At 39.2% G+C, this 288,358-nt stretch overlaps 1 pseudogene; it reads left to right on the top strand.

Annotated features, from left to right (window-relative positions):
- Positions 1–232,814: 232,814 nt before the first annotated feature.
- Positions 232,815–233,630, top strand: LOC149181437 (tubulin beta chain pseudogene; annotated as a pseudogene).
- The last annotated feature ends 54,728 nt before the right edge of the window (positions 233,631–288,358 follow it).

The raw sequence follows: 288,358 nt of genomic DNA, 5'->3' as shown, positions 1-288,358 counted from the left end.
TTAACTCATGGAGATTAATCAGTTAATATTTTAAACCGTTGTTAAAACCAAATTCGCTTTTACTTCCTATAGATAGACCAAGGATTGCTATAAATAGGAAGGGACCCAAAAATGCTATTTTTAGAACTTTCTATTTTTAGCAGTTTCACCTCTCACCCAAGGTGGCTAATGACCTTACTGGCCAAAATTCTATTTTAGACATGCTATTTTTAGACATTCTATTTTTAGCACATTCTAAATTTAGCATTTCTTGTTGCCCACTTTTCAACACTCCCTCCCAACAAGAAAGGGATTATCAGCAACCCCGATCCTGTCTTTGTGGAACTCAAATTTGCCTTTTGACAATGACTTTGTCAAAATATATGCATCTGGTTCCTCGGTCGAAATGTAGTGCAACATCATGATCCTCTTGACCACACAATCCCGTAGATGATGATAGTGGATATCTATATGCTTGGACCTGTCATGAAACACTGGATTCTCAGAGAGTTTAATGCAACTCTGATTATCACAATATATCACTGTAGGATCCATCATCTGACCAAACAATCCCACTAGAATCTTCCGCATCCAGATGGCCTCACATGCAGCCTGACTAGCTGCCATGTACTCTGCCTCTGCTGTGCTAAGTGCAACTGATCTTTGTTTTTGGCTATACCAAGAAACTGCAGCTGACCCAAGGTTGAAGATTCCTCCAGAAGTGCTCTTCCTGTCTGATGGACTACCTGCCCAATCTGCATGTGTGAAGCCTTGGGGCTTCACTCCCTTTGTCTTCTTGTACCATAATCCATACTGTGCAGTGCCTCTGAGATATCTCAGAACATGCTTTACCGCCTTCCAAAATAACTTGGTTAGCTAAACCATAGCTTGACTCAGCTGGTTCACTGCAAAGCACAAATCTGGTTGTGTGTTCACCAAATACATGAGTGAACCCACAAGCTACCTATAAACAGTAGCAGCTACTACCTCACCTAAAGTAGCATCCTCCTTCCTCTAGTTACCTACTAGAGGAGTCTCCATGGGCTTGCACATCTCCATGTGGAAGCGCCTGAGTATCTCATTGGCATACTTGCCTTGAGACACAAATACTTCCCCATCTCTCTACCACACCTCCATGCCTAGAAAGTAGTGCATGAGGCCCATGTCCTTCATCTCAAACTCTCTTGCAAGATCCTTCTTGCAAGACTTGATCAACTGATCATCACCTGTCAAAATTAGATCATCGACATAAAGTACAATAATCAATAGCTTACCATCTACAATGATGTGGTAGAGGTTCACATCCGCTTCACTCTTGGTGAAGCCCAACCCAGTGAAATAGCTGTCGATCCTGGTATACCAAGCACGGGGTGCTTTCTTCAGCCCATACAATGCTCGCTTGAGCTGACACACATGTGACTCACAATCAAAGGTCTCAAATCCCTCTGGCTGCTCTATGTATACCTCTTCCTCAATCTCCCCATTGAGGAATGTTGTCTTCACATCCATCTGATGGATTTGCCAACCCATCTGTGCTGATAGTGTTGGAATCGATCTAATCGATGAGTACCTTGCAATGGGAGCAAAGGTCTCATCATAGTCAATCCCCTCAACCTGTGAGAAACCACGAGCAACAAACCTTGCCTTGTGTTTCTCAATACTACCATCAGCTGCTTGCTTTACCTTGTAAAGCCATTGGGAAGTAACCACTGACTTGTCCCCCGGTCTAGGAACAACATCCCATACACTATTCCACATGATAGAATCATACTCCTCTACCATAGCATCCACCCAAACTGGTTATTGCACTGCCTCCTCAAAAGAAGAGGGCTCAGTCGCTACACACTCCCCAACCAGGGCCATGTAGCCAGTGTATCTATCGGGAGATCTCCTCTGTCTGCGCTAAGAGGATGGCTGCCCCACATTCTCTCTCACATCCTGCATCAATCTGTCAACTTCCTATGAGCATTTCCACTCCTCTCTGTAAGACTCTCCAGTAGTGGTGATCTCCACAACTGGAATCTCTGCATGTGGCTGCCCCACATCATCAGGAGGCTCCTCCTCCTTAGGAACTAATAGTTCCTCATCATCACCCTGCAACTTGAGCTCCCTCTCAAGTGATACTCGCATGGCTCACTACTCATCGAACTTCAAATCCCTGCGCACTACAGTCCTCTGACTAGCAGGCAGAAACACACGATAGTTATGAGGTGTATCCGTGTACCCCACAAGTATTGCCAACTCAGCTATTGGGTCTAGCTTATTCCGAGCATCTTTCATCACATGACAGAAGACTGGTGATACAAAGATCCGGAGGTGACTCACATTTGGTCTTTTCCATGAAAAAGCCTCCATAGGTGTCTTCATCCCCAAAATACGATGAGGACTTTTGTTATAAAGATATACTATTGTATTGCATGCCTCAGCCCACAGATGAAGTGGTAGGCCTTGGTCATGCAACATCGATTGAGCTGCGCCCATAATAGATCTGCTCTTCCTTTCAGCCACCCCATTCCGTTGTGGGTTATGAGGTGCCGTGAGTTCCCATTTAATTCCTTTTGAAGCACAGAAGTCCTTAAAATGTTGGGAAATATATTCTCCACCGTTATCACTTCACAAAGCCTTTACTTTCATCCCTGATTCTTTCTCTACCAAAGCTTTGAACTCACAAAACTTCAAGAAGGTTTGATCCTTCTTTTGCATGAAGTAGATCCAAAATCTACGAGAAAAATCATCAACAAAAATAAAATAATATGATTCTATCCCGAACTAGTACGATTCTATCCATGTGAATGAATGTGTTGAAGTTGAACATGGTAGAAACCACTTGACTACCAGTCAATGATGTGAACTGTTAACAAGTGTGAGAGAAACCACCAGTAATGTCAATGGCTCTCAAAGTACTCAGTACAATCCATGAAATGTGAATAAATGAGTTGAAGTTGAACATGTCATAGAATCATTCGATCAAAGGTCAATGATGCAACCTATCATTGAAGGCGAGAAAAATGCCATTAGGGCATGCAGCTTTCAAGGTACTGACGATTTCTAGATAAACTTCCTAGATAATGAGCTGAAGTCGATAGAAAGTGATCTGTTGTAGGCAAGCCCACAACATGAAATCATAGATCAAGTTTTGAAGAAATATATTGGCAAGCACTGACTTAGGGATAGTCAAAATGGATGACAGATATTTTGCATATGAATGGTTTGTTTGAACTGTTCTCTTGAACACATAATGACACTGCAGATGGTTTGGTGACAATTGACCCAAAGCTAATACCCAGAAACCGGCTGAAGACTTTCAATGTGGTTTGATTAACTGTTAGGCAAAGGATTTTCCCAACCCAGGTGAACAAAAAGTGTCGTGTTCAAGAGTGGTTAATGGATCTTTACAAAACAAAGTGTAACAAATAAGTTCCTTTTTCTCTATTTTCCCCCACCATTTCTGGCAAGTACCTCTTTATTTTTGACAAGCTTGAGGAGGATAACATTTGCTTATTTAGAAGCTCATCCTTCGGATGAGTCCAACTTAGTTTAAAATTTGAACCCTAAGAAGGAGTGGTTCATTCCTGTTTGAAATTGAACAGGTCCTTTACTGTTAAATTTTAATGAGTCTAGTATAGGAAAAACTTTATGTTTTTCAATTTTAGGGAGTCAGAAGAAAAACTTAAGAAAACTCCATGGGGGTACTTTTTCATAAAATAATCCCTCAGGTCCGAAAAAGGATAAAATAATACAAGAGGGATGACATTTTCAATACTTTAACGAGCTGAAAAGATAAGCGCTCAACAATCTTTTCATATTTAACGAGTCTGAAAAGGGTTTAAAGAGGACTCTATTGACTGTAATTTGTCAACGTGTACCTTTTTCGTAAATAGTCCATTTCAGTCCGTAAAAGGGGTAAACTTATACTGAAGGGACACTTATTTATTTATTTTAACGAGTTCGAACAATCAAGTGCTCGGCAATCTTTGAAAAGAGCTTAAAGAGGACTCCAATGTTTCGCTTTTTCGTAAATTTTTGAAAGAGTCTGAAAAAGTGATAAAAGTATGCTCTTTGTTGGAAAGTGATCAATCTTCCCAAAAAATCTAATATTCTGCACAAAAACTCAAAACATTACTCATGTCTGTTTAAGATAAATAAAAATGATTTAAAAATTTACCTTTTTAAAGTGAAAAATAAATAAATAAAAAATTCATTTATGCGAAAAAACTTATAAAAAGGGCTTTTTTAACTTCATTTTTACCATTTAAGTTTAGAGTGAGAAGTGACAGCTTTTGGGTAAAAAAGTTCCTGTGAAGATTCTGGAAAATCCGTCCGTCGAAATCGAAAATCGTCAGCTCCAGGTAATCCACGTCCTCCTTAACTTGCATTTCATCCATTTACATTTTGATTTTAGGCTTTAAATTTGATTTTTGAAGGAAAAATAAGTTTAGAAATTCGCTCGCGGGGGTCCGCAGGTGCAACACGCGGCCCCTGCAGACCCCGACTTTTTTCTACAAAGAAAAAAGTCGTGGGTCTGCACCTATTGCTTACAGCCCGTGCAGACCTACGCACTATTTGTAAGCAGCGGGTGCGGACCCCGCAAAATGAATTTTAAAAATTAAATTTCTCCATTTTTACCCAAAATTTTTCGAACAAGGTTGTTCTAATATGTCTTTTTATGCATTGTAGGACATTCAAAATGCTTATTTGGCGAGAACGCGAGCATGAGGATGTAGATTTTTCCGCACTAAATCATATGCCCACAATGCAGGCATTGAGAGCATGCGGATTGCTAAAGTTTTGGGGCATACAGGGTATGAGGGCCCAAGTAGACCTCTTGCAATGGCTGGTAGACAGATGGAACACACAGGACCAGTGTTTCGTGATTGGTGGCCACCGGCTCGAAATCGAGCTGGAGGACATATATTTTTTGACTGGTTTGTCCAAGAGGGGTGAACAATTATCTCTTTTCAGGACTAGGCTAGGTGGCCAGTCTGTCGCTAGTCTCCGATTAGAGTTTTGTGATGATCAAACAAAGGACAAATGGATTGATATTAAAACTATCAGCCGTCCTGAGCTTAAGGTTATTGCATTCACTGTTACCAGACTATGCGGGAGTGTAGCATTGCATGTGGCTACTGGATCCCAGATGTAGATGGCTGTAGACTGTTTTTGAGGCACCATATTCAATTGGTGCGAGGCTGTGTTGGCAAATGTGAAAGGCCAACTAACCAAAGCAAAGAACGGACCGCTGAAAATTTTTGAATATGGATTCATTGTAATGAGATTTGCTTTGGAGAGGATCCCCATGTTAGCTCCGCAGCATATTCCTGTTGATGCTGGTCTTCCTCGAGAGCCTAGGATAGTTCGTTGGGTTGCTTTGATGGCCCGCCACCCTGAGGAGGGTACAGAGGTTGTTCGATTTCGCCTGAGTATTTTCGTTGGTTGAAAAACCAACCTTTTGTGATTCAGGATTTTCCATACGCCAGGATGGATTATTGTGGTGACCCAGAAATGATTTTTCCACCAGGAGAACAATGGGATTATTCAGGTAAAATCATTTTCAACACTTTCTAAGTTTTTTTTTTTTAAATCTTCCAAAACTGACAATCAAACGTTTAAAAGTAGATGTGGGTCCACGAAGACCAGTCGCTCTCCAAACTTTCGAGAGGAGACACCCAGTTGCAGCAACACCAACCCCACAGGACCAATTAGTAGAGATCCTGACCGACTTGGAGCATCATCTAGAGCGCTTGACACTAGATATTCTAGAGACAGATATAAATGATATTCCACTTAGGTTACAGAGATATGTGATTGGGGTCCCAGGACCTTTTAGGAGGTTCCTATGTAGGGTGGCCCGAGTAGTGGTTTCTTATCGTGATCATCACCAGGGATAGGATGATCGATTTTGTAGACTCATGACATTTTTGACTTTTGTATTATCATTTTTGCCAATCATAAGGTGTTTTTCAACCTATGATCAAAGACGATGTATATTTTGAAACACTACTTCTATGCTATGATATATCATTATTACCGGCTATCTTGTGTAACATGTTGTCGAATGTTATTAAATTTACTGTTTTGATTATTGCAAATGTCTATTTATCATACTAGAAGCAATTACATCTGCTAATGTATTTAAATGTCTTGGAATATGCTGATATTCAATGTAATCAAATTCACGTTCCAAGAGACGAACTTTCAAAAATAACCTTAATAACATTGGATTTCTAATGGCATAAACCTTGTTAAGCTATAATACAATGAGTTCAGAATCCAACCTAACAATCAAACTCCGAATCCCAAATGAGATGGATTCAGATAATAACTCAATCACTGCACTATACTCTGCAATGTTATTCGTTGTTTGACCGAGGCTTATCCCATGCATAGATACTAACTCATCGGAGGGTGAATAGATAACCAAGGTTGCGGAAGAAATTTTTCGTGTATTACGACAAGCACCATCAGTAAAACCAATGTATGTTTGAAGAGACGTCGACATCTGCAATATCAAGAGTAAAATCAAGATAAGAAGGAATAATGATAAGAGCACTCTCTAAACTAGGCACACTTTTTAATCTAAAACAGACTAGCAGGAAAGACACTAATCTAACAAAAAAAATCTCCACCTAGAATTTAAGCATAATATCTCTTCAGATAAAGTCCATTTCTGGGTTTACCCAAAGAGACACCGTCAAAATCTATCAATTCATAAGCCCCTTTTGCCAACTTTCGCTTAAGAATGTAAGGACCATGCCACATAGGTACAAATTTTCCAGCCCCTAGCTTATCGTTTTCTTGATCATATAGTAAAACTAGGTCTCCTTCTGAAAAATTACGAGGTGTAACATTTCTGTCGTACTGAGCTTTTATTTGTTTTGCATGAGTCTCGTTTGCTATTGCAGTAGTGCATCGATTCTCATCTCGCTGAGCTGAGTACAAAAAAAGTTTCTCTTCTTCAGAAGTAGCTGGGAGTAATTCTATGGTTAATTATAATGATGAGATTTTGCATTCAATAGGTAACACTGCTTCCAAACCATATACCAGTTGAAAAGGAGTGAAACCAGTCGATGTTTTTACTGAGGTCCGATATGCCAAAGTGCTGAAAATAGCATGCTATGCCAATTCGACTTATGAATACCAATGATTCGTTTGATCATAGTGACTAAAAATTTATTAATGGCTTCAAGCAGACCATTAGCTTGTGGGTAATATGGAATAGAGCTATTGTGGCACAGGCTAAGTTGATCTGTCAGTTCAGTCATCATGATGTTTTGAAAGTGACTTCCATGATCAGTAATAATAGCTTGAGGAACATCGAATCTAGCAATTATATGATTGAATATGAAATTTGCAACAGTCTTACCATCTGCAGAAAATGTAGGCATCGCCTCAGCCCACTTAGTAAAATAATATATCGCTAGGATAATATACACATGCCCCCCGGCCGAGTGAGGGTTACATGTAATAAAGTCAATACCCCACTTTACATAGCAATTATAGGGTGAAGAGGAGTGGGTGGAGCACGCATTTTATGATCAAAGATTTGACAATTGTGGCATTTCTGGACTGCATAGATACAATCTTTGAATAAGGATGGCTAGAAATAACCAACGTGCAATATCTTTTGGGCTGTGGCATACCTAGACATATGACCGCCACATGCTCTGGAGTGACAGTCATTCAGAACCTTTTCAGCTTCTTCATGAGTTAAACAATGTTGGAAAATAGAATCTGCTACTTGACGATAAATTGTATCACCAATAATATTGTATTTTTGGGATTGGAAACATATTTTCTGTCGTTGAGATTGTGAAATTTCAGGTCGAAAAGATTGGGTTTGTAGATAAACAATAATATCTCCATACCATGGATCAAGAGTACTAATAAGAAACAAGGATTCATCCAAAATGGGCTCTTCCGCCACAGCTTCAGTATCAATAGCGGGAAATCACACATCAGTTTGGCAAAAACCAAAGATTTCTTTGCCTTGGATTTTTCAAATTCCAAGTCAAATTCCTACAGGATAACTATCCATTTGGAATACTTACCACCTAGCAATTGCTTGGTCAAGGTATACATCATAGGGTTACAGCCAGAAATTACCGTGGTTTTGTGTAATAAGATGTAGTGACGAAATCTTTGGACAGCTTGAACAAATGCCAAGGCCAATTTCTCCACATGCGAATATTTAAGCTCGGTCAGATGCAGAGTTCGACTAAGATAGTAAATCACATGTTCATTGTTGAATTCATCTTCCTGAACTAAAACCATCCCAATGGTGGAATGAGAAGCGACGAGGTACAAAAAGTAATCCTGGTTGTAATTGGGAGGATGCAGTAACGGTGCATGGGTCAATGCGTCTTTGAGTGCATTAAAGGATCGATCAGCAATCTCATCCCAAATGAATGGAATATTCTATTTTAACAACCTAGTAAAACCTTTTATTATCTTGGCATAGTTAGGAATGTAACAACGTAAAAAGTTTGCTTTCCCTTGCAAACTTTGGAGTTGGCGAAGAGTCGAAGGAGGAGGTAGATTGACGATAGCTTCCACCTTCGAGGGGTCGACATGAATGCCTGCCTTTGATATGATAAATCCCAGTAAGTGACCCGTTTCTACACAGAATACAGATTTGTGTAGATTCAGCCGAATTTGATAATGTTTACATCTCATAAATATAGATCGTAAGTGAGTGAGATGATAAGCTCTATGCAATGAGTAAGTAGGTAAATCATTGAGATAAGGCTGCACAATGTGTTTGATGTCATAAAATGCGTAAGACAGAGCCCTTTGAAAAGTTGCTCCAATGTTCTTTAATCCAAAGGGTAATTTGCAATAAGAAAATGTCCCCCATGGACAAATGAACGTTATTTTAGCTTGATTAGCAGGGAGTATGTTGATTTGATTGTAATCGGAAAAACCATCCATAAAGGAGAACATTTCACTGTCGGCACAATCATCAATAATTTGATCGATATAGGGGGTTGGATAATTGTCTTTAGGACAAGCTCGATTAATATCCCTATAGTCGATACATACTCTTATCGTTCCTTGTTTTTTGTTGACAGGAACAATATTTGATACCCAATCGGTTAAAGGAATTGGATAAATGAAACCTGCGCGAAGTAATTTCTCAATTTCGGCTTTGATAGCAGCAACTTTTTGCGGATGTATCTGACGTAAGCGTTGTCGAATAGGTTTAGCATCCGGGTATGTTTTAATTTCATGGACAACAATTGATGGATCGATTCTTGGCATTTCTTCATATGACTAGGCAAACACTTCACGAAATTCTTGAAATAGGGCTTTATAAGTGTGGATTTCATCATTCGTACAGGAAGCACCTATATGAATGTTTTTAATAATTCTAGGCTTAACTAAAATGTCAATAGGAACCGTTCGAGAGATTTTCCAAATTTAACTCAGAATCAGAATGTTGCAATGGATTCTGCAGTTCTTTGACATAGTCAGTTGTAAAAATAGAAGAAAAATCATTTTCAAAATGATCAAGCTCAGGTAAAAATGAAGATCGGTGATGTATATCTTCCCATGGTAAATCATCAACAGACAATAGTTCACGAATTTGCTCATCAGTATGAACAAGATCAGGAAATGTTGCTGTAGTTGAGCTAGATATAGAAAGTGATTCCCCTTGGACCACATTCATTGGATCAATTTCGGTTGAATAGGGATCAAAAAATGACTGTACAACTTGATATGCAATTTCAAAGGGACTCAAAGGCATTGCGCCACCAAATGAATCCACCTCAGAATTGGAAGGTACGATCCAAGGATCATCAAAAGTAACAGTATTTGAAGAAATCATATGAATAGTTGCAATAAAAGGTGATACGTTAGGAGGAGGGAAGGAAAAAGTTCTGAGTAAACCAGAATCTTTAATCAAACCTATGACAACATCCTTGTAAGGGATAGTCGTTTTACCGATGTGCTGAATACTATTTGTAGAGGCTAGGTCGGATAAGAAATAAGTCAGCTGATCTATCGTAATGATCTTTCCGTTATGAGGAAACTTGATAAGCCGAAAAACTGATGAAATAATAGCAGTCATAGCATAAGACCAACTGCAACCCAGGAGAAGGTTGTAATCTAGAGGGGCATCAACCACTTCCACATCTAGATTTATGGTTTTGCATTTAATCCCTATATGTAAATCCTACAAAATGCCAAAAGGATGGAACCCTCGGCCATCAAAAACCTTTAGAATTGTCGGAGACTGATTGAGTGTGGGAGAACCAAGAGATTTCCAACACTAGATTGACATAATACACATAGAAGCCCCTTCATCAATCACAGTCCGAAAGCAAGGTCTATTTTTAACTAAAACTGGAATCTGAAAAGCCATATGATGAGGGAGGCGGGGTGTACTATTCTCTAAATCAAAGATTATTAGGTTCAAATCCTGAATATCGACAGCTCCTATAGCAGACAATAGTAATTTACGTTGTGTTGGGCACGATTACAGCACTTCCAAAGCCGACATTGCTAAAGGGGAAATAGCTATGTCTTCAACAATGTTATAATTCTGAGCAGCTCTCACATGTGGATTGAAAGCTAATTTCTGAAGTATACCTTTAGCAGGCAGTTTGATTACTAAGTCAGGGTTGGGTTTCTCGATCTGTAGTGGACCGGAACCAGGAGGAGGTGTAGTTGATGTGTTTGAATTAGAATATTCTTCTTCTTTACCACCAACAGGATTTTTACTACCATAATCTTGCGATCGCGTCGCAATCCTAACATGAGACATCATCATAATGGGTTCTTCTGAGGCATTTAAGGAAGAACCAATCATCTTACTATCTTGAGTAGGAAAAGGATCCTTCAAGACAACAGGCATTTGAGAACCTTTAACGATTTTCAAAACCTCTGCTTGATGTGGGCAGTCTTTGGTGAAATGATCTTTGTCGCAAATGAAACAAGGATAACAAGGTTTCCGTTTTTCATCAGTAGAATCATTTTTATCTGTTTTATCTTTTGAATTTTGTTTGTTTTTCTTCTTCCCCTTATTTTTACTACCGGATTTTGATTTGGCCGTAGATGATTCTACGACATGGATGTCGGCAGAAATTTCAATGAAAGACTCTTCTGTCGGGGAATCAGGTAAAGTTATTATAGGAGAAGAATTATTTGAATATTTCTTCTTACTTTTAGTGCTAACTGAACCAATCATAACATCAGTAGCATGAGACCCTGAAGGAGCTGTAGTTATTTGACCATGTTTTGGAAGATCAGGGATTTTTTCATGTAATGTACCTGACTGTGTATAGATGAGGTCAAGGTACTAAGCCTTAGCAATGACTTTCTCTTCAATAACAACTCCTCCCTTAGCTACATCTTCAGTGATTTTGGGTAACAATGATTTAATGAACCATTCCGCTAAAATTTGATACGGAATGAAAACTTTCACTAAACGCCTTCTACGTCACCATTCATGATATGATCATAAATATATATGGACATGGATTGTTTTAATGAATTTAACAGTTTCATGCCATTGTCATATTTGACAGGAAACTGAAAATGAGTTAAGAAAGCAGTGGCTAACTGATTGAAATTATAAAAAGAGGCTCGTGGTAACTCAATGTACCATTTGGCAGCAAGACCAATAAGAGTTCCTTGAAAAAGACGCAATCGAATTGAATCATCAAAGATGGAATTAGATGCACACCATAGGTGATAAGTCATAACATGATTTGATGGATCCTCTCCTGACTTACCCTCGAATTTCAGGATATCACTAGGCAACTTACTAGGCAATGGCGGCCAATATGGAAGATAGTAAATCGGATCATTCGTCTGGCATGAAAAATCAGGTAAATCCAAAGTTGCAATAAATGGTAACTGATGGTTAGGGTCGTGAAAACCTTGAGTAGCGAGACCAATTCCAGGAGGAGGATATCCAGGATAACCTGGAATCGGATTTGCATTAGGAATGTTATAACCTCCTGGAAAACCAAGATTAACCGGACCAAACTGGGGTTGTTGAGGCTGTTGATAAGTATTGCCAAGATACGGTTGATACTGATAAACTAGGTTTTGTATATTAGGCCCAAATTGATACTATCCCTAGTACGGTTGATATGTGAATTGTGGTTGACTTGTGGCAATTGTAGCTTGTCCCGCAGGCATCTAGACCGAAGTCTGAATCGTAGGTCCTAACTGTGGCACAGAGACTTGAGGAATTTGCACTAGTGCAGGGGTAGTAGAATTTGGAGCTGCTAATACTCTAGAAACAGGTGTTATAGGTTGAACAGAAGTTACAGCAGTTTCAGTAGTTTGAGGCGGAGTACGAGGTGAGCTAGGCCCAGACTGCTGAATTGTACCAGATGCAGGGATTTGAATAGTAGGTTGGACAGGTTGCTGGGTGGAACTAGAAACCAAAGGTTGTCCAGGTTGATTAAGTAACTACACATTAGGTTGCAAAGTCTGTTGAGTTTGAGACGGATCCCACACCATGTTCATTCCAGAGTATGGACCCACAAAATGTTGTGCATATGGATGACCATAACTTGGTTGAACGTAGGGCTGATAATTAAATGGTACATTTACAACTCCTTGAAAAAATGGTTGACCAGAAGGCAGATGGAAACCTTGAGTTGGGTACTGGCCTTGAGGTTGATAACCCTGAGGCACGTACTAAAACTGGGGTTGACCTTGAGGTATGTACTGAAACTGGGGTTGACCTTGGGGTATGTACTGAGTCTGAGGTTGACCTTGGGGTATGTACTGTCCTGGAGGTTGAAAAACTTGAGGAAGCCCTTCAGGCAGTAACTAACTACCTTGGGGTTGCCCCCCAAGCGATAACTGACTACCTTGGGGTTGCCCCCCAGGCGGTAACTGACTACCTTGAGGTTGCCCCCCAGGTGGTAACTGACTACCTTGAGGTTGAGGATTTGGAATACTACCAGACATCATAAGGATTTGTTCTGCATTCAACGCTTGAGTTCCATTACTTCCAGATGATAACACTTGTTCAATCAGTCGAGGAGATGCTCCTGAAAAAGTACCAGAGAGTGACTGGTACCCCGAAGGAACAGAAGGACCATCGGATAAAAATGTTTCCGGTGTTTGGGAAAACATAGATGACTGTCTTGACATAATCGATGAAGGATAATAACCTCTTGGTGTAGGATGAAAAGGAATTCGAGGTGGTGAAAAACTAAGACCCAGGTTTTCTAAAAAATTTGTTAATGATACATACCAAGCGTCACTCCTAAAAGGACTGTAGAATATTGATTCACACTCCCTAAGATTTAAAATTTGTTGTTTTTCGGGAAGAGTTACGTCTTCATCTGGACTAACAAGTTCTTCAATAGAAATGAGGCCAGAAGGAATATTTTGAGTAATAATATTTCTTACCCTAGGTGAACCAAGATTACTAGAAGTTGGAGAAGCAAATGCTGAAGTTGGAGTAATAGCAGGTATAGTGTCAAGCTTAGAAATTTCAAGTTCTTCAGCTAATTCACTGGAAGGAGAAATACTACTAGTAACTTCAGAAAATGAAATTGGCTCTTGAATAGACTCTGTTGTTTGTATTTGATAATCAGGATGAACAATTAAAGATGATTCTTTGGCTTCTAGTGATCCAACTCTACTGTCACTAGGTGATACAAGAGCTCGTAGCCCTTCAAGCTGGCTTGGTGTATACTCAGGAGGTTTCCCCTGAAGTCTACGAGATTGTCTCAGTAATTCAGCCACGATTAAATTAATTAATCACACGCAAACAAAGAAAATTTCAATAAAACCACCTACAATCTCTAAACAAACAAACAATTGAATCACATGCCTAAAAAATCTAAGAGTTCAAACCACACACAAATAGTAACTTCCCATACTAAAAACACTAGTTGGTGATGAAATCCAACTTAGTAGAAGTTTAATACAAAAAGGGTGGTTGGAACAGTTACCCTGACAACCTGCTTAATATAACAGATTGGCACAAGTTTCTTCACAAAACCATCTCGAGTGAAGAGAACCCCCCAGAGAGTCCAAGTGAATCTAGTCGACGTCTGCTCCAGGTACAATGAGACGCTTCCTTCATCGTCACCTTAGGAAATAATCTTAAGTTTATGCACACTAAGGTTACCAACAACAAAAAATACAATTGGGGGAACAGTCTATGATCTGATCTACACGAAAGGGTAGAGTAACAAAGATCAATCCCCTTGAAGGATCCTCAACATGATCAATCTGAGGTTTACCAACAAATGACCCCAGGCTCCTCGAAAATGGTTAATCCGAGGTTTACCATTTATAATACGCACAAATCTTCTATCTTTCCCAATGAAATAGAATTGATTGTCTCAAAGGTTCGGACATGATCTCGTGATTGAATCCTTTAAGAGAAGCTTCCCAGAATGTATCAATTACAATTGGATTTATTTCCTACCACAAGATGTATCTACTTGTTTGTTTTAACTATCTTGGAGAGTTAATTACTCCATACTCCAAGATACTAACCTAAGCTATATTGGTGATAAGAGCCCTAGAAATAAAAAAGATTACTAGATCAATTTTAATTAAGCGTTGCTTTTATGGGTTGTTCTTTAAGTCAATAGGTATGGAGATGAAACTTTGATGGTGTGAAGACTCGACTCCAAACACTAAAAAAAAGCACCTAAAATGATAAGCAATTCATTTTTCTTTCAAGGAAATTCTAGCTAAAAGAAAGAGTTCGAGAATGCAATTCTTTTAGAAACAATTATTTTTTTCAACATGGAAATGAAAAGAAAATATTTTTGTCTTTTTCAATAAGAGCTCAAAACGAGACTAATAATTAATGCTCACAATAAATTGTTGGAAATAATATTGAGAGGGGGGGTGAATCAGTATTATCAAATCAATTATATTTCACAATTAGATGTGTATACACTACTTCAGTTATGGAAAACTACATATATACGCTACTGTGTCTAAAGCAACCAGCATATATCAGAAAGCTTAAGATTCATTAATTTTTGATCTTTAATCAGTGCATCAGGACTTCATTAATCATAAGAACAGTAAACAGGAGTAGTAAAATAGAACAGATCATCACACACATGGACACAAAGATATAAGGTGGAAACCCAATGTGGGTGAAAACCACCTGCTGCAATTCGTCTCTATCTTCTTTTAATTAGAAACTTCTTTTTACAATGATTTTGTACTAGTGCAGTCTTATACCAGTACGCAGGCTACTACCTATAGAAGGCTACAACTTTCTCTCATTCTTTAGCTTCTTCTGGAAGGGAGCTACAACCCCCTTAGCTCTTGTACTAGCTGAGGTACTAGTATGTAGGTGTTGACCTACAGAAGGCTACAACCTTCTCTTTTCTTTCAGGGACCACGTTTCATAAATTTTCAGACTGGATCCATGAATAACATCAATCAAACATCAAGTATATCTGCATCAACCTATCTCCTTTGCACCAAACAAAACTAAATCAAATAGTCACTTCTCTGAATGTTGTACCCAGAAAACAGTAACAATAACCAGACACCAATTCTGAACCCAGAACACTACAGCAATAAACAAAAGTAGCTAATACATATTTCAAGAGACATATGCTACTTCAATGTGTACAAACTACATGCATATGCTACTGAATTAAGGCCAACCTGCGTATACGATGTTTTGAATTACAGAACTAGCGTGTATACGTGCCTTTACTTCGTTGAACCTACGTACAGATCTATAAAAGATAATTTATCCTTTTTACTTATTCAGACATCGGTTATTATTAGATTTATAGATCAAGTCATGTGCCAAAATTATCAGATCAAAATCACACAAAGATACTACTATTCAAGCCTTAAGATCTTGATCCATCAATAGTACTTATACTTCTTTTTGCGCTCAGGTTCCTCCTTGATTCAGATCCAACTATGCACCATAACCCAATGATCAATATTCTAGTTCTAGTTCTTCATAAGATATTCAATGCTTGAGTCAATGCCTTTGCCTAATGATTTCCTTCCCCTTTTATAGTCTTAGGCCTTACACAATACCATGGTCCAAAACCATAAAGAATCAATACCTTGGACCAAATACCTGGGTTCAACACTTCAGACGAGATACCATGGTCCAAAACCATAGGTCCAAATACCAAGGACTAAATACCATGGACCAAAAATAAGTTTTCCCACACGTACATGCTTTTTCGTGCATGAAAGTGCGTGCATATGCATACGCGACTTTTGATCGGCAATCCCGCGTGTATACACAACTTCGTCAAAGGGAAATTACGTATACCTCTTTTCTTTCATTCTGAGAGCCTAAACAGTGATCGGCCATCTGAGTGAGTTGCCATCAAGGACAACACCTGTGCCATAGTGCCAAACCTGTGTCATACTGCCAACATAAATCCCTTTCCCTTTTCAAAACTTGAAACTATAAGAAAAACAATTTGATTCAAAAGAGATCTATAAGTTCTAAAAGCACTTAAAACTACAAAAACTAATTTTGAGATCTAAAAACTTTAAAAATCTAATTAAATAAAAGCTTCAATTCCTTTTTAGGACGTTTTACTTAGTTGTTCAGTAAACTAAGGATTCATTTGTTCATAATAACAAACCAATCAAAAAAACATCCAGATATGTTTTCTTTTGTAAAAATGAAATTCAAAACCTATAACAAAGTTTGTTCAAAGATTGCAATGAGAAAACTGAATCTATTTCTCACAAAGGATATATTTCACAACCAAGTCAGACTCATCAAGAAGACAAAAAGACACCAGGGTAATCTAAGGTTTCTCAAGCTTCTGATCTTTGAGTCACTATAGAGACCAAGTGAAAACCACTCCAAGCATGCAAACTTCTAGAAAATAATCTAAAACAAAAATACTATCGGAACTCACTCACAAGAGGTTTTTGATAGGAAAAATACAGATCTGGGTAGACACTAAAACTTCTAAATCAAACCTAAACCTAACTGGAAGAAGGTATTTTAGGTTTTTCAAAAAAATTTACAGGGTCCACAGGCTCCAGAAGAAACAGGTGTGGTTCCGCTCTGTTTACTAAAGGAAAAGTGCGGAGATGCCCGCACTGTCTGTAAAGAGAAAGTGTGGTCCCCTGAAAACTTCTAAAAAAAACAAAAATATTTCCAGATTCTAAAAACTACCCAAGCCAGTATACATCAATCAAAAACCAGAAACAAAAACAATTTTCTCAAGTCAAAACAAAGGAAAACCAAAAACCAAATTCATTCCCCAGTGGAGTCGCCAATTTGTTGGCCAGATAAATCGATCTTGCGGACAAGACCGATCTCCCTAGTATCAGAAGATAGTCTAGCAACAAACAGAAAAACAAACCTATCTTTCTCTAGACATATTCAATTTACAAATAAATACTACAAAGGTGTTAAGATCCTAACTTAGATCCAATGCTTGTTCGTTGTAGTCATCCTTCAAATGTTCAAAAGAGTTATCTTTAAAGACCTGCAATCACAAACAAGCAAACACTAAATAGCACCTGCATAGCAAATATCATAAATCATGTTTATTATGGCGATCAAGAAATCCATAAAATAAACCATAAATGAACATCTTATTGAGAAAAACAAACTTATTTGTATTAACTTTGAAGTAGAAGAACCTTACAACCTTTTCAACCTTGATATTAAACAAGCTCTTCCTGGCGTCCGAAACAAGAATTTCCTTTACTTTGACAAGCCTTGCACTCTTCCAAATGAGATCTTAGAGGTATGTAATCTCTCCTCATAAAAACTCAACTAAGGAAGACTAAGTTCCAGCAGCATTTCACCTAAAAAATATTCAGCTTCTAACCTCCCAAGTAACTAGCCCAATGCTTCATTTTATAGTGCAGAGGAGGAGGTTACAGGTCCATCTATGCAGTGATAGAATCCTCCTTCAAAGGGATATGCTCCTCACATCAAGGGGTTAGCTCCTTAAAGTATGGGATGCATGAACCTTAAGAGAGCGAACTTGCCACCTCAATATTCCTTCCAAAAGCTTCTAGAAATTACTGAAAGTGAGCTTTTTAGAATGTACTCGCGCCTTTTTAACTTTTACAGGGGTCTGCACCCATAACACAGAGACAGTGTGGTCAGGTGCGCAGGAGACTTGACCATTAGGTGCGGGACCGCAGGTAAGACAAAGAGAAAGCGCAGAACAAGAGTTTTAAAGACTTTGAGGGCTTTTCTCTTGTTTTCAAGGCTTGATATGAGGAACCGAGGCTTAAGACTTGCAAAGGAGGAAAGTATGAGTGGTAATGGACTCACACAAATTGCAAAATGTCAAGGTGACAATTTTTAGTGCAACAAGCCCATAGATGAAGTGGTAGGCCTTGGTCATGCAACATCGATCGAGCTGTGCCCACAATATATCTTTTCTTCCTTTCGGCCACCCCATTCTGTTGTGGGTTATGAGGTGTCGTGAGTTCCCTTTTAATTCCTTCTAAAGCACATAAGTCCTTAAACTGCTGGGAAATATACTCTCCACTGTTATCACTTCACAAAGCCTTTACTTTCATCCCTGATTCTTCTCTGCCAAAGCTTTGAACTCACAAAACTTCAAGAAGGTTTGATATTTCTTTTGCATGAAGTAGATCCAACATATATGAGAATAATCATCAACAAAAATAACATAATACCTTTGCTTTCTGATGGAGGCTGTTGAGAAGGGCCCGCATACATCTGAATGAACTCGCTCCAGAACCACTCCTGCTCTACCATCCCGATCATGAAAAGAATAGTTTGCATACTTACCCAAAGTGCAACCTTTGCATGTGCTCACTTGCTCCAGCTTACACTTAGGTAATCTGGTAGAAATTTGCTTCATGATCTTCAAGGCCCCATGATGCAAGTGGCCCAGTCTCCTATGCCATAACTTGCCAATATCTTGGCCATGCATCACATCTACTTTAGAACTCAAAGCAGCATAGTCTTCTACTTGTAACTTATAGATATTCTTCACTCAAATCCCTATCTATTTGGTCTGTCCAGTGCCTATATGCCTTAGGAAAACTTTTCCCAAACTAAAGACTACATCATAGCCTTTATCCTCAAGCAAAGCAATGGACACAAGATTCTTTTTCAGCCCTGGTACATACATAACATTAGAAAGAGAGAGGGGAGAACCATGCTCCCTCTGAAACACAACTATACCTTCACCTGAGACACTGTACTTTCTGTCATCGCCCATCTCGATCCGTATATAGAGATCCTTCTCCTCCAAAGTGCTGAAAATAATCTTGTCACCTGACATGTGGAAAGAAGCTCCACTGTCCAATTACCAAACACATACCATGCTGGATGAAACCATGCATGCAATAAGTGAGAAATCTATCACAAATTGTGAAGCTAGAGCGTCACCATTAGATTCTTTGGAGGAACCTTTCTTGGACTTCTTCCTCTTTGGGCAACTAGTAGCATAGTGACCCAACTCATGACAATGAAAGCATCTCACCTTCAACTTGTCAAACTTCTTCCCTCCTTGAGAAGACTTGGATTGGGATGCCTTCCCTTTCCCTTTCTTAGCTTTAGATGCTAAAGCCAAGTTCTCTTCATCATCATTCTTTGATGAAGAAGCTCCATCTCTGGTGTTCCGTCTGATCTCCTCTTGCATCAAATCCGACCATAGTCGTTCCCAATCTGGCAATTTGTCCCTTCCATTCACTGAGTCCTGGTAGCTATGCCAGCTCTTAGGAAGGCCAAGGAGTGCTAGACTCACCATATCATCATCAGCAGTAGTGACCCCTACGCTTGCAAGCTCATCTCTGTAGTTGGTGAGCTTGTTCAGGAATGTAGTGATCGTATCGCCCTTCTCACACTTGATCTTTCGAAGCTTGTCCTTCAGTGCCAACTTCCTCTAATCACTGCTATTCTGATATAAATCTTTCAATGTTTTCCACATTGCAAATAGAGTCTCCTTCCCATGGAGGCTCGAGACTATGTGATCTCGAACTCCCTCTAGGATGATTCTCCTAGCTCTAGCCACGTTCTTCTTCCAGTCTACAGCCTAAGTAGCATCAGTAGGCTTGGGGACATCTTGATCAATGAAGTCCTTAATGCCATTATCTTCCAATACTGCCTCCATGCGATCCTTCCAAGCTATGTAGTTTGAGCTGCCATCAAGGGCATACTCAAGCCTCAACCCAGTGAAGGCCATCTAGATGAAATCTGAACTGTGATGAGAACTAGATATCTATATCCCGAATAATAAACTTTGACTTTCTTTCTCTTGCTTGTATATTGTTCCTTGCTTGATTAACTGTGCTCTGATACCATGTAGAAATTTCACCTGTAGATCAAACTGGTAATGCAATGTACTAAAGCAAAACACATGATCTACTTCTACAAAACATTAAGCAGAAGCAAAATCGATTTCATGAGCAACATCAACCATAAACACATATAACTGATCAAGAGAAATAATCACACATAACACAGATATATCACTAGGGAAAGCACCAGCATAAAACCCCCAACACTGTATTATCAATCAAGTGGAAATCCTCTTCTGTTTACAAAAAATATCAGCTCAAGAGCTATCCTGTACTCTCTGCAATCAAAAGATGAAGATCATAGACTCACTATGCCTCAATATGTAGGCTTCAATTCCACCAATACCCTATTTCCTTGCGCAATTTTCATTGGGGTCCAATTCATAACATGTGAGCATTGGCCCCAAATAATACCCGTTGTCAACCATAGGTCCAACTACGCAATCCTTGAGGACACTAGTTCCTCCTACATGCAAGGAATATTCCATGGGAAGATCCAAGCATCTAATAATACACTGTCCCTCATCTGATCTCAACTGGGTCTCTAACAGAACTAACATGCAACAGTTATCCATGAGTGAATCCTCAGTTATCTAAAACAATAGTTGTCACATGCATGCAAGCATTAACAAACTATATTTTATTATTTTAACAACTTGTTAAAATAATCTAACTGAACTTGACTAGTTAGAACTAATTCAACTGATTCTCTCATTATAGAACTCATACTTAATTCCTCAATCAGTGGAGAGAATAAAGGATAAATTCCTCAATCAGTGGGACAACTAATTTGCATGTTCTCACAAAGACTTCAAGTTTAATTTTTCCAACTAATTAACTCATGGAGATTAATCAATTAATATTTTAAACTACTGTTATGACCAAATTTGATTTTACTTCCTATAGATAGACTAGGGACTGCTATAAAAAGGAAGGGACCCAGAAATGCTATTTTTAGAACTTTCTATTTTTAGCAATTTCACCTCTCACCCAAGGTGGCCAATGACCTCATTGGCCAAACTGCAATTTTTAGACATGCTATTTTTAGACATGCTATTTTTATACATTCTATTTTTAGCACATTCTAAATTTAGCATTTCTTGTTGCCCACTTTTCAACATCTGTCACTTTTTCCCATACTTAATCTGCTTGAGAAGTACCCTATAAACATAACAGAAGACAAAAACCGATCAAAGCATACGATCCATTGAACATAAATGAAAGGAATCAGAAGTAATTTGTACATATAAGCATTATGAAAGAACACAACATATGGAAAAAGGCTCAAACACTTTATTTAGATAGAAGAAGGAATTACAACCATTAGTGTCTGATTCAGTGTCATTCCTTCAACTTGGATCCCATCCACATCACATCAAAAGCAAGACAAGCTTGTGGCATCACATCATTTGCTGCAAATTCAAGTCTCATAGCAGCATTATCTCCTTACAATTCAACATAATCCATCCAACCCCTGATAACTTAAATGAGTGGTCAATTTATAGGAAGATGAAGGAGGTTATGTCATTAATTGTGACATTGAATGGCCTTCCATACTTAGAATTAGTTCCATGGAGGAAGGGATGAGAGGATAGGGTGATCCTTAACTCATTCCTCATCCATTTTTGAGCTCATGAGAGTTGATAAGATAGGAAAACTTCTATATGACTCCAAAAGATAAGAATATTCCCAAAACCTTATGTGAATTTCGCTCATTCTTGCCTAGTGCAGGTGAAAGGAAGCCTAAGTGCTTTGCAGAGCACCCTAGAAGTGGACTTAACTACTCTACAGTGCACCTTCATAAGGGCTTACCTGCGCTGGTCCCTCTAGAGACAAATTCTGGATGTCTTCAAGTTGTGAAACTGTCTAGGAAGGAGGCATTCAAAGGGTTGACTTGTTTAGGGCATGAAACGACTGAATTTAGTGTTTGATAAGCCCTAAAACACTTATTTTAATGTTGGGATTTGATGTGCCCAAATGGATCTGTAACACACTCCAATTGGGCATGGAATTATCTAAAGTACAACTCTAGTGACTTGATCAGATTAGTGAGTTGGTTGAACTCTTTCAGGATACCTTACATCATACATTTGTTATTCAACAACAAAGGGCTAGGTGGCATGCAAAGTTCATAAAGAAGGAGACCTCTGTTAGGGATTGGATTTTTTTATTCAACTTCATATTCAAGGAATTCAAGGGAATTTAATACCAAATGGATAGGGCTCTATGAGATTTATACAATGTGAAACAACAGGACCGTAAAAATCCAAACCATCGATGAATCTAGAGCCCCACTAATGGATAATGGCAGCATACTTTGATTGTTTAAGAAATTGTTATTCATGGAGGAATTTTCAAGGAATATCAACAATTGATGGACCAATAATGATTTATAGATTTTCCATCAAGAGAATCTCCACACACAAAAAATGTTAATGCTACAACATTGACATGTTATAATTGTTGCAACACCTCCTAATGCGGAAACACTTTTTTGAGGGCTTCAACACCCAGGTTGCATAATACTAATTTTTGAGCTAACCCAACCGCTAATGTGATAATAATCCTATGGCCTCGTAGCAACTCACAAGTGTGAAACCCTTATACAACTATATGTTGTTGCAACACTACTTGGTGGTTGCAACATCGCACTTTGTTTGTCCTCTATTACCACATTTATTTATGGTTGCAACACCATTCTTTGATTCACAATGTTGCAACACCAAAATTATACAACATGGTCAAAGCACCAATACACTACAATCACCTACATATGCACAAGCACATGGGTAATTGGTTGACATACATTTTCTGTCCACATGCATATTTCATTAAAGTGAGATCTCCCATTGTAATAATTTTTCTTATTCTGACACAACCTCTCCTATTAATATCTTTCCCAACCTCTCCTATTAATATCTTTCTTATTCACCACACACATCAACCATTCCATTTTGGGCAAGGACCAGTAAAATCTAACACCATATCCAACGTTGACATCTCCATACCTAAGACCATGTCCATACAATAATTGCCCCTAACCATTGACATGATACACAATAATTTGTACGAAATCCTTCCATCTATAGCCATAACTATACCACTTGTGAAAACTTACAACTCTATTGCAACAATTGGATATAGTTATTCTAATCGTAATTTTAATTATGTAGTTTATTTTCTATGACAAACAACGAATAAAATCACAACTACAATTTTCACCACAAAAATGCTACAAAAAATAAAATGCTACAAACTTAGAAATATGTTAGCACACACTTAAAAATGACACAATTATTTTTGGACAATTATCCACGGAAGAACCTAACGTGGGAAAACCATTGTAACAATTGAGGGTTTTATTGTTATGTAGCAGTGAGAAATTATGAGTACAAATAGATGCCCAAAATTAGCAATCCTCTACAAGATAAACTGACCACAAAATAAGTGAGACAATTTTTGTCTCACCCGACATTGATCTAGCTCCACAACTGGCACAAATCGACCACACAAAACCCCTTACATCAGCCTCCATGTCACCTATACACAGGTCCTTGAATGCTCTTCCTGGAGGCTGCAATTGATCTAACTATTTTCCAAACTAAACCTCTGAGAATGACTCACTAGCCCTTTCAGAAATTCTCCTGACCTCAAGTAACTTAATCGACCCTCTGTCTGGTCAAATTGAACTTTGCCTCTGAAGCTTCTGCATAGGCCATGCACAACCCCACTGAGAAAACTCGACCTTCCTGTAGCTGACTATCTCAAATCAGAATACTTCCTTCAGAATCACTGACTTTTTTCCTCACTGTCTATGCATCCCCTTTCTGGCTCGAATTCCTTCATCTTAATGCTTCTCTCTGGAAAATTTAACTACTAAGGAAACTCGCTCTTCTTGTGTGTATCTACATCTACACATCAACCTCTTCTTATAATCTCTAGTTCATACTTCAACAACCCTGGTTAAAACTTAGTTTATGGTTAAGATCATTTCCAAGTTGATCCGTGTGAATTTATAGAGAATTCTCACCTTTCTCAATTAATTATTTTTAATTAAATAATTTTCCTAAATTAGACTTAAGAAAAATTGAAATGATGGTCAATTAATTTAATTGAGTGCCTCTAGGTGGAATTTCCAGAAATGATTTTTGGGTTTTAGAGAAATCTTATGTTTAGCCTCTCCACAAAATTTGAGACTAGAACACCATCTGATGCTACAAAAAATAGTGATCCCTCTTAGCGTTGAAAGTGTTGCCTAGTGTTGCACTACTACAACACCCTGTATCTGCATCATCCTCCATACACGTGATGATGTCTGACAACTGTAGCTTCCTACCACTATCTACAAACCACTGTGCTAACTCTAATTCATTTTCCAATGACTATAGTTGAACCATGTTGCATATGTATTGCAACTGACACTGCACTGTACAACCTATATTGCTACATTCTTTGCATCTACACTGCAACCCAACTAATACTCCCTCTCAGTGTTGTTTCTACTACTACAACCACTGCAACTAAGAAGCATCCAAAATCCTAAATCAACTGTCTATGTTCTACAATTGTCACCTAAGTCTTTGACTACTACTAGCCTCTGCATTGTATACTGGGAAATTTGTGTCGTTTTTGAATCTGCACTGATCCTCTTGCACTGCTATCAACACTGCTCTGCTCTCCTCAGTATCTGACAGTAACTAGTTTGCAATTGTCACTCTAAAATTGACTACATTATCTGACACTAATCCTCCTGCTGCTAAATATTGTGGGCCCCTATAGCAAGGGAAATGATCCATGTGAGGAGTAAATTTCAAATGTTTCTCCTCTATGGACCTTGCCCAACTCTGCACAACTATGGATTCTAGAACTCGATGTCTCCCCACCTCTTGCTTGGAGGTATAGCTGCATACAAAGTGAATTGTTCCTCCAAATTGAAGGACAATTGATCTATCTCTGTGGATGTTGTTGCCTGATCCTGCTTCTCTTTCTTGTCCTTCTTCCTCTGAGGACACTAAGTACTGTAGTGGAAAAACTTGCCACACCTTAAGCACTTAATTTTAGATAGATCATGTTTCTTCTTCTTCTCTCCCTTCGAGCCTTGTCCCTGACTGGGACCTTTTGCTTTCTGTTTCGATGTAAGGGCCACATTTTATTCCTCCTTCACACCCTTCAACCCCTTAGTGTTGTTTTCATTGATGGAACTCTTTACTAGAGTCTGCCTCATATCCTCTTGTGTGATATTTACCCACATATGGTCTCACCCAGGTAGTTGATCTCGTCCCAAAATGCCCTGGACGAATTTCTCCCATTCCTCAGTGACATTGTTGAGGGCCAAATGCAAAAGTTCTATAGCTGGAGGCGACTCTCCTACAACTGCAAGCTCATCATGGATATCCTAAATTCTAGTGAGCAAGGGGTTGATACCTTCACCCTTCTACATACGAACATTCCTCAACTTTTCCTTCAAGAACATCTTCTGATGCTCGAAAGAATTATGATATAGTGAGGCAATAACATACCACATTTCTTTGGTTGTATTCTTGGACGCAATGTGTGAGACTATATGATCTCGAACTCTATCGAGAATCAACCGCTTTTCCATAACCATCTCCTTATTGTAATTAGCTAACTAGTCTACATCTATAGGCATAACTACACCAGTACAACTGGGGAAAAAATCCAACGTATATTTGTTGGTTATTCGACTCATGGTCATCAGTGATCCAACACATTAGAGTCACAATTTTTGTTGGTGGCATTGTATCAAATAGGTGACTTTTTAATATCCATCAGATCTTCGATGACACAGACATCAAATACCCAATGCCAAAAATTAGAAAAAAAAAGTTCCATCGTCTGACACTTGAACGTTCAATATTTAATGCCTTCTCCTTCATTCTATCAAGCATTAGGCATTGGATAATTGACGTGATCGAAAAAAATCTCTGACACTTATTGTCAAATATCTAATGAGGAAGGCATCAGATTTCAATGTTAATGTTATCGAGTGAGGCAAAGAATCTGACGCTCGGTTCTATCCGATAGTTGTCAGATATATGACGGTGTATAGCAATTCGGTGCGACAAATGTTTTATGGATTTTATGGTTGTTTCTATCGGAAAAACATCATATATCCAACGGTGGATAGCAATTCGGTGTGACAAATGTTTTATGGGTCTGACGATTAGTTCCATCAAATCATCATTGGATATTTGGCGGCTACTTACAATTTTAACCGTTGAACAACCAAAAACTAATGATTATTAAAAAAATGCATGATTAGGAGAAGATGTCCCTCTCATGATTTAATAATAATAAAGAAACTATGTATAAATTTATTGGATCCTCCCAATGCCACCCAAACTGTAGAAGGTGCATGGATATTCTTCATGTACTACACCAAAAGGCCAGGTTTTTGATGCCTCCTATCCAAATTACCATGTTCAAGTTCACTTAATTACCTTTCTTTTCTTCACCACACCATCAACAACATTCTATAGTTATTTCCCTTTTGTATTTATGGTTTAGATCCTTCCTTTACCATGGGTATAGGTCCATGGTTTTACCCATGTAAATCCCCACTTAACTATATCAACACATAATGACTTATCAACTTAAGTTCCTTTTATTTGGCTCTTTTCTCCATATGATCACATGTTGAAACCAAGGGATAGTACCATATTTTAATCTCTTATTTCCTCGTGATTGATGGTGGGAAACAAAGTCATAAAAAAATCTAATAAATTTCACCTAGTGATCTAATTATATTGATGGTGGAGAAGTCACTCCCCCCCCCCCCCCAATCCAAAATTTAATATGGGGGTCTACAATTGATCCTGTATGCAATTAAATATCCCCAAAATCTCTAAAGTGTGCCTCGTGATCTCATGATCCACTCAAATCCAATGGAAGAGAAGTCATTATAGTCCCCCCCAAGGGACTATTATAACTTTAATAGGCGGGGGGCGGGGGGGTGGGGGCGGTGTGATGGGCCTCCAAATTAGAAAAAAATTAAGGCTCATCTAACCTTTCTTAGGCACATGAAGGATATATTAAACCTCTCATTCTATACTTAATAATGTTTTTTAGCTTTAATATGTTCATTAGGGAGGTTTAGAGTTAATTTCATATTTGTGCCTACATAACGCCCCACGTAAATCTTATCCTGAAAATTTTATTAATGTTTACATTATCTAAAAATATTGAGAAATATTGGTCTCATATAAAATTCATGATTTCTATTATTCAAATTCCCAACTTACCTTCTCAAATTGAATCTTAGGTAGGATATGGTCTCCTTCCATTATTTCAAATAATATATGAATTCATCTCACATTCCCCAATGTACCCTCACATTTACTAGGGAGACGACATGGTCCTCTCCATTTAATTACATCTCACATACTCCAATGTACCCTCACACTTACTTGGGAGAAGACATGGTCCTCTCCAACTCATTATAAATATATGTATTCATCTCACATTCCCCAATGTACCCTCACATTTACTTGGGAGAATACATAGTCCTCTCCATATATATATATATATATATATTCATCTCACATTCCCAAATGTACTTTTAGATTTACTTGGGAGAAGACATGGTCCTCTCCCATTAATTTTCCAATTTTATATTCATGTCACATTTTCAAATGTACTCCCAGCTTTACTTGGGAGAAGAGAAGTCAACTGTAAGGATGGATGAGAAGTTAATGACATTAATGAGGGGTGGTTGAGATGGAGAAGAGAGGGAGGGTATAAAAGGGAAGGGGGAAGGGAGAAAAGGGGGGTTGGGTCTTGCTTATGATTTTGGGGGTTGATTGTGATTTTAGGATTTGTTGTGATTTTTGGAGACCTTAGGAACCTGTGGAGGTTTCTTGGGTTGTTGAGAGGAGGGAAATATTGTTCATCTTGGTCTGGATCATTCATCTTGGACACACACACTACATCTGGTTGGACTTGGGCTCGGAGGGCTAGGGAACCTGTGGAGGTTTCCTGGGCTAGGGATTATTTCCTAGTTGGCTGGGAGGTAAATCCAGTTGGGTCCGTCAAGAGGAGTGTTCAGCAAGAGCAGCAGGACAAAGGCATCTCCACCAGCCATCAGTACAGGTATTCTTCCATAGATTACTCATGTAAATTTTATTAGAATGAAATATTCACCATAAGTTATAAGGATTAGAATGTAAATGGTAAATTTTATTTGTTTAAAAGTCTTGTAAGTAAGTAAACTATTGCCTCTTATTGCATTTAAATTCTTTAGAAATAGATCTGTTAGCAGACCCTAGGATAGGGCTCTTACACATGGTATCAGAGCTAGGTTACAAAATCTGGACCCAAAACCCACTAAACCCAAATTCTGCTATAAGAGCTTGTAACCCTCGTAAGGAGTCATAATCCTAATATATGGATTCTTCAAATTGCCATCCAAAGCCCACCTTGAACTCACACTGAAATCATGAGAGTGGAGTTAATCAACATTGGGAAATCGTAATAATCTAGCTCGTTTTCCAGCAGTCTGTAAGCATCGTCAGGTTTGCCTGGCAAGCAGAACCCATCAACAAGTAAACCATAAGTTATTTCATTAGGCTCAAATCCTACTACCTTCATTTTCATAAACAGGTCAATAGCCAAATGTACATAACCAGACTTGCACAAAAAGTTTACAAGCGTGTTTAATGAAACAGTATCAAGTCCAAAGCCGGCACTATGCATCTTCTCGAGTATCTTCTCTGCAGATTCCATATCCCATGCCTTGCAAAAGCCTTGCAACAGGACATTATATGTATAGTGGTTGGGAGCCACACCATTCTGGCACATTTCGTTATACAAGTTGCATGCGTCTTCGAGTCTACTTGCTCTAAAAAGTCCATGAATAATGGTAGTAAAAGCAACAACGTCAATCAGACAATTTTCTTTCAAAGCATTCCTGAATAATTTCATGGCCTTATTAATTCAGAGTATTGGGATTGGCATGACAGTCAGTTAGTTCTCCTTAGCTTAGCGGGCATATTGGCAGCCTGCATTGTTCTGTTCCTTCCAATGGGGATGGCGGGGTGGCACCTCAGCTAGAACAGAGTGCTCTTCTTCAGCATGGCTCTCTTCATAACCTTAGCAGTAGGGGTTCATCTCATGCCCTATTTTCCAAGTATGGATATAGGTGGCACACTCTGCAAAGTTGTCTACTTTGAGCCAGCTAGAGAATTGTTTTCTCCAGGTGTGACTTTTGGCCAGAGTAGGAATGATACCAAACAATGGAGTCATGCAGTAGAGGGCCGAAACGGGGCCCGGGGTCGGCGTTACAATGCTCCGGAGGGTCCGTTTCCTGTTCCGTTTGTTTGGAGGCGGTTACAGACAAGGGCGACAGGTCAATTACCAAGCTCAAGTGTAGCCACCAGTTTCATCTAGAGGTGAAAAATTCGTCCATATTGGAGATTGAATATGAAGTCTGGGGATAGTTGATCAAGTTTACGTCCTCACAATTACTAATTTCTAGTCACATTTTTATGGGCTAACAGTTGCAAGATTTTGGCGAATAGTTTCCTGATTTCCCATTTTTCTGAGTTAAAGACCCCTGTTGACTTTTTTTCTGATGCTGAGTTTTGCTACATTGTTCTAAGGGATGTCAGGGATATGCTTGTGAGAAAGTATATGCACATTCGAAGTCCTGTTACCACATGAAATTGACCATTGGAAATTTATTTCCAATGGGTTTGAATGAATACTTGGGAAAATTGTGTGTGTCGCTTCACACAGTACCTCTTGCTTTGGGCTGGTGCTTATTAGCCTCAAGATGGCATCCCCTAGTGAGCTGAAGTAAAATGCTTGTGCACTACAAAATACTTCAAATTTGCAAGATATACTCCCATAAATCTCCATCAGCTTTGATTTTATGCAATTAACTGCTTGATTGTAACAAGTACAATTGAGATTTACAGTAAGGATATAAACTCAACGTTATTCTCACGTAAATATGCAGTTATTTAGTTCAGATATGCAAGGCTGAGTTACAGATCTGCAAGTCTAAATCTGAAAAATTGGCAAACAAAAGTCGGCAAACAAACTTCTTCTATTTACTTGTTTTTACCTGTGCCTTAAATCAAATGAGCATGGAGTCAAATAAGAAGAAAAAATTGATCAGGTAAGAGATATACCTGAGGCCAATTGATTCAGAAAATTCCATATCAAATCAATTGGATTCATTCTTAAACAAGAATTGGTAGCGAAAAGAGTTTACTTTTTTCCAGAGCCTGTCAATACAAATGATGAAGATATCGACATCACACCATTAACACTTCAGGGGATGAATTATCACTCTTCAAGTACTTTACCCACATCATGCTTTCAGACACAATCACGTGAACACCATGAAAGTGACTTCCAAATACTTACTCACAAATTCACTTATTCAATTTGACATGGAAGCAGTCAGAAGTATGGAATTGAATAGCAATTGGACTCAAGAAATAGTCAATGATTGTCTCAATCAACTATTCATCTCTTATAGGCTGAGAATGGGAGTCTAGAAACTGCAAAGCAAGTGACCAACAATAGACTGACAGAAAGTATGCCATGGATAGAGGAAAGGAAGAGTAAAAGCATTCTATGAATGGATAAGGGAATTTCCGAGGAAAGCTTGCCCTGAGAGTAAAGTTTCCAGAGGAAACTTCATGGAATAAAAGATTTCTATAATTGCAACTCAACTTCAAAATAGCTTGCTTAGAGTGCAGGTTGAGTCAAAGATATCCTCTCAAGTGTGGATGCACTAGCCATGAGTAGATGCTGCATATCAACAAGCTAGTTCATCCCTCATGATTCCTCTCAAGTGCGGCGAACTCTTCCATCACCTCCAAGTGGATGACACATGTCCACAAGTTGATTGCACCACATTTGTTGTCCTTGGGAAAAGCAAAAAACATGAGCTAATTTTTTATACTAGAAAAGTGATCTTGAGTACCTGCAATTTTTAGAAAAAGAGAAACAAGAAGCAGCCCTGATTTCCATGTCCTTTGATCATCACCAAATTGAACCATATGCATATTTTCATAAAAGGTTTCTAGGAATATGATTGGATTCCAGAAGTATCAGCCTTCTAAAAATATAAAGTTCCCAAACTAGCAAGTGTCAGAATCTGAAGTTACCCTGCTGAGGCATTCTCCTCCCTATGCATGTGTAAGGTATTGCATGTCACATGTGCATGATAAATTTGTTGAACTCAAGAAGAATTTTGCACTGTTTATTGGTGTAAATGTGAACTGATGCACTGAATATGATGGCCTTCTGTCCAGCTGTAACAAATTTTGGAAAAAGATCTTGGACTGATTTGAACACTGGAACCAAGAAGATGTACTCACAAAAGTGCTGGTTTTAACAATTGAACTTATATGAGAAACTTATGTGTTAACAAGTCCAAATACATACTTTTTCCAAAATATCATTCAACTTTATCTTCATGACATGAAAATTGTGCTGATCTTCAGTGCTATAGCACTGATGGGGATGTAATACTCTGGATTTGAATACCACCTCATACGGCTCCTCCTTCCTTTATAATGGGTAATATGGGGAGTAATTGGGATTAGGAAAAAAGATTCTGACCCATATTATGAATTAACTAGGTTATATTTGATTAGATTGTGTGAATAGATAATGATGCAATTCTTTTTCAAGTGTTTGGCCATGCCCGTTGAGTTTGTAATACACCATAAATTAAATGATGTAAATATCTTGTTCAAATTCCTAGCTCAGAGCCAAAGGGGAAGGCTAGGGAATGAGACGTCTAAACTTAGTGGCATTTTCTAGTTTCCATAGGTTGACATGTTAGGTCTGTAATCTGAGATGTCAAGTTCTTATATTGCATGTATATATATGTGTGTGTGTGCACGCGTGCATGTACATGGTAAAGACTACAGGGCATATGGGGATGCTATGAACCAACAAGAAGGGAAAATGGGGGTGGAAAATATGAAAGAGTTACTTATGATGCCTATCATACTCCACTTTTGGGGTTAGGCCTCTCATGTTATCCACTTGTGTAAGATAGTTGGTAAGTAAAGATGGAGGTATGCGTGTCATGTTCTCCACTTGGTTGTAGTAGTGGGCATGTGTGACATAGGAATCAATGTCTTTCTCTGCCATGATAGTTGAGTTAGTGGAGCACACCCAATATTTCTCCCACTTGTATTTGTTAGTAAATCATTAAAGTACTTATATTATGCTCCGATATTGTTTTTCAACCAGTGTAGAGTGTGCTAATGGGGTGACATACCTTTTGAACTATTGAGACATGATTCCTTTAGCAAGTGGACTGTCAGATGTTATTCTCCAACTTGAATAATCTCCCATGTAAGTCCTTGCCCAACTATTTCCTATAACAAGAGAAGTTTTTTTCTTCATTCCTTCACCCAAATTTTCCAGTGTTACATAGTTGTTATGTTTATGTTTTCATTGTGTTCATGATGTTGTCCTTGTGACAACATTATGTTATAACCATGTGCCTTGTGCTGAGAGAAGGCACTGTAGATTGAGTTATAGTCCAACCATGCTGAGTTGTGAGAGAGCCAAACCTATAGAACTTGTTGATGGTTTTCCTTGGTTTATAAACTGAAAGGGCTGCGTCACTATTCACCAAATTCCAACCACTACTTCGTGTTTTATATCCTTATTACCTAATCAACTAGGTAGTGAAGGAATTTCACAAGCTATAGAGGTGGTTGGAATTACTTAAGCCTGAGATTGAGTGAGCCCAAGAGGAAAGAGGGTAAGCGATATGAAGTGTGAGATCACTCTTCAGCCAGAGGTAAATATGTGTCAAATTTCCAATCAAAAACATATATATATATATATATATATATATATATATATATATATATATATATATATATATATATATATATATAGATATAAGAAAGAAAGAGAAAGGAGTCTGAAAAAGAAATTGATAAATCTTGATTCCAAAATAGTTACTAATGACGAAGTATACATATGTCAAAGTTAAGTGCACTTTGAGGACAAAGCATCCCTTAAGGGTGTGGCAATGTAACAAACATAATAATAAGTAATAATTAATTAAAATGTGTAAAGATGTGTCTTATCAAAGAGACATCTCTTCATATGAAAGGGCACCTCGCCTAGTATTTATAACGGGACCCCTCATTGTAACAATCATCGAATCCTATTCATTCTATTCATTTTATCAACATATATTATTTAGAGTAAATTTGTTTGAATAGTCCTTGCTTAACCACTGGTTTGTACTCTTATCACTTGAGATATCTCCTTAAGCATAAAGAAACCCAATAGTGATGGACAATGTAGAATGAAAAGATCCGACTGTAGGGTTCTGTCATTATTCCTGTAGTCTTGTTTTCCATTCCTTTCTAGCCTTTCAGATCTATGCTCCCGTGTTTGTCTCCAAAGCTTTTCAAGAGTTCATGGTATGCCTGATTTAGAGTTTTGGAGACTTGTTTTACCATAAGTACTGACAATAGGTATCAAATTATCTGTGATTGACAGTAACTGCTTTTCCAATGAACCAACCAAAACGTGTCTGTTTCATCTTACACAACCAATCAGATTCAAGTCCTTCTAGGTGTAATGGGGAAAATCAGATTTTCTAATAATTCTTCATAGGATTTAATAAAAATAAAGACGAAAGCTTGCCTATTCAATCTCTTGGTTTAGAGGCTTGCTGATCTCATCAAACTTGGGAGTGGGAAATCTCTCAAGTAATTCCTGATTGATACGGTTTCCTTCTTGACTATATAGATTGTCATGATTTCCGTGATTAAGCCTCCCATCAATTTTCCCTGCAAAAGCGTTTCAATTATGATCATGTGGACTTATGTTTTTCTTTTCCATTCTCGGGGTCTGATATGATCTTCTTCACCCCCACACCCATTTCATTCATTGCAATGTGCCCGGACTTGCCTCCCTTGGCCATCGTGGCACTCCAATCAAATTTCTGCTACATTTTCTGTTTGGATTTACCAGCTCTGAGTCCCTTTGGCTTCTAATGACAAAACCTAGAATTTCTAAACATGCGGAAATAACCCTTCATAACCATAATTCATTATAAAAATCCACCCCAGATTCATTATCAAGCTTCTTAATGACATTTCCATCAATTAGAGTCAGTCCCTTAACAAAATTCTCAAATATAATTGACAGATATACGAACACAGTTAAACCACATATATATAAAACAAACACTCTTCTTTTATCATGAATTATCCACCAAACAGGTCGTAGAGGAGTGATCCACCACCCAACCATAGGATGCTGTTGTAGGTTCCATTTGCAAGCAGAGCTATGAGACCATAAGGGAAAATGATGGTTGTTAGATTATCTTCTTGTTTAACCCAGCCCCAAATGTGCAGAACAGTCAAAACCATACAACTACCATGATTGGAAACTGTTCCAGATTTCTTACACGACTACTAATCAACTATAAGCCTAATCTTCTTAGCCAGACACCACACAAGATCATGATCTCCTTTCGCTACCTTACAATCAATTTGGAATCCATTCCCTCCAGTGGTCTAGTGTAGGCATGAAGAGTTTGTGCTATTGATTGTTCTATAGGAATACTTGGAATTGGTAGACTGTGACTCATTTGCAGTGAACAATTGGTTAATATTGTTGAAATTTATTTCATGGTACACATATCTGCACTTCTTATGAGCAAAATGCTAACTAAAACCAGTCTAAACTACTTTCCAAACAATGTATTGTTGAGAGTTGAGACTCAAAAATCTGGACTGAAAACTTCATAGTTGTAGACACTGGTTTAATGGAAAACTCGGAGCATTGGATTATTAGTACTAACTCTGCATAAAATCTCCATCTATAAATTATTAAATTATGACAGCAAGCACTATTGCAGCTCCCAATTGCACATTTGTTTATTAACTTAAAAGGAAGAATCACAAAGCAAAAGTTAGCTCAAAAAATTGACGGTCTCACACTCCTATCTACAAAACGTCCTGCCTCTCTTTATAGATCTAGAGAGATTAGGGTTACAACTTACAATAACTAAACCAGTGCATCCCTGTGGTGCTGCTAGGCTAGACTAATGTGCCCAGCCTTCAGGGATAATTCCCTCGATAAGAGCACCCACTAAAGAACTAGGCACATGCATGTACCTTCTCGTCAATGAGATGTCAAAAACCAGACCAGGGTAAGCAGATTCTGCCAGTGCACCTTCCTGCATGAGTAATAGTGTTAGAGTTCATGCACCCCAACTGGAGGATGATTGTGGCATGTATACATGCACATTCCTTGCGATCTGCACCCTCACTCAAACTCCTCATACAAGTGCTCTAACTACCTAGGTATCTGCGCCCTACTCTAAGAATAGATCATGCATGTGTTCTAACTTACTGAACTGAAATCAAAATGAAAACTGAACTAAACTGGAACTTTTTAGTTTGGAACAACAATGAACTGACCACTGATCTAAACTGGAACCTTCTAAATTTGGCACAACAATAAATTGATTGTAATCGATGGTTGCAAAACTTCAGCATGCATGCACCATCTGCCTCTCTACATAACTGCACCTCACTCACACTCCAGTGCTTACAAGCACCCAGGAAAATTGTTGTCATAACTGTTGCTATGTGGACATGTTGCTAGACTTGCTCATTGTGTGTATACCTTGGTGCAATGGAGAATAGGAGAAAATTGAATCCCATTAATGTACAAACATAGGAGAAAATTGAAGTGGAAATATAAAAAACCAAAATAAAGGAAATTAGACTACAGCATAGCAATGTTAAATAAGAATTAAATATGAAATTATATAAACGCAACAGCTACATTCAAGCATATAGTGATATCTCAGGAGATCAGAAAGAGAGGTCTTATTCTGATCTCTGGATAAGGCCGTATCCAGAGTCTCAGTCACTATTTTCACTTTATAATTACACAGATATGTAGAGAATAAATTGGAGTTGTTACATAGTTCCAGAAACAGACCAGTCGGGTGAAATTAAATTCAAAAGGACGACAAATCCAATGATATTCTCAGAAGACTCTTTTTTTTTTGAGCTAAACTAGGTAAAATAAGAGGAGACAATGCCCTATGTAATTCTGGAGATCCATAATCCATGTGCTTTGTCTGAATTTGGAATTGCAACTTAACCGAAGATAAACAACACTTAACCTAAAAGCACATCTAAATTTTGAAAGGATGGCACCTTGCTAAGATGGAAATGCACCCCCAGCAAGGATGGTGCATGCATGTTCAAGCATGCATGCCTCTATCACAATAATTTCTACTAAGGGCATAAATGTCTCTGTTGCACAATAAGTGAGGTATTTTGGATTTACTTAAGCATACCACGTTGAAGGAGAATCACATTTGGAGATTTTGGAGTTTTGGCAAATATAGTTGATTCAGAGCAAGAGGATGATGACATCGATAGCATGCAGAGGGCGTTGATGAGGATCCCAATCTAGGAGATGATTGTGAGGATGTGTGGTAGTATGAAATTTATTTTATTTATTTATTTATTTTTGTTTATTTTTATTCTAGAGGACATTTAGAGCCTCTATGTTTATGTATATTTTGGTTCATGTATGTAATTGCACTTGATGCCATTTTGCTATATTCACCCTCACATGCTATATACTCCAGAAAATTTTGCATATTTCGTGTCAAATGATTTTTCCATATTCACCTTCACATTGGTGTACATGAATATATGATTCTTTTATTAAAATTTGAATATTTTGTCTTTTACTGTTTACATATGATTGATTTTTTTTTCCTAGTTCTTGTCAGGTTTGAGATTTTGCAATTTCATTTTTGGACCAGTTCCAATTCTGATAAAATTGTTTCATACTAAACACAATCACATTCCCCAAGGCAATGCATATATTTCTTAACACTTTAATGCTAGCATGAGCCAAATGTTAAAAGGAAAAAAAAAAAAAAAAAAAAGGTGGCAGTGATAAAAGAAAGTGAATGGACAAAAGTCTAGACTGAGCTCTACCCCCCCTCATGAGCTCTTACCCAGTTTCTGGCTAAATCACAATCTATCAAAATGAAAGGAACTTTGAATATCCCAAACCCCGATCAACAAAGAACTGCTTCATCTTCAAGGGGTCAATAAGGATTATCATGAACCAATGAAAACTTGCAATCCAAGCCATGTATGTAAAATTAATAATGAAAAGGCTCACAAGAAGAGTGGTAAAATATGTCGAGGAAAGGAGTAACTTAGGTCCCATGATTGCTCCTTTTTCACATTATAATACTCAAGGATATTGTGAACTCCATAGCCGATACAAGATAGTGGCATCCTCCATGAAGTAGACACCACACCATGTCATTGATCACTTATAGCCCAGGATCTGCTACTTGGGAGGATGCAGAGACTATGCGTCATGACTACCCCTCACTTTTTTTGAGCATCTGTGATGCCTATTTTGACTTAGACAGCTACCTATGTTAAGGTTCTATTTTGCAGTCCCATGTTATTTATTTATGAACATTATGTAATATTGATGCATTTGGTTTGACACATAAAACTACTTATATGAATCAATTGATAGATTTGATATTGATGATAGAAATGGTTGATGTATGGACTACATGTATGACTCACTTAGTGATGGATTATCTAGTGCATAACTTATCAGAATTATTTTGGTTCATATATAGCTCAAGTGGATATGATTTATTTAAATGAATGACTTAGTGACAATTCCCTGATTGATACATGGATACTAGACTTAATAATGTGATGATTATATGTCTTTTTGTTATATAAATGCATGAATGAGAGCTAACCCACAGGGGGAAAAGAACTATATGATAGTTGAGATCTACTCTTCCATTGAGGGAAGGATGAGACATCTCATGAGGAAGGTATAATGTACATTATTCTAATACATTTGGTATCTACATGATATGCACTCTTATGACACGAATAAAATGCAAATGACGGGTGGCAAGATGACCTGACTGGATTATTCGATGACAAGTCCAACCAGCTCTGTAGTGTGGTCCATATTAGAGTATTGACCCTAGTTCTGAAAGAGGAGTGGAGGCATTTCCCACCGTGTATCCTCCGAAACCTGGAATCATGGGAGGGCAGTGGTGGACACGCTCCCCTAGACCTGTGATGACAATTGCCAGTTGCTTTCTAGGGAAGTTGGGTCGACATAGTCAATGCTTCTACCATGTTGGTTTTATCAGTGGTTAGTATGGCTATTTCCACTAATAAAGCAGCAGAGGACGGATAGGGTGGGAACGGAAGTAGGTCATAATGGATAGGGGGATATAGATCATTTGGAGACTCTTGATGGGAAGTAATGTCATTGTCTGACTTATCAATTTTATTGCTATAACTCTCTCTGATTTGCTATGCTTTCGAACTTCTTGTATCTTTTCATTCTAACTTCAGGACGAAGTTTTCTGAAGGAGGGATGTATGTAATGCCCCACTTAAATCTTATCCTGAAAATTTTATTAATGTTTACATTATCTGAAAATATTGAGAAATATTGGTTTCATATAAAATTCATGATTTCTATTATTCAAATTCCCAACGTACCTTCTCAAATTGAATCTTAGGTAGGATATGGTCTCCTTCCATTATTTCAAATAATATATGAATTCATCTCACATTCCCCAATGTACCCTCACATTTACTAGGGAGAAGACATGGTCTTCTCCATTTAATTACATCTCACATTACCCAATGTACCCTCACACTTACTTGGGAGAAGACATGGTCCTTTCCAACTCATTATCAATATATGTATTCATCTCACGTTCCTCAATGTATCCTCACATTTACTTGGGAGAAGACATAGTCCTCTCCATTTAATTGTATATATATATATATATATATATATATATATATATATATGACATTCCCAAATGTACTTTCAGATTTACTTGGGAGAAGACATGGTCCTCTCCCATTAATTTTCCAATTTTATATTCATGTCACATTTTCAAATGTACTCCCAGCTTTACTTGGGAGAAGAGAAGTCAACTGTAAGGATGGATGAGAAGTTAATGACATTAATGAGGGGTGGTTGAGATGGAGAAGAGAGGGAGGGTATAAAATGGAAGGGGGAAGGGAGAAAAGGGGGGTTGGGTCTTGCTTATGATTTTGGGGGGGTCGATTGTGATTTTAGGATTTTTTGTGATTTTTTGGGACCTTAGGAACCTGTGGAGGTTTCTTGGGTTGTTGAGAGGAGGGAAATATTTTTCATCTTGGTCTTGATCACTTATCTTGGACACACACAGTACATCTGGTTGGACTTGGGCTCGGAGGGCTAGGGAATCTGTGGAGGTTTCCTAGGCTAGGGATTATTTCCTAGTTGGCTGGGAGGTAAATCCAGTTGGGTCTATCAAGAGGAGTGTTCAACAGGAGCAGCAGGACAAAGGCATCTCCACCAGCCACCGGTACAGGTATTCCTCCATAGATTACTCATGTGAATTTTATTAGAATGAAACATTCACAAAAAATTATAAGGATTAGAATATAAATGGTAAATTTTATTTGTTTAAAAGTCTTGTAAGTAAGTAAACTATTGCCTCTTATTGCATTTAAATTCTTCAGAAATAGATCTGTTAGCAGACCCTGGGATAAGGATGTTACATCCTAATATTATTATTTTTTGTAGAATATTGTGACAATATTGGATAGATTATGAAGGTTTGGAGGAGGAGATAATTTAGGGACTTACTCCCTACTATATGAGGATCAATATTGGATAATAAATAAACAAGATATTATGAAATTATTGCACAAATTTTGGAGCCACAATGATTGAGAAAATCTAAGAATGTGTTCCCCATCATTTAATGCAGATTCTAGTGTTGGGAACCAGATCCACTATTTGAGGGATTTTGAAGGGGAAAGCTTCCTCCTTTAAATGAGAATGCTTCATCATCATTTTTTATAAGTACCACTTCAAATTTTCCTCTAGGGGTTGGTTTTTCTTAGTCTTCTTGTGGAGAAAACTTGTATTTTTGCAGCTTCACTTTCATTTGTAGTGGGGATGTACTTAGATTGATTCAAATAATGAAGATTGGTGTCATTTTTAGCTTATAAATATAAGACTCTGAGTATCCTTGATATTTTCCATCCCAGGAGCCTCAAAGCCCTTTTGTATAATTTACTTTTCTTCTTTTCACTTCTTATTCACATGCATCTCATGTTCTTGTTTTTCCTATTTTTGCATTTAGTATTGATGATTTCTTGTTGTAGGATTGGGTTAAATGGTTGAAGTGAGTTATTTTGCAGGATAAAAAACATGATTTCATACTTGAAACAACTTTGGAAGGTCATATTAATCATTGAGCTACTTGGATTAGTTTTCTTATTCACAAATCTAAAATTTCTGGGAGTCCCTTGGTAGCAAATCGTAGTAATTTTCTTCTATGTTTTAGAACATGCTAATGATCTTCATTTGAGTTTATTCCAATTTCATTAGAAAATAAAAAAATCCAAGTTAATAACAAAATTTACCCCATTGAATTTTCACTTTATTAGGTTAATCATTTGATATGTTAACTAACTCACTAGTTCTTGAATTTCTAGATTTTAGACTAGTAATTTTATGTTATTTTTTAGCACGTGTTAGCAGGGGTATTTTTGAGTGATTCCACTTGGAATGGAAACCTAAGACATAATGTTAAATAAAAAAAATTTCCCATCCTATTTGGATTTTATTTAATTGGTCATTTGGTGAATTCTATCTTTCTATAGAAAAACGGTAACTTCCTGTAGCAAACACTGTAATTTCATGTAGCACTCCTTTAGCACATGTAAACTTGACCAGATTTTCTCAAAAAGATTGGTTTCTGTCTATTATGGTTGATTCATAACCCCTAGGATCTAAATCCATGGTTGAGGAAGAATAAAACACCAATTAGGACATGCCTGTTAAAAAATTAGATTAGGCCTATTTATTTGAATTCATGCTCTTAGGATTTCAATTACAAATTGTTGTTCTTGCCTAGGATTAATTTCTTTTCAAAGTAAATTTTCAATTTATGAAATTACTTTAGGATTTTATTTCATTACATTCACTCCATTACATCATAAAAGTGAAATGACACATTGTATGCTGCACATATAGTGTTCATACCTCTTAAGTTTGTACGAACCCCAGGTTTATAATTAAAGTTGGTAGCCTTGGGGGTTGCAACATTGTTTTTGAAATATTGAGGCTCATCACTTTTTGGCATCTTTTTTGGGGAGGTGTCAAAGTATGCATTGTTTTATTCCCTAGATGATTCATTTTTTTTACTTTCTGCAAAAACAAAAAATTGCATTAGGCATCTTTCATTTCAAGAACATAAAATTGCATTGCATTAGCATTCTTATTCAAAAACAAATCTCCAACACCAACCCCCCCACTTGATCATGTGGTGCAGTAAGAGCCACATCACCACTGATTTTTGCAGGTAGAAGAAGAAGAGGTGACAGAGAAGGTAGGAGAAATGGATGGAGATGATGACAATGAGGAATATCCTCTTGGATTTCCCATTCAAGATATTGATGTTAGTGTGCACATGAAGAACATCCCTCCATATTTTCTTCCAAAATTTCATGGGCTAAGGTCGGAGGATCTGGAAACCTTTCTCTTTGAATTTGAAATCCTTTGTAGATCTTATGGTTACTTACTAAACACTCAAAAGTTGAGATTGTTTCCAGAAACATTGAAGGATAGAGATCTTAAATGGTTCATGAGTTTAGGGACTACTTCAATAAGATCATGGAATGATATGAAAAATATATTTCTAAAAATGTAAAGATCTTGATCTAAAAGAAGAAATCTTTATAATGACTCAAAAACAAGATGATAGCCTTGAGGATCTAATATGTAGGTTCATATATAGTGTTAAGAGGGAAAAATTACATCATTTAGGATATGACATACTAAAAACCCTCTTACTTATAACAATTAGGGATGAGTGGATTGATCTTCTTGATCTCGTGAGTAAAGGTGATGTATACCAATTATCATTTGAAGAAATTTTTGAAACATGAAAATAGATATCAAGAGGAAGGACAATAGTAATTAAATCAGCATCAAGATCAGTAAGTCAAGCTAAACTTGGAAATTTGTTTGATGACTTTAAAATGGAAATTCTAAGCAACCTAATCAAACAAGTAGAAATGTTAAGAATGCAAGATGAGTAAAAATAAGATGTTGATATTTGTGATGTCCATGCAGAATCATATGCTATTAAATATTTCCCAACATTACCAAGGTTGAATGAAGTTTACCAAGAGGACAATGGAGCAAGTCAATCACCAAAGCAACTATGTTATGTAGCTCCAAGAATGCCATGGTAGCCTAGTCAACCTCATATGATGCAAGGGCCTAATTCACAATTTCAAGCTTATGCACATCCATCTCAAAGTAATTGCAACACACCCTTTCCTTGGCAATCTTGGCCATCTCAACCCCAAAACCAATCTTGGCAATAAGGTTGGCAAGGAACTTATGGGAGCCATCCACAATATCCTCAATATTTTTCTCAATATACTCCATGCTATCCCTACCATCCACCTCCACCACAACCACAACCCCAACCACATCCATCTCAAACATCCACTCCCACTAAACTACTTGTACCACCATTTCCAAACCCACAAAAGAAAGTAGCTCAACCCACTTGCAATGTTGAGGTACAACACTTCCTAACATCTATTGAGAAATTGCAATAAGAAATTCCAGTTTAATTTGTCCTTGAATTAAACTGATAATTAAAAGCGAATTCTATTCTCATAGAAACATGTAAATAGTTAATTAAGTTTAATTAACTTAATTAGCTTAGGACTTTCGAGTTGGAAGTCTTTCTGAAGTGATGTATATGTTCTCCCTATATTTTATGGGTCCAACATGAGTTTAAGTATGAGTTGTAATTGGATAACTCATTTTACTAAGTTATGTTCAATTAAATTAGTTCCAAATTGTTTGTGGAACTAATAGAGAGTTAACAGTAATTTGATGCACTAATGCACTCACTAATGCTACTCCAATTAACTAAATATTCCATTATCAAAAACTCATGCATGTCGATTTTGAGAAAGACTCAGTTGAGACTAGACTGCAGGGACAATGTACTATCAGTCGTATGATTTACTGAGTTGTATAGATCATGAATGCAATTAGGAACTGAACCTTGTGTGGATTGCATAGTTTTGGATGCACTAGCCTCCCATTAATATGGGTTGTTCATCCATAGGAATTACATAAGGAAATAAGGGCTTGAAGAGTTGCAGAATTGACTAAGTGTTGGTTAAGAACTTGCTTGTGAGCTGAGGATTGATTATACTGAGTGCAGGATTGTTCTTGTGAGAACAAGCATTGTATTATCATCTTATATTTCTAATGTATTCAATAAAGATAGCGGGGTTTTGAGCTATGGAATTCCCCAGATAAAAATTGTGTCATGTGTCTTTGATTATCTTCCTCTTGTCGATTATTGTTTTCATCAATCTATTGTCTTCCGCTGGTTGAAAGTAGAAGTAGATTCTTGTACTGCGCTTTAGTAAATTGCATTGGATTGTGAATCTATAGGATTTTATACATGTTACCAGAGCAGAGAACAATATACTAGAGGATATTTCAAATTTTAGTTTTGGGTTGTAGGTGAAATTCCAATTTGCAATACATACTTCAAGATTGGCAGATCAAATTCTGCAGTTTACGGCTCGAGTATGCCTTGGAAGGAAACTTGAATTTTATAGCCTAGAGGGATGGGATGGAACCTTTGCTAGAGGATAATGGCTTGAAGTAATTCGTTGATCAAGAAATTCCTAAGCCAACAGCATCAAATGCAAAAATTTTGGTTGAATGGAAGAAGTGTGTGGCAAAGGCAAGGCAGATAATCTTTGAGGGAGTTCGAGACCACATTTTCTCGAGTCTCCATGGTAAGGAAACTCTGAATGCTATGTGGACAACATTGACGAACTTGTATCAGAATAGTAGTGACCAAAGGAAATTGGAACTGAAGGACAAACTTTGAAAAATAAAAATAGTGAAAGGCGAGACTATTCCAAACTACTTGACCACGTTCACTCAATGTCGTGATGAACTTGGAGGTGTTAGAATCACGGTTGCCGACGATGATGTTATCACTCCAAAATTTCTTTAGAAGTTGTTAGAGAAAGAAATGATAGAGGTAACCACAAACCAACTTTGGATATTAGGATCTAGACTTCCTAATTCTCAGAGAGGGCTCTCTCTTTATGTTTTAAGTTCGTTTATTTAATTTATTTTAGGCTAGTTATGTTTGTACTTGGGTTTTGATTTGGATTTTTTGGTGGGATCACTTTCTTAGTTGAATAGATGGATGTGTTTTACCATTGGGCTATGGGGTCAAATGTCAAGTAAACAGGACTGGATCAGGTTCTAAAAATAGTGTCTACAAGGCAAGTTAGCTGAGTTACTTCAGATCTCAAAGGCTGGATGGCGAAGTGGTTTTCAATCAGATCTAGGGAGAAATTAAGGGTTCCTTAGGCTGGATTATGAAGAAAATGAAAGAGGTCAACCAGGATGGGAGAGAAATTAAGGATTCTCAGATTCAGATATCAGAAGAAAACATAGAAATGATCAACTGTTCAATACATAGTGTACTTAAACAAATTCTAAGATAAATTTCCACTTAATTCATTCAACTTTAGATAACATTTAAGTTTGTGGAACACATAATAAAATAACAAATTTGACAAAGAAAATACTTCACAGTAATAGCTCAACACATGAATCCTATAATGCAATCTCTTTATTACCTGGTCAGGTCTACTGACTTGAAAGATTGGTACAATAACCCTTAGTTTTATGATCAAAATAAATCTACAAATGTATAGAAATCCACCCCCAATACTTCAAATTATGAAGTATTTATACAAAAATAATTTACAAAATATCCCAAACTGTCTTGGGAATTAATCTAGGAGAAAGAAATATCTTCATGCAAGAACATAGAGACAAATATTGAATTGTTGTATGATGTCCATGTTTATTAGGTTGTGTTGTCTTTATGCTCTAATATTTTTCCTTTTAATCTCTGATTTGTTGTTTGGTATTCATGTTGGATGTTCTTTTCACTCTGACCTTTCCTTTCAACTGATAAACTTTCACCTTATACTCTTTCATCTGGTTGGCCTATCATTATCCTTTTATTGTGCTTTTTAATCTTACTGTATATTTTTATATTTTGATTGTGTGTTTCTACAATAAGTCATTCAATTTCTCCCATGTTTCTGCATTTGGTAATTGGATATTTATCATTTTCCTGTAAGTCTCATTTGCCTGCTTATACTTGGTAAAAGTGGGTTTATTCATAAAAAGGTGTTTTACCTCATGCTAGAGGTAAAACAAGTTCTCAAAAGTCTGGTATAGGACCTTGCCAGTAGGCATCCCCTTCATAGATGAAGTATTTACTTGATCTTTGGCCACTTCTCTTATCTTTTTGTTGTAGTCCTCTTGTGGCATCAATTTGTCATTTATTACCAAGAGATTGGGAAAACCCTTTTGCCTCAAAACTTAAAACTTAACCATGAATTTTTCTATAGCCATTTGCATGGTTTGGCACTTATCTTCAAGGTTCAACATTAAATTCCTCTTGGTGAGGACCCTTTTTACTTCTAGTGTTGTACCTGTCCTGTTAGGTATCTCCAGTTGTTGTAATTCATACTTGTTTTTGGAGTTGAGGAAGTGAATGATCCTAGTGGCTTCCTTTGGCAAATCTCCCAGTTCTGTTTTCACTCTTTGTATGGCTTCTATAACCTCTTTTACTAAGTCAATCTGTTCAAAAATCACTTGGATGGATGGCCAAATATCATTGACAGAGTCAATGATATTGGCCCACAATTGTTCCTTGGCTTGGCCAAGTGGTTCCTTCAAATTTAATTCCTTCTCCAGGTTTTTTATTCTTTCATTCATCCTGGTTGACTTCTGCACTTCTTCTTTGTGCATAATCTGTGCAAACTTATAGTTAGTCTCTAGATTGGTTACCTTTTCCTTGAGATTGTTCATTTCTATGGTCTGAATGGAGATATCTTCCATTGTCTCGACCAATTTACTAGCCACGTCTCCTAGCTGAGCTGCTGATGTTGACCATGTTGCTGATGTAGACACTATGGAAGCTAGGAGGGTTGTAGCCATTGGAGCTATGGGAGCTAATGATGCTTCCAAAGTGGAAGGTACTGCAATAGTAACTGTTGGGATAACAGTGGTGGGAACAGTCTCAAGACTAGCTTGTTTTAACTGTATCAATCTATCTATCTCCTTTTCCATTTCTTTCAATTGATCATTCAATTGTAAAACCAGGTCCATCATCTCCTCCTAATGTGTTTGGCTCTCTAGGACCTCTTTTGTCTGTGGGTGCTCTGAATGAGGAAGTTTAAGTTGTTTTTTGGGGGCTGAAATGTCCTCATTCTTCTTCTTGATCAATTTCTCAGCAATTTTGATGTCATTGGGATCACGTCCCAACTCAATTACCAAGTCCTCCAATGACTTGATCCTGTTGTCCTTTGCCTGTGAGGAGGCCTTTTCCAATTTATAATGTGATGTAATGTTATCCAGTGAACTCTGTAGCTTATGTGCATCCATGGCCTTTCCTGTCAAGGTGGAGTAGATCATCTCACCTGCTCGTTTTTGGAATTCAATCTGGTAAATGGGATGAACATCCCTGGCCAACACCTCAAAGTTTGTTTTCTATAATTAGATGATGTCTTTGGTTGCTGAACAATAGGCTACATGAAGGACACCTGCATTTTTCCTGTTTTGATGTCAAAGCTGACATCAACCTGCTCTGATTTGCTGGTGTGTGCTTGAAGTACTGAGCATAGGTTTCAGCCTTCAACTTCTCATTTCTCAATTTGATTTCCTTATACCTTTCCTTGATATCTTTTTTTTTTATTTGCTGGCCTAGCGGTGAGCTCCAATATTGCAGCAATGACTCTACAACTCCTGAGACTCCCTACTTTACTTTTATCAACCCGGTAGTTCGTAACAAACTTGGAAGCGATGGTGCTATATGCACAAGTACTAGCTCTTACTGCAGGCTGCCACTTGATCGACTGGCACAAGTTCGCTAGGAGCTCAAGACAACTTCTATGAGTTCTCAAAATAATATTTTAACTTTGATGGAAGGAAGCTAACTCAAAAGAGACTAGTCTACTTGTAGAAAGAAGATGAAAGCTGAAAGGAAATGCAAACCCTATCAAACCCTAGTTTTACCCATTAACCCTACTTTTACAAGAAAAGAGATGGAAACTATTGAAATGGATGCCATTGACTATTGAAAAGGTAAAATGCATGTATTAAAGCTACTTTTGAAGGAAAATATGGAAAAAATCATCTTTTTGTACTTTTGAGCAATTTTATGCTGAATTATTATGCTTGTGTTTTAACTATTTGTGACTGTGCAGAGGTTTGGTGGCGAAGGGAGATGGATTTGGCTTTTGCAGGAGGTTGGGAAGGTTTGGAGAGGACCTAAGGAGTCCCTAGTACCCTTCTGGAGATTTCCACTGTGATCAGACTTCGAAAAATCGCTCGCATGAACTTCTATAGGAGGTTGTAGGGGATCTATAGGAAGTTCTACGAGAGGTTCTACAGGAAGAGGCTGAAAGTGGGTTTTGGAGGTTTGAAGGTGGAAAAACAGTGGGAAAATTGGAATGAAGGCTGGATAGAGATGTTAATGGGTCTAGGACCTTGTAAATGAAGATCAGGAGTGAAGGAGATGGTTGGACTTGTTCAAAAGTCATGGAAGCAATTTTGCACAAGAATGTAGAAATTAGGGCAGTTTGGGAAAGTATGGAAAATGAGTGAAGGAAATCTTGAGAGATGGATTGGAGCAGGTTGTGTAATGGAACAATGATAATCTGGAGTGTCTTACAAGTGCGCTGCACACTTCTTTTCAAAATTGACCCAAGCAAAAACTAAGAAAATGGAGTTTTACCTATTTTTGACCTAATTCTGACCTAAAAACCAAAAAAGCACTAAACAGAACTTTATGGACAGGAAGTTATGCAAGAAAGCTATGGAAACTGAGCAAGAATAGATCTAAGCATGTAAATACAATTGATATCAAATTCTACAACTTGAAATCCCATACTAGCAATTGCATTGGAAAGCAAAAACAGTGTTTTGGTGGCAGCAAGAGTGCCTTGGTCTCAATTCATGGTACCAAGAAGGAAGAAAGGATATCAAGGCCTACTTGGTGGAATTTTGTGGATATTTTTCTATTATCAAACTATCTAATCAACCTGAAGCAAAAACAGCTATTCTAATCATTGAAAACAACCTAAGTAACAAAGCAAGATTTAACCTAAATAACAAAAATTATTTCATGAATGCAAGAAAAACACATAAAAATACACAAAGGAGGTGTTGGGCACTTTGGGCCCAACCCCAAGAGCTACAGCCCCCTAGGAAAGATTAGTGTTGGTTCAAAGCTGGAATCATCTTCATTGATCAAAACATAATAGTTACATCACAAAATTGTCTGCAAAAAGAGCTCGAAAATGATCTGAGTACAAGGATGCACTAAAGTGCGAAAATAGACTATCAAATGGCTAACCTACTAAGGCTTGAAGCCTTCCTATTTATACAAGTGAAGACTCCCAATAGTCCTCCTAAACTTTAGGAACTCGGCTGCCCAAAACTGCAGATAACAACCACTTTACTAGACCTGCTCGGCTGCCCCTTGAAATCATCCTTTGTGGGTTGTTGAACTCTGAGCTATTGATGGAGAACTCAAGAAAGGGGCCATTTAATGCAGGAGACACCCCTCCTATAAGTCCTTAGCCTTGTTTCTTTGATTTTGGCTACCAATCTACTCATAAATTCCTGGCCTTGGTCCAAAAATGTCCAAAAATCTGCAATAAACACTCATTATACTTTGTGGTAACGTGACTATCCCCATTCACTCAATTAACACAAATATATTCAAAAACATGCACAAAACTATGGATAATGGTGGATTAAATGAAAATAATACGTAGAATGAGCCCATATAGTTACCCATTTCTAGGGATCATCGTCACCCCCTACTGAATGTGTTGCTCATCGTTTGAGCAACTAATCTAGTTCTTCATCTTTGATAGCTTTAACAGCCTCCTTGACATCCCAGGCCTCGAAGGTAATGTCCTCTTCTCTGTCATGAAAACCTACCTTTCTGTCCACTTCCTCCCATTGTTTTTGTTCCTCCTCTTCCTTAACCCCTTCCAACAGTCCTAGCAAGAGTGGAGGACTGAACTTAAGGCCAATCCAATTAGCTTTCAAGTTTTGCATTGATTGTTTGTATAGGGGTACTCTCCTCATATCTTCCCTCATTCTGGTTGGGGAGTGATACTCCCTTATATTTAGGCTATGGGACAATGTATTCCATCTTCTTGTGAAAGCATGAAGATAGTTATCACCAAACAGTCTCTCCATATCTTCAAGGTGAGCAATAGCCTGTGCTTGCCTTTCAACATATTTAGGTGCAATCTAAGGGTTGTCTGCAAGGTACTGGTTGGCATATATGAGAGTTGAGGAATCTTTTGGCTCTACCCTTATCATGAGGGGCTCACTTAGCTCCTTGGTCATAATCTTCTGAATTTCTACTGCCCTCTTTTCCTCATGGCTCAACCAAAAAGCCATAGCCATGAGTTGTAGGTCTCCTAATGCAGTGTTTGGATCCCATAGATTCATGTTAGGAAGTGTCAGGTTGTGTAAATAGAATTCTGCTAACTTGGCCTTATCTTCAGTTGAGCTACTATCACACAAATGCATAAATTGATTATAATTCTGGAATGGGATTGTGCCCCTTTGGGCCAATGTTTTAATTTGGAATTGAAGCCATTGGTATTTAAGATACAATGCATAGGATCTAGTTGGTTGTCTACATTGCAAGGCTTCCATTGCCCAGCTGGCCATGCAGGCCATTTGGGCTTCTTTTTCCTGCAACTGTTGTTTTAAAATCTGCACTTCATTTGTTGCCTGAGACTCTTTTTCCTGCAGTAGTTTCATTAGCATTTCAACATTAGGTTGTAGCTCTCCCTCTTGTTGTTGTTTCTCTATTGCTTCATTGTCTGTTGAGGGACCTTCTTGCTATCGCTACCCTCCCAAGATGGACAGCCTATCTCCTTTATGAACTTCCTATTGCTGTAACTGCTTTTTTAGCAATTCATTTTCTTCCTGTAGCTGGGCTCTTTTACTGCTTTCTATGTGCCTTACCATGGCCAACTCCCCTCTTAATTCCTTTAACTTGTCCTCCATGTTCCCTATGTCTTCAACTCCTTTAGATTTAGCAAGTTGCATCCATGTGTGGATTCTGACCCTTTCTTTTTCTAATTCAAAGAATAGAGGCACAACAAATTTTTGTGGGATGATCTTCCCACCCTCTAGCATATTGTAATAGGGGCCTAAATTAGGCTGAGGGCTTGGTTCAAGTATTTCTTTGGCCTTGCCTTCCCCTTGTGACTATTCTACTGCCTTCTCTTCCAATTTTTCAGTTTCTTTCAGCTTGGCTAGTGTTTCCTGTAGAGATGTTTTAGCTTCCTGTAGAAATTTGTTGAGTCCATCAACTTGATTCTTTCCTTCCAAGTGGAGGTTTTGGGACTTCCTCTCTCATAGGTGATAGAGATCTTGGAGGGAGATTCTACCTTCTTTTCAGTGGGTGTATCCTCAATGACAATTGGTTCCTTTGATGGTGGCTAGGGTTTGCCCACTTTGATCCTTGTGCTTCTTCTGGCTTTAAAATACATAGAGGTTTGCCTTTTTCTTTTTCCTTTTTGTTTTGCTGGTGTGCTTAATGCAGCAAGCACAGCTGCTGCTTCCCTTGCCAATGTTTCAGGGGATGTTTCTTTCTACTGTTCTTTTCCTTCATCTCCTGCAGCCTTTTCTATGTCTACTGTTTCTGCTTGTGTCTCTGCCATCTCTGGTGGTGTCTTCTCTTTTTCTTGTTGGGTCCCTACCTTGCCTGAAGCAGTCTTCTTTTGGGATTTCTTGGCCTTTTTCTTCTCAACCTTTGTCCTTTTTCTCTTCTCTGTTTTTGAGGTTGTCTCCTTTTCTGCCTTAGGCTCAGCAGTAGTTTTGTCAAATTTCTCCTCTTCTTCCTGTTTCTCCTCTGTTTTTCCTTCTGTTTGAATGTCTTGTGCTTCCTCATTACTGTTCTTCTCAAGTTCTTTGGTTTTCTCCTCCTCATCACTGCTGGATGGGCTAATGTCCTCAGTCAAAGTTTTGATGTCATCATCCCTGGACATATTTCTGAAAATTTCCCAAGCTATGGGGATAGTATATGTGTGTAAGGAATCTTCTACCAATAGTTTGATGAGCCCATGGTGGGCCAACTGGTCTGGGACCCCTGCATTTAGCTTGGTGCCACATTCTATCAAAGATTGGAGGAGGAAATATGGGAGACTCAGTTTTCTAGCTGGAGGTAGGTCCATCCCATATCTCAATTCATGCAACAACCTGAAGTGATAACCATAAATTATGTTGAACCTCCCTTCACATGTGATATACTTCATTATTTGGTAGCTGACTTCACTCCAGAGAGGAGGCAAGCTTGTCCTTCTGACCCCATTTTTATCCTCTATAGGATGCTCCTCAGGCTGAAAAAATGTCTTCTTAGCAACCTGTCCCAATGATTTCTCCTCCTTGCTCCAAGGGAGCCCAAGTGGAAGACCTGTGATTCTACTGATGAAATCAGGTGTAAGCTCTAGGGTCAGACCCCTAAAACTAACTGTAGCATGTGTTTTCGAATGGGGTCTTAGGGACATAAAAAATTCTTTAATCACCTCCTCATCATATCCCTGAATTCTTTCAAAGAAGGGTATCCATTTTTCCCTGGTGAAGGGGGCCACCACCTCAGGGTGCTCATGCAATTTGCTAGAGTTTAAAGGTTCTTTCTCATGAATCCTCCTGGCATGGTGTTGAATGCTTCTTTTTTAGAAAAAATGCTCAGGTGAGAAAGCAAGCAAAACTAAAACAGAGGATAGCTGAATTTTGTCTTTTCCTGAAACCAAATAAGGAATTTCCCATGTGCTTCTCCTTACAACATCAAATTGCAATATTTCCCCTATTTTAAACTACTTTTATCCTGAATTTGACTCTCTGCTTTTGAAAAGGATTTTTTTTTTTGACAAAACAGAGGATAAATACACAGGTTCTTTTCAGAGAGTAGACAGATATGCAAATTCATTTTTTTTCACACAGGCTGGTTTCTACGGTTGCATGTATTTTCCTTATAGTAGAATTTGAGAAAGAAGGAGACAGATTTCGAATGCAGAGAAGAAAACAGAGAACTGTGTAGAACTCAGGGAAAATATGCAGGCAGACTTTTAAGCTTCACTCTCTTTTTCAATCCAATGCCGTGTTTTTAATCCACCACCTTATTCAAACAAGTCATATGCAGAGAGTTTTCCTGAGCCTACCTCGTTTCAAGCTCAAATTTTGATGAAAATCCTGGGTTTTCCTTCTGCAGAGCTATTCTCTGCCTTTCCTGTAGAAATCTTCCGGTAGAAATCTTTCGGCTCCTGTAGAATGCAGCAGTGCTCCTGTAGAGCCCAATAGGCGGGAGGGTTTTAAAAAACTGGCAGAAAACTGGTGGAGGATGACTGGTTGGCTGCTTTGGAAGTGGTAGGTGAGTACTGCAGTCGAGAATGTCGTGAATGAAAAATGAAACAAAGGGTGGCGAAGGCTTCGACCGTGCTGTCTTTTAACTGTTGGCGTAATCCGTGGTGAGGAGATGAGGTGGCCAGATGGGTACGTTATCCCCATCTGGACCATTGGTCCTACGTCATGGTCATAATGGTTCTGCATGCCGCCTGACTGCCATCACCTCCCTTACTCCTGTTATATGCCGCCACCACTACCAGTCCCGAATGTTTTTTTTCGAATTGACATACCACACGTGCTGGCTGCGTATCTGATCGACAGTTTGAATTTGACAGGGCTCATTTGAATTCCACGAGGGTGTGTAATTGAACGAGGGCGGCCAATTAGCTGGCCACTGATTCCATTCAATCATGACCATTCCCACAGTTCATGCAATTTTGAAATATTATTCATGCAATTGAGGAATAGGTTTAGGCACTTACCTACTCAGTCGCTGCTGTGTTATGCATATTTCGGACTTTGGCACTCCATTTCTTCATTGCTATTGCTGCTTGCACTCTACATGCTTGGCCTCGGGCTTTTTCTGATGATCTCACATTCAAACATTGCTCCTTGCATGTTTCATACATCCTACTGCGCTGGCCCTGTCTCTAGAGTATGTTTTTCAAAGGGATCAGCTGCTACAGGAATCCTGTAGGATTTCCTGTAGCTGCTTCTCCTTCTGAAATTCAAGCTAATATTTGAGTAGGGCTACAACTGCTGAAGAAGGTCTCGACTGAAAAGAAATCACAGCTGGAAGGTATCAGGTAGGAATGAGTAAAAATGCTGCTGCTTTTATTTGTCATCACTTTTTTTTTGGTTTGCAGAATGAAGGAAACAGAATTTCTGTGTGTGGCTGTGCAGGGACACAAAAAAAACGAGTGAAATGTAGGTGTACAGGGATGGAATGGTGAAATAGGGAGATGGATGGTGGCAGGGAGGTTCACAGGCCTCATAGACAAATTTCCAACCCTCGGGTCCTCCTCTGAGATTGATTTTGGCCTTTCTGTAGTTTCTACAGGATCCTCCTGTAGAATATACAGAGTTTCTTGTAGGATGCAAAATTTCAGACCAAATGAGACCAAAACTTGGGAAAGGATAACGGTGATGGGGGGATGGACTGTGAAGGGTGCATGTAGCCTGGCCATGTCTTTTTTCTCTTTGTGCGACCCTCCTACAACCTGCAATGATCTTCCTGCGACCTGCAATTTATTCAAAAGAAGTTACGCTTTTCTTTTTTCCTTTTTTTTTTAAGTTTGAGACAACTAGGGTGCCTCAAGGAGGTTTTCACCCCCACTGCCTGCCCTGGGTGCCTCCAAGAGGTTTTCACCCAGGGATCTTTTATTCCATTTTTCTTTATTTCTGTATTTATTTTTTTTTGCTCAGGGTGCAGGTGGAGTGGAGATAGGGACCTGCTCCATCACCAACACTGATTTACCCAAAGTCTCAATGAAATCCTGCTTGGAAAGGGGCTTCCTGTAGATCTTCAATCTATGCCCATTTACGAGCATGGGGATGGCTTCATCAATGGGATCTTTTATTCCATTTTTCTTTATTTCTGTATTTTTTTTTTTGCTCAGGGTGCAGGTGGAGTGGAGATAGGGACTTGCTCCATCACCAACATTGATTTACCCAGAGTCTCAATGAACTCCTGCCTGGAAAGGGGCTTCCTGTAGATCTTCAATCTATGCCCATTTACGAGCATGGGGATGGCTTCATCAATGGTCCGGATAAGGACTGAACCATTGCCATTGCATTTTTCTACTGTATATGGTCCCAACCATCTTGTCCTTAGCTTGCCCTTGAAATCTTTGTATCTCAAATCATACAGTAGCACCCAATATCCGCGCTAAAATTGTTTTTCTTTGAGGTGTCGGTCATGCCATATTTTCCTTTGAAGTTGGACAACCTCTGAGTGGAGAAGGGCCTGCATTCTCTATTCATCTAATCCATTTAGCTGAAGCAATCTTTCTTGCTGTGCATGGCTGAGATCTAGGTCCAGCTGAGCTGCCATCCTTATTGTGTTATATTCAAATTCTATGGACAGTAAAGCCTTCTTCCCATAGACACCTGTGGTGATTTTCCAAGCAGTGTTATAGGCCCAGGTGGCGTCAACCAGTCGATCTGCCCAATCTTTTCTACTGCTACTCCCTACCTTAGTCAAAATCCCTTCCAAATCTCCGTTAGTGACTTCCACCTATCCATTTTCTTGCGAATGATAAGGGGTGGATGTTCTGTGCTTAATCTTGTGATGTGTGAGTAGGTCTTCAATCAGATTGGAGGTAAACTGACTTTCTTGATTTGTGACTAATTCTCTTGGGTAGCCAAACTTGTAGAAGATATTTTTCCTCGAAAACTCGGCTACTTTTTCTTCTGTTGCTGCTTTGATTGCCTTTGTTTCTGCCCACTTTGTCAGGTAATCTGTGCACACAATGATGTAAGACTTCTGTTTTGAAGGAGGGTTGATAGGACCCACAAAGTCCATGCCCCACTTCTCAAATGGCTCGAAAGTCACTTGAGGCTACAAGGGCATCTCATCCTTTGGAGTAGGTTTCCCCATCCTTTGACATCGGTCACATTGGCTAATGTATCTCCTGACATCTTGATGAAGAGTGGGCCAATAGTACCCTGCCTGCAGAATTTTGAAGGCAGTTCTCTTTGCTGCAAAGTGGCCCCCACAGGGCCCATCATGACAAGTTAAGAGGATGTCAAAAACTTCCTCCTGCCTGACACATTGCCTCAAAATCTGATCTGGGCCAAGTTTAAAAAGATTCCAAGTGAATGGGGCACTTTTCCTCACGATCGTGCTCTTCTCTTTTGAGGACAGGTGTGACGGAAACTGTGCTAAAACCAAATAATTTTCTATATCAGCAAACCATGGAGAGAGTACTAAAATAGCAAATAGGTGTTCATCTGGCATTTAATCATCCACCATTCCTTCTTCACCTGCAGGTAGATCTAGTCTAGACAGAAAATCAGCAACAACATTTTCCTTACCTGGCTTATCAACAATGGTAAAATCAAATTGCTACAATAAAAGTAACCATATAATGATACGAGCATTTACATCAGGTTTATTCATAAAATATCTAATTTCAGCATGATCAATATGCACGAATGTTTGATAGCCAGTGATGTAGTGTCTGAACTTTTTTAGGGAATGGACTACAGCCAGGAGCTCTTTTTCAGTTACAGTGTAGTTTAATTTTTCCTTGGACACGTTTTTACTGACAAAATATATGGCATACGGTAGCTTCTCTTCAACTTGTCCTAAGGATGCTCCTATAGCTTTGTTTGAGGCATTAGTGTGAATGTGGAAAGGTAGGGCCCAGTTTGGACCTCTCAAGATTGGGGTAGTTATCAGCTTACCTTTCAAAGCATCCAAAGCCTCTTGATAGTTGGCAATCCATATGAACTCAACATCTTTTTCCAAAAGACCAAACAATGGAGAGGCTAGCTTACTAAAATGTTTATGAATCTTCTATAATACCGTGATAAGCCTAGAAAATTACAAACATATCTTACCTTTTGAGGAGGCAGGACCCTTTGGATGATAGAAATCTTGTTGGGATCCACCTGTAAACCTTGCTGAGAAATTGTATGACCTAGCATGATCAGGAGCTCAGGACCAAGTGTCGTAAAATGGTTAAAAATGAAAGTGCTCAGAACTAGTTTGAACCTAAACGACCGGATAGAGCTCGTCTTCCTGATTCTGGCACCGTGAACGGTTCAAAAAACAGTCTCCGTATGAGGAAGTTATGCCAAAAAGAAGAATTTCCCAATAACATTGAAATTTTGAATTTTTTTCAAAAAATATTTAAAATAAAATATTCCACAGAATATTCCGTTCTGGGCAACGAATGGCAAGCTGCCACGTGGCCAAGGTGACATCAGCATTATGGGCGCATATGTTTAAAATTTTGGGCGAATTGTGATTTGAACCCGCGACTTCCTACATACAACTGCAAAGCCTTACCAAGGCTCCACGACTGAAGGTCTTGATATGAGAGCGGCGAAAATTTGTTATGAAGTTTAAACTTCATTTTGGCGGGGCCCGAAATGGGCCAGCCCCCTCATATATGTGACCACCGCCCAGAAAACCGGGTGCTAACCTCCCTAAACTGCGCGGGTAACTCTAAACAGTCACCGTTATATGCTGGTTACGTGGGCACATGGCCACATTCAACGCGGGGTTAACGTTAGTCTAACTGCCCGTTCCCAACGTTTGGGCACGAAAACCAAGGAAAACTGCCAGATGTTAAATCTGTTCACATGCAGTTGCAACTCACCATTTAATGCGTGGTCTGTCTGGCGGTATTTTTGGTGGACCGCCAAATTTGGGTGGTCCCGCCATAATTGGTGGAGCTAACTGAACTTCCACTACAGTTAGCTGGAGTGATTCTAGGCCAAACTGGAGGAAATCTTCAATGAGCCATAACTTTGGCTAGGAAAGTCCTTTTTGGATGATTTTTTTTTTTTTTTTTTGGGTCTCTTTGACCTTCTGAAGCCATTGGCACAGGTTTCACAGCCATCTGAGGTCGTTTGTAGGTGATTTTGCTTCATGGAAGTTCCAGGAGCCACCAGGGCCAAATCAGTTTGGGAGTTGCATTGGGAATTGTGTAGCCAGTGAATGTGGAACAAAGGTCATTCCTGAAGTTTTTCAGCATTCTAAATCCATTTCTACAGCTTGTTTTTCCTTTTGATGCATTCTTCTCACTGTTTAGCTTCAGGGAAGCTTTCAGGGTCAATAGGTCCATTTCAGTGCTTGAGTTGTTTGGGGGCTATGTTCATCCATTTTTGGTGATTCAAAAGCCTATGTTTTCTATTTTCGACCTTCTGAGTCTAATGGTAGAGGTTTCAGAACCAATTGAGGTCATATTCACCTCAAAATTCTCCATGCAAGTTTAAAGGGCCACTGGGGCCAATTGGGGAAAGTACTGTATAAGGTACAATTTCACTGTTTAGTGCTTAGGAAAGAGCATGTTTAGCTAATTCCTATATTCTGATTTTGTATTTACAGTCAGATCTATCTTTCGAGACACTCATATTCTTGTATTAGCCTTTGTAGCATTTTTAATACAAGAGGACAAGCTAGTTTGAGAGGCTTGGTCCAGCAGATGTAGCCTAGAAGGGGTGAACTGCTTCATCATTTTGATGTCTTTATTTGCTGAAGATGATATACTAAACAAAACTGATATAAAGTGTTAAATAGAAAATATACATAACTTGCATACACACATAATCACCTATTCAGCTGTAGAAAGTTATTTGTCTTATTCCGCAAGACATCAAACTTCAAGTATGTGTATGTCAAAGACTTCTAAGTGTTTACTTCGTTATTTCTTTAGGCAGAGCCTGTAGAGGGCCAGGTAGCCTCTGGAACTCATCCTCTCTTTAGAGGTCACATGTCCGGTGAATGCCCCTATAGTATATCTCTGTATAAGAAATAAGAAGTTTTCACATTTTCAGAGGTCACTTTGAGTGTATAGCTCACATTTGAAATTATGGGAAATTGATACCTTGCACCCTTAAACAAGTACATTCAATTTTCAGATCATAGCACGATCCCTTCAGTCATTAGGAATTCACATTTATCAGGACTGGATAGGTTCATTTCAATACACTTGGCTAAAACTTTCCTCAGGTTGGTCAAAGCTTCTTGGAAGTTAGAACCATAAGGGTTAAAGTCATCCATATAGATTTCCATTGAATCATGAACCAGCTCAGCGAATATGCTCAATACTGCTCTCTGGAAAGTGGCAAGAGTGTTGCACAATTCAAATAGAAGTACCTGGTAGGTAAAGGTACCCCATGGACAAGTGAAAGTGGTCTTATCTTGGTCTTCCGGGCTGATTTGGATCTGGTTGTACCGGCTAAACCCATCTAGGAAGGAAAAGAACTTCTTCCCTGCCAGCCCATCTAACACTTGATCTATGAAAGGAAAAGGGAAATGGTTCTTCTTGGTGGCTTTGTTAAGTTCTCGATAATCTACATAGATTCTTCACTTCCCGTTTTTCTTTAGCACAAGCACCAAAGGAGAAACCCATTTGCTGTCAGAGATGGGGTAGATGAATCCTGCATCCAACATCTTTTGCAGTCCTTCTTTGACAATGTCCTTAAGGGCTAGATTCATCCTCCTTTGAGGCTGCCTGACTAGTTTACAATCCTATTTAATGTAAATGTGATGAGTACAGACTAAAGGGTGGACTCCCTTCATCTACTTATAGCTCCAAGCAAAAGCATCCAAATGGCCGTTAAATAAGCTACACAACTCTTTCTCCTGAGAGGTGGATAGGGATGAGTTGATCTACAAGGTTATTTCTGGGCCAAATTCCACCTTCTTAACTCAGAGAGAGGTCGGATTAGCCACATAGAGATTAACTAAATCATTGGCTTGGGTTTATTCCACCAACTCTTCTAATGGCAATGCACTGTGGGGTGGATTTTGAATCAAATTCTCAATAAGATCATCCTCGGTTTGAGACCCCCCTTGGTAGCTTCCACTGTGCACAATGGTGCGGAGTAGACTTCATCCTCATCTTCCTCCTCCAACTAGAGAGGTAAGTCATGTTCTAGCAGAGGTTGGGCAGGAGAATATAGGACTAGTTATTTGGACATATGCCCATTCTTGATGGTCATGCTCCCAACTCGACAATTGATATAAGCATCTGCAGTAGCTAACCAAGGCCTTCCCAAGATAAGAGGATACCCAGTGAGCTTTTCATTTGGCTGAAGAACCAAGAAGTTAGCAAGGTACTCCCAGGAATCAATGTAGACCATGACATCTTCCACAATCCCCTCAGGAGTCACAGTGGAGCAGTCTGCCAGCTGCAGTACTGTTGAGGTCTTTCTTAGGGAACCCTGAAGTTTGAGTTTGAGCATAGTGTCCCTGGTCATTACATTAATGGCAGCCCCTAGGTCAATCAAGGTGTGGGGGATTATGGTGCCATTGATGTGGACATTAACTACAGGAATCCCAGGGTCTAGATATTTTAGACAGATTACCTGTCCCAACATCAAGTCGGACAGTTGTCCTATGACATTGATAGTTGGGGCATCTCTCTTGCGCCTGCCTGGTTGCCTGAAACACTTCTCTTTGATCAACTTGTTGTAGATTGGTACATCTTTTATGGCCTGGAGAAGTGGTATTTTTACACATAATTGTTTTAGTTCTCCCAGAAGTTCAGTTTCTTCTGGGGTCTGTTGTGTGGTTTCAGTTAGTCTCTCAGGAAAGGGTGGAATGGCTTTTGGTTCACCCTCCTATTTCTCTTCCTCATCCTCCTTAGGAGGAGGTTGGCTATCTACGAGGACCTTCCCAGATCGTAGGTTTATCTCCTGAATCTCCACAGCATAGGTAGGGCATGTTGTTTCTCCAGAATATACCTACTAGGCCTGTCTGTTATTGGGGTTCGGGTTCGGTTGAGCAAGTATCTGGGGTTGTCTTGGAGGAGCAGGAGGTAATGGTTGTGGTTGAGCAGGTGGTGGAGGCAAAAGAGCAGGAGGAGAGTTGTATTGGGGCCTCCACCCCTAATGAGGTGCATTCCACTGAGGTTTTGGCTGAGCGTGAGAATGAAATGAATGAGCAGCTGGTTGAATATGGTATTGAGATGGATACGATCAAGGAGGGGGGGTGGACCAGGAAGGATGAGCAGCAGGACCCCAATAAGGCATGGAAGTAGCTTGATTGGGGTTGTAATAAGTCTGGGATGTCCCTTGCATTCCTTGCTGGTAAGTTCTGGGTCCATGTGGCCTCCTTTGGTTCATGAAGTAGAGTGGTTCAGTGGCTCCTTCAGCCCGTTGGTACATAACTTAAAATCCGACCAAGGAAGGGCACTGATTGGTAGGATGGTCTTCTTCACAGACAAAACACACCTCTACGGAGTGCAATGGACATTCGTTCCTAGGATGCTTTCTAGTGCACCTGGGACAAAAGATGGCCAAAGCCCTCTCAGCTTCCTCTTGCTTCTTTTGGATTCGCAAGGTATCCATTTGCATGGCAATAGTCTATCTCATCTCGCTTTTGAAATCTTCCATCTGATTTAAAAATTCGTTTTTAAGGAATGAACTAGATAAGGGGGTATTGGCTAAAAGTTGAATTCCCCTACCTCTTTTTCTGGTTCCCCTAGAATGGTTTCTAAACACAATATTTATGTCATCATAAGGTAGCTGGTAGATGTCTCCCCCAACCAACAAATGGAGGGTATCTAGAAGGTCTTCAGGGACTCCTCTGAGCAGAACCAACTTCATAGATTCAGGGTCAAGTGTGCACCTGGCCCTTTTATAACTGAGTTAAAACCTCTCTTCATAGTCTTCTAAAGATTCATCACTTCCCATGGTCATTCGAAATATTTCTTCCTTTGTATTCTTTGACCTACAGTAGTCCCGATATTTGTTGTTAAAGGCTTACTTGATCTTTGGCCACTTCTCTTATCTTTCTGTTTCTGTCCTCTTGTGGCATCAATTTGTCGTTTATTACCAAGGGATTGGGAAAACCCTTTTGCCTCAAATCTTCAAACTTAACCATGAATTTGTCTATAGCCATTTGCATGGTTTGGCACTTATCTTCAAGGTTCAACATTAAATTCCTCTTGGTGAGGACCCTTTTTACTTCCAGCGTTGTACCTGTCCTATCAGGTATCTCGAGTCGCTATAATTCATATTTGTTTTTGGAGTTGAGGAAGTGAATGATCTTAGTGGCTTCCTCTGGCAAATCTCCCAGTTCTATTTTCACTCTTTGTATGGCTTCTGTAGCCTCTTTTACTAAGTCAATTTGTTCAAAAATCACTTGGATGGATGGCCAAATATCATTAATAGAGTCAATGATATTAGCCCACAATTGTTCCTTGGCTTGGCCAAGTGGTTCCTTCAAAGTCAATTCCTTCTCCAAGATTTTTATTCTTTCATTCATCCTGGTTGACTTCTGCACTTCTTCTTTGTGCATAATCTGTGCAAGCTTATAGTTAGTCTCTAGACTGGTTACCTTTTCCTTGAGCTTGTTCATTTCTATGGTCTGAATGGAGATATCTTCCATTGTCTTGACCAATTTACTAGCCACATCTCCTAGCTGAGCTGTTGTTGTTGACCATGTTGCTGATGTAGACACTGTGGAAGCTGGGAGGGTTGTAGCAATTGGAGTTATGGGAGCTAATGATGCTGCCAAAGTGGAAGGTACTGCAGTAGTAACTATTGGGATAACAGTGACAGGGACAGTCTCAAGACTAGCTTGTTTTAACTGTATCAAGCTATCTAACTACTTTTCCATTTCTTTCAATTGATCATTCAATTGTAAAACCAGGTCCATCATCTCCTCCTAATGTGTTTGGCTCTCCAGGACCTCTTTTTTCTGTGGGTGCTCTGAATGAGGAAGTTTAATTTGTTTTTTGAGGGCTGAAATGTCGTCATTTTTCTTCTTGATCAATTTCTCAGCAATTTTGATGTCATTGGGATCATGTCCCGACTCAATTACCAAGTCCTCCAATGACTTGACCCTATTGTCCTTGGCCTATGAGGAGGCCTTTTCTAATTTATACTATGATTTAATGTTATCTAATGAACTCTGCAGCTTATGTGTATCCATTTCCTTTCCTGTCAAGGTGGAGTATATCATCTCACCTGCCCGTTTTTGGAATTCAATCTGGTCAATGGGATGAACATCCTTGGCCAACACCTTAAAGTTTGTTTTCTATAATTAGATGTCTTTGGTTGCTGAACAGTAGGCTACATGAAGGAAACCTGCATTTTTCCTGTTTTGATGTCAAAGCTTACATCAACCTGCTTTGATTTGTTGGTGTGTGCCTGAAGTACTGAGCATAGGTTTCAGCCTTCATCTTCTCATTTCTCAATTGCATTTCCTTATACCTGTCCTTGATATCTTTTTCTTTATCTGCTGCCCTGGTGGTGAGCTCCAGTATTGCAGCAATGATGATGCAACTCCTGGGACTCCCTACTTTACTTTTATCAACCTAGTAGTTTGTAACAAACTTGGAAGTGACGGTGCTATATGCACAAGCTAGCTCTTACTGCAGACTGTCACTTGATCAGCTGGCACAAGTTCACTAGGAGCTCAAGCCAACTTCTATGAGTTCTCAGGAGAAGCTTTTAATTAAGATGGAAGGAAGCTAACTCAAAAGAGGCTAGTCTACTTGCAAAAAGAAGATGAAAGCTGAAAGGAAACACAAACCCTAGCAAACCCTAGTTTACCCACTAACCCTACTTTTGCAATAAAAGAGATGGAAACTACTAAAATGGATGCCATTGACTATTGAAAAGGTGAAATGCATGTATTCAAGCTACTTTTGAAGGAAAATATGGAAAAAATCATCTTTTTGTACTTTTGAGCAATTTTATGCAGAATTATTATGCTTGTGTTTTAACTATTTGTGACTGTGCAGAGGTTTGGTGGCAAAGGGAGATGGAGTTGGCTTTTACAAGAGGTTGGGAAGGTTTGGAGAGGACCTAAGGAGTCCTTAGTACCCTTATGAATATTTCCACTGCAATCAGACTTCAAAAAATCTCTCGCATGAACTTCTACAAGAGGCTGCAGGGGATCTACAGGAAGTTTTATAGGGGGTTCTACAGGAAGAGGTTGAAAGTGGTTTTTGGAGGTTTGAAGGTGGAAAAACGATGGGAAAAGGGGAATGAAGGCTAGATAGAGATGTTAAGGGGTCTAGGACCTTGTAAATGAATATCAGGAGTGAAGGAGTTGGTTGGATTTGTTCAAAAGTCAAGGAAGCAATTTTGCACAAGAATGTAGAAATTAGGGCAGTTTGGGAAAGTATGGTGAATGAGTGAAGGAAATCTTGAGAGATGGACTGGATCAGGTTGTGTGATGGAAGAATGATAAGCTGGAGTGTCTTATAGGTGTGCTGCACATTTCTTTTCAAAATTGACCGAAACAAAAACTAAGAAAATGGAGTTTTTCCTATTTTTGACCTAATTCTGACCTAAAAACCAGAAAAGTGTTGAATAGAACTTTATGGATAGGAATTTATGCAATAAATCTATGGAAACTAAGCAAGAATAGATCTAATCATGTAAATACAACTGATATCAACTTCTCCAACTCGAAATCCCACACTAGCAATTGCATTGGAAAGCAAAAACAGTGTTTTGGTGGCAGCAAGAGTGCCTTGGTCTCAATTCATGGTCCCAAGGAGGGAGAAATGAGATCAAGGCCTACTTGGTAGCATTTTTGTGGATATTTTTCTATTATCAAACTATCTAATCAACCTGAAGCAAGAACAACTATTCTAATCATCAAAAACAACCTAAGTAACAAAGCAAGATTTAACCTAAATAACAGAAATTATTTCATGAATGCAAGAAAAACACATAAGATTACACAAAGGAGGTGTTGGGCACTTGGGTTGGGCCCAACCCTAAGAGCTACAACCCCCTAGGAAATATCAGTGCTGGTTCAAAGCTAGATTCATCTTCATTGATCAAAAAATAATAGTTACATCACAAAACTGTCTGCAAAAAGAGCTCGAAAATGAGTTGAGTACAAGGCTACACTAAAGTGCGAAAATAGACTATCAAATGGCTAACCTACTAAGGCTTGAAGCCTTCTTATTTATACAAGTGAGGACTCCCAACAGTCCTCCTAAACTTTAGGAACTCGGCTGCCCAAAACTGTAGATAACAACCACTTTACTAGACTTGCTCGGCTGCCCCTTGAAATCATCTTTTGTGGGTTGTTGAACTCCGAGCTGTTGATGGAGAACTCGAGAAAGGGGCCATTTAATGCAGGAGACACCCCTCCTATATGTCCTCAGCATTGTTTCTTCGAGTTTGGCTATCAATCTACTCATAAATGCCTGGCCTTGGTCTAAAAATGTCCAAAAATCTGCAATAAACACTCATTAGACTTTGTGGTAACGTGACTATCCCCATTCACTCAATTAACACAAATATATTCAAAAACATGCACAAAAATACGGAGAATGGTGGATTAAATGAAAATAATAGGCAAAATGCTCCCATATAGTTACCCATTTCTGGGTATCATCACCTGGTGAAAGAAGAAACCTCAACACTAAGTTGTCTCTCAATTAGTTGAGTGCTAGATGTTGATGGATGTTGTGTTTCTCCTAAAGAAGTTGTGCCTTTTCTTCTCTCTACCATTGTATCAGTGTCAGTGATTTCCACTAATTCAATGGTTTCTTCCTATTCAGTTACAGGATTGAGCTTAGGCCTCTTTTGATAACTGATCTTGAACTGCTCACCTGTGGTTTCCATAGTTGAACTAGAAGCCTCCTCCTTATTTCTCTTTGGGTTTCTCTCCTCGTTTGCTGGAGTCTGTAAAATGGGTGGAATATTAATTAGTTCTCCCAGTTCAGGAACCTGTAGGAGGGAAATCTCATTAATTTTTCTTTCTACATTAATCATTGTATTTTCTACATCAACTACTGTGCTATCCATGTCAATTAGAGTGTTTTCCAACCATTCTGATTGGTTGGCAAACCTATCAATATCTAGTCTAGGATGATGGATGAAAGGTCCCAATTTGACCTTGAACCTCAACTTATTTATGACTCCATGAGGGTCATACTGCCACATAAAGCTGCCCACTATTAATTTATATTTTCTGTGCCAAAATGTGACCGTTACCTGTTAAAAGGCCGAAAAAACCCTAATTCACTCTTTTTGCTCAGTTTTCGCTGCCACTGTTGCTCAAGCCCTTTTACGACACCCTGAACCTCTGCTACCAAATTGACCACCATTTGCCACCTGAAGAAGCTCCAGACACCTAATTCAAGCAGCCAGTTGATAGTTCAGGCTACTGTACCCTCTGCATTCACCAATGAACCTAGTTTGCAAGCCAAACCATCGGTTTCCAGGTATTCTTGGAAAAACTAGAACGACCCCTGAATTTGAAAATGTACAGTTTACATTCAGAGGTTAATTAATTGAAATAAATTAAGGAATTTTCCTAAATTGAAGACAAGCTTAATTGTATACCCCAAACCCTTCTTTTATAAATTGTAATTACCCTCTCACTATAAGAAAACTCCTAAACCTCACTTCTAGAACCCCTCAAAGCCTAATTCATATCTATAAACTCAGGTATGAATTCCCAAACCTCTCTGGACATGAGACATTTGCAAACTCCTCACTTGGACATCGACCAACTTGCATTAGCAGAAAGAGATTTTCAAATAAAGGATACTGCTTCCCCTACTTACCTTTTTAAAGCCCCACTGATGGAGTACAGACAAGTTCCTAAACCAGAATGATGACATTCACCTTTGGGAGTCTAATTTTCCCAAGTATTTGTTCCTAGAAGTACACTTATTCCCTGACATCATCCACTTCTGTCATGCTTGCTATATTCCCAGCCAAAGAGCTATTATCACCCCTAATGAACAAGTGTTATTTACCATCACTGTAGAATCTATCAACCAAATTCTGCAGGTCCAACCAAGCCCTAATGAGACCCCACTGTCTATCGGAGACTTGTTAGACCTTTAAGTCAAGTTAGACCTGCCCAAAATAGCCCAAATTTTCCAAACTTTCATCATAGAGGACTACCATACTCCCACAGATAGTCCCCCTTATGTCGCCACCATTTTTTCATAGAGAGGGAGACAAATTATTACCATGCTCTCATACATCTTAGGATACACCACAAATGAGCATGTGGATGAGGTTGTCCTAGCCTTCCTCTCCATTTTTAGCCCAGTCAATCCTCTTGATATGATTTACAACTATGCTCTGTTCATTGCAGACAGGATGCATGAACAGTTCACCAAACTACCAATTGAGAGAGTTTTCAAGTATTCTTCTGTTTATTTCACATGTTTTTATATTACCAATCAGACAAATTCCTTGTCAGCGTCCAGAAGTTGGATACCAAAGGGAATCCAAGGTCAATTATTTATTGGAGACCCTTGATCCATAAACACTCCATTGCATTCACTTTTAAGGACTTCATTGATTCATTTGTCCATCTAGTGATGAACATGCTAACCAATAGCCCTCATCACAGAATCAACCAAGAGATCAAGAGTGTTACAGTTGGCTAAGAACAACAAGGTGGGAGACTGGTAAGGGTCAAAATGATGGGAAAAGGGGATTTATAAGTGACAAATGGATAATGGGGAAATTAGACAATAAACATGTGGTGGTATAGAGAAATGAGGGGAAATTAGTTAAACCAGCTTGTGAATATCTTTTCTTTCTAATAAATTTTTTCTTCACTTTATTGGGTGCATTTGAGCTTGCTGACCCTTTATTCCCTTTTCTTTTGACAAGAAAACTACCTAATTCTAACCTTATAACTTCCAATGGATCAGATTAAGCTGATGAGCTCATTTTTATTCTCTACCTAACTACTGATCTACCAAGGTTAAACAATTTGGCTAGATCTTTAATCTCTATCTATCAACATGAAATTTAAAGCATGAATGAGTCAAGATTAAGCTATTTGACCACCATGGATTCTAGAATTTCTAACAAGCTGCACACAACCTTATTTTGCATAGTAAAGTAAAAAGTAGTGGCATTTGAATTTGCACACTTTCATGATCTGGTTTATTTCTTTTTTGGGGGTTCACATTTTTCACCTTTTTGATCTTTTTGTCTTTCTTTTTGTCCTTTGATTATTCTTTTAGGACATACCCTCTTTACATTTTTTAATTTTAATATGGAAAACATTTTTCAGAAAGAAAAATTATGTATTACTAAACTAACCATAGCCAATTCAAAATTATGAATCCTATTATTATAGGACCCTAACAGTGGCTCCAAATGGGGATGACATTTCCTAGTGAAATTTCAAGAACTTTATGATCAATAGCTTTTGAAAATATGACTTTAGTTAACCTATAAACTGCTCTTCTGTGATTCTGCTTTATTCATACTTATGATGGTGAACCCTTCAAAGCTCAGGGGCTTCTCTCCAGGCTTCAACTTCAAAAGATTACCATCCAATCCAATCTAAACTCTGTAATGTTATATACAATGAGTAAAGTAAAGTGAACTATTGTTAATCTATGGATAAGTAATGCTTCAACATTCTACCATTGACAGGTCCTCCTGGTAGATCTGTTCCATATAGTTCTCTCAAGAAAAAGGCATTGTTACCTCTGTAACCATAAATGACATAAGAGCCTTGCCGTAGGAAATCAAATTTTCCTTGTTTTCCCTTATCTTCTCTTCTAGAATCCAATTTAAGTACTTTGTCACCTATGTAAAAAGCATCAACTTTAGTATTTTTGTCAAAAATAGTTTTGATTTTATCCTGAATCACTTGTGATTAGACATAGAATTCTTCTATGGTTTGCTTCAAGTGTATTGTCTGATTTATCCTCCTTTGGATATCATTTGGTTCTACCTGCAACTCCTATATGATCTTCATCACTGGTACTCCTAAAGAGGATGGAAAAACATCATCCATACCATATACTAACTGATAAGGAGATGTACCAATGGAATTTTTGGTAGTTAGTCTGTCTACCCATAAGGCATTGACCATTTTTTTGTTCCATGTCTTCTTGTTGTCTTCCAGTAGTTTCTTAATGATATTGAAAAGGCTTTTGTTTGAGGATTCTGCAAGTCCATTACCTTGAGGGTAATGGGTAGTGGAATGGCCAAGGGTGATGTGAAATTTGTTACAAAAGTATACCATTTTCTTGGATTTAAAAGCAACTGCATTATCAGTAATGAGCTTTTGGGGGCATCCAAATCTTGACAGGATATTGTTTTCAAGGAATGAGATAATGACAGAGTCTGTGGCTTGTCTAGAAGGGATGTCTTCTATCCATTTTGTGAAGTAATCAGTAGCTGTCAAAACCCATTTATGTTGAGCTGAGGAGGCTGGGTGAATTTCTCCAATGAAGTCTAAACCCCATTATTGAAATGGCACTTCGATGGATATTGGTTTTAGAGGTAAAGGTAAAAGCTTTCTTTTTCCCTCAAATATCTAACACTTATGACAAGAGGTCACATGTTTCATGACGTCTGCAAAAAGGGTGGGCCAGTAAAAACTAGCCCTTAGAATTTTGTCAGCAATATTTTTCCAATACAAGTGTCCTCCACCTGCATGAAATTCTTGCATAATTTTATCAGCTTCATCTTTCGGTAAACAATTTAATATAATTCCACCATTATCTTTCCAAAATAAAGAATTATCTATGATACAATATTTCAATGATTTCATTTTCAAAAATCTAGCTTTAGTTCTAGATAAACTAGGAGGAGCTTGTAATTTTAGTAAAAAAAATATGATATCTGCATACCAAGGATAATCTGTAAAAATTTCACTGATCTGTGGAGTCCCCATCTCTTCCTGATCATCTAGGGCTTGACAATTCGATTCAGCCATGAGTTTAGCTAAACCTTGGCCTTTGATAAGTTTTGTAGGCTTTATTGCTATGTCATATTCCAAAATAGTGGAAAACCATTTGCCTCTCTTTCCTTTAGGCCCATTTTGTGTCAAAATGTCTTTTACTATTGAATTTGGAACATAAGCAATGATGTGTGAATACAAGATGTACACTCTGAAATATTTAATATCCTTCACTAAATATAGTGCTTGTTTTTCCATTATGTTGTACTTTAGTGTGGCATATCTTAAATATTTATTGAAAAATGCAATAGGTTGCTCATATCCTTGGTCATTCTTTTGCAACAACACTGCTGCAATAGTATGTTCTGAAGCAAAATAAAAAATTATAAAATCTTTCTGAAAATCAGGACTTACGAGGACTGGAGTTTTTGTAAGGGCTTCTTTGATGGCCTCAAAAGATTGTTTAGCCTCTACAATCCATTTAAGTGTTGAATCTTTCCTTAACATGTTATTTAGTTCTCTAATTAATTCTGCTAAATTTGAAATGAATCTCCTAAGAAAATTTATTTTGCCTAAAAATGATTGTAATTCTTTGATGTTTCTAGGATGGGTGATGTCTAGGATTGCCTCTATTATAGTAGGATTTATTCTAATTCCATCTTTGTATATTATGTGTCCCAAGAGTTTACCTTCTTCTAGACCAAAGAGTGTCTTTTTGGGATTTAAGGAAATACCAAATTTTATGCATTTAATGAAAACTCTTCTCAGGTGATCTAGATGTTCATTATCAGATTCAGAAAATTTCATCCTGGTAAGCAACTAGAAAGTCATGGATTTCTTTGGCAAAAGCTATATCCATAGCTATTTGGAAATTTTCTCCTGCATTCATTAATCCAAAAGGCAACTTCAAATACATAAAAGTACCCCAAAGAGTAGTAGATGTAGTCTTTTCTTGGTCCTCTGGTTGAACTAAGATTTAGTTGTATCCAGAAAATCCATCAAGCAATGAAATTCTGGATGAGCCTACTACCCTATGAAGAATATGGTCCATATTTGGGAGATGATAGTTATCTTTTAATGAGACCTTGTTCAAATTTCTGAAATCAACACAGAGTCTAATTTCTCCTGTTTTCTTCCTAGTAGTGACTAAGTTTGAGACCCAATCTAAATATCTAACGGGAGCTATGATTTGGGAATCATACATCCTTTTTATTTCCTTTTCAATTGATGGCATAAGAACTGGATTAATTCTCCTAAGATTCTATTTAAAAGGTTTATGCTCTTCTTTGATAGGTATCTTGTGTTGAATTATGATGGTGTCATAAGACTTAAGGTCTTCATAACTCCAGGCAAAGACATCTTGAAACTCTTTGAACAGATTTATATATTTAACCTTTTCATTTGGAGATAAGGCTTTTGATATTTTAATGAGTTTAGGTTTTTCTTCAGTCCCTATGTTACATTCTTCTATATCTTCTCTTAAAGGCTCCATTTTTGGTTTCCTAGCTACATCATTTGAATCAAACAAATCTTCAAACGAGACTAATCCCTTAGGCAAAAATTTATTTTTAAGGTTCAGAATTTCAGGATCTTCATTCATTATTTATTCTATTTCTACATTTTCTAAGTTATCGATTTCTACTCTAGTGAAATTACTGGGTTTACCTATATCTAAAATATTTACATCTATGTCACGATCTATGTTATTTTCTACTGTACAATCTGTATCTATATTACAGTTTTGAAAATCACCTTCAGCATTCATGAAATCATAAATTTGAGAATCTTGTGAGAAAATTTGCCAATATTTCAAATTGTCAGGTATAACAGGCCTATGTCTCACTTCTACAATGTACGGTGATTGGTCTAAAAAGGGAATTTGCAGGTACTAGAAAAAGTGGCCAGACTATGAGCCTGCATATTCTGTTTCCTATGAATGACAGCAAAATCTATTTCCAGAAGGTCTTTAACAAAAATCTAGGATAATCTCTCTATATTGGCCAAGTCTCGGATTATTTATAGAGTATTCAACTTTGATTTTTTTAATAATCAATTCTAAGTCTCCCATTATAGAAACTCTTTTGGCTCCAAGTTTTCTAACGATTTGTAGTCCTAAGATTAGAGCTTCATATTCTTCCATGTTGTTTATGCATTTAAAGTTTAATCTAAATGCATGACCTTCAGAATGATTATTCTCGATGTTGTGAATCCACACTCCTGCACCTGCTCCTAGTCTATTCACAGATCCATCAAAATCCAAATGCCATAGAAATTCACGAAAAATGTTTTCACTACCAGGAGCTTTGTATTTTTCTTCTATAGCTGTGATTTGATTGTTGTCATGTTTTGAATTGTACAAGATGAGAGAGTCCATATCATAATGCATGGAGTATATAGGGAAATTCTTGGGTTTTTCTACACTACTCACCATGTATTTCATCAATGTTTCTCTATAAAGCTTTCTTTGTTGACCAAAAATAGAGATGGTGGCATATGACATATCTAGCTGTAAAGATACCTATAATTTTTCTCCCCATGAGCAAGATAACAACATTCCACATTTGGGTGGGATGTCAGCAACTACTATTTCCATCACAATACTCTTTGTTGGGCACTAGACTAGAGTCACACATAAATCCTTAATCAGGTCGAGGCATTTAACTTGGCTAGAGTTAAAGGAAAACATGTCCTTATATGGTTTGGTCATATCTAAGTTTAGTCTCTCCATAATTTATTTTGGCATTAAGTTATGGGATGCCCTTGAGTCTAGCATAGTATGATGTAATATTATATCATGAATGTTCAGGCTAATGTAGAAAGGAGGGATACCCCCTTGCTAATGTGTACCATTTACTTCAGGACCAAACAATAACCAAGGTTGATCATCATTCAAATTCACAACATCCTCTCATTCACCTATATTCAATGTTTTAGTGATATGTGATCTATATGATTCATTTTTCACTAGCTCAGTCAAAGGAATTGATATTTTCAATTTTTCTATCTCAGTCTTGATGTTGAAAGGCAATTGGGTTTTTCTTGATTGGATGAGATCTTCCTTAGCAAATGTGGTCTGTGTATTTTTATCTTCTTTTTCAGTACTAAGCACTTCAGTCTGTGTTTCAGGAGTTTTGTTTTGAATTATTTTATTTGGAATGATTTGAGTAACAATTTCAGTTTGAGTTTCAGATGAAGTTATATCTACAATTTTTGGGCTGGAAGTCTCTTGAGTTCCCCTAGGGAGGATTTGTAAAACTTTGGTGATAGGAGCTTCTGTTATCTTTTTAGTTTGGGTTTGGATTGATCTCTTAGTGGGAGTTTCATTGTTCTTTTTACTTCTTAGGCTATACTATTTGTGAACCTCATATATGGAAGATTCATAGCCCTGTTTAAAGTCAAAGGACTCTCCAAATTCTAATTAAAATTGTTGTGGCATGTACAATTCATGTTCTTCTTGAGTAAGAAAAACAACATCTTCATTTTTAATCCCTAATAGGTTTATCTGGGTGTCATCCTCTCCCTCATGGTTTTATGAACCGTCAGCATAGTTTTCCTAGAAGGGTGGTCTATTTGCTGATCCGGTATAACATTCTTTCTGGTGTTAGGATACTTCCTGAAGTTGGGGTTTCTTAATGGGGGTGCCTACTGATTCTCCCATTGAGTTTTTCTTTCCATGTTTTCTAATCTATCAATTATTCTTTCTACACTCTTTCGTAAACTATCTATTTTACCATCAGAAGTTGAAGTTTCCTCTTTAATAACAACTCTTTTTTCATTTCTCATCCTAGCTTTCTTAGCCAATAGATTGGCTTCTACACTAACATCATTGCTTTGCATTTTTTCCAATGTTTCAGGGTTTCTTTCCCTTAACTGGTATGACATATCAATGTCAAAACCATCAGGGAATTTGATCAGTACTAGGTCTGGTGGAGGTTTAATATTAGCAGGGGTTGCATTGTAGATGCTATTGAACCTAGTACAATAATCCTGAAATGACTCATTAGGAGCTCTTCTAATGTTATCATATTCAAAAAGTATTTACAGAGGGAATTTCTTTCTCTCCCATCTATCAATGAATAATCTATGAAAAACAGCTAAGTCTGCAATATGATTAGCAGGTAAAGCTTTGAACCATTTCTTAACATCCCCAGTTAATGTTTAGGCAAACAACCTCATTTGGACATCAAATTCATCAATCTCATGCAACTCAAAATAGTCAGTCATTTTTTTCACATGCTGTTGGGCAGTATACTAACCAGTAGCATCAAACAAAAATATTTTTCTTTGATAATCTTGGGGCATGGCATGGAGTTGTGCTGGTAAAACCAAAGGTGCATATCTATCTGCCATGGCTGAGATTCTAGTTTGACTAGGGGGTAAAGTAGTGGTGCTTGAGGAAGGGCTTGAAATGGATGGAGATGAACTAGATGAGGTTGAGGTGTTTGGTTGGATAGGAAGCTGATGAATAACTAGTTTAGGGGAATGAACTGTGGTGGATATTATAGGTGAGGTGGTAGTAAATGAAGGTGTATTTACAGTATTTGAAGATTGTGCAGAAATTTCAGAGGTAGCAGTAGTGAGGGCAACTAATTCAACTGATTGTTGAAGGTAGGCATCATCTATATGGCTTATCAATTTAGAGGTTAAATATTCTAGCTTGTCAAAAGTATCCAACTCAATTTTATCTAAATCTGGATGTATAGGCACCTTTTTTGACTCAATGAATTGAATAAAATTAGGGTCTACCACAGTTTCATGAATTGCATTTTCTGATTTAGTTCTAAATAATGAGAGGTCAAATGACAAATCAAATGGAATTTCCTCTAAAGTTGATAATTCCTTGGGGAGTGAATTTTCTTTAACTAACTGGCTACTACTTGCTTGAGTTTCTACCTTTTTTGGTTTTCTTAAAATCCTGTCAGGGTCATCAACTATTGTAGCAGGATTTGGATATGTATTTGCGCTGGTATAGTGAGTCTTCTTGGGAGCCAGAATTTTAACTTTTTAATTGTTTTTATGAAACTCTTCAACAACAACTTTCTTAAAATGACCTTAAGGGGAAAAATATGAAATTTAATATTTCCTTAAAGCTTTATTAACTAAGGATCAACGTCCCCAGTATGGTCGCCAATGATTTTATCACTCCAAAATTTCTTTAGAAGTTGTTAGAGAAAGAAATGATAGAGGTAACCACAAACCAACTTTGGAGATTAGGATCTAGTCTTCCTAATTCTCAGAGAGGGCTCTCTCTTTATGTTTTAACTTTGTTTATTTAATTGATTTTAGGCTAGTTATGTTTGTACTTGGGTTTTGATTTGGATTTAGTGGTGGGATCACTTACTTAGATGAATAGATGGATGTATTTTACCATTGGGCTATGGGGTCAAATATCAAGTAAACATGACTGGATCAAGTTCTAAAAATAATGTCTACAGGGCAAGATAGCTAAGTTACTTCAGATCTCAAAGGTTGGATGGTGAAGTGGTTTTCAATTGGATCTAGGGAGAAATTAAGGGTTCCTTAGGCCGGATTATGAAGAAAATGAAAGAGGTTGACTGGGATGGGAGATCAATTAAGGATTCTCAGATTTAGATATCAAAAGAAAACATAGAAATGATCAACTGTTCAAAACATAGTGTACTTAAACAAATTCTGATATAAATTTCCAGTTAATTCATTCAACTTTAGATAACATTTAAGTTTGTGAAACATATAAGAAAATAACAAATTTGACAAAGAAAATACTTCACTGTAATATCTCAACACATGAACCTGTAATGTAATCTCTTTATTACTTGGTCCAGTCTACTGACTTGAAGATTGGTACAATAACCCTTAGGTTTATGATCAAAATAAGTCTACAAATGTATAACAATCCACCCCAATACTTCGAATTATGAAGTATTTATACAAAAATAATTTACAAAATATCCCAAACCGTCTTGGGAATTAATCTAGGAGATAGAAATATCTTCATGCAAGAAGATAGAGACAAATATTGAACTGTTGTATGCTATCCCTGTTTATTAGGTTGTGCTATCTTTATGCTCTGATATTTGCCTTTTAATCTACACTTTGTTGTTTGGTCTTCACGCTAGATGTTCTTTTCACTCTGACCTTTCAATTGATACACCTTCACCTAATACTCTTTCATCTGGTTGGCCTGTCATTATCCTTTTGTTGTGCTTTTTAATCTTATTGTATATTTTTACATTTTGACTGTGTGTTTCTAAAGTAAGTTATTCAATTTCTCCCATGTTTCTACATTTGGTAATTGGATATTTATCATTTTCCTATAAATCGTATCTACCTACATGTACTTGGTAAAAGTGGGTTTATTCACAAAAAGGTGTTTTACCTCATGCTAGAGGTAAACCAAGTTCTCAAAAGTCTGGTATAGGACCTTGCCAGTAGGAAACCCCTTCATAGATGAAGTATTTACTTGATCTCTGGCCACTTCTCTTATATTTCTATTGTAGTCCTCTTGTCGCATCAATTTGTCGTTTATTACTAAGGGATTGGGAAGACCCTTTTGCCTCAAAACTTCAAAATTAACCATGAATCTGTCTACAAACAATTGCATGGTTTGGCACTTATCTTCAAGGTTCAACATTAAATTCCTCTTGGTGAGGACCATTTTTACTTCCAGTATTGTACCTATCCTATTAGGTATCTCCAGCTCCTGTAATTCAGACTTGTTTTTGGAGTTGAGGAAGTGAATGATCCTAGTGGATTCCTCTGGCATATCTCCCAGTTCTTTTTTCACTGTATGGCTACTATAGCCTCTTTTACTACGTCAATCTGTTCAAAAATCACTTGGATGGATGGCCAAATATCATTGACAGAGTCAATGATATTAGCCCACAATTGTTCCTTGGCTTGGCCAAGTGGTTCCTTCAAAATCAATTTCTTCTCCAAGATTTTTATTCTTTCATTCATGTTGGTTAATTTCTGCACTTCTTCTTTGTGCATAATCTATGCAAGCTTATAGTCAATCTCTATACTAGTTACCTTTTCCTTGAGCTTGTTCATTTCTGTGGTATGAATGGACATATCTTCCATTGCCTTGACCAATTTACTAGCCTCATCTCCTGGCTGAGTTGTTGTTATTGACCTTGTTGTTGATGTAGACACTGTTGAAGCTAGGAGAGTTGTAGCCATTGGAGCTATGGGAGCTAATGATGCTACCAAAGTGGAAGGTACTGTAGTAGTAACTGTTGGGATAACAGTAGCAGGGACAGTCTCAAGAATAGCTTGTTTTAATTGTATCAAGCTATCTAAATAGTTTTCCATTTCTTTCAGTTGATCATTAAATTGTAAAACCAGGTCCATCATCTCCTCCTATTTTTTTTGGCTCTCTAGGACCTATTTTGTCTATGGGTGCTCTGCATGAGGAAGTTTTAGTTGTTTTTTGAGGGATACAATGTCTTCATTCTTCTTCTTGATCAATGTCTCAGCAGCTTTGATGTCATTGGGATCATGTCCCAACTCAATTACCAAGTCCTCCAATGAATTGATCCTGTTGTCCTTGGCCTGTGAAGAGGACTTTTCTAATTTATATTGTGTTGCAATGTTATCCAATCAACTCTGCAGCTTATGTGCAGCCATGGCCTTTCCTGTCAAGGTGGAGTAGATCATCTCACCTGCCTGTTTATGGAATTCAATCTGGTCAATGGGATGAACATCCCTGACCAACACCTCAAAGTTTGTTTTTCTGTAATCAGCTGATGTCTTTGGTTGCTAGACAATAGTTTACATGAAGGACACCTGCATTTTTCCTATTTTGATGTCAAAAACTGACATTAACCTGCTCTAATTTGGTGGTGTGTGCTTGAAGTTCTTAGCATAGGTTTCAGCCTTCAACTTCTCATTTCTCAATTTGATTTCCTTATACATTTACTTGATATATTTTTCTTTATCTGCTAGCCTGGTGAAAGAAGAAACCTCCACACTGAGCTATCTCTCAATAAATTGAGTGTTAGATGTTGATGGTTATTGTGTTTCTCCTGAAGCAGCTGTGCCTTTGCTTCTCACTGCCATTATATCAGTGCAAATGATTTCCACTGATTCAATGGTTTCTTCCTGTTCAGTTACAGGATTGAGCTTAGGCCTCTTCCTGTAACTAATCTCAAGTTTCTCATCTGAGGTTTCCATAGCTGAACTGGAAGCCTCCTCCCTATTTCTCTTTGGGTTTCTCTCCTTGTTTGCTGGAGTCTGTAAAATGGGCAGAATATTAATTAGTTCTCCCAGTTTAGGAACCTGTAAGAACGAACTTTCATCAATATGTCTTTCTACATTAATCAATGTATTTTCTACATCAACTACAGTGCTATCCATGCCAATTAGAGTGTTTTCCAACCATTCTGATTGGTTGGAAAACCTCTCAATATCTAGTCTAGGATGATGGATGAAAGGTCCCAATTTGACCTTGAGCCTCAACTTATTTATGACTCCATGAGGGTCATACTACCACATAAAATTGTTTTTGAACTTCATTTGCTGCAACATCTTATCAACCTCTGGTCCAGCTTCTTTGGTATTGCAAATGAATGGGCCCAATTGATTTTTCATTTTGAACTGGGTTTTCTTCCTAGCTGCTAGGAAGTTGACTTGATCAGAATTGATAATATTCCTAAAGTATTCTAGTGAAACTATCCTCATGGGGAGATATTTGGGCAGTTTATAAGGGGCAAGTTGGCATCCATAAATTCTTATTTTTGTGTGGTTCTATCACAGATACCACTCTCCCACCTTGTTGTTCTTGGCCAACTGTAACACCCTCTTGATCTCTTGGCTGATTATGGGTTGAGGGCTATTGGTCAGCATGTTCATGACTGGATGGACAAATGAATAAATGCATTCCTTAAAAGTGAATGCAGTGGAGTATTTCTGGATTAAGGGTGTCCAATAAATAATTGACCTTGGATTCCCTTTGGTATCCAACTTCTGGATGCTGACTGAGAATTTTTCTGATTGATAATATAGAAACATGTGAAATAGTACATAAGAATACTTGAGAACTCTCTCAGTTGGTAGTCTGGTGAACTGTTCATGCATCATGTCTGCAATGAACTGAGCATAGTTGTAAATCATAGCAGGAGGCTTGCCTGGGTTAAAAATGGAGAGGAAGGCTAGGAAAAATTCATCCACGTGCTCATCTGTGGTGTATCCTAAGATGCATGAGAGCATGGTAATAATCTATTTGCCTCTCCTTGAAAACATGGTGGCAGCATAAGGGGGACTATCTATGGGAGTATGGAAGTCTTATATGATGAAAGTTTGGAAAATTTGGGCTATTTTGGGCAGGTCTAACTTGACATAAAGTTCTAAGAAATCTCGAATAAATAGTGGGGTCTCATTAGGGCTTGGTTGGACTTACAACATTTGGTTGATAGATTCTGCAGTGATGGTAAATAACACTTGTTGGTCAGGGGTGATTATATCTCTTTGGCTAGGAATATAGCAAGCATGATAGAAGTGGATGATCTCATGGAATGGATGTACTTATGGGAACAAATACTTGGGAAAAATAGACTCCTAAAGGTGAATTTCATCATTCTAGTTTAGGAACTTGTCCTTACTCCAGCAGTGGAGCTTTAGAAGGTAAGCAGGGGAAGTAGTATCCTTTATTTGAAAATCTTTGTTTTCTAATGCAAGGTGGTCGATTTCCAAGTGAGGAGTTTGCAAAGGTCTCACGTCCAAAGAGGTTTGGGAAGTCATACTTGAGTTTATAGATATGAATTAGGCTTTGAGGGGTTCTAGAAGTGAGGTTTAGAAGTTCTGGTACAGTGAGAGGGTAATTATAGTTTATAAAAGGAGGGTTTGGGATATACAATTAAGATTGTCTTCAATTTAGGAAAATTCCTTAATTTATTTCAATTAATTAACCTATGAATGTAAATTGTACGTTTTCAAATTCAGGGGTCATTCTAGTTTTTCCAAGAATACCTGGAAATCGATCGTCTAGCTTGCAAACTAGGTTCAATGGTGAATGCATAGGGTACGGTAGCTTGAACTGTCAACTGGTTGCTTGAATTAGGTGTCCAGACCTTCTTCAGGTGACAAATGGTGGTCAATTTGGTTGTAGAGGTTTAGGGTGTCGCAAAATGGCTTGAGAAACAGCTGCAATGAAAAACGAGAAAAAAGAGTGAATTGGGGCTTTTCCGGCCTTATAACGGGTAACGATCACATTTTGTCGCGGAAAATATAAATGAACAGTGGGAATTTTTTGGTTTGGGTGAGGAGGTGTTTTTCTGGGCCATCACAACGCTTTTGGAGGGCAGGCAGTATTTTTCGCAAGAACATGATCTCCCCTAGTGCTGCCACGTAGCAAAACAACACCTAGGAAAAACCATGAATCTCACGTGCTGTCAGGTTGTTATCGGCCGGATAATAAACCCACACGATATGGATGCACACCATCAGATTTGGGGGTAGGAGATCGGATGGCTATCGCATGGTTACGCTGCACATAGGGAATCGAGAAAGGGATTTGTGGGGCTCGGGGTTTAATTACAGCAAATTGGAATTAATTAGTGTATAAGTTCAAGATTAAATATAAGCAGCGGGTTAATAAAGTGGGACTAGGGGTTATGTGGCGGGGCTTTTTAACTACACTAAGGGTTGGTGGGTTTAAAAGGGTTTGTCGAGGAAATATGAAGTGGGGAAATTAATTAGATAATACGGGGGGTAAAAACTTAGGATAAGGGGGTTTTTATGGGTTTTTGAAGGGAAATAGGGAAATTATTAAGGGGTGAAGTTAATATTTGCAATGGGGAATGGGTTTGACACTAGGGAAAAAGGGTTTTGGGTAGGGAAATGATTTTTGAAGGGTAATTACTAGGGAAATGTTTGAAACCAAGGGGTAAGGGTCAAAATGATGGGAAAAGGGGATTTATAAGTGATAAAGGGATAATGGGGAAATTAGACAATAAACATGTGGGGGTATAGAGAAATGAGGGGAAATTAGTTAAACCAGCTTGTGAATATCTTTTCTTTCTCATAAATTCTCCTGCACATGAAACATAGGATTAAGCATGATAAATGTGCTTTTGACTCAGAAACCTTGTGCATTTGCAACCTTTCTTCTACCTACCCTTTATTTATCCTAACATTTTTTCTTCACTTTATTGGGTGCATTTGAGCTTTCTAACCCTTTATTCCCTTTTCTTTTGACAAGCAAACTACCTAATTCTAACCTTATAACTTCCAATGGCTCAGAATAAGCTGATGAGCTCATTTTTATTCTCTACCTAACTACTGATCTGCCAAGGTTAAACAATTTGGCTAGATCTTTAATCTCTATCTATCAACATGAAATTTAAAGCATGAATGAGTCAAGATTAAGCTATTTGACCATCATGGATTGTGGCATTTCTAACAAGTTGCACACAACCTTATTTTGCATAGTAAAGTAAAAAGTAGTGGCATTTGAATTTGCACACTTTCATGATTTGTTTTATTTCTTTTTTTGGGGTTCATATTTTTCACTTTTTTTTTTATCTTTTTGTCTTTCTTTTTTTCCTTTGATTATTATTTTAGGGCATACCCTCTTTACATTTTTTAATTTTTAATATGGAAAACATTTTTCAAAAAGCAAAATTATGTACAATATTACTAAACTAACCATAGCCAATTCAAAATTATGAATCCTATTATTATAGGACCCTAACAGATGATATGGTGAGTCTTTCTCTTCTAGGACTCCCAAAGAGTTGGAATAGTTATCAAGGCTCTGTCAGTGGTCAGGAAAATTTGCCAGATTGGGAATGACTATGGTCGGATTTGATGCAGCAGGATATCAGGATGAGCACCAGGGATGGCTTTTCATTAAATACTGATTATGAAGAGAATTGTGCCTTAGCGATTAAGGCGAAGAAGGGGAAAGGGAAAGCTTCCCATTCCAAATTGGATTATTATCATGGATGTAAGAAGAAAGACATGATGAAAGTTAACTACTTTCATTGTCATGAGCTAGGCCATTTTGCTACAAGTTGTCCGCTCAAGAAGTCCAAGAAGAAGTCCTTAGGAGGAGTGATGGGTGAGGCTTTGGCCTCTCAATTTGAATTGGACTTTTCCCTCATTACATGAATGGTGTCATCAATGATGGGAAGTGTATGGTACTTAGACAGTGGAGCTTCATTCCACATCATTAGCGACAAAGAGTTATTCAGTGACTTGGAGGAGAATGATCTCTAGATGCATATCGAGATGGGTGATGACAAGAAGTATAGTGTTATTGGATTGGGAACGGTTTTTTTTTAGATGGAGCATGGGGATCCAATCACCTTGAATAATGTTATGTATGTTCCTTGGTTGAAGAAGAACTTGGTATTTGTTGCTATGTTTGAGGATATAGGTTATGATGTGATCTTCTCGAAAGGAAAGACGTTCCTTCAACACATAGCCATTGGTCAGGTAAAGAAGATAGGGATTCAGGTGAAGAATATCTATCAGTTGGAGGTAGAGGAGTGTGCTTATTTGAGAACAAAATCAAAAAGGGTGCAGAGCCAAGATGTTGGTGAGTTCTAGCATAGGCGATTGGGCCACTTGCATCATGGAGCTTTGAAGATATTGCAACAGATCTCTATCGGTCTTCCCAAAGGTATGCTTGAGCAAGTTGATACATGCAAGGGATGTACTTTGGGAAAATACACCAAGTCTTCCTTTGGAGATAGAGACAATCGAGCAGAGGCTATTCTAAAGAAATTCCATTCAGATGTGTGTGGACCATTCTTGACACCATCCATGGCCAAACACAGGTATTATGTTATACTTGTTGATGACTATTCTAGTAAATGTTGGATATTTTTCATGCAGAAAAAGGGTCAAACTTTCACAAAGTGTTGTTAGTTTAAAGAATTGGTTGAGAAAGGGTCGGGAAAGAAGGTTAAATCTCTACAGAGTGATAATGGTGGTGAGTATGTCTCAAATGAGTTTAAGAACTTTTGTGTAGAGGAAGGGATTAAATGGGAGTGGACGATACCCGATAACCTCAGCAGAATGGGGTGGCCGAGAGGAAGAATAGAAGAATAGTAGGGGCAACAAGGGAAATTTTAAATGAACAGGGCCTACCACTACACTTGTGGGTTGAGGCATGCAACAAAACGGTTTATGTTTAGAACCATAGACCACATTTGACACTTGAGATGAAGACACCAAAGGAGGCTTATTCCGGTAAGAGGTCAAATGTTGGTCACTTCAAGATTTTTGGGTCATCGGTATATTTCCATGTGACCAAAGATGCATAGAAGAATCTTGATCCAATAGCAGAGTTGGGCATATTTGTGGGGTACACCGATACACCTCACAACTATCGAGTGTACTTGCCAACCAATAGGGTGACAACGGTTCACATGGATGTAAGATTCGATGAGGAGAAGGACATCGCGTTTCCCTTGAGAGGGAGCTTGAGCTACATGTGGTTGATGAGATTTTAGCTCCTAAGGTTGAGGAGCCTCATATTTATGTGGAGAAACCACATGTAGAGAATTTAGGAGTGGAGACATGCACTCAAACAAAGTCTTCTAGAGAGGGAAAAAATCACACCAGAGAGGCTGATAGATTATTAGATGATGTAGGGGAGAATGTGGGAGCACCCACTTCTTAGCGTAGGCAGAGGAGATCACCTAAGAGGTGCATTAGATGCATGGCTCTTATGGATCAATGTGTTGTGATAGAGCTATCTTCCTTTAAGGAAGCAGTGCAGGAATCGGTTTGGGTTAATGCCATGGTGGAGGAGTACGACTCCATAGTTCATAATAGTGTTTGGGATTTGGTCCCGAGGCTGGAGGACAAGTCAGTGGTGAGCTCCCATTGGCTTTACAAGGTAAAGAAAGTTGTAGATGGTAGTGTGGAGAAGCGTAAGGTTAGATTTGTGGCCCTTGGCCTTTTATAGGTAGAGGGGATTGACTATGATGATACCTTTGTTCTTGTTGCAAGGTACTCGCTAATCAGATATATATTGGCACTATCAGCACAAATGGGTTGGAAGATACATTAGATGGATTTCAAGACAACCTTCCTTAATGGCATGATTGAGGAAGAGGTGTACATAGTGTAGCTTGAAGGTTTTGAGACCTTTGACCATGAGTCACATGTGTGTCAGCTCAAGAGAGCATTGTATAGGTTGAAGCAAGCACCCTATGCTTGGTACACTAGGATAGATAGCTACTTCAATAGTGGTGGCAGGTAAGTTGTTGATCATTGTAATTTATGTTGATGATCTCATACTGGCAGGTGATGATCAACTAATCAAATCTTGCAAGGAGGACCTTGCAAGAGAGTCTGAGATGAAGGACACGGGGCTCATGCATTACTTTCTTGGCATGAAGGTATGGCAGGGAGGTGGGGAGTTGTTTGTGTCTCAGGGCAAGTATGCCAACGAGATACTCAGGAGATTCTGTATGGAGATCAACAAACCCGTGGAGACTCCTCTAGCAAGTAACTGGAGGAAGGAGGAGGCTAATTAAGGGGAAGTAGTGGAAGCTACTATTTACAGGAAACTTGTGGGTTCACTCATGTACTTGGTGAACACACGACCAGATATGTGTAGTTAACCAGATTAGTCAAGTGAAGGTTAGGCCTACCAAGATGTATTGGAAGGCAGAAAAGCATGTGTTGAGATACCTCAAGGGCACTTCTCAGTATGGATTATGGTACAGATGGATAGAGGGAGTGAAGCTTCAAGGCTTCATCGATTCAGATTTGGCAGGGAGTCCATCTGATAGGAAGAGAACATTAGGAGGGATCTTCAGTATTAGGTCAGCGGTAGTTTCTTAGTACAACAAGAAATAGAGATTGGTTGCACTCACTTCGGCAGAGGCATAGTACATGGTTACGAGTCAGGCAATATGTGAGGCCATCTGAATAAGGAAGATCCTGGCTTGTTTTTTCAGTCATCAAATGGATCCAACTATGATTTACTACGATAATCAGAGTTGTATCAAACTTTCTAAAAATATGGTTTTTCATTATCGATCCAAGCATATTGATATTTGATATCATCATCTTAGAGATTGTGTATTGAGGTGGATTATGTTGTTATAGTACATTCCCACAGAGGAGCAAGATGCTGACATTTTGACAAAGGCACTGTCAAGATGTAAATTCGAGTTTCACAGGACAAGATCAGGGTAGCTGATAATCCCTTTCTTGTTGAGAGGGAGTGTTGAGAAATGGCAACAAGAAATTCCATTTTAATTTGTCCTTGAATTAAACTAAGAATTAAAATTGAATTCTATTCTCATAGCAACTTGTAAATAGTTAATTAAGTTTAATTAGCTTAATTAGCTTAGGAATTTCAATTTGGAAGTCTTTCTAAAGCCATGTATATGTTCTCCTTATCTTTTAGGGGTCTAGTATGAGTTGTAATTAGATAACTCAGTTTACTGAGTTATGTTCAGTTAAATTAGTTCCAAACTATTTGTGGAACTAATAGAGAGCTAAGAGTCAGTTGATGCACTAATTCACTCACTAGTGCTACTCCAGTTAACTTAAGATTCCCTCATTAGAAACTCATGCATGTTGATTATGAGAAATACCCAGTTGAGACTAGAGTGCAGGGACAATGTACTATTGGTTGTATGATTTACTGAGTTGTATAGATCATGAATGCTATCAGGAACTAAACCTAGTGTGGATTGCGCAGTTTTGGATGCACTGGCCTCCCATTAACATGGGCTATTCAGTCATAGGAATTGTGCAAGGAAATAGGAGCTTGGAGAGTTGCAGAGTTGACTAAGTGTTGTTCAAGAGCTTGCTTGTGATCTGAGGATTGATTATACTAAGTGTTGGGAATGTTCTTGTGAGAACAAGCATTGTATTATCATCTTGGATTTCTGATATATGCAATACAGATAATGGGATAGCCTCCCATTAATATGGGCTATTCAGCCATAGGAATTGCGCAAGGAAATAGGAGCTTGGAGAGTTGCGGAATTGACTAAGTGTTGTTTAAGAGCTTGCTTGTGATCTGAGGATTGATTATACTGAGTGCTAGGATCGTTCTTGTGAGAACAATCATTCTATTATCATCTTGGATTTCTGATATATGAAATAGAGATAATGGGGTTTTGAGTTGTGGCTTTCCCCAAATAAATATTGTGTCAAGTGTCTTTGATTATCTTCCTCTTGTCGATTATGTTTTTCAACAATCTATTGGATTCTACTAGTTGAAAGTAGAAGTAGATTCTTGTCCTATGCTTTAGTAAATTGCATGGGCTTGTGAATCTACAGGATTTTCTACAACATCTCCTCTTGATCTCAATGATATTCATCTTAGCTCAAGAAGAATATTACAAAAAAGATATTCTCTCGATGTCATTGAAGGACAACATTCAGAAAAAGAAGATTCAAATGAGAAGACTAAAGAATCATGGGCTTGACTCAATGAAAAGCAGACATAAAAATCATAGATTGAGAAAGTTCCCTCATGTTTACCATCAGATCCTCCATGTGCTCAAGAGAATAATCAACAAAAAGAAGAAGATCTTAATTTCATGAAAGAAGAAGACATCCAATACGATCCAAATCAACAAGTGGACTAGGGGCATCACAACTATATTGAAATATGGTTCCAGAAAATCATTAAGTTGCAACAACACACTCTTCTTCCACAATTTTTGATCTCATCTCAGTCAAGGTAGTTGGTATCTCACATTCAGGTACATGTCAAAGCATATATTTCAAGCCTATACATGATTTTATTTGTCATCCTATTTTGCAAGTGGATCCATTAGAAGTATTCCTACACTTGAAAATGATTTTGTTTTTTCCAAGTAGAGTAGAATAGAAAAAAAATGGAAAAAAAATAAAATAAGAGAAAAAATAAAATCTCAGGTGAAAACCTCATTTGAGGCACCTGAGATTGTCTCATTGATTGAAAACCTCCATAAGGCGGTCAATGGGTTGGAAAAAAGAGAAAAAAAAATCCTAGGTGAAAACCTCCTTTGGGGTGCCTAGGCAGACCTACTAGTTGAAAACCCCGTTGAGGTAGCTAGTAGGCCTAAAAGAAAAAAAATGAAAAAATGAGAAGGAAAATAAATATTTGCTCCATGTATCTCTCTCTCATGAATGTAGGGGTTCTACAACCTTTGCCAGCAACAATAACACTTTAGCACCAAAAGGAAAAAAAATGGTCAAAATTCTAGTCAAAGGAAGTCAAACTTGAACTTTCTCCTCCTTTGCTCAGATGCTACAACAGGACCAAGGCCATGCCAATCCATCACCTTCATCTATTTCCACCATCCACCCATCATTCCCAAGCTTTTACCATTCATTTTCCTCACTGTCCTAAAATTCTATAGGAGGGCTTTGTTTTGCTATAGGTGTTAACACCCAGGTTGTTCCCTTTGACTCCTGAGGGAATACGGCCGGGGTAACCACTAACCAAGCTTTGGATTACAGGTTCTAGCCTACCTGTAATCAGAGAGGGCTTTCTCTTTTAGTTTTAACTCTTTTTTTTGAAGATTTTAAGCTAGTTATGAGGTGAGAGTTTTGTTTGAATTTTGGTTGTCTGCTGTTGTTTCAAAGAAGGGCATGCAAGCATCAAAGAAAGTTCAGTCCATTGGGCATGTGGAGTCCAGAAATGAATAGGATTTGATGTTTGTGATAAAGAGAGGTTCACTGCAAAGCTAGTTGGGTATTCATGATACAAACTTTGATTTTTTAGAAAAGAAACAATACAAATTACACCAGGAAAGGAAATCAAGAGTTCTTTCACAGTGTAACACAAAATGAAGAACAAATCCTACTCAGCAGCAACAGAGAATTACTGAATAAAGACTTATCATGTGATTAGAGCAAATATGAGCATTTAAGAATTCCATAGTTGCAGCTAACCCTGAAGAAAACATATTTAGTAGTAAGGATTGAGTTTAGGGTGTCTTTAATGGACAAATCCTGAACTAGTCTTTTACCTTTCTACTAAGATTAATCACCATACATCACAGACAGATTATACAAGAAATGAAACACAAATACAGTTAGAGAACACTTATTGTATCACGCCATAACACGAGAATCCTGCAGCAGTCAATAGTTTCATCACAGCACTTCCAAGCCAAACATATCTTCTAGAAACCAACAGCTCCTTTGTATTATATCTTTCAGAGGATATACAACCGAGTTCTCTTGAACAAATGAGTAACAACAACCCCCAATAAGCTATGCGGGGGTGCAAATATACAAAATATCATAGAAATATCTCAACAGTGAGTTATTGCACAATAACTGCTCTTACCAACTTTCAAAGATATTTCTTACAAAATTAAAAGCTACTTAAATGAATATACAACAGCTACTTGCTGTTTGTTAGAAATTATTGACTTTTGGGGCAACTGGGTCTGTCGGGTGCTTCGTATTGATTCTAAGTAATAAGCCCTTTATTGTTTTGTCGTGCTGCAGCTATCTCAGCCCCGTCATCTGCATCTGTCGGTGTTGCTTTAGTGGCCAAATTTGTTTGCTGAGTTGGCTCTGTCCACTCCTCTCCAGTCATAATGAATATATCAATTTTCTGAACATGATGACTTATAATTGATGTACAAAAATTTGGTGAAAAATCTGTTTCTTCACAGCAATGTCTGTATCATGCTTGTCCACGATTCCTGAGTAGGCAACTGATGTCTCAAAATTATGCCTAAGGTTTCATCTGCCTCAGTATATTTGTAGTAATTTGGAGGCACCTCAAATAGATGTCTAATCTCATTCATGATAAAAAAACAAATTCTCTATTCTGTCATAGAGACTCTGCCCAGATGCAGGCCCTGTTTCCTCTGGGGCACTTGATGCTGTAGTGATCTAATTTGTAGCAAATGTATTTACCCTCTTGGCATAGTTTTCATGAGATAATAACCTTCCTGCACTGTTTAGTAAGCTGGGAAGGCCTCTGTTATGCAATGCTGTAAATTTCTCCATGAACTTTTTCACCTCTGTCTGCATTTCCTGGCACCTTCTATCCAATGTTTGCACATGATTTCTCAAAGTGAGCATCCTTTTTACTAGTAAGATGGTATCAGTTCTGTTAGAGATACCCATTGCTTCCAGCTGGGGGCCTGTGCGATTGTTAAGGACATTGATCATCCTATTGGCTATCCATTAAGTGTAGTCAATTTTTCCTTGGCCTCATTTAATTTTGCCATCTGGGCCTCCAGAGCTTGAAGTTCTTTCATCATATTTTGCATATCAAGGCTGGGTGTCTGTCCTGATGTTGTTGCTGGTGCTGCTGCTGAAGGGCCTGCCTCTGGTGTTTGTCCTGTGGGAGGACTTATAATCTGAGGAGGTTCCTCAAGGTTAATTACTGGCTGAGGAGGCTGAGATATCTGCCCTCCTTCTTTTTGTTTCAGGGCTGCCTGTAATGCACCCTCTATTGCTATCAATCGTCCTTCTGTTTCTACCAATTGTTTGTGTAGTGTCAACAGCATGGCCACTACATCTTGATCCTTTCTCTATTGAGCAACATCTTCTGTTTGGGGGTGAAGGGTTGCTGGAATTTTGACCATCTTCCTCAAAGATGCTATATCTTCATCCTTTTTCTTCATTAGTGCCTGCACAGCTTTGGGATCACTTGGGTCATGCCCAAGCTCTATAATGATATCTTCCAAAGACCTAATCCTGTTGTCTTTGGCTTGAGAAGAAGCTTTCTCCAATTCTAGTTGTGCAGTAGTGTTATGGAGAGAATTTTGCAGTTTGTATGCTAGAAATGTTTTATCTGCAAGAGTAGAGTAGACCATCTCACCCGTTTGCTTATGTAGCTCTATTTGGTCCATTGGGTGGATGTCCTTTGCAAACACTTCTAGGTTGGTTCTGATGTAATCTGCAGCTGACTGTGGCTGCAGCAAGGCAGGCATGAAATGGCTCATAGTCATCTTTCCTTCTGTAATGTCATATGCTGACATGAGCCTCTGCTGGTTGGTGGGAGCCATCTTGAGCAAATGATTGTAAAGATGGATTTTGACTGGCTCATTCCTAGCTTTTATATCCATAAATTGTTTCTTGATTCCAGACTCTGCTCTTCTTTGCTGGCTTGAGGAGCTGACCTCTCCTCCAAGTGGTCTCTCTTGTTCCTGCTGGAAGGAACTGGCTGATGCTTCCATGCTAGGGGGGCCCATACCCATGGATGGTCCAATAGGCATCTCTTCTTCAGAAAAAGGGTTTAATCTTTGCCTTTTCTCCCCTTGTTGACTTGCTGATGTAGTGAGGGGAGTTTCTTGCTGTCTGTCCCTCTTCCTAGTTCTCTCTTCATTTATTGGGGTTTGAAGTACCGAGGTATCCATTGCTGTTTCCTGCCTTGGAGGCACACTTTCTTGAGCCTGCTGCTCTGTGGATACAGGGGCCTCAGCCATTTCCTCTTGTTGTTCTTCTTGTTCTTTCTACTGTTCTGTTGTTGGGAGTGTCTGCTCCTGCTCCATTTCTTTTCCCTTATCTATGCTAGCTGCTTGAGGAATAGTTTGAGCTGCTTGCTGGGGAGCTGTAGAAGATGAGGCAACTGCTCCAAGTTGAGTATGATAAGAAGAAGAAACCTGTCCACAATATTCCAAGTCAGCTTCCTTCTCAAGCTTCTTTGCTTCCTTTTGTGCTATTTCCTCTTTAGTACTTGCCTCTTCTAAGGTGCCCTCTTTCCATCTTAACAGATTTGCATATTTTTCAATATGAGGCAACCTGACACGATCATAGCTGGCCAACTTATATTTGACCCTTCTAAGACTAATGAAATGATTGGGATCATAGGGTATCCAGATGAAACTGGTTTGCAACCCGAGGCGTTGCAGGATCTTATCTGCTTCTTGCCATGCCTCTTCTCTTTTATTATAAATAAATGGGCCTAGCTGGTTTCTGACTTTGAGTTGTACCTTATTATTTTTGCTGTGGAAATGGACCATGTCTGCATTTCAAAATTGTCTGAAATATTCTAAAGCAAAAAGTCTCATAGGGACATATCTTGGTAGCCTATATGGGGCTAACTCACAACCATATATTCTGATCACTGTATGGTGTTGGTAGAAGTACCAATCCCCAATGCTGTAGGCCTTTGAGAGCTGGAGGATTCTTTGCATCTCATCTGTCAATCTTGGAGGAGGGGAACTCAATAGCAAGGACATGGCTGGATGGATAAAAAGGTCTATGAATTCACAGTAGCTATATGGTGAAAAAGTTATGTGATGAAAGATTGAAGACCAAAATACCACAGACCTTTGGTTTCCCTGAGCATCAAACTTCTTGAGAGTAATGGGGAAGCTATCAGGCTGATAAAATAGGAACAAGTGATAGATGTAAGAAGTGTATCTAAATATCCTTTCCCTCTCTAAATTCATCAATTGCTCATGAATTTTATTGGCAATGTATGTAGCATAATCATAGTGAACAGAAGGAGGCTTTCCAGGGGAGAAGACAGACATCATGGCCAGGATAGTTTCATCAACATCCTCAGATGATCTATATCCCAGGACATAACTGATCATATCCACAAGCATTTTACCCAAGTCATTGAGATATACATTTCCAGTAGGAGGAGTCCTCACAGTTTGAGAGCCTGATTGAATGAATAATTGATTAATCTCTATGACTTGGGCACTGGACAGCTTGCCTCCTTGCTTTATCAAGTCCATCATAGATAGAGGAGTCAATGGCTTTGTAGTGTGAAAGTGCAGCATTTGATTTATAGCCTCAGGGGTGACATGGAACGAAAATGAGCCTGAGGGACTGAGGACAACTCTCTGACATGGGTCATAGTTGGAACTGTATCGATGGATTAAATCTGGGAGGACATTGACTTGAGGAAGATTGAAAATGGGCAAATTGGAGTCCCAAATTCCTAGAATATCATTTCCACTGAGATGTTGGGCTTTCAGCTCATTGAGTACATGAATATGGTACCTGCTGTACTCTGGGATTACTTCAGCCATCTGGTAGTCTCTGTCAGCCAGGGCTAGCCATTCTAGCTCTCTTTGTGGGGCATTTAAGGGTGAAATGTTCAATGCCACTGGAGTTTCCATGGTCAATTGGTACTTTGAATTGTATTTGAACTTGTTTTTCTGGGCACAGCAACACCGAGCAATTAATTTTGCAGGAGCAGGGCAATTTGCAGAGGGGAAGAGGCAAACTGGGGTGAAAATAAGTCAAATTTCTCCTAAGATAGATTCAGAGAGAAAATGCCGGGATTTGGGACTTGCTTTCCCGGTGAATTTATCTAGCAGAGGTTTGGATTTGTGAATGCGCAAACAGACTGCGAATTTGTGGAATTTCGGCACAATGGGGACTTCTGTGAGGGAAATTGGGCTTACAGAGTGGAAGAGGATCACTGGTTCATGAGAATTTCTTGAACTTACTGTGTTCTTCTTTTCTTAGTTTCTTCAGAGAATTATGTAAAAAACCAGGCGCGGAGGGGATAACTTGATAAATACCTGGTGCAATCGGCCAATGGTGGAATAACAGGTGAATTGAGGGCGCCAGTAGCAAGGAGCAATCTTCAAAGTTGGCGGAGAACGATGTACTTGCTCATGCAAGAGCACAGTGCACAATATTGCAAATAACGCGAAAAACGGGTTTTTTGGGCAAAATAGTGAAAATTTGGCTTTTGGCGCGTTTTTGTTGGATGACGTCAGCATGACGTCATGGGTGGGGTCAGTACGGAGTGATGACGTGGTGGCCAGTGAGTGGCTCCACGTGGGTAGGTGACATGGCGGGCAACTCGGAGCGGTAGTGGATGGGGCGGTGACGCGACGCTGAGGTGGCAGTGACGTACGCGTGACATGGACGTGGCGTATGGCGGAGAAACCACGGCGGTAAGTGGTAATTTCGAACCGCTTATAGTACGGGAGCGGTTTTGGCAGGCGGCCTCCCGATACGACTTGGGAACGACACGTGTCCGAGCCCTGACATCATGCTCTGACAGTTTTTGGGAGCTATCGTCCGGGCATCGGAGGCGGTCCGATATTGATGTGAGCCGTCGGATGGGAGGGCCCAGATCCGACGGACGACGGGACGCAAAAGTGATAGGACAATATGGCGGGGGGCGGGCAATAAACAATTATATTTCTGGAAATGCGCGCCAGGGCAGGACTTTAGCCTTCGGCGGGTTTTTTGGGTTTTTTCAGCGTTTTGTGGAAAAAATGAGTTTATTGCTATTTATTCACAACAAGGGGTTAGGGCTGTTAAACCAAGCGGATCTTCGTTTAATCCCAAGACATCATGTTAGCGCTATTTTGCCTTTAGCGCTTTAATTTCTTTGCACTCCGACCTTTTAGAACTATAAGGCTATATTTCCTAGGGGAAGGGATATATTCACTTTCTTGGGGTTTTTTATGTACACTAGTGTTATAATGATAAGGAAAAGGGAGCATAGGGAGTTAAGTAATAATGAAGTTAGTGGTTAGTATTTGGATGGGAGATATGGAAGGGAGAAGGCAAACACTAAGTTTTTAGGGAACAAACTTAGTCAGGAGAGTAGATCAAAATGAAAAGATTTTTACACAAGAAATGTGGCTCTTTTATACAACAAGGATCAACAAATGAGTTTGATTTCTCTCATGAACCAAGGTGATAGTTTGATTTCTCTCATGAACCAAGGTGATAGTGGGATGTTAGCAAGGAGTTTGATAGGGAATGATTGGGAGGTTAGACATGCTTCACTTTACTATCACCAAAATGTTGGATAGGTGGATCTGCTCTAGCCAATATATGTTTTCTCTGTTTAGGCCAGCAATATGAAGAAATCATGCTTCTGCAACCCCATCTACCTACCCATTCTATTGCCTAGCATTTTTTTGTTACTTCAAGGAGGGTGCACTTAGACTGGCAAACCCTCAATTGCTCTTTTTCTTTTCTTTTTCCATTTTCTTTTGATTTTATATCTAAGGCTAGCCTTATTACTTCCAAGGCCCCAGATTAATCAGTTGGGAACCTTCATTCTCTACCTAACTACTTATCTGCCAAGATTGAACAGTTTGGACAAATTTCTTTCTCTAGTCTACAACAAAAATTGAAATATGGCATGACCCAGCTTAGACTGTTGGATCGCCCATTCAGAAGTAGGACAGCATCAAACAACTGTAGATAGGTGTTTTCCACAAAAATATGAGATCTTTGCGCCGTCAAAGTAGAGCATATTTGGCACTTCCCCTGCCAATCATGAAAAATGAAACCTATTGGTATAGGTAGCTAACAGTGGCTCCACTTGGGGATGGTTTTTCTACTTTGAAAGACCAAGAACAGTAGGTCAGAATGCCTTGGCTCTTGACTTCTCATCAAAACTTGAAGGTTTTCTCCTTGAATTTCAAAACTTGAATCTTCCACCATTGTGGAACTTCTGAAATTAAAAGCCTTTTCCTGCTTATTTACAAACTTCTGAAGCTGCAGTATCTATATGCTGAAAGAAAATACTATATACAACTGATAATGTACAGGGAAAAACCAAGTTATATACATGGAAAGTAGTCAAAGTAATGCTTTAACATCCGGCCATTCACAGGGCCCTCTTCTACTTCAGTATCATCCAAATTCTTCAAGAAATAAGTGTTATTTCCTTGTACTGCTTGAATTACAAAGGGTCCCCTCCAAAGGGAGTCAAATTTGCCATGCTTTCCCTTGTCTTCTCTTCTTGAATCCCATTTAAGCACTTTATCACCAATAAAGAAATCTTCAGCCTTGGTTCTTCTGTCAAAGGCTTTCTTCAGTTTCTCTTGTAGGACTTGAACTCTGTTGTACACTTGATCTCTGGTTTGTTGTAAGCAAATCATCTGGTTGATTCTTCTTTGCATGTCATTTGGTTCAGCCTGTCTTTATTGAAGTAGCTTCATGACAGGGACCCCTAATGATGAAGGGAATTTGGCTTCCATTCCATAAACCAACTCATATGGGCTGACCCCAATAGATCTTTTAGTTGTTAACCTGTCTGCCCATAAGGCATTTACAAGCTTCTTATGCCAATTTTTCTTATTCTCTTCCAGTATCTTCTTAATGATGTTGATAAGGCTTTTGTTAGATGATTCAGCCAAACCGTTGCCTTGAGGGTAGTATGCAGTAGAATGGCCCAAAGTGATATGGAATTTGTGACAAAAGTTCACCATCTTTTTGGATCTAAAAGCAGCAACATTGTCTATGACAATCTTGTCAGGACAACCAAATCTAGAAAGAATATTAGTTTCAAGGAACTGAATGATAGTAGAATCATTTGCTTGTCTGCATGGAACAGCCTCAATCCATTTAGTAAAGTAATCTGTGGCTGTTAGGATCCATTTATGTTGGCCTGAAAATGAAGGATGAATTTCCCCAATGAAGTCCAAGCCCCATTGCTGAAAGGGCCTTTCTGTTGCAATAGGCTTTAAGGGAAGTGGTAGTAACTTTCTTTTTCCATCAAACACTTGACACTTGTGACATGAAGTGGTAAAATTTTTAACATCAGAGAACAGAGTGGGCCAATAGTAACCTGCCCTTAATATCTTATCCATAGTGGACTTCCAATACAAATGTCCACCACAATCACCTGCATGAAATTCTTCCATAACATTGTTAGTCTCATCCATATTCAAACAATTCAGCAGTATTCCTTCATGATTTTTCCATAGTAAATTACCATCTATAACACAAAATCTTGAAGCTTTCATTTTTAGAAATCTAGATTTGGTCCTGGACAATCCTGGGGGAGCACACAGGTTTTGCAATATAAAACAGATATCAGAATACCACAGGGATTGTTCAAAGGCTGCACTGATCTTTGGAGTCGCCAGCTCCGGTTCATTGTCCAGTTGGTTAATATCCAAGGCTTGGAAGTTTGCTTCTGACATCAATTTAGCCAAACCTTACCCTTTTATCAGTTTTGTAGGCCTTATTTCAATGTCAAATTCTAAAATGTTAGCAATCCATTTTCCTCTTCTGCCCTCTAAGCTTTCTTGAGTCAGTATGTCCTTCACAATGGGATTTGGTACATAAGCAATAACATGGGAGTATAGGATGTAAATCCTAATGTCTTTGATGGCCTTGACCAAAGCATAAGCTTGCTTTTCCATGATTTGATATTTCAGAGGTGCATCCCTAAGGGCTCTACTAAAGAAAGAAATAGGTTTTTCATTCCCTTGATCATCTTTCTGCAATAAGACAACAACAATGGTATGCTGGGAGGCAAAAGAGAAAATGATAAATTCTTTGTCAAATTGAGGATTTGTTAAGACTGGGGTTTGGGTAAGGGCCAATTTAATACCTTCAAAAGCTTGATTTGCTTCTACTGTCCACTTCACCTTAGAAACCTTTTTTAGCATGTTGTTTAGTAACCTGATCAATTCTGCTAAGTTTTGGATGAATCTCCTTAAAAAATTGATCTTTCCCAAGAAAGCTTGTAATTCTTTAACGTTTCTTGGATGGGGCATTTGCAAGATGGCCTGTATTATGTCTGGATCAATTCTAATGTCATCCTTTGAAATGATATGACCCAATAGCTTACCCTCTTCCAAACCAAATAGAGACTTCTTGGGATTTAAGAAAATTCCATATTTCCTACATGTTATGAATATTTGTCTCAAGTGTTTCAGATGTTCTTGGTCAGATTTTGAAAAAGGTGTGAGGTCATCTAAGTAAATAACAAGGAAGTCCCGAATCTCTTTAGCAAAAGCAATATCCATTGCTCTCTGAAATGTAGCTCCTGCATTTTTCAACCCAAAAGGCATTTTGACATACTTGAAAGTTCCCCATGGGGTCGTGAATGCTGTTTTATCCTGATCATCAGGGTGGACTAGGATCTGATTAAATCCTGAAAATCCATCAAGCAATGAGATTCTTGAAGCCCCCACCACTCTTTGGAGAATGTGATCCATTTTAGGTAAGGGATAATTGTCTTTGAGGGACACTTGATTCAAATTCCTTAGATCAACACAAAACCTAATCTCTCCGGTTTTCTTTCTTGTGGGGACCAAATTTGAAATCCAGTCTGAGAACCTGATTGGTGCTATGAGACCAGCTTTAAACATTTTTTGTACCTCTTTCTCAATTGAAGGGAGAAGCATAGGGTTGATTCTTCTTAATTTTTGCTTGAATGGCTTTTGATTAGGCTTGAGAGGGATGGTGTGTTGAATAACAGAGGTGTCATAGGATTTCAAATCCTCATAACTCCATGCAAACACATCTTGGAACTCTTTAAAGAGGTCAATGTATTTGGGCTTCTGGTCAGGAGGTAAAGATGCAGACAATTTTATTATCTTGGGATTTTCAGTAGTTCCAATGTTGCATTCTTCAATGGCAGCATTAAGGGGTTGCAATTTTGGTTTTCTAGGAACATCATTTGAGTCAAAAATGTCCTCCAATGGAGTCAGGCCTGTTGGTAGAAAATTGTCTTTTAGCTGTATGATTTCAGCCTCTGCACCAGTTATTTCATCAAAATGCAATTGTTTAAGTTCTTGTATATTTTCCTTGTCAAAGGTTGTTGGACAAAGTATTTGATTTGCTGTTTTGGGTGATATAGTTGTTTGGTCCTGTTCACTTAGTGGTTGTGTGTCTTTCACAGAATCAACATCAATGTTCAAACCTGAAAATTCATGCTGCAAGGTCAAGAAACTATTTATCTGTGTGTCATCCTCAAATACTTGCCAATCTTTGACATTGTTTGGGACAGAAGGTCTGTGTTTTATCTCAGCTGTAAAACAATGGTTGGGTTCAAAAGGCAATTTGCATGTACTGGCAAATGTAGCTAAACTATGTGCATGAAGGTTATGGGTTCTAGATATTTTGGTCATCTGAAATTCAGTGAAAGCTTTGAGTATTTCAATAGCAGCAGACCTGTATGACCTTAGTCTTTTGTCATTGGTGACAAAATTGCCTTTCACTTGTTGAATAATGAGGTCTAAATCTCCCATGATTGAAACTTTTGTGGCCTGTAAGGATTTTAACAGTTTGAGGCCTAGCAAAAGAGCCTCATACTCTGCCATATTGTTAGTACATCTGAAATTAAGCCTATAAGCTCGACCTTCTGCATGATTGCTTTGTTTGTTATGAATCCATACTCCAGCTCCTGCCCCTAATTTGTTGACTGATCCATCAAACTCAAGAAACCAAAGGATTTCTTGATTTAGTGGAGGTTTAACAACCTCTCTATGACTTGGGATTATAAGTTAGAGATATTGTTTTTCATCTGGTTTGTCTTCTAGAACGGTTTCATCAATTGATTGCCCAGCCTTGATTTCTTGGGAACTTGATTGCTCACTCATATGCAGATCTTGTTCGAGTATGACAGATTTGTCATCACTTATTGGACTTATATCATCATTGAACAGAATGAAGGAATCCATGTCAGAATGGACTGCATAAATCGGGAAATTTTGAGGTTTTTCTTCACTGCTCACCATGTATTTCATGAGTGATTCTCTGTATAGCCTCTTTGGTTGCCCAAAGACAGAGATGGTGGCATATGACATATCCAATTGTAGGGAACCTTGGATTTTAGCTCCCCATGATCTTGATAACAACATTCCATATTTGGGTGGGATATCAGCAACTACAACATCCATTAAAATTGTTTTATTTGGGTACTGGACAAGGGAAACACATAGATCTTTTATCAAGCCTAAACACTTAACTTGGCTGGAGTCAAATGAAAATAGGTCCTTATATGGTCTTGTGATGTCGAGATTCAATCTCTCCATTACTGACTTAGGCATAAGGTTATGAGAGGCGCCTGAATCAAACATTGCATTGTGTAATATCTTATCATGAATATGCAAGCTGACATAAAAAGGCAAGATTCCAGTACTTCCTGTCTTTCCATCAACTTCTGGACCGAAAAGCAATTCTGGGGTGTCATCCAACACATTGACATCGTCTTTGTTGTGGGTTAGTTGAAGGGATTTCTTGATTTGTTGTTTGTAGATGTTATGTTTAGCTAGCTCTGAAAGAGGAATGGCTATCTTTAATTTACCAATTTCAGCTTCTAAGTCAAAAGGTTTTTCAGATTGGATCTTGGTGTTCTGGTTAACAACCTTTTTTTTTCAATTGAGTTTTTGGAGGCTTCTTCTTGACTTTCAATCTGATCTTGAGGTTTGTCCTTTTTGCTCATCTTTTGAAAAGTGTTGCTTGGATTGTGCTGTAAAGGCGGTGCAGCCAATGGTTGTTGATTTGAGGGAAATGCTTCGGTTACCTCTTCAACTGTTACTTCCTTTGTAGTTGAATTAGTTTTGTCAATTGGCTCTGTGACAATAGCCTTCTTAGGCAGTGGGGTATCCTTTTTTTTCTCAGGCTGTGTCACATTTATTGTTCTGCTTCTCAATTTGTATTGCTTATGAACTTCAAAAACAGTTGTGTCATAGCCTTCTTTGAAATCAAATGACTCACCTGATTTAGTTTGGAACTGATTGATTTCATCATCTTCATGATCTTCTTGACTCAAAAAAACTTGCTGATCATCATTCAGGCCCATCAAATTGATGTGGGTATCATCTATCTGCTCATTAGAAGTGGATGCTTCAACATAGTTTTCTTGGAATGGAGGCCTAATCTCTGGTTCAGGGCTGGCCTTTCCAACGTTAGGATTTTGATTTCTTCTAAAATTGGGATTCCTGATAGGATTATTCTGTGGCGCCTCCCATGATGATTTCCTCTCAACTGATTCTACTCTGTCACCTAATCTATGCATACCAGTGATTATTGCATCTAATTTTTTATCCCAGCCTGAAGGCTCTTCTTTGAAGGTAGTCTTTCTTTCAGTTCTGGTCCTATTTCTCTTAGCTATCAGGTTGGCTTCTACACTAACTGCTATATCTTGCATCTCAGCTAAAGTTCGGGGAGCTCTTTCTCTCAATTGGTATGCCATATCTGAATCAAACCCATCAGGAAAGGTGTATAGAGCTAGATCAGGTGGGGGTCTGAGATTTTGGGGAATAGCATTGTAGACATTGTTGAATCGAGCACAATAGTCCAAGATAGTTTCTTGGGGACCTCTTTTGATAGCATTGTATTCAGATAAAATATGGAGTGGATCCTTTTTCTTCTCCCATCTGTTGATAAAGGTTTGATACAGGGCTTCGGGGTCAGCTATGGAGTTTGCTGGGAGTGACCTAAACCATGATCTTACATCTCCTGTTAGGCTTTGCACAAAAATTTTCATTCTAACCCCATGATCATCTATCTCATAATTTTCAAAATAATCCTGCATTTTCTTAGTATGTTGAAGGGCTGGATAAGATCCAGTACCATCAAAATATGAAATTTTGCTTTGGTAATCTTGAGGCATAAGCCCTGGATTAGCAGGCAACTGCAGTGGAGCATATCTATTAGCCATGTTTGGTGGAACAATAGGGATGACAGGAACAAATGGGACAAGGGGAGGAAAGGGGATGAGAAGGGTATGTGCAGTTGATGGAGGGGTTGAAAGGGCACCTTGTGAAGCGGATGAAGAACTAGGAGAGTGTGGAACGGTGGTATGAGGGTGTAGAGAAACCTTAGTAGGGGTTGGAATATTAGTTTGAAATCCTGCTTCAGAACTTGAATCTGATAAAGTCCCTTCTGATTTGTGTTTCTTAAGGATTCTTGAAATCAGGTTTGGATTTTGGAACTCAGGTGATGGATCTGGATCCGGGTTAGATCTTGTATAACGAGTTTTCTTCTTAGGAGCCAGTTTCTGTGATTTTCTTTGGGAGAATTTCTAAGAAGTGTTGATGTTTGACAAGGACTGATCAAGTATAGCACAACTGTATGGAACTTAAGACTGAATAAAGATTGACTGAGGCAGCTTTTATATACTCCTGCAAATGCAATGCAGAGGCAGTTTCTAAGGCTGTCTGGCTGCCACTCAGGCTTTATCTACAGTATTAAGAATCAGACAGGGGTTTATGAAATTCATTCAGGTCCCCAGTGGAGTCGCCATTTATGTTAACACCCAGTTTGTTCCCTTTGACTCCTGAGGGAATACGGCCGGGGTAACCACTAACCAAGCTTTGGATTACAGGTTCTAGCCTACCTGTAATCAGAGAGGGCTCTCTCTTTTAGTTTTAACTTTGTTTTTTGAAGATTTTAGGCTAGTTATGAGGTGAGAGTTTTGTTTGAATTTTGGTTGTCTGTTGTTGTTTGAAAGAAGGGCATGCAAGCATCAAAGAAAGTTCAGTCCATTGGGCATGTGGAGTCCATAAATGAATAGGATTTGATGTTTGTGATAAAGAGAGGTTCACTGCAAGGCTAGTTGGGTATTCATGATACAAACTTTGATTTTTTAGAAAAGAAACAATACAAATTACACTAGGAAAGGCAATCAAGAGTTCTTTCACAGTGTAACACGAAATGAAGAACAAATCCTACTCAGCAGCAACAGAGAATTACTGAATAAAGACTTATCCTGTGATTAGAGCAAATATGAGCATTTAAGAATTCCATAGTTGCAGCTAACCCTGAAGAAAACATATTTAGTAGTAAGGATTGAGTTTAGGGTGTCTTTAATGGACAAATCCTGAACTAGTCTTTTACCTTTCTACTAAGATTAATCACCATACATCACAGATAGATTATACAAGAAATGAAACACAAATACAGTTAGAGAACACTTATTGTATCACGCCATAACACGAGAATCCTGCAGCAGTCAATAGTTTCATCACAGGATTTCCAAGCCAAACATATCTTCTGGAAACCAACAGCTCCTTTGTATTATATCTTTCAGAGGATATACAACCGAGTTCTCTTGAACAAATGAGTAACAACAACCCCCAATAAGCTATGCGGGGGTGCATATATACAAAATATCATAGAAATATCTCAACAGTGAGTTATTGCACAATAACTGCTCTTACCAACTTTCAAAGATATTTCTTACAAAATTAAAAGCTACTTAAATGAATATACAACAGCTACTTGTTGTTTGTCAGAAATTATTGACTTTTGGGGAAACTGGGTCTGCCGGGTGCTTCGTATTGATTCTGAGTAATAAGCCCTTTATTGTTTTATCATGCTGCAGCTATCTCAGCCCTGTCATCTGCATCTGTCGGTGTTGCTTTAGTGGCCAAATTTGTTTGCTGAGTTGGCTCTGTCCACTCCTCTCCAGTCATAATGAATATATCAATTTTCTGAACATGATGACTTATAATTGATGTACAAAAATTTGGTGAAAAATCTGTTTCTTCACAGCAATGTCTGTATCATGCTTGTCCACCATTCCTGAGTAGGCAACTGATGTCTCAAAATTATGCCTAAGGTTTCATCTACCTCAGTATATTTGTAGTAATTTGGAGGCACCTCAAATAGATGTCTAATCTCATTCATGATAAAAAACAAATTCTCTATTCCGTCATAGAGACACTGCCCGAAAGCAGGCCCTGTTTCCTCTAGGGCACTTGATGCTGTAGTGATCTGATTTGTAGCAAATGTATTTACCCTCTTGGCATAGTTTTCATGAGATAATAACCTTCCTGCACTATTTAGTAAGCTGGGAAGGCCTCTGTTATGCAATGCTGTAAATTTCTCCATGAACTTGTTCACCTCTGTCTGCATTTCCTGGCACCTTCTATCCAATGTTTGCACATGATTTCTCAAAGTGAGCACCCTTTTTACTAGTAAGATGGTATCAGTTCTGTTAGAGATACCCATTGCTGCCAGCTAGGGGCCTGTGCGATTGTTAAGGACATTGATCATCCTATTGGCTATCCATTAAGTGTAGCCAATTTTTCCTTGGCCTCATTTAATTCTGCCATCTGGGCCTCCAGAGCTTGAAGTTCTTTCATCATATTTTGCATATCAAGGCTGGGTGTCTGTCCTGATGTTGTTGCTAGTGCTGCTGCTGAAGGGCCTGCCTCTGGTGTTTGTCCTGTGGGAGGACTTATAATCTGAGGAGGTTCCTCAAGGTTAATTACTGGCTGAGGGGGCTGAGATATCTGCCCTCCTTCTTTCTGTTTCAGGGCTGCCTGTAATGCACCCTCTGTTGCTATCAATCGTCCTTCTGTTTCTACCAATTGTTTGTGTAGTGTCAACAGCATGGCCACTACATCTTGATCCTTTCTCTGTTGAGCAACATCTTTTGTTTGGGGGTGAAGGGTTGCTGGAATTTTGACCATCTTTCTCAAAGCTACTATATCTTCATCCTTTTTCTTCATTAGTGCCTGCACAGCTTTGGGATCACTTGGGTCATGCCCAAGCTCTATAATGATATCTTCCAAAGACCTATTCCTGTTGTATTTGGCTTGAGAAGAAGCTTTCTCCAATTCTAGTTGTGCAGTAGTGTTATGGAGAGAATTTTGCAGTTTGTGTGCTAGAAATGTTTTATCTGCAAGAGTAGAGTAGACCATCTCACCCATTTGCTTATGTAGCTATATTTGGTCCATTGGGTGGATGTCCTTTGCAAACACTTCTAGGTTGGTTCTAATGTAATCTGCAGCTGACTGTGGCTGCAGCAAGGCAGGCATGAAATGGCTCATAGTCATCTTTCCTTCTGTAATGTCATATGCTGGCATGAGCCTCTGCTGGTTGGTGGGAGCCATCTTGAGCAAATGACTGTAAAGCTGGATTCTGACTGGCTCATTCCTAGCTTTTATATCCATAAATTGTTTCTTGATTCCAGACTCTGCTCTTCTTTGCTGGCTTGAGGAGCTGACCTCTCCTCCACGTGGTCTCTCTTGTTCCTGCTGGAAGGAACTGGCTGATGCTTCCATGCTAGGGGGGCCCATACCCATGGATGGTCCAATAGGCATCTCTTCTTCAGAAAAAGGGTTTAATCTTTGCCTTTTCTCCCCTTGTTGACTTGCTGATGTAGTGAGGGGAGTTTCTTGCTGTCTGTCCCTCTTCCTAGTTCTCTCTTCATTTATTGGGGTTTGAAGTACCGAGGTATCCATTACTGTTTCCTGCCTTGGAGGCACACTTTCTTGAGCCTGCTGCTCTGTGGATACAGGGGCCTCAACCATTTCCTCTTGCTGTTCTGCCTGTTCTTTCTGTTGTTCTGTTGTTGGGAGTGTCTGCTCCTGCTCCATTTCTTTTCCCTTATCTGTGCTAGCTGCTTGAGGAATAGTTTGAGCTGCTTGTTGGGGAGCTGTAGAAGATGAGGCAGCTGCTCCAAGTTGAGTATGATAAGAAGAAGAAACATGTCCACAATATTCCAAGTCAGCTTCCTTCTCAAGTTTCTTTGCTTCCTCTTGTGCTATTTCCTCTTTAGTACTTGCCTCTTCTAAGGTGCCCTCTTTCCATCTTAACAGATTTGCATATTTTTCAATATGAGGCAACCTGACATGATCATAGCTGGCCAACTTATATTTGACCCTTCTAAGACTAATGACATGGTTAGGATCATAGGGTATCCAGAAGAAACTGGTTTGCAACCCGAGGCATTGCAGGATCTTATCTGCTTCTTGCCATGCCTCTTCTCTTTTATTATAAATAAATGGGCCTAGCTGGTTTCTGACTTTGAGTTGTACCTTCTTATTTTTGCTGTGGAAACGGACCATGTCTGCATTTCCAAATTGTCTGAAATATTCTAAAGCAAAAAGTCTCATAGGGACATATCTTGGTAGCCTATATGGGGCTAACTCCCAACCATATATTATGATCACTGTATGGTGTTGGTAGAAGTACCAATCCCCAATGTTGTAGGCCTTTGAGAGCTGGAGGATTCTTTGCATCTCATCTGTCAATCTTGGAGGAGGGGAACTCAACAGCAAGGACATGGCTGGATGGATAAAAAGGTCTATGAATTCAAAGTAGCTATATGGTGAAAAAGTTATGTGATGAAAGATTGAAGACCAAAATACCACAGACCTTTGGTTTCCCTGAGCATCAAGCTTCTTGAGAGTAATGGGGAAGCTATCAGGCTGATAAAATAGGAACAAGTGATAGATGTAAGAAGTGTATCTAAATATCCTTTCCCTCTCTAAATTCATCAATTGCTCATGAATTTTATTGGCAATGTATGTAGCATAATCATAGTGAACAGAAGGAGGCTTTCCAGGGGAGAAGACAGACATCATGGCCAGGATAGTTTCATCAACATCCTCAGATGATCTATATCCCAGGACATAACTGATCATATCCACAAGCATTTTGCCCAAGTCATTGAGATATACATTTCCAGTAGGAGGAGTCCTCACAGTTTGAGAGCCTGATTGAATGAATAATTGATTAATCTCTATGACTTGGGCATTGTACAGCTTGCCTCCTTGCTTTATCAAGTCCATCATAGATAGAGGAGTCAATGGCTTTGTAGTGTGAAAGTGCAGCATTTGATTTATAGCCTCAGGGGTGACATGGAACAAAACTGAGCCTGAGGGACTGAGGACAGCTCTCTGACATGGGTCATAGTTGGCACTGCATCGATGGATTAAATCTGGGAGGACATTGACTTGAGGAAGATTGAAAATGGGCAAATTGGAGTCCCAAATCCCTAGAATATCATTTCCACTGAGATGTTGGGCTTTCAGCTCATTGAGTACATGAATATGGTACCTGCTGTACTCTGGGATTACTTCTGCCATCTGGTAGTCTCTGTCAGCCAGGGCCAGCCATTCTAGCTCTCTTTGTGGGGCATTTAAGGGTGCAATGTTCAATGCCACTGGAGTTTCCATGGTCAATTGGTACTTTGAATTGTATTTGAACTTGTTTTTCTGGGCATAGCAACACTGAGCAATTAATTTTGCAGGAGCAGGGCAATTTGCAGAGGGGAAGAGGCAAATTGGGGTGAAAATAAGCCAAATTTCTCCTAAGATAGATTCAGAGAGCAAATGCCGGGATTTGGGACTTGCTTTCCCGGTGAATTTATCTAGCAGAGGTTTGGATTTGCGAATGCGCAAACAGACTGCGAATTTGTGGAATTTCGGCACAATGGGGACTTCTGTGAGGGAAATTGGGCTTACAGAGTGGAAGAAGATCACTGGTTCATGAGAATGTCTTGAACTTACTATGTTCTTCTTTTCTTAGCTTCTTCAGAGAATTATGTAAAAAACCAGGCGCGGAGGGGATAACTTGATAAATACCTGGTGCAATCGGCCAATGGTGGAATAACAGGTGAATTGAGGGCGCCAGCAGCAAGGAGCAATCTTCAAAGTTGGCGGAGAACGACGTACTTGCTCATGCAAGAGCACAATGCACAATATTGCAAATAACGCGAAAAATGGTTTTTTTGGGCAAAATAATGAAAATTTGGCTTTTGGCGCGTTTTTGTCAGATGATGTCAGCATGACATCATGGGTGGGGTCAGTACGGAGTGATGACGTGGCGGCCAGTGAGTGGCTCCACGTGGGTAGGTGACATGGCAGGCAACTCGGAGCGGTAGTGGATGGGGCGGTGATGCGATGCTGAGGTGGCAGTGACGTACGCGTGACATGGACGTGACGTATGGCGGAGAAACCACGGCGGTAAGTGGTAATTTCAGACCGCTTATAGTACGGGAGCGATTTTGGCAGGCGGCCTCCCGATACGACTTGGGAACGACACGTGTCCGAGCCCTGACGTCATGCTCTGACAGTTTTCGGGAGCTATCATCCGGGCATCGGAGGCGGTCCGATATTGATGTGAGCCGTCGGATGGGAGGGCCCAGATCTGACGGATGACGGGACGCAAAAGTGATAGGACAATACGGCGGGGGGCGGGCAATAAACAATTATATTTCTGGAAATGCGCGCCAGGGCGGGACTTTAGCCTTCGGCGGGTTTTTTGGGTTTTTTCAGCGTTTTGTGGACAAAATGAGTTTATTGCTATTTATTCACAACAAGGGGTTAGGGCTGTTAAACCAAGCAGATCTTGGTTTAATCCCAAGACATCATGTTAGCGCTATTTGCCTTTAGCGCTTTAATTTCTTTGCACTCTGACCTTTTAGAACTATAAGGCTATATTGCCTAGGGGAAGGGATATATACACTTTCTTGGGGTTTTTTATGTACACTAGTGTTATAATGATAAGGAAAAGGGAGCATAGGGAGTTAAGTAATAATGAAGTTAGTGGTTAGTATTTGGATGGGAGATATGGAAGGGAGAAGGCAAACACTAAGTTTTTAGGGAACAAACTTAGTCAGGAGAGTAGATCAAAATGAAAAGATTTTTACACAAGAAATGTGGCTCTTTTATACAACAAGGATCAACAAATGAGTTTGATTTCTCTCATGAACCAAGGTGATAGTTTGATTTCTCTCATGAACCAAGGTGATAGTGGGATGTTAGCAAGGAGTTTGATAGGGAATGATTGGGAGGTTAGACATGCTTCACTTTACTATCACCAAAATGCTGGATAGCTGGATCTGGTCTGGCCAATATATGTTTTCTCTGTTTAGGCCAACAATATTAAGAAATCATGCTTCTGTAACCCCATCTACCTACCCATTCTATTGCCTAGCATTTTTTTGTTACTTCAAGGAGGGTGCACTTAGACTGGCAAACCCTCAATTGCTCTTTTTCTTTTCTTTTTCCATTTTCTTTTGATTTTCTATCTAAGGCTAGCCTTATTACTTCCAAGGCCCCAGATTAAGCAGTTGGGAACCTTCATTCTCTACCTAACTACTTATCTGCCAAGATTGAACAGTTTGGACAGATTTCTTTCTCTAGTCTACAACAAAAATTGAAATATGGCATGACCCAGCTTAGACTGTTGGATCACCCATTCAGAAGTAGGACAGCATCAAACAACTGTAGATAGGTGTTTTCCACAAAAATATGAGATCTTTGCACCGTCAAAGTAGAGCATATTTGGCACTTCCCCTGCCAATCATGAAAAATGAAATCTATTGGTATAGGTAGCTAACAATAGGAAAGCAAAATACACAAAGAACAAAATTGTTTTTATCATATATAAAAAAGCGTGCATCCATTTTCCAATCTGTGTCATGGGGATATGCATATGGATGATGGTAACATGTTTAAGAAATTTCAGCAAATTTTGGTGAACACGTTTCGAGAAATCGACCTCCGTCACCTACAACCATTTTTTATTTTTCTCGATATTCATGCATACATTGGCCAAGATTTGTTTTGGGTAGGTGCATAAGGATGATGGAAACATGCTCATAATATTTCAGGCCAATCCAGTCTATCATTTGAGATATATTCATAAAACAATGTTGCTATAGGAGGCTGTCCTAAAATGCTACAGGAAGGAATGAATTGCTACAGGATGGCCGAGAAGAAGCTAAAGGAGACATATCCGATTGGGTGAAGGGTTAAAAAGGTCATTTATTCTTTAGGGAAGGTTGAGAGAGGTCTCCCAACACCACTTTCATCACTCATATGCTCCATCTAACCAAAATTAATCTTCAAATCCACTTTACGTTACATGAAAAAACAAACAAACAAACAAAAACAAAAAAAATTAAAAAACAAAAACAAAAATTCAGCAATTTCAGCAAATTCTGGTGCACATGTTTCGAGAAATCAACCTCCGTCACCTACAACCATTTCTATTTTTTCTCGAGATTCATGCATACATTGGCCAAGATTTGTTTTGGGGAGGTTCATAAGGATGATGGAAACATTCTCATAAAATTTCAAGCCAATCCAGTTTACCGTTTGATAGATATTCATAAAATAGTTTTGCTACATGAGGCTATCCTGAAATGCTACAGGAAGGTCTGAATTGCTACACGATGGCTGAGAAGAAGCTAAAGGAGGCAGATACAATTGGATGAAGGGTTCAAAAGGTCATTTATTCTTTAGGGAAGATTAAGATAGGTCCCCCAACACCACTTTCATCACTCATCCACTCCATCTAACCAAAATTCATCTTCAAATTCCACTTTGTGTTACATGAAAAAAAAACTTTGTCATCAACTTTTCCATTACCTACACCACCCCTTGATGATTTTAACCCTATCCTTAAACCTCCTATGACTTTCCATCAATTCCACATGCAATAATGAGGTATCTGAGAGGAATTAAATTACTGCAACATGAAGAGGATTCCTCCTGTAGTAGCCTGCACAGTTCCAACAAGATCTTGAACTAGATTTTTTGCAGCTCTAGAATAGAAGATCTAGCCAACCTGAGGAATTATAATCCATTCATGAATCTTAGAAGGTACACACCATCCCTGAAGAGAATATGTAAGGTCATCCATCAACTCCAACAACAATGGATTGAACACCAAAAAGAGGCTTGCACACAAAAAATATTTCATCAGTTAAAAAAGGCATCATGATATGAAGACTTATGCATCAACAAACAAAGGAAGTAAATACCTCAGAAATCATCATGTTATGAAGCTCAACAATGAAATTTTAGCCAAGGATGTGAAGCAACAACAACAACAAAAAAAACCTCGGAGACCTCCAGCAGATTATCACATTTAGTTTCAAGATCATTAGTAGCAGCTTCAGGACCACCAAAGGCAACTTCAACATTCATAACAACAACCTCAATATCACCTGCAAAAACACATCAAGGGTAAGGCTCATGTATGAAATCCTTTAAACCTTTCCTGCGAACTTATTTTATCTTGAAAATCATTGCAAGTGTATGAACGGAAATTTTTTTTATAGCCAAGATTAGTGGTAGAGAAACCTCAACCTTATCTATCAATTAACTTCACTTTTCCACCAAGACACCCGCACATGGGGGAGAGGACAAGGAAAAAGTGAATAGGACTTGAAAAAGTGGGATGTAATCATTTAGTCGTGATGGAAGACAAGGAGTGTGAAGGGGTAGGTGAGGGCCAACTCAGTTAACTCAAAGAACTTTGAGTTTATTTTGCATGCAATGCAAAAAATAGAGAAAAAAAAGTAAAAATAATGGAAACAATCAGCGAAAAAATATAAATAAGAAAAATGAAAGGTGGACCCACCACCTCTTGGCATGAAAATATTAGTTTCTATAGGATTCAGGTTGTGTGCAACTCATGTACTCACCACTCTCCATCATCTTAGTATCTTAAAAATCGAATTTCAACTCCTCTCTGAAGTGCTATAGGAAGGTTGTAATTTGTACAAGAATATCATGTAGCACTACTAGAGGGCTCTAAAAAGCTACAGGAAGCTACATGAAGCCCGCAAAAGCTATAGGAAGGTCGAGAAACTACTACAGGAAGATAACAGAGTGCTACATGAATGCAAATTTCTCCTAGAACAACCACTAGAGCCTTGGGAAGCGAGGAAATATTCAAAGGAAAAGTAAGTAAACAGTTCCTTCTCTCCAACATTTTGCATAAGGATTCCAAAATCACCTCAATCATCAAGAAAAAGTACTCTGCAAATTTACAGTTTGAGAAAAAAATTGGATTGGATAAGCATTTTCTTAATAATATGGTGTGTTGAATAGGGAAAGGGTGCATCTTGTAATTTTTCTTTCCTCAACCTTGAAACAAGAATGTCAAAAACTTATTTTGTTACAACAACCTCCATTGCATAAGAACCTATAGGGTCTGCAAAAAGTGCTATAGGAAAGTCACAGGTTGCTACAAGAAGCTTGGTAATGGACTTTTTTTTCCTCAAACCCTATGAAGGTGGAAAGAATCATGAGGAAAATGGTAAGTACAAATTTTCTCCACCAATACTTGGCATGAAAACCCTTAAAACTCTCTCAATTCTTAAAAGCATACTCTATAGCTGCCACATATTTAAAAATCAGTAAGAAAGATCAGTGAATTTGTGTCATTAAGGATAAAGTTTCTTGGGTTGCATGTTGAATTCTACCTTCTCCTCAGCATCATAAAAAGAACATTTATTCTACCTTTTTTTCCATAAACACTCTCACTTTTGTAGCAGAAAAGAGAAACTCCTTGTTCTGTTGATCCAAATGGATCCAAGAAACACTCTCTTTGTCTTCAAAACTCAAAAATCATGCCAAAGACCAAAGAAAATCACATAAGGAAGCCTTTTAAAACACTATCGGGAGGCAAAAACCCATGAAATCAATGAAAAAATAGAGTATTGGAGGTGGAACAAAGGAATGCGCAGCAACCATTAGATATGGCCGATCAACGGTCCATATCTAATCGACAATCGCAATCGGCACAGACAATCAGTGGGGATTGGTGCTTAACACACATATATGGCGACGATGATTGGCAGAGTTAATATGGACCGTCGATCAAGCACGCAAATCAACGGCCCATATTAAATCGGAGGAGCGCTTACAACGGACCGGGGGTTATTGCAATGAGCGGTTGTGATATCACAATCGGAGCAACCATAATGTGTGACCCGATAAACCTGACTCAACGGGTTTATCATTAATGTTTCATAAAATTTGAGATCCGCAACAAAGACATTTTCAATGTATTTTTGCGTTTTTCATTATAAAACGAAATACGAAGGAGGAAGGTCGATGCGATAAGCCAGACCCGAAAGGGTTCCTTAAGGCTAATATATATATTTTCAGATCCACCATAAGCCATTCTTACGTTATTTTCATGATTTTAACGTATTTCAAAAATACAAAGGGGACTTTGGAGCAGGGCCATTGCGACATGCGATGGTAGCTTATAAGCGGACCCGATAGAAGAATAGGGTGGATTTAAGGACTTTTGAAGTCTGATACATTGAGTTTTGGCAGAATTTCTCTGTTAAAACACATTTTCACTGTGAAAACAGAGCGCGGCCATTTCAGGAGTTGCAGAGGCCCGAGGCACTCTTGTGTTACAGAATGGGTGGCCACCTCCTCTCTATGCATTAAGCAATGATTGTATCACGCTGAGAGATGGATTCGAAGGGGAAAAAGGTCGTGGAGACTGAGAGACAGCAACCTAAAATGAACAGGTAGCGCAGTTTTGGCTATAAATCCATAGACAGAGAGCGCAACAGAAGGGGGCAATATTGCAAGCAAATGTCGAGACAGAGTTAGCACAGAGACAGAGAGCATTGAGGGAGTCTATGTACTCATAAAGAACATGAGAGGTTCAAGTAAAGCTGTTGTTGTTGTACTCTATTGTGTGTGAGGCTCAAATAGAGCTCACTTTTGTAAAATGAACTCTACTTGAAAACATAATAGAGAAGCCACCACTGAAGGCTAGACAAGAGATGTAGCCCAAGAGTATTGGGTGAACTCCTCATTAAATTTGTTGTGTCATATGTTGCCTATTATGTTTTCTTTGTTTACTGCTTCATTGTCTGTGAATTTTGAAATCTTATCGATCCATTGCATAAAATGACATAGACTAATCCATGCACATAAATCTTTAATACCTTATTGTTGTCTTAGATATCATTATCAGATCAAGTGGTATCAAAGCTTTAGGTTGCTAAGGTTAGACAAGCTTGTGCTAGACTGTTTGTGAATGATAACTAGGTCAAAGCTTAAATTAGGAGAAGGAGAACTGGTTGAAACTAACCCAGAAATTGGTAGAGTCTATCCTAGGAGGAAAATGGCAGAAGAAATTCCCTTAGAATCAGACTCTCAGTTCATGGACAGTTTCATGACCATGAGAGCCATGGTAGAAGAAATGTATAGAGAATTTAAGAAAGGTCGAAGTGAAGATTCTTCAACTTCCAAACAAGACAAAGGAACAGAAGAATCTCTTATAGATGGCCATTCTGAAGGCAAAGGGAAAGGAAAAGAGGCTCCTCTATCCACACCTCCTGATAGCCCTGAAAATACAAAGAAGAAGACATCTTTGATTAAATTAGATGTTAAATTTGATTTTCCAATATATGATGGAGAGTTAAATGCAGAGAAGCTAGATAACAAGATTAGATAGATTGACGTGTATTGCAGGGTGAAGAGCATTGATTTAGATAAGAGTAAAATCCAGCTGGCCAGCCTACACCTTGGAGGAATTTCCTTGGTATGGTGGGAAGGCAGGACACAAGCTGACTTGAAGAAGCATGGTAAAATTCTTTTTGTCTAGAGTGAATTTTTTTCTGCAACTAAAAAACAATTCTATCCACTAGCTTATATGCAGCAAGCTATGATGAGTTGGCAAACTCTTTTCCAATTAAAAGGGCAGAGTGTACAAAGCTACAACCAAGAATTTAGAAAAAGAGCTTTGATTCTAGGTATTTCTTTAGACTCACTTGAAACTTTGTTGAAGTATATAGGTGGCCTACATAGTTATTTGAGGCACACCATTCTCATGTTTAACCCTACTAGCATAGATGAGGTATCTGTTCAGGCTACCCATCTAGAGGATAGAGGCAAGAATGTGAACCCAGAGATTGGGGGATCATCAAAATTCACTGCAAGCAAGAACAAGGAAAAGAGGAAGCAGAAAAGGAAAGAGAGGAAGGAAAATGCTATACAAAAGGCCAAACCTTCATGCACTCACTGTAAGAAGGATGGACATGATGTTGAACAATGTTGTTCTTTGCATTCGGAGCTGAAACCCAAGAAGTTCGATGGCAAGAAGAAGAAGGTTGTTGCTACTATTCAGAGAGATTTGGGGTCAGACTTATGTGATGAAACAACCATCACAGCCACATGTATACAAGGTAAAAATTCTGAATCATCTACTAGTAATTCTAACCAAACTATTGATAGTGAAGAAAATGAGAGAAGAAGACATGAACTTTTTCATATTAGAGTTATTTCCAAGCATCAAAAGATTGATACTTTGTTTGATAGTGGCTCACAAGTAAACTTAATTTCTGAAGCAATTGTAAAGAAGCTGGGATTACTAACCACACCTCACAAGAAGCCATATCCATTGGGTTGGTTATGTGATAAAGCAAAGCTACAAGTGACTAGACAATGTAAACTTAGGTTTGCCATTGGTTCAACATTTGTACATGAGGTTGAGTTAGATGAAATTCCCTTGGATATATGTGGAATTTTTTTAGGAAGTCCTTACTTGTATGATAGAAAATCCATTTTCTATAGAGCCGAAAATAAGTATCAACTTGTTAAATATGGAATAGAATATAATATAAGAGCTCACAAACTCAAAAATAATTATACTCCCATAAACTCAGGGCAGATGAAAAGGATTGTAAATTCATGCAAACAATTTTTACTAATGGTTGTAAAAGAAAAAGAAACCTAAAAAAACCAATGTATTTGAGGGTTTTGATGCTAAACAAAAAGCTGATTTAGAAAGAGTTGTTTTAGAATATGATATCTTATTTCAAGAACCTAAAGGTCTGCCACCAAAAAGGGAAATTGTACATGATATTAATTTTCAGCAAGATGCTCCATTGCCTAACATTGGAATGTACAGGTTATCCACTTTATAGAATGCAAAAATCAAGAAGCAGGTATAGGAGATACTCGAGAAAGGGTTCATACGACCAAGCACATCACCATGCGGATCTCCAATAGTGTTGGTGAGAAAGAAGGATGGCTAGTGGAGGATGTGCATTGATTACTGAGCACTGAATAAAATAACGATCAAGAATCGTTATCCCATTCCTCGCATTGATGATCTATTGGATCAGCTGAAAGAGGTTGTTTACTTTTCCAAGTTGGACCTACGTAGTGGTTACCATCAGGTTATAGTAGCAAAGCAAGATGCATGGAAGACTGCTTTCAAAACAAAGCAAGGGTTGTATGAATGGCTATTTATGCCTTTTGGCTTAACTAATGCTCCTACCACTTTCATGAGGGTTATGAATGTTGTACTCAAGGCTTTTATTAATGATTTTGTAATTGTATATCTAGATGACATTCTTGTATTCAATCAAACATGGGAAGAACATTTGAAGCATGTAAATCAGACTCTAGATGTTTTGAAAAAAGAAAATCTTTATGTTAAATTATCAAATTATGAATTTGGTAAAACATCTTTGAATTATTTGGGTCATATTGTAGGGGGTGGTGAACTAAGATAGATCCCTCTAAGGTTGTAGTCATTGTAAACTGGCCTAAACCCAAGTCTACTACAGAATTAGAAGCTTCCTAGGGGAAGCACAATATTGGAGAAGTTTATTGCTAACTTTTCCTTAATTGCAGTTCACTTACATGTTTTGACAGGATTGAACAAGGTGTTTCAGTGGGGAGGTAAATAGCAGAAAGCCTTCGACACCTTGAAAGAAAAAAATAGTACAACACCAGTACTAGCACTGCCAAATCTTCAACAACAATTTGAGATCGAAACAGATGCTAGTGATTATGCCATGGGAGCAGTGTTGATACAACATGGTAAACCCATATGCTATCATTCTGAGACTTTCAATTCTGCATTAGTTAATTATCCTACATAAGATAAAGAATTGTATGCATTAGTTCAGAGTGTGAAGAAGTGGAAACATTACTTAATGGGCAAAGAAACAATAATACATACTGATCATCGGCCACTTCAGTACTTGCACTCACAAACTAAATTGCAGCAATCAAGACACTATAGGTGGATGGGTTTCCTACAACAGTTTCACTTAGTCATTAGATATAAAAGGGGAATACACAATAAAGTTGCAGATATGTTGTCCAGACCAATCATAAATGCATCTACTATACTTAAGCATAACTCAGTAATGCATGAAAGCTACATTGAACAATATGCTCAAGATATAGACTTTAAAGATGTATATGCGGCTTTAAGTAATCGAAAAAAGGTAGAGGAATTGGATTACTATGTTAAGGACCGACTCTTGTATCATTTGGGAAATCTATGCATTCCACAAATAGAGAGAATTAACATAATTAGGGAGGCACATACTTCCTTGATAGCAGGTCATCTTGGTGTAAGTAAAACAGTTGCACAGCTGCAAAGATATTGTTATTGGCCAAAAATGCATGAAACAGTTTCTAGATATCTAAGAGGGTGTACCATGTGTGCTAAAAGCAAGCCCAACAATAGAAAACTAGGCTTGTACACCCCACTACCAGTTCCTTCCCATCCTTGGGAAAGTGTTTCCATGGACTTTGTTGGGGGATTACCAAAATCTAGAAATGGACATGCCTACTTAAAACAATATCGGGAGGCAAAAACCCGTGAAATCAATGAAAAAAATAGAATATTGGATGCGGAACAAAGGAATGCACAACAGCCGTCAGATCTGGCTGATCAACGGTCTAGATCTGATTGGCAATCACAATCGCCATAAACAATAAGTGGGGATCAGTGCTTAACACACATATATGGCGACGATGATTGGCGGAGTTAATATGGACCATCAATCAAGCGTGCAAATCGACAGCACATATTAAATCACAAGCAAGGATAATTTTAGGGGCGAATGTTCGCCCTTTGGGGAAATTAAGGGGTTTTAAATTTTTAGTGGGCGAATATTTTTTATCATAGTACATTTTTACAAATCACCTCAAATAGCCCACCATATTTTAAGGGAGAGGGTAAAAAAGGTAAATTTAGCCCTTGAAATTAGGACTTACAACCTTCCATTCGCCCATTTTCAAGAATAGGTTTTATTTAAATGAATCCATTCGCCCATTTTCAAGAATAGGTTTTATTTAAGTGAATCCTATGGGCCAAATACCATATTTATAAAAGAGGTATGGTAAATTAATAAAAATATAAATAAATGAGAGGTATGGTAAATAAATAAAACATTCTTTATATTTACTCCATAAGTCACCTTATATACATGTAAGGGTGTAAACAAATAAAAATATAAGTAAAGTGGAGATATGGTAAATAAATAAAACGTCTTTTTATACTTACTCAAAAGGTATGGTAAATAAATAAAAATATAAATAAACTAGACGTATCTAAAATAAATAAAACCTCTTTTTATATTTAGTCCATAACCCTCGTTCTATTTATGAAGGCTCAAGAAAGAGGTTTTATTTAAGTGAGTCCTATGGGCCAAATACCATATTTGTAAAAGAGGTATGGTAAATTAATAAAAATATAAATAAACGAGAGGTATGGTAAACAAATAAAACATCTTTTTATTTACTCCATAAGTCACCTTATATTTACGAGCACTCAAAAAATGGGTTATATTTAGGTGAAACCTATGGCCAAAATACTATGGGACAAATACCATTGACTAGATTGTTATTAATACCATGCAAAAAACCATTATTAACCCTAATATTAGAATTAATAAAAATAAAAATGGCACATGACCCATGGTATTCACCAAAATGGCACATGGCATTGACCCATGGTATTCACCTGGAATGTAGCCTATTTAAATGGGGGAATTAAACCAGCATGTAGCCTATGCTTAGATTCACTAGGACTTTACAAAGTTTTATTATTTAGTGAAAGACTCGCCAAGATCTTACAAGATTTTATAATTGAGTAAAATATTCGCCATGCGTGGTGAGAGATTTGCCAAAAAATTATATATACATATTATATTATTGATAAAATCGCCTTCCATTTTTCCTATATACCATGGAGATTCGCCCATTTATTATATTTATAAATTTAGGGGGGGTTCTTAAAATTTTCCCTGATCACAAGATCGCTATCGGAGAAGCGATTATAATGACTTGGGGGTCATTGCGATGAGCGATTGCGATATCGCAATCAGAGCAACCATAATGTGTGACTCGATAAACTGGACCCGATGGGTTTATCGGTAATGTTTCATAAATTTGAGATCCGCAGCAAAGACATTTTCAATGTATTTTCGCACTTTTCGTTATTAAAGGAAATACGAAGGAGGAAGGCTGATGCGATAAGCCAGACCCGAAAGGGTTCCTTAAGGCTAATATATATATTTTCAAATCTTCCATAAGTCATTTCTTACGTTATTTTCATGATTTTAACGTATTTCAAAAATACAAAGGGGACTTTGGAGCAGGGCCACTGCGACATGCGAAGGCTGCTTATAAGTGGACCCGATAGAAGAATAGAGTGGACTTAAGGACTTTTGAAGTCTGATACATTGATTTTTGGTAGAATTTCTCCGTTAAAACACATTTTCACTGTGAAAACAGAGCGCGGTTGTTTTAGGAGTTGCAGAGGCCCGAGGCACTCTTGCGTCACAAAATGGGTGGCCACCTCCTCTCTATGCGTTAAGCAATGATTGTATCATGCTGAGAGAGGGATTCGAAGTGGAGAGAGGTCGGGGAGACCGAGAGACAGGAACTTGAAATGAACAGGCAGCGCAGTTTTGGCTATAAAGCCACAAACAGAGAGCGCAGCAGAAGGGGGCAGTATTGCAGGAAAGTGCCGAGACTGAGTTAGCATAGAGATAGAGAGCATTGAGGGAGTCTATGTACTCATAGAGAACTTGAGAGGTTCAAGTAAAGCTGTTGTTGTTGCACTCTATTATGTGTGAGGCTCAAATAGAGCTCACTGTTGTAAAAATAACTCTGCTTGAAGACATAATAGAGAGGCCACCACTGAAGGCTGGACCAGGAGATGTAGCCCAGGAGTATTGGGTGAACTCCTCATTAAATTTGTTGTGTCATGTATTTCCTATTATGTTTTCTTTGTTTACTACTTCATTGTCTATGCATTTTGCAATCTTATCGATCCATTGCATAAAATGACATAGACTAATCCATGCATATAATTATGTAATACCTTATTGTTGTCTTAGATCTCATTATCAGATCATCTACATTGATGAAAGTTTATTGAAGTCAAGAGAGGAGAGGAAGAATCAAAGGAATTATGGGAAATTGAGATAAACAAAAATCTTATTCAACAAGGGCAGTTACATCCACATTAGTATGAGATATCATGAAAGTCATCTAAGGCATAAGAAAAGAACAACAAGGCAAGAAGATGGATAGGTTGCTCAGAGGATGAGCAATAGTTTTAGTAGGGGGGTATGATGGGCCTCCAAATTAGAAACAAATTAAGGCCCATCTAACCTTTCTTAGGCGCATGTAGGCTATATTAAACCTCTCTTTATACACTTAATACTTTTTTTTAGATTTAATATGTTCATTTGGAAGGGTTAGAGATAATTGCATATTTGTGCCTAATATTATTTATTTTTGTACAATATTGTGAGAATTTTGGATAGATTGTGAAGATTTGGAGGAGGAAATAATTTAGGTACTTGCTCCCTACTTAAAGAGTATAAATATTGGATAATAAATCAACAAGATATTATGAAATTATTGCAAAAATTTTAGAACTCCAATGATTAAGAAAATCTAGGAATGTGTTCCCTGTCATTTGATGCAAATTCTTAGTGTTGGGAACCATATCCACTATTTGAGGGATATTAGAAGGAAAAGCTACCTACTTTCAAGGAGAATTCTTCCTCATCATTTTGTATAAATATCAATTCAAATTTTCCTCTAGGGGTTAGTTTTTCTTAGTCTTCTTGTCACACGGAATGAGTCGATCTTGCAGACAAGATAGACCTTCCTAGAATCTAAAGAAGACCTAATGACAAGCAAACCAATCACAAACTATCATTCTCTAAATATGCATTTATAAACAAAGGTAAACAAGTGTTTTAGGCCTACCTTGGGTCCAACGCAAGTTTGTGGAAGCCTTCGCTCCTTCGATCCCAATGAGCTCCCTTGCCGCGAATCTGCAAACACAAACAAGCAAACAAATTAAATAGCACCTGAAAAGCCAATATCATAAAACATATTTAACATGAAAGTCAAGGAATTCATGAAACAAATGACATGAGACAATTTGTTGAGAAAAATGAATCTGATTGTATTAATTCAAATCAAAGAAGAACTTTACAACCTGTGCCTTGACGCTGTACAAGCTCCTCCCAGGGTCCAGCAAGAAGTCTCCTCTACTTTGACAAGTTTCACTCTCTTCCCATGAAGCAAAAAAGGTATGTGATCTTCCTCTCAAGCTCAACTAGGAAGTCTTAATTTCACCAGCATTTAACCTCAAAAATGTTCAGCTTCTAACCTCTCTAGCAACCATCCAATGCCTGAATTTATAGTGCAATGGAGGGAAGTTACTAGGTCCTCCTTCAAAGGGATAAAGCCCTCCTTCAAAGGGATAGCTCCTCTCATCAAGGGATTAGCTCCTTCTCTTTTGGGATGCATGAACCACCTAAGAGCGGCCAATCCACGTCAAAATTCCTTCTAGAATCATCTAGAATTAACCCAAAGTGAGTTTTTTAGAATAAACTTGCGCCTTTTTTACTTTCACAGGGGTCCGCACCCACACCTTTAGGGACAGAGCGGGCAGGTCCGCAGTTTTTGTAAACAGAAGGTGTGGGACCATAGGCAATAGTGAGAGAAAGTGCGGAACTAGAGCTTTATTGATTTTCAATGTCTTGCTCTCATTTTCAAAGCTTGACTTGAAGCGCTGAGGTCTGAGACTTGCTTAGGAGGTCAGTACAAGTGATGATAGACCCATACTGACTGCAAATAATCATGGTGACGATATTTTTGTGTAATAGATTTCCCCCTAAAGTGCGAAGTCTGTAGTATATGAGGATTTCATTTATCATTTAGGAAGAGTGAAGTACTTTATCATTTCGAGGATCATCTTGTGGAGAGCCCGGTTGGAACCTGTAAAAACATTCAATGCAAGATATATATATGAGATCATATCATTGCTGAGGTAGGCATTCCCATACTCAGATCAAAACTGACTTAGAAAACTAACTACTGCTCTGATACAGGAATGATCTTGTAATACATCACAAGTATAGACTCATGTGGACACAGTATGGACGCAACCATCTGTTTATGAATAGTCCATTATGTAATGAATACAAAATTCCTCGCAGCCTGGATTATGGAAGCTAGATCTAGGGTCTTCATTTCTACTTCCAGAAACAGTACGATTCTATCCATGCGAATGAATGTGTTGAAGTCGAACATGGTAGAAACCACTTGATTACCAGTCAATGATGTAAATTGTTAACAAGTGTGAGAGAAACCACCAGTGATGTCAATGGCTCTCAAAGTACCCAGTACAATCCATGAGATGTGAATAAATGTGTTGATGTCGAACATGTCACGGAATCCTTTGATCGAAGGTCAATGATGCAACCTGTCGTCAAAGGCGAGAAACCTACCATTGAGGCATGCAGATCCCAAGGTACTGACGATTTCTAGATCATCTTTCTAGATAATGAGCTGGAGTCGATAGAAAGCGATCTGTTGCAGGCAAGCCCACAACACGAAATCATAGATCAAGTTGAAGAAATTTAGTTGCAAGGACTGAATCAGGGATGGTCAATATGGATGACAGATATTTTGCAGATGAATAGCTTATTGGCAGTGACCTCTTGAACACATAACGACACAACAGATGGCTTGGTGACAATTGACCCAAAGTTAATACCCAGAAACTGGTTGAAGACTTTCAATGTGGTTTGATCAACTATTAGGCAAAGGATTTCCCAACCCAGGTGAATAAAAGTGTCGTGTTCAAGAGTGGTTACAAAGTATGACAAACAGGCTCATTTTTCTCTCTTTTCCCCCACCATTTCTGGCAAGTACCTCTTTATTTTTGACAAGCTTGAGGAGGATAACATTTGCTTGATTATAAGCTCATCCTTCGGATGAGTCCAACTTAGTTTAAATTCGAACCCTAAGAAGGAGTGGTTCGTTCCTATTTGTAATTGAACAGGTCCTTTACTGTGAAATTTTAATGAGTCTAGTATAGGAGAAACTTGGCGTTTTTCAATTTTAGAGAGTCTGAAGAAACTTGAGAAGACTCCAGGGTTGACCTTTTTCGTAAATTTGTGTCTCCCAAGCCCGAAAAAGTATAAAATAATACTTGAGAGAACAGCTTGATCTTTACGACCAAGGAGTACTTTTCGTAATTAGCTCCGCTGATCCAAAAAAGTAACAAAGCAATCAACGACACGTTGTTTTATAACCAATATTGAATTTGAAACGACAAAAATCTGGCAATCTTTTCATGTTTTTACGGTCAGAAAAGAGCTATAAGTGGACCGTCTTTTAGTTCCGTTTTAACGAGTTTAAAAGAAAAACTCGGCGATCTTTTCATGTTTTAGGAGTCAGAAAAGAGCTTAAAGGTGACTCTAAATGTTTTTTCGTCGAAAATGATAGATTTCGCCTGAATAATCCGTTATCCTGAACAAAAATGCAAACATTACTCATACCTATTTGAAATGGATAAAAATATTGCAAAAATACCTTTCCAAAGTGAAACATAAACAAATTTGCAATTTATTTACTCAAAAAACTTATAAAAAGGGCTTTCGTCAATTCATTTTTACCATTTGAGTTTTGGGTGAGAAAAAAGTGCTTTTGTTCAGAAAAATTCCCGTGAAGATTGCGGAAAATCCAACCGTCGGAATCGAACGACGTCTTCTCCAGGTAATCCACATCATCCCACTCTTCATTTTTAACCATTTCATTTTTTGTTTTAGGCTTTTATTTAATTTTTTGGAGGGTTTTTAGGCTTAAAACCCGCGCGCGAGGGCCCGCAGGCGTAACACTACCAGCCCGCGGACCCCGACTTTTTCTCAATGGGGAAAAAGTCAGGGGTCCGCACCTTCCATGTAGGCAAGGTGCGGACCCATGCACTGTGTCTAATGTAGAGGGTGCGGTCCCCGCAGCAAGGGTTTTTAACCCAAAAATTCTCAAATTTGGCCCAAACAAATTAATTTCTAGCATTCTAATTTATCTTTTTACTTGATGCAGAGAGTACATCATGCTAGATTGGCGTGAACGAGAGCATGAGGATGTGGATCTAGCCACGTTGAATCAACAACCTTCGATCGATGCATTGAAGGCCTGCGGCTTATACAAATTCTGGGCCATACCTGGCATGAGGGCCCAGGTGGATTTCTTACAGTGGCTGGTTGACAAATGGAGCATACAGGACTAGTGCTTCTTCATTGATGGCCACCAGCTCGAAATCGAGCAGGCAGACATATATTTCTTGACCGGTTTGCCTAAGAGAGGCGAAGACTTGACTCTATTCAGGACTAGGCCAGGTGGCCAGTCTGTCGATAGCCTCCGGCTAGAGTTCTGCAACAGCCAGGCTAGAGACAAAGGGATAGACATAAAAACCATATCCCTTCCTGAACTCATGGTGATCGCGTTTACTGTCACCAGACTTTGCGGGAGTATTGCATTACATATTGCCACCGGATCCCAGATGTGGATGGCAGTTGACTGCTTTCGAGGCACCATCTTCAACTGGTGCGATGCTGTGTTGGCCAATGTGAAAGGCCAACTGACCAGAGCTAAGAACGGACAACTAAAGACCTTTGGTTATGGGGCTTTGGTTGTGAGCTTTGGTCTGGAGAGGGTTCCCATGTTGATCCCGCAGCACCTTACTGTTGGAGCTGGGCTTCCTCGAGAGCCCAAACTGATGCGATGGGTCACAGTTATGGCCTGTCATCCGGACGAGGGGACAGAGGTTGTTTGATTCAAACCTGAGTATTTCCAGTGGTTTGAAAACCAGGTTTTTTCTATTCAGGACTTCCCTTACACTGGGGTAGATTTTTGTGGTGACCCAGACATGTCTCTTCCACCAGGAGAGCAATGGGATGACTCAGGTAAAATCATTTTCAACATTTTTCCTATTTTAGTTTTTTTTTTTTTCGTCCCAAAATTGATAGTAAAAGTTTCAAATGCAGATGTGGGTCCACAGCAACCAACTGCTCTCCGGCCTTACGAGAGGAAACAACCAGTTGCAGCCGCACCAGCCCCACAGGACGAATCAGCAGAGGTTTTGGCCGAGTTGGAGGGTCATCTAGAGCGCTTGACAGGAGATATTCCAGAGACCACCATAGATGACATTCCTCATCGACTTCAGCGCTATGTGATTGGGGTCCCAGGACCTTTTAGGAGGTTCCTTTGCAAGGTGGCCCATGCAGTGGTTTCTTATCAAGATCATCACCAGTGATAGGATGATCGCCTATTGTGGGCACATATGACTTTTTTGTTTTTTGTACTTATCATTTTTGCCGATCATAAGGTGTTTTTCAACCTATGATCGAGGACGATGTATTTTTTGACACACTCCTATATATATATATATATATATATATATATATATATATATATATATATATATATATATATATATATATATATATATCTATATATATATATATCACTATTACCGGCTTATCTTGTAAATCATGTTATGGAATGGTTTTAAATTTACATGTATGATTATTGCAAATGTCTACTTAACATTCGAGAAGCAATTGCATCTGCTAATGTATTTAAAGATCTTGGAATATGCTGATATTCAATATAATCAAATTCACGTTCCAAGAGACGCACTCTCAGAAATAATCTTAATAACACTGGATTTCTAATGGCATATACTCTATTAAGCTGTAATAAAATGAGTTCAGAATCTAACCTCACTATCAAACTCTGAATCCCAAATGAAATAGATTCAGATAATAACTCAATCACTGCACTATACTCAGCAATGTTGTTCGTTGTTTGACCGAGGCTTACCCCATGCATAGATACCAACTCGTCAGAGGGCGAATAGATAACCCAAGCTGTGGAAGAAATGTTCCGTGTATTACGACAAGCACCATCAGCGAAACCAATGTATGTTTGGAGAGGCATCCACATCTGCAATATCAAGAGTAAAACCAAGATAAGCAGGAATAATGACGAAAAACACTCTCTAAGCTAAGCACACTTTTTAAAACTAAAACACACCAGCTAGAAAGAAAAACCATCCTAACTGAAAATCTCCATACCCATCCTTTAAGCATAATACCTCTTCAAGTAAAGACCATTTCTGGGTTTACCCAAAGAGTCCCCGTCAAAGTCTACCAATTCATAGGCCCCTTTTGCTAGCTTTCGCTTGACAACATAGGGACCATGCCACATAGGAACGAATTTTCCAGCGCTGGTAGAGGGAATTACTCCCCTAGGGCTTTTTGGGTGAAACCCTAGCAGACTGAAAGTTGTCTATTCAAAGAAACATGATTCATACAGCCATTATGCTATTATAAGCAAATTCTATGATAAGCGTACGTACCTTTGGTCCTACATTTGAGAAGGCCTTTAGGGTCCAAACCCTTCTTGGAGTTCCCTTCTTCACTTTTGCCCTGCAAAACAAACAATTCAAAGAACACAGCAGTACATGGACAAAAACTTATAAAGAAACTATCTTCATGTTACAAAGAAAGGTAGTTAGTTATGAAATCCAAACAACCATCTATACATGAATTCAAAACATGAATATCATTAACATAAAGAAGATTCAATTCGGGAACCAAGACATATGTTTCTTTTTATTATAGACAAATAAAGTACATAAAAAGGAATATGTTCACCTGAGTCACCTTCAGCAGGCTCCAAGCAAAGCTTCCTTCCGGATCCGTTCCAGCCTCAAGCCTCTAACAAAACTCCTTCCATGACTCTCTCCATGATGTCATAAATGGTGGATGAACATCAACACACAAGGAAACAAAGGTTTCCTGTACAAAATGGGGGAAGTGCAGAAGGCACAAGGGACTTCAGACCTGGTCAAAGGGAAAATCTCAGCATAATAACCTTTCTCTCTATTCTCTCCTCCCTTAGGCCTTCCCTTTGAGGTCTTTTTATACCATCTCCAAAGTAGTTTTTTAGTTAGGAGTTGGTTGGGAATAGTTGGGCCACGGGCACTAACATGTGATCAATAGGTAAAACCCACGATCTCTGCCCGAAAAGAAGGAATTTTATATTTTTTTAAGTGTTTTAATACATAGACGTGGGTTGGCTATACACAGACCCGTGTATACACGCGTTTAACTCAGGGCAATGTCGCGTATAAGGGATAAAACACTGTTTTTTAAATTTTAGGACCAGGTCTGGAAGGAGGGGTTTCCCTAGGCCATGAGTACAGCATCACAAACCATAAGAATGAGATTTGGAGCTATAACAGATGCCCCCTAATATATGAGGTCAGAAGGGGTACATGATGGCCGAAATATATTATGCGAGTACATGGAAAGGAAGTCTGTCAAAAACCGAGGAGGACTTCACCAGAATTCAGCCTGCCAAGTGGTGAGCTCCAGTATTGTAGCAATAATGCTACAACTCCTGGGGCTTCCTGTCTCTCATTTTATCAACCCGGTAGTTCGTACAAACTTGGAAGCGACGGTGCTGTATGCACAAGTACTAGCTCTTGTCGCAGTTGTCACTTGGCACAAGTCCGCTAGGGCTCAAGCCAACTTCTATAGGCTCTCAGAAGAAGCTTGCTAAATGGTGGATGAAAGCTATCTCGAAGAAAACTAATCTACTTGACAAAAAAGAAACTGGAAGCAAAAAAGAAACGCAAACCCTAGCAAACCCTAATTCTACCAGCCAGTCCTACTGATGCAAAGGAAAGCATGCAAACTATTGAAAGAGATGCCATTACTTCTAGGAAGGTAAAATGCATGTGTCTAAGTTATCACTATCTGAAGAAATCATCTTTTTGTATTTTTGATTAAGTTGTTGAAATTATCATGCATGTGCTTCTAACTAGTTTTCCACTGTGCAGGGATGGATCAAGGGATGAAATGCTTTGGGAAAGGTTGGGATGGTACAGAGAGGGTCTAAGGGATCCCCAGTATCCTTTCTGAGAGTTTCACAAAGTCTGGATGACATGCAACCGTGTTCATGAACTTCTACAGGAAGTCTGCAGGGGTTTCTACAGGATGTTTAGGATTTCTACAGGATGTTCTGTAATTCTTCTACAGGATGTTTACGAATTGGATTTTTGAGGATGGGTGGTTGATGGAAGATGCATGGATGGTTATGGATGTAGGATGGGGGTCTGAAGTGACCCAGGAACTGATGGATGGAGTGGTGAGATGATGTGGAAGGCTGACTTGGCTTGAATGTAGTTGAGACAACAATGGAGAAGAAGGTAAGGTTACTTGGCAAAAGAGAAGATGGGAGATGAGGGAACAGACTTGGTGATGGAGGAGCTGATCTGAACGAGGCTCAAATGAACGAGGAGGTGATGAAGATGCCCTGCATAGTGGTTACTTGATCAAACCAACTACATCTTGCATGCAATCGAAATATCATGTGATCTATCTAACAAGTTAATGAAATCGGTGGACAACAACCTTATTCATGAAAAGAATCACGTACAACCTGTGAACAAAACATTATCAAAGAGATATAAACGCATGAATAACTCCTACCAATCTATCTTAGACATAAGAAACTACTTTAACCATCAAAAGCAACCTAAGTAACAAAGCATGAATTAAATCTAAAGAGCAGATTTTTTCAAGAACGCAGCAACACATAAAGATAACCAAGGGAGGTATTGGGCGCTTGAGATGGGCCCAACCCCAAGAGCTACAGCCTCCCAAGAGAGATTTAGAGCTGGTGCAAAGCTGGATTCATCTTTATTAATCAAGAAATGAAAAGTTACATCAAAACTGTCCACAAGGAGAGCTTGAACATGAGCTGAAAGCAAAGCTAATCTATTGCATAAAAATCGAACTACAAACTAGCTAACTAATGGCTAAAACAAAATGACTAACTGGCTACAAAATGACTATCAACTAGCTACAAAATGACTACTAACTAGCTAACCAAAATGACTAACTGAAATGAGGTCTCAAGCCCTCTTATTTATACAATTTGAGGCCCCAAAAGTCCTCCTAAAATTTAGGGACTTGGCTGCCCAAGACTTGCAGTTAACAGCAGTCCTACTTGACTTGCTTGGCTGCCCTTGTGCTCATTGATTTGGTGGCCTTTGAACTCCGAGCTGATGGTGGAGAATTCGAGGTAAGGGCCCATAAATGAGGGGGACACCTTCCTACAAATCCTCTATCTTGTTCTCCCACGAATTTGGCTGCCAAGTGCTCATTAAGACCTTCAATTTTGTCTCCAAGTTGACCAAAAAGGCTACACAAAGCACCCATTAGACTTGTTGGCATAATGACTAACCAAATTCACTCTATTAACATAAAAATAATCAAAAACATGCAATAAACAAATGAGAATGGTGGACTAAGCCAAATTAGGAGGTTGAATGAGCCCAAATAATTGTACATTTTTGGGGCTCATCATCACCCTCCTACTGAAAGTGTTGCTCATCCTCTGAGCAACCAATCTCTCTCCTTGCCTTTGATGGCCCTGATGGCCTCCTTGTCATGCCAAGCTTCTGAAGTGATGTCCTCTTCTCTGTCATGAAACCATGCTTCTTTGCTTCTTCCCACTACTTGCTCCTTTTCCTAAAGAATTCTCAGCTTGGGTATGATTGTGCAAGTATATTCAATCTGATGGTGGAAACGGTGGTGAAAGGAGATGAAACCAGTGGAGGATGGAAGAAAAGAGTGGTTGCATGCTTCCTCAACAGACTTCAAGCTTCAAATCCCTCTCCATAATTGATTCTGGCCTGCCAAAAGGCTTCTACAGGATGTTTTTGGTAAAAATACAGAACTTCCTATAGAAAGTCTTGTAGCTTCCTGTAGAAGGTTGAACCGTGACTAAATTGTGCCCGAACCTTGAAAGAAATGAGTGTTCATGGAGGGGATGAATGTGCTTAGGGTGGCCAACACAGGTGCTGCCTCCTTAGCTAAAATCTCGGCCGATTTCTCCTTTTGCTGCCCTCTTTTCAAACTTCCTGTAGAAACAGTTCGCTGGCTTCCTGTAGAAACAGTCCTGTAATGGCTTTTTCTGTCTTCCTGTAGAAACAGTATTCACTGTTTTGGCCTGCTTGGCTGAGGGTGCCTTCTCCTCGACCTGTGCTGTGGTTGCCTTGGGTGTGTCCCTACTTGTTTTGACATTTTTAGTCCTCTCTGCCCGTGTTTGAAACCATTTCTCCCTTGGTGTTTGCGTTTTTACTCCACCCACAGCTTTGGCCTCAGCAGCTTGTCGTTTTTCTTGCTTTTCCTCTAGCTTTTCTTGTTCCTTTACCTGTGGCTTTTCCTTTGGTGGTCTTTCTGGTTATATTGCTGCTGCTGCCCCAAAACTTGACGATTAAAATGAAATTAGGCTCTCACAAACAGAGTGCAGAGCTTAATTTTCACACCCACCATCATACATATAACCATCTAAAGTTCACATTTTTCACACAGGTTAGCCCTAACAGTGATTTATCTTTTCTACAAGAGAAAAAATGTTGTAACAGGAACTATGGAGGAGAATATTGATGCAGAACCAACGAAGAAATTTCATGAAACCACAAGTAAACTACTATTTTGACCCACAGGAAGACTTGTTTTAACTTTCCCTACTCCAAACAATTTAATTTACCACCTTTTGAAATTTCATGCACAGGTATGGCGTTTTTCAAGCCTACCTTTCTTCGAAACTCCAATTTGTCGGAGAAAAATCCATTTTCTCTGCTTTTGAAAGCTGTGTCATACTGTCTGGAGAACTTCTTCCTGTAGAACACTAATAAGCAGGGTGGTTTTTTTTAAAAAGAAAATGGCCAAGAAAGCTTGGTTTGCTGCTATGGAGCTTGTTGCAGCTGCAAGGACGAGGATAAACTAGAAATAATAGCTGTGAGAGTTCGATGGCTGTTTATGAAGATTTTCGTTGACGGAGGGTGAGCTGGCCAACTACACGTTGGCCCCATGCAGACTGTCGGTCCTTACTGCAGTGTTTAACTATTTGTTCTTTGCCTATAATCACGTCCATCAATCACACTGAAGTTTAACTGTTCACCACTGCCCGTTTTCAATTTCCTTCCTGAGATGGCTGAGCGCACGTGTCTCATTCACCCACCAAGTGCTGTTGAACTGGATGAGGGTGGCCAGTTAGCTGGCCACCAATTTTTCTAAATCCAACCATCTCATTGTTCACGCAGTTCTCGAATTACATTCATGCAACAGAGGAATTAGTTTAGTCACGTACCTGCAAGTCGACTGGCTGCTGTGAAGCTTTTTGCTGCTGCATGCTTGGATTCCTTGGTTGCATGAGGGCATGGCTGATGATTTTTGATTGCTTTTCCTTGTGCAGGTGTCCTCTGGCCGGATCTAAGCTGCATGCAATCGTTTCCACGTTCAACTCTGCCCGTTCAAGCTGCTGCTGCTGCATGGTCTCAAAACCAGAACTTCTTTTTGCCATTTCTCCCAAACGGTAGATCGGTTTGATCTGAAACTCGGTGAGCATGTTACTACCATCATTATGCATCTCCCATAGAAAATTCGTGATCAATGGATGCACGGATTTCGAGAAAAATGGAAAATGGCTGAAGATTTCAGAGCTCAATTTCTCGGAAACCGTGCATCGGAATCGGCTGAAACTGCTTGGGTAGGTTACTATTACCCATGTGCATCTCCCCATGAAACAGGTTTTAAAGCAGATGCACGGATATGGAGAAAATGCAAAAATGGCTGATGGTGATGGAGGCTGATTTCTTGGAAACCGTGCACCGGAATTGCATGAAACTGCTCAGGCATGTTGTCATCAACCTTGTACAATTCCCCATAAAACGGTTTGTCAAATGGATGCATGGTTTTCAAGTTATGGCAAAAACAAATTCTGCTCTATGTGTTTTTGCTTCAAGGCACCTTGCATTTTGGTTGCATGGGATGACAAAATGAATTTTGGTTGTGATGCAGGTATAGAGATGATGGAGGAGGAGTTGGAAGACTGCATGAGGACTTCAGAACCCTTGAGGAAGCTACCATGTTCGCCAAACCACTTTTTGAAATGCATGCCTAGTTTCCCACAATTTCTATAGGAAGTTCCTGTAGAAGCACAATGAGAAGCACAAGGAGGTGAAAAAAATGATGGATGAAGGCAAGGGATGGACACACAAGTGCTTGTAGGCCTAATCAACAGATTCCCACCATCAGATTCACTTTTGAAATTGGATTTGGCTCGTCCAAAGGTTCTACAGGATGTTTCCTGTAGAAATACAGAGCTTCCTGTAGAAGGCACAAGAAAGAGTCCTTTGACCTTGATTTGAGTGCTCCTCCTGTCATGAAACGTCCTTCTTTAACCTGCAATGTCATTGCTGCAACATGAACTTATTCAATGGAGATTAGCTTTATTTTTCTTTTTCTTTTTTTTTTTCTCTTTTTTTTTTTTTTGAAAAACAACTAGGGCGCCTCATGGAGGTTTTCACCCTAATTGCCTGCCTTGGGCGCCTCCAAGGGAGGTTTTCACCCAAAGATCTTATTCTCTTTTCTCTTTTTTTTTTCAACCCATTGACCGCCTCATGGAGGTTTTCAATCAATGAGCCAATCTAAGGCGCCTCCAAGGAGGTTTTCACCTTAGATTTCTATTTTCCTCTTTTTTCATTTTTTTTCTTTTTCTTTTTTTCTTTTTTTTTTTTTTTTTTTTTTTCTACCCTACCCTACTTGAAAAACAAAATCATTCTCAAGTATAAGAATACTTCCAATGGAGCCATGTGCACATCGAGATTAGAGAAAAAATGATGTGAAGGCTCGAAATGCATGCTTTGATAGGTATCCAGATCTCAGAGACCAAATGATCTGGTCTTGAAGGGATCAAACATAGCTGAGGAAGAGAGTACTGTTGCAACTTAGTGACTATCTGGAACCATGTCTCAATATAGCTTTGATATCCTTGGTCCTTTTGCTGATCTGGATCATTCTTCATGTCACCTTCTATCATGATTTTCTCATCTTCCTCTTTTTGCTGATCTTTCTCTTGAGTACATGGAGGATTTGATGGTAACCATGAAGGAACTCTCTCGATCTCTGATTCTGATCTCTTCTCTTCATTAAGTGCGGCCCATGGTTCTTTGATCTCCTCTTTGGAATCTTCTTTTGCTTTTGGTCCTTCAATGTTGTCAATAGATTCTCTCTTTTGCAACACTCTTCCTGAGCTTTGGTGAACATCATTGAGCTCAAAAGGAGTCATTTGCACATGCTGTGCCTCAGCTTCGCAATTGGGTTGAGCTACTCCATTGCATGGTTTTGGAAATGGAGGTACGGGTAGCTGAGTGGAGGTGTGAAATTGAGATGGAGATGGATGACATTGTGGTTGGGTAGGCATTTGGGGTTGCCTTGGTGGAGGAGGAGGCGATGGTTGTGGATGAGCAGGTGGTGGAGGAAAATGAGCGGGATGAGAGTTGTACTGGGGCCTCCACTCCTGATAAGGTGCATTCCACTGAGGCTGTGGCTGAGCATAAGAGTGAAACAAATGAGCAGCTGGTTGGGCATAATATGGATCTGTGAAGGAATAAGGAGGAGGTGTGAACCAGGAAGGATGAGCAGGGGGACCCCAAGAAGGCATGAAGGTGGCTTGGTAAGGGTCATAATAGGTCTCGGGTGTCCCTTGTAGTTCCTGCTGGTAGGGTATGGGTCCATGTGGCCTCCTTTGGTTCATATAACAGAGTGATTCAGTGGCTCCCTTGGCTCTTTGATATGTAGCTTTGATTCTGGGCAAGGAAGGGCACTGATCTGTAGGATGGTATTCTTCACAGATGAAACACACTTCTAGAGGGTGCATTGGACATTCGTTCCTAGGATGCTTTCTAGTGCACCTAGGACAAAAAATGGCCAAAGCCCTCTTGGCTTCTTCTTGCTTCTTTTGGATCCGCAAGGTATCCAGTTGCATGGCAAGAAACTGCCTCATATCACTCTTGAAATCTTCGATCTGATTTGCAAATTCATCTTTGGACAAGGGACTGCTCCCAACATTTCTGCTTGTAGCCATTTGCTTCAGAGGAATGTTTCTTCTTCTTCTCCCCTAGAGGTTCTTCAGATATGTCTTGATGTCCACCCAGGGGTTCTTTCATCACAGCCATCGAAGAAGAACGTTGGCTGTGTGAAGCAGTGGGGGTGTTGTGCAATCATTTTTCTAACTTATCTCTACTCCTACAAAGCATGAAATGAAATCTTTTTGGTTGATTTTTTTCTTTTTTCTACTTCTACATGCAAAACTGAAATAGATTGAACTGCAACTAACTATCTTGCTAAAATGAAAATGCGGAATTGAAATGAAAGCAGGAAAGGACTAATCTATTTTGCTCAAATGAAATTGCAGGAATGAAATTCTAGGCTATGCTTGTGGAATTGAAATGCTAATCTACGCTTGCAGAATTGAAATTGCGGAATTGAAATGCTAATCTATGAAAGCAGGAAATGTCTATGCTACTTTTGCAGAATGGAAATGAAGCAAACTACTGAGCAGAAGTAAGAGTACGAAAGTAGAAGAAAAGCAACAATTACTAATACATTGACGCTTCCCCGGCAACGGCGCCAAAAAGATGGTGAGCTCCAGTATTGTAGCAATAATGCTACAACTCCTGGGGCTTCCTGTCTCTCATTTTATCAACCCGGTAGTTCGTACAAACTTGGAAGCGACGGTGCTGTATGCACAAGTACTAGCTCTTGTCGCAGCTGTCACTTGGTCAGCTGGCACAAGTCTGCTAGGGCTCAAGCCAACTTCTATAGGCTCTCAGAAGAAGCTTGCTAAATGATGGACGAAAGCTATCTCGAAGAAAACTAATCTACTTGACAAAAAATAAACTGGAAGCAAAAAAGAAACGCAAACCCTAGCAAACCCTAATTCTACCAGCCAGTCCTACTGATGCAAAGGAAAGCATGCAAACTATTGAAAGAGATGCCATTACTTCTAGGAAGGTAAAATGCATGTGTCTAAGTTATCACTATCTGAAGAAATCATCTTTTTGTATTTTTGATTAAGTTGTTGAAATTATCATGCATGTGCTTCTAACTAGTTTTCCACTGTGCAGGGATGGATCAAGGGATGAAATGCTTTGGGAAAGGTTGGGATGGTACAGAGAGGGTCTAAGGGATCCCCAGTATCCTTTCTGAGAGTTTCACAAAGTCTGGATGACATGCAACCGTGTTCATGAACTTCTACAGGAAGTCTGCAGGGGTTTCTACAGGATGTTTAGGATTTCTACAGGATGTTCTGTAATTCTTCTACAGGATGTTCTGTAATTCTTCTACAGGATGTTTACGAATTGGATTTTTGAGGATGGGTGGTTGATGGAAGATGCATGGATGGTTATGGAGGTAGGATGGGGGTCTGAAGTGACCCAGGAACTGATGGATGGAGTGGTGAGATGATGTGGAAGGCTGACTTGGCTTGAAGGTAGTTGAGACAACAATGGAGAAGAAGGTAAGGTTACTTGGCAAAAGAGAAGATGGGAGATGAGGGAACAGACTTGGTGATGGAGGAGTTGATCTGAACGAGGCTCAAATGAATGAGGAGGTGATGAAGATGCCCTGCATAGTGGTTACTTGATCAAACCAACTACATCTTGCATGCAATCGAAATATCATGTGATCTATCTAACAAGTTAATGAAATCGGTGGACAACAACCTTATTCATGAAAAGAATCACGTACAACCTGTGAAAAAAGCATTATCAAAGAGATATAAACACATGAATAACTCCTACCAATCTATCTTAGACATAAGAAACTACTTTAACCATCAAAAGCAACCTAAGTAACAAAGCATGAATTAAATCTAAAGAGCAGATTTTTTCAAGAACGCAACAACACATAAAGATAACCAAGGGAGGTATTGGGCGCTTGAGATGGGCCCAACCCCAAGAGCTACAGCCTCCCAAGAGAGATTTAGAGCTGGTGCAAAGCTGGATTCATCTTTATTAATCAAGAAATGAAAAGTTACATCAAAACTGTCCACAAGGAGAGCTTGAACATGAGCTGAAAGCAAAGCTAATCTATTGCATAAAAATCGAACTACAAACTAGCTAACTAATGGCTAAAACAAAATGACTAACTGGCTACAAAATGACTATCAACTAGCTACAAAATGACTACTAACTAGCTAACCAAAATGACTAACTGAAATGAGGTCTCAAGCCCTCTTATTTATACAATTTGAGGCCCCAACAGTCCTCCTAAAATTTAGGGACTTGGCTGCCCAAGACTTGCAGTTAACAGCAGTCCTACTTGACTTGCTTGGCTGCCCTTGTGCTCATTGATTTGGTGGCCTTTGAACTCCGAGTTGATGGTGGAGAATTCGAGGTAAGGGCCCATAAATGAGGGGGACACCTTCCTACAAATCCTCTAGCTTGTTCTCCCACGAATTTGGCTGCCAAGTGCTCATTAAGACCTTCAATTTTGTCTCCAAGTTGACCAAAAAGGCTACACAAAGCACCCATTAGACTTGTTGGCATAATGACTAACCAAATTCACTCTATTAACATAAAAATAATCAAAAACATGCAATAAACAAATGAGAATGGTGGACTAAGCCAAATTAGGAGGTTGAATGAGCCCAAATAATTGTACATTTTTGGGGCTCATCACCAAGCCACCAAAGGAGGTCAAAAAGAAACACTGTCTGAGGTGGGCATACCCATGCTCAGAAAAAGTAAAGCATGTCCGCATATCAAGTACAAGCGGATCCACTAAGTATACAAGTATAAATGACTTAAAGATACATAATGGATCATCTGATCATAATGAACAAGTACAAGTCTGAATATCACATATAAGACTGTCAATGATGCTGAAAGATGCAACAAATCACTGATATCAAAGACTGATCCCAAAAGGTACCAACTGAACATGATGGAATAGGATGGTACTACACTACAAACTCAAGTGCCAGCATATAGAATGTCGCCATGACTGACTGCAACATATAAAGTGGAGTGGTATCAACTAGCAGCAACAGGAGCAACTGTCAATTGAACCAATGAATGTTGATACAACCTGAGGTCTTCACCGACCGCCGTGGTACATTTCTACACCATGGGAATAAATGATCTGAAGTCGACCATGTGAGAAATCGTTTGATTACCGGTCATTGATGTATACCGTTAACAAACGCGAGACTACTCACCGATAATGATAATGAGCGTCAAGGTACCCAGTACAATCTAACAAGTGTGAATAGATGAGCTGGAGTCGAAAACCTATAAGAATCTATCGATCAGGAGACAATGATGGTTTCCCACTGTCGATAGCGAAGGATCTGCCACTAATGACTGCAAACCCCAAGGTACTGCCAAATGGACTCTAGATCTTTGCCCCAGAGCAATGAGTCAGAGTCGATAGGGAAAGATCCGCTAGAAGGAAGGCATTAAGGCATCCTTCATCAATCTAGCACGAGTATAACCCGTAGGCCAATAATGTGGAAGGAATCGGACGAAAAAGATGTAGTAACCCAACCGAAGTACGTTTCTGGCGTACACAAGATGTGGCTAGCGCACAGCAGAAACCCTCTGAACCAACCAATAATGAAAGCTGACACAGAGGCGAGGTATCCACCAATAGGGTCAAATGGAAACCAAGGTACTGCACGAATCCCAATGTGTGATAATCTAAGCTGATGTCGAACACAAGGGAAACCATTCAGTCAAAGACCCATGATACTGATCGATGCTGAGCACAAGGTGACCTATCAATAATGAAAATAGGGCCAGGGTGCGGCTCTAGGCCTGTCCTCAGAGCAAGGTGTCGTCGTCGATAAGGACAAGACCCGCCAGCAAGAAGTCAATGGGGACCTTCTCAAACCGGCACGAGTAAAGGACCAATATAACTGATGTGATGATAGACATGACACTGACAACCAGGGATGGCCGACTGAAAAATGAGTCAAGAGACACCGCAGAGAGGCCGACTCAGGCTAACTTCCCTTGAACAAAAGCACGACTCAATGTGACTATGTGGCAACATATGATGACTCTGTATAAGTTCGCCATGCAGGAGGCACGAACGAACCCTCCATATGATTGGAAGAGATAACCAATCGGGGGAGAACCAACTCAATAACAAGGTTGTGGCGTACCTAAGTCAAACTAAATCCCACCCATGCGGAGGAGACTTTGTTTTGAGTGCTTTGTTCAAGGGCGACACGACCGACTCTAGTTGCCAACAATAAATGGAAATAATGTCCCGTTCCCCCTCTTTTTTGGAATATTTAATTTTTTTTTGTCGGCGAAACAGATGATCTAGTTCCTGGGACAGGAACATTCCTATGCTCAATGCAGGGAGGTGAAAACTGGTCAGTGACACTCAAAGGTATGCTCCTTCCACAGGTCAAGGTGTGTCAAGCTGTAGAAGTCAAAGGTATGCACGGTTGATTTTGCAGATGTCATGGTCAAAAGTTGGCTTAAACATGAGTCCAAGTGAAGCCGGCTCCAGGCCAAAAGGTGCAAATGGTCAACATGCAATGCAGTAGTACAACTCAACACAAAGGAGCCTCTAGGGTATAAGGCCAGAACAAAGCGGAGAAGCTAAGAGGAATGAGTCTTCAACGCATAAGTCATGGCGGGACTACAGAGGACTCCCAAGCCTACTCAAATCGGAGCAGCATGGGCAACAAATGTCAGTGAGGTGCTAACTAGGATGCCCATGTAAAGGATGGCTCTACCATCGTGTCATGATTTAAAGAATCGGCGAGTGAAGATGGCTTGCGAACCATAACACGATGGGATCGACCCTATGGCAGATGTATCGGTCAAGTGGAGGCTAGTATGCATAATGCAACGGAAAAATGGTGTCCCTAACCTATATGCCAGTGAGAACACGATACCTGCCATGATGGGTCAGCAGTCATGGAACCGTCTCGAACTGTCGAAAACGTCCAAAATGTCCTGAAAAACAAACCAATCTCGACATTCCAAGCTCCCAAGTTAAAAGTCACATGAGGCCAAACAAAATAAAATTTTGAAAAAATTTTGCATTTTCAAAACTTATAAAAAGCATTTTTGACTCACCATTTTTACCATTTGAGTTTGAGAGCAAAAGATTTGGAGCAAAAGGAGCAAACTTCCCACAGCCAGATTCAACCGTTCAAATTCGTCGAATACCTTCAGGTAACCCTTATACTTAGCTTGCAATTGATTGTGACAAGTTTTAAGATTTATGATTGATGTTTCACCTTTAAACTTTTGTCAAAAATTCGCTCGCGGCGTATACGCAGGTTGGTAATATTGAACCCACATATACGCGAGCCCTACACGCGACTATGTGCGAAGGGACCCGCGTATATGCCGCGAATCATTTTAAACAAAAACTAACGGTTTAAACTCGATTTTTTCTCAGGATGCCTATCACGTGGCGTGAAAGAGAACATGCAGCGGTAGACAATGAAGTTATGAACAGTCCAGAAGCATTGGATGCACTCCGGGGATGCGGTTTGCTTAAATTTTTCAAATTGCCAAATATGAAAGCGAACACGCGATTGCTCGAGATGCTCATTGATTATTGGGATGTCGATGAGGAAGCTTTTATGATCGATCAGATGCCGCTCAGGGTAGAAGTGGAGGACATCTATTTTATCACGGGCCTTTCCCGAAGGGGAGAGGTAGTACAGTCCCGGGGCAGGTCACGGAGTGCCCTCTCTATAGAGGACTATGTACAGATATACTGCCTTAGACATCCCAAGAAGGTTGGGAGCCAGATTTCCATCACACATGTGGCGAGTTTGTCACTTAGGATAATCCTGTTTACCATGGCTCGGGTGAACGGATCATCCTCTCTGCATCAGGCGTCACGGCAAAACATGAGCGTGGCAGTTGACTGTCTTACTACTGTGTTTGACTGGTGTACTCCTCTTCTAGCCAACATGAAGAGCCAGCTCACTTCTATCAGGAGGGGTCAGACTAAAAACTTTGGCTATGGAAGCATCTTGTGCACTTTCTTTTTCGAGAAGGTTCCCGCACTTCGCCCCAGGGTAGCAGTTTCCATCAGCACCCCACGCGATCCACGCATGGGCCGGTGGGCTCAGCTGATGAAACGTCTGGGGGGTGGGAAGGTCCCAAGGACTGCATTTGACGATGACTTCTTCACCTAGTGGGATCAGCAGATCATCGCTTTGGATGACTACCCCTATGCTGGACTGGATTTCCGAGGAGATCCTGATTTAGCGTTACCACCGAATGCAGCATGGGGCGAGATTGGTAAGATTTTTTGATTTTATGATTTTTTTGGATTTTTCAAATATAATGATGAATTTTGAAAAATATTTTTTGATGAGATTCAAATGACTGATATGGTGATCATGTTCCAGACATTGGGCCTGTACGACCAGATGGATTCCCGCGGCATGGACGGCGTGGCCGAGGAGCCGAAGAGGCGGCTGCTGATACGGAACGGACTCTAAACAATGTCCAGCGACACTTGGCGAGACTGAGCTGCCGAGTACCGATGGCCGTTATAGAGGACCTTCCTCCGGATATGCAGCGTCATGTGGTTGGCATGCCACGTGACTGGGTTCGCATCTTTCGGCGCGTGGCCAATGCTATAGTGACATACTTAGACGCTCATCCTGAGCCGAGGCATTAGATATGCCGGACATGATTATGGGCATTTGAGTCCCAATTTTGTATATTTTTTGGACACACATATGTACACTCGAGATGCTTTACGATATATATATATATATATATATATATATATATATATATATATAGATATATATATATATATAGATACAGTTTGACTTTTTGATGCTTGATTTTATTGTGATGAATGATTAATATGCCAGTCTAATGCTTGATTAGCGATAGAATCAGCTAACCAATTCTGAGATCTTGGAATATGCAAATAATTAATATAAGTAAATGATCTTTGCAACAACCTCACCCTTAAATACTGACGATATAAAGATGGATCCCGTACCCGATAAATGTTATTTAATTGAGACACTATCAATTGAGAATCAAGATAAACTACCAACGAGTCGATCCCATGAGAGATTGCCTCGTATAATAAATTAATAACAGCAGTATACTCGGCCATATTGTTTGAAGCAGGACCGATGCACACGCCTCTTGATGCCATCAATTGACCAGTTGGATAATAGAGTACCCAAGCTGCGGAAGCAAGATTCCGAGTGTGCCGACTAGCACCATCGGCGAACCCAAAATAAACCAAATCATCCATCAACACCTGCCAAAGCAGACCAAAAAGTGCTGATATCAGAAAACTCTCGATGATATATGTACAAATATACATAAAATACAAAGAAGCCATTGCCTGGTAAAACTAAGCAAAGTACTTCTTTAGGTAGAGCCCATTTCGGGGCTCCGCCAGCTTGTTTCCCTCGAAATCAATTAACTCATACGATCCTTTTTCTAAAACTCGTTTAATAATGAAAGGACCGTACCACATAGGCTTAAATTTGCCTGCCCCCAAGGCATCCTTATCTTGGTCATAGACCAGGACAAGGTCACCTTCAGAAAAGACTCGAGGACGGACAGACTTATCATACTGTGTTTTAACCCTTTTCTTATGGGCCTCATTCATCGTGGCGGCATCTCGACGCTGCTCATCGAGATGTTCCAAGTGAACCAGGCGCTCCTCGAGACTCGAGGTCTCAGGAAGAAGCTCAACAACCAACTTTAGAGATGGAATTTCACATTCAACTGGAAAGATAGATTCCATCCCATAAACCAACTGAAAAGGAGTAAAACCAGTAGCCGTTTTGACGGAGGTTCGGTATGCCCAAAGAGCCGAATACAACATAATGTGCCAATTGGACCGATTTTTATCGATTGTCCGTTGGAGTATCGTCTTAAGAGTTTTATTGACCGCCTCGACCTGTCCATTGGCCTGAGGATAATAAGGGGATGAATGCTCCTGACGGAAACCTAATTTAAGAGCCAATTCGGACATTAGTTGATTTTGGAAATGACTGCCATGGTCAGTGACAATCTCTCTTGGGATACCGAATCTTGAGATAACCTGATTGAAAAGAAACAAAGCTGCCGTGTCACTATCGTTCTTATAAGTAGGCATGGCCTCAGCCCACTTCGTAAAGTAGTCTACAGCCATGATAATGTACTTGTGATTCGCCGATGAAGGCGGATTACAAGTTGTAAAATCAATACCCCACTTAGTAAAGGGACCGACAGTGACAATGGGAAAAATGGGAGCTGGATGCGCGCGCATCTTGCGAGTAAAAATTTGACACGGGTGATAGCGTTTTACCGCTTCCACACAGTCCTTAAAGAGTGAAGGCCAAAAATAGTCGGCACGTAAGATGCGCTGGGCTGTAGCAAGCCCTGATAGATGACCACCACAAGCTCCACTGTGGCAATCAAGCACAGACTCTGCTTCCTCTAAGGTTAAACAGCGCCGAAGGATTGAATCAACCCCTCGACGGTATAATGTGTCACCAATGATAACATAGTTTTTAGCCAGGTGACGTAATTTGCGACGTTCATCCTTGGAGAAAGTAGAGGAAAACTTCGAAGTCTGGAGATAAACAATGATATCTCCATACCAAGGGTCGAGTGAAGATATGAGGAATAAATGTTCGTCGGGAAAACTTTCCTCATAAACAGTATCCTCTCCACAAGGAAGCTCAGAAATTAGCTCCGCGAAAACCATAGATTTCTTGGACTTGGCAGACAAGAACTCGAGATCGAATTCTTGTAAAATGACTATCCATCTATTATATTTGCCCCCAATCACTCGCCTACTGAGGACAAATTGAAATGGATTGACCACCGCTAAGACAAAACTTTTGTGTAGCAAAATATAATGACGGAGCCTCTGGATAGCGTGAACGGCTGCCAAGGCCAACTTCTCAACCGAAGAATAGCGGAGTTCAGGACCTATTAAGCCTCGGCTCAAATAATAAATCACATGCTCGTCAAGGGCATCGTCCTCCTGAACTAGAACCATACCAATGGTTGATTCTGCTGCAGCGAGATACAAAAGGAAGTCTCTACTATAATCTGGTGGACTCAAAAGCGGGGCAGAGACTAATGCCTTTTTCAAAGCATCAAACGACCGCTGCACAAAGTCGTCCTAGACAAATGGAACTCCTTTTCGTAGCAAATGCATGAACCCTTTAGTAATCTCGGCATAGTTTGCTATAAACCGTCTTAAGAAATTAGCCTTCCCTTGAAGACTTTGAAGTTGACGAATTGAGGACGGGGGAGGCAACTAAACTATTGCCTCAACCTTGAAGGGATCAACCCGAATCCCTTCATTGGACACTATGAACCCTAACAACCGACCGGATGTAACCGCGAAAACGCACTTGTTGGGATTCAACCGGATTTTATAAAAACGACAACGTTCAAAAACCAATCGAAGATGACTAGGATGATCAGTTCTCTTTCGAGAACGAGCAGCGAGATCATCCAAGTATGCCTCGATGACATGTTTGATGTCGTGGAAAGCGTATGACATGGCCCGCTGAAAAGTGGCTCCAGCATTTTTAAGACCAAAAGGCATCTTTCTATATGCAAAGGTACCCTAGGGACATATAAAAGTTGTCTTATGTTGATCTTCAGGACGGATAGAGATTTGATTATAACCCGAAAAACCATCCATGAAGGAAAAAATTTCATTACCCGCACACTCGTCGATAATCTAATCAATGAATGGCGTGGGGTAATTATCTTTCAGACAAGCCTTGTTTAGGTCCCTAAAATCGATGCATACTCGGATTGTTCCTTGCTTTTTGTCCACAGGGACTGGATTAGAAACCCAATCAGTAAGAGGAACAGGGTATATAAAGCCCGCCCTTAGCAGCTTCTCAACCTCAGCTTTGATAGCCGCTGCTTTCCTAGGGTTGATTGGCCGAAGCCTTTGACGAACCGGTTTTGCGTTTTCGTACATCTTGATCTCATGTTGAACTATAGAAGGATCAATGCCAGGCATTTCCTCATAAGACCAAGCAAATACATCACGATATTCCTTGAATAGGTCGGTGTAAATTTGAATTTCTTCAGGGGAACACTCAATTCGATGAAGATATTCTCGATGACGTTAGGGTCCCTAGAGATGTTTATAGGTATCGTTTTTGAAATTACCGACATATTACCTTCGGCACGAACATGTGTTGGAGCCAAAGGGTTCGACACCATACAAACATCACTAGTGAAGAGCTCGAAGAATCTAGATTCTACTTCCTGCAATGGAGGAAGAAAGTATGAACGATGGTGTAAGTCTTCCCAAGGTCGATCTATACCCATCATTACTTCGAGGATTGCTTCTTCAGAAGGCAGAACCGAGTCTAAGCAGTCCAAGGCAGAGGTAGAATCAAGGCTCCAAGCCGGGGCCACATGACTATCTAACTCCTCTTCGGAAAAAGGAGTAGAATGGTTGTTTGCAGAGTCTACGATAGACTGATATCTAAGCTCAGCTGCAGATATAGGGAATGCCATTCCATTTACTTTTCCTTCAACTAATGTGGACGTAGGTGAAGGCAAGGTCCAAGGGTCTGAAAAATAATGAGTTCGGAAGAACTCTTCTCGAGGAGACTCCTTAGATGATGAAATAGCATTAATTTTAGCGAAAGTAGAGGGAAGATCAAATGTACCCATCAATGAGGAATACATCCCTACTCCTAAATTCTCAGTCGGCGGGCGAGGGTTATCCACTAAAGGGACAGTAGAGTCAGAGCTTGCTTGAGGATCAATTGGACAATAGTCCAATTGATCAACCTTAACGATTTTCCCCTCATGAGGAAAGCAAATAACACGAAACAGAGTCGAAACAACGGCATCCATCTTGTATACCCAGTTCCTTCCTAATAGGAGATTATAGTCTAGGTTAGCGTCTATGACCTCTACTTCAATATTGACGACCTTTCCCCCAACACATATAGGAAAGGCCGGGATAATCCCATGCGGCTTGTGAGAATGACCGTCAAATGCAGTCAAGACGGTGGGTGAAGGAACAACTGAAGGTGATCCAATAGCCTTCCAGCATGACATCGACATAACGCATGTGGAAGCTCCTTCATCTACTACGGTGCGAAAAATATTGATTTTCCGGTATGTGGACTTTATTTGAAAAGCCATATGATGAGGGAGTCGCTTTTTGACATTTAACATGTCAAAAGTGAGCACTAAAGAGTTAGCTGGATCGACTGCTCCAATCGCGGAGAGTAAAGCGCTTCTTTGAGCTGGACACGACTGGAGAACCTCTAAAGCGGACATGGCGCACGGACTCTGAGCCAGATCCTCCACAATGGAGTAATTCTGCGCGGCCCTAGCATTAGGATTAATCGTCGCGCGTTTAGCGGAACCTTTCGGTATCCGTGGTATAGTCTCGACAGAGGGTCGCTCGATATGAAGGTCAGTACTTCCGGGAACAGTCTTGTCCTTGGATGTTTCGGCTTCAATCACGTGACCAAGTAGCCACATGGACGTTAGAACCCATCATGAAAACATTTGACAATTTTTCCCCTTCCTGGTTGCCCCCAGCGGAAACGGGTTGGTTAACACAGCTTGAGAATTAGAAGTCCCTTGCTGTCCTAAAAAGCGCTGAGCGTCTTCGATCTTAGGGCAGAGATGAGTTAGATGGTCTCCACTGCACAACTTGCATGGAAACTTGACTTTCTTTCTCGACTCATTTCTACCACCACCAGCATTGTTGCCGGATTTATTTGCATCAGGCTTCCCATCCTGGTTCTTTTTCTTACCTCGTCCTTTCTTTTTCCCATTGGAATTCTGATTTCCTTTGGGATTATCAGATTGGACGGCATTTATTGAAGAAGTTTGGGAAGTGGGGGGATTAGACGATGTGACTTGGTTGTTAGAAGCAATTTTCAAAGACAACTGCTGCAATTGATTCAACAAGTTCACGGTAGTTGTGTCTACTGACCCGACGATACCATCTGCGTGCGGACCTGGCTTTGACTTAGCTACATCAACCTTAGATCCAGGAGCATCTGGAAAGTACTTTTGTAGGATCCCAGACTGAGAGTAGATCAATTCTAATTGTTGGGCCCTAAAAATGGCTTGCTCCTCAGAATACACCCCAGACATGGAGACATCCTTGGAGATCTCGGGTTGTAAAGACTTCAAAAACCACTCAAGACGGTACTCCGGAGGGATTTCGACTTTAATGAGCCTCTTTCTCCATCTCCATTCCTGAATATGGTCAGAAATGTGGGTTGCCTTATCCTGACGAAAGGTGGCCAGAATTTTAGTTTCGGCATCATAGCGGACAGGCAACTGGAAGTGATTTAAGAAAATATTGGCTAAGTCAGCGAATGATGTAAAGTTGCCCCCTGGCAACTCTATATACCATTTGGCCGCATTACCAGTCAAGGTGCGCTGAAAGAGTCTCAACCTAATCGAGTCATCGATAAGGGAGTTAGATGAGCACCACAAATGGAATGTGGTTACATGGTCGCCAGGGTCTTCACCACTCTTCCCTTCGAATTTTGGAATGTCCGAAGGGATTTTGGTTGGGACCGGAGGCCAGGCCGGATTGTACCTGATTGGGTCATTTGTTAACTTAGTGAGATCTGGAAAGTTTAACGTTGCCAGAAACGGAAGCCTAGGAGGACCTTGGGGATTCCACCCAGACTGGGCAGAACTCCCAAAGCTCTCAAAAGATTGTCCTGGAATTTGGGAGGCACCGGCTGCCCGAAGTGACCAGTAGAACCGGCTGAACCAAAAGGCAGGCCTTGTGGTCCAGCAAAATTCGGAGTTTGACCAACTCCGGCCGTATAACCTCCATAACCAGCAAAGTTTCCTCCTAAAGGATTGTAGGGAGTTGACAACCCCTGATACGGATTCCAAGCAGAAGCAAGGGGAGGAATACTTTGAAACATGCTAACCGTGGAGTACGGCTTATTCCCTTGTTGGCCGATAAATGGATTCCCAGTTCCCGCGCTACTAACCCCAGGGTTATTCAAACCTTGGAAAGGATTGCTGCTTTGTCCTACAGAAGAAAAAGGCATGGATCCTACCGTCGGGTTGGAATGTGATATATGACCACTTCCGAAAGAAAAACACTGGAATGAAGCCGATCCACCCATCATGGACGTAGCGGCACTAAACGAAACTGATGGAATACCCTTTGATTGGGTGCCAAAAGGGAAGAGTCCAATACCAAAAGCATTGGTTTGGGCATTTCCACTCGTGGACGGAATGGAGGTAGACCCAACTAAAGATGTGCTAGCAAAAGATCCAAACAAGGAAGCGGAGGGGATTGTTGTGGGGAAAAGTATCCAACACGGAATGACCCTATCCCACTCTAAGGGTGATAGTTCCTTAGCAACAGTCAAAGCAAAGCTATCTAAGATTACTTCTTTATGACATGCAAAAGAGGAAAGGAAGAGATCCACTTACCGATGTCTTGCGCAAATGGTCGATCCAATCTTCTCTCTTTGCCGCTTGCTCCCAGCTCCTTGTCTTCTCACGGGCCCAGCTACACAAGATCCTGCAAACAAGACGAGAAAAGGAAACTACAAGAAGCATGCATTCATAATTGATTCAAGGATTAGCATAAATCAAATACGCAAGTAAGACAATACATCATTGAAACACATGCGAATAGAAGAACCTCAAATGCTTTATTAATGGAAGAAAGTAAGGTTCAGGCGGTGATACAACCATAAGAGGCCCAATCCAGCATCACCTTCCCGACGGAAAGAAATCTCCTCTTCACCTCCCTCAAGCAATCACCCAATACTCTCAACTGTAAACCAACAGCAATTCTTTGCACAAAATTCCGGCCTCTAGATCCCATGGGATGAGATCCTTATATAGAGTTTTGGAGTGAAGATAAGTCAGCTTGATGTGTGACTGTTGTCCTCTTCAACCCCAGTTGTTCTTCAGTTCTTGAGTCCACTTGGAGATTCTACCTTCCACTCGGAGTTTTAGAACCTCTTACTCTTTACTTAGGCGAATCTTTTGATCCAAGTGTCATTTTGGAAGCTTCCTGGGCACTGACACATTGAGGAAAGATTCCTCCACATGTCCAAATTCGCTCAGCGCAGGTAGCCTTTGATGAAGTTGACATTCACCGCAGGTACACCATGGAGCAGTTGACATTCAGCGCAGATGCTCAGTGGAGCAGTTGCTATGATCCAAAATTGACCTGTTTTTTGAGTGTTTTTCAGTGGAGAACTGATCTGAAGTGTTGTGGTTTGCTGACCTTGTTCCTCTAGGGGTAGGAACAACATGTTTAGGGACTTTGGATCCCTCAGATTATTGACATTTCATGCTCCATGCTGTAAGGCACAAAAATGTCTATAACAGTTGCCCCCTAAAGTATGAGGTCGTTTATCGGGTGAAATGCTTTATTAGGAGGATCCGAAGTTCATTCAATCGTCGGGAGGTGACCTGTAACAAAATACAATACAATACATTATTTTTCATACTGCTTTCATGATCTAGCTGATGCGGGCATTTCCCATGCTCAGCTTTATAAATACATTTTCTGTACATAAACAGACGATCGTCTGATAGTAGACTGATAATTCTCTGCTTAAATTATCATCCTTTTAGTAGGATGATCATCTGCTGCACATGTCTATGTCTTTATCTCCTGAATATATATCGCAGCCCGGATGGATGAAACTAGATCCGGGGTCTTCAAACTTGTCCGAACTTCACTCTAAGTACAGGTCGATCCATGTGAGAATTTCTTGGAGTCAAACATGGAAAGGCATCGCTTGATTACCAGTCAATAATGTAAACTGTTAACAAGCGCGAGAGGAATCACCGATAATGATGATGAGCCTCAAGGTACTGCAGCACAATTCACGTGGCATGAATATAGGATTTGGCGTCGAACACCACGCAAAGTCTCCCAGTCGAAGGTCATTAATGTATACCTGTCGCCGGAAGTGAGAAACTTGCCATTGAGGCATGCAAGCTTCAAAGTACTGAGGGGGTGTTCCTAGATCAACTTCTTGGATAATGAGCTGATGTCGACAAGAAGCGATCTGTCAAAGGAGGGCCTTAATGAATCCCACATCAGTGACACGGAACGGAGCTAGTAATTGTGATGATGGTGAAAACGATCTGCGAAATATGATTCAGGGTGGCGGTCATGAAAGGATAAAAGATGATGTATGGCAGTGGATGGGACCCGGTTGACACTCTCCGAATGACATCTCTTGAACATATAACGACACTGATGTGATGGATCGGTAGCATTACCCCAAATGTGGATGGTGTGGCGAGACCATGGTGAAGGGACCGGTGAATGGAAACAACCCAACCCGATGTTTTTACGGAGGCAAAAGTGTCATGTTCAAGAGCGACTTGCTACCATTAAGCTTTGAGGTTCTCCCAATTTTTCCCCAGTCATTTCTGACCAGTACCTCTTTATTTTTTTCAAGCTTGAGGAGGATAACATATGCTTGTTCTATAACCTGCCCTTCGAGCAAGCCCATCGCTATGTTTTAACGAGCCTAGCGATAGGGAAACTCGTTCTCGTCTAAAGACAAGTTTGTCGCTATTCAATATTTTTAACGAGCCTAGCGACAAAGACAACTCGGTCCTTTTCATTTTTAGAGAGTCTAAAAAGGGTACATAAAGTTAACTCCAAAGGTCCTTTTTCGTCATCTAATCCCTTAAGTCCAAAAAAGTATAAAACAATACAGAAGGGATGAATGTTCGATAGCTTTATCGAGCCGAACTAGACAAGCGCTCGATCTTTTTGTGCAATAATCCCTCAAGTCCAAAAAGATTAAAATCTAGAGGAGGGATAGCTCTTCCGGTCCCTTTAACGAGCTGGAAGGCCAAAACTCGGCAAACTTTTCATATTTTACGAGTCAGTGAAAAGAGCTCAAAGAAGACTCGTATTTTGAGGAACGAGTGATAAACAGGGATAGCAGCAGATTCCAGGTACAGGTTGGAATTTTCCAATCACGGCAATGTTACAAGGATGGCTAGGTGAAATCACTCTTCGCAGCTGTTCCTCAAAATAGGTAAACAATCAAGTGGATGTGAATGATCGGCCAAATGACGAGTGGAGGTGACGGTGCAAACACGACCAAGGTTTTTATGGCTGATGAATCTACGGTCTCAAATGGCTATTTACCGGTTCATTTTTTCTTGATGAGCTTGAACTCTGGGGGAAGCTTGCTCACAGGTGCATTTATTTTTTAACGAGCATGAACTCTTGCTAAAACTGCTCGGTTTTGCGTTTATTTTTTAACGAGCATGAACTTTGCCAAAACTGCTCATTTTGCGTTTATTTTTTAACGAGCATGAACTTTGCCAAAACTGCTCGTTTGATAAGATCAAATTCATATTTTACCATGACTAGCTTTTTCTTTTTCAGAGATAGTACTGTATCATCAATTGCTGCAACGAACTTTGTTAGAAACAGATATCATGAGGTAAAAATGCTAATATTTCACTATGAACTACGTAAAAAGCAATTAAAAGATGTTTTTACCTCTCATTTTACCATTTCATTTGCATTTGGCTTGTTGGAGCTTTGGAGGTGCCTCTTCCTCTTGATTTTTCACCAGCTGATTTCGGGAGATTCTGTGGACGATTCCCAGCGCCGTTTGGACCAGGTAGGAGCTAAACCTTAGCTCTCTCTTTTCATGGTTTCATTTTCCAGTTTTGTGCCTGTTTTCTTGCCCCCATGAGCCCCTGGGGTTTCATTAGGGCGCTTTGCCATCAGCGCAGGTGCCCCATTCGAAACCTACGTTGGGGTTCAAACTGTTCAAAGGCATTTTGTCCCTCAATGCAGGTGGGACCCTTCTCTACCTGCATTGGGCGTAGAAAAGCTTCTTTGTTGCACAATTTTTTATGAAAATTTTGCCATTTTCTCACCAAGTCAAGGATCTTACTCCTCCTCTTGTTTGTTTTGCAGAGTTTATTGGAGCAGAATGACTCTTACATGGTGAGAACGAGAGCATGAAGAGGAGGACATGATTGCCCTCCATGATCCTGTCACGGTGAACGCGCTGCGGAACTGTGGCTTGCTAAAATTCTTCCGCATTTCTAGCATGAGGGCACAGATACTTTTACTGCAGTACCTGCTTGATGCTTGGGATCCTGTTAACCAAGTGTTCCAGATTAGGGGAAAGTCCATCCCCTTGACCATAGTGGACATTTACTTCTTGACTGGGTTGTCAAGGCGGGGTGCCCCCATTTCCTTGTCCGGTTCGGCCCGAGGGAGTGATTCCGTGAGAGACTATGTCCGTCAGTATTGTAGGGAAGGATCCCAGCCGAGTAGAGACGGCAAGGTTACTATCCGAGAGGTTACTGACAGGTCTCTCAGGTCTATTCTGTACACGATTTGTAGGATGGCCGGTAGTGCATCCCCTCATGTTGCCAACAGGTCTTATGTACAGCACGCCCTGGAGTGTCTTCATCCGAAAGTTTTTAACTGGTGTGATGCAGTACTGGTTCAGATGAAAAGCCAGTTGACCAAAGTAAAGGACGGGAAACTGAAGAATTTTGGTTTTGGTTCAGTTTTGACTGCCTTCGCTTTGGAGAAGATACCACTGATGCAACCTCAGTACATTGCACTTGACTTGCCTTCTCCCACTGAGCCACGCATGCAGAGGTGGGTCGACCACATGTCTAGACATGCAGGTCAATCTCAGATTACCTTTACTGATACCTTCTTTACGTGGTTCGAGCGGCAGGATATGGCCTTTTCCGAGTATCCATATATTGGCATGGATTTCCGAGGTGATCCGGATTTGGTGCTACCGGATGGCGAGCAGTGGGGCGATCTTGGTAAAATCTTGACCTTATCACTGTTTACTATTTCTTTATTTATAATGTCCTTGTGCTTTACTCTATCAAGACTCTAATCAAACTCATGTGTGCATGCAGATGTTGGTCCTGTCAGTCCAGCAGTTCGTCCGAGAGCTCCGGCCGCTGCCCCAGTAGGGGAGGCTCCTGGGAGAGCTATTCTCCGTGACCTTGACTTGGCCGAGACTCTTGCAGCTGTGCAGGAACAGGTCGAGGGTCTTACCCTTGGGATTCCAGATGTACGGATCGACGAGTTGCCTCTACGATTGCAGCGACATACTGTTGGTGTTCCTAGACGATGGACTCGTCTTCTGCGCATGATCACACAGGCCGTGGCATGTTATCATGAGCATCACTAGGCTAGGGTGCCCCCCAGCCATTTTTTGAGTTTTGGGGTCATATGACCGATTTTGTCTTGGTTACAGAACATCATATGTAAACCTTAAACAGTTATATATATTTTTTATTTTCGGGGTTTATTCCAGGTTTTATGTGATCCATGTATGAAACATCGACGATGCTTCTCTTTTTATCAATTTTGCAAATGTCTATCTAACACATAGTTTGCTAATGAGTCGGTCAATGTGTTTAAGTTTCTGGAAATGTGTTGATATTGGATAAAATCAAACTGTCTTTCCAAGATTTTAACTCTTAGGAACTTGTGATAAATAGCTGGATTTCGGACAGAGTAGGTACCATTGAGCTGTAGTACCACGAGCTGTGAGTCTAGCCTGACGACTAGTCGGCGTATGCCATGGGTGATGGCATCAGAGAGGAGCTCTATCAACGCGCTATACTCAGCGATGTTATTCATTGATTGACCAATACATACCCCCCTGAAACTCACTAACTCACCGCTTGGGTCAAAAATGGCCCATGCTGCAGAGGATAGGTTCCTCGAACTACGACTCGCTCCGTCGGCATATCCAACCCACGGTTCCAATGGATTTGACATCTGCAACAAGTGTAAAAACAGATTACTTAAACCGAAACAAACGCTTTAGCGAAAACAAAAATGTAACAAAAGCATATAGGTTACTATTAGGCATAGTAACGCTTAAGGTACAACCCATTGCGGGGTTGCGCCAGTGGAATCCCGTCATAATCTACCAACTCGTAGGCTCCTTTTGCTAATACTCTCTTAACAATATAAGGGCCCATCCATAAGGACTTAAATTTCCCAGCTCCCAATTTGTCAGATTCTTGGTCATAAAGCAAGACCAAATCACCTTCTGAGAAGACGCGAGGTTTGACATTTTTGTCGAACTGCGCCTTGACTCGTTTCTTATGGGCTTCGTTAGCCAAATCGGCATCACGACGGGTTTCATCCAACTGGATTAATTCCAAGAAACGAGCCTCTTCTTCCGAAGTTCCGGGGAGGAGATCAATTGCGAGTTTAAGGGACGAAATTTCACACTGGATTGGTAGGATCGCCTCCAGGCCATACACCAGTTGAAACGGTGTGAACCCAGTGGCATTCCTTACCGATGTTCGGTAGGCCCACAAAGCCGAGTACAGGATCAAATGCCATCTTCTTTTGTGAACTCCCACCATCCTTTGCAGCATGCGCTTCAGGACCTTGTTGATTGCTTCAACTTGTCCGTTAGCTTGCGGATAGTACGGGGTAGAGCTGTCGTGGGACAATCCTAGTTTGGCAGTTAATTCAACCATCATGTGATTTCGAAAATGCGATCCATGATCTGTTACTATGGCCTGTGGTACGCCGAATCTGGCGACTACATGATTAAAAAAGAATAGGGCTCCTGTTTCACCAGTATTATCCAATGTAGGCATCGCCTCGGCCCATTTGGTAAAATAGTCAACTGCGACTATAATATACCCATGCCCCCCGGTCGAGGTGGGGTTACATTGCATGAAGTCGATGCCCCATTTGGCGAAAGGCCCCATAGCTATTATTGGTTGTAAAGGAGCAGGGGGTTTTCTGGTTTTGCTATCAAAAATTTGACAAGCATGGCAACTTCTAACTGCGGTTATGCAATCTTTGAACATGGTTGGCCAGAAGTATCCTGCTCGTAAGATTTTTTGTGCTGTAGCATATCCAGATTGATGCCCCCCACAGGTGCCTGAATGACATTCATTCAGGGCTTTTTCGGCCTCTTCATGGGTGAGACACCTTCTCAGAACCATATCGACACCACGACGGTAAAGCGTATCACCGACGATCATATAGTCTTTTGCTTGGTATCGAATGCGTTTTTGTTCTGAGTGGGAGGTGTCTGGCCGAAACTTTTGGGTTTGGAGATAAACTATTATATCTCCATACCACTCATTACTTGCTGATATCAGAAACAAACTTTCGTCCACGATCGATTCTTTGGACGTTTCATCGTTGGATGATGATGGGAGATCGCATAATAATTCTGCAAAAACTAAAGCTTTCTTTGATTTCGATTTCACAAATTCCAGATCAAACTCTTGAAGGATAGCTATCCATTTTGAATATTTGCCCCCAAGCAACTGTCGCGACAGTATATAAGTCATGGGGTTGCAATCTGACAATACGGTGGTCTTCCTGAAGAGGACATAATGCCGAAACCTTTGTATCGCTTGAACAGCAGCAAGTGCTAGCTTTTCAACATGAGAATATTTACTTTCTGTATCATTTAAGTTTTTACTTAAATAATATATAGGGTGTTCAATTCCGTCGACTTCTTGAACTAAAACCATTGCAATGGTCGTATCTGTTGCAGCCAGATACAGGTTAAAGTCTCTTTGATAGTCTGGGGCGTACATTAATGATGCTTTTACTAGCGCTTCTTTCAGAGCATCAAAGGAAGCTTGCGCAACCTTGTCCCAGACGAAAGGTACATCCTTTTTCAAGAGACGGGTATAACCTTTAGCAAGTTCTGCGTAATTTGGAATGAACCTCCTCAGAAAGTTTGCTTTCCCTTGGAGTTTCTGAATCTGAAGCAAGTTCGAAGGTGGAGGCAAATTAATGATTGCCTGCACTTTGCAAGGGTCGAGACGAATCCCATCCTTGGAGACTATAAAGCCGAGTAAACGACCAGAACTGACGCAAAACACACATTTGTGTGGATTGAGTCTTATCTTGTAGTGTCGGCAACGTAGAAATATCGCTCTTAAATGTTGCGGATGATCAGTCCGCTTTTGAGAATGAGCCGGAAGATCATCGAGATAAGGTTGAATGATGTTCTTGATGTCATGGAAAGCATAATTCATTGCTCTCTGAAACTTCGCCCCTGCGTTCTTTAAACCAAAGGGTAATTTTCGATAATTGAACGTGCCCCACGGACAAATAAATGCAGTCTTTGACTGGTCCTGTGGGCGGATATTTATCTGATTATACCCGGAAAATCCGTCCATAAAAGAAAAGATTTCACATCCGGCGCATTCATCAATTATCTGGTCGATGAAGGGTGTAGGGTAGTTGTCCTTTGGACAAGCTTGATTCACATCCCTATAGTCGACGCACACTCGTATTGTTCCCTGTTTTTTCATCACGGGGACAATATTCGATACCCAATCGGTCAAAGGAACCGGATAGAAGAAACCAGCATGGAGGAGTTTTTCAACTTCTGCCTTGATGGCAGCGGCTTTCTTGGGGTGCACCTGCCGAAGCCGTTGTCTTACTAGTTTGACATCAGGATACATCTTAATTTCATGTTCAACGATACTCGAGTCAATGCCTGGCATTTCATCATATGACCAAGCAAAGACATCTCTAAATTCGCGGAAAAGAGCTTTGTATATTTCCTGTTCTGAAGGGGAACAACTTTTGCCGACATAAATATTCTCTACAATGTCTGTTTTGGTCGAGATATTTATGGCTATAGTCTCTTCTATATTGGATAGGTTTCTCTCGGAATCCACCGTATTTACAGTATTTGTTAGGAATTCAAATACTGAAGGGTGATACAGGTCGCCTTGAGTATCTTCCTGAGGAAGGGAACGATGGTGGTTATCATCCCATGGTGCCCCCTCAATCAACATTGACTGCAGGATTCCTTCGTCACTTACATGCACTCGTGACCAAGGATCCAAAGGGGTACCACATTCTACTGACCTGTCTACCCAAACGCTTGACGAGCGTTGATTTGGGCTCGCCTCCCATGCCTGAAACATTGATTGCTACAATATTTCGATTGGGCTCGGGTGCAAAACCATTGCACGGTCCATGATGACTTTGTCTTTTGCGAATTTCATGGAAGATATCATGTTGCAGGTTGCTACCAATGGTACATTTCCTATGTACATAGGATTCGGTAGCGAGAAAGTCCCCATCATCATGGGGTCTTTTAACAGGCCTACTCCGATATCTTGGATTGAATGGTCGTTCTCATGGATCATGGGAATGCTTCCCGTAACTTGTGAACCATTAAGGAGGAAGTTCTGTTGGTCGACGACCGTAATCCCTCCTTCAAACGGGAATGCGATCTTCCTAAAATAAGTCGACACGACAGCTACCATGGCATAAATCCATGGTCTTCCCAGTAGGATGTTTTAATCCAGATTTCCATCTATGACTTCAACATCAATCTCTACTATTTTTCCACCTAGTTCAACCTTCAAGTTACTTAGAATACCGTAAGGGGTATATGTCCTACCATCGAATGCTTTTAGTGTTGTCGAAGATCTTGACAAGGTTGGCGACCCTAATGTTTTCCAGCAACTCATCGACATAATACATGTAGATGCCCCCTCATCAATAATTGTTCGATGAATAGTTTTGTTGAGGGCTTTCACTTGAATAAGGAAAGCTAGTTGAGCTGGTAACTGAGGGTCATACCCTTTGTGATCAAAGGACACAAGATTGGAATCCTTAGGATCAACCCCCCCTATTGCCGATAACAACGCTTGCCTTTGGGATGGACAATTTTGTAGTACCTCTAGAGTCGACATAGCGGATGGAAATCGGGCCAAATCTTCTACTATGTTATAATGCTGTGCCGCTTTGGCGCGAGGATTAAAGGTCGACTTGTGTACTACACCCTTAGGCGGTTTTATTGTTAACTCTGGAATTATGGGTGGGACAACTTCTGTCGAAGTCATTGTCGAACTACTAGGTTGATCTTTACCTTTTTCGTTTGACAGTTGCGGATTCCCGTAATCTTTGTTCCTTGTCAAAATCAAAGCATCATTCTGCTGCTTGGAGATCGATAACATTAGCACTTGTTACGGGGAAGCATTTCCACTATCAACCATATTTTGACCTGGATTGGGAAATGGATCTGTCAACACAGCTGGGTTCTTTGGACTTTTAAAGAATCTCTTGAGCTCAGCTTTGTATGGTCAATCTGTTGTCTTGTGATCTTCGTCACATATCATACAAGACCATTTCTTTTTCCCTTTCTCAGGAGGGTTTGAAGAAGTTTTTTCAGGTGACTGATCATCCTCTTGCTTCTTCTTCCCTTTGTTTTGCTTCTTCTTGCTTCCTGGTTTATTGGTTTCTTTGCCTTTATCTGCTGATATGGCATTTACTTCCGAAGCAAGAATCTCTTCATGGGAATTTTGATCTGAAGTCTTACAGGCTTTCTGAGATGAAGCCTTTTTCGATTTCGCGCTTGCAGTGCCAATCACGCCATCTCTGGCATGAGAGTCAATATTCGATTTAGGAGGTGGAGGAATTGAAAATTCAGGTCTAGGGGCGTCAGGTATTTTGTCGTAGAGCGTGCCAGACTGAGTATATACTAAGTCTAAATATTGGGCATGAGCAATTACTTGCTCCTCTGTTACGACTCCCCCCTTGGCCACATCTTCCGTTATAGCCGGAAGTAATGACTTTATAAACCATTCAGCTAATCGCTGATCAGAAACGTATGTTTTCACCATCCTACGACGGCGACGCCACTCATGTATATGATCGGATATGTGAGTAGCTGTCGTCTGTTTGAAGTTGGTCAGTATCTCGGTTCCTGTTTCATACCTGATTGGTAATTGAAAATGGGTTAAGAAAGTCGTGGCTAAGGAGCTGAAATTGTCGAAAGAGGCTCTTGGCAATTCTATATACCATTTGGCCGCCGGACCTGTCAATGTCCTCTGGAAGAGGCGAAGTCTTATCGAATCATCGTTTAGAGTGTTCGACGAACACCACAGATGAAAATTCATGACGTGATTCGACGGGTCTTCACCTGGATTTCCATTGAATTTAGGAATGTCGGAGGGAAGTTTGTGAGGAATCGCTGGCCACCAAGGGGCATAAGCAATTGGATCGTTCGTCAACCGATGTAAATCGGGTAACTCTAGAGTTGCCACGAATGGCAGTTGTTGACTCAGATTAGGCGAAGCGTACCCAGGATACGATGGGATAAGCAATTGGTCTTTGCATACCGGCATAATGTAATTGATGCTGGTATGATTGATACGGTTGGTGGACTACCCCACTGTAAAGTGGTTGGTTTAGACCGTTTTGTATGTACGGTTGTCCACTGTTTGCAAAAATCTGCTGCTCGGTACCTTGGTACACTTGCTGGAATTGCGGTTGTTGATACTGCACCAACCATGGTTGTGACGCCATGGGTTGTTGTGCTATACTAACCACTGGACCAAGATGAGGGGTAATGGTACCCGTTTGTATTTGTGCCGCCCCGCCAGTTGGCGATTGTGGTTGAGTCGCAGGGTCAAAGGGCTGTTGCATTACAACCTGAGGAAACTGAGGTTGACATACAACAGGCATCGTTTGAACTTGCAACACGGTTACAATCACTGGTGTCATCGGGATGTTCGTCACAGGCATTTGTTGTTGCATAGAATACACAACTCTTGGTTGCTGGGGTAGCATAGGTATCCAACCACTTGTAGTTATTCCAGTATAACCTGAATACGGTTGTGAACTCCCGTATGGGTAACCTCCCGGAGGGGGTAACGAAAAAGCATATTGCCCCCCATACGGTGGTGGTCCGGAACTGAAAGGATTTGTCAAACCTTGAGGACCAGATTGCCCAAACTGATTTCCGAAAGGATCAATTTGTTGAGTTCCAACATAGGAGTTACCGGGTATTATCCCGGGAGAACAAACTGGAACAGACCATATTGTCGTCATGGCCCCCGAAAGGGCTCCCTCCAGCTGTTGAGAGCTGGGGACAGATGGTATGCCGGCGAACATTGTCGGAGTGACTGCAGGGTGTTCTGCTGTCGCTGTGTCATTTGGCACAGTCCTAGATGTTGACGGTTGTTCAGACATTTTGAGTCTATCCAGTAGATTGCCTAGTGATTCTCCAGGAACCTCCCTGGGTGATAGGCTAGCTTCTGATGCAAAAGGAAATAGAGTGACCCCTGCTCCAAAATGGGTTGGAGTAGTTGCTTGCGGATCTTCTACAATTTCCTCTATTGCGATCAGACCAGGTGGAAGAGGAAGACCGTCAGGTCCGTAAAATATTTCTGGTGCTGAAGAAGGGGTTGTTTCGACAGCGACAGTTGTTTGAGGAGCAAGACTCTCTGAACCGATCACCGATGGAACTGATTCAGTAACACAAGTATTTGCTCTCAGACTAGGATCAGTGTTACCGTCCTTCTGGGGCTGTTGAACTTCTTCAATATGGGCAGGGTTTCCAGAAATGTTTGGAGTAACCGGAACCTCAGATGTCGTTGGAACACTCGTTCTAACTTTGACAGGAGATTTGGAACCGGTTGAACGAGTTCGCTTTGCCCGGGTTGTTTTCGATTCCGAAGACAAAGACGGTTGACTCATAAGCCTCCACGAACGACGGGTCATCGATTGACTTTCTTCCACGATTGCGGATTACTGGATCAACCAACAATACACAGGGTAAAATGTGTTTTCGAATTGAATTAATTTTAGACGCTTTTTAAGACACAACTTGCTTTTTCACTTTTTAAGAGTCGAGAAAAAGCTAAAGATGACTCTAGTCCCCTTCGATGTATTAACGAGCCCGAAGTGACAAATGCTCGGATGGCCTTTTTCAGTTATAGAGTTTGAAAAAGGCCAAAAGAAACTACTCTGGAGTTCTAGGCAGAGGGTGTGCCAAACCTTTCGCGAAACCACAGAATACGTTTTACGGTACGAGTGGTCGATCTTCGTGAATGCTGTGTTCACTGCATCGCGATCAGTAGGGCGGCCGACACGGCTTCCTATGGATAAAGGCTTTGTTCCTATAGGGGTCTCCCAATACACGCGACGGTACGCAGGAGCACAAGTCCGTATTAGCGCTATCGTCCCTCAGGAGGAATCACCCACCTTCGTAGAGATCGACAGTCACTACGTTTAACGACGCCGGAACACGTCTCTACCTAGACCTCTACTGTGTTTCGTTATGTTTCAAAGCGTTGTTATGTAAATTCAGTTCGTTTTAGGTTGATCTTGCTTAGCAGTTTGCCTTTATGGATCACCACGTGATGTATGATACAACTCCTAAATGCAGTCTAAGAATGATAAGCAAGCTTTTTTCAATTCTTTCAACTTATGAAAATCTTAACTACTGAGGGAAAAGAAAGACATCATCCTTTCACACAGATCATAGAGCACACACTGATGCACTTTTCCTAAATCGACATGCAAACTGTCAAAATGCACATGCACAATGCAAGTATTTCTTTTCTTCTTCCTTAATGTTGATGTATTACAAAAAGAAAGCTGTCGTATAATTTCGAATTCAATTTCAAGCGAAAGCAAACAAGTTTTTGTCCAATAATCAAAAGAACACCTTAAGATTCACTCGTTTCAACACAAGAAATACTGAAATTCGAACCATATAACGAAAGCAAATGCTCTAGCAGCTATGAACAGCAATAAACTAGCTCTTAGAATCACAACGACACTTTATCACAGGTCTAGATTCAAGAGGCCACAGCAAGACTAGTTCACTTTCGCTACGGGAAACTGTGAATGAAATATAAGAAATACAACAAGAACAATCACAGTTTCTTCATACAACCGAGGCGCAATGATGGCAAAGAAAGATAGTTTCAGATGGGTATACAGGTTGACAACAGGCTGCAAAAACAATATTGAAAACTGGGCAACAGAAGGCAGGGAACCCCAGTTGCACAATGTAAAACTGGTTCAGCGCAGGTAGAACACTGTCAGTTTGACATTCAGCGCAGGTAGCCCCTTCGGGACCTGCGTTGAAATGCAGAGTGCCTTCACTACAGCTGCACTGAAGAAGAAACTTTCGTTTCTCTCAGATTCCGGGTCACAGATTGCTCAAAAATCAACTGTTTTTGGCCAAATCAGAGGCTATCAATCAAGTATACTCTAGAGGATGATTAAAGGAAGATGAACACTATCACAAAGAGCTAATAAGAGTCCTTGTGGATCAGCTCTTCAAATCATAAACATGCCCAGAACTGAGCTAGAGTAGCTGCCCTCTACTTTGCCTTCGAAGGATTCGAATGCAGTTCGATTCGGTACTCCCTTTGTTTAGGAAATGAATAGCAAGAAACACAAGCTACCAACAAGACACGATCCCCAGCGGAGTCGCCAGTCTGTTGTGGGGAAAAGTATCCAACACGGAATGACCCTATCCCACTCTAAGGGTGATAGTTCCTTAGCAACAGTCAAAGCAAAGCTATCTAAGATTACTTCTTTATGACATGCAAAAGAGGAAAGGAAGAGATCCACTTACCGATGTCTTGCGCAAATGGTCGATCCAATCTTCTCTCTTTGCCGCTTGCTCCCAGCTCCTTGTCTTCTCACGGGCCCAGCTACACAAGATCCTGCAAACAAGACGAGAAAAGGAAACTACAAGAAGCATGCATTCATAATTGATTCAAGGATTAGCATAAATCAAATATGCAAGTAAGACAATACATCATTGAAACACATGCGAATAGAAGAACCTCAAATGCTTTATTAATGGAAGAAAGTAAGGTTCAGGCGGTGATACAACCATAAGAGGCCCAATCCAGCATCACCTTCCCGACGGAAAGAAATCTCCTCTTCACCTCCCTCAAGCAATCACCCAATACTCTCAACTGTAAACCAACAGCAATTCTTTGCACAAAATTCCGGCCTCTATATCCCATGGGATGAGATCCTTATATAGAGTTTTGGAGTGAAGATAATTCAGCTTGATGTGTGACTGTTGTCCTCTTCAACCCCAGTTGTTCTTCAGTTCTTGAGTCCACTTGGAGATTCTACCTTCCACTCGGAGTTTTAGAACCTCTTACTCTTTACTTAGGCGAATCTTTTGATCCAAGTGTCATTTTGGAAGCTTCCTGGGCACTGACACATTGAGGAAAGATTCCTCCACATGTCCAAATTCGCTCAGCGCAGGTAGCCTTTGATGAAGTTGACATTCAACGCAGGTACACCATGGAGCAGTTGACATTCAGCGCAGATGCTCAGTGGAGTAGTTGCTATGATCCAAAATTGACCTGTTTTTTGAGTGTTTTTCAGTGGAGAACTGATCTGAAGTGTTGTGGTTTGCTGACCTTGTTCCTCTAGGGGTAGGAACAACATGTTTAGGGACTTTGGATCCCTCAGATTATTGACATTTCATGCTCCATGCTGTAAGGCACAAAAATGTCTATAACAGGGATGGAAATAGTTCCTCCCCCTTGCACCGATGTTGGGGTTTGCATAGTCGTAGCACTCATAGAAGCCATGCTTCCAGTAGTGGTCATCGATGGTAAGCGCGTAGCGTAACCTGGACTTGACGGTCTATGTGTCGGAGTCCCAACGTATTGCAATACGTCTGGATGACTAGATGGTAGTGGAGAATTTGGAGCCACTAATGACTCTGAAAGTTCTTCTACCTCTATGTTATTCTCCGCTTGAAAGCGAACTCGAGAAAGGACTGGAGTGTCCCTCTCTTGCTCAGAAGTGCCAGGCCTTGCTTGGCCGCTAATGCCCCCAAGAGGAGGATCAATCCCCGATGCGTCAACCGGCGTGGGACGGAACCCACCGGTAGTATTGCCCCTGCGCCTTCTATGAGAAGGCTCTAAACTTAGTGGTGAGAGACCACGAAGTCTTAGAGACCGTCTTGGAGATCGGTCAGCCACTTTGAATTTTTTGTTATGATCTAACTAAAGACTCAAAAAATTGAAAGCTAGGCCAACTAGGAGCATAGAGCACACACTATAAAGTCCCTAAAGATACAGCCAGTCAAACAACTTCCAAGTATTTTAGCTCTGGGTGATTAAGACCGGACACCAAAATATGAGAAATTGAAATAAGGGGCCTTCTGAAGATAGTCTGGGATGATGAGGGCCCAGTCCTATCAGCGAAGGTATCAGAGGAAGTTACGCTGACCTCCTAACAACAGCCTGCGCCGGTGCAAGCCCCCAAGCTTCGCAAGGGTGCCCTCCAGTAGTACTGTCGAGAGTGATGCAACATCGACCTCAGGTGCCACGGGATTCCCCTCCGCAGCCACCTGTGTAGTTCCCTAGGAGAAGCAACTATGGATACCAACTCGTCGCAGAAGCCAGGCGGAACAGTCGTGAGGTAAGTTCGGACAAGTAGGAGAGGGGGTATCTCTCTTCCCTGTCTTCACAGACCCTCGTGCTTAACTCCCAGATCCGGAGCTTTCCTGGTCTTCCTAACGCTATTGGATTTTCTCTCGTTATTCAGACTCCTACGTTTGACGTTTATATGGCCTTGGAGAGTTAACTCTCCACTCGCCTAATCCAAGGCCCTAAAATCCTAATCTTGTTGGTGTAACTGACTAAAACAAAAAGTTCTAGTGAATTTTAGTTAGCGCTTGATTTTATTAGGCTGTTCTTTAAGTCACAAGGTAACGGAAGTGAAACTAGTGGTGTTTTTTGACACAAAAGAAATTAATAAAAACTTAACTACATGCACATGCACTTTTTCGTTTTTCGATGAAGAGCAATTTCTATAGGGTTCAGAGGTACTTCTAACAAAACAAATTTTTCTTTTCTTTTTGTTAACGCACACTTCACACTCACAAAAGCTAACAAAGCTATATATGCCTAAAAGGGGATGCAAATCTATCCTAATGCAACAACTATATGTGGATGCAAGATTCAAAACTACTCTAAAAACAAAAATGAAAGTTGCTTGTTTATCAAACTTTATCTTGCCACTTAAGATGCCTAGATGGAATATGAAATGTTTCCATTCATTTCGTCTAAACACTAAAAACAAGTTCTAAGACAAACATAAAGCACTTTCACTTCTCTAAAAGGAAACCAAATGAAAAGCAAGTTTAAGAAAGCAAAACTAAGATTTTCTTCAAAGCAACAAACAAAAAGTCTTTTCAAAAAATGCTCTCAACAAAACTGAAACTTGTGATTGAAGAATAGGCAATTAAACACTTTTGCGAATCAACACCACTTAATGGATGGAAACCCAACAAAAATAAATGTGTTTGAAATCTCTCTTAACAATCAGAAGCAGTAATGAAAGCCTTGGCAATGAAAACCAAAAAGATCAAAAAGACAAATTCCAAGAAAGTGTCAAACAACAACTTTCATGAAACAAAGAAGCAGATGGTCACAAAAAGCGATTTTGTCAAGCAAACAGAAGGTCACCAAAAGCAAAATTAACACAAATATTGAATTCAATCTTCCTACCCTGATGAAACAGAGCAGCCAATATTCCTAGCAAGAAATCTTGCGTGCTTTAGCCAAAACGATGACGCTTGCAATCAACAAAAAACCAAACCAACACTCCTTATAATTAGAGAGAATTCAGAACGAGATGCTTGCTGTAAAACAAATAATTGATACTGGAAAATGACTGTTTCAGACTGACTCAAACCACCAGACAAACCTTCAGAGGCCAAAAAGATTTACAAATCTTGAAATTTAGAATATATACGCGACTGTACTGTAGTACAGATTGCGTGTATACGCGACTGTGTTTGAGGAAACCTGCGTATATGCGGGTTCACTCAAAGAAACTAGCGTATGTACGCCTCTGTATCTAATAAAAACAACGTATATGAAAAGCTTCAAGAAAAATAAAAAAGACAAACTGAAGAAACTGGCAAAGCTTAAAGTTCAAGAACAGACCAGACAATAACAACAAGCAGACAAGGCAGCTGAGCCCTGATTGGCTTGAAACACACCCAAACTAGGAACAACAAGAGTGTTGTACCCAGCGGAGTCGCCAATTCTGGTAGAGGGAATTACTCCCCTAGGGCTTTTTGGGTGAAACCCTAGCAGACTTAAAGTTGTCTATTCAAAGAAACATGCATTCATACAGCCATTATGCTATTATAAGCAAATTCTATGATAAGGGTACATACCTTCGGTCCTACGTTTGAGAAGGCCTTTAGGGTCCAAACCCTTCTTGGAGTTCCCTTCTTCTCTTTTGTCCTACAAAACAAACAATTCAAAGAACACAGCAGTACATGGACAAAAACTTATAAAGAAACTATCTTCATGTTACAAAGAAAGGTAGTTAGTTATGAAATCCAAACAACCATCTATACATGAATTCAAAACATGAATATCATTAACATAAAGAAGATTCAATTCGGGAACCAAGACATATGTTTCTTTTTATTATAGACAAATAAAGTACATAAAAAGGAATATGTTCACCTGAGTCACCTTCAGCAGGCTCCAAGCAAAGCTTCCTTCCGGATCCGTTCCAGCCTCAAGCCTCTAACAAAACTCCTTCCATGACTCTCTCCATGATGTCATAAATGGTGGATGAACATCAACACACAAGGAAACAAAGGTTTCCTGTACAAAATGGGGGAAGTGCAGAAGGCACAAGGGACTTCAGACCTGGTCAAAGGGAAAATCTCAGCATAATAACCTTTCTCTCTATTCTCTCCTCCCTTAGGCCTTCCCTTTGAGGTCTTTTTATACCATCTCCAAAGTAGTTTTTTAGTTAGGAGTTGATTGGGAACAGTTGGGCCACGGGCACTAACAGGTGATCAGCAGGTAAAACCCGCGATCTCCGCCCGAAAAGAAGGAATTTTATATTTTTTTAAGTGTTTTAATACATACACGTGGGTTGGCTATACACAGACCCGCGTATACACGCGTTTAACTCAGGGCAATGTCACGTATAAGGGATAAAACACTATTTTTTAAATTTTAGGACCAGGTCTGGAAGGAGGGGTTGCCCTAGGCCATGAGTACAGCATCACAAACCATAAGAGTGATATTTGGAGCTATAACAAGCGCCTAACTTATCATTAGCTTGATCGTAAACTAAGACTAGATCTCCTTCCGAAAAATTTCGAGGGGTCACATTTCGATCATACTGAGCTTTCATACGTTTTGCGTGAGTCTCGATCGCCAATGCAGCATCACGTCGATTCTCATCTAATTGAGCCAAGTATAACAAATGCTTATCTTCTTCGGAAGTGGCTGGAAGTAACTCGATGGCCATTTGCAATTACGGGATTTCGCATTCAATGGGTAACACAGCTTCCAGACCATAAACTAGTTGGAAAGGAGTGAACCCTATTGATGTTTTTACTGAAGTTCGATACGCCCAAAGTGCTGAAAATAGCATGTTATGCCAATTCGACTGATGAATCCCAATGATTCGTCAGATCATGATGACTAAAACTTTGTTGATGGATTCAACCAGACCATTAGCTTGTGGATAATAAGGAGTTGAACTATCGTGACGCAAACCAAGCTAGCCTGTAAGTTCGGTCATCATAACGTTTCGAAAATGACGCCCATGATCAGTGATAATCGCTTGTGGGACACCAAACCTAGCAATTATATGATTGAACACGAAAATTGCAGTTGTCTTGCCGTCTGCCTCAAATGTAGGCATCGCCTCGGCCCACTTGGTAAAATAATCTACCGCAAGGATGATATACGCATGCCCCCCGGCCGAGTGATGGTTACATGTAATAAAATCGATACCCCATTTTGAAAAAGGACCAACAACAATTATAGGGTGGAGAGGAGCAGGTGGAGCGTGCATCTTTCGATCAAAAATTTGGCAGTTGTGGCATTTTCGGACCGCAATAATACAATCTTTAAACAAAGACGGTCAAAAGTAGCCAGCACACAATATCTTTTGGGCTATGGCATACCCAGACATATGACCGCCACATGCTCCAGAGTGACAGTCATTTAGAACCCTTTCAGCTTCCTCGTGAGTTAAACAACGTCGAAAGACAGAGTCTGCCCCACGGTGACAAAGAGTATCTCCAATAATCCTGAATTGTTGGGACTGGAATCGTATTTTATGACGTTCTGACCTTGAAATTTCCGGCCGAAAGGATTGGGTCTGGAGATAAACATTGATATCCCCATACCATGGATCTAAAGTGCTGATTAGAAACAAAGATTCGTCCGCAATGGGCTCTTCCACCACAGTTTCTGTGTCAACACGCGGGAAGTCACACATTAACTCCGCAAAAACTAAAGATTTCTTAGACTTAGATTTTTCAAATTCCAAGTCGAACTCCTGCAGGATAACAATCCATTTAGAGTACTTGCCCCCTAGCAATTGCTTGGTCAAAATGTAGATCATAGGGTTGCAATCTGAAATTACTGTAGTTTTACGTAGTAAAATGTAGTGACGAAAACGTTGGACAGCTTGAACAGCTGCCAATGCCAATTTCTCCACATGTGAGTATTTTAGCTCAGTTGGACTTAAAGTTCGACTAAGGTAATATATCACATGTTCAGTACCGAATTCATCTTCCTGAACTAAGACCATTCCAATGGTGGAATGAGAGGCGGCGAGATACAATAAGTAATCCTGGCTGTAGTTGGGAGCATGCAATAACGATGCCTGGGTCAACGCGTGTTTTAGTGCATCAAAAGATTTCTGAGCTATCTCATCCCAATAAAATGGAGTATTCTGCTTCAACAACCGGGTAAAACCCTTTGTAACCTCGGCGTAGTTAAGAATGAATCGTCGTAAAAAGTTTGCTTTCCCTTGCAAACTTTGGAGTTGGCGAAGACTCGAAGGAGGAGGCAACTTGACAATAGCTTCGACCTTCGAGGGATCGACGCAAATGCCGGCTTTCGAAACTACAAACCCCAGCAATCGACTCGTTTCTATATAGAAAACACATTTGTGTGGATTCAACCGAATCCGATAATGCCTACACCTCATAAAGATTGCTCGTAAATGGACGAGGTGATCAGCTCGATGTAATGAATGAGCAGGCAAATCATCGAGATAGGGTTGCACAATGTGCTTGATGTCATGAAACGCATAAGACATGGCCCTTTGAAAAGTTGCTCCGGAATTCTTGAGCCCAAAAGGTAACTTGCAATAAGCAAATGTCCCCCATGGAAAAATGAAAGTCGTTTTTGGTTGATTGACAGGTAGAATATTGATTTGATTGTATCCGGAGAAACCATCCATGAAGGAGAATATTTCGCTGCCGGCACAATCATCAATGATTTGATCGATATAGGGAGTTGGGTAATTGTCCTTTGGACAGGCTCGATTAATGTCCCTATAGTCGATACATATTCTTATTGTCCCTTACTTTTTGTTAACTGGAACAATATTCGATACCCAATCCGTTAACGAGATCGGATAAATGAAACCTTCTTTGAGTAATTTTTCAACTTCTGTTTTAATAGCAGCAGCTTTTCTTGGGTGAATCTGACGCAAACGTTGCCGGATGGGTTTAGCGTCCGGGTAAGTCTTGATTTCATGAACAACAATTGTGGGATCGATTCCTGGCATTTCCTCATAGGACCAGGCAAACACGTCGCGGAATTCTTGAAATAGGGCCTTATATATTTGAATTTTGTCTTCTATACACGAGGCGCCTATATGAATGTTCTCAACAATTCCAGGCTTAACCAAAATGTCAATAGGAATAGTTCGAGAGATGTTTCCCAAATTTAACTCTGAATCGGGATGTTTCATTGGATTCTGAGGTTCCTTGACATATTCAGTCGTAAAAATTGATGAACAAGTTCAGAAAATCATCTACACATAGGATTTCACGAATTTTCTCATCAGAGTGAACAAGTTCAGAAAATGTGATTGAATCCGAGCTTGATGTGAAAAGTGATTCTTCACGGACCACATTCATTAAGTCAATTTCGGTTGAATATGGGTCGGTAAACGATTGCACGGCCTCATACGCAATTTCATATGGACTCAAAGGCATGACATCACCAAATGAGTCTATCTCAGATTCAGAAGGAACAATCCAAGGATCATCATAAACAATGGTGTCTGATGTAATCATATGAATGGTTGCAAATGAAGACGATGCGTTGATCGGAGGAAAAGGAAAAGTTCCCAGTAAACCGGCATCTTTAACTAGTCCTACTCCAACATCCTTATACAGGATAGTCGTTTTACCGACATGCTGAATACTTTCAGAAGAGGCTGGGTCGGATGAAAAGTAAGCCAGCTGGTCTATTGTTACGATCTTTCCATTATGAGGAAACTTTATAACCCGAAAGACCGATGAAACGACAGTTGTCATAGCGTAAGACCAACTTCGACCCAAGAGAAGGTTGTAATCTAGAGGGGCATAAACCACCTCCACATCTAGATTAACGGTTTTTCCTTCAACCCCTATAGGCACATCCTGTAAAATGCCAAAAGGATGAAACCCACGGCCATCAAAGGCATTTAGAATCGTCGGGGATTGATTTAGCGAAGGAGAACCAAGCGATCTCCAACACTGTATCGACATAATACACGTCGAGGCTCCCTCATCAATCACAGTCTGATGAATAGGCCTGTTTTTTACTATCACTGGAATCTGGAAAGCCATTTGATGAGGTAAGCGTGGTGTACTATATTCTAGATCAAAAATTATTAGGTTCGAGTCCTGAACGTCAACAGCTCCTATAGCCGACAAGAGTAATTTACGCTGTTCTGGACATGATTGCAGCATTTCCAAAGCCGACATTGCTGAGGGTGAAAGAACTAAATCCTCAACAATGTTATAGTTCTGAGCCGCTCTCGCATGTGGATTGAAAGCTGACTTTCGAAGTATACCCTTAGCGGGCGGTTTGATTACCAAGTCTGGATTAGGTTTCTCGATCTGTAGTGGATCAGAACCGGGAGCTGAGGTTGATGGATTAGAATGAGAAGATTCTGCTTCTTTACCATCAACAGGACTTTTACTACCATAATCATGCGATCGAGTCGCAATCCTAACATGGGACATCATCAGTATGGGTTCTTCATTGGCACTCGAGGAAGAACCTATCATCTTACTGTCTTGACTTGGAAAAGGATCCTTCAAAACAACAGGCATTTGGGAACCTTTGACAATCTTCGCAACCTCTGCATGATGAGGGCAGTCTCTTGTAAAATGTTCTTCGTCACAAATAAGACAAGGATAACGAAGTTTGCGTTTTTCATCATTGGATTCTGATTTTTCAGGTTTCTCCTTTGAATTTTTTTTTGTTTTATTCTTCTTCTTTCCTTTCTTCTTCCCACCGGATTTTGATTTGGCTGTAGATGACTCTACAACGTGAATATCGGCGGAAATCTCCGCGGAAGAATCTCCTGCTAGGGAATCAGGCAAGGTTATGATAGGAGAAGAATTCTTGGAAGACTTCTTCTTACTTTTAGTGTTAACCGTACCAATCATACCATCGGCGGCATGAGATCCCGAAGGAGTTGCAGCGATTTGATTTTTCTTGGGAAGATCGGGGATTTTCTCGTGTAACGTACCTGACTGAGTATAGACCAAGTCAAGGTACTGTGCTTGAGCAATTACTTGCTCCTCAGTAACAACTCCAGCTTTAGCTACATCTTTAGTGATTTTTGGCAACAAAGATTTTACGAACCATTCAGCCAAGATTTGATCCGGAATAAAAACCTTCACTAAATGCTGTCGACGTCTCCATTCATGAATATGATCTAAAATGTAAGTGGACGTCGATTGCTTTAATGAAGTTAGTAATTCCGTGCCATTGTCATATCTGACTGGCAACTGAAAATGAGTTAAAAACGAGGTAGCTAATTGACTAAAATTATAAAAAGTGCCTCGCGGTAACTCAATGTACCACTTGGTCGCGAGACCAATTAGAGTGTGTTGGAAAAGTCTGAGATGGATTGAATCATCTGAAATGGAGTTAGACACACACCAGAGGTGATAAGTCATCACATGATTCGATGGGTCCTCTCCTGATTTGCCTTCGGACTTAGGAATATCACTAGGCAACTTATTCGGCATTGGCGGCCAAAACGGAAGATAATTAATGGGATCGTTCGTTAGGCACGACAAGTCAGGCAAGTCCAAAGTTGCGATAAACAGTAATTGACGATTAGGGTCCCTAAAACTCTGGGTCATGAGACCAGCCCCAGGAGGAGGATATCCAGGGTAACTAGGAATAGTAATTGCATTTGGGATATTGTATCCTCCCGGAAAACCAGGATTAACCGGATCGTACTGGGGTTGTTGAGGTTGTTGATATGTGTACCCATGGTACGGTTGATACTGATAGATTGGCTGCTGCACAGCAGGACCAAATTGGTATTGTCCCTGGTACGGTTGATAAGTAAATTGTGGTTGACTTGTGACAACCGTACTTGAACCAGGTTGTCCTACAGGCATATGAACCGAAGTTTGAATCGTAGATACAGACGGAGGTAAAGATGTCTGAGGAGTAGATACAGGAATAGTAGAAACCGGAACTGTCGATACTTCGGAAGTAGGTGGGGTAGATTGAACAGATGTTGCGGCAGTTGCAGCAGTCGTTTGAGGCGGAGTACGAGGCGTACTAGGCCTAGGCTGAGAAACTACCGAAGGTACAGAAGTTTGAATATTAGACTGGACAGGTTGCTGGGGTGTACCAGAAACTAAGGGTTGTCCAGTTTGAGATGACAACTGTACATTTGGCTGCAACACCTATTGAGTTTGCGATGGATCCCACACTAAATTCATTCCGGGGTACGGACCCATAACAGGTTGAGAATATTGAGGACCATAACCGGGTTGAGGGTAGGATTGATAATTCAAAGGTACATTTCTCGTTCCTTGAACATATGATTGACCGGAGGGTGGTTGGAAACCTTGGTTCGAGTACTGACCTTGGGGTTGATACCCTTGAGGCACGTACTGATACTGGGGTTGACCTTGAGGTATAAATTGATACTGGGGTTGACCTTGGGGTACATATTGAGTCTGGGGTTGACCTTGAGGAACGTACTATCTCGTAGGTATGTACTGTCCTTGAGGTTGCCCCCCAGGCGCAAATTGGGTACCTTGAGGTTGCCCCGCAGGCGATAATTGAGGATTTTGAGGCTACCCCCCAGGCGGTAACTGGCCACCTTGAGGTTGAGGATTGGGAATAGAACCTGACATCATGAGAATATCTTCTACGCTCAACGGCTTAGTACCATTGCTTCCAGTTAATAACCCTTGCTCAATGGGTTGAGGAGATGCTCCCGAAAAAGTACCAGAAAGTGACTGATACCCAGAGGGAACAGAAGGACTGCCATACAAAAAGGATTCGGGCGATTGAGTAAACATGGACGACTGTCTTGACATATTTAATGGAGGATAATAACCTCTAGGTGTTGGGTGATAAAGAACACGAGGTGGTGAAAAACTTAACCCTGTGTTTTCTAAGAAATTAGTCAAAGAAAGATACCAAGCACTGCTCCTAGGTGGACTGTAAAAAATTGATTCACGCTCCCTTAACTCAATAGCAGGTTGATTTTCAGGGATAGGGATGCCTACTTCTTCTTCCGGAGTAGCAAGTTCTTCAATAGCTATAAGTCCAGAAGGAAGATCTTGGGTGATTATTGTTTCTACCCTAGGTGAACCAGGACCACTAGAAGCTGGAGAAGCAAACCCCGATGTCGGAGTAGTAGCAAATTCACTTTCAGGTTCGGATATTTCAGGTTCCTCACCTATATCACTAGTAGACGAAAAGCTACCAGTAACTTCGGAAACAGACACTGATTGTGGATTATAATCTGCTACTAAAGCTTGAAAATCAGGATGTACCACCAAAGAAAACTCTCCTTCTTCAGGTGAACCAACTCTACTGTCTCTAGGAGTTACGAGCACTTTCAACCGTTCAGGCTGGCTCGGTGAAAACTCAGGAGGTTGGCCCCGAAGTCTACGGGACTTCCTCGGTAATTCAGCCACGTTTAAAAACTTTTAACTAATTCACACGCAAACAAAGTAAAATCTTAATGAAAACCACCTAAAGCCTCTAAAGAACCAAACAAATTTGAATCACATGCCTAAAGAATCTAGGAGATCAAACACACACAAACAGTAACTTTCCGTACTGAAAACACTAGTTGGTGATGAAATCCAACGTCGCAGAGTTCAATACAGAAATGTCGGTTGGAACAGTTACCCTGGCAACCTGCTTAATGAATAGACTGGCACAAGTTCCTCCACTTAACTGTCTCGAGTGAAGAGAACCCCCCAGAAAATCCAAGTGAGTCTAGCCGAGGTCTGCTCCAAGTACAGTGGGATCTTCCCACCACTGTCACCTTAGGAAGAATCCTAAAGAATATGGCCACCAAGGTTACCAACTGAAACAAATATACCTGGGGGAAGAGTCTACGATCCGATACGCATGCAAGGGCAGAGTAGCAAGCTCAATCCCCTTGAAGGCTCCTTGACATCATCCAAGGTTTACCAACAAGTGACCCTAGGCTCCTCGACAATGGTTAATCCGGGGTTTACCGTTTTTAATACGTGAATATCTGGCGTCGTTCCCAATGAGGAAGGATTGATTCCCACACTGGTTTGGACACAATCTCGTGCTTCTCCTTTAAGAGGAGCTTTCCCAGAGCATAAATGCAACAATTGGATTTCTTCCCTACCACAAGATACAGATACTTGTTTGTTTTTACTTTCTTGGAGAGTTAATTACTCTCCTACTCCAAGACGCTAGCCTAAGCTAAGTTGGTGTATTAGAGCCCTAGAAATAAAAATGTTACTAGATGAATTTTACTTTAAGCGTTATTTTTATTGGTTTTTGTTTAAGTCAAAAGGTGCGGAGATGAAACTCGTGGTATGAAGACTCGACTCAAAATCACTAAAAATGCACTTAAGATGATTTAAAAAATCTTTTCCCTTCAATGAACTTCTAACTAAGAAAGAGTTTGAGAATGCAAATACTTTGTAAACACAAATCTTTCTTAACAAACAAATTAAAAGAAGAGCTTTTGTCCTTTCCAATGCACTCAAAACGAGACAACTAGTTATTTTCACAAAAATTTTCCCTTTTCGTTTCAAAGCACTTAACCACTACAAAAACAAACTTTTTCCAAAAGAGATTTTTTTATTTTTTATAAAACACTCAAAAATATGCAAACAACTAACTTTGAGATCTATAAATTATAAAAAACTATTTGAAGTCAAAGCCTACAAGATGTCTTTTTTAAGCATGTTTTACTTAGCTAGATGTAAACTAAGGACCAATTTATGCAGAATCACAAATCAGTAAAAAACAACCAATTTTGTTTTCTTTTTAAAAATGAAAATCCAAACTTTTAAACACAAGCTTTTCGAAGTTTTGTAAAGAGAAAACACAAAGCGGATTCCTCAACAAGGGTAGATTTCATAAATGGTCAGACTCATAAGAAGGCTGGCAGAAACCAAGGTGATCTGAGGTCCCTACAGCTTCTAAGCTCGGAACTACTACAAGACCAAAATGAAAAACAAGCCCAACAAGCAAAACTCCTAGGAATTTCACCTAAAACCCTAACACCAATGAAATCAACCTAAGGAAAGCTTTTGACAAGTTATATGCAGGTCTGGGCAGTGGATAATAACTTCTAAACAAAAACTAAGCTGACTAACAGAGGAAATCTTAGGTTTTTCAAAATTTTGACAGGGTCCGCATGCCCACAGTTAACACAGGTGCAGTACCGCTCTGTGCTAAAAGCAAAAGTGCGGATAAGTACGCACTATGTCAAAAGGCTAGGGTGCGGTCCTCTCCCAAAGTTATGAAAAACGAAAAATAACCCTAGATCTACAATTTCTACCTAATTCCACACACAACAAGCCAAAAACAGAAACAAAAACACAGTTTCTCAGGTCAAAGTAAAAACAAGGAAAAAATCAAGCCTCCCCAGCGGAGTCGCCATTTTGTGACACGGAATGAGTCGATCTTGCGGACAAGATAGACCTTCCTAGAATCTAAAGAAGACCTAATGACAAGCAAACCAATCACAAACTATCTTTCTCTAAATATACATTTATAAACAAAGGCAAACAAGTGTTTTAGGCCTACCTTGGGTCCAACACAAGTTTGTGGAAGCCTTCACTCCTTCGATCCCAATGAGCTCCCTTGCCGCGAATCTGCAAACACAAACAAGCAAACAAATTAAATAGCACCTGAAAAGCCAATATCATAAAACATATTTAACATGAAAGTCAAGGAATTCATGAAACAAATGACATGAGACAATTTGTTGAGAAAAATGAATCTGATTGTATTAATTCAAATCAAAGAAGAACTTTACAACCTGTGCCTTGACATTGTACAAGCTCCTCCCAGGGTCCAGCAAGAAGTCTCCTCTACTTTGATAAGTTTCACTCTCTTCCCAATGAAGCCAAAAAGGTATGTGATCTCTCCTCTCAAGCTCAACTAGGAAGTCTTAATTTCACCAGCATTTACCCTAAAAAATGTTCAGCTTCTAACCTCTCTAGCAACCAGCCCAATGCCTGAATTTATAGTGCAATGGAGGGAAGTTACTAGGTCCTCCTTCAAAGGGATAAAGCCCTCCTTCAAAGGGATAGCTCCTCTCTTCAAGGGATTAGCTCCTTCTCTTTTGGGTTGCATGAACCACCTAAGAGCAGCCAATCCACGTCAAAATTCCTTCTAGAATCATCTAAAATTAACCCAAAGTGAGTTTTTTAGAATAAACTTGCACCTTTTTTACTTTCACTGGGGTTCGCACCCACACCTTTAGGGACAGAGCAGGCAGGTCTGCAGTTTTTGTAAACAGAAGGTGCAAGACCGCAGGCAATAGTGAGAGAAAGTGCGGAACCAGAGCTTTATTGATTTTCAATGTCTTTCTCTCATTTTCAAAGGTTGACTTGAAGAGCTGAGGTCTGAGACTTGCTTAGGAGGTCAGTACAAGTGATGATAGACCCATACTGACTGCAAATAATCATGGTGACTGTTAACACCCAGGTTGTTCCCTATGACTCCCAAGGGAATACGGCCGGGGTAACCACTAACCAATCTTTGGATCACTGTTTCTAGCCAAACTGTGATCAGAGAGGGCTCTCTCTTTATGATTTGTAACTGTTTGTTATAGGGTTTTAGGCTAGCTATTATGCACTGTTTTTTGTTTGTGTTTGGTTGATGAAATTCCTTTTAGGTTCTAGTGAAGTGGTTTTCTGAGAGGTTGAGTACCATTGGGCAATGGAGTCTGTAGCTATATGTGTTTGAAATTTTGAGATGAAAGATGGGACTTACAGGGCCATTTGAGTGTTTAATAGAACAGATTTTTGATTAAAAGACTGGAAACAGGTAACACAAACAGTGAAAGCATTTAAGAATTTTCACTAGTTATTTATATGTTCCCAACAGATAGCTTTAAGAAGAGAAAACAGAGGTCTTAGGGGCAAAAGTTGAATCCCTGAGAATGACTGTTACAATAAAAACACAGTTTTGAATTGCAGCAATTAAGAATTACAATTCTGTTACTGTATATGAGGAAAACATATATGATAGCTCAGTTTGAGTCCAGGGTAAACATGGTTAAATCCTGGTACTATCCTTTCACCTTGCTATCAAGTGTAAAACATTAGAACAACAAAGAGAACAAAAGACTCAAAACACACATGACAAAGAGATTTGAGAATACTTGCTGTTTTATGCAACACCCTGGGATCCTGTAACATTCATCTTTCACCACACTACATCAAAGAACACCGAGCCTTGGAAATTCCATTCTTCCTTTGTATTAATTCTCTGAAAATGTTACAACGAGCTAGAGCTCTTCAAAAGAAAATAACAACTATCAACCAACCCCTTTCACTGCTGTGAAGGGTGAATATATACTTGCGGCCATTTACAAAATATCTGAGTCCTGAGTTATCTCAGATTTTACTTCCTTACCAACTATTTAAGATATTATGGGCACAATTTAATGCAGCATTGATTACAGAGTACAGGCATTTAAATGCTCTGTCAGAAGATATTTTAGCCTTTGGAGATAGCTAAGTCGGTCAAGATTTTCTGAGTAAATGCTGGAAAACCTGTCTTTAATGCTTTGTACGCTGTGTCTTGGACTTGTCACCTGTGATTGTGACTGTTGCTTGTGTTGAGCTCAATGGTCCTGCTGAGTTGGCTCAGCCTCTGCCTCTTTCCTGTAGATATTTTTCCTCAAAACTGTGCCTGCGCATGATGCTTATTTGCCTGTAGGAACAGCGCTACTGATTCTGGCCTGACAGAACTGTTTGTGTCAAATTTCTCCAGGCATCCTGAGTGGGCAGTTGGTGTGCTAGAATTGCACCCAGAGTTTCATCTGCTTCTGTAAATTTGAAGAAGTTAGGTGGTGTGTCAAACAGATGGTCCACTTCATTCATTAGGAAAAACAGGTTTTCCACTCTGTCATACATACTTTGCCCTGTGGCTGGCCCTGGCTCTGCTGAAGTGCTGGGTGGTTGTGCAATTTCTGCCACTGCATGGGCATCAATCCTCTTGTTATAATTGTCCAGGGTGAGCAGTCTTCCTACACTGCTTAAGATGCTGGGGAGGCCTCTGTTCTGCAGAGTCACGAATTTTTCCAGGAATCTATTGATCTCAGTTTGCATATCCTGGGTCCTCCTCTCCAATGTTCCAACTAAGTTCCTTAATGTAACGACTCTCTTTGCTACAGCAATTGCTTCTGTCCTGTTAGTGATTCCCATGACAGCTAATTGAGAGCTAGTCTTATAGTTCAGAGTGTTGATTATCCTTGTGGCAGCTTCTGGCATGTGTCCAAGGCTCGCCCTGGCTCTCTGTATTTCTTTATTTGCTTTGGTGATGAGCACCATTTGCTCATCCATGGTCTCAATATATTGCCACTGTTTGGCAATGGACCTTCCAATGTTGCTCCATAATACTGCTTTCATTTCAGCTGTCACCCTTTCTAGTGCAAGCTCCTTCTCTAGTTCAGCAATCCTCTTTTTAAGAGCTTTCACCTCTCTGTCTTTGGTTGCCTCATTCTGTTTACTCCTGTCAAACCTTTCATTAACCTTAGTCAAGGTTTTCTTAAGCTCATCCAGCTCTTTCATTTGAGATTCCATGGCTTGGATCTCAGCTTGCAGCTTTTGCATGTCTAAGCTAGCAGCCTGTTCTGATTTTGTTGTTGTTGCTGCTGTGGATGGTGCTGTGGTTTCTGTTTGCTGAAGAGGAGGAGTAATCTTGGGAGGGGTTTCCTCAAGGTTTATTATGATAGGAGGAGGCTGGGAGGGTTGGCCCTCTTCTCTTTGCTTTAGTGTCTCCTGTAGTGCTGCCTTTGCAGCTTCAGTCTGTCCTAGCTGGTCCTGAGTCCTGACCAGCTCTTTATATAAGGATATCAGCAGATCTGTAGCCTCCTTCTCTTGCCTTTGCTGGGCAACTTCATCGGTCTGTGGATGGATGGTGGCCGGGAGCTTGATCTTCTTTCTTAGGGCTGCCATATCTGCATCCCTTATTTTCAGGAGCTCTTGGATGCCTTTGACATCTTTAGGGTCATGCCCTATCTCTATGATTACCTCTTCCAAGGACTTGATCCTGTTGTCCTTGGCCTGTGATGAAGCTCTTTCTAACTCCAGCTGAGAAGCTGTGTTGTCTAGGCTGCTCTTTAATTTATAATTTTCTAATGTCTCATCTGCCAAGGAGGCATACACCATTTCCCCAGTCTGCTTATGTAGTTCAATTTTGTCCATGGGCTGTATGTCTTTGGCAAGAACCTCCATGTTGGTTCTTAGATAATCTGAGGTGGACTGAGGCTGCAAAGATGTAGGCATGAAATGGCTCATTATCATTTTGCCTTCGCTCACATCGAAAGCAGACATGAGTCTCTGCTGGTTGCTAGGAGCTAGGTTCAACAAGTGATCATATAGCTGCACTTTTATTGGATCACTCCTCCTTTTTATGTCAATGAATTGCTGTTTTATACTTGACTGTCCTTTTCTTGTTTCACTGGAGGAGCTGACCTCTCCTCCCATTGTCATGTCATGTCCTCGCTGGGATGAGCTGGCCGAAAGTTCTCCACTGGGTGGGCCCATACCCATGGCTTGCCTTACTGCAATGTCCTCCTCTTGGGAGTCATTCAGTCTTTGTCTCTTCTCTCCCCTGATGAAAGATGAGGTGTGGGGGGTCTCTCTATCCCTTTTCCTTGTCACATCCTCCTTTTGTGGTGTTTGGAGGACTGATGTGTCAACATTGGTGTCTGTCCTGGGAGGCACATTTGTTTGAGGCTGCTGCTCGGTACTGCCAGGTTGATCTGTCCCCTTTTCCTGCTGTAAGGGCTGCTCATTGGACTGTGCTTTTTCTTGTTGCTGTCCCAGCTCTTGCTGTTCCATTTCCTCTTGCTGCTGTAGCAAGGTGTCCACTTGTTCCTCTGTCAATACAGGTGGCTGTTCCACCTGTTTACCTTTGTCTTTGCTTGCTGCCTGGGATGTCTTTTCAGTGGTTTGCTGCTGTGCTGCTGCAGATCCAGCAGCTGTTCCACTTTGTCTTCTGTAGGAGTAAGGCACCTGTGCACAAGTTTCCAAGTCAGTTTCCTTTTGTACATTCCTGGCTTCTTTCTCAAGCAGTTCTACCTCAGTGAGTTGTTCTATTAGTGTACCCTCTTCCCAATCTAGTGCATTGGCATACTTTTCTATTTCCGGTTGTCTTTTATGTGCATAGTTGCCCAGTCTGTATCTAATTCTCCTGAGGGAGATACTATGATTGGGGTCATAAGGAATCCACTCAAAACTGGTCTGCAATCTGAGGCCTTCTAGCATGCTGTGTGCCTCTTTCCATCCTTCCTCTTTCTTGTTATACAAGAAGGAACCTAGCTGGCTTCTTACCTTCAGCTGTGACTTTTTGTTTCTACTCTGAAAATGAAGGTAATCTGAGTTCCCAAACTGCCTGAAATACTCCAGGGCAAAAAGCCTCATGGGGACATACCTTGGCAATCTAAATGGGTTCAATTCACAGCCATATATCCTAAGGACTGTGTGGTTCTGGTAGAAGTACCAGTTGCCAATATTGTAGGATTTGTTCAGATGTAAAATCCTCCTCATTTCGTCGGTTAATCTGGGAGGAGGAGTACCTTGCAGAACTGTTAGGGCCGGATGAACAAACAGATCAATGAACTCACAGTATGTATAAGGTGATACTGAGGTAAAATGAAACACAGAGGTCCAGAAAATAACTGATCTTGGGCTTCCTTGGGCATTGAGTGGCCTCAAAGGAACTGAGAAGGTGGCTGGCTGATTGAAAAGGAACAAATGGTAGATATATGAGGAGTATCTGAACAGTCTCTCTCTCTTCAGGTTCATGAACTGATCATGAATCTTCTCTGCAATGTAGGTTGCATAGTCATACTGCACAGCTGGAGGCTTACCCGGGGCAAATATAGACAGCATTGCCAATATGCTGTCATCTACATCTTCCAGCCCCCTGAACCCTAGGACATAGCTAATTAGGTCCACCAGCATTCTGCCCAACTCATTCAGACATTGGTACCCAATGGGAGGGGTTCTGACTGCTTCAGAGCTAGGTGTGAGAAATAGCTGGTTAATCTTCACAATCTGGTCATTAGACAGGTTATTTCCTCTCTTTATCAAATCTTGCATGGAAAGAGGGGTCAGTTTCTTGGCTGTATGGAAATGCAGCATCTGATTTATACTCTCTGGAGTGATCTGAAACAGGACTAGGCCTGTGGGGCTAATGACTGCCCTTTGGCTGGGGTCATAGCACTCCTGGCAACTGTAGATAAGCTCTGGCATGGGATTAACTTGGGGAAGGTTGTATATGGGCAAATTTGATTCCCAAATCCCCAAGATATCTGCTCCACTCATGTGCTGGGCTCTCAGTTCATTTAGCATCAGGATATTATACTTAGTTCCCATAGGAAACCAGTCCAGCATTTGGTAATCCATGTCTCCCAGGGGCTTCCATGCCAATTCTTGGTGGGGAGCATTGATAGGCTTGATATTGAGAGCAATGGGGGTCTCCATAGCTTCTGAAGGGGTAAACTATTGCAATCTGACAGGTGAATGGGCAAAAACAGACCGCAGACTGCCCTCAGTGGAAAATAGCTTGATTTTCTGAACTGTCAGAGGGGAATTCACCAGCTAGAAATTGAAATACTGCTGGTAATTGGTAACAGAGCCTCTTTGGGGCCTAAGTGAGCTTCTGGTAGTAGTTCAGAGATATTTAGTAGTGAATTTGCCGGGGAAACGCAGAACTGAGGGGTTTTTAGATGAATTGCAGCTTATTACGGCTCTGCAGGGAATTTTTGGACCTCACAGTGACAATGGTGGAGGTACAACTAGATTCTAACGGTGAAAAGGTCGATCTTATGGTCCTATTATGCCTGTGAGCAGTTTTGAGCTGAATGCAGGTCGTATGGAAGGCAGGGCAGTGTAAATACCTGTAATTCGACGTGCAGAGGTCGTGGCAAGGTGTACTGCAGCTGCTGAAGTGGTCGCTTTAGCTAATTTTACCGGTTGGCGGAAATCCAGGCAGAAATGGTTGAGCAGAGAGTTCAGACGGAATAACGATGAAATGGTGAAAAAACGCGTAAAATTTGGTTAATATGAGTTTTTTACCCGTTTGGCGCTTTTTTACAATGACGTCAGCATGACGTCATTGGTGGGTCACGGTGATGTGACGTCAGCTGACGTCATCAGGGAGGACGTGGCAGAAGACGACCGGTCAAAGGGCGGTGAGGTGGCAGTCCAGTCAGCGGTGAGCTGGACGTGGCAGAAAGGTTAATGGTGGACGGGCGGAAGTGAAACCGTGAGAGTTATGGTTAAGGCTCTAACCGTCACGGTCTCTCGGGGCGGTTAGAGTACGGCGCCCAGGGTGTCAGAGGGAGCTCCGAGATGGTCCATCGGGCGACGCGTGGCGGAGGCGTGACGAGGCGCAACGTCACGTTCTCGGGAGTTAACGTGCGGTTGCGGATGGCGCTCCGATATTGCTGTGGGCCGTCGGATCTGGAAGGCTTGATCCGACGGCTGGCGGAGGTGTGAGGTGCACGGCCGATAATGCGGCGGAAATATTAACCGTCTGTGGGTTTTTGGCATGGTTTTCCAAATGTTTTGATTCTGACCACCCGCGCTTGCATTTGGGAACGTGCTGAAGGCGGAAATTTGATTTTTGTAAGGTTTGCAGAGGGTTTTATAGATCAAAGGGGTTTAGAGAGGGGTTTTACCCATGCAAAGGTATATTTTTGGGGGAAATGATTTGCAGCAAAGGAAAAATAGTGGAGATAGGTTCACCATGGTGGCCAGGTGCCATTATGGTCCCTCTTTGCAGAATTCTCGGCTATTATGCCTAGGGGAGGGAAAATATATATCATTTGGGGTTTTATACACCTTAGTGTTATTATTATTAGGGGTAGGGGTAAAATAGGGGAATTACATAGTAGAGTTAGGAGTTAGTATGAGGGAAGGAGGGGGATTTAGAAAGGGGGTGTTAATGATGGAGTAGAGGGGAAAAAGTGAAGTTAGTGATGCTCTCTGCTGTGAATCCATGAAATTCACCACCTTTTTTGCTGATATGTTCATTGCCTTGGCAAAACATCTTTGACAACTATGTGATGGTGAACATGTCTTTTCTGCAACCACAACTGCCTACCCCACTATTTCACCTAGCATTTTTTGTTTCTCCTTGGAGGGGCACTTGAACTTGCAACCCTCAATTGCCTTTTCTTTTCTTTGGCTTTTTCCTTTTTTACTCTATCTGCTTCTACCCTTATCTCTTCCAAGGTCCCAGATTAGACTTTTGGGAACCTTTGTTTCTCTACCTGAACTACTTGTCTGCCAAGATTAAGCTGTTTGGACAGACTTCTTTCTCTATTCTACAACTCAAAATTGAAACATGGCATGATCCAGCTTGAACTGTTGAATCATCCACAAAATTTGTAATAAGGTCCTCAATATTTGAAGTATTTCACACACCTCTGATTTCCTGGAAATATGGGATCTTTGTAGTAACAAAGCAGAGCATATTTGGATTTTCAATAATCAATCATGAAATATGAAACCTATTACTATAGGTATCCAACAGTGGCTCCACATGGGGATGGTTTTTCTTTTGAAAGACCAAGAACAGCAGGTCAGATTGCCTTGTTGCTTGATTGTCCATCTTAATCTTTGAGATCTGATGCGTGTAACCTGTCAAAATTGTGTGCTTTTTGTTGGGGAACCTCTGGTTCTATCTGCCTATTGCTGCTAGTTGCAGCACTTGGAAAACCTCTTTTTACAAACTAACAATAGAAAACATATGTAGGCCTGCATATATACATTGAACCTTTGGATCCTTATCATAGTGAACCATCATAATAGTGCTTCAGCATCCTGCCATTGACAGGACCTTCATCTAGTTCAGTCACAGTCAAACTTTTAAGGAAATAAGTGTTATTACCTTGTACTGCTTGGACAGCAAATGGTCCCTTCCACAAGGAATCAAATTTCCCATGTTTCCCTTTCTCTTCTCTTCTTGCATCCCACTTTAGAACTTTGTCCCCCACATTGAAATCTTCAGCTTTAGTTCTTCTGTCAAAAGCCTTTTTCAGTTTCTCTTGTAGTATCTGCACTCTGCTGAAAACTTGTTCTCTGGTCTGCTGTAGACAAATTATCTGGTTGATCCTTCTTTGCATATCATTTGGCTCTGCTTGGCTTTCTTGTAGAAGTTTCATAACTGGCACACCTAGTGATGAAGGAAATCTGGCCTCTAATCCATAGACTAACTCATATGGGCTGGTCCCAATTGATCTTTTGGTGGTTAATCTGTCTGCCCATAAAGCATTTACTAGTTTCTTATGCCAGTTCTTTTTGTTCTCTTCCAGCACTTTCTTTATGATGTTTATCAGGCTTTTGTTTGATGATTCAGCAAGACCATTTCCTTGAGGATAGTAAGCTGTAGAATGGCCCAAAGTAATGTGAAATTTATGGCAAAAGATTACCATCTTCTTGGATCTGAAGGCAGCAGCATTGTCTGTTATTATCTTGTCTGGGCAGCCAAATCTGGCCAGTATATTGTTCTCCAAAAATTGAATGATTACTGAATCATTTGCTTGTCTGCATGGGGCAGCTTCAATCCACTTGGTGAAGTAGTCTGTTGCTGTTAGAATCCATCTGTGTTGTCCTGAAGATGAGGGGTGAATTTCTCCGATGAAATCCAAGCCCCATTGTTGAAAAGGTCTCTCTGTTGCAATGGGCCTCAAAGGGAGTGGCAGCAATTGTCTTTTGCCTTCAAACAGTTGGCACTTGTGGCATGATGTTGTGAATTTCTTCATATCTGAGAACATAGTGGGCCAGTAATAACCAGCCCTTAATATCTTGTCCACAGTGGACTTCCAGTACAAATGTCCACCACAGTCTCCAGCATGGAATTCTTGCATAATTTTATCAGTTTCATTCTCAAGAAGACAGTGCAGCAAAATACCTTCATGGTTTTTCCAGAGTAGATTCTCATCTAACACACAAAATTTGGATGTTTTCATTTTTAGGAACCTAGACTTAGTTCTGGACAGTCCTGGGGGAGCACACAGGTTTTGTAACACATAACAGATATCAGAGTACCATGGAGATTGTTCAAAGGCTACATTGATCTTTGGAGTCGCCAGCTCTGTTTCACTGTCCAGTTGGTTGATATCTAAGGCTTGGAAATTTGCTTCTGTCATTAACTTAGCCAAACCTTGCCCTTTTATCAACTTTGTAGGCTTTATTTCAATGTCAAATTCAAGTATGTTTGCAATCCATTTTCCTCTCCTTCCCTCTAAGTTTTCTTGTGTGAGAATGTCTTTGACAATAGGACTTGGTACATAAGCTACAACATGGGAGTAAAGGATGTAAATCCTAAAGTCTTTGATGGCTTTGATCAAGGCATAGGCTTGTTTCTCCATTATTTGGTACTTTAGGGGGGCATCCCTAAGAGCTCTGCTGAAAAAAGCAATGGGCTTTTCATTCCCTTGGTCATCTTTCTGCAATAAAACAGCAGCAATAGTGTGTTGGGAGGCAAAGGAGAAAATGACGAAGTCTCTGTCAAACTGAGGGTTAGTTAACACTGGGGTTTGAGTCAAGGCCAATTTTATACTTTCAAAAGCTTGTTTTGCTTCAACAGTCCATTTGACCTTTGAATCTTTCTTTAGCATATTGTTTAGTAATCTGATTAATTCTGCTAAATTTGGGATAAACCTTCTCAAAAAGTTGATTTTTCCCAAGAATCCTTGAAGCTCTTTGACATTCCTTGGGTGAGGCATTTGTAGGATAGCTTGTATCCTATCTGGATCAATTCTTATGCCATCTTTCGAAATGATGTGTCCTAGAAGTTTCCCTTCTTCTAAACCAAATAAAGACTTCTTGGGGTTTAAGGAAATACCATATTTCCTGCATGTTATGAAGATTTGTCTCAGATGTTTCAAGTGTTCTTGGTCAGATTTTGAAAAGGGTGTAAGATCATCTAAGTAAATGACCAAGAAATCATGAATTTCCTTTGCAAAAGCAATGTCCATTGCTCTCTGAAATGTTGCCCCTGCATTTTTCAATCCAAAGGGCATCTTCACATACTTGAAAGTACCCCATGGGGTAGTAAATGCAGTCTTGTCTTGATCATCAGGGTGTACCAGGATTTGATTGAAACCTGAGAAGCCATCCAACAATGATATTCTTGAGGCTCCTACTACTCTTTGAAGGATGTGGTCCATTTTGGGTAAGGGATAGTTGTCTTTGAGTGATACTAGGTTCAAATTCCTTAAGTCTACACAAAGTCTAATCTCACCAGTTTTCTTTCTTGTAGGGACCAAATTTGAAATCCACTCAGAAAACCTGATTGGTGCTATGATCCCAGCTTTGAACATTTTTTGTAATTCCTTTTCAATGGAAGGAAGAAGCACAGGATTGATTCTTCTCAATTTTTGTTTGAATGGTTTTTGATTAGGCTTGAGGGGAATGGTGTGCTGTATAACAGAGGTATCATAAGACTTCAAGTCTTCATAACCCCAGGCAAAGACATCTTGGAATTCTTTAAAGAGATCAACATATTTGGGTTTTTGATCAGGGGGCAAAGCAGCAGACAGCTTTATTATTTTAGGCTTGTCAGTGGTACCAATGTTACATTCTTCAATTGTTGCATCTAATGGCTGCATCTTTGGTTTCCTGGGGACATCATTTGAGTCAAAAATGTCCTCTAGTGGGGTAAGGCCTGCTGGGAGAAGATTGTCTTTGAGTTGTATGATTTCATCTTCAGCATTGCCCAGCTCTTCACAGTCAATTTGGTGAATTTGCTGAATGTTTTCTTTGTCGAAAATGGTTGGACTAAGTAGTTGTTTTGCTGTCCTAGGTGACATTGGGTGGGCAGACTGTTGAAACTGTAATTGTGATTGACTTGCTCCATCAACAATTTGAGATTGACTTGCTGTCTCAAGGTCAATATTTAATCCTGTAAACTCTTGTTGCAAAGTTAAAAAGTTGTTTATTTGCCTATCATTCTCAAATACTTGCCATTCTTTGACATTGTTTGGAATAGAAGGCCTATATTTGACTTCTGCTGTGAAACAATTGTTGGGTTGTAGTGGGAATTTGAAGGTGCTGGCAAATGTTGCCAAGCTGTGAGCATGGAGATTGTGGCCCCTTGGAATCTTTGTGAGAACAAACTCGGAGAAAGTTTCTAGTATTTCAATTACAGCAGACCTGTAGGACCTTAATCTTTTGTCATTGGTGACAAAATCCCCTTTTACTTGTTGAATTACTAGATCAGAGTCCCCCATGATTGAGAGGCTATGTGCTTGTAATGATTTTGCAATCTTGAGACCTAGTAGCAGAGCTTCATATTCTGCCATGTTGTTAGTGCATTTAAAGTTCAGTCTATATGCCCGGCCTTGTGCACAGGCTTTCTCTTTGTTATGTATCCATACTCCAGCTCCTGCCCCTAACTTGTTAACTGAGCCATCAAACTCTAGGACCCACAGACTATCTTGCTGGTCAGGGGATCTTAAATTCTTCTCATGGGATGGCCATGTGAGCATGAGTTGAGGTTTCTTTTCCCATTTGTCTCCTAGGATAATTTCATCATTTGTTTGACAATTTTTGACAACTAAAGGAGGGTGAATGGGTATTGTTGGGCTGATTAAATTTTGGCAGGTGCCACTTGTTTGATGGATGTTTTGTTCTTGTATGGGTGTTTCGGTCTTAATGTTATTGCTTAAGGAATTTGTGCTGTCATTGAAAAGGATGAAGGAGTCTATGTCCGAATGGACAGCATATATTGGAAAATTTTGAGGCTTTTCTTCACTGCTGACCATGTATTTCATGAGTGTTTCCCTATAAAGTCTCTTGGGTTGTCCAAAGACAGAGATGGTTGCATATGACATGTCTAATTGCAGGGAGCCTTGGAGCTTGGCTCCCCATGATCTTGATAAGAGCATTCCATATTTGGGTGGGATATCAGCAACAACAACATCCATTAAAATGGTTTTGTTGGGAAATTGAACCAGGGACACACATAAATCCTTAATCAGGCCCAAGCATTTTACTTGACTAGAATCAAAAGAAAACAGGTCTTTGTATGGTCTTGTTATATCCAAATTTAATCTTTCCATGACTGCTTTTGGCATGAGGTTGTGAGATGCACCTGAGTCAAACATTGCATTGTGCAGTATTTTATCATGAACATGTAAGCTGACATAAAAAGGTAAAACCCCTGTGACTACTGTTTTTCCATCTACCTCTGGACCAAACAGTAATTCTGGAGTGTCATCTAGCACATTTACATCATCTTTGTTGTTGGTGAGCTGAAGGGATTTCTTGATCTGTTGCTTATATATGTCATGCTTGGCTAGCTCTGAAAGGGGAATTGCTATCTTTAACTTGCCAATCTCTGTTCCTAGGTCAAAGGGTTTATCCACCTGAATTTTAGGGTCACGGACAGCAGTCCTTTCCTTGTTCAATGAATCTTCTTGTTGGATTTCATCTTGATTTTGGAACCTGCCCCCCATGCCCATGTCTTGAGGGGTGATGTTCGGATTTGGGTGAGAGGATGATGTTGCTGTGGGCTCTTGTGGTGTGGACAGAAATTCAGTGACCTCCTCAACCACTACTTCCTTTGCAGGCAAGTTTGTTTTGTCATTAGGTTCAGTGACTGAGGCTTCTTTAGATTGCTGTTTCTCCTTTACCTTTTCAGGCTGATTTGCATTTACAGTCCGACTTCTTAGTTTGTACTGCTTATGGACTTCATAGACAGCAGTATCATATCCTTGCTTAAAGTCAAAGGATTCTCCTGATTGTGTTTGGAATGTTTTGTTTTCATCCTCATCATGGTCTTCTTGTGTTAGGAAAACATGGCTTTTACCATCCAGACCTATTAAATTGATCTCAGGATCTTCATTGAGCTGATTAGCCGAGGAAGTTTCTGCATAATTTTCTTGAAAAGGTGGTCTGATATCTTGGTCAGCACCTGTTTTTCCTATATTGGGGTTCTGTGTTCTCCTAAAATTTGGGTTTCTAGGAGTATTGTTTTGTGGTGCTTCCCATGATGACTTTCTTTCTACTGATTCCACTCTCTCACCTAGTCTTTTCATGCTGTTTAGTATTGCATCCAACTTCTGATCAAAGCCCGAGGGCTCTTCCTTGAAACCAACCTTCTTTTCCAGCTTTGCCCTGTTTCTTTTGGCAATTAGGTTGGCCTCTACAGTGACTGCAACTCTTTGGGCTTCTGCAAGGGTTGGAGGGTCTCTTTCTCTCAACTGATAGGCCATATCAGAGTCAAAACCATCAGGGAAGTTATAAAGGGCCAAATCAGGAGGGGGCCTTAAGTTCTGGGGAATAGCATTGTATATGTTGTTAAACCTAGCACAATATTCCAACACCGTTTCTTGGGGACCTCTTTTAATAGTGTTATATTCACCAAGTATATGGTGTGGATCTCTCTTTTTCTCCCATCTGTTGGTAAATTCCTGGTATAGAACTTCAGAGGTTGCAATGGAATTTGCATTCAAGGATCTAAACCAAGTTCTGACATCCCCAGTTAGGCTTTGGACAAAAATTCTCATTCTAACACTGTCATCATCTATTTCATAGGTCTCAAAGTGGTCTTGCATCTTTTTAGCATGCTGGATGGCTGTCAAAGGGCCATGGGAGTCAAAAAATGAGAGTCTAGTTTGGTAGTCTTGGGGTAGAGCTGGAGCATTGGCTGGTATCTGCAGCGGTGCATATCTGTTAGCCATGTTTGTGGGATTTATAGGGTTAATAGGAACAAATGGGACAACAGGGATTACAGGTGTAACCGGGTTAAGAGGATGGGTAATAAGTGGGGAACTGGTTGAGGGAGTATGTGCAGAAGGTGAAGATGGGAGAGAAGGGCTGTGAGGTGTTGATGATGAGCTAGGGGAACTAGGTGTGGAACGGAAAAGGACTTTACAAGGAGTGGGTATGAGGATAGGTTGGTCTAAACTTATAACTGGATCAGCAGGTTTATCCTGCTTGTGCTGTTTCCTTATGTTCTTTGGGATGATATTTGGGTTATCAACAATGATGGGTTGATCAGGGTCAGGGTGTGCCCTAGTATGCCTTGGGTTTCTTTTAGGAGCCAGCTTCTAAGTGTTCTTTCAGAACTTTATACAGAAGGTTTTGTATGTACAAGGACTGGGTAAGAATTCTGGAATGGCTATGTATTTGTCAAAACTAAGATGAAGTTTCCCTAGTTAGCTCTTCCCTAAAGCTGTCCCTGTGTTTACAGAAACAGTCCTAAGGCCTCTTGGCTAGTTTCAGGCTTGATGGTAGCTTTTGGAAATAGATAGTGATTGAAAAACTCTAAGTTCCCCAGTGGAGTCGCCATTTATGTTAACACCCAGGTTGTTCCCTATGACTCCCAAGGGAATACGGCCGGGGTAACCACTAACCAATCTTTGGATCACTGTTTCTAGCCAAACTGTGATCAGAGAGGGCTCTCTCTTTATGATTTGTAACTGTTTGTTATAGGGTTTTAGGCTAGCTATTATGCACTGTTTTTTGTTTGTGTTTGGTTGATGAAATTCCTTTTAGGTTCTAGTGAAGTGGTTTTCTGAGAGGTTGAGTACCATTGGGCAATGGAGTCTGTAGCTATATGTGTTTGAAATTTTGAGATGAAAGATGGGACTTACAGGGCCATTTGAGTGTTTAATAGAACAGATTTTTGATTAAAAGACTGGAAACAGGTAACACAAACAGTGAAAGCATTTAAGAATTTTCACTAGTTATTTATATGTTCCCAACAGATAGCTTTAAGAAGAGAAAACAGAGGTCTTAGGGGCAAAAGTTGAATCCCTGAGAATGACTGTTACAATAAAAACACAGTTTTGAATTGCAGCAATTAAGAATTACAATTCTGTTACTGTATATGAGGAAAACATATATGATAGCTCAGTTTGAGTCCAGGGTAAACATGGTTAAATCCTGGTACTATCCTTTCACCTTGCTATCAAGTGTAAAACATTAGAACAACAAAGAGAACAAAAGACTCAAAACACACATGACAAAGAGATTTGAGAATACTTGCTGTTTTATGCAACACCCTGGGATCCTGTAACATTCATCTTTCACCACACTACATCAAAGAACACCGAGCCTTGGAAATTCCATTCTTCCTTTGTATTAATTCTCTGAAAATGTTACAACGAGCTAGAGCTCTTCAAAAGAAAATAACAACTATCAACCAACCCCTTTCACTGCTGTGAAGGGTGAATATATACTTGCGGTCATTTACAAAATATCTGAGTCCTGAGTTATCTCAGATTTTACTTCCTTACCAACTATTTAAGATATTATGGGCACAATTTAATGCAGCATTGATTACAGAGTACAGGCATTTAAATGCTCTGTCAGAAGATATTTTAGCCTTTGGAGATAGCTAAGTCGGTCAAGATTTTCTGAGTAAATGCTGGAAAACCTGTCTTTAATGCTTTGTACGCTGTGTCTTGGACTTGTCACCTGTGATTGTGACTGTTGCTTGTGTTGAGCTCAATGGTCCTGCTGAGTTGGCTCAGCCTCTGCCTCTTTCCTGTAGATATTTTTCCTCAAAACTGTGCCTGCGCATGATGCTTATTTGCCTGTAGGAACAGCGCTACTGATTCTGGCCTGACAGAACTGTTTGTGTCAAATTTCTCCAGGCATCCTGAGTGGGCAGTTGGTGTGCTAGAATTGCACCCAGAGTTTCATCTGCTTCTGTAAATTTGAAGAAGTTAGGTGGTGTGTCAAACAGATGGTCCACTTCATTCATTAGGAAAAACAGGTTTTCCACTCTGTCATACATACTTTGCCCTGTGGCTGGCCCTGGCTCTGCTGAAGTGCTGGGTGGTTGTGCAATTTCTGCCACTGCATGGGCATCAATCCTCTTGTTATAATTGTCCAGGGTGAGCAGTCTTCCTACACTGCTTAAGATGCTGGGGAGGCCTCTGTTCTGCAGAGTCACGAATTTTTCCAGGAATCTATTGATCTCAGTTTGCATATCCTGGGTCCTCCTCTCCAATGTTCCAACTAAGTTCCTTAATGTAACGACTCTCTTTGCTACAGCAATTGCTTCTGTCCTGTTAGTGATTCCCATGACAGCTAATTGAGAGCTAGTCTTATAGTTCAGAGTGTTGATTATCCTTGTGGCAGCTTCTGGCATGTGTCCAAGGCTCGCCCTGGCTCTCTGTATTTCTTTATTTGCTTTGGTGATGAGCACCATTTGCTCATCCATGGTCTCAATATATTGCCACTGTTTGGCAATGGACCTTCCAATGTTGCTCCATAATACTGCTTTCATTTCAGCTGTCACCCTTTCTAGTGCAAGCTCCTTCTCTAGTTCAGCAATCCTCTTTTTAAGAGCTTTCACCTCTCTGTCTTTGGTTGCCTCATTCTGTTTACTCCTGTCAAACCTTTCATTAACCTTAGTCAAGGTTTTCTTAAGCTCATCCAGCTCTTTCATTTGAGATTCCATGGCTTGGATCTCAGCTTGCAGCTTTTGCATGTCTAAGCTAGCAGCCTGTTCTGATTTTGTTGTTGTTGCTGCTGTGGATGGTGCTGTGGTTTCTGTTTGCTGAAGAGGAGGAGTAATCTTGGGAGGGGTTTCCTCAAGGTTTATTATGATAGGAGGAGGCTGGGAGGGTTGGCCCTCTTCTCTTTGCTTTAGTGTCTCCTGTAGTGCTGCCTTTGCAGCTTCAGTCTGTCCTAGCTGGTCCTGAGTCCTGACCAGCTCTTTATATAAGGATATCAGCAGATCTGTAGCCTCCTTCTCTTGCCTTTGCTGGGCAACTTCATCGGTCTGTGGATGGATGGTGGCCGGGAGCTTGATCTTCTTTCTTAGGGCTGCCATATCTGCATCCCTTATTTTCAGGAGCTCTTGGATGCCTTTGACATCTTTAGGGTCATGCCCTATCTCTATGATTACCTCTTCCAAGGACTTGATCCTGTTGTCCTTGGCCTGTGATGAAGCTCTTTCTAACTCCAGCTGAGAAGCTGTGTTGTCTAGGCTGCTCTTTAATTTATAATTTTCTAATGTCTCATCTGCCAAGGAGGCATACACCATTTCCCCAGTCTGCTTATGTAGTTCAATTTTGTCCATGGGGTGTATGTCTTTGGCAAGAACCTCCATGTTGGTTCTTAGATAATCTGAGGTGGACTGAGGCTGCAAAGATGTAGGCATGAAATGGCTCATTATCATTTTGCCTTCGCTCACATCGAAAGCAGACATGAGTCTCTGCTGGTTGCTAGGAGCTAGGTTCAACAAGTGATCATATAGCTGCACTTTTATTGGATCACTCCTCCTTTTTATGTCAATGAATTGCTGTTTTATACTTGACTGTCCTTTTCTTGTTTCACTGGAGGAGCTGACCTCTCCTCCCATTGTCATGTCATGTCCTCGCTGGGATGAGCTGGCCGAAAGTTCTCCACTGGGTGGGCCCATACCCATGGCTTGCCTTACTGCAATGTCCTCCTCTTGGGAGTCATTCAGTCTTTGTCTCTTCTCTCCCCTGATGAAAGATGAGGTGTGGGGGGTCTCTCTATCCCTTTTCCTTGTCACATCCTCCTTTTGTGGTGTTTGGAGGACTGATGTGTCAACATTGGTGTCTGTCCTGGGAGGCACATTTGTTTGAGGCTGCTGCTCGGTACTGCCAGGTTGATCTGTCCCCTTTTCCTGCTGTAAGGGCTGCTCACTGGACTGTGCTTTTTCTTGTTGCTGTCCCAGCTCTTGCTGTTCCATTTCCTCTTGCTGCTGTAGCAAGGTGTCCACTTGTTCCTCTGTCAATACAGGTGGCTGTTCCACCTGTTTACCTTTGTCTTTGCTTGCTGCCTGGGATGTCTTTTCAGTGGTTTGCTGCTGTGCTGCTGCAGATCCAGCAGCTGTTCCACTTTGTCTTCTGTAGGAGTAAGGCACCTGTGCACAAGTTTCCAAGTCAGTTTCCTTTTGTACATTCCTGGCTTCTTTCTCAAGCAGTTCTACCTCAGTGAGTTGTTCTATTAGTGTACCCTCTTCCCAATCTAGTGCATTGGCATACTTTTCTATTTCCGGTTGTCTTTTATGTGCATAGTTGCCCAGTCTGTATCTAATTCTCCTGAGGGAGATACTATGATTGGGGTCATAAGGAATCCACTCAAAACTGGTCTGCAATCTGAGGCCTTCTAGCATGCTGTGTGCCTCTTTCCATCCTTCCTCTTTCTTGTTATACAAGAAGGAACCTAGCTGGCTTCTTACCTTCAGCTGTGACTTTTTGTTTCTACTCTGAAAATGAAGGTAATCTGAGTTCCCAAACTGCCTGAAATACTCCAGGGCAAAAAGCCTCATGGGGACATACCTTGGCAATCTAAATGGGTTCAATTCACAGCCATATATCCTAAGGACTGTGTGGTTCTGGTAGAAGTACCAGTTGCCAATATTGTAGGATTTGTTCAGATGTAAAATCCTCCTCATTTCGTCGGTTAATCTGGGAGGAGGAGTACCTTGCAGAACTGTTAGGGCCGGATGAACAAACAGATCAATGAACTCACAGTATGTATAAGGTGATACTGAGGTAAAATGAAACACAGAGGTCCAGAAAATAACTGATCTTGGGCTTCCTTGGGCATTGAGTGGCCTCAAAGGAACTGAGAAGGTGGCTGGCTGATTGAAAAGGAACAAATGGTAGATATATGAGGAGTATCTGAACAGTCTCTCTCTCTTCAGGTTCATGAACTGATCATGAATCTTCTCTGCAATGTAGGTTGCATAGTCATACTGCACAGCTGGAGGCTTACCCGGGGCAAATATAGACAGCATTGCCAATATGCTGTCATCTACATCTTCCAGCCCCCTGAACCCTAGGACATAGCTAATTAGGTCCACCAGCATTCTGCCCAACTCATTCAGACATTGGTACCCAATGGGAGGGGTTCTGACTGCTTCAGAGCTAGGTGTGAGAAATAGCTGGTTAATCTTCACAATCTGGTCATTAGACAGGTTATTTCCTCTCTTTATCAAATCTTGCATGGAAAGAGGGGTCAGTTTCTTGGCTGTATGGAAATGCAGCATCTGATTTATACTCTCTGGAGTGATCTGAAACAGGACTAGGCCTGTGGGGCTAATGACTGCCCTTTGGCTGGGGTCATAGCACTCCTGGCAACTGTAGATAAGCTCTGGCATGGGATTAACTTGGGGAAGGTTGTATATGGGCAAATTTGATTCCCAAATCCCCAAGATATCTGCTCCACTCATGTGCTGGGCTCTCAGTTCATTTAGCATCAGGATATTATACTTAGTTCCCATAGGAAACCAGTCCAGCATTTGGTAGTCCATGTCTCCCAGGGGCTTCCATGCCAATTCTTGGTGGGGAGCATTGATAGGCTTGATATTGAGAGCAATGGGGGTCTCCATAGCTTCTGAAGGGGTAAACTATTGCAATCTGACAGGTGAATGGGCAAAAACAGACCGCAGACTGCCCTCAGTGGAAAATAGCTTGATTTTCTGAACTGTCAGAGGGGAATTCACCAGCTAGAAATTGAAATACTGCTGGTAATTGGTAACAGAGCCTCTTTGGGGCCTAAGTGAGCTTCTGGTAGTAGTTCAGAGATATTTAGTAGTGAATTTGCCGGGGAAACGCAGAACTGAGGGGTTTTTAGATGAATTGCAGCTTATTACGGCTCTGCAGGGAATTTTTGGACCTCACAGTGACAATGGTGGAGGTACAACTAGATTCTAACGGTGAAAAGGTCGATCTTATGGTCCTATTATGCCTGTGAGCAGTTTTGAGCTGAATGCAGGTCGTATGGAAGGCAGGGCAGTGTAAATACCTGTAATTCGACGTGCAGAGGTCGTGGCAAGGTGTACTGCAGCTGCTGAAGTGGTCGCTTTAGCTAATTTTACCGGTTGGCGGAAATCCAGGCAGAAATGGTTGAGCAGAGAGTTCAGACGGAATAACGATGAAATGGTGAAAAAACGCGTAAAATTTGGTTAATATGAGTTTTTTACCCGTTTGGCGCTTTTTTACAATGACGTCAGCATGACGTCATTGGTGGGTCACGGTGATGTGACGTCAGCTGACGTCATCAGGGAGGACGTGGCAGAAGACGACCGGTCAAAGGGCGGTGAGGTGGCAGTCCAGTCAGCGGTGAGCTGGACGTGGCAGAAAGGTTAATGGTGGACGGGCGGAAGTGAAACCGTGAGAGTTATGGTTAAGGCTCTAACCGTCACGGTCTCTCGGGGCGGTTAGAGTACGGCGCCCAGGGTGTCAGAGGGAGCTCCGAGATGGTCCATCGGGCGACGCGTGGCGGAGGCGTGACGAGGCGCAACGTCACGTTCTCGGGAGTTAACGTGCGGTTGCGGATGGCGCTCCGATATTGCTGTGGGCCGTCGGATCTGGAAGGCTTGATCCGACGGCTGGCGGAGGTGTGAGGTGCACGGCCGATAATGCGGCGGAAATATTAACCGTCTGTGGGTTTTTGGCATGGTTTTCCAAATGTTTTGATTCTGACCACCCGCGCTTGCATTTGGGAACGTGCTGAAGGCGGAAATTTGATTTTTGTAAGGTTTGCAGAGGGTTTTATAGATCAAAGGGGTTTAGAGAGGGGTTTTACCCATGCAAAGGTATATTTTTGGGGGAAATGATTTGCAGCAAAGGAAAAATAGTGGAGATAGGTTCACCATGGTGGCCAGGTGCCATTATGGTCCCTCTTTGCAGAATTCTCGGCTATTATGCCTAGGGGAGGGAAAATATATATCATTTGGGGTTTTATACACCTTAGTGTTATTATTATTAGGGGTAGGGGTAAAATAGGGGAATTACATAGTAGAGTTAGGAGTTAGTATGAGGGAAGGAGGGGGATTTAGAAAGGGGGTGTTAATGATGGAGTAGAGGGGAAAAAGTGAAGTTAGTGATGCTCTCTGCTGTGAATCCATGAAATTCACCACCTTTTTTGCTGATATGTTCATTGCCTTGGCAAAACATCTTTGACAACTATGTGATGGTGAACATGTCTTTTCTGCAACCACAACTGCCTACCCCACTATTTCACCTAGCATTTTTTGTTTCTCCTTGGAGGGGCACTTGAACTTGCAACCCTCAATTGCCTTTTCTTTTCTTTGGCTTTTTCCTTTTTTACTCTATCTGCTTCTACCCTTATCTCTTCCAAGGTCCCAGATTAGACTTTTGGGAACCTTTGTTTCTCTACCTGAACTACTTGTCTGCCAAGATTAAGCTGTTTGGACAGACTTCTTTCTCTATTCTACAACTCAAAATTGAAACATGGCATGATCCAGCTTGAACTGTTGAATCATCCACAAAATTTGTAATAAGGTCCTCAATATTTGAAGTATTTCACACACCTCTGATTTCCTAGAAATATGGGATCTTTGTAGTAACAAAGCAGAGCATATTTGGATTTTCAATAATCAATCATGAAATATGAAACCTATTACTATAGGTATCCAACAGTGACGATATTTTTGTGTAACACTTCTTGCAGAGAAAACTTGTATTTTTGCAGCTCCACTTTCATTTCTAGTAGGGATGTACTTAGATTGATTCAAATAATGAAAATTGGTTCCATTTTTATCTTCTAAAGCTTGGTATCCTTCATAGGAATATAAGTATGCTTGGTCTTGGCTATCCTAAGAGCCTCAGAGCCCTTTTGTATAATTTACTTTTCTTCTTTTCACTTCTTATTCACATGCACCTCTTGTTCTTGTTTTTCCTATTTCTGCATTTGGTATTCTTAATTTCTTGTTGTAGGATTGGGTTAAATGGTTGAAGTGAGTTATTTTGCAATATCACAAGCATGGTTTCATCCTTGGAACAACTTTGGGAGGTCATATTTATCATTGAGTTACTTGGATTAGTTTTCCTATTCACAAATCTAAAATTTCTGGGAGTCCCTTGTAGCAAATAGCAGTAATTTTCTGCTATTTTTTAAAACATGCTAATGAGTTTCATTTGTGTTTATTACACTTTAATTAGAACATAAAATCATCCAAGTTAAAAAAAATTACCCCATCGCATTTTCACTTGATTAGGTTAGTCATTTGATAGGTTAACTAGCTCACTAGTTCTCGAATTTCTAGATTTTAGACTAGTAATTTTCTGCTATTTTTTAACATGTGTTAGCAGGGCTATTTTTGAGTGATTCCACTTGGAATGGAGACCTAAGACATCCCATTTAATAAAAAAATTGTCCCATCCAATTTGGATTTGATTTACTTGGTCATTCAGTGAATTATATCTTCCTATAGCAAACACTGTAACTTCCTGTAGCACTCCTCTAGCACGTGTAAACTTGACGAAATTTGCTCAAAAATCTTGGTTTTTATCTCTTAGGGTTGAATCATAACCCCTAGGCTCTAAATCCATGATTTAGGAAGAATAAAACACCAATTAGGACATGCCTTTTTAAAAAGTAGATTAGGCCTATTTATTTGAATTCATGCTCTTAGGATTTCAATTACAAATTATTGTTCTTGCCTAGGATTAATTTCTTTTCAAAGCAACATTTTCATTTATGCAATTCGTTTAGGATTTGATTTGATTACATTCAATCCATTACAACATAAAATCAAAAGAAGGACGCACTATATGTTGCAAATATAGTGTTGATATCTCTTAAGTTTGTACGAACCCAGGGTTGATAATTAAAGTTGGTAGCCTTGGGAGTTGCAACATTCCTGTTGCAATACTGAGGTTCATCAGGGGGTTTAATTTTTTTTTCCATAACCATGGCACTAAATGAGGTTTATCATGCCCCTACTATGTGTCATTACAAAAAAATACCATATCATCAACTTGCCACCTATATCCCACATCACTTCATTCTTGCCATGTCATTCTCTTAAGTATGCCCCGTGATATTGTGATCCACTCAAATCCATTGACGAAGAATTCACTACACCCCCCTGACTATTCAAACTTTGATAAGTAGGGAGGTTCACTTTTTTTCCCTTATGCAGCGTATTGCCATGCAACATGGCACCAAATGCGGTTAATCGACCTCTCACTACGTGTCATTATCAAAAATTGTCATATCATCAATTTCCCCTATGTGTAGGTTGTGTACCTGATGCCAATTAATGCCATCGATCTTGCCTATGGAGATAGATCTTTGTTGTTGATTTTTCAATTAGCACTTGTACCATTTACTCGACCAACTATTGTGTAAAAAAAAATCTGGCTTGTTCTCTGGGTTTTTGATACTTCTTGGCTTACCTAACATGATCATTTGATCCACTTCAAAGCCCTCAATTTGATGAGATCATTACCCTTCTTGACACTGCAGCCTTGTGCAAGTTACTTTGCACTATTGTCTACCCATTTCCTTTCTCAAATTTAGTTTCTTGACCTTAGTTCAACTCCACCTATTTGTGAAGTTAGTGACTCTGGGGTTGACATCAATGAAAACACATTCAACAACCAACCCTTTTGGCATTGATGGCAACACCACAAGACATCGACTAGTCGTTGATGATATTCTTATAGAAATTCCAAGATGTTGGTTTGGTCAATGCTTTAAAGGTAAATGAAACCATTCTAGTAGCCTATCTTTTGAGTAAAATTAGTTTTGAATCAAATGATAATTATTTCCTCAAAATGAGAACTCTAGGAAAAAAACCCCAAAACACGTGAAAAAAGAACCTGAAAACGAAAATCATTGATGTTGCATCAATGTTATTTTTTTGGGTCAATTTTCAACATTTTTTAAAAATGGCAGTGAAAACCAATTTTTTTTTGTGCAAAAGAAACCCCAAAAACGAAAAGTGTGGATGTTGGAGTAACATTTTTTTTGGCGATGAATTTTCAACATTTTTAAGCAATGGAGTTAAAGATAAAATATCATGACTCCGAAAAACCTTAAAATTCCAACAATTTTCGGGCATGGCATTAAAGATAAAATATCACGTCTCTGAAAAGCCTTAAAATTTCAATAATTTTCAGCCATAGTGTTAAAAATAAAATATGTATAACTTTTTTCAACCATAACATTAAAGATAAAATATCATGACTCAAAAAAACCTTAAAAGATTGACATTTTTTCAACCATGGAATTAAAATCAAAGATAACGACTAAATAAAACCTTAAGTTTTCAACATATTTCAACCATGGCATTATGGGAAAATTATATGACTAAAAAACCTTAAAAAATGAACACTTGAATGAAAGATATATTATACCAAGAATAATTTCTTTTTTAAAAACTAAAAGTATAGTTATTTTAAAATCTTAGTCTAAGACAACTTGACATATTGCAAGAAAAATTTAAAATCAACCATCAAATTGACACGCAGTGTAGGCAAACTTGACCCATTGCAAATGAAAACTTAAAAATCAACCATGACATTGAAACATTGTGTAGGCAGACTCGATCCATTATAACAAAAACTTTAAAATAAACTATCAAAATGACACATAATGGGGGTGGGTTGCTAACAGATGATCAACATGGACCCTATAGAAAAAAAAAAAATAAAGAAAAATAATAAATAAAAACATCAAAAAACAAGTGTAATATGTAGTGTTGGTGTTTAGTACCTGCCTCTTATGTAAGAAGTAATTGATAGGAATTATTGAATGTGTGAAGAAATTCATAAATCTAATAATGAAACACATTTGAATACGACAAAAGGAAGTAACGAAAGTAATTAATAGACTAAATAACCTTGGAGAAAAATAAAGATAGGTGCATAGTTAATTTTGGATGAAACATTAGCCCAACATTATCATTTGTTACACAAGTTAAGTGTTTACTGAAATGTGTTTGTGCACATTTTATTCCATCTTTAGCTTATGGGACCAAATAAGGAGGAGAAAATACAATGTCTAGTATCTTTATATTAAATAATGTATATATATATGATATAAATAAAATAAATAATTTCGTAAAAAGCTAATTATTGTAACAAACTATTTATTTAACTTTAAATTTGTACTCATCTTAATTGAGCGTAAAATAAATAATCTATGGTAGAATTTTTATGTGAAAATATCAAATTGATATGGAGCATCCTATGTCATGTTAATCACGTGACAAATAATTCATATGTAATAAAATATCTAATATACAAATTTACATGTCTAATATATTAAAATAAAAAAATTTGGTTACACAAAGGCTTAAATGTGAGTATAAAAGATTCCTATTTTTTTTATATATTTTTAAATAATGATTAAAATTGTGAAGACAAAAGAGAAAATCTTGTTTATTGTAGTGTTGAATTAGATTTTATTTTTTTATATTGCGTCATGATTTAAAATTCAATTGTGAAAACATATAATACAGGTAAGATTTATTGAGGAAAATGATTGAACCAAGTCCATTCAATAATAAAAATAAGCAAGCGAAAAAAATGAAGAAAAGGCAAGGGAAAAATCAATGTAATATGCAACATTGTTGCTTTTGTTTTTTAGATCAACCAGTTTCCATGGTTAGTAAAAGCTCGAAACATAATAACAATTATTTGTTTTTGGAAAAGAAAACATTGATTATGGAAAAATCCATAAATTTGGAATTATTTTTTGAAAATTAATTTACCAGTACACTTGGCGATTAAAAGTTTTTTCTTATTTTTATTTTTTTAAACAATTTTTAATTATGAAAATTTCATTTTAAACCACATAAAATTAGTCATCCACCAATCAAAAATTAGAAATTCAAATTTTAAAAATTCTAAAAATAATGTTCAATTTCTAAAAAAAAATTGATCTAGGTGGATAATGGTGGCCACCCACCAATTCCACCTAAACCTCATCAGTTTCCTTGATTATAACATTGTTTACTATTTTTAGTAGTTTTTTGGGTCCTGAACTCCCAGAGTTGTTTTGACCCCCTAAATGGCATTTTTTTGTGGTCCGCAACAATTCAATAGCCATAGGAAGGGGCCTACCACAAATCATGTAGTACTTAGAGAGACCTTTCTAATGAGGTATTGTACGCACCCAATGGAGATCATATGACAAAGTTACGACCCTGGGAAGTTGGTTACTTGACTAACCCCAATGGAGCCCACAAACTCTTGGTGTTCCATCTCTTAGGGTTAGGGTTTTGGTTGTTTAGGGTTTCCCTTTGTTGTTCAATAATAAAAAGGCCCTTGAATGTCATTGTAACATAGTTCAGAGGCATGTAGCTGTCACATCTCTTCTTAGATATAAGCTACCATCACTTGATCTAGTTTATTTCCATTCTATATGTACACATATTTTAGTTCTTTGATATTAATGAAATGAAGATTTATTTCTATTGCATCTCTATGTTTATGTTTATATCTATATTCTACTACATTCCTACATAAATTTGGACTAGTGGTATTAGAGTGGTATGATCTTTCTCAGTTTTTATTTTCATGTCCCCATCAATTTCATGGTATAAAGAGTTAGGGCTCAAACTGGTTGAACCTTTGCAATACCAACCTTGCAAACCATGATGGCCTCCCATAGCAAAAGAAAAGAAAGATGAGGGAGCAGAAGATCCCTTCAAAATATTGCTCGAAGAAGCCCTCAAGTGACAAAGGAACATGATGATGGATAACTTTTCCCAGATCCTTCGACGGATGCCCACATGAAACACATCTTCATCCGAAAACCACTCTGGAGGCACCACTCTCTTCAAGGTACAAGTCAACTTTGAAATTCCCATATTTGAAGGCCAGATAGATGCAGACATTGTAGATAGATGTTTAAATATGTTAGAAGGATATTTTTTGGTTCATGATTTTTCCAATAGGGAAAATATTACTTTTTCACTCCTCAAATCCATCCCCCATGTCAAGGACTGGTGGAAAACCTACTGTGAACAAAGGGACGAGGGAGAACCCTCACTATTTTCCACTACACCCACTTGGAATTCTTTTTGAGATGCCATCAAGGAACAATATTACCCTGTGGGGAGCTATGAGGAATAGTACATACAATGGACTATGTTTCAACAGCAAAGGGATCAAGATGTGCATGAACTAATGAATCTTTTCCATACCCTACGTACAAATTTGGGTATCAAAGATTCTGAGAAACATCTAGTTCGCAAGGACCGCATTTGTTTGCACAAATACATTCAGGAGGAAATTTAGTTCCTGGACATCTCCTCGCTTGGTGTAGCATAGCTATAAGTTGCCAAGATTGAGCATAAATTCAAGCAGAAGAAGCGATACTTTGGATCTGTGAACCCAAAGAAGAGAAAAGGTACCTGCAAGCCACATAGCAAAGGTAAAATTCATTCAGTGACCCCCCAAAACAACTCTTTGAAGCCGCAAGCCAAGAATATGGAAAGGTGAAGAAAGACACTGAAAAGTGGTGTGAACTCCATGAAAGCTCCCACTCACAACACGAATGAATGTCACACGAAGTAAGTGCTGGTGGCCAAGCTAAAAGACTTAGAGATGGACGCATGCTTTGACTCTGGGCCGAAACCCAACAAGGGAATGAAGATCATTGGCGTTAAACCCATTCTGATGGTAGCCACCACCAAGCTCCAAAATGAGGAGCTTGAGGATCCGGAGGAGGGGAAGCACCTCTTCCACTCGAAGATGTGGGTAAAGGGTTCATCAATGCAGTTCATCATCGATAATGGGAACTAGAAGAACCTCATCTCAATCGAGGTTGTTAAGAGACTAAAGATTTCGACAATGAAGCAACACAATGGTACACCATTGGGTGGCTCCATCAAGGGTGATATCTCTGTGTTAGCCAACAGTGTCGCCTACCTTATAGAATCAAGCCCTTTGTATATGAGGTATTGTGCGATGTTTCCCCTTTGGAAGTCTATGATGTTTTATTAGATCAGACATACCTATGGAAGCATTATGTTGTATATCAATATAAACCTTGTTCTGTTATTATTACTGTTGTAACTCTAGAAACAACCTCTGATTGAGGAGAGGTCAATTCCTAGGACATTTGTGCAAAAAGATGATAACATTCTTTATTCTCCTATACATAGTTTCCCAAAGATATTTTATGAAAATGCAATGTAATGGTATCTCTTGGAGAAAGAGGAACCTTGCTAGATGGCCACGCTGTCTGTGAGAATGATCTTTGAGGTTGCAATAGAGTGAGGGGAAGAAACAATGAAAGATTAAAAGTACAAGGTTGTAGTAAAAAAATATTATACACCAAACCTTAGAAGAAATCTCGAAAGATAAAAGAAATGGAAATATGAAAATATGGAGCACAATTTAAGGTTATTTTAATTAAAGATGCACATGTACTAGAGCTATTCAAAGAAATGTAAATTTATTTAATGAAAATAACCAACAACTTCTTCACACATTTTCAAAGGAAGAAAAAAAATAGCCAATGAATTACAATAAAGGAAAGAACACATATCATGCCCAATAGACAGTTGGAATTACCCATGAATTTTATTAATTCTCCAAGAAAGTTCTGATATATTACACAAAATTTTCTCTCTAAGGCCAAAATTCAGAACCACAAAACTGGTTCCTTCATCTCTTTTTAAAGAAATATTACACTAGAAACAAATACAAACAATTAACTATCAAACAACTTCAAAAATGTCTCTAAATTATTCTGTCCTTATGAGGAATTAACAAAACCAAATTCAAAAACTAAACTATTTTAACTTTAAAATTACAAAGTGTCATATTTCCTCAATATTAAAAATAAGTGCATTGTTATTATTCAATAACTTGTGACTCTTGTGCAAGCTTGCTTGATGAGGCTCCAGGTTCCACCACTCTGATCTTTGGGGGTGATATTAAATCTTGACATTTCTTCCACAATGTTAAGTCAGGAGCTGGGAATTGTACCATTTTGTTGCATGCCATCCTTAGATTAGTTACCTAGTTGTATGTTGGTTTCTCAAAAAAAAAGAGAGAGGTTTTTTTAGACGCAAGGTCGAGAAAATGAAGTTAAGTGAATATGGAAAAAAAGTACAGAGTAATGATGTAGCGAATGATATGGAAAATGACGTGGAAATGATGGATGAGGTGTCATGATGAGAAGCGACATGATGGTGATGAGGATTTGGTGATTGGTCACACCCTCGCTTGAATACCAACTCACTTGTCGTAGATGAAGTAAAGACTTCCTACCACTATCAAGGGCCCCTTTTGCAGTAAGTAGTATCCCAAAGACATGTTTTCAGGGTTAATATTGACCTTAGATTTCCTCGACAATAGGTTTTCCCAAACTGCCTACAAGAGCACTCCCCTCCATAACAGTTGATTAAGTTGTGTTGTCGAGTTTGTTGTGAGCAAGGTCCCAATGAAAGCGATGACAACACACCAAGGGAGTTGCACATTTTTTAATCCCTTTCTACACTACCTCGTGATAGGGTTGGACCACCTTTGTGGATGAAATATATTTAAAAAATTATGGCCAATTTAATCCTTTCCTCCCTTGTAGTAGGCCTGCATTATCTTTGAACAAACATTAGATTTTTTCAAAAATATTACATATAAGAGTCCCATGACCTTTTATGTATTTTCCTTTTTTTCTTTTCATATATATATGTTTTTGCATATATGATTTATTATTATTATTATTATTATTATTATGATTTTGGAACAAAATAAAAACTAGCTACAACACCTGGCTCCACCTGTGGATAGTGGTTTGAAACAAAACACAAATAACCATAGATTAGTTCCTTCACCTCGGGCATGGAGTCATATTGTAGCTTAATACATTGTAATGGATAAACACACTAGATACTTACAATGGGAACACCAGTATTTACAATGAGAAAAATAAATATGAGTGTTGGAAGTAATGTTTTAGAAATTTCCCATTGACAGGAAATTGCAACAATTCTCCATCAAGATTTTCTATAATGAAGGTGTTGTTCCCTCAAACTTCTGCTAATTTGAAAGGTCCAAACCATAAGGGGTTGAAATTTTCATGTTTACCCTTGTCCTCCTTTCTGACATCCCACCTCAAAACAAGGTCTCCAGGCTGAAAGAGTCTATCCTTGGCCTTCCTATCAAAAACAAATTTCATCTTCTCTTGATAACTTATCAGATTTTCAATCACATGTTCTCTTCTTTCATTAAATTCCTCCAGCTGGTTTATTCTCCTGGTCAATGCATTGGGTTCTTCTTCAGCATCCTGAATCAGTGCAACTACTAGTTTAGCTAATTGACTGGGAAACAGAGTTTCCATTCCATACACCAGTTCAAAAGGTGACTTTCCATTGGACCTTTTGGTTGTCACTCTGTTTGCCCATAAGGAAAACTTAAGCTGGGAATCCCAATTCTTTTTATTTTCTGCAATTGTCTTCTTCAAAATTCTTACCAAAGTTTTATTTGAGGATTTTGCCAACCCATTCCCTTGAGGATAATAGGTGGTAGAATGAGAAATAATTACATTATATTTCTAGCAAAAATTAATCAACTTTGCAGATTTAAATACCTGAGCATTATCTGTCACCAACTTTTTGGGGCAACGAAATCTTGCAAATATATTTTCTTCCAGGAACTTGATCACTACCATGTCTGTTTCATTTATGATTGGAACAACTTCCACCCATTTGGTAAAATAATCAGTGGCTATCAAAATCCACTTGTGTTTTCCACTAGAAGGTGGGTTTATTTCCCCTATGAAATCCAACCCCCACTGCCTGAATGGTTCTTCTACAAATACTAGAATTAATGGCAGTGGTTCCAGCTTCTTCTTTTCAGAAAAAAGTTGACATTCTTTACAACATTTGACCAATTTATAAACATCAGAAAACAAAGTAGGCTAGTAAAAACCAGCCTTCAAGATCTTGTGTGTTGTAACTCTCCAACTGTAATGACCCCCACAAGCACACCCATGATATTCATTAATAACTTTAGTCATTTCCTCCTCTGTTAGACATAGCAGCAAAACACCAACATGATCTCTCCAATATATTTGACCATTTACTATAACATACTTTTGAGCTTTCATCCTCAAGGACTTATATTTTTCTCTATCAAAATTTGATGGACAACTAAGATATATCAAATAATGGACAATATTCTTATACCAATCAGAATAGAGATATTTATAGGAAATTTTGTTATCTTTCTCATCTAACTTACCTCCTTCACCAATAGTATTCGGTTCTAGAATCTCAGCCAGCAGATTTATTCCCATTTCCTGATAATTGGCTTGTGTCCAAATCTTGTCCAACCCTTTCCCTTTTATCAGTTTTTTTGGCTTAATATCCATTTCATACTCTTTTATCTTAGTTATCCATTTTCATCTTCTCCCCTCACTATCCCCCATTGTCAGTACATCTTTAATAGCTGAATTAAGCACATATGTAGTAATATGAGATTGTAAAATATATATCCTGAATGCCTTTAGAGCTTTAACAAGGGCATAAGTTTGTTTCTCTAAAATATTATATTTTAGTTCAACATCCCTTAATACCTAACTAAAGAGTGCAACTGGTTTCTCCTTGTTATCTTCATTCTTTTTCAAAAGTATTGTTGCAATCGTAGAAGGAGAGGCAAAAGAGAAAATTTGAAAAGGTTTTTTGTAATCGGGACTTACCAAAATGAGAGCTTCTCCAAAAGCCTTCTCAATCCTTGTAAAAGACTCTCTAGTTGCTGGAGTCCATCCAACATCTACATATTTCTTTAAAATGTCAGTAATTTCCTTTACAATTTCTGCATAATTGGGAATAAATCTTTTGAGAAAATTTATTCTGCCTAGGAAAATTTGTATTTCCTTTTTGTTTCTAGGTAAAGGTATGTTACTAATTGCTTCCACATGTTTTGGATCAATTCTAACTCCCTCTTTTGATACAATATGCCCAATAATTTTCCTTCTCTCATAGAAAAATGAGACTTTTTTGGATTGAGAGATAGTCCATATTTTCTACATTTCTCAAAAGTTTGATGTAAGTTTTCCAAATGCTCATCATTATATTTAGAAAAGATTGTAATATAATCAACATATATCACCACAAATTTATCTTTTTCTCCAACAAAGTTTATATTTGTAGCCCTCTAAAAGGTAGCTCCAACATTCATCAAACCGAATAACATCTTTGCATACATAAAGGTCCCCCATGGTGTTGTGAAGGCTGTCTTCTTTTGATCATCTGGATGGACTGCAATTTGGTTGTATCTAGAAAATCCATCAATCATGGATAACCTTGAAGATCTTGTAACTTTATGCAAAATGTGATCCATCTTGGGAAGAGGGTAGTTATCCTTTAATGATGCTTTGTTTAAATTCCAAAATCTATACAAAACATGATCTCCCCATTTTTCTTTCTCACATGCACTAAATTTGCTACCTAATCTAAATATCTTAATAGCACAATTATTTTTTCCCATAGAAATTTCTTCACTTCTTTTTCAATTGAAGGAAGCAACAAAGGATTAATCTCTCTAAGTTTATGCTTTTATGGCTTGACCCCTGGCTTCAATGGAATCTTATGTTTTATAATATCTCTATCATATGTTTTAAGGTCTTCATAAGACCAAGAAAAAACATCAGAATATTTCTTAAACAAATCAACATACCTGTGTTTATAATCCTTTGAAATACCCCTTTCCAATTTCATGAGCTTAGGTTGTTTTTCAATGCCAATATTACAATATTCAATATCATCCTCTAAGCTTCACTTACTAACATTCACAGGAACATCATTTGCATCAAACAATCTCTCCAAAGGAACCAGACCTCTAGGGATTACATTACCTCAGCTGCACAATTTTGTGGTTTGCAATAGAATCTTTCCAAGTAATTCATCTTCAATTTCTTCTTGTTTAACATTCTCAGCTTCCTCTTCCTAATCAATTTTTGAATTGGAAAACTCTCCAACAACCTCCAAAAACCTTTTAATATGTTCTTCATCTTCAAATACGTGTAATTACTTCACATTGTCAAGATCGTATAGAAGGCCTGCTTTTGATTTCTACTTCATACCTTAATTTAGGATTTTGTGGAGGCTTAAAGGTGTTGGCTGCTACTGCAAGTGAATCATCCAATATGTTTCTTTCTCTTGGAAAAAATATAATATTAAATGTTGAGAATAAGTTATCCACCAAGTCACATACTTCATTCTAGTAAGCTCTAAAGTTTGGGTGCTTTTTCTAACACTGTCCTCTTATCTGTTTAACCACCAATTTTGAATCTCCAAAAACATATAGACATTCAATTTTTATATTCCTGGAAGTTTGTAGACCAAGAATTAGAGCTTCATATTTTATTATATTATTAGTAGAATCAAATTAAAATTTATAGGAAAGATGGATCATTTCACCCTTTGGTGAAAGCAGTAAAACCCCTGCACCATTTCTCTCTTTTGAATATGTACCATGAAAATATAACTTCCAAATGCAATTATTCACTTCTTCTATTTTTTGAATTACTGGAGGAACCTACACCTAAGTGTCCTCAGCAATTCATTCATTCACTTCCAACATAAAATAGGAAAAATCCTTGTCCTAGCCATAAACTGGGGAATTATTTGAACTTCCATCCTTTGTGATTGTCTTGAAAAATATGGACTCCCGATATAGCCCTCTTCTTTATTCTCCATTGAGAAATGGAATTATAGCATAAGTGAAATTCATCTTTAGAACTCCCCCTAGCTTTGAACCCCAAGATTTGAAAAGCAGTATACCAAATATTTACGGGATATGTTCAACCACCACGTCCATCACAATACTCTTAAACGGAATATGAGCTAAAGAAACCACAAGATATTTTATCAATCCAATACACTTTACTCTTTTGGAGTCAAATGAATATAGATCTTTGTAAGGTTTTGTGATATGAAAATTCAACTACTTCATTACAAAGAGAGACATCAAATTATGGGAGGTCCCTCTGTTAAGCATGTAGTTATGAAGCATGAGATCATGCACTAAGAGAGTATTGTAAAAAGGGGGAGTATTTGATTCTTGTTCCTCCACATGAGGATCAAACATGACCACTGGCCTTTTCTCTTGTATATTAACTATATCTGCTGAAATAGTTGCTTGAGATAAATTAATTAAATTTGAAATCTGCTTTCTATAAGTAGGATGTTTTTCCATCTCAGCCAATGGGATTGGTATCTTCACTTTCCCCATCTCCTTTTCAATATTAAAAGAATGCACATATTTTCGTACTTTTTCTTGCTCTTCCTCTACTGAATTATATGTTGGGGTTCTTTGCTTACCTATAGTAGGCTGATTCGTTTGCTTTTCTTGATTTATTTTGACATGTTGACCTTTGGACGTATCTCCTTGCTAGACTGGAATAGTCTGAAATGGTTGCTTCTCTTTATCATCAGCTTTCTGGATAGGTTGTTTGGACTACTCCTCACTTTGGTCTTGATTTCTAGATCTCTTTCTAGATATGACCTCATATTTTTTATGCATCTCAACCTGCATCATGTCTGCAAATTTTCTACAATAATCATCAATTTCTTCCTCAACTAGAGCAACTTGTGAATAAAAATCAATATTTTCCTCGTACACCTCCTCACCTTATTCTTCTGATAAAGTGGAGCACTGATTTTCTTGAAATTTTAGAGTTTCCTCCACTACTTCTGGTTCAACTTCAAGTTAAAGAGGAGGTTGCACCTAATCTTGGTCCTTCTTCTCCCTTTGCATAATCTACAAATGAGGTCTCTTGAACTAAGGATTAAAAAAAAATTCCGCTTCTTGTTGAATATGCCTTGGTGGATTCCTAATTTCCAACTTTATTTTAACTAACTTATTAGATAAATTTCCAATTTCCTTAGTCATTTAATCTAGTTTTTGTTCCTATGAATCCTGTGGAATCATTTTGCTGATTTGAGAGTCCAATTTCTTCTTTTCCCTTTTTCTTCTTGGCACGATCAGTTTTTTATTTAACCTTTCCACCTACAGATAAATTTGCTTCAATCTCCAAGGCATCAATCTGAATTTGGTCTAATGTAGGAGATCTTCTTTCCCTTAATGTGAATCCAGAATATGATTCAAAAGCCCCTATAAAAAACTAATTTTGCATGGGGAAATTTAATCTTTGTTAGAACACTGTTATAGAGTTTATATAATAATTTAATAAATTCACCAACTTCTTCATTAGGCTTCCTTTTAATAACATTGAACTCTGTCAAAAAATAGCCATGATATTTTTTCTCTCCCCACCTTTGTATAAAAATATTCCCCAACTCTTCCCAGGTATTAATGGAAGGGTTTTAAACCATTTTCTAGCCTCTCCATCTAGAGACTGAAAAAGAAACCTCATTACCACATCCAAATATTCCACGTTGATATTTTTTGCAAAAGCACAAAAGGATGCTACATGTTTCTCAGTTGTAAGTTCATCTTCTAATGTGAATCGTGGCAATAACTTTAAGTGATATTAAGGCATTGCATTCATGGGTTGAGGGAAATTAAGAGGAGAATATATGTTCAATAGAAATCTTGGAATCACAATGTTCTGATTTGGGGGAGGAGGAATATTTCCTTCTTGAAACAAAAATGTAGTTGGAGGAATTACAAAGATTGGAATAAGTTGAGGAACTGAAGGAATGGTCTAATATGCGGCTGAAATGTCAACGATATTTATTTCTTCAAATTTTGAAATACTGGAAAAGAGAAAGAAACTGATTCAAATGATCTTTCTTCAAGGGTAGGTTTAGGAAAAGGGAAATGAGGAGGAGTAAAACTCCCCTCAGAAAAGTCCAAATTTCTTGAAATTTCTTCTGTATGTTTTCCTTTGATATCTTGACAAAAAGGGCTAGAACCAAGAGTTGATAAAGTAGGACTTTGGGTTTTAGGAGATTGTTTATCTCTCCAAACCCTTTTGGAAACAATCTTCTCGGGATCAGATAGGGTTGGGGTTTTTTTGGGAAGTATCTTACCTTGTGTGGGGTCTTCTTGGAGCCATGAATGCTACTTTTAATTCCCTAGTTGGTGAGAAAGACTCAATCAACACACTTTATTTTCTCACAAAACAAAGAAATGGTTTCAAGAAATCCTAGGGAAAAATAACTTTGCTCTTTTTTCCTCAATAACAATGCCAAAACATGTTGTAACTCTGGAGACAACCTTTGGCTAAGGAAAGTTTAGTTCCTAGGACATCTGTGCAAAAAGATGATATCATTTTTTGTTGTCATGTACATGGTTTCCCAGGGATCTTTATCAAAATGCAATGTAATTGCCTCTCTTGGAGAAAGAGCTTAGAGGAACCTTCCCAAATGGCCATGTTTTCTGTGAGAATGATCTTTTAGGTTGCAATAGAGTGAGGGGAAGAAACAATGAAAGATTCGAAGTACAAGGTTGTAGTAATAGAATCTTATACACCAAACCTTAGAAGAAATCATTAAAGATTAAAGAATGGGAAATATGAAAATATGGAGTGCAGCTTAAGTTTATTTTAATTAAAGGTGCATAGGTACTAGAGCTATTCAAAGCAACGTAAATCTTTTTAATGAAAATAACCAACAAATTCTTTACACATTTTTAAAGGAAGAAAAAAACAAACAATGACTTATAGTAAAGGAAAGAACACATATCATTCCAAACAAACAATTGGAATCAGCTAGAAATTTTATTAATTCTCAAAGAAAGTTTTGATACATTACACAAATTTTTCTTTCTGAGGCCAAAATTCAGATCCAAAAAATTGGTTCCTTCATCTCTTTTTAAAGAAATCTTACACTAGAAACAATTACAAACTGTTAACTGTTAAACTACTTCAAAACTGTAAGTCCTTATGGGGAATTAACAAAACCAAATTCAAAAACTAAATTATTTTAACTTTAAAATTACAAAGTTCCATATTTCCTCAATATTTAAAATAAGTGCATAGTTATCATTCAATAACTTGTGACTCTTGTGCACACTCGCTTGATGAAGCTTCAAGTTCCACCACACCTGTCTTTAGGGGTGATATTAAATCTCGACATTTCTTCCATAGTGCTATGTCAGGAGTTAGGCATTGTACCAGTTTGTTGTATGCCATCCTTATATTAGTTACCATGTTGTATGTTGGTTTCTCATAAAATAGGGTTTTTGTAGATGTAGGGTGGGAAAAACTAAGTTAAGTGAATATGGCCAAAAATTACGGAGTAACGATGTGGAAAATGATGTGGAAAGGATGGATGAGGTGGAATGATGAGAAGTGACATGATGGTGACGAGGATTTGGTGACTAGGCACACACTCACTTGAACAAGTGCTCACTTGTCATAGACGAAGTAGAGAGCGCTTACGGCTCTCAGGGGCACCTTCAGTGGTAAGAAGTATCCCAAAGAGGTGTTGTCGAGGTTAATCTTGACTGTAGATTTCCCTAATAGTAATTTTTCCCAAACTACCTATGGGGGCACTGCCCTCCATAACAGTCAATCAAGTTATGTTATTGGGTTCATTGTGAGCGATATCCCGATGCAAGTGACGATATCGCGCCAAGGGAGTTGCAATTTTTTTAATCCCTTTATCCACTACACTGCGATATGTCTGGCCCACCTTTGTGGATGAAATATATTTAAAAAAATTCAACCAATTTAATCCTTTCCTCCCTTGTACGAGGCCTACATTATCTTTGACCAAAAATTAGATTTTTCAAAAATATTACATACAAGAGTCCCATGACCTTTTATGTATTTTCCTTTTTTCATATATATATGTTTTGACTTATATATATATAAAATATATATATATATATATATATATAGAAATAAAATAAATAAATAAAAATAAAAATAAATAAAATTAATAATAATAAATAAAAATAAAAAAATAAAAATAAAATAAAAATAAAATAAAAAAATAAAAAAATAAAATAAAATAAAAATAAAAAAATATTGGAACAAAAGAAAGCTGGCTACAATAATTACTTTGGGTCTGAAATTGTACAAGATACCAGAGGTAGCACTGCCTACCACCCTTTTTTTATCTCTATTAAACAACATAGTAAGATCATTTCCCAGACTAGGATATTATTCTTCCCTATGATTTTCCTTCAGAACAAGAGTAAGATTGTGGCCACATCCACATCCTCCATGCAGGGCTCCCCCACATGGCAACAACAAATGGACAAGGTCATGGAGGATTACAGGGACATCTTCACCTCACCCACAGGGGTACCCCTACACTGTCAGATCAAGCATTCCATCGATATGACCCCAGGCACATTACTACCTAATGGACTAATCTACTGACGCTCTGTTTTGGAAAATGATGAGATCAAGAGGAAAATTCAGGAGTTGTTGCACATTAGGCCAAGTTCATCACCCTGGGAACTTGATCGTGTTGGTATAGAAGAAGGATAGAACCTGGAGGCTTTGTATTGACTATCGGGCGCTGAATAACATCATTGTTTGGAATAGGTATCCAATCCCACAGATTGATGACCTTCTAGACTAGCTCAAGGGGACCAAATATTTCATCAAGATTGACTTGAAGTCTGATTATCACTAGGTACTGATTGAACCCTCTGATGTGTGGAAGACTGTCTTCAAATCTAAGGAGGTCCTTTCCAAATGGTTGGACATGCCTTTCGAGTTGACAAATGCCCCTACAACCTTCATGCAACTGATGAACAAAATATTGCATCCCTTCACCAACTCGTTCATTATAGTGTACCTAGACGACATCCTAATCTTCAGCCAGGGTTGGGAAGAGCACATACACCATATCTGATAGGTCCTTCAAACCCTGTAACAACACAAAATGTGTGCCAATTTGGAGAAATGCACTTTTTGTATGACCCGGGTTCAATATCTAGGGTACATCATTGATGAACAGAGTGTGCATGTAGACCTAGCCAAGATACAAGTTATTCGAGATTGGCTAGCTCCAACCACTCTAACAGAGCTCCGAAGCTTTATGGGTCTTGTTAATTTCTATCACAGGTTCATGATGGGATTCTCTCATGTAACTTGGCCTTTGAGTCAAGTCACCAAGGGCAGAGCAAAAGAAAATTTCTTTTGGTATAAATCCCAATAGAAGGCATTTTCTGAGTTGAAGCATCACCTCTACTCTGCACCAGTGCTCACATTACTAGACCTGCAACAACCATTTGAAATTGAGACAGATGCCTACGACTATGTTGTTGGTGCAATTCTTACCCAACAGGGGCATCTGGTGGCATATCATAATGAGACACTTTCAGATACAGTATGAAAGCATCCCACCTATGACAAGGAAATGTATTCCATTATGTTGGTCTGCCAAAAATGGAAGCAATACATTCTAGGGAAGGAAACGATCATCCACATAGACCATTGACCCTTGCAGTTCATACAAACACAAGGAAAGTTGCAGAATGTTTGTCATCAGAAATGGTCCACATATCTATAACAGTTCCATTTGAACATTAAGTACAAGAACAAAAACACCAATAATGTTGTAGACTACCTCAACCAACCACCGGTTATGGTGTTGTCCACTATGCTCGACTCTTATGGACACGAGACTTTGAGATGGCTGCATCTTGAAAAGAGTGATCCAGAATTCAACACCACATATCAGATGCTCCTAGAAGATAAGAAAGTCTCGAATTTTCATCTCCAGGACACACTATTATGCCACCTAGGACACCTTTGTGTTCCTTCAAGCGAGCATGTCAAGATGATTTGGGAGGTGCACTACAGTCAAGTCACTAGAAATTTTGGGGTAGAAAAGACAATGGCAATGTTGCAGAGGTATTTTAATTGGCCAAACCTTTGAGAGACATTGGGAAGTACATTAGATCCTACACTTCCTGCGCCATTTCCAAACCTATAATAAATAATAAAGGCATGCATACTCCCCTATCGACTCCTACCTGGCCCTGGGAATCCATCTCCATGGATTACATGTTAGGCCTTCCTTCTACCAAGCACAGGAATGATTGTGTTTTTGTGGTCATCGAAAGGTTCTCTAATATGCCCATTATGGTTGCTTGCAATAAGAGCATCACAGCGAAAGCCACTGCCAAACTCTTCCTTGAACAAGTATGGGTACACTTTGGAATACCACAGTCCATTATCTCAAATCGGGACAGTCGGTTCCTAAGTGCATTCTGGTCAAGCCTCTCATTGTTATTGGATACGAAATGTAACACCCTCCTCCTAAATCAACCCAAGTAACCATGCCAACCGAGGTGAACATGAGACAAGAGGCTACTATGATCAGATTCGACATCCTAGGTGACCTTAATGAAGTGGAATCAATGCAACATCACACACAGTCATCCAACATCATCAATAGAGCCCTCAGAAGACAAGTCAGCCACACAGACAACCTGTCCCTGGGTCCCATTGTTGTTCTGGACCTCTTAGGCCATAGTCACTCTCATGCTATGGGCAAGGGAATGACCAGAGACCTAAATTCTCTCTCATAGGCCTACCTACCAACAACTGTGGACTAAGGTTGCCAATTTTGTGCCAGTGGCCCCAAGATTTAAGCCACTTTTTCAGGCTCAGAGGCTAGGCCACTGCCCAAAATGGAACGAAAGCTCAAAATCATGTAAAGTACAGGGAAACAATGATGCAAAGAAATAATTTGATCAAGACCTTAACCATACCCCTACTAGCCATGACAAACATATTGTCAACATGTAGCCTACAAGTGTAAACAACAAAATTAAGTGTAGGGATCTCATATTTATATGAGAATCGCTATGAACCATTATTCCCTCATGTCATTTGTTGCCTTATCACTTATTAGGTCATAGATACCATATCCATTCAAATACAAGTAAAAACATGCTGAGAGCCATAAATAGATGTTGTCACAAAATGTACATATAACCAACATCATAGGAACAAAAATACCATAAACATATTAGCCATCAAAAGACATATATACATCAGTACATTTGCACATAGAAATCAAGGGAATGAATTTCTCATTAATCAATGCAATCAACCAACCAGAGATGGGACTACCATGTTCCACCCGACCATAGAATGACTAAGCCAAATCTCTCTTTAGCCATTCGCCCCCATGCCATATTCTAAGCATGAATGTGGGACTCAAACCAAAAGAACCAACCAGGGCATATCAAGGCAAAACCACCTTATCCTCATCAATAGAAACCATGCTTTATCGTAATCCATCCCGGATCACTAAGCCAACACAATGAACACATCATAACCTACTTTACCATGATCTCCACCGATCACTAGACCAAACAAGCATGGATGCTACCGGATTTCTCCACCTACACGTGAGGAATTTTCCTGTCTCCTAGTCTCTTAAGATTTACCTCAATCCAAACCTGGAACACTAGGCCCTAAATCGAGACCCACTCTCGAGGCTTTACCGCATATCCCAAACCCGAGATAAATAGGCCCAAAACAGAGAAAACCACCTCTAGGATTTATCATATATCCTGCCATTCACCAACAAGGATTCCTAGGCAATTCGAGGCAACACAAAATTCGACTTTACCACAACCCACAGTCTAGTTCAAGGGTTGCTATACCATGTATTCTATCATTTTGGAGATCCACTTAACTCATCTTCGAATCCATCTAGAAATCCAACTCAACCAAACAAGAGAACCCCATCACGCCATGGTTATCTGGAAATCACAAGGCTAGGATGAAAAACACTGTTACACCTAGTAAATCCATGCCAAGATAGAAAAGAACCACATGTAATACCATGCATGCCAAATCTAGCAAGGAAAATGCACATGCAAGTCGATACATGCAATTAGGCCCACTATAGCTACTTGATCCTGCCTTTCCCTGTTTGATCCTTGCTTCCTCTTGCCTTATTTTCCTTTCTTGCTCCAATGCGAAAGTGCTCCAAGAAAACTCTAAGTATCCAAGAGTATGAGAGAGAGAATAATGAAAGTGCCAAAGTTAAACTGACAAAAAGTTACTAACTGATCCTCGGAAGCCTTTTTATGAATGAGGCCTCTATTTTCTTCATTTTCCATTATTTTACTTCATTTTCCTTCTCACATGCAACATGTGACCTTTCATCTCCTTTTTCTCCTAATTTCCATATTTTCATAAATAAATGTGCCAAAAATGCCATTTTGCCTTTCCAAAGCCTTCACCATTTCCTATACCAATTTCCTTAGCCATTTCCTTAGCCATAAACAACCAAATGAACACCCCCTAGGATTCCTGCCCAACATTCAACTTGGAATAAGTGTCCCATCAACTGTGGTTTTTTTTTTTTGACTTTTATTACATGGAATTTTCACCAGGGCTATTATAGAACCCTCCCCCTTAGGGGACATCATCCTCGGTGTTTAATCACACATATACAACAAAAACCTGCTGAAAGAACACATACTACTCATGGAGCTTTATAACACACCTTGATGCAATATTTACAATGAAAGATATGCTCAAGAGAAAACACCATGAAAACATGACAACATACCGCATAGTGGAGATTTATAACACAACTCGTTATGGTATTTACAATGATCATCCTGCTGAGTGCCAACTCATATAACATCATAACATCATGATAACATAACCACATGATAGCATAATAACTTGAAACCCATATCACATAGTGGAGCTTTATAACATAGCTCGTTACGTTATTTACATCCATACACATGGGTACATATAACAACATCACCATAAATATTGGCACCAAAACATATGCCAAATTATATACCAAAACATATATCAAAACATATACTAAACACCATGTCTAAGCATATATCAAACCATCATAAAGCATATACCAAACCACCATAAAGAAAATAACAAACCACCATAAGCAAATACCAAACCACCATATCAAGTTGCTTTGCCTCAATTGGAAAACAAGGAAGGATACATGGTCCACATCTGATCTGCCATCTCCCATGAAGCTTAATCGGGCCCATAGTACTTCCATTTCACTTTAACTTACTCGATTGCTTGGTTCCGAAGCATGAGCACCTTTTTCTGTAATATACACTGAGGCTCCGACTAGAATTCTCCATCTGGTTCCACTTGCAATACAAACCAGTCAATAACGTGATCATCATCATGGACTTCTATTATCAGAGGCAGTGCAAGTCAATAAGCTATTGGCCCAATCCTCTCAATGATATTGAAGGGTCCACAAAACCGTGGTGTCAACTTGGTATATGAGCCAATCCACAAGAAGCTCTTCTCCAGTTTGATGTGTAGGTACACCTGTTCCCCAACCTAGAACTCCTTGAACAACTTGTTCTTATATGCATAACTCTTCTACATATCTTGTGATGCCTTTAGATTCTTCTTGATCACCTGCATCTCCTATTCCATGTCTACCAATATATATGGTCCAATCAATACCCTACTAACTGGGTCACTCCAACTGATAGGAGTGTTACAACTCCGCCCACACAATGCCTCAAAAGGACTCATCCTTAACGGCTCCTGATAATTGTTATTGTATGCAAACTCTACGAAAGGGAGATACTCTTCCCACTTCTACTGTTGATGCATGACATACATCCTCAACATTTCCTCCAATATCTTGTTGACCCTCTTTGTCTATTCATATGTCTGCGGATGGTAAGTTGTGTTGAAGGCCAACTCGGTGCCCAAACCTGGAAATAACTCCTTCCAAAACTTGGAAGTGAACTTCGCATCCCTATCTGGCATAATCTTCTTTAGAACACCATGTAGTCCAACCACATCTCTGATGAATACCTGTTCCACATCACTAGCTAAGTACGTAGACTTCACTGGAATGAAGTGTGCAACCTTTGTCAACCTGTCCACAATGACCATGATGGAATCATGCTTCTTCACTGTCTTCAGAAACCCTATGATGAAATCCATGGAAATAACCTCCCATTTCCATTTTGGAATCACAATTGGCTGTAGCAGTCCACCTGGATGTTTACGCTCTGCTTTCACTTGCTAACAATTAAAACATCTAGCCACAAACTCTGCTACATCCCTCTTCAGGTTTGACCAATAATAAGATCTCTTCACTGTTTTCAGTGTCTTCTGGTAACCTGGGTGACATGAATACAATTTTGCATGAAACTCCCTCAGGATTTCCTTCTTGAGCTCACTACTATCTGGTACATATATCCTATCTCAGATCCTGACCAATCAATCTGCTGTAAGACAATAATCCATGTCTTGTGCACCTGCACCTGTACCTATACCATCACCTATATCTGTACATGTACCATCACATGTACATGTACATGTACATGTACCTGCACATATACCATCACATGTACTTGTACCTATACATATACCATCACCTGTACATGTACCTGTACTTGTACTCTGTTGCAACCTATGCACAATCTCCATATATCTAACTTCCCATTGTCATGCTTGCATGATCCTATCCTGTAAGTCCATCCCATAGGAGCTCATAACTGCCAAGTGATGTACATGTACCTGTTTGTTGAGAGCATATTCCACCCTACTCTCTTTACCTTTGATGTACCACATCTTGAAATTAAACCATCTAGCCTGTGTAGCATTCAGATTGAGCTGGTCAAACAAATACCTCAACCCAATGTGATCAATCATAAGCACAAATTTCCTACCAATAAGATAGTGCCTCCACATCTTCAATGCATGTATAATCACTGCTAATTCAAGATCATGCGTTAGTTAGTTCTGCTCATGCTCGTTTAGTTTCAGGGACTCATAACATACCACTTGTCCATCCTGCATAAGGACTCCACCATGCCCTCTCTTGCAAGCATCTATGCATACCACAAAATCTTAGTTTAGATCTGTAATCTGTAGTACTGGTGCATGCGTCAACAACTACTTAAGTTGCTCAAAGCTAGCTTCACACTCCTTTGTCCATTTGAAATTATCACCTATCTTTTGCAATGATGTAATGGGATAAACAATTTTCGAGAAGTTCTTGATGAACCTCTTGTAATGTCCTTCCATACCCATGAAAGATCTCACCTTGTCCACACTCTTAGGAGCTACCCACTCCATGATGGCCCTTATCTTCTCTGAATCTACTACAATTCCTTCCTTGGAGACAACATGTCCCAAGTAGTGCACCTCAGTCTGAAAGAAACTACACTTGTTGAGCTTAGCATACAATTGATGCTCTCTCAACAACCTCAACAATGTTGTTAAATGCTCGACATGCTCTTCCTCATTTTTAGAATATACTAGTATGTCATCAATGAAAAAAATAAAAAAATAATCCAAATATGGACGCAACACACTATTCATCAAACACATGAATGTAGTTGGAGCTTCAGTAAAGCCAAATGGAACAACAAAAAACTCATAATGCCCATACCCGGTCCTGAACACAGTCTTGTAAATGTCCTCCTCTTTGATGTGTACTTGATGGTATCCGGATCTCAAGTCAATCTTCGAGAACACTACTGCTCCCTTCAGTTGATCGAACAAATTGTCAATCCTCGGCAAAGGATATATGTTCTTCATAGTCAGTTTGTTCAATTGCCTGTAGTCAATGCATATCTAAGAGTGCCATCTTTCTTCCTCACAAACAAGATCGGTGCGCCCCAAGTTGATACACTTGGCTTAATGTATCCCTTGTCCAACATTTCCTTCATCTGTAATTTTAACTCAACCAACTCAGGCATGCTCATCCTGTCATGTGCTTTCGATGTTGGAGCTTCCCCTGGCACTAACTCAATCGAAAAGTCTACCTCCCTATGAGGTGAAAACTTTGTAATGTCCTCAGGAAATTCATCCTACAACTGCTGCAAAAATGGGTACTTTTTCAACACATCTGCATCCTCAACCTCCTTACCCTTATCACTAGAAATGTGTATTGCAAATAGCTTGCACCCTTTTCTACGGCTACACTTTGCTTGCATAGTTGTCACCATCCTAACTAATGTGGCTTTCTTCTTACCCTGTAAGACTCTTGGTTCTCCATTGTCATCAACACACTCAATAGCTTTGTCATAGCAGTCAACCTTGGTTCTATGTAGATACAACCAATCCATGCCCAACAACATACTGTATGATCCCAACAGTAACACATTCAAATGTGTTGTTGTAGGCATACCATTTAAATCAAATGCGCAAGCTCTTACCCAATTATGAACTCACTTCTTTATACTTGTAGCCAACTGCACTAACCAAGAATCTGCATGCAGTTCCTTATTCAAAACACACTTATCCACCAAGTTAAGACTAACATAGATATAATTAGATCCAGGGTCAATCAAAATAGAAATAACTTGATCACAAAGCTTACCATCCATCTCAATGATAGATTATGGGTGTTATGCCTACCTATCATCCACTGTTTCATAGATACATGGAATACTCTAACAAACATCCCCAACAGTCTATGCCTCCTGTGAACTATATATTTGAGGCCTAACACCTTAATTCTATAGACAATCTCTCATAAGGTGTTCCTTGCCACATGTCCAACACTCCAACCGACCAGTACCAACACCTCTATGTTGCTGCTATGACTCATGTCCCTGTCTAGTTGCATTAAATATCTTTTGTAGTGCCACATTCTCTTTCTCATCTGCATGTTGAGGCCTTGTCCTATTAGGCTTCCATTTACCTTTACCTTTTTCCTTTCCTTTCCATCCATGCTGAGATTCATTCTTACGCTTTGATTGCTCATAGAAATTCTTCAGTTTCCCAATAACTTCCTCAAGTGATCGAGGCTCATCATACTCAATCTGATCTCTAAATACTAATGGCAAACCACTAACAAACCGTTGAACTTTAGCCTTCTCATCAGTAAGATATGGTGCATACCTCAATAGCTCCAGAAACTTGGTCATGTACTCTTCATCCACCATTGATCCCATCTTTAGCTCATAGAATTATTTTGCCTTACTGTCATAGTACCTTTCTGACAAGTATTTCTTCCTCAAAATCCTCTTAAATTGTAGTTAGCTCAAGTCATCTGTTATGATGTCTCTAACCCGCTTGACATCTTCCCACCAGATGTTTACTTTACCTTTCAAGCTGAAGATAGCTATTATGGCCTTCATGTTATCCGTGTAATCATGAAACTCAAATAATTTGTCCATTCCAAGTATTAAATCCTCTGCATCTTCCACCTTCTTCATATGTCCATCAAAAGTAGGTGGTTTTTCTTTCTTGAATTAATCTGGTAAGTATCCCCTATCATTCCTCCTATAAGGATGATAGCGATGATGACATTGATGTCTATTAGAACTAGAACTAGAATAATACCTATGTTCACCACCCCTCCTATCTCGAACATCCAACAACCTACCATCTCTCACTGTATCAGATCTATTTGACCTGTGTCTACTAGGAGATCTACTACCATATGCCTCATTAGTTTTATCCTCATGCCCATGGCTGATCCAAAGCGGCCCTTCTCACTGTAATCTGACAAACTCTGAAGAAGTATAACATTCACCTCTGCCTTCTCTTATGTCTGTATGATCTGGTCATTATTTGCCTTACAAATCCTTATCTCTTCCTTCAAACTTCTCAATGTAACTACCAAATCGGAAGAGTTCCCAACACCATACTGCTCTTCAGATTCATAGGGAGGGTCTTTATAGTCAACCATCTTGCTATCCATTTGATATTTTCTTCTTGCAATGCATAATATGTCAAATAAACCAAATCACAATAAGCCAACGTACCTTAATATATCTCGGGGAGGATACCTTGTTTGCAAGATCACCAAATCAGTGTGATACATGTATAACATAATCATTATAGTGTATAGACATTCGTGAGTAAATGTATCAACACATAAACGTCACTCTAACTAAGATCTAGTCATCAATGCAAGGCAATACCAACAATGCATGCCATGACCTCTTGCATGACAACAACCATTACTCCATCATACACATTGCTACATGCAACCAACAATATGCATAAGCAATGCCTAACCAACTACAAATATGCATAAATGCATGTAGTCGAACATAATCGATCAGTTCTTGCAATCAACCTACAAGACTTATACATGTAATCAAAATATTCAAAATGTAGCGTAACATACAAGGATGTAAGTAGGTGACATAATATTAACATGTAAGTGACAAAGAACCATATACAATTAGTCACATACTCATGTCAAATATGTTCCAAAATATCAACATCAAATTCTCCATGATATCCATACTACAACCCTAATCCATCATCAAGAAAATGCAACAAGTATATATAGTTGTAAGATGCACACATGAAACTAACATGCATGCATGACCAACACGTTCAACCCATCCAGTCCGAGAGTTGAACCATGCTCTGATACCACTCTGTAACACCCTCCTCCCACATCCACCCAAGTAACCATGCCAACCGGGGTGAACATGAGACGAGAGGCTATAATGATTAGATTTGACCTCCTAGGTGACCTTAAGGAAGTGGAATCGACGGAACATCACACACAGTCATCCAACATCATCAACATAACCCTCAGAAGACAAGTTAGCCGCTCAAGCAATTTGTCCCTGGGTCCCACTGTTTTTCTGGACCTCTTAGGCCATAGTCGCTCTCATGCTATGGGCAAGGGAGCGACCAGAGACCTAAAGTCGCTCTCATAGGCCTTCCTACTAGTGACTATGGACTAAAGTTGCTAGTTATGTTCTAGTGACCCAGGGATTTAAGCCATTTTTTCAGGCCCAAAGACCAGGCCACTACCCAGAATGGAATGAAAGCTCAGAATCAAGTACAAGGAAACAATGATGCAAAAGCAATAAGTTGATCAAGACCTTAACCAGACCCCTATTAGTCATGACAGGCATTTCATCAAACATATTGTCAACATGTAGCCTACAGATGTAAACAACAGAATTAAGTGTAGGGATCTCATACTTATCTAAGAATCCTATGAACCATTGTTCCCTCATGCCATTTGATGCATTATCATTTATTAGGTCATAGATACCATATCCATTCAAATACAAGTAAAAACATGCTGAGAGCCATACATAGTTGTTGTCACAAAATGTACATATAACCAACATAATAGGAACATAAATACCATAAACATATCAGCCATCAAAATCCATATATACATCAATACATTTTCACATAGAAATCAAGGGAATGAATTTCTCATTAATCAATGCAATCAACCAACCAAAGATGGGACTACCACGTTCCACCCAACCATAGAATGGCTGAGCCAAATCTCTCTTCATCCATTCACCCCCATGCCATATTCCAAGCATGAATGTGGGACTCAAACCAAAAGAACCAACCAGGGAATATCGAGGCTAAGCCACCTCACCCTCATTAATAGAAACCGAGATTTATCGTAATCCATCTCGAATCACTAGGTCAACACAATGGACACATCGTAATCGGCTTTACTGTGATCTTCACCCAAACACTAGGCCAAACAAGCATAGATACCACTGGATTTCTCCACCTACACTGTGAGGAATTTTCCTGTCTCCTAGTCTCTCAGGGTTTACCGCAATCTAAACCCAGATCACTAGGCCCTAAATTGAGACCCACTCTCCAAGCTTTACCGCAATCCAAACCTGGATCACTAGGCCATAAACTGGGACCCACTCTCCAGGCTTTACTGTATCTCCAAAAACGAAGATTACTAGGCCCAACTGAGGGAAAAATACTTATAGGCTTTACCGTATATCCTGCCATTCACTGCAAAGGATTCCTAGTCCATCCGAGGCAACACAAAATATGGCTTTGTCGCAACCCACTATCCGGTTCAGGGGTTACTAGGCCATGTGTTCTATCATTTCAGAGATCCACCTCACTTAGATTTGAATCCATCTCAACCAAACATGAGAACCCCCTCACACCATGGCTATCAAGAAATGGCAAGGCTAGGATGAAAAACATTGTTACACCTGGAAAAACCCATGCCATGATAGAAAAGAACCACATGCAATACCATGCATGCCAAATCTAGCAAGGAAAATAGACATACAAGCCGAAACCTACAATGAAGCCCATTGTAGTTGCTTGATCATGCCTTTCCCTGCTTAATCTTTGCTTCCTCTTGCCTTCTTTTCCTTTCTTTCTCCAATGCCAAAGTGCTCCAAGAAAACTCTAAGTATCTAAGAGTATGGGAGAGAGAGAGAATAATGAAAGAGCTCCAAAGCTAAACAGACAAAATGTTACCAACTGATCCTCAGAAGCCTTTTTATGAATAAGGCCTCTATTTTCTTCATTTTCCATTATTTTCCTTCATTTTCCTCCTCACATGCAACATGTGACCTTTCACCTCCTTTTTCTCCTAATTTCCAATATTTTCATAAATAAATGTGCCAAAAATGTCATTTTCCTTTCCAAAGCCTTAGCCATGGCCTTTGCCACTTTCCTTAGCCATAAAAAACCAAATGAACACCCCTTAGGATGCCTGCCTAACATTCAACTTGGAATAAGTGTCCCATCCACTATGGTTATTGTTTTTAACTTTTATTACATGGAATTTTCACCAGGGTTGTTACACCAAGCTCACTAATTCCGCGACCTTCGACCCCCAAACTGATGACCAAACATAGGTCGTCAATAGGATGATCGTGCACATCCTGGGCATGTACAACTCGAAGCACCCATGCACATGGGATGATAGCCTCCCCTATGTCCAACACAACTACAACAGTGATATACACAACTCAACTAACCACATCCATTTTCAGGTGGGATTCAGATTTCAGCCATTATGTCCCATCGATGTTTACATACCATTTGCAACTACTTAGGCAGATTCAGCTCATGTCCAGTCTGAAGCTGACAAGGATAACAAATTCATTAAGTGAATTCAACACATCCGCCAATGGATCCATGACATATTGGACAAAGCAAATGCTAAGTACAAACAACGTCATGATCAACATCATGTGCCACACAAGTTCCAGGTGGGTGACAAATTTTGGTCACATTTGTAGAAGGAGCTCTTTGTTGGGACCCACTGTAAGCTTCGCCTGCTCTGATATGGACCTTACACAATCACTAAGTTTGTAGGGTACAATTCTTTCATGCTAAGCGTTCCACCGTTCCTTGGCCGACACCTAGTATTCAATGTGGATCGGTTGCGAACATACTTTCTACAGTTGTTGGACACATACGACATTGCTGACAACTGACACTAACAGGTCTCAATCCAAGTTGTATTGAACATGTCACAACTGATAGGATCATCGACACACAGGTTAACAACACTCTCCAATAGAGGATCTAGCTATATCGAGTTGTCAAAGTAGGCCAACTCCTTCACTAGGGAAAGTGGCTGACCAGGGACCAAGTTCAACAGAAATTTCCTTACCTCATGGAGGCTCTACACATAATGGGGGCCATTGCTTCCTAAGGGTGAATGAATGAGCTAGGTGTATATTGGTGTCCACCCACCTATTCCACCTATATCTCCAGTTGGTTTCATCAATTTCCTTGATTATAGTAGTATTTACTATTTTTAACAGTTTTTCAGGTCTTGAACTACCCCTAAACGACATTTTTTTAGGTCTGCAGCACCCTCGTAGCCATAGGTAGGGACATGCTGCAAATCCTATAGTACTCAGAGAGACCTTTCTAATGAGGTATCATATATGTCAAACGAAGATCATATGGCCATGTTACGACCCCGGGAAGTTGACTACCCAACTAACGCCAATGGGGCCCACAAATTCTTGGTGTTCCATCTCCTAGGGTTAGGTTTTTGGTTGTTTAGGGTTTCCCTTTTTTGCTCAGTAATAAAAAATCCCTTCCACCTCATTATAACACAGTTCAAAGGCATGTAGTAGTCACATCTCTTCTCAAAGATAAGTTATCATTGTCTGAGCTAGTTTGTTTCTATTCTATATGTAAGCATATTTCAATTCTTTGATATTAATGAAATGAAGATTTGTTTTTGTTGCATCTCTATGTTTATGCTTATATATGTATTCTATTGTGTTCTTTCATAAGCCCGAATCAAATTTAATATTTAATTTTACAAAAAACTTTAATAAAGTTTGGAAATAGTTTCTAAAAACTTGCAAATTAATTAAGAGTCTAAGTATCTTGACCCAAACTAATTACAATATACTCTATTAACAAAAATGAAAAATACAAAACAAAAAAAAAATTAAAAAATGGAAAATATTAAAACAAAAACAAAAAAGCTCTAAAAGTTTAAAAAAATAACAAGTAAATAAAAATATACATTAAAACATAAAAAAATGACAAAAAAAATCAAATATAAAAAATAAAAATAAAAAATAAAATAAAATAAAATAAAAAATAAAAAACAAAATTAACTTATAAGGACAAAAGTAAAAAATAAAAAAAATAAAAAATAAAAGGAAAAAACAAGAAAATATTTCCAAAAAAATATAATTTAAGAAAAAAATTAAAAAAATAACCCAAAAAAAAATATTTAAATTCTTTTTAACAAACATTAAAATTAAATAAATAAAACATTAAAATTAAATTAAAATTAAGAAAAAACATTAAAAATAAGAAATTAAAAAAAATCACTATTTTTTTTTTCAAAAACCTCGATCGGGGTGAGACAAACAGGATGGTGACAGACAGATCTGTGCCTCTGACATGATATTAAGTATCAGGAAAGGTTGGTGGGCATGGAGCTACCCACACGCAATATTTCCCATACGCAAGATGCTGAGGGGAGAAATTACCAACTCAGTGTCGGCATTTGGATAGTCATGCACCCTGGCTAATTATATTTTCCACACAGAGTGAGGCAAGTTTTAGGAGAAGGAGCTCTGGAAATTCAGGTTGTTCTGGCCAGGGATACCGGGATAGGAAGGTGATGCTTTAGTCATCCTTGAGTTCAAACCATCTCCATGGTAGCGTGGTCAACGGGTATGCTAACACAATTCAGCCCTCATATCATAATTCCACTGTAACCTGTGTAGTTTTTCCTGGTTTGTTGTGGGTTTTATTGGCCTTGAGTCTTCCGCTAAGAGATATCATGTATACGTTTGAAGTTAATGATGAGCTTGATCTTAGTGATGACTTGTTTGGTACCCTACAGTTTAGGTCTAGCTATTTTCTTCATCGTGGTGGTGTTTTGTTTAACTATGTCCTCAAGCACTACTGGTCAGTCGAGTCTATCATGGTGGTAGGCGAGATTGGGGGGCTTCATCCCAACTCCTCGAGTACTCCCCATCTTACTTGGTATGAATGTGTTGGGAGGGGTTTTCAAGTGTATTATATATGTTTCCTTTCTGGAACTTTTAGCTGGAACCTTGGTGTGTATGGGTACTCTATCACTAGTATGTATGGAAATTATATGGATGAAAACTTTAACCATCTCACGACGAACTGGGAAGTTGATTATCATGGAATTTTCCCTAATGTTTTTATCTCAACTATATTTGTGCCCCTAACTTTCACAGGTCCACTCCTTCCATCCCTATGGTGGCATCTACTCCATAGACTCTCTCCATTTCAAGGGTCTACTACAGAGAAACAATAGCTAAGGAAGGAGTCAATAATCCCAAATAGTCGATGTATTTTTGTATTTCTCACCTCCGGATAGGTAGATGTAATAGGATCAACAATCTGAGGCACGGGACGAGCACGACCTCCTCTATTTCCTGAATTACTTCCCCTGCGAGGGATGCCTCTTCTACGCAGCATGGTTGCGAGGGCAGAGAACCAATGAAGACAAATGAAATGAAGTTGACCAGGAGCAGAGAGAGCTCTGAAAATCTCAGGGCGTCTCCAGTGCCGATCAAGCAGCCAAACCCAAATGACAATGCTCCAGAACAGAGGCGACATAGCCCTATAAAACCCTGAAGCATTAATGGCATTGCGCTGATCCAAAGCCCGGAACCAGAGAGCTATCATAGTCGCCATGCTCGAAATGAATTCGAGCCAACTCCGAGGCTGCAACAGAGTTAATTCGCTCACCTTGAACCTGTTAAATCTACCTACGGCCTGTACCATGCAGTCCGCCGGCCTGCCATCCATGGGGCCAGCTGTCTGTCCGTTGTGGTTTTTCATTGATAGCTGGAGGGATCACCCGCATCCGAGTAATAAGAAATATGATTAACTAATATTGTTTATATTAATATATATAGACTTTAATATATATATATATATCTATATATATATATATATATATATATATATATATATATATATATATATATATATATATATATATATATATATATATATATATAGATATATATATAAATATATAAGTCATTTTAAATTGAAAATGTGGAGAAAAAATTATAATTCGAAAAATAGAAATAATTGAAAAAAGGAAAAAACAAAATAAAAAAGAAATAAAATTAAAAGCAAAAAATTAGTAACTAACCAAATGGAAGTTACTAAAGAGATCACAATAAGACCTCGATCAATCATCTTACAAATAAATAAATTTAAATAATAATAAAAATTGAATTTCCAATTCCTCGATGGGGGTGAGGAGTACTGAGAATAATGTGGTCATTGGGCCTCATAAGGAGTGACAAATGGGTCATTGGGGAGGGTCGTACCTCTCGGTCACCTCTCCATATACGGCAGAGGGAATGGCATACAAGGACATTCGATCTGGGGCGTGTGAGTAATCAAGGTGCCTTGGGAAGGGGAAGTGTTGATGAGTTGATAGGCGGGATGAGGGAGGAGTCGGGAATTTGTTTCAGTGCTCAGGTCTAGTGGTGGAGCTACACCTGGTTTCCTGCTCAATGATAGAAGCAGCATTAGAGGCGTGACAAAATTGGTGGTTTATGGATTTTCTTCAGGGAATTGTGGTTTGCTGTGTATAACAGAGTCCAACTCCTGGTTTTTCTCGGGCCTTGCAGGGTGGGACTAGGTTGGCAATTGTTGGTGGAAGTAAAATGTTATTTCTGGTTTATTTGGGGCAAGGAATGTCTTTGCAAAATCTGGCAATGCCATGGTGAGGGCAGTGATCAAGAGGCACCAAGATTCTGGAGAAATAGCGTCCTCCTGGTAGCCGGCTCTATACAATGGAGTGAGTGTGGCAAGGATAGCGAAGGTGGTGCTAGTGAAGGTAGTTGAGATGACTCCCTAGGCTTCAAGCACGCGACCCTGGCTCTCGGGCGGAGTGAAGATGCTTTTGGCGAGTGTTGGAACAGGCATGGGCTCTGGGAGGCCAGTTTGGTGGATAGGAAGGCAAAAACTTAGGTTAGCTAACGGGGTCGCACTCTTGGCTATTGTTGGAACACTTGGATGGTCGCAGATGTGCCCCATTCCTTGATGTGGGTAGGCTATCCTCCCGGCGGATCCAGGGAAGGGGAGGGAAGAGGCCCTTGCATTGGAAACCATGGTAGATGGAAGCAGGAGAAATCTGGTGGGAAGGGAGCGGGGTGCAGGTTCTAGAGCGCGTGGAGGGTGAGGTAGTGGAATTTGTGGAGGTCGACATCCGACTACTTGAGGAGGAGGTAGAGGTCAGGGACAGGAGAGTCAGCGTGGTGGCACAAAGACATCCCGCACCGGCAACAGCTCTCGGACACTTGGCTCTCAGAAGGGTGGTGGGTGTAGGAGAGGTCAAGCTGCTCAAAGCGATGACCGCGATGAAGTCCCTAACCCACAGGAATTGCAGCATTGTTGCTTGGAAAATTGTCGTGCCCTAATTCAATCCTTGATGGACTGGGTAGATGTGGCAGATTGAATTAATCAAGAAAAGCATGAGGAGTTGAAGGAAACTCTGGAACATGTGCATTACTTCTAGTGTCAAGTCAAGGAGCGAATGGTGGTAGTCTGGCGAGGACAAAACCATCTAGCGGAGAAAGTGGAAAAGTTGGAGACCTAGATGACACACTTCGAAGGGCATGTTTAGTGCAACTTCCTTCCTCCATCTCCTCTAGGAAATGCTCGAGATAACCCAACTTCTGTCACCTCAGATGATTAGTATGTCCTTTGGTTTTCTTTATGTTTTATTTGTCTATTGGAGCCTATGGCCCTCTCATTTATGGACACTATTACTAACATCTTTTTTGTATTTTTTTCATCTTCCACATACTTTGGTCAAAAAACCTAGTCGAGGTGAGACCACATGTTTTTTTTAAGCATCGGATGTATATCTTTTTTATGGATGAATAAAATGTTGACTTACAAAAAAAAATTGAATTCCCAAAGTTAAAATATGGATAAAAGACAAAAAAAATTGGTCAAAGACAAACTAATACACAATCAAAGAAAAATTGAATGTGTAATACCATGTGGGTATAATAAGATTTTCTTTTTTGTCTTCACAATTTTAATGATAACTTATTAAAAAAATAGGAATTTGTTGTACTCACACTTAAGCCTTTGTGTAACTAATTTTTTTATTTTATTATACTAGACATTGTAATTTTTATTACATATGAATTTTTTTCCACATGATTAAGGAGACACAAGATACTTCATAACAATTTGATTTTTCCAGCATAGAAATTCTACCATAGATTATTTTTTTTCCATTGAATTATGATGAGTATAAATTTAAAGTTAAATAAACAATTTGTTACAATAATTAGTTTTTTTTTAATATATACATATATATATTAGACATTGTAATTTCTCCTTGTTTGGTCTCATAAGCTAAAAATGGAATAAAATGTGTGCAAGCACATTTCAATGAACTCTTAACTTTTGTAATAAATGATGATGTTGGGGCTAATGTTTCATCCAAAATTATTTATGCACGTATCTCTATTTTTTTCCAAGGTTATCTAGTCCATTGGTTACTTTTGTTACTTCCATTCATCGTATTCAAATGTATTTCATTATTAGATTTATGAATTGTTCAAGTATTCAATAATTGTTATCAATTACTTTATGCATAAGAGGCAAGTACTAAGCAGCAACACTACATATTACACTTTTTGATATAAAATTCATAAAATTTGTTATTTTTCCAACTTTTTTATTCAATTTTTTCATAAAAACCTTTTATTTAACATGTCATTTTTAGTGAAAATCTCCCGAAGTAAACAATTTTTTTAATTATACCTATATGCAAAATGTGTATTTTTTTCGTGTTTAAAATTATTATTTTTTAGTGACAATTATTTATGCGTATTGAAGTATCATTTAACGATATATATAAATATATAAAAAATCTTAACCTCAAAATATTAGTTTTATTATTTTTTTAAACTTTGCAAAAAAAATTATAAAAATTATTATTAAAAAAGACATTGTAAAGAAAAACAAAAAACACTAAATGCGAGTTTGGAAAACCCTTAAAAAAATAAAAATCTTAGGACAACAACCAAGAAAAGAAATAAGACATCTTGAAAAATGGTTAAATAGTCAACATTTAAAAAAAATGTGCATACTTGGCACATAAAAAAATTTAATGTGTCAAAAATATGCCTAAAAAAAGGATGATGTTTTTCAAAGCCTGCATGAAAATGAACTAAATATATATATATATATATATATATATATATATATATATATATATATATATATATATATATATATATATATATATATATATATATATATATTTAAAGTTTCAAAAACAAGCCAAAAAAAAATGGATTGATGTTGCATCAACACTTTTCAAATTAGCATGAAAATCACTAACGTTTAAAAAAATTGTGCTTACTTAATAAATAAGAAAATTTAAAGTCTCAAAAATATGATCCAAAAAAAAGGTACATTCTTAATAAACACTTTTCAAAATCGAATGATTTTTTTCTACCTCTAAAAAGTGAGGACTCGGTTCATTATCTGTTTGATTGAAACTTTGTTAGTAATGTCATTCTAACTTTTGGAAAATAGCATATGCACTATCTTGCATAGGTTTTCATTGCTTTGAAGTTCATAATTGTCTTGCATCTGGACAAAACTCTAAGGGCTTCAATTTACAAGTTATCTAAATCCTAACATTTCTTATAAGAGTGGGTACATCATTGACAAGTGGTCTAAGATGCAATACAAGAAAAATATTATGGATGTTAGAGTTACGAAGAGGCGAGAGATTCCTATATGGGCACATATATAGTTTCCAGTGTTCAATAATTTTAATTTCATATTGATGTATTTGATTGACTTTACAGAATGTAATTCTTATGCGTTTTTTAGTTTATAAACATCATATCTATGTGGACCTTTATCCGATCACATTTTTCAACCTTTATCCAGTATGGACACACCATTCTCAGTTTTAAGTATTTTTTCATAATCAAAACCTTTGGGCATCTTCTACTATGACCCTGGAAATGTTCTTCATTAAAAGTAGAAATATGATAGATTCGGTGATTCTCATTTACTCCATTTTGGTTTGTAAAGGTGTAAGGGAAACTTGCAATTGAATCATGTAAGGTCTATACCTACAATCAAACTTGTTCATGGGATTTACCTTGCATCCCTAAATAGATTTTGAGTGTGCCTCCTATGACAAGGATGTCTCCAATTTGTTATAGGTGTGTTGACCCTTTCATAATAGGTGTTAAATTTGTAGTCAATTTCACTGAACCATCATGTGCTATGATTCCCTAAAACCATTGCCATCACATCGTAGGGAGCCCATGGTTAGGTTAAATATTTGAAACACTGACTCTCTAGGAAATGGATCCATTACAGATACAAGAGATCCACTATATCTACAATTACAACAATATATACATGGGCAATCAAACAAAATAAAAGCACCTTGCATTAGATTCTTTGGATCCAAAATGGTATGATATTGGAAGAGGAAAGGTGAGATTTTATTCAAAATGTTGCAAGAGGATTCTTTATTTATGGATTTAAGTTTTTCCTTAAAACTCCAATCCAAAATTAGAATAACACTATCAATTGATGTAATATCTAGGTGTGAATAGTTGGATGACACATACCATTAGGGGAATTTTGAGGTATAAAATGGGCCTCCTAAGGAAATTATAAAATAATAGTGGAAACAATAAAATAATATTAGATTACATCATCTAATTTTAGAGGGAAAAAATAAAAAACTATTTTTCCAAGTCGTATTTTCAACGTATCTCCCTATGGGTTTACTCAAATTTCAAGCGGAAACACTCATTTGATGCATAATTTAATTCCTCATCCAAGGAGTACCCATGTTACATACTTTCGATGGACCCTGCTACACGAAAAATAAGAAATACATGAAAAATGTGATTGAAATCACGTTTTTTCATGTATTTCTCATTTTTCGTGTAGTAATGTCCATTGAAAGTATGCAACATGGGTACTCCTTGGATGAGAAATTAAATTTGCATCCAACGAGTACTCCCGCTCGAAATTTTAGTAAAACCTTAGGGAGATAAGTTGAAAATGCGAGTTGAAAAATTAGTTTTATTATTTTATTATTTTTTGCTAATTTTTACTTTTTTACTCCAAAAATGGTGAATCATCCCCCATGGTTAACATAATCATCTTGAATCCTATTCATTATTATAAATTTTATTTGGGTTGTACATTTTTCTTAGGAGACCCATTTTAGACCTCAAAATTCCCCTAATGTTATTGTACAATCTAGCCTAAAGTAATAAGGGATGAAAGATGAAAACAAAACACTAAAGGTTACCATAGTATATGTTGTTAATCAATGGGTGAGATAGTTTACAAATGATCACTATCAATATGTTAAATATGAACTCTAAGATCTATTTTTCTCTTAGTTTCTAGAATTTAATTGACACATGATGAGGTCAATAATATGAGTACAAATCAAACCTCATAATAACTTTGCAAAAACTAAGTCAAATTGAAGGAATTTTCATGTTCTTCTTTTATATAGTTACTTGTAGCTTGCAAGTGACATGTTTGTGCTGGGTTGTTTTGACTCGGCCCAGTTTAGGCTCCAATCTAGGGATGGATTTTGAGTATGGGTTGTTGATTTGAAATGGATTACTATATAATTTTTCATCCTGATTATTACTCTCTAAGTGAGGATTTGGACTGATCCTAAAATTTATAAAGCAGGGAAAAAATTAAAATTATTCATTTGAGGCCCAAAAAATGCATTTTTGGGATAAAAATCATCATTGTCCTATCCATTAGCTTCAATGATAGTACACATTGAGAGTTTCAAACTAGTTATCATGGACCAAAAACATAGTTTAGATGGGAGAGTTATGACCTCCACAGGTTGACCTATGGATATGACCAACAAAGTACCAAGTGGAGGCCATGTCAACTCTCATTACTCAAACACATGGAGCTAGTCACCTTTAGACTTTCAAGAAGATTATAAAGGATCTAAAATTGATCCTCACCTTGTTTATTCATTCTTGAATTTAGCCTTAAGCTCCTAACTATCATTTGGTTGTCTTAATTTTCCACCATATGGTCTTTGTTAGTGGTAGAATTGTTAGGTCACTAGTTCGTATGAACTTGAAACTATGGTAGAGTGACTAATTCTATTATAGAGTACTTAACCAACAAGTCTAAAAATTTTGGTGTTGCATGTGTAAGTGAAAGGAATATGAGGTGCCATATTTGAGGATAGACCCATTTTGAGACCGCTTTCAAACTTTTTCATGGCATTTTATAAGAGTGTTTGTTGTGGTAGACATATTAAATGCATCATAAAGTTTGTAGACAACACCACCTGAATTACATCATGCCTTAAAATGCAACTATAACAGATTTTATTGAATTATACTATTGGTATTCTTTTTATTCATCACATCATCATATTGATATTTTTGTTGTTGTGTTTGAGCTGAATAAATGAGGGAGATTTTTCACATTCAACCAACCAAATTGGTGCCAAGTTTTGGGAGGTGGTGTGTGTTGAACATGGGATTGATCCCACTGGGAGTTATCAGGGAACCACTGATCTCCAACTTCAGAGGGTGAATGTGTACTACAATGAGGCGAGTTGTGGGAGGTTTGTTCCATGGGTTGTTCTCATGAACCTTGAGCATGGAACCATGGACAACGTCAAATCAAGCCCTTACAGTCAGATTTCCAAGCCTGACAACTTTGTTTTTATCCATTCTAGGGCTGGTAACAACTGGGCCAAGGGCCGTTACACTAAAGGGGCTAAACTCATTGATTTTGTGTTGGATGTCGACAGGAAAGAGGTGGAGAACTATGATTGTATCCAAGGTTTTCAAGTATGCCATTCCATGGGGGGTGGAATAGGGTCTGGAATGGGTACATTGCTCATATCCAAGATCAGAGAAGAATACCCAGATATGATGATGCTCACATTCTTTGTCTTCCCTTCTCCCAAAGTCTTAGATACAGTAGTGGAACCCTACAATGCTACGCTCTCTATTCATCAGATGGTGGAAAATGTAGATGAGTTCATGGTTCTTGACAATGAGGCATATTATGATATTTGCTTCAAGACACTCAAGCTCACTACTCCTAGCTTCGTAGATTTGAGCCATACAATATTTGGGACCATTATTGGAGTGACATGATGCCTGATATTTTCAGGGCAGCTAAACTCAGACTTGAGGAAGCTGACGGTAAATCTGATTCCCTTCCCCATCTTCATTTTTCATAGTGGGATTCAGTCCCCCAACCTCCCAGTAGTACAAAATATAACATGGTTCAAAAGTTCCCTCTCCCCTTGTTCTTCATTATGAAACATTGTAATGTGTTTTTTTCTTCTTGATGTCAGCATTATGCATGTTACACTCTCTTCCCTATTGAGTTGTAAAATGCACTTTGCTTGGGCTGGTAGGTGCGAGGTTACCATTGACCTTGGAGGGATAATTGAAACTTTTTTTGCCTGGGGACTAGGTATTTCTTCAAATGCTAAAGAAAAAGTAGATGCATGTGGCAAGGAGTCAACATTTCCCAAGATATAGGTGCATGTTCAATCAAGGTGATCGAAGACTCCAAGATGATTATCAATCCAAAAATTTCCTTTCTATATTTTTCCCCTAAATTGCAACAATAATAGATCGTTCTAAGTCGATTAGGATAATATGGATTGAGGTATAGATCATTTTAAGCCACAAGATTTATTGGATTTAATGAAAGAAATTTGAAAATCAATGAATATAAAAATGGAAGATTAATTTTGAATAATGTTACTGAATAATAACATATATTATTGATAGTTCTTGTACCTGCCTAGATATGAGAGTGAATCTTCCTGGATATTATTACCCTTTCATCTATTTTCTTGATGGATATATATAATAAAAAAATTTGATGTGTATCTCAAACTTCATTTCCATTGTACTATGCATGGTTGAAATGTCTGTGTGCTATCTCAACCTTAGTGTGCTTTGCATTAGTTGAAATATCTGTTCACCAGAATAATTGTGGCCAATATGTTTTCCCTTAGGGAATGTTGGAGCCAAAGCCACAGATGAAAATGTCAAAGATTGATGAACATTGCACAAAGTGGATTAAGGTATTTTGTTTGAAGCAGACATGAAAAAAGTAGATTTGTTTGTGATTGTAAGCTTTCACCATCAACTTGCTATTTGGGGTCTACAGGAAAATATGTCAAATTCAGGAGGTTTTCCTGTGAAGATGCCTCACTCTTTCAAGCCTTTTAGATTATACCATACTTATAATATTGATGATTGATTTCCTTTGATTTCATGTTTCTATGGATTTTTGGAAACATAAACAATAATAGGTTGTTATGTATTACTATTTATTTTTTATAATAAAAATCTATAATGTATATATATTTTTTTTCAAATTATTATAAATCAACCTAGATCCACTTGGTTGACCCCCCTCTCCACCTCGCCCTTCTTAGCATCATTTCCATTTTTGCTTTCTTTCTTTCCTTTAATTGTACTAAAAACACAGCCATTTTTTTGAACTTCCATATGCTCATCACTTTGAATATTTAATGATGGGAAATGTTGACTAGGTATTCTAGGATTTGGGTAAAGAAACTAGGAGGGTTTACTAGGTGAAAGGCCAAGCAAAAAGGGTAAGTTTCAAGTTTCTTATAGGCTAGTTTCTAGATCATATCTGAAATTTTTATGACAACCATGAAGTTAGGGTTCGAAACTTATTAAAAATTGTCTTTGATCACCTATATGTTAGATCTAGGGTCTCCTAAAATACCCATTTTCAATTTACTACTCTATGTTTGGGGATTTAAGGATTTATATTAATTTATCCCCTACTTAGACTATATTTTAAATGTAGAAATAAAAATTGCTTGAAATCAAATGCAACACAAAACTAAATCACGCACTCGGTAGCCAAGCGCTTAGTGGCCTAAAGTTGAGCAATACTTAGATGATATTCTTTTGTGTATATGACTCCAACCCTAATTAATATTTCAAATCTAGATATGTGAATGAAAATACCTGCAAAACAAAGGAAGGAGGAGAAGTTATATGAGATAAATAATTAATAAAATAGAAGAAAAATCATACCAGTGCCTTATGCCCAAATAATAGAGTAAGAGTTTCTCCTACTGCCCTGCATGAAAAATGAGAGTTTGTGGTCTTTCACTCAAATACAAACACAATGGTCAAAGAAAGAAAAACACTACATGAATTTTTCATGGAAAAGTTTCTTATTTCAGTCTATTTCTCTCATACAAAACTAAAAGAACAATTCATGAAAGAAAATAACTGGAAATGAAATAAATCTACCATAAAAACTAGTAGTACATAATGAGAAAATCACCATGACAATACATAAGCAAGGGGGGAATCCAACTCTCAACAATTTCAGTAGAAATTTGACATCTCAAAATAACCAAAGATTAATCGATACAATGCATAAACCCACTTTATTATTATCTTATTGCTTGCCCTATATTCTTCTAGACTAGAGCACATTCCCACTCATGAATATTATTTATTTAAAATGGGCATAAAACTTTATGTAACTGCCATTCCTCCAAGACATAAACAAAATAAATAAATAAATAATCTTATCTCACCTAAAATCTTACCATTTTGAGCTATTTGTTTTATATAGTTGGTCCACTTCAACATCTGAATTGCTACTAGTTGTCCTACACATATTCATGAGACCAATGACGTAAACTTATATTAAATTTGACCAAATATTAAATTTAATGCCACATGAATAAATAATAATTAAAAAAACTTGAGTGCATGAATACCTGAATGAGCTCCTCTTAGCTTCGAGAATAAATTATTGGTGTAGTTTTATCTTGGAGCAAACCTCCCTCCACTTGACGAAGTAGTAGCAGAGTCAACATTGACTTTTTTGTTGCTCTATTGGATCGAGGGTGTTTTCCTCCAAGATTATCTATATTCTAATTTATTCTCTATTGAACAAGGCCAACAAAATGAGGATGGAAGTTCTCATGGCCTCGCCCCCCCAAACACCACCCCCCCCCCCGCCCACATCACTCTCAATTCCACAATACCCAATATATCTACTAGGAAATAGTTGAAAGCAAGACATTAAGATACATAAAGAAACAAATAGATAACATTCCTTCATTCATTCGTACATCCAAAAAATTTTTATCTCAATAAATTTAATCACAAAAAATATGTTTACATTATATGAAACAAGGTCATTCTATTTTTTTCCAACAGAAAAATCACAAATTTTTATTAAGGTAGTTAAAAGTTACATGTGCACATGCCATGAGCCATTCAACCTCTCAGTAAAAAATGTGGCACTCAAAAAATAGGTCTCTAAATAAACAAGTACAATCATTTATTATCAAGTTTATTTTTCTTTTTAAATATGCATTTAGCAAGGACGTCTTGATCTTGGTCCCCTTCAGTTGTTATGGGCTCTGTATGTCTTGTTGTTGACCCAGTCCTACATCTATGCTACTACAAGTGGGGTTAAGCATAAACTGGAATAAAAAAGAAATTTTAAAGTCATATTTATAGTTATTATTATTACAATAATTTTATTAATAGAAAGAGTAGTAGAGTGTTCTTTACCTGCTTTGGTAGTGGAGGGAAGTAAAATACTTTCGAATGTGGCCATATATTCATCCTCTTGTCTAGCCTCATCTTGTACATCCTCTGGAGTAGAAACAAGAAAGGTTATAATTAATACACCATTTGCATTTAAATATTTTTAATTGTAATATGTACTACAATTTTTTTATAACACATGAAATACCTCCAGTACCGAGTTGAACATCAATTTCAAGAGGCACTCCACTGTCACTAGGCTCATTTGTTGTATCTACATTGCTTGTCTTATTTTTACAATAAAGCACAATACTTTATGGCCAAAACTAATAACCAATATATTATACAAGTAATAATTTATAAATGTTCTTCATTACTTTTATTTACTTGAGTGTCACATTAGGTGCCAGAAGACTATGAAGATGCCAAGCTTGTCCTACGTTCAACCACGGATTGATAACCATGCTTGTAAGAAGGCTTGAAGTATTCCTCTATGGTATGATCTTTGAATTGTGACCCCTGTAATTTTTCATGAGAACATGAATTTTTCTTCTTCTGTGATATTAAATTAAAATTGTTAAGAATTTATAATTTGGATGCAATTTTTTTTTTATACTTACAATTTTTGCGACGAGTTTTGAGTAACCACCTAGGCCAAGATGATGTTGCCCATGTTTAGCTATTCTCACCTTTGTGGCTTTGGATGTATCTGGGAGCCTATATTATTGAAAATATTGAAAAACTTAATTAGATGTCGCAATGATGATAAAGCATCATAATTACATTATTAAAAGTGCCTCATACCTTCCTGGTTTGGGTGGTGTCTTCCCTTCTTTTCGAAGCCCCTTATCCTTTGCATCTTCCATGAGGGCTTTCCACTCCCTCTCTAGAATCACTGGAGGGCGCTCATACTTAGGGTTCTTTTGCAAATGAACCCTATATTGGTCCTGCAAATATTTTAAATGTAAGCTTTCCTTTGAGGTAACTCCAATTTTGTTGAAGGTACCCTCACCAAATAGGCCAACCATCTTGTTCACAATTTCATCCTTCAACTTGGAACTTTGTGATTTCTAGTTTGTGTGAATGGTGGGCCCAAAGAGTTCTAAGGTTAGGTCATACATGTGCCTATAGAATACATCGTTTCCTGCAAAACAATATTATCATTAGTTTAAAATAATCATAGACTATACATTAATTTTAATTAGATTATACTTAGTATTTAAAAAACTTCTTAAATACCTGGAATTTTCTCTAATTTCATCGATACATGGTCATCATCTACCAAAAATGTAATCAGAGGTGTTCTCGTTCTAGTAACATGGGGAGATCCAATAAAACTCACATCAAATTGTGAGATGGGATCATGATATGCATCCACAATATCATGTGCGGATCCTGGTGCATGTTATTCGGGGGGTGCAAATTCAGGCTTGCGTGGTTCAATGGGTGTACAATCTCACTGACCGATGCAACACTCATAGGTATAGCATCGACATTGCTACTAACATCGGCCCCCTAGTCATAACATGAGGATTATACTTTGTCAAAGACTCCTGTAAAATAAAATCAAATAAAATTATATAAAAAATGATATAAATAAAATCATAAATAAATAAATGGGATAATTAAATGAGTTTCTCACCCCATAGTGATTGATTTGGCCCATCACAATTTCTCTTTGGCCTCTTATCTCTTCTGTCGTTGACTCAGTCTGAATTAAAGAACTGAGTTTCTTGTTTAATTTCATTTGAAGCTTCTTTATTGTTTGGATTAGATCGGTGGACAAAAAATTGCTTCATCACTAAGCACTTGCTTAGGAGCATCTGTGGACTGCTCTAAGGATGGTTACTTCCCCTTATTACCCTATTGATCAAATAAGTGTAATTTGTAATTTTATTCCACCATCCTCAACTATAAACATTCAAATATTTGAATTTGATGAAGCATTTTAGATCAATAAAGAATTACATCCTTCACATAAGAGGGGAAGTTTAGCCAGTTAAATATTTGCTTGTAAATATTATGATATCTCAAAAGTTCATTACGACACATCAAAAAATAATCAAGTAATTCATCCACAATTGATCATCATTATATTAATAAGAAACCCACTACTAACATATGTCTAAATTTATATAGAAACTTCACATTATATCTTGACCATTATAAAAGGTTCTAAATTTATAAAAACTTCATCATCTTAGAAGGCTCTTGGAAGAGGAATTATGATAGGATCAATATATATTCCATATTGTATAGAAACAATACTTTGAAAAGGATGGAGTAATGCATTTACTCAAGTTGGTCATTTTCATAGTGAATCTTTCATTTAGCTATATGATGCCTAAAAATATATATTTGACTTACTCTATAATGGATAAAATCCTACTCTAGAAGAAATATCTTGGTTATATTATTTTCCATACAATTACATTGATTTTTACTTGTTTTTAGGTTGGAACCCTTTGAACTTGATCAACCTTCCACAATATTATAACCATGACGTATTAAAATGTTTCCTTAACTTACAAGATGTTTGACAATATATTGTAGTAAATGACAATCATAAACTATAATAGATATTGCTTACAAGTTTGGTAAAAATATATACATATTGCCTCCATAATAGAAATATATGTATCTATTCGATTCAAATTGTAATCAATGAGCAACTCTACCCCTGCAGCTATTGATTTAATGGCACATACAAATACATGGTTTCTTTCACGCCCCTCAAGGATGCAATTGGGTTGCTTATTTTTTGTCATGGGTCATGTACTATTTATAAACCCTACAATATTCCCTGCTTCTTTTGTCCTTCCATCAATATACATAGTTGTTTATTTATTTTGATCATTGTCTTTTAGTTGTATATAATTTGTGGCCACTCCATATCTTCACATACTTTTGCTACATTGGACTAGTTGTACCCAATCATTGTAGATGTAACAGGGATACTCCATAATTTTATAAATCCGTTGTAACATACCTTTATGCCATCTATGGAAAATAGCCCCAAACCATGTAATGCCAATGGGGCAATGTGGTATATCCTTTCATTGACAGAAAAATCAATGTTTATTTCAGGAAGATCCTTGGGTACCTATTATTTCACTAGATGTTGTACCCAAAGGGAACTTCAATGTCATTTATGCTTTCATTATCATAAGAACATGACCCCCCTTTAGCGAGAAAAAAAATCCATGCATCTATGGAATTTTCTTCTAATCTTTTCCCCTCTAGTTGATCTTCACCTGTTAGATGACGTAGCAGATATTTGGCCAATTCCTTCTATCCTACCTGAACTTTTGTCACTCAATGAAGATAAATCTAATAAATTTCGGTTAAAAGTTCTATAAAACTCCATCAAATGATAGAAATTGTTAGTGAGTGTCATAAGAGATGTTTAGAAACATCTTGACGAAACCACAATAACATTATAATAGTACAAGTGAGTTACAAGTAAGTTCTTTGTGTTTAAAATATTCAAGTAATATTTTAAAACTTGAGAACTTGAGAACCTATTCATCCTAACCAATGTTGAATGAACTCACTCAATAACTTGAGAACTCAACATAATCTAATAACATTTAATCTTCCATTACAAAAAAATACCCACATACTTCAATATGTTGAAGAATGTATCTAGTTTTGATGGAATAAAAGGCAAAGTTTTTGGATGTCGATGCTATTGAAATTTGTAGCTTTAGAGGTACTCCAAACCCTAGGCTAGATGGTTTTGGGGTAATTAGAACCAAAAAGTGACTTGTGGGCTAAGAACCCAAGCCTGTGGGCTTTAGAGGACTTCGACAGGAACCGAAGGCAATGAAAATCATTAAAATTTGAGTTGTCTATGATGAGATTTTGATTTTCTATATGGTTGTTGGGTTTGTACATGATTTGTTGAAGTCGTATTGTGTAATTTTATGAGTTGTCAATCCCACAAGGGTAGATTAGATGAATCCCTTGATAATTATATAAATTAGAGTGAGGAGAAGCCTCATTCTCACCAACCCAAGTGCAATTCATCATAAGTGTGGAGCATCTGATGTAGCCACAACCTAAAGGAGTCTTGCTAAGCGAAGTAGGAGGCAGTTTTTGGGTCTGTTTTGTCTCTATGCCAAATTTCTACTCCTAATCTTGATATCTCCCTCTGGAAATAGCTTCTATAGGATCAATATAGACACATTGAAATACATTTTTTGGGCATTTTTGATGCAATCATAGTAAATAAAACTCAACACAAATAGTCTTACCACTACTAGTAGGTGTTGCAACTAAAACATTATCATCTGAGTTATAAAGCACTGCAAATATCTAAGTTTAAATAGGATTGAAGTGTCTAAATTGTTGATATAGTGCTTCGTATGAAGGATTTATTAATGCAGACACAGGAAGTCGTTGTAAGTCTAGCAATTCAGTTGGCTATGGGTATTTCTCCATAAAAATAAGATATCTAAAACCACTTATCAGATACAACATGAATAAAGCACTGGGGAGGAATAGGTTCATGGTGTTAAAGAATGTAACTAGTGTCGATATTCGTAGTTGTATTTGTCAAAAGAAATAAAAATATTATTTTTTTTATCGTAAAAGAAATTTGACTTATTAAAGCATGGGTTTCATGCTTGGGTCATTGGTCAATAGGTCAAAGCATTCATTGTAAGATTCTAGGATTATATATTGATTCATTATCATTATTATTATATGATAGGCCCTTATTTGGATCTTTTTGTCAAGAAAGAAAATTATTTTCTCCTCCTCCACCAAGTCAACTTCCTAATCCTTCAAGTTGGCCTCAAACAACTTGACAATTCAGCCTTATGTTGAAGATTCAAACCACTATAAACACACAAGTGCATTCGGCCTATTGAAGGATAACAAGACATTCAATCTATAGTTCAGAATCAAGAAGTGAAATAAAATAAAATCCTATGCTATGACTAAAAAAGAAGCAAGACAAGCGAAGAACTGAAGCTAGTAATCCTCTATCAAAAGGTGTGAATTTCTATGGAGTATTACAGGGCCGAAAATTACATGAGACTAAAAATTACGGGAAAGATGAACAAATAAATTGAACCTCTAATATTGATGCTTAAAAATTTGACTTATTTATGGAAGGTTGACTTGGTGGAGTAAACGAGGTCACTTATCTTGGTCTAGGGTCTTGGTTGTCTCAAATTGATATGAATCAACTACTGGAAGAGTTTGAATAGGCTTTCCCCTTGTTAGGGGTTTCGCCCTTGTTGAGTGCCTACATCTTGTGTCTTCTTTTGTTTGTGATCTTCATTTATTTCCATTAGTCTTGATGATAAGAACAAGATAACTTAAAAGGAAGAACTAATAAGTAAATATCACAAGATAATGTCATAATAAGATGTTGGCATTATGATACAAGTGTTGTCCTTGATGGAAACTCACTCAGAGACAGGTACAAGTGATGGCAACTTGATCAGAGGACAGATCTCAGTACAGCAGGACAAGAAAGTGATATACGCAGGTTCATTAAGGAAAACCAGCGTGTACACGCAGGTTGGCTTCAGTAAAAGCGCGTACATGTGAAAAGTACCTTTGGTCTGTGGCAGTTAGTCCTTGGAAGTTGTGCCTATGGTTTTGGACCATGGTGTATCGACGGGTGTGTCGATCCCTAGTTTTGAAGTTGATGGTATTGTGTTACTATGGTTTTGGTCCGTGGTATTGTGAAGTGCCTAAGGCTATATAAGGAGAAGATCATTAGGCAAAGGGTGCAAGCAATGTGTGTCTGACGAAGTGAGAAGATCTGGTATTGCTGGTTATCTGTTCGGGACACTTGGCAAGGGTCGGATCTGACAGCGAAGGTATAAGTAATTATTTCTAGATCTGCACGCGGGTTGCCTTTGGAGAAAGCGCGTATACACGCGGTTTTGGTACAGTGAAGTAGCGTATGCATAATAAGATTTGATATTTCAGGTTGCTGTTGATTCTGGTGGTTGTTGCAGAGTTTTGGGCTCTGGTTTGGGTTCTGTGTTCTTGGTGACAGGGTTTCAGTGATTCAGTATTGGGTTGTTTAATGAATTATGATGCAAGTATAAGTTGATGATTGTATTACAGTAATGTTTGTTTTATACTCATGGATCCAGTCTGAAAATTGATGAAACGTGGTCCCTGAAGGAAAGAGGGTTGTAGCCTTCTGTAGGGTCAGCACCTACGTACTAGTAAATGGATCGGCTAGTACAAGAGCTGAGGGGGTTGTAGCTCCCTTCCAAAAGTAGTTGAAAATGAGAGAGGGTTGTAGCCCTCTGCAGGTTGTAGCCTTCGTACTGGTATAAGGCTGCACCAGTACAAAAGATTGTAAACTGAAGTTTCTTATTAAAGAAAGAAAGAGACGACTTGCAGCAGGTGGTTTTCACCCACATTGGGTTTCCACCTTATATCATGGTGTTCATGTGTGTGGCTTTTATGTGATGATCTGTTCTGTTATACTGCACCTGTTTACTGTCAATGTGGTTAATAATGTTCTGATGCATTTACTGAAGATAAGCTAACTGAATCATAAGATTTTTGGATATACGCTAGTTGCTTTAGACACAGTAGTGTGTACACGCTGGTTCACTTAACTGAAGTAGCGTACATGTTTCTGAGCATGAAATTTGAAAAGTTTTATTGATCTGTTAATATTGATTCACCCCCCCCCCCCCTCAGTATTATTTCCAACAATTGGTATCAGAGCAGGTCCTTCAGAGGAAGCTTGATCGCTTGAAGGAAAAGATCCATCAGAATGGCTAATCCAGAAAGAGAGGCACACATCAGGTCACCAGTCTTTGACGGGAACAATTTTACTCACTGGAAGATAAGAACCACTGCATATCTACAATCACTTGGAGCAGAAGTTTGGGGAATCGTAGAAGGAGGATACAAATTCCCATCAGCAACTCCTACAGATCCAGCAGAGAAAAAGCAATATGAGCTCAATGCCAAAGTTGTTACTGTCCTATTGAGTAGTTTGACACAATCAGAATTTATGAAGATCATGCATTTCAAATCAGCCAAGGAAATATGGGACAAAATCGTTACAAGCTACGAAGGAGATGATCAGGTAAAAAGAGCAAAGCTTCAAACTCTCAGAATTCAGTATGAAACTCTTAAGATGCATAGTAATGAAAGCATAGCTAATTATTTCCTGCGTATGGATGAGATTGTAAATTGTATGAGGGATCTGGGTGAAGAATTTGAGGAAGTTGTCTTAGTTGAAAAGGTTTTGAGATCTCTGTCTGCTAAATTTGATTCTAAAGTATCTTCCATAGAAGAAAAGGAGAATGTGCAGAAAATCACCATGTCACAGCTTCACGAGATCTTAACTGCTTTTGAAATGCGACAAGAGGTACCACCAGAAGCCGCATTCGAAGTGTCAGAGGAAGAAGATGAGGTAAATTTTGTCAAGAATCTTGAACGGGGAACTGGACGGTTCAAAGGTAAGCTACCTTTCAAATTTTTTCTATGTGGTAGAGTTGTTCACTATGCTGCTAGATGCCCTCATAACAAAGGAAAGATATCTGAAGAAGATGGTAGAAGCTATTATACCCATATTAAAAGTTCATTCAATGATAGTGAAGATATTAGAAGTCTCATGGCACATGAAAAGAAGAATGCTTCATCCAATAATAGCGAAGATATTAAAAGTCTCATGGCACATGAAAAGAAGAATGCAGAAACTGAAGAAGTTGCCAAATTAAAAGAACAATTGGAGACAGAAACCAGGGTAAGGGAGCAATTACAGGATATAGTAAAGGATCAAAGCACAACTATTCAGAGACTTGAATCAAAGATTCTCTCTCTAAAAGAAGATCTTGAAGATCAAGAACATGAAGTGATCAAACTAAAGCGACAAGTGGAAGAAGGAAGAAAAGCTGAAGAAGACCTAAGGAATCAGTATCTGAAAAAGGAAGAACAACATCAAGTTGAGGTAAATATCTTGAAAGGTAAAATAGAAGAAAAGGATAAGCTTTTACGATTTCAAGATAGTACTAAGGTATTGGATGATATTCTTAATAGTCAAAGGTCTCCTGCTATCAAAACTGGTCTTGTTTTTCATGAATATGTTGAAGGTGAATCTAGTGCACAAGGTGAGGCAAGGAATTCTAATGAGAAATCTGAAATGCTGAACAAGGAACAACCAAGGAAAGAAATTCCTCAAGGAAGATCCTTTACTCCTAACTATGGAAGTGATAGACGATTATTTCCTCCACTGAATAATGTTGAATGTTATGTATGTCATAATCTTGGACATGTTGCAGCCAGATGTAGAAGTAGAATGGGTCAAGACCATTACAAAAGATCATCACATCCCAGGTATTTCAGAGGATATTGCTTTTCCTGCAATGCATATGGACACAAAGCAATTGATTGCGATAGAAGGAACATGAAATATGTAAGATGTTATACATGCAACAACTATGGGCATAAAGCAAGGGAATGCAGAAGCAGATTTCAAAATTCAAAACAAGAGGACCATACATCATCACAGTTCCAAGAATTAAAGAAGACAGAGACAGAAAGGTGTGGCATAATTCAGACAGCTGACACAACAGACACAGGGGAATCTGAAAGTGATGAATTTCAGTATTCCATCTTGCATACGCTGATATAATGAAGACAAGTCGCGTATATACGCGAGTTACAGGCTGCAAAGTCGCGTATATGCAGAAAGGGCAGCAGAACAGACCCAGGAAATGGTTCAGTCATGGTTGGCTCAGGCTCAGGGGAAGCATAAAGGGCAGCAGAACAGACTCAGGAAATGGTTCAGTCATGGTTGGCTCACGCTCAGGGGGAGCATATACTTCAAATTATTCATTGTTGGCATTAAATGATACATCTTGTTGAAATGGTATTGCAGGCTTATGCGTATGGTACAGATCATATAAATGTTAGTTATTGCTGGTCTTAGAACCTGCATCCGCTCAGGGGGAGCATGGATAGATTGGTACACTTTGGCATACACAAAGGGGGAGCACATTTGGAGATTTCAGCAGGTACTCAGGGGGAGTATGGACAGCAGAAGGTATACCAAAGAAGAGAATATCTTGGTCCGCCCTTTGCCCTTGATGTCAAAGGGGGAGAGTGACTTGGTGTGGTGGTTGCCATCAAGTCCAAAGGGGGAGATTGTTGGCATTATGATACAAGTGTTGTCCTTGATGGCAACTCACTCAGAGACAGGTACAAGTGATGGCAACTTGATCAGAGGACAGATCTCAGTACAGCAGGACAAGAAAGAGATATACGCAGGTTCATTAAGGAAAACCAGCGTGTACACGCAGGTTGGCTTCAGTAAAAGCGCGTACATGTGAAAAGTACCTTTGGTCCATGGCAGTTAGTCCTTGGAAGTTGTGCCTATGGTTTTGGACCATGGTGTCTCGACGGGCGTGTCGATCCCTAGTTTTGAAGTTGATGGTATTGTGTTACTATGGTTTTGGTCTGTGGTATTGTGAAGTGCCTAAGGCTATATAAGGAGAAGATCATTAGGCAAAGGGTGCAAGCAATGTGTGTCTGACGAAGTGAGAAGATCTGGTATTGCTAGTTATCTGTTCGGGACACTTGGCAAGGGTCGGATCTGACAGCGAAGGTATAAGTAATTATTTCTAGATCTGCACGCGGGTTGCCTCTGGAGAAAGCGCGTATACACGTGGTTTTGGTACAGTGAAGTAGCGTATGCATAATAAGATTTGATATTTCAGGTTGCTGTTGATTCTGGTGGTTGTTGCAGAGTTCTGGGCTCTGGTTTGGGTTCTGTGTTCTTGGTGACAGGGTTTCAGTGATTCAGTATTGGGTTGTTTAATGAATTATGATGCAAGTATAAGTTGATGATTGTATTACAGTAATGTTTGTTTTATACTCATGGATCCAGTCTGAAAATTGATGAAACGTGGTCCCTGAAGGAAAGAGGGTTGTAGCCTTCTGTAGGTCAGCACCTACGTACTAGTAAATGGATCGGCTAGTACAAGAGCTGAGGGGGTTGTAGCTCCCTTCCAAAAGTAGTTGAAAATGAGAGAGGGTTGTAGCCCTCTGCAGGTTGTAGCCTGCGTACTGGTATAAGGCTGCACCAGTACAAAAGATTGTAAACTGAAGTTTCTTATTAAAGAAAGAAAGAGACGACTTGCAGCAGGTGGTTTTCACCCACATTGGGTTTCCAGCTTATATCATGGTGTTCATGTGTGTGGCTTTTATGTGATGATCTGTTCTATTATACTGCACCTGTTTACTGTCAATGTGGTTAATAATGTTCTGATGCATTTACTGAAGATAAGCTAACTGAATCATAAGATTTCTGGATATACGCTAGTTGCTTTAGACACAGTAGCGTGTACACGCTGGTTCACTTAACTGAAGTAGCGTATATGTTTCTGAGCATGAAATTTGAAAAGTTTTATTGATCTGTTAATACTGATTCACCCCCCCCCCCCCCCCCCCCCCCCCTCTCAGTATTATTTCCAACATAAGATAAATCAACTCAAGAAAAACCGTAAGTTGTTGCCCTAATGTATTTTTCAACACATGGGTGGGGACAATGAAGCTCAAATGATGGTCATCACCAACATAATGCATTTTTCAACATAAAGTATTCATGATGGAGTATATATTCACCATCCTTTTCTTAAACTCTTATCCAAAAAGGTTCAACATATCCATGAAATTTTTCATCCCATTGAAAATATGGAGTGATAGTTAGTTTCACTTTCAATACAGTTTGTGTTATTGGTTGGACATGAGAAAAAAGATCCAACTTTGGAAAATGATGGAAAATTTTATGAATTTTTTTCCCCATTTTTAGAAAACGAATGAGCTCCCCAATCTCTTGAGAAGAGAGATCATAGTATCAATCCCAAGCTAAATCTTTCTTCTCACTTTTGGTCAAAATATCATTTGGAATTCCTTTCTTCTCACTTTTGGTCAAAATATCATTTGGAATTCCTTTAACATGATGAAAGGGAGTTTAAACACTCCACATGCACTTACTAACCATCTTGCATAGGTTAAGATCTCTTTCATCTAACTGATCCCATCCTCTTTTAAGAACAATCTCAAAAAGTGCTCTCATGAGACGACTGACACTCTGGAAACATAACCAGAAAAGGAATTTTTTTGTAGCAACCCTTTAGGACAACCCTAACTTAGCTCTAAGTCACCTTCCTTGCCTTCATTCTTAGACTAAATTCAAATCCTTCCGTCAAGTTGAGTGTCCTAGTTTAGTACGGATTTGAATATCATCTTGAGGTTTCCAGGAGGGTAGCAAGAGCATGATCTTGGGAGCCATAAGTCTATATTTGTGAAGGAATTCAAATCTGGTAGGAGTGGTAGATGTATGGATCAACTCAAGTGTTGGTACCTTGAAGGATAAGGTACAACTAAGTGAGATGATGCTACAACATTTTGAGGATCATCCAAGGAGAAAATAACATAACAACAATTGCATATGTCAAGGAGAGTAGTAGGTGTTTGCACGAAAAGGTATGTCACCTTCTTGAGTTGATGTTGTTTGCAAGTGGATGTAGTGTCCTATTAAAGGAAAATCCTAAGTATGTGCAATAGCTCCTCTATTGTAGAACAAAGGGTAGTGTATTGGATGCTCATGGTCTGTTGGAGGGAAGCATGAGAGTGGACCAAGTGTGAGCCTAGGAGAGACAAAGTTGGAGAAGCCTAAAGAACAACTTGGGAGGATTATAGAGGCTTTCTTGAAGCCCTAAGGAACAAGTCCCTTGAAGGATTAAGCGATTGTTAGAAGTGGTAGAAGGAGATCTCATAGGTATGATCAGCTAGGAGTAGTGTTTGGTAGCCCTAGACTTGCCTTGTGGAGAAGAACATCTATAACAGAAGAAGGGCAGTGACACAAAAGTAGGCCCCAAAAGTCAAGTTGGCCCCACCATGTTTGAACAGAGTATTTTGATGCTAGTTGGTATTGTTGACTGAAGGAAAGTGTGCTTTGTGAGAAACTGAACATTTAACTAGTATCTTTGATAGCCCCAAGGGTTAGCTTAGTTGGTCAAAATCAGTGCCTCGCCATCGGGAGGTCACAGGGTCCATTCTCCCCAAAGCCCTTGGGGTCAGGCCTAGCTAGTGGGCCGCGGGGCTAGATTCCCTTCAGGGTCGATCAGCCTAGATTTTTCCATGGATGTAGCGCCACCCATTGACCAGGGTGTCCATGAACCACAGCCAAAAAAAAAAAAAAAAAACAAACAAACAAACAAAACAAACAAACAAACAAATAAAACAAAACAAAACAAAAAAAACAAACAAACAAACAAACAAACAAAAACAAACAAACAAAAAAACAAAACAAAACAAAACAAAAAAACAAAAAACAAAAAAACAAGACAAAACAAAACAAAAAAACAAAAAACAAAACAAAAACAAAAACAAAAAACAAAAAACAAAAAACAAAAAAAAAACAAAACAAAACAAAAAAAACAAAAACAAAAACAAAAAACAAAAAACAAAAAAACAAAACAAAAAAACAAAAACAAAAACAAACAAACTTAAGAAGAAAAGATTGTCCCAATGTTGGGTTTTTGTTGGCATTATGATGCATGCGTTGTACTTGATGGAAACCCACTTATAGCACAACAAATCACTTGTATATGGTAACTAGATGAATCTACAGGAGAGATATCAGATGTGACAAAATTCATGGCAGTTTTGTTTACAGATGTGATAAAATGCAGGCCAGTTCAAAGGAATCAATTCAAAAGTAATGTACAATGGAAAATTGCATTATAACAAGTCCATTCAGAGGGAACAAAATATTGGTACAAAAGAATAGGATGAAGGAATAAAGGACCACAAATTAGAATCAAGAAGTTAAAGAAAAAGGACATTTTCATGTATGTTAGGTTGTATACATGGGTTCATTGTACAAAAAGAGTGTATACGTATGCACGCACTTTCATAAGAGGAAAAGCGTGTATGGGTTGGATAATAAAGGAAATTTAAGATTAAAGAATAACAAGGGTCAATACCATGGTATTAGCCCACAATATTGAGCGGAATAATGGTTACTTGAACCCATCCACGAATACCACAGGTTCTAAGTGTTGTTTTAGTCTGAGGTATTGAGAAAGGCTAAAACTATATAAGGAGGAGAAGATCAAAGGGCTATGTGCATATGTAATGAATATCTTATAAAGTGTTATATTGAAAGCAATTATGCATGTTATGGGTTTCTGATGCTTTGCTTGATCTGAACTAAGTATGCACCTAAGTGTTTGATGATGGATGAGAGCTAATAATGGATCGGGATCATAATGACTTATCATTATGTGATCTGATAATGTATAGGCTAGATATGAATGATAACCAATTTTTTATCCTTTATATGTCATGATCTGGGTATGTCTAAAGTCTGGAATGGTTGTGAAGTTATAAGTAAGTAATTTCATATATATACGCTAGTTTGCCTTGGTGAAGGCGCGTGTACACACTGGTTCGACATTTCCAATTAGCGTATGCAAAAGAAAATTTTGTTGTTTAGAGATGATTGATCTATATGATCAGTGTTTTTGTTTTACTATTGTTTTTCAATGAAGTCTTCTTAGATCTAAAAGTAAAATTGATTGTATAAGGAGGTTGAATCTGGTTGATTGATTGATTGAGTAAGAAGAGTTATCCTTGCTTCTATCTATTTAGAACTCTGTAATTTGATAGTATATCTTCAGAACATCACTGGTTGGTACAGTTTTGATTAATAGGTTTTATGATTTGGTATTTTTAGAGGTATAAGCAGGTTGGGTTAAAGGAAGTAGTGTATACATGCATGTTGGCTTCATTGAAGTAGCGTATAAATTCTGACATATGATTTTTGAGGTTGCAGTTGGTTCTGGTTGTTGATGCAATGTTCTGGGTTCAGATCTGTGTACTGGTTACAGTTATCTATCTGTCCCAATTGATTGATTGAATTTTGATTAAGTGTCGGTTGATTGATTTTTCAATGATTGATTGATTCAGTTATGGCTGATTTAGATATTGATGGTTGTGCTTTAGTTATATCAGAGATTGATGCTTGGGTGTTAATGATTGGTTGATGTAGATGTATTTGTTGGATGTATTGTAGTGGTGATTGATTTTGAGCTTCAATTTTATTGATGGGTTGAGTGTGAAAATTTGATTAAACATGGCCTTCATAGTGTATTGTTGTGTACCAGGAGTATCCAGTATGAAAATTTATGAAACGTGGTCCCTAGAGGATACTAAGGGTTGGGGCCTTCAATGAGGAAGTCAAATATTCCTACCATTAGTGGATGGTGATTTGATCAGGGGGTTGGACCTCCCTTCCAGTAGCAGCTAGAGAACGAGTGAAGGTTGTAGCCTTCTGTAGGTCAATCCCTACGTACTAGTAAACATATCGGCTAGTACAAGATCTAGGGGGTTGTAGCTCCCTTCCAGTAGAAGCTAGAGAATGAGAGAAGGTTGAATCCTTATACAGGTGGGTGCCTACGTACTGGTATGAGTCTGCACCAGTACAAGGTTGTAAACAGAATATCTTTATATTAAAATAAGACAAAGACAACAGCAGCATGTGGCCTTTCTCCCACATTGGGTTTCCACCTTAAATCTCGGTGTTCATGTGTGTTGCTTACGTGTGATGGTTTATTCTATTATTACTGCACATGGTTACTGTTTAAAGTTTAATAAAGTATTGGTGCACTGATTAAAAGATCAACATATGATGAATTAACTGCGTCACAATTTCTCTCGATATACGCTGGTTGGATTAAGAACAGTTGCGTGCACATGCAAGTTACCTTCACTGAAGTAGCGTATATAAATCTGATTATGGAAATGAAAAAGTTATTGATTTGTAAATACTAATTCACAACCGCCCCCCCCCCCCCCCCCCCCCCCGCCTCTCAATATTATTCCCAACAGTTTTCCCACGATAATTTTTTGTCTCTCCTTGTTGCTTGTCTATCTCTTTAAGATCCTACAGTTGTTATCACATTACTATTGAGATTTTCTATGTATAATTGCTTAATGATAAACATGGCATGAGATAAAATTGAATGATAAATAATTGGAAGTAATTATATGTTTATAAGATCATAGATAAATCAAAAATTACATAGTGTATAGAGGCAATGATTAGGGAAGAAATTCCAACTCAATGCACTAATTGGCATATATGAAATGAAGGAATACATGATTGATCTGGGATCAAATGTGAATATTTTACCTAAGAAGTCATTGATATTGGCATGGGATGACCTAGTTGGTGTAGTCATAGATAAAATGTGGTTGTTGTACTTGTGGAGGATCTCTCCAATCAATAAGCTAGAATAGATGGAGGTTGATCTCATTGGGATGAAGACTTATGCCAAATTTGAAGTATTTTAGTATTGGGTAGTAAGGATCCCTGCCATGCATTGTTCAAATTTTGATAATGATTTTGTCCTTTTTAGTGCCTAGATTTACCTCAGGCTGAAAAGGTAGGATCCAGGGCCAACATCAAACCACGCTCAGCCTGGTAGCTAGCCCTACCAGGTCAGGAGAGGGCTCTCTCCGGGTCAATCTCAGCAAATAATGATCGATGAGGGCTTGAGATGACTAAAATATCTTATGATCTTAGGCTAGGTATGAGTTCAAAAGGGTTTGATTGAATAAAAAGATTATTTGTTGGCCCAGATGGAAAGATATATTTTGGGTGCGCGGATTGAGGCTCAGTCCTACAAAGATCTCAATGGGGCAAGGTAGGCAATCATTTTGGCACTTAAATTTGAATGAGATGGAAGGAATAGATAGGTGAGGTGTTGAAGAGGGCAAGAGCAATCATGGATCCTCCCCAAACAGCTGAAAACATCAAATAACTAAAACAAACTTCAAGTAGAGCACTGCACTTTCAATGGATTCTACTTACACTCTTGTTTGTTTAGTTCAGAAGAAATAAGATAGATAATGGCATACAATCACATAAACAAATTCACAATTACCAAGAGAAGCACTGTACCAAGAAAAATTGCCACATGAATCCCAAAGAGTGCTGCAAATCCTGGTCTCAATTCCTTAGCCAAAATGAAATTATGAGTGTACAATGAAGTTCCTTTCTTTCTCAAGAGTCCAACCATGCTAATGACTGAAAAACAACATAATATATACAAACATAGCTCATCCTTGCCTCTAGGGGTCGAGCTCACATTTTTAGGAGCTGATCCAACTAATTCTAAACTGAGAACTAGAAACTAGGCAACATAACAACATGCCTCTAGAAACAAGGGAATTTATTCATTCAGTTTCAAACAACCTTTAAACTAATGAATCTACTTCTACAAGTGAAAATTTAACATATTTACATCATGATCCATCAATGTTTATCAAATTACACCACAAATTTGCCATTAGGAAAGTAAAAAAGTCAAACTAGGAAAAACTGGGTGAAAAACAGAGCAAAAATTGGTAAAACTAGCAATTTTTCCTCTATGCGCCACGCCACAAACCCAATGCGTCGCGCCAGTTATGTGCATCGTGCCAATTGCCCAATGCATAACACTTTTTGCAGGAGACATTTGGAGGCCTTCCTGGTGTCCAAATTGGACACAGGATAGCTCGTTGGAAAGGTATTTGAGTCTAATTTCCAACCCAGCTATAATTTTTCAATTTAGAGTTCATTTTCCTAGTCAAAAATTAAATCTCCCAAGACTGGTCAAAATGTGCAAAATGAGGCTGCCTAAAGGTAGAGTGTTGTTGCAGTCAACGTTTGAAGGTCTTCCTCAACTCCAAATTGAGCTCATGATAGCTCATTGGAAATATCTTTGTGTCTAGTTATCATTTGAATCATCAAGAAAGTCATTTGGCCAACCAAGCTAGAAGAAAAATTGATTTGCCCAAGGTCACTTCAGACGTGCATCAATTCTCCTGAGGCAACTGTACTTTTGACATTTCTCTAAAACCATGACACCTGTGTAAAAAGTGAAGGAGGTTTTTCTTCCTTCACCTATTGTGGAAAAAAAATCTTTCAGTTTTCCCAAATTCATCTTTCCTTGCTCAGAAACATCATTTTAGTAAAACCTACCCCAATGTGTGGAACAGGGGATTTGTCGAAATGAAGGGAAATGAAGGAGATAAGGGGCTTCTAAATTCTTGAGAAAATTTTGGGAAGTAGGGAGGGATGTTAGGAGGCAGGGGAAAGTGTAATTTCAAATATTGAGTAAGGGTAAGGGGTCCAAAAGGGCTGAACACAGGCCCAACCTAGAAAATTGTCAAGTTGTAGTAAGAAACTAGGGTTTGTGGAAAAATGAGGAATTTAGGGAATCTAAACGATGGGAAGTGTTTAATAAGGTACATTAAGGATAGGGGAAGGTGTATGAACATTAGGATACAATTTTTTTTTATGATTTGACCATCCAAGAAAAATTACCTTCAAAACCCTAGGAGAGGGAAATGAACTTTACCTAGACGCAATTGAAGCACGAACTAGGTGTAAAATGACCCATTGGAACTTGACATGATGATTGAAACTCTCTGAATGATGGTACACTCAGCTGAATGGTGACATGGACTGACATTTGGACAACTTTGAAAGGAGTAAAAGCAAACCCTAGGCCTAATACCTAGTGACTAAATTTTGCTTGAAGACTCAATGAAATGACAAAATTTGACCTTGACACCTTAAAATCACTTTGTAAGAGAATTTCTGATCACTAGAGGAAGGCTGCAAAGACTGACACTAACATTGGCTCCAATGGGGATGGTAGCTCCTTGGAGGTGCTAAGAACGGCAGATCTTTGGGAGAGCAGACCAGTGCCTTCTCCATTGGGCAATGGAGTCAAAAAATCAAGCTGAAATGCATAACTGAAAACTGACGACTTGACGACACAAACTGACTCTCACTCAATTAAAAACTGACTCAATACGTAAACACAACTGACAAACTGAAAAATATGCTCAAAATGGAGCTTACTTATCAAAACCTACTCTAACAGTTTCATTCATCACCTGATCAAGTGAAATGAAACAACCAATGCAACCAAGTAAGTATTTTGGCTGCTATTTGAATTCTCTGCAAGTGCTCTCTTATTAACAACAAGAGAGAACTACTGAAAGGAAACTCCCATGAAAACTTCTGAACATATCCGTTGAATAATATGGATTCTCTATCCACCTCCAAAAACACTGCATAAGGATCTTGAAGTTCATGCACACTGGGACTTAGCTCATCTAATGGATTACTTCTCTTTTCTTCATACCATGAATGCAAACTTTGATCTGAGCTTTCTGACGAGACTCCTGCTAAAAATGACAAAGAAACCAGCTGCCAAATCAAGTTTGTATCAATACTTTTGTCAAGCTCACAGATAGGAGAAGGACTTTGACTGCAGACATCATCCAACACATTAGCTATTAGATCGTGAAAAACTTGAAAAGACTGATGCAACCCATTCTCTATTGGTTTTAGATGATATTGCATGACTCCCTACATGCTGCTCATTCTTTACTGAAGATGTACTATGCAGTTTTCCCTTCAGAAACTGAAATGATTCAAAACAGAATGGTATGGAATCATCTTGTATCATTTGATCGTATGTTCCAGCTTCCAAGTCCTCATCTGCAACTTGAAAATCAATGGAATTCGGGGGCTGCAAATATGGATATGAGAAGTCTTAAACAAGGTTTTCATTGCCCTCAAGATGGTCCAAATCAAGACTTGTTGACAGTTGATTTCTGATTGCATGAATGTTGTCTCTAATGAACTGAAACGAAGCAAAACAAAAAGGGAAAGATCCTTCACTTACTTCAAAATTTCCTGCACTTTCCTCATCACTGTCATAGCTGATATGCATTAGTTGATTATTATACTCGAGCTGCTGAAAGTGAACTCCTTCCTCCCACAAACTAGCTGTTGATTTGTCTGTAAGATTAGCTTCTGTTTGGAGAACATAATCATCATCATACTGATCAAACTGAGGCAAATCATCAGTATAAAACACATCATCAAGCATACATGTCATATCAACAGATCTCTCTTCTCCAAGATGCTCTATAAAACAATCATTATCAGATCTATGACAACTGGCATAAGAAAGAAAATGTTTTGGAGCAGTCATTTGTTCTTCTTCGATCAGCGAGCGATGGGCTTGAACACTATACTCATTCCTTGTGGTGATCCTTTGCATTATCTCTTCCACTGCACTTACCAAAATGTCAAGCTTTACCTCTAGAGATGTCGATTCCTCCGGATCTATGTTTTTCATCTCTTCTTCCTTCAACTTTGCCCTTCAGATCAACAAATGAGCCTCTACATTTACTGCATTGTTCTGCATCTCTTCAAGTGTTGCAAGGTTCTTTTCTCTCCGTTGAAACTCCATTTCCAGATCAAAGGCACCCAGGTAGTGCAAGAGAGCATATCCAGGAGGAGGTCTTATATTAACAGGCATCAAATAATAAACTTGGTTAAATCTGGCAGAAAACTATTGTACTATCTCCCCTGGTAGTCTTTTCAGCTAGTTATACTCTTCTATGATCAAGAAAGGGTTCTGTCTAACCACCCACCTGTCGAGGAAAACTTTGACAAACTGCTGGAAATCTAAGATTCTCACATTAGGTACGGATTTGAACCAACTCTTGACTTTGCCTTGCAAAGAAAGAGCAAAAAGCCTTATATTGACATCTTCTTCATCAAATTCAAAAAGATCAAGAAAAGACTCAAATTTCAATACATGTCTCTCAGTAGTGATGTTGTCACATTCACCATCAAATATTGGTAGATATAGGTCATGATTTTTAGGGAAAGCATGGGATATAGGAGGTAAAATCAGAGGCTTGTATCAATCTAGAATTTTACAAGGTATAGGGGTATGTATAGAAGGTATAGAATCAGTCGTGGTCTCTTTAGGTTCATCATTTTGAAGATGGTCATCACAAGATTCAGAAAAAAGGTCTTGATCAAGCTCAAAGGCATGCAAATCTTTGGTATTCACAAAATTCAAAGGGAAGGAATCAAATGTAGGCCGAGGATCTCTTCTAAAATACAAGATACTTTGCAAATCCTTCTTGACATTCTCGGGAAAAGAGAAGAAATAATTTATGACAAAGAACAAAATTTCTTGGATGAAATTCCAACTTGAATACCTGATCTTTCCATATTGTCCTTTCATGTTTCTACTGGTCGGGTGCATCCTCCAATGGATTCCTTGGATCTGATCTTGAAACTGATTTAGAGTCACCAAGTGAATGCTTTCAGCCTTGTTGTGTCTGATCGTTGTCCACCATCAACAATCAGATCTAAACTTGAAACATGTTACTGGGGCAATTTGCAAGTTAGATGTTCAGCTTATAAGACTAGACCGGAGATTGACTGAAGCAGCTTTTATCTACTTATGCACTCGCAAAGCAATGTGCAGTTCGAAGGCTACCTGGCTAACTTCAGGCTCCGTATGTAGCTTATAAAGCAAAGAACACTAACAAGCAAACGAATTGTTCTTCCCTAGTATGGTCGCCACTATGTTAGTGCCTAGATTTACCTCAGGTTGAAAAGGTAGGATCCAGGGCCAACATCAAACCATGCTCAGCCTGGTAGCTAGCCCTACTAGGTCAGGAGAGGGTTCTCTCTAGGTCAATCTCAGCAAATAATGATCGATGAGGGCTTGAGATGACTGAAATATCTTCTAATATTAGGCTAGGTATGAGTGCAAAAGGGTTTGATTGAATAAAAAGATGATTTGTTGGCTCAGATGGAAAGATAGATTTTGGGTGCGGGGATTGAGGCTCAGTCCTGCAGAGATCTCAATGGGGCAAGGTAGGCAATCATTTTGGCACTTAAATTTGAATGAGATGGAAGGAATAGACAGGTGAGGTGTTGAAGAGGGCAAGAGCAATCATGGATCCTCCCCAAACAGCTGAAAACATCAAATAACTAAAACAAACTTCAAGTAGAGCACTGCACTTTCAATGGATTCTACTTACACTCTTGTTTGTTTAGTTCAGAAGAAATAAGATAGATAATGGCATACAATCACATAAACAAATTCACAACTACCAAGAGAAGCACTGTACCAAGACAAATTGCCACATGAATCCCAAAGAGTGCTGCAAATCCTAGTTTCAATTCCTTAGCCAAAATCAAATTATGAGTGTACAATGAAGTTCCTTTCTTTCTCAAGAGTCAAACCATGCTAATGACTGAAAAACAACATAATATAGACAAACATATCTCATCCTTGCCTCTAGGGGTCAAGCTCACATGTTTAGGATCTGATCCAATTGATTCTCAACTGAGAACTAGAAACTAGGCAATATAACAGCATGCCTCTAGAAACAAGGGAACTGATTCATTCAGTTTCAAACAACCTTTAAACTGGTGAATCTACCTCTACAAGTGAAAATTTAACATATTTACATCATGATCCATCAATTTTTATCAAATTACATCACAAATTTTCCATTAGGAAAGTAAAAAAGTCAAACTAGGCAAAACTAGGTGAAAAACAGAGCAAAACTTGGTCAAACTGGCAATTTTTCCTCTATGTGCCGCGCCAGTTATGTGCGTTGCGCCAGTTTCCCAATGCATAGCGCTTTTTTCATGAGACTTTTGGAGGTCTTCCTAGTTTCCAAATTGGGCATGGGATAGCTTGTTGGAAAGGTCTTTGAGTCTACTTTCCAACCCAACTAGAATTTTTCAATTTGGAGTTCATTTGCTTAGTCAAAAATCAAATCTCCCAAGACTGGTCAAAATGTGCAAAATGAGCGGTATGCTAATGTGTGGAACCAAAATATCCATCGCTGCGCTACGAGCCCGCTCAGGCTTGACCTAGCCGCCCCCATCATCGAGCTGGCTCCTATGGCCTCCCCGCCTGGCAGCCTTCTGCTGATGGGCTCAACCATCTCTGCCTCGACACCCATGGATCGCTCCTATCCATTGGTTGCTCTCGCTGAAGTGGTCCGTATCTATGATAAGGGCTGGCACTGGCACCAGCTCTGCTGTGCCCAGCCATGCCTTCTTCCGGGGACCTGAACCATATGAATCCGCCCCTACCTCCCCCTATGGAGGTCATAGCATTCAAATCCATGATAGCAGCTGGTAGCAACGCCCGCCATCAGTCATCCAACAGAAGTTTGTAAAGAAGCTGGAAACCATACCTTCGGTAGCACTCCCGGAAGAAGAAACGTGCAAAGCAGCACTGAACCTAGCCAAGAGAGGACTCATAGGCCAATTCACGGGACTCTGGCCCTCTCCCAAAGCGGTGGAGGACTGGACTCAAAGGAACTGGAAACCCTTAATCAAAGAAGGAATAAAAAGCTACTTTGTAGGCAAAGGTTTTTTTGTCTTCGTTTTCGAAAGTGTAGAGGATAAAAGCCTAATCTTCAAAAACGGACCCTATTTCATGGGCCCCCAAGGATTATACCTCAACAAATGGTCACCAGATTTTGATTCAGCCAAGGATGTCCCATCTGCTGTTCCGGTATGGGTGTGGCTCCCCCATCTCCCACTCCACTACTGGAATCAAAAGTCTCTCCAGATCATTGGCAATGGATTAGGAAAATACATAGATCAAGTCGTAAGAAAAGATCAATATTCATGTGCCCGCATCTGCGTTGAAGTAGATCTAGAGGAGGGCCTGCCGGAAGCAATCAATCTTACAGTCACAGGATGGACGCATGTACAAGAGCTGGACTATGAACAACTTCCCTTTAAGTGCAGACACTGCCATGGCTACAGACATTTCGCCAAACACTGCAAGAAAAAGGTGGAAGAGCAACCAGATCAACAAAATGGTGAGCAATGGACCCTAATCCAAAAAACCACCAACCACAAAAGAGGCAGCGGGAAAGGTATTCAGAAAGAGGCACCAAGCAGCTCCAATCCCACCCAAGAAAAGAACCCAAAGGGCAAAGAAAGCAGGCAGAGCATCCCAGTTACAATAGTTACTGAAGACCTGGAACAAACAGCTCCTCCCATCACCAACAAAGAAGATGGGGAAATGGCACATCTGGAAACTTCTCAAGGAAGCCCTTCTAATCCCTCATATGCAGATGTTACTAGGAAAAAACCAGTGGACAGCTCTGGCTCATTGGAGGATGAAACCTTCAAGCAGCCCACAAGAAAAGTTGGCAGGAAATCTCACAGAGAAATAAGGGAAGAGGAGGCGGAAAGGCTTAAAACACAAGGAAGTCAGCCCACAATAGAGATGTATATTGGGAGAAACTCTAGGAACATGCCCCCTAAGGGAGGCTCTCAACCCACCCCTGGTAAATAATGCGCCTCTTCTCTTAGAACTGCAGAGGTTTGGGTAATCCCTCGAAATCACAAGCGGTCAAGGACCTACTCAAAATAGAACCCTCAGACATCCTCATGCTCCAAGAGACCAAGATAGAGGGGAAATCCCTTCTAGACATCAGCAAGAAGAAATGGAAGAAAAGCACAGGAAGAGCAGTTAGCTCAAGAGGCACATCCGGAGGGCTTGCAACTCTATGGGGAGAAGACCTCTTCCTGCAGGAAAAATCCCATGAGACTCAGCACTGGATCTACACGGAACTAATGCACTGCACAAGTAAGTTGACCATTTCCCTTTTCAATCTCTATGTACCTGTTATTTATTCTGAAAAGAGAGACTGCTGGAATTCCCTCTTTGCATTTCTAGAGAAGTGATCCCCAAACACCATCATCCTTGTTGGGGATCTAATTATCGTCTTAAAACCCAAAGAAAAAAGGGGAGGAACCAACAACAGAGATCCCATGCTCCCCCTGGTGGAAGACCTTATACAGCAGTGGGATCTACTAGATTTCACTCCGATAAAAGGGCACTATACATGGACCAACAACAGAGTGGGGGAAGATCATATCGCGGCCCGCCTGGATCGATTCCTAGTACAAGGCACTCTGATGATGAACAAGAAAATTATTACCACTAAAATCCTCCCCAAGCTGACCTCAGATCACAAACCGGTCCAGCTCATTCTAGAAGATGAAGAAGACCTGGGCCCAATCCCCTTTCGATTCAGTCCCCTCTGGATAGAAAGGAATGGATTCATAGATAGAGTGAAAACAGCATGGGTCAAACCTGTCACTGGGTCCTCTAGCTATGTGTTGGAACAGAAGCTCAAAGCTACAAAGTTAGCCCTGAAGGAATGGATAAGGAAGTTTGTCCCAAATCCTTCCAGCCAAAGAAAAGAAATAGTGCAGTCATTAGAGGCATTGCAAACTGAAATGGAAAGCAGAGAGATAACTACATCCCTGCTCGATAAAGAAGTTAAAATTCAATGCTCAGCATTTCGATCCTTCAGAACAGAGGAAGAGCATTGGAGAATAAAATCTCGAAGCTTGTGGCTGAAAGCTGGTGACCGGAACACCTCCTTCTTCCACCACCAATATAGAGCAAGACTCTCCAGGAACCACATTTCTAAAATCACAACAGCAGAAGGGCAGATATGCAAAGGCTTCAGTCAAATAAAAGAGGCAGCTGAAAGTCATTATAAAAGTTTGTACACCGCAGATAATCAAGGCAGCGAGGAAGATACTGCAGATCTCCTCTCAAACATCCCTCTTCTAGTCAGCCCTGAAGACAACTCAGCTCTCACCCAACCCATCACGGAAGAAGAGATCATCAAATTCATTTGGTCTATGGATTCAGACAAGGCCCCTAGGCCTGACGGATTCACCATACATTTTTATAAGACTTGTTGGGATATCATCAAAGAAGATCTATTAAAGATGATAAAAGGTTTCATGAAAAAAGCCAAGGTAGGAGGAGGAACCAATTCCACCCACCTCGCTCTTATTCCCAAGGAAACCAATCCCGAAAGCTTTGCCAGATTCAGGCCAATATCGCTTTGCAATGCATCATATAAAATTCTAGCTAAGCTCCTAGCCATCAGGATGAAACCACTGCTTAACAGGCTGATCTCAACCAACCAAGGGGGCTTTGTAGAAGGCAGAAACATCCTGGACAATGTCATCCAAGTCCAGGAGACAATACACTCAAGCAATCAACGAAAGGAAAAAGGATTGCTGATAAAGATTGACATGGCTAATGCGTTCGACCGAGTCAACCGTTCCTTCCTGTACAAAGTCCTCCACTCTATTACCGGGAAAAGTGTCTATTTAGAACTTCTCTATCCCACTAAGGTGTGACAGCTGCCTTAGAAAAAAACAGAGAAAAACTACTTTTGTATTTCCTTTATGAACTATAGATAGAGAGGAATAGAAAGAACCAACCTGTGTCTTGCGCTAATCCTTTGATCCAATCCCTCTCTTCTTTGACAGCCTCTAGCTACCTGCTCCCTTACTTGCCCAGCTTCACCAAGTACCTGTAAGATCACAGAAGAAGAACACTATACAAAGACATGGATCTATATTCATAAACAACTTAGGATCATATTTAAGTTAACCATACAAATGTAACAAGCATCAATGATACAAAATCATGGAGGAAAAACTCAAATAGTTTTTATTGATAAACAAGAAAAGATCTAGGAGGAGTTACAACCGATGGTTCCTGACCCAGCATCAACCTCCCAGCAAAGAAGCCCCTCTTCACCTCCAACAAAGCATAGATCACCCAATACTCTGATGTTTGTCTCAAAACCAACAGCAATTCCTTACAATGTGCAAATTTCCAGCCTCTGGATCTCTGAGATGAGGGATCCATATATAGATATGTGCAAGGAGGATGAGTCAGCTTGTGATTTGATTAGTATCTTCTCTCTATCAGTTCTTGCTTCCACTTGGAGACTGAAGGCCTCTTACTCATCCTTGGTCGAATTCAGTGAGGCAAGTGTCATAGGAGAAGATTCTAGAAGCTTCCATTGTCTCTCCACCTCACAGAATGACACTGCCATTTGTCATTTCTCGCCCAACGCACCCTCACAGTGTATTTAGGTTCATTGCAACACACCTAGCCAGTGTATTTAGGTGCAATGCAATGCACCTAGCCAGTGGAGTAGCTGAAATGATCCTGTTTTGACTTATTCTGAGCAGTTTCTGGTGGAGAACTTCTGGGAGAAGCTGTAATTTGTTGACCTTGTTCCTTTAGGGGTTAGAAAAACACTTTAAGGAACTTAGGAGCCCTTGGTTTATGGACATTTCATGCTTGGAGTTGTAAGGCACAAAAATGTCTATAACAGTTGCCCCCTAAAGTATGAGGCCATTAACCTTTTGGTGTCGGGTGAAATGCTTTATTATGAGGATCCAAAGTTCTTTCAATGCTGGGAGGAGACCTGTAATAAGATACAATACAATACATTATCTTCATACTGTTTTTCATGATCTAGTTGAGGCGGGCATTCCCATGCTCAACTTTATAAATTCATTTTCATGTACATAGGATAGACAATTGTCTGAGTGTAGACTGATGATTCTGATAGAGCCATCATCCTTTTGGTAGGATGATTATCTGTGTTGCAGTGCTTGTACATTTAATGTCTTTATTTCCCTGAATATATATCGCAGCCCGGATGGATGAAACTAGATCCGGGGTCTTCAATCTCGTCCGATCTTCACTCGAAGTACAAGTCGATCCATGTGAGAGATGTTTTGAAGTCGAACATGGAAAGACATCGCTTGATTACCAGTCAATGATGTAAACTGTTAACAAGCGCGAGAGGAATCACTGATAATGATAATGACCCTCAAGGTACTACAGTATAATTCACGTGGTGTGAATAAAGGACTTGGCGTCAAACACCACGCAAAATCTTTCGGTCGAAGGCCATTGATGTAAACTTGTCGCCGGAAGTGAGAAACTTGCCATTAAGGCATGCAAGCTTCAAAGTACTGAATGGAGTGTTCCTAGATCAACTTCTTGGATAATGAGCTGATGTCGACAAGAAGTGATCCGTCAAAGGAGGGCCTTAATGAATCCCACATCAATGACACGGAACGGAGCAAATGATTTTGATGGAGGTGAAAACGATCTGATGATATACGGTTCAGGGTGGCGGTCATGAAAGAATGGAGTATAATGTATGGTAGTGGGTGAGACACAGGTGGCTTCTCTGGATGACTTCTCTTGAACATGTCGGCGACACTGATGTGATGGATTGGTAGCATTAACCCCAAATGTGGATGGTATGGTGTGACCATGGCGATGTGATCGGTGAATGAAACAACCCAACCCGACTCGGACACGGAGTGGAAGTGTCATGTTCAAGAGCGACTTGCTACCAATAAAGATTCTTTGAGTTTTCTTCCCAATTTTTCCCCAGTCATTGCTGACTAGTACCTCTTTATTTTTGTCAAGCTTGAGGAGGATAACATATGCTTGTTCTATAATTTGCCCTTCGGGCAAACCCATCGCTATGTTTTAACAAGCCTAGCGATAGTGAAACTCGTTCTCGTCTAAAGACAAGTTTGTCGCTATTAATCTTTTTAACAAGTTTAACGACAAAGATAACTCGGTCCTTTTCAATTTTAGAGAGTCTGAAAAGGTACGTAAAGGTAACTCCAAAATTCCTTTTTCGTCATCTAATCCCTTAAGTTCGAAAAAGTATAAAACAATACAGAAGGGATGAATTTTCGATAGTTTTAACAAGCCGAACAAAACAAGTGCTTGATCTTTTTGTGAAATAATCCCTCAGGTCCAAAAAGATTAAAATCTAGATGAGGGATAGCACTTCCTGTCCCTTTAACGAGCTGGAAGGCCAAGGACTCGGCAATCTTTTCATATTTTACGAGTCAGTTGAAAAGAGCTTAAAGAAGACTCGTCTTTTGAGGAACGCGTGATAAAACAGGTAGTAGCTGATTCCAGGTAAGGTTTGGAATTTTCCAATCACGGCAGTGTCACAAGGATGGCTAGTGAAATCACTCTTCGCAGCTGTTCCTCAAAATGGGTAAACAATCAAATGGAGGTGAATGATCGGCCAATGAAAAAGTGGAGGTGATGGTGCAAACACGACCAAGGATTTAATGGCTGAAGTACTACATTCACGGTGGTTATTTACGGAGGAATAGTTCATTTTTAATGAGCTTAAACGCGGGTGGAAACATTTTCTCATGTCTTATGTTTATTTTTTAACGAGCTTGAACTATGTGCTAAAACTGCTCGATTAATCCAGTCGTGTGATAAGAATGTCTCATATAAAACGGCAACTTTTAGAGTTTTGCCCCACATCCTTTCTTTATGCAAGTTAGGAAACGACCAATCCAAAAAATAGATAAATGATCACTCTTTGCTTGCACTCCAAAAGGTTTGCATGCCCCCAGGTATAAAATAGAGTTTCAAGGTTACCCCTACTTCTTTCCGATAAAACATTGTTTTACCGAGAGAGGCCTACCTCTTACAGGTTACCCAAAGATTGCTTTATTCACAGCGCAAACAAAACACTTCTTCGGCGATGTTTACCGAAATAGACAAAGGTGAGTGAAGGAGGCTACTCCACTCACATAACTTTGACAAGAGAATCTTGTTCTAGAATAACCCTCTTTTCCACTCACGGACGGGGTACAGACTAGTCATATTCTCCCGCGGAAACCTACCCTATACCCGAAGTTTTCCTGCCGAAGCAGACCAGGGTGCATGCCCCCTGGGTTTCAGTCATATCCCTCTGAATTACTCGCGCTCATCGGGAGGATGGACTGGATATTGAGACATTTCTTGCATGAAAAGACCATTCAGGGATGGTATATGACTATTTTCTCTGTATGATCCTGGAAATGAAAGCTGGTCCACGAGCTTGACCACTCTTCCTTCGTGCGGAAAACACATTACTCTAAAGAGTGAGGAGACAATTGCTCCCATGCAATAAATATAGTCTCGTCCAAGGAGTAGATTGTAATCCAGGGGTCCTTGAACTACCATTACGTTCATGTGAACTGTTTTCCTTCTCAATGTTATGGGCACATCGGGAAGGATCCCTAACGGTTGACTGGTTCCTTTATCAAAGCCTGTCAGATTTCTCATCTCAGGCAAAAGCGATGGTGAACCAAGCGCTTTCCAAGCAGTTGAGGAAAGGATACTCACAGAATCCCCCTCATCTATGGTGGTACCAGCCATAACCATTCTATATATTTGAACGATAATTCGGAATGGTACGCTTGCTAGTAAACGGGGTCTGCCTAGTTGATTCTAGTCGAAGAAGACAACTAGGTTGCTTAGAGGTGGGACCGAATAGACGGCCTGGTACGGCTCTGACGAACTTCCTTCCTGCGGTAAAGGAACGGGTAAATTGCCCCCTTGTTCGTCGGAGTCTGTGTTTATGAAGAGAATTTGGACGGTGTCATCCTTGTTCTCTTTAGTGACTATATCATCTGAAGATGAAACCTCTGAAGGCAAGACCGGGTCAACTGTCGCCTCGACCTTTTGACTTTTGTCTAGTATGGATCCAGATGGTTTATCTTCAATGATAGGTGCTTCAGCCGACCACCTGAGTGGGCCAGCCGGATTTTCAACTAGTGATGGACTCGGCAAGAGTTTTTTATATCCAGGAGGAAGTCGTAACGGTGAAACCAGACGATCATCCAAAACTCTTTTAGCTTCATCTAAGAAGGGACAACGGTGGACGGCATGATCGCCTTCGCACAGTTTACAAGGAAATCTACATTTCCCTTTTTGTCCTGGGGCTTCACTTTCACTAGTTGACGGTGTGCTTTCAACATGATCATCAGAGGTTGACGACACCGGGTTGTGCAAACGAGGAGACTAGTCCCTTAAGATCCGAGGGATGCAAGGACAATCTCTGTGAAAGTGGTCTCCTTTGCAAATGACACATGGCGATTTAGGCATGGTCGGTGCAGTGTGTGGATTTTCGTTAGACGACACTCGTTTTCCCCCATTCGCATTTGGCTCCTTCTTCTTCTTCTCTTTCTTCTTCTTTTCCTTCTTCTCCTTAGGAACTTGACTTTTGGCTTTACCAGCCCCATCAAGCGAAGAGGAAGGAGGAGAGGCAGAATTAGAGGAAGTAGAAGGTTGGTGGGCAATTCTGGACTCGTCTAATTGCTGATTCGATTGTTCAGGAATAGTGGTGTTCTGAACGACAGAGGTTGAGAAGAGCCATACAGGCAAACCAATTGTCAGCCCTGGAAGCGACAATGTAGCCATATGGGGTGCACCAACATCTCCCCAAGAGGATAAGGGACTAGGATTTCCTCCAAGGGGAATTCCTTGGTTGGTAGACTCCATTTTCTCAACCCAAGATCAACGTAGGAAAGGGTAATGAATATTCCGTTTAAAATAAATTTTTATACGCTTTGACACAACTTGTTTTTTCAGTTCTTAAGAGTCGAGAAAAAACAAAAGATGACTCTAGTCTCCTTCGATTTTTAATGAACCTAAAGTGACAAGTGCACAGATGGACCTTTTCCGTTAAGGAGTCTGAAAAGGAACGAAAGGGACTTCTCTGGAGGTCTAGGTAGAGGGAGTACCAAACCAATCGCAAAATTGCAGAATACTTTTTACGGTACGGCAGTCAATCTTCCCGAATGCTGTGTTCAGTGCATTGCGATCGATAGGGCAGCGGACACGGCTTCCTATGGATAAAGGATTTAAGCCTATAGGGGTCTCCCAAAATATACTCGACGGTACGTGGGAGCACAAGTCCGTACTGGCACTTATCGTCTCAAAGTGGAGGAATCACCCAACCATCAGTGAGGACAACAGTTACCAGGCTTTATGACGCCGGAATACATCTCTAGCCTAGACCTCTAAATGTTGTGCGTTAAGTTCCAAAGCGTTGTTAGATTCATTGAATTTATTTTAAGTTGATCTTTCTTATGAAGTTTGCCTTTTGGGTTCACCACGAGATGTAGATGTAATTCCTAAAATGCAATCTAAATATGATAAACAAACTTTTATCTCTTTTGTGCAATGAAAATCCTAGCTACTAGAGGAAAAGAAAGACACAATCTTTTCACAAAGAGCAAAGAGCACACTGTAAATGCACTTTCCTAAATCAAGCCACACAGACTGTCTATATGCAAATGCACATGCATGTATTTGTTTTCGACTTTCTTAGTATTGATGCTAAAAAGAAAGTTGATGTACAAATCTGAATTTCTTTTCAAGCGACAAATATAAACAAGGTCTTTTTCGAAATCAAAAACAGAGATGATTACAACACCTTGCGATTTTGAAATGAACACTTGTACTTGACACTAGAAAATCACAAATTCAGATCAAAGGCAATAGTAACAGTATAATCGACCATCAACAGCAACCAAACTTTCTCCTATGATCGAAATCGGCACTTGCGACAGATCCAAATCAAAGGACGACAGTACGACTACTCTACTTTTGCAATGGAAAACTGTAAACGACTCAACAAACACACAAAAACATCTACAGTTCTTTTGTACAAAGGAGGCGGAATAACAGCAAGGAAAAGGGGTTTTAAACAGACACATATACTGATCACAGGCAGCAAAATTCAGAGACAGAACTGGAAAGAATGAAGCACAAGAACCACAGCTGCACAGGGCTAATCTGATCAGCGCACCTGTAACACAGAGAAACTGCAATGCAGCGCAGGTTGCCCTTTCAGGAAGTGCGCTGAAATTCAAGATCTCTTAACAATACCTGCGCTGGGCCAGAAACGAGAATCTGTCCGGGTTCTGGGTCACAGTTTGCAGTTCAGTCTTTGGTTTTTGGCCGATTAAAAGCAATCAGTAATGCACAATCAGGGGTAGATCTAAGGAGGGTCTAAGAGCTATCACAAGGGCAATCAAATAGTTTGTGAATCAGCTGTTCAAATCATAAACAGATCCAGTGAATGGATTGAAGCAGCAGATGTCTACTTTGCATTAGTTATGGCAAATGCAGTTCGAATGCTACTTATAAGTTTATGGAACAAACAACAAAGAGATACACAAACAAACTAATTAGACATTCCCCAGTGGATTCGCCATTTTGTTACCGGGAAAAGTGTCTATTTAGAACTGCTCTATCCCACTAAGGTGTGACAGCTGCCTTAGAAACAAACAGAGAAAAACTACTTTTGTATTTCCTTTATGAACTATAGATAGAGAGGAATAGAAAGAACCAACCTGTGTCTTGCGCTAATCCTTTGATCCAATCCCTCTCTTCTTTGACAGCCTCCAGCTACCTGCTCCCTTACTTGCCCAGCTTCACCAAGTACCTGTAAGATCACAGAAGAAGAACACTATACAAAGACATGGATCTATATTCATAAACAACTTAGGATCAAATTTAAGTTAACCATACAAATGTAACAAGCATCAATGATACAAAAGCATGGAGGAAAAACTCAAATAGTTTTTATTGATAAACAAGAAAATATCCAGGAGGAGTTACAACTGTTGGTTCCTGACCCAGCATCAACCTCCCAGCAAAGAAGCCCCTCTTCACCTCCAACAAAGCATAGATCACCCAATACTCTGATGTTTGTCTCAAAACCAACAGCAATTCCTTACAATGTGCAAAATTCCAGCCTCTGGATCTCTGAGATGAGGGATCCATATATAGATATGTGTAAGGAGGATGAGTCAGCTTGTGATTTGATTAGTGTCTTCTCTCTGTCATTTCTTGCTTCCACTTGGAGACTGAAGGCCTCTTACTCATCCTTGGTGGAATTCAGTGAGGCAAGTGTCACAGGAGAAGATTCTGGAAGCTTCCATTGTCTCTCCACCTCGCGGAATGACACTGCCATTTGTCATTTCTCGCCCAACGTACCCTCACAGTGTATTTAGGTGCATTTCAACGCACCTAGCCAGTGTATTTAGGTGCAATGCAATGCATCTAGCCAGTGGAGCAGCTGAAATGATCCTGTTTTGACTTATTCTGAGCAGTTTCTGGTGAAGAACTTCTGGGAGAAGCTGTAATCTGTTGACCTTGTTCCTTTAGGGGTTATAACAACACTTTTAGGGACTTAGGAGCCCTTGGTTTATGGACATTTAATGCTTGGAGTTGTAAGGCACAAAAATGTCTATAACACACTCCTTCGGCTTCTCCTCCCATTTTGGCAATCTCATCATTGCCTGCACCCATAATCCCTAGATCTCCCCCCTTGTCAATGGTCACCCCACCTCCTTTTTCCAAGCCCAGAGAGGCCTCAGGCAGGGATGCTCACTCTCTCCCTTCCTGTACATACTGATGGCAGATTCCCTCAGTAGAAAGCTATCCTTCGAAAAATCCTCAGGCTCCCTTCCAGGCCTCAAACCTTCTATCAGCTCCCCAGCTCTGAACCATGCCCTTTTCGCGGATGACTCTCTGCTCCTGGGAGGGGCATCTGCTCGAATAGCTAAAGCCTTTGATTCTATTCTAAAATTCTACTGCAGGGTATCAGGCACCTCTATCAACGAAAGGAAAAGCGAAGTATATGGATGGAACATTGGGCAGCAAGAACTCACAAGCATAGCCAACATTCTGGGCTTCAACGCCCATTCCCAATGGGAGATGATAAAATATCTTGGCCTCCCCATCATAATTGGGACCAATAAGAGGTCGTTGTGGACTAAAATCATCGGCAAAAATAAGTCAAAAATCGCTTCCTCGGGTGGACACTGGCTCATAAAAGGAGGTAAGGTAATTCTGATTAAATAAGTGTTATCGGCTCTCCCAATCTATCAAGTAGCCTTTCTTCTTGCCCCAAAGAGAGTGATAGATCAAATATCCAGAATCCTGCGCGACTTCCTCTGGCAAGGGGGGAAGGGAAACCAGCAAAAATTTCATCTAGTCAAATGGGAGATGGTGAAACGATCAATTCCGGAAGGAGGATTACAAATTCACGACCCAGCTCTTGTAAATTTAGCGATGGGAGGGAAAATTCTATGGAAACTTTTTAAGGATCCAAAGCACCCTGTTAGCGTAACGCTGAAATCCAAATATGCACATAATGTGCCGCTCAGGAACCTACAGGTAAGCCAAATTCCCAACAGCACTCAAGTCTGGAAACTCTGCAACAGAAGTTTAAATCTCTTCAAAGGAAAGGCATATAGAATTCCAGGTAATGGCAAACGCACAAATCTGTGGTTTGACCGAATTATGGATCGAAATCTGCTCTCGGAGACAGAAGAAATCGTTGGGATAAAAGACTGGCTAGAACGCGCAGGGATCACCAGCGTGTTCGATTTATCCAAATGGGATAGGCACGGAGATTGGAAGGGATGGGACTTCTTCGGAGTTCCTGATCACTACAATAGCAGAAACATATCCTCGAAGAAATGCTGGAAGATGCGGCCCCAGTAAATAGAAAATCGAAAGACAGTTGGGGATGGAGGCATTTTGGAATTTACACTACAGCAGAAGCGTACAATGCCATCCAACCAAACAGGAACATCAGAAAAACACCGGAGTTCTGGAAGAAAGTTTGGGAACCGCTCGCTCTACCTAAGGTAAATTTCTTCTTCTGGATGCTGGCCCATGATAAGCTTCTAACCGGAGATAATTTGATGAAAAAAAACATTGTAGGTCTGCACAGATGTGAGATGTGCAGAAGAAGCTTAGAAACTGCCAAGCATCTCTTCATAGAATGTGAGTTTGCAAAAGAAGTATGGGGACTCTCCCTCCATGAGCTACAAATCACAGTTCCTTCTCACAACTCAGTAGCTGAACTATTTGATTCATGGAATCATTGTTATCCCAACAAAATTCCCATCAAATCCATCTGGAGGAAAGTCTGGAACGCCATACCCAAATTTGTGTGCTGGCAGATTTGGCTGTCCAGGAATGATCTGATATTTAATGAAAAGGCACACACACCTCTCTCAGTAGCGGCAAAAGCTAAGTCTTTTCTCCTAGAAGCAGTGCAACAACAAAACTTTATAGGTGATCCATTTCTCCTCCCGGAAGAAGAGAGGTGGTTGGGCCCCCTCCACCCTCAACCACGGAAGCAACTAGCAGCCCCCCAAGCAGGAAACCAGACCTGGCGCAAAAGAGACTCTGAAGAAAACTTCCAAGAATGGTGGAGAAAGCAAAAAATTACAACAATATTCTTCGATGGAGCCTCCAAAGGCAATCCTGGGGCAGCAGGAGCTGGAGGGGTCATCTACGCCCCGGATGGAACAAGAAGGGATAGTTTTTGTTGGGGCATCGGGTAGAAAACCAACAATCAAGCAGAGATTCTAGGCCTCCTCAAAGCTTGTCAAATAGCCAGGGATAGAGGAGACAAAGAATTCCAAGCTTTTGGAGATTCGGAGATCATAATTAAAAAATTAAACACGGGAAATCTGTTCACTAATGCAAGCCTCAACAAAACACTAAATAGGCTGAAGAGAGTTCTGCTCGATTTCGACTCCTACAAATTCCTCCACATTCTCAGAAATCTGAACAAAGAAGCAGATCTGATGGCGAACAAAGGGTGTACCCTCGGGAAAGGCCAACTTCTCACAAACGATGAAAGCTCATTTCATCCCTGCAATCCTTGAGGAAATGGTATTTTGTAATAGCTCAAAAGAAAGTGTTAGAACCAGAAACAGAAGAAATGTAGTATTGGCTGCCATGCTGTAATTCCAAGTTTCTTACCAAATAAATAAAATCATACCCGTTTGAGTTTAAAAAAAAAAAAAAAAAAAATGTGTAAAATGAGGCTTCCTAAAGGCAGAGTGCTGTTGCAGTCAACTTTTGAAGGTCTTCCTCAACTCCAAATTGAGATCATGATAGCTCATTGGAAATCTCTTTGTGTCTAGTTATCATTTGACTCATCAATAAAGTCATTTGTCTAACAAAGCTAGGAGAAAACTTGATTTTCCCAAGGTCACTTCAGACGTGCATCAATTCTCCAAGGCAATTGTATTTTTGAAATTTCTCTAAAACCATGACATCTATGTAAAAAGTAAAGGAGGTTTTTCTTCCTTTTCCTATTTTAGACAAAAACCTCTCTCATTTTCCCAAATTCATCTTTCCTTTCTCAGAAACATCATTTTAGTAAAACCTACCCCAATGTGTGGAACTGGGGATTTGTCGAAATGAAGGGAAATGAAGGAGACAAGGGGCTTCTAAATTCTTGAGAAAATTTTGGGAAGTAGGGAGGGATGTTAGGAGGTAGGGGAAAGTGGAATTTCAAAGATTGAGTAAGGGTAAGGGGTCCAAAAGGGCTGAACACAGGCCCAACTTAGAAAATTGTCAAGCTGTAGTAAGAAACTAGGGTTTGTGGAAAAATGAGGAATTTGGGGGATCTCAATGATGGGAAGTATTTAATATTGTACATTAAGGATAGGGAAAGGTGTATGAACATCAGGATACAAGTTTTTCTGATGATTTGACCATCCAAGAAAAATTACCTTCAAAACCCTAGGAGAGGGAAATGAACTTTACCTAGACGCAACTGAAGCACGAACAAGGTGTAAAATGACCCATTGGAACTTGACATGATGATTGCAACTCTTTGAATGATGGTACACTCAGCTGAATGGTGACATGGACCGACATTTCGACAACTTTGAAAGGAGTAAAAGCAAACCCTAGGCCTAATACCTAGTGACTAAATTTTGCTTGAAGACTCAATGAAATGACAAAATTTGACCTTGACACCTTAAAATCACTTTGTAAGAGCATGTTTGATCATTGGAGGAAGGCTGCAAAGACTAACACTAACAGTCCTGAACTTGAAACAAAGGAAAATGTTTTTTGTGAAAGAAATCCATAGAGTTGTTCAACCATTGGACCCAACATATGCAAGAGCATTGTGAAATTCATGGAGGAAATTTTGGAGGAATGTTCCCTATATCAGTTGTATAATCTTACCACTAAATATCAAGAGGATTACATAAACCCTATAATGGACAGTGAGCTAAGTTGGTGTAGTGTCTAATCATTCATGATAGATCTAGAAGTTACCTTTAAATGCAAAAATATTTAAATGATTCATGATAGATCTAGAAGTTATTTGCTTAGAAAATTGTTGTTTTTGGAGAACTTGAAGATGATGTCGACTCTCCTACTACTAAACAATCTCATTTGACTTCAACTAATCAACTTGACATAGAAAAGTGCAAATATCGAAGAACAAAAAGACACTGCTACTTTATTGGTGCTTTCAGCTCACATACGCTTACAAAATAGGGACTTTTTAAGTACCTAGACTAACTCATTCATAGGACCGTGGGACCCTTCTCAGGGTATTCACAATCTAGATGATAAATTCAAACTTTGATTATTCTTACCTGGCCACCAGTCAAGTATCAATGTAACTACCTAAGCTGAGTTGTCAATGGATTAAAGTGGTTGGTTTTGAGTTATGGTCTGCCCCAGGAGATTCTGAAGAGGTGGCAATTTCCTTTTATCAAGCACTAAGAAACTGTATTGAGAGAGTGTTTAACTTTAGAGGGATTTCGTACATGAGATTTGGAGACGTATTTGTTAAATGTCGATCCTTTGGAAAGAATGACATACAATTCAGGAAACCATTATGTACTTGTGAGTTTATTTTTTCAGCTAGTGAGGAGGCTATTTTTGTACATGTTATTGTATCTAGCAAGAGGTTTATACCACTTTCAAGTAAGGATATGGAAGGAGTCATAGGGAGTAACTTTCATTCCAATAGAGAAAAATAAAATCATATAGGTTGTTTCCCTGATGATTTAGCGAGTCAACTTTATCAAAGAAAAATGAAGGCATCTAATGATTTCTCATAGGTTACTCTGCCTTTTCATTTTAGTTAAGCTTCATATGGAAAGATAAGAGGACAGAGTTGCTATGCAGAGGTTAGCCTTGGTTTCCTTGCTAGTAGAGCTAGAAAAGAAGAACAATTAAGCTCTGGCCATGATATGGAACACAACCGAAAAACAATAACTCATTTACAAAACCCAAAAATAAAAACTAAGAATTTTTCAGGGTAGGATACGGGTTACTCACTGAGGCCTTCAAAGTTAAATCCTCCTCTCGTCCTCTAATCTCCTTCCCCATTTCACCTTCAGAGTTTTATCGGTTAGGAATCGATTTCACCTTCAGGGTTTTCTCGGTGGGGATGAACTTCAGGGTCAGCGAGGTCGAATCAGACATATGAAAAACAATGTTGTGTATAAAATGAATAATGTATATATTTTATTTTTATTTTTTAAATAAAGAATAATTTTACTACGAAAATAAAATAAAATAAATAGGAAAAAAATTAAGTATAAAAGGATCAAAATTATTTTCTTTCTCATAATTTTATTAACCACATTAATTATTTGTATACTATTTACAGGTTTTAGAATACATTGTAAATAATTCAAAAATTGAAATATAGATAAGACCCAAATCACCATACATAATAACATTTGATAACTAAACTAATAGTATCTCAAAACAAACATGTAATTGTCATAAGGATTAGGTGAGTCCTTTTAAGTAGTTGCTAGCAAGAAAAATTGTCAATCTATTATATTTATTTATGTCTATAAACCAATTATTAAGATACAAATCCAATAATCCAAAACATGTTTATGCATTTGTCCATCATATTTGGATAAGGAAATTTTAGTATCAAGTTTGAAGTTAGGGTGGAAATCCCAAGTTGTCAATGTAGAGCTTAATCAATGCATTGAAAAATAAATAAATGATAGTAAAGAGGCTACATTCTTCCACATTTGGCAAGTCATCATTGCATAAAATCGTGATGAAATAGATAATCAGGATACTTTCATAGACATAAAATTTAAATCTTGGGTGGGGAAATGAATAGGCTAAATGTTGAAAATAAATCCTAGGTGGAGAAATGGATAGGGTAAATGTTAAATATCATTTTAAACCCAAAAACATAATTTTTGATATCAAAGAGTGAAGTGTATAGGAGGTCTAGAAGGTGATGTGACATAAGAGAGTTGGGAGTGAGAGTTCCAAATCATAAAGTGCATGTGTGTTTGGGTGGGCATTAAGCCTATGGAACTCAATCTATAAAAATGTATGATGAATATAAATTTTCTAGGTTTACCTAAATAATGAGAGAACCAAGAGAGGATAAAAGCTATAAGGGTGGAGGATAAAAGCTATAAGGGTGGAGGATAGACCTCAAGGAACCTATTGAGTTAAAAAAATGTCCAAGTGGGCATGAAACCAAAAGAAGTAGAAACAAAGAATAGGATATATGGGGTTGAAGAGAAACTTCAAAAATATTTAACACCATGATGAATGGAATGAAACATGTTTGGAATAATTGTGTAAAGTATAAGAAGAAAATAATAATAACCAAAAACATATTGTTCATTTTATCCACTTGGTGAAAAGTCATTTTAGAAAATAATCATAATTCAAAACATATTACTAACTTATACACTTTGCCAAAAGTCCTTTTATACATTTTGAAATGTGTTTATAATTAATTTCTTGATTAATTATATATAGTTCAAGAATAAATAAAATATTAACGAAATGAAGATTTGACGAAATATATATATATATATAACAAAATGGGTAGAGATTTGTATTAAAAAAATCTGGATTACAAGGCCAGAACCTTTACATATTCCAATATTCCTTGAGGGTTTGAGATTGAGCACAAAGGCTCAATCCAAACCCTCAAAAGAGTTCCCCATGACACAAATATTTCAGTCCCCTTCCAACTAAATATTTTCCAAAAAACCTCCAAAATACACACATTTACATTCCATTTTTAACTATATTTTTATTTTGGTCTAGAATGACTTCTTGTTTTCCTTGGAGAAAACGTTTTCCTTTCTTCCCAACTTGAATCCAACTTGTGTTTTTTACAGATTCTGACGAATCATTTTTCGGCAACTGCATGGCATTTTTCTTGAAATATTCCTTATATGCTTGATCTATCCAAGAAGTTTCCTTTTCATTAATATTCCTTGTGGTTTCCGAAGGTAATCTATTTTCCACGAGGCTTTGCTATTTTTCTACTAGCATTTCATCCCGAGAATCTTTTATGGAAACCAGAGGATCCACATTGGCAAGTGAATTTCCCTGCTCATATTTTTTTGTTGTGGTTGTGGTTTCTTTGACTGAATCTGCTTCCTTCCTGTGTTTTAGTTCTTTTGTTTCTTAAATCTCTTCTTCTTTATAGACCGTATAATGATCACCTTGCGCACCTTCCCACCATTTGGGCCTTCGAGGTTTTTCTGGTCTTTGTTATTCTGAGGACACTTGGGGAAGTTTTTAATTATATACCCTATTTCATAGCATTATCTGCACGGAAATGAGATACTACCATAATTGATATTTTGGACCCAAACATAGTTTGGAGCCATCAAATTAATCTTTGTGTAAAAACCCTTGTTGAAGTCCATCTCCACACAGATATGGGCATAAGTATTCTTGAAAAAAATTCAGTTTCATAACAGCTAGGACAGAATTTTCCCAACGCATTCCCAATAGAGAAAATTGATCTGTGATTCTGAAAATGCAAGGGAACGTTCGAACATCTTACCCAAACTAGGGCTAAATGAATCGTTGTATTTACTAGATCAAAAGTGGGAGAACAGGGCTGCATGCAGAGGCCAGCGCTCACCAAAACCACTACCCAACTTCACAAATAGTATTTTTGCCTTCAATATTTTCAAAAGCCACGGTGAAGAAACTTTGTTCCATAGGGTAAATACTTAGTTCGTCCATCAAAAGGTGCTTCCATGTCTTAGAGATCTATTTATGCAGATCGGCAAGCTGCAACCATAACCCATTAAACCTGCAAACCAAACCATTCTCAGAAAAATACTTTTTAGAGTCTAAAGCTTTCTCATCCATATGAACATTAAGAGAAGAAATTTATCGCACCAGTGGAAGACCATAACCAAACTTCATCATAGAGTTATACGAAACTGAAGAAGAGCTAGCTTTACCGACAACCATACTTGCAAAAGAAAAATATTTATTCACCAAATCAAACAAATTCACCATTGAACAATCTGTAGAAAATCCATGTAAATGGAGAAAAGATTGAGTGGCTAGGGTGAAACCCTAGCAACTGCAAGGGTTTCCAACAGATTCACAAAACTTATTATTTCAAAGAACTAAAATTTGATGAAATATTAATAATTCAAATGTACATAGTTTGAGGGCCCAAAGTATGCAACTAACTCATATTCGATGTAGCTAGAAATATATAAATGCATCCTCAAGAAAGGGATGATGTTTGCGATATGCCCTTCTTAGTGTGTGCATCCTCATGTTATATTTAAAAAATAAAGGATTGAAACTTAGTGGATTTTTCTCTCTCTGTATTCTCTATCTCTTACACAAATATAAACATTTAATGGTTTTTCTTGTAATTTAAAATTGTAATGTTATGGTTTTTTTTCCTATTTTTATCTATAAATATAGATGCTAACATCTCTTACATATGTGTGTGTGTGTGTGAATTTACTTATAAGTCAATTTTTATATATATTATAAATTTTTCATTATTAAATTATATAATTATATTTAAAATATATTTAATAAATATAACAAAAGTACTTACATACCCATATAAAAATAAGAATTTATTTTCAAATAAAAATTAAATATAATTTTAATCAAATCTCACAAGAAATTTGATTTGAAGGGCCACATTCTATATGACAATCCAAGTTCAAAACTTTGTGGTAGCTAGAAGGAGAGTTAAAAATCTAACCATGTTGGTAGTAGAGCAACAAATATATCAGTCAACACAAATCATTAGATCATCAATAACAACAAAATATTATCATTTGTTAGTACCATGCTGCATAATCAATCAATTATAAACTAGATTTTAACACCTAAACATTAGTTTAGTCAATTTTCTAAAAATCATTATGAGACCCCCTTGTGGGAACTCTATTGTTACTTTCCATGATATATAAGAGTCCACGATTTATAGAGGCTCAACATGATGACAAATATTTTGAGATATTTGATGCCCTAGTCGTTGTACCAAGTTGGGAACCTAGAAGGTCCTCCTTAAACTTAGGGGATTATTTGAAGGTTTTGGATCATTACATTCGTGAAGCATATCATCCTAGAAACATTTTCTCTCATTACCTTGACCTTGGGCATACCTACCTTGTGACTTCTACCTCAACCCTAGGTTTTTTGTAGCTTAAATATCAAGGGTTTTTCATGGAAATATTTGAAGCCTATTCCCATGGGTTGAGCCTTTAGTGTATCTTTCCATCGAATGAACTATCCTTTCCTTAATTTAAAACTTGTCCAAGACTCACCTATCACAAGTATGGAATACTGGGACTCCTCCCATTGGTGAAAATATGAGAAGATAAGGGGACTTAGGTTGTGATGACAGTGGGCCTTTGTCCCAAATTGTTGTTGTGCATCCAAGCCTTGGCCTACTCCATAGGCCTGCTAATTTATGGAACAACATGCCCTATTCAAAAGTCACTCTATGTGGGGTCAAAGAATAATTTCCACTTATAATTAGCAAATGAAAAACCTTGGAAATTATTAGACGAACCAAGGTTAAAATTGGAAATGATGGTATTGACATAAATTCACTTATCTTCGTTTCTAGAATAATATATTCTCTATTGAACAAGTCCAACCACGTGAAGGTGGAAGCTCATATGACCCCTCCCCCCCCACATCACTCTCAATTCCCCAATACCTAATATATCTACTATAATATATTTGAAAGAAACACAATAACATAAAAACTAGGAAAATAAAAATTTAAGGTGAACGAAAGAGAAAAAACTAACTGAAAACATATAGATACATACCTTGTACTTTTCAACATTTTGATATCATTAATCTCTTACTCATCCAAATCATCATCTATATCATCCAGTTCAGAGTTCATGTCTAAAGGATTCACCATATCAACATCATCATCATTGTCTATATCATCATCTAGAACATGCTCTTCTACGTTCGATTCAACTTCTTCAAGTTATTTGTCCAACACAATGACAATATCATCTATTTCATCCAAGTTAACATTGTCTTGATTAACATATATTCCTTTAACTTCTTCGATGTCTTCATCTAACGCTCCATGAACCCCCTAGTCCTCCACTTCATCTTCTTCTTCAATTTCATCTTCTTCTGCTACATTATACTTTAAGGGCCTTCCTATGGGATGATATCTAATAACATATGACCAACCCTCTTTACCTAGAACATCTACGTGTTGCATTAAATATTGTCACCTTGGAATTCTGTAATCTGTGTGAGTCCATTATCACTCATACTTTCCTCCTTTGCAAGTCTTAAGCCTCAGTTCCTCATATCAAGCCTTGAAAATAAGAGAAAGCCCTCAAAAGTCTCTAAAACTTTGGTTCCGCACTTTCTCTTTGCATTACCTGTAGTCCCGCACCTAATGGTCATGTCTCCTATGCACCTGACCACTCTGTCTCTGTGTTATGGGTACGGACCCCTGTAAAAGTTAAAAGGCGCGAGTATATTCTAAAAAACTCACTTTCAGTCATTTCTAGAAGGTTTTGGAAGGAATCTTGAAGTGGCAAGTTCGCTCTCTTAAGGTTCATGCATCCCATACCTTAAGGAGCTAACCCCTTGATGTGAGGAGCTTATCCCTTTGAAGGAGGACTCTATCACTTCATAGGTGGACCTGTAACCCCCTCTTCTGCACTATAAAATGAAGCATTGGGTTGGTTACTTGAGAGGTTGAAAGCTGAATATTTTTGAGGTGAAATGCTACTAGAACTTAGTCTTCTTTAGTTGATCTTTATGGGGAGAGATTACATACCTCTAAGATCTCGTTTGGAAGAGTTTAAGGCTTTTCAAAGTAAAGGAAATTCCTGTTTCGAACCCCAGGAAGAGCTTTTTCAACATCAAGGCTGAAAAGGTTGTAAGGTTCTTCTACTTCAAAGTTAATACAAATAATTTTGTTTTTCTCAATAAGCTGTTCATTTATGGTTTATTTTATGGATTCCTTGATCACCATAATAGACATGATTCATGATATTTGCTATGCAGGTGCTACTTGATGTTTTCTTGTTTCTGTTTGCAGGTCTTTAAAGGATAACTCTTTTGGACGATCGAGGGATGACTACAACAAACAAGCATTGGATCTAAGGTAGGATCGTAACACCTCTATAGTATTTATTTGTAAATTTCATGTCTAGAGAAAGATAGATTTATTTGTCTGTTTGTTGCTAGATTATCTTATGATACTAGGGAGATCGGTCTTTTCTGCAAGATCGATTTATCTGGCCAACAAATTGGCGACTCCGCTGGGGAACTGAATTTGGTTTTTGGTTTTCTTTTGTCTTTGACTTGAGAAACTTGTTTTCGTTTCTGGTTTTTGATTGATGTATGTTGGCTTGGGTAGTTTTTAGAATTTGGATTTTTTTTTTCGAATTTCTCAGGGGACCGCACTTTCTCTTTACAGACAGTGTGGGCATCTCTGTACTTTTCCTTTAGTAAACAGAGCGGTACACACCTGGTTCTACTGGAAGCCTGCAAACCCTGTAAATTTTTTTGAAAAACCTAAAAAATTTTCTTCTAGTTAAGTTTAGGTTTCATTTAAGGTCTTTAGTGTCTACCCAGATCTGCATTTGTCCTGCCAAAAATCTCTTATGAGTGAGTTCCGATGGTATTTTTGTTTTAAATGATTTTCTAGAAGTTTTGCATGCCTGGAGTGGTTTTCACTTAGTCTCTGTAGTGACTCAAAGATCAAAAGATTGAGAAACCTTAGATTTCCCTGGTGTCTTTTTGTCTTCTTGATGAGTATGACTTGGTTGTGAAATCTATCCTTTGTGAGAAATAGATTTAGTTTTCTCCTTGCAAATCTTTGAACAAGCTTTGTTATAAGTTTTGAATTTCAATTTTATAAAAGAAAACATATTTGGATTTTTTTTTATTCATTTGTTATTCTGAATGAATGAATCCTTAGTTTACTAAACAACTAAGTAAAATGTCCTCAAAGAGTTTTGAAGCTTTTATTCAATTAGTTTTTAAAGGTTTTTAGATCTCAATATTAGTTTTTGTAGTTTAGAGTGTTTTTTAGAACTTGTAGATCTCTTTTGAAGAAAATTGTTTTTTGTAGTTTCGAGTTTTGAAAAAGGAAAGGGATTTATTGTGAGCATTAATTAGTAGTATCGCTTTGAGTTCTTATTGAAAAAGACAAAAAGACTTTCTTTTCATTTACATGTTGAAAGAAAGAATTGTTTTTCAAAGAATTGCATTCTCAAATTCTTTCTTTTAGCTAGATTTTCATTGAAAGAAAAACGAATTGCTTATCATTTTAGGTGCATTTTTTAGTGTTTTTGGAGTCAAGTCTTCACACCATTAAAGTTTCATTTCCATACCTATTAACTTAAAGAACAACCCATAAAAGCAACGCTTAATTAAAATTGATCTAGTAATCTTTTTTCTTTCTAGGGCTCTTATCACCAATATAACTTAGGCTAGTATCTTGGAGTAGGGAGTAATTAACTCTCCAAGATAGTTAAAACAAACAAGTAGCTATATCTTGTAGTAGGAAATAAATCCAATTGTAATTGATACATTCTGGGAAGCTTCTCTTAAAGGAGTCAATCACGAGATCATGTCCGAACCTTTGAGACAATCAAGTCTGTTTCATTGGGAAAGATAGAATATTTGCGCGTATAATGAACGGTAAACCTCGGATTGACCATTGTCGAGGAGCCTGGGGTCACTTGTTGATAAACCTTAGATTGATCATGTTGAGGAGCCTTCAAGGGGATTGAGCTTTGTTACTCTGCCCTTGTGCGTAGATCGGATCGTAGACTATTCCCCCAGTTGTATTTGTTGCTATTGGTAACCTTAGTGTCCATAAACTTAAGATTATTTCCTAAGGTGACGGTGAAGGACAGGTCTCACTGTACCTGGAACAGACGTCGACTAGACTCACTTAGACTCTCTGGGGGTTCTCTTCACTCGAGATGGTTTTGTGAAGAAACTTGTGCCAGTCTGTTTCATTAAGCAGTCTGTCAGGGTAATTGTTCCAACCGCCCTTTCTGTATTAAAATTCTACGATGTTGGATTTCATCACCAACTAGTGTTTTTAGTACGGGAAGTTACTGTTTGTGTGTGGTTTGAACTCTTATATTTTTTAGGCGTGTGATTCAGATTGTTTGTTTCTTTAGAGACTTTAGGTGGATTTATTGAATTTTTCTTTGTTTGTGTGTGATTAATTAAATATTTAATCGTGGCTGAATTACCGAGACAATCTTATAGACTTCAGGGGAAACCTCCTTAGTACACACCAAGTCATCTTGAAGGGATATGAGCTCTTGTATCACCTAGTGACAGTAGAGTTGGATCACCAAAAGCCGGAGAGTCATCTTTAATTGTTCACCCTGATTATCAAATACAAACAACAGAGTACATTCGAGAGCCAATTTCATTTTTCGAAGTTACTGGCAGTATTTATCCTGCCAGTGAATTAGCTGAAGAACCTGAAATTTCTGAGCTTGAAACTGAACCTGCTACTCCAACTTTAGGATTTAATTCTCCAACTTCTGGTGGTCCTGGTTCACCCAGGGTAGGAAATATCATTACCCAAAATCTTCCTTCTGGCCTCATTTCTATTGAAGAACTTGTCAGTCCAGATGAAGACATAATTCTTCCCGAAAATCAACCAACTTTAGAGCTTAGGGAGCGTGAATCAATATTCTACAATCCTTTTAGGAGTGACACTTGGTACGTATCATTGACAAATTTTTTAGAAAACCCGGGTCTTAGTTTTTCACCACCTCAAATTCCTTTTCATCCTACACCAAGAGGTTATTATCCTCCATTGAATATGTCAAGACAGTCATCTATGTTTTCCCAAACACCGGAAACATTTTTATATGGCGGTCCTTCTGTTCCTTTGGGGTACCAGTCACTCACTGGTACTTTTTCAGGAGCATCTCCTCAACCAATCGAACATGAGTTATCAACTGGTAATAATGGAACTCGAGTGTTGAATGCAGAAGAAATCCTTATGATGTCTGGTAGTATTCCAAATCCTCAACCCCAAGGTAGTCAGTTACCACCTAGGGGGCAACCCCAAGGTAGTCAGTTACCGCTTGGAGGGAAACCTCAAGGTAGTCAGTTACCGCCTGGGGGGAAACCTCAAGGATAGTACATACTGTCAGGATAGTACATACCTCAAGGTCAACCCCAGTTTCAATATATACCTCAAGGTCAACCCCAGTTTCAGTACGTGCCTCAAGGTTATCAACCTCAAGGTCAGTACCCAACTCAAGGTTTCCAACCACCTTCTAGTCAATCATTTTTACAAGGAGTTGAAAATGTACCGCTTAATTATCAGCCCTACGTTCAACCAAGTTATGGTCCCCCATATGCACAACCTTTTGTGGGTCCATACTCTGAAACGAACATGGTGTGGGATCCGTCTCAAACTCAACAGACTTTGCAACCTAATGTGTAGTTAATTAATCAACCTGGACATCCTTTGGTTTCTGGCTCAACCCAGCAACCTGTCCAGCCTACTATTCAAACCACTGCATCTGGTACAGTTCAGTAGCCTGGGCCTAGTTCACCTCAGAACTCTGCCTCAAACTACCGTAGCTTATGTTCAACCTACAACACCTGTTTCTGGAGTATCTATAGCTCCAGTTTCTACTGTTCCTGCATCAATGCAAACTCCTCAAGCCTCTTTGCCACAGTCAAGACCTATAGTTCAAACTTCAGTTGAGATGCCTGCAGGACAAGCTGATCCAAGTAAAGTTGTCACAAGTCAACCGCAATTTACTTATCAACCGTACCAGGGATAGTATCAATTCGGTCCTACTGTACAAAATCCATTTTATCAGTATCAACCATATCCTGGCTATACTTATCAACAGCCTCAACAACCCCAGTTTGGTCTGGTTAATCCTGGTTTCCCAGGAGGTTATAACATTCCTAATGCAAATCCAATTCCAAGTTATCTTGGATATCCTCCTCCTGGGGCTGGTCTTGTTACCCAAGGTTTTTGCGACCCTAACCGTCAATTATCATTTATTGCAACTTTTGATTTACCTAATTTGTCGCGCCTTACGAACGATCTGATTTACTATCTTCCATATTGGTCGCCAATGCCTAGTAAGTTTCCCAGTGATATCCCAAAATTCGAGGGTAAGTCAGGAGAGGATCTGTCAAATCATGTTATGACTTATCACCTCTGGTGTGCATCTAATTCCATTATTGATGATTCAATTCGATTACGTCTTTTTCAACGAACTCTGATTGGTCTTGCTGCCAAATGGTACATTGAGTTACCATGAGGCTCTTTTTATAATTTCAGTCAGTTAGCCACTTCTTTCTTAACTCATTTTCAGTTGCCTGTCAGATATGACAATGGCATGGAACTGTTAACTTCACTGAAACAATCCACATGCATATTTATTTCTGATCATATTCATGAATGATGACGTAGAAGGCATTTGGTGAAAGTTTTCATTCCGGATCAAATTTTAGCAGAATGGTTCATTAAATCATTGTTACCTAAAATCACTGAAGATGTAGCTAAGGCAGGAGTTGTTACTGAAGAGCAAGTCATTGCTCAGGCTCAGTACCTTGACCTCGTCTATACGCAGTCAGGTACTTTACATGAAAAAATCCCTGATCTTCCAAAACACAGTCAAATAACTGCAGCTCCTTCAAGGTCTCATGCTGCTGATGGTATGATTGGTTTAGTTAGTACTAAAAGTAAGAAGAAATCTTCAAAGAATTCTTCTCCTATTATAACTTTACCTGATTCCCCGACAAGAGATTCTTCTGCTAAAATTCCTGCCGATATTCATGTCGTAGAATCATCTATGGCCAAATCAAAAACCGGTAATAAAAAGGAAGGGAAGAAGAAAAAAAACAAAACTCAAAGGAGAAAAAAGATAAAAATGAATCTACTAACGAAAAACGTAAACCTTGCTATCCTTGTTTCATTTGCAACGAGGATCATTTTACCAAAGACTACCCACATCGAGCAAAGGTTTCGAAAATCGTTAAAGGTTCTCAACTGTCTTGAAGGATCCCTTTCCTAATCAAGATAGTAAGATGATTGGTTCTTCCTCAAATACCTCAGAATAACCCATTATGATGATGTCTCATGTCAGGATTGCGACGCGATTGCAAGATTATGGTAGTAAAAATCTTGTTGGTGGTAAAGAAGCGAAATCTTCTAATTCAAACACATCAACTATAGATCCTCCTGGTTCCGGTCCACTACAGATCAAGAAACCCAACCCTGACTTAGTAATCAAACCACCTGCTAAAGGTATACTTTGGAAATCAGCTTTCAATCCACATGTGAGAGCTGCTCAAAATTATAACATTGTTGAACACTTAGCTATTTCCCCTTCAACAATGTCGGCTTTGGAAGTGTTGCAATCGTGCCCAGCACAGTGTAAATTACTATTGTCTGCTATAGGAGTTGTTGACATACAGGGTTCAAACCTAATAATCTTTGATTTAGAGAATAGTACACCCCACCTACCTCATCAAATGGCTTTCCAGATTCCAGTGTTAGTCAAAAACAGACCTTGCTTTCGGACTGTGATTGATGAAGGATATTCTACATGTATTATGTCGATCCAGTGTTGGAGATTGCTTGGTTCTCCCACACTCAATCAGTCTTTGACGATTCTAAAGGATTTTGATGGCCAAGGGTTCCATCATTTTGGTATTTTGCAGGATTTACCTCTAGGGATTGAAGGCAAAACTGTAAATCTAGATGTGTAAGTGGTTGATTCCCCTCTAGATTACAACTTTCTCCTAGGTCGCAGTTGGTCTTATGCTATGACTGTTATTGTTTCATCGATCTTTCGGCTTATCAAGTTTCCTCATAATGGAAAGATCGTTACGATAGACCAACTGACTTATTTCTCATCCGACCTAGCCTCTACGGATAGTATTCAGCACGTCGGTAAAACAACTATCCCTTACAAGGATATTGGTGTAGGTTTGATTAAAGATTTTGGTTTACTAGGAACTTTTTCCTTCCCTCCTCCTAATGTATCGCCTTCTATTGCAACTATTCATATGATTTCATCGAACACTATTTCTTTTGATGATCCTTGGATCATACCTTCCAATTCTGAGGTGGATTCATTTGGTGACGTGATGCCTTTGAGTCCCTTTGAAATTGCATATCAGGCTATACAGTCATTTTCTGACTCTTATTCAACCAAAACTGATCCAATGAATGTAGTCCATGGGAAATCACTTTCAATATCAACCTCAGCTTCAACAACATTTTCTGATCCTGTTCATACTAATGAGAAGATTTGTGAACTTTTGTCTGTCGATGATTTACCATGGGAAGATCTTCATCATCGATCTTCATTTTTACCTAAGCTTGATCATTTTGAAAATTATTTTTCATCTATTTTTACTAATGATTATGTCAAAGACCCGCTCCATTGCAACATTCTGATTCTGAGTTAAATTTGGAAAATATCTCTCAAAAAGTTCCTATTGACATTTCAATTAAGCGTGGAATTATTGAAAACATTCATATAGGTGCTTCTTGTACGGACGATGAAATCCAAACTTATAAAGCCCTATTTCAAGAATTCCACAACATGTTTTCCTGGTCATATGAAGAATTTCCAGGAATCGACCCATCAATAGTTGTTCATGAAATTAAAACTTACCCGGATGCCAAACCTGTCCGGTAGCATTTGCGTCAGATACATCCAAGAAAAGCCGCTACTATCAAAGCTTAAGTTGAGAAATTACTTCGTGCAGGTTCCATTTATCCAATTCCTTTAACTAATTGGGTATCGAATATTGTTCATGTTAACAAAAAGCAAGGAACGATAAGAATATGTATTTATTATAGGGATATTAATCGAGCTTGTCCTAAAGACAATTATCCAACCCCTATATCGATCAAATTATTGATGATTGTACTAGCAGTGAAATGTTCTCCTTTATGGATGGTTTTTCTGGTTATAATCAAATCAACATACTCCCTGCTAATCAACCTAAAACAGCTTTCATTTGTCCATGGGGAACATTTGCTTATTGCAAATTACCTTTTGGATTGAAGAACACTGGAGAAACTTTTCAAAGGGCTATGTCTTACGCATTTCATGACATCAAGCACATTATACAGCCTTATCTTGATGATTTACCTGCCCATTCATTGCATAGAGCCAATCATCTCACTCATTTACGAGATATCTTTATGAGATGTAGGCATTATCGAATTAGGCTGAATCCACACAAATGTGTATTCTGTGTAGAAACGGGTCGTTTACTGGGATTTGTCATTTCAAAAGCTGGCATTCGTGTCGATCCCTCGAAGGTTGAAGCTATCGTTAATCTACCTCCTCCTTCGACTCTTCACCAACTCCAAAGTTTGCAAGGGAAGGCAAACTTTTTACATCGTTTCATTCCTAACTATGCCGAGAAAACGAAAGGTTTTACCAGGTTTTTGAAATAGAATACTCCATTCTTTTGGGATGAGATAGCTGACAAATCTTTTGATGCACTTAAACACACGTTAACCCATGCACCGTTACTGCATCCTCCCAATTACAACCAGGATTACTTTTTATATCTCGCCACTTCTCATTCCACTATTGGGATGGTTTTAGTTCAGGAAGATGAATTCAACAACAAACATGTGATTTACTATCTTAGTCGAACTCTACATCCAACTGAGCTTAAATATTTGCATGTGGAGAAATTGGCATTGGCAGCTGTCCAAGTTGTCCAAAGATTTCGTCACTACATCTTATTACGCAAAATC

Source organism: Pinus tabuliformis, chromosome 3_2 (genome assembly GCF_031772625.1).
Source record: "Pinus tabuliformis cultivar Carrire ecotype Pingquan chromosome 3_2, CPIR1, whole genome shotgun sequence".
Classification (NCBI taxonomy): domain Eukaryota; kingdom Viridiplantae; phylum Streptophyta; class Pinopsida; order Pinales; family Pinaceae; genus Pinus; species Pinus tabuliformis.
The sequence above is the reverse complement of the archived record's forward strand: the minus strand, read 5'-3'. Positions and strand labels throughout refer to the sequence as shown.